The sequence below is a fragment of the Epinephelus lanceolatus genome, chromosome 22 (genome assembly GCF_041903045.1).
Source record: "Epinephelus lanceolatus isolate andai-2023 chromosome 22, ASM4190304v1, whole genome shotgun sequence".
Classification (NCBI taxonomy): Eukaryota; Metazoa; Chordata; class Actinopteri; order Perciformes; family Serranidae; genus Epinephelus; species Epinephelus lanceolatus.
This window is the reverse complement of record NC_135755.1, coordinates 31,286,578-31,574,935: the sequence shown is the minus strand read 5'-3', so window position 1 is coordinate 31,574,935 and position 288,358 is coordinate 31,286,578. Positions and strand designations below refer to the sequence as shown.

The following is a 288,358-nucleotide window of genomic DNA, read 5'->3' as shown; positions in this document are numbered from 1 at the left end:
TCTATTTTCAGTTTCACAAGGTTAAATTAATGCGCACCCTCCGACCCTTTTACAACCGGTGTCATCAAAAATATGCACGTGCATTCTCAAATATACCTATCTATAAATCCATCAGACTTCACCTCAGTTAACATACTCACAGCCTGTCTCACAGACATAAAGCCTGGATGTCCAGCAACTTCCTCATGTTAAACAACGATAAGACTGAAGTGATGGTGTTTGGACCTAAACCACACAGAGATTCTGTAACCCAGATTTTACTTTCATTAGGATTACAGTGCACTACCAAGGCTAGAAATTTAGGGATAATCTTTGACTCAGATCTGAGTTTTTCTAAACATTTTAGCAATATCACTAAGTCAGCCATCAGTCAAATCAGGAACCATCCTTTCTTTCATTCAGTAATGCTCAAACCCTAATCCATGCTTTTGTTTCTAGCCACTTAGATTATTGCAACTCTTTATTTACCGGACTGCCACTGAAATCCACCAACCACCTACAACTTATTCAAAACACTGCAGCTAGAGTTCTCACAAAAACCCGACGGTATGAGCACATTTCCCCTCTTCTGGCCTCATTGCACTTGTTACCGGTGGTGTTCAGAATTGATTTTAAAGTTTTATTGTTTGTTTTTAAGTCACTGAACGGCCTCGCCCCATCCTTCATTTCTGATCTCCTTACCCCTTACACCCTTCCTCGCACTCTCAGGTCTGCTGACCAGCTGTTACTTTTGGTCCCCAGATCCAGACTTGTGAAGGGCTCCACAGTTGTGGAATGCACTTCCTTTGGGTATCAGACAAGCTACCTCAGTGTCATCTTTTAAAACTCTGTTGAAAATTCACTTTTATAGGTTGGCTTTTAACTAATAAGTTTTATCTGACCTATGCTTTTACTGTTTCTTTTTATTATTCATTGTCTTATCTCTGTTTATTTTTGATTGTTTTGTAATACTGGGATGAATTGTGTATTTTGTTTTTATGTTTGTGAAGCTCTTTGTAAAGTTGTTTTTTGAAAAGTGCTATATAAATAAGGTTTATTATTATTATTATTATTATTGGATTGTGAATTTAGACAGCCCTAAGCACTCCCAGACTTCCCAGGAAGGCACCCGCAAAGTTAGCAAGTCTGCAAGCGCGGTGAAGTTCAGACATTTGGATTCAGCCGGACAGTTTCCCGACAGTTTCCAGCAGCCTTCAGCCATTACAGGAAGTCACAGAAACACGATGTGATGATGATGTCCAATATAATGTTGAGTCATATTTCCTGACCATCCCACTGACCACAAGTCTCTGTGATGTTCAATACTTAAATAATTAAAACAGTCCAATGTTAATATACAGTTGACTACATATAGCTTATGATACAGTTTAACAGTGCTCCCACTAAAAAAAAAGTTAGTCTGGAGCCCTGGTTAAGAGTGAGTTCAGCCAAACCAGGACTTTCTGGACTTCGCAAACACAGCTGTGTGCTAAGTTTGACCTCACTACTGCTGTGTCAGTTAACCTCACAAGGTTCACGCAACACTGGTGTTTCAGAGGAGCACAACGTGATAGTGCTCTAGGCTACAGTCACTCAGTAAATGGTATGCAACCAAACAGCAATCAGTCTGCTCATTTTAAGAAAGAATTTCTTGTAGTCTATTTTCAAACATGTATTTTTGTCATTCCAATACAAATGCAAATCATATAATCACTGACATTAACTGTTAATAATACACTGAAATGTGGCTATAACACTTTGGGTTTTGTCTGAATTTGAAGAAAAAAAATTCAGCATTAAAATGAGCTTTGAAAGTGCTGGTAGGCAAATAATGTTACCTCTGTAGGCCAGGCCAGTTATTTTCTCTTGTTCTCAGTAATTATGTCAAGCTAAGCTATCCCTCTGCTGTCTGTAGCTTCACATATAAGACAGACATAACAGGAGGGACCAGGCACCTAGGAGAACTGGTCTGCCTTGCAGCTATATTTTTTCCAGTGGCCACTCTGTAGGCCACTATTATAAAAGAGACATCTGTAAAACTGTTGACAGGACACCTCAAATTGCAAACAAGGTCAGTTATGACTCTTCTTATTATGAATATTTGATCCATGGAGGTTTAATATTTGTAAAACTTTCTTCAAGCCAAGAAAAATAATTTTAAAATCCCTGATGTCATCACAATGTTAAGTCTATGAGCTGAGCAGGAATTCACAGACAGAGCCAGTGGGAAAAACACTACTACTATTGAGTGGGTTGCATACCGTGGAAGTAAACCTAGAAGCTAGAAACATTTTGGGCGTATGCGCCAGATTAGCATCTCCATTGGGATGAATAGGCACCAGGAATCTATTTGATAATAAAATCTATGGCAGGGGCATGTTGAGGGCCTGGCTGTTGGGCTGTAGCCCAGTAGCAGGGAGGAAAATATGTAAATATCAATGCACACAGGCACACACACAGTGTTGCCAACTTGGAGATTTTCTCACAAGGCCCAGCCTCTCGTCTCAGCAAATTAAGGCCAAAATACACAGCCACCAAACGGCGCACATCAAAACAGGCACCTCTGTGTACAACCTCCACAGGGGTGGCAAATTTATAAGAGGGGACCAATAATTGAATATTTGTTGTTAGAGCATTTCACAGAGTTAATAAGTTTTCCCTAAATTAATAACTCACAAAACTCAGCTATTTCTTAAGGGAGTCTGGTACTTTCTCTCAGGGTGACAAATTAGTGTATTGCGATTACTCTTATTAACTGCACAGTAACATTGACAGAGGTGTGGACTCAAGTCACATGACTTGGACTCAAAAAAACAAAAGAGACTTGCCGAACTTGGACTGTAACACATGACTTGTGACCTAACTTGAACTTGAGCCTTTTGACTTGAAAATTAATGATACCTTTCTACAAGGTGAGAGATTAAGTTGTTTCAAAAGTGTGCCATGAATACATTTTTTTCTCTTTATTTAACCTAGACATGTTAACATTAATCTTTTTATTTCATTTAGACATAAAACAAAAAAAGTGCAACGACATACAATATCAGGCTTACAGAAACTGTCCTACAAATTTGGGAAGAGACAGTAATAAAGTTATTTTTTTCAATATTAGATGAGTTCACAGCAAGACAGGACCAAAACACACTAAATTCATTCTGTTGTGGTATGAAAGTGCATTGTCACCACTCCTTTTTTTTATGATTAAGTTCAGTTACGTATGCTTTAACGAACATATTTTTAGCAAATAAATACAAAGTTTTACAAATGTTCATGATATTTGTACATTTATTTTATCCCTGGCATTGCATTTGGTGAAGAGCACATCACGACTTGTTGCGGACTCGAAATGCAAAGGTTAGGGCTTGACTTCCTTTATACTAGCCAGGTCTGAGGAGCATAATGTAGGAAAATTGGGGCATTATTTAAATGTTTTGTAAATTTTTATAATTAATTGTTTCATAAATGTACATCTTCGTGTGCAGCCTGAAAGCAAATGAGCTTTTTCCCTGTCTTTCAAGGTTAATAAATGAGGCTTTCACGGCATCAGCTGACCTTAAGCCCTCTTTTGACGTCAAAGAGTGCTCATTGTACCATTTCAATGCTGAAGGAGTCAAGACTGGTTGTGATCTGGACGCGGGCATCCACAACAACATTGACATTTCGTTTAATGGAACTCTGAACAACATGTTGGCCAGGAACACCTTCAAGATAAAGCTTATAGATAATGGTATGCAACAAGTGGACTGATCTGTTGTAATTTACTATCAAGAGTTCTATGGAGCAAACATTCTGTTGAAATATGTCACACTTCCCCATTCACTCTCAGAGCTACAGTATAGGAGAAGTTGCTGTCTGTCCTTTCATGGAAATGTTTTGTCATGATGTCTAGATGTGTGTGTGTGTGTGTGTGTGTGTGTGTGTGTGTCTGTGTGTGTGTGTCTGTGTGTACAGTTTGTTATTCTGTAATGAATCCAAAACATACAACTTTGGAAAACACACACTGCAGCTATTTTAGGAGAGAAAAATATATCTGTGAGGGGCTTTCCAAGGGTCCTCAGTGGCTTCAAAGTATATACACTGAATGTGTATGACTGGATTGCAGTTAATATAACTCTGTCATGTTTGTCTCCATGCAGTAAGACATCCTGCCCTCAAGTGGACTGTCACTAAAACTGGGAATAAATTCAATATGAGATGGACTCCTCCTGTCATCCGCGGCCTGAATTGGATGTTTGAACTTAAGTACACTAAGTGTAATGAAACTCAGGTAATGTTTTACTTCTACATTTACTTGTAAACCATCCCTATAGATTTATGTGATGTGAATTCTCTTGTGTGAAAAGGTCACTTAAAGGTACCTTGTTAAGTGTTCCCGTGGACAAGTTTACAGTCAGTATTTCTTATCAAAATGTATTAGGTGTTTCTCTACGGTCTCACAAACGTGTTAAAGGCATTTACAAACATTTGTAAAGGTCTTTAAAAAAAATGACCGCCCTGTGGTTGTATGCCTCTGCGCAGAAGTCAACTACTTGTAACTTTGTCACAATTAGCATAAGAATTCTTGAAATATGGTTGAAAACATGTTTTGTGAGGTCACAGTGACCTTGACCCTCAACCACCAAATTCTAGTCAGGTTTTTTTTCAGTCCAAGTGGATGTTTGTGCCAGATCTAAAGAAATTCCCTTAAGGTGTTCTTGAGATATTGCATTCATAAGAATGAGAGAGACAAAGACACAGTGACCTTGACCTTTGACCACCAAAAGCTAATCAGGTCATTGTTGAGTCCAAGGGAATGTTTAGCCCAAGTTTGAAGAAATTCCTTCCTTCTTAAGTTCTACAACAGCCATAGCTGGAGGCATTATGTTTTTGTCCGTCGGCCCATCCCTCTGTCCATACGTCTGTCTCATTCTTGTGAATGCAATATCTAAACAAAATCTTGAGGGATTTATTTTTTTCTTCTTCAAAATTGACACAAACGTTCACTTGTACTGGAGAATGAACTGATCAGAATTTGGTGGCTGAAAGTCAAAAGGTGAAGTTCACAAAACAAGTTTTTGGCCATAACTTAATAATTCATACGCAAAATATGACAAAATTTATCTCAGCAACAGAAGGGGAGACATGTGGTCAGATATTGAATTGGTGACACTAATCTTAGGTGCCCACCTTGAAACTGTGCTGATTGTATAGATTTATGCTGCTGTGGGGAAGATGTGTGTGTGAAGCATCCATGTTTTCACAGACATGGATGTCAGCTGTAAAAGAAACTTGACTGGTAAGCAGACACATACTGCGAAGGAGGATCAGGGCCATGTTACAGAAAAAAACTTCAAGATTAAAGTCGTGAATCTACTAGAATAATTTTCTGAGAATAAAAGTCACAGATTATGACCGGAAAATTTGGTAATGTGGTAAAAAAAAAAAAGCGACAAAGAGTATACAAACAGTGTTGGAGGTGACAGGTGATGTTTTAGCAGTACTTAAGTAATATAATGTGTTACCAGCAAGACTTTTTTCCCCTAAAGTAATTGGGTTTAATGTCATAATATTGTAATTTTATTGACATTGATTTACGACTTTATTCTCATAATATTATGACTTTATTCTTTATTCACAATATGAGACCGTGAAAGTGTCGTAAATGTTGGTGTGATCTCTCTGCTGATGAGACAGACCCAAGTCATTACTTAGTGTTTTTTTCTGACGTTATGTTGTTATTGTGTTGGATGGGAGATGTGAGCACATTCCCAGTGAGATCAACCACAAGCATTATCTCTGAATGATCTAATCTTTCCCATTTCATTTACTCACTGTAAATGATATGATATTTCTCCTACTTCTTTCTCTTAACACCATTTTCTCCTCTTCCTGAAACTCTTAAGTCTTTTATAAGTCCTCTGCCACACTCCTTTCAGAGCTCTCTTAAGGGCTAAGATGCCTTGTAAATAACTTGTAAATATCTTTACCAGGAACTCTTAGAAAACGTCATAATTGTAAGAATTTTTAGAATTTGGTCACTTGAAGCAACTCTTTGTGCTAGGAATCTTTGCGAATATGACCTCAGGGGTTTACAAATTCATTCAAATGAATTTATGTACTTTACATGAGTAGGAGCCACATGCAAATTTAAAGAGGTAACCCCCAAACAAAAGAGGATGCCTACATGGTTGACTTAAATAAAGACAGTGGTGTAGTGGTTAGTATTGCAGCTATACAGTGAGTGGGTTCCTTGTTCAAACCCCAGAGTGGGCAAGCCCTGTACGTGGCGTTTACTTTTTCTTCCCATGTCAGCATGTAGAGCTTAAATTTACACTAAGGTTTGCAGTTGCTTCTACAGCTGAAACGTTCATATGATTATGACCATATTTTACACAGAAACTCCACAGAATTCAGTCATACTGTCAGATTCATTATTGTACTGGAACTAGTCAACTAATTGATCAGTGACTGTTACAACTGTGCCTTCAATTCCTCACAGACTCACGAGATAAAAGGAGGAGAAACATCATTCGAGTTGCACGCCGACCCTAACTGTCCGTACAGTATGGCTATTAGAGCAGTGGCTAAGACAAACAGTGACAACCGAAGAAAGATACCATGGAGCGAAGAGAAACACTTTGGTATGGTCATCACCCGTGTCTGTTTTCTTACCTTGTTGAAGAGTTTCTCTGCAAAATGAACTGTCCAGCAATTTGAAGCCACTGTGGTCAGGATTTAAAAATGTCTAACTTTCCTGCCATCCAGTGGATGTTTGAAGAATGACACTGGCAGACAGAAATATTCTACCCCCCTGAAGTTGAGATTAGTTTTTAACAGTGGTGAGATGTAATTAAGTACTGTTATACGTACATTTACTTAAGTACTGTGCACAAATGCAAACACCTTATGATTCTACTCCATTACTTCTCAGAGGGAAATACTGGTTTTACAGATTTTACACACAGACATAGGAAGAACTCTGGAAATGTGATGCAAAATTACACATTATATAAAATTTAAGCTCAAACAGTTTGTCGAATTTTTAGTGTTTTATTGGTATCTGTTCTTCAGTAAAGGATCTGAATACTTCTCAGTGGGAACACTGGATTTAAATTGTAACTTGTAAACACTGTAGCTGACAAAGTCACTCTCAGACGATCATAATGTTGCTGATGTTTTTGCATGCAGGTGCAGATACAGTTCCTAATGGGTGGCTGTATGCTGCCATTATCATCCCAGTGATGTTCGGTGTCCTGGCAGTGCTGATGTTTGTGTGTTTCAAGAAGTATGTAAAGTCTTCATCCTTTTGTTTGGCTGCTATATTTTTTTTCTTTACTTGTCTCTAATATTAAACCCTTTCTGTTCAGGAATAAGGAAAATATTTTCCCCAAAGTACCAGAACCTCGGGACCTCCTCACCGATATTTCTGACAACAACAATAAGGTAACTGTTTTATTTTCTGTCTTGGGTTACTCCCTGATTGTCCTGTCTCCTTACATTATTAAAGGAATAGTATGACAATTTTGGGAAGTATGCTTATTTGCTGTCTTGTAGAGACTAAAATGAGAAGGTCATTACCATTCTCAAGTGATAAATGACCAATGGGAACAACTTCTTTAAAAATTGCCCCAGTATTGAGCAAGAGCGCTATAGACGGCAGGGGTGAAATTCCCTTTGGGCAGTTGAGCACAGTCAATTTACATCCACTAAAACTGCTTGTTTTTGGCACTGACAAACTCAGGTTGTTATTTTAAGTGTCTAACATCCTTTTGTCTACCCAGAAACAGCGCCAGAATTACCATCGCCAAACACATCAGACTCCATTTAAAAAAACGGTCATTTTAGTGTGCGCAAAGCCAGCATATTTTCACATCTAACTGGGTGAATTAAAGGTTTATTTCAAACAAACCAGAGCTGGTGATTGTTAGAACAGCAGAAAGCAGAACCAAGATGGTTTTCGTGAGTTTTATTTTGCTTCTGTCGACATTGATTGAAGTGTGTTTTACGATGATAAAATTACTGTTTATCTAAATGGAGTCAGGTGTGTTTGGCGATAGCAATTTTAGGGCTGTTTCTGGTTAAACAAAAAGGATCTTACTTGTCAACAAGGATGTCTACTCTGAAGGGATCATTTCCATAATGTTGTCAGACACTTATAACACCAATCTGAGCTTGTCATACCCATTTTTAACCAACATGGAACAGGTTCAATTCCAGTTCCTGCACCTGATTTTTAATCATTTGGTGCATTTTGACCAAAATGAATTGGGCCGGACCCCAAAAAAAGTTGGTTCCCAGTTAGAACTAAAAAATAGCAGGTTTTTCTTGACCTGAAGTGTGAACAGCAACAACATCACTGGGTACATCATATTCTGAAGAGAGGATGGAGTCTTGCATGTAATAGTCTTCTACTTCTTCTTATCATTAACAGTTGATCTATGCTTGATTTTTGGATAAAAACAAATATCAGTAATAACAGAACAATGTGATGTGCCATCTTGCTACTACTGTTTTTTTTTCCATTATGCATTGTGCAGCACCCTCCTTTGTTGACACATGCTTGATTACAATGGTTGCACCCAAAATGGGTTGAAACAAAATGTCTATTTCTTACGCAACAAGTATGTGAGAGAAATCAATGACTTGATTTGTCATGAACTCCAAGTTCTCAAACTTTCTTCTTCTTTTTCTCAGTACAATGTTCACAACCTGTACATCCAAGCAGAGGAAGAAGAGACCTGTAAAATCACTCTCTTGGTAGATCCCCTAAACAGGAAACCTGACTTCTGACCCACCTCTGCAGCGGCAACAACTTGAATCTACAGCAGCTGGAAGTCTCCCAAATTCTTGGTGCACTGGCTCAACAAAAAATTAGGAGACTTTACTGTTAAACTGAATCAAAGAGATTGGTTAGCCAAGTGCATCAAGTGAGATGTCAACTCAGTCTTCCATTTTATCAAAACAAACAAACAAACAAAAAATAACTATAGCAGCTACTGCATTCTGGTGCATTGTTGTTCCCAAACTGATGCAGCTCCAATCAAACTTCACACGGCTTACTCACTGTTACTTATTTAAAAACAGTAGTACAGAAGTGACTTACACTGAATGGCATGGAACTGAAGGTCCTTGTCTTATCAGCCCAAATATGCCACCGCATTACGCCAAATTCACATCAGTATTCCATATTTAGAAATCCTCATCACCATGATATATTAACACACACCAGCAGCTCCTTGTTAGGAAATGCAGTCAGTTAGTTACCTTGGGGTCCTGACCTCCACCGGGGTTGCCGAAGCTTTATGGGGGGGTTGTGAGGCCTTCTTGATGTAAAGGGAGTATGAAGACTTGAGAGGAAAAACCCCATTCATTTCTGTGAAGAAAAGTAAATGAAATAGGTATTTTTAAAGCTTAGGTTATGATTCAAGATCCAAACTTTTTTTAAAAAACCTCACAGGATAAGGGCAAAGTGAACACAAGATTGAGTGCTCCAGGAATGAATCCCAGAACCTGAAAATGAGTTAGCATTTTAGCATCCCAGATTCCCTCACCTTGAAGTCAATGGGTTTTTGGTTTAAAGCCTGAAATAAGGTGTGGGGTTAACACAAGCTTAAGAGACTTTAACGTTTTGTTCTATGCCATAAGATACGTTAAGTTGTTTGTTTGCCACAGAGCTTATTTTCTGTAGCAACCCCCAAATCCAGCGGAAAAATCCCATAGGCATTTTGCTAAAGCTAACTTCTGTGTCGGCCAGTTGAAAAACGTCATCCCTGCTGCGCTCTATATTCTCAGAGCCTTCACTCTCAGTTTAACAGCTTTGTCCTGCATTAAATAAATATGCAGTTAAAGCAACCAAAGAGGTAATGGAGCAATGACCAAGCTTTAGGTAGAAGAAAACACTGAATGAAGCCTATTTAGTATTTATGGTAGTTAAAACAAAATCTATATAAATATCAGGAAAACTCATCTCTAATACAATATTCACAGGAAATCTGCTCAAAACTCATCCAAGACTCTTGTTTTACACAAACTTCCCGCAGGTTTTGCATTCACTATTTGGGTTAGCTGTACAGTTTATCAGTTGTTCTGTCATTATTGTTATACATTGGATATAATTTGTCACTTAGTCAGTTAGTTTACTGAAATACAGACTAGGGTTCCTTTAAGGAAAACGACAGGGAACTACTTTCCTACATGACCACGTTTTTCTCTGAGCATTAAGTCTTTTGTTGCACTTAATAATTCCCCTGCTGCTGTGCTTCGGGCACCACTTTCAGGTAATTTACACATTCATGTGTCCCTAGAGGTGCTGAAGCAATATAGAAAACATTTTTTATAACTTTTTTGATAAGTGATTTTTAGGATTTACCAGGCATTGAATGCGAGCTTATGTTTGGATTTTCTGCTTTTTGAGAGGGTGAAGGTAGCTTGGAGGCTGAAAACCATGTGTTCTACAGAGATTTCACCGAAGCATTGTCCTCTGATTGTTTGCTATGTGATTGGACAAAGGTGGGTGCAGCCACTTTTTAAGTAAAGACTGATGATATTTCTTTGGATTACCTGTCTGCAGAGCTCCAGCAGGAGCGTAGATAGATGTGAATTTCCAGGCAGTTGATTTTCAGCCCAAGTATACAGGCTGATAGTTTCACATTGAACCCTGCTGATCTATTTAAACTTCTACTATTTAACTTGTGCTTAAATTCTCCAATGATTTCCTTTCGCCTTTTTTATTCTGCTTTCAAAACAGCTCTGAGATGTTTGTAGAAATGAAAATCATATGAAAGGTATTACATTTGCTCTCTCTTGAGAGAGGAATACAATATATTGAATGTGTAATGTTTTGAGAAGTCCAGGAATGATTGGACTTGTAAAAATCTCTTTAAGCTCAGATATACTGTTACTATTACCACCCCCTTTTTTATTCTGTTGAGGACTATGACCATGAAATGAATGAAGCACTCGTGTAAAGATACGTATGTATTGATATTGTTACTGTACAGTTTGAAACAGTGATAGATTGAATGTTTTGATGACGTGCTCAGACTGGCTAATGCTGGGTCCAACTTTTGTGTGGTTTATAATTCATTTTATGATACTCTGATAGTTTTTCAATAAATATATGTAATTTCTGCACAGAAAGTTTTTAATTACACACCTCGAAAATGTAGTTATTTTTTTAAAAAAAAACGTATCAAGCATTGTGTAGCTGAAGTAAAGGAACAGTTTGACATTTTACTTAAGAAATGAGAAACATTGTAATTATAGTTTGATTTAGTTAACTTTACAATTATCACATTATATCTCATTTGTTCGTTCTGTTATTAAAGCATATTGTGGTTTCATGGGGGATTATATGCAGGACTGTTTCTTTATTGTAATGGGCAGTATCTTCTCTTCCTCATGGACTATGGAGCAACTTATCTTGTTTTTTGGATTTTACAATATTCACTTTTGCAAATCATGACAGTAATGACTAATTCCTGTGAGCCACTGTGTATCATCTGTGTGAGGGCAGGAACAGGATATGCAGTAACTCTGAGTATTATGTTTTCTAGAATGGACAATAAAATTGATCCTAACGTAGATCCGTCGGTCACCCTGCAGAGCATATTTGGGCAAGTAGACTTGAACTTTCTAATATAGCCTAATCAAAACTCCAGTCTTTATCAGTACAATATAAGGCAATTCAGTCTTAAACACGATTAGTGTGACCAACGAAATTGAAAGCAAAAACTCTTAGAAAATAAAGACTTTCAGTTCTCCTTGGTTTTAAAAGGAAACTTGTGGAGAACAACTAACATATTTCTTCAGTAATTCTAGTCAGAAGAGGAAGTTTTGAAATATATTTGAAATTGCTGCATTTTGTCTGCTTGTGGCTTTTTCAAGAACAGTTGAGTAATTACATATCTGGGAGTAACTAAGATACAGTCAGAGCTGGTTTCTGTTTTGTTTATAGTAGTATAATTTTAAAGTCACAGCATCAGTTCAAGTCTTGCTGCTCAGATTCCAGACTTATTGAGGCCTGTCTCTCTGGCTGTGCGTATTTAGTACTGTCCAAAATGAAAGGAATACAATTGTGCAGTTTATTTTAGGGTGGATTTTTCTTTTCTAAGGAGAGGCTCTATCTTAAAACAGAAGCCTATTATGCATCATGACTTTTACTGTCACTTATAAAATACCAAGAAAAGATTAAGAACTTAATGCTCCTCAGTAACAAAAATCTCCACAAACCCTGCTGCACTGGACCAGTTCTATTTAGGTGTCCTTGAAAAGTACAAAGTCGGCATAGATGACATGAAATTAATGAAGGTGTCATACTGTGGTGAGGGGCATGTGTGAAGGGAGGTGCATAATTGGTTATCTGATGCAATCTTGGTGTAACCGTACCAGTGGTATTCTATACAGTGAGAATTCTGCACTGGCTTTTCATAAAGGACCTCCACTGGGTAAACCTAGAGCTACATATCAGAGGAACATGATGAGTCCAAGACTATGAACAGTAAACATTACAATAAAATGTCTATTTTCTATTTTTAAAAAACACCTGACGTGTTGTCACTAAGCTATTTCTAAAGGAATGGATGGAGGCACGATCCCCTGTCATCAATTAGGTTTTTCTCTCTGTGAATTGGTTCAAAATGGCGGAAGCGCTGGCTATTTTAAACCTGGCGTCTATCGCTTCTGTACTTCATTAAGTCAAATAGCGTGATATATATTTTTTATTTTAATGCGAACACGGGGGGAAAGCTCCGATAGTCACCATTTTGGCTCCGTGGAGGCTGTTCGAGCGACGAGTGTTAAGCTAGCTTGAAGAAAAGATTATTTCCGATGACGCAGTTTCAAAATAAAAGCCTCACATAACACCACGGCGACAGGGACTTTTATTTTTTCAAACTCCAGCGTTTGATTTCCGGTTACACACCTGATAACTTGACTAACTCTGTACCGCAGAGTGCAGCAACAGCACCCTCTAGTGTTCAGCCCCGGGACAGCCAACATGTCGGCTCAGACTGGTCCTGATGCTGCGAGGATGCAGAGAGCAGCGATATGAGAGGATATATGTATGTAAACCGTGCCAGGCCCGAGATATCCTGGCGCAGTCTCTGTGGCGCAATGGAATAGCGCGCTGGACTTCTAATCCAGAGGCTCCGGGTTCGAGTCCCGGCAGAGATGAGTCACTCTGTGTGCCACACTGGCAGACCTGCGGTCACTTTTTATCAGATGGAAAAGATGATGATGTTTTGGTTGCAGATTATTCTGCTGTAACCGTCCATCTTCACTGCCCGAGCAATAATGTGGGCTATGGTGAATACACTGGAAGACGGTCCAATCATTCATACTCTTTGCTCTCTATAAATTTTACCTGATGGATTAAAAAAAAATCTCGAGCATAGATTCAGTTCATATTGAGATAGGTTAACTCATAAGAGCCGACTTGATCTGCAATGATGCCATTGTCTTACTGAGGCACGTGAGGCACATGTTTATTTCTTTACGTTTTCTCTTTTTTTATGGGCTACACTTTATATTTTTTCGACTTGAAATTCAAAAATATATATTTGTTATTATCTTAATTTTCCGTTTGAGCATCTGTGCTGGAAAAAATGTGTATGACATTTTAAAGTAATATGATATTGGGTTAAAATAGGCTGATCTTGTGCATGATATCTTGCACAAAAAACTTGAAATTTGACTTACAGCTTCAGCTTTCAACTTTATTTTGTCCCAGGAAGGCATTTGGTTTTATACCAAAGCATATTTTAAAACATAAGAGAACATAGACATACGGTATAGTGTGGTAAATGTATTTTTCTGGCCAAAATCGCAATTACAATTATACTATTGCAACCTAACCTCATACAAAAATATTTAATTAGAAAATATTTACACTACTACATTTAATGACTTGTATCTTGTGTATTTACAGCCCTCCCCGCAGGTTTCTGTCAGGGAGTGATGCTTGATATTATTTTGTAAATAAAAAAGAAGAGTCTCTCAAGTAAGAATGGTTCGCATGTATTTTGAGGATTACACCTCAGTCCCGCCAATAACACCGCCAGCAAAATGTGCGCGTGTGCGCGTGCGCAAATATTTTGGGATCCTTGCTCCAGTTGTGCTCGAAGCATACGCAGGAGGTAGTTCCGGACAGAGGACGCAAGGGGGCGCTCCAGCATCAGTGTTAGTGACTTCCCGCCGGTGTGAGACGGGAGGAACCGGCTCACTGTGCAGACCTGCTGAGCTGTGACAGCTACAGTATCACGGGGAACCATCACCAAAATCTGTAGCCTACATTATGTGACAGGAATGAGGACATGGTCTGGTTATTCATCATGTCTTCGGGCTGTAGCCACATGGTGACATCACTGCCTCATCCCAACGAATGTCAATATTATTCTAGGAAGTAATAATATCTGTGAGTAGTCCTACACTATGTTTTGCTTCCTGTAACTTACAGCAAACAGCATCTCCTCTATTTATTTGTGCTCTTATTTTACCACAAAGCTCCGCGTGACATCATGTTACTATGACGTCATGCTCAATTATTATGAAATCTCTATAGTATATTTATATTTTAAGTGTGGCATCATTCTTAAAAATAAATGATAAAATTAGGGTGATATATGTGGAGGTAAGTTACCTAGAATAACTTTACTACCAAATGACACACTGTGAACACCAGACACCAAACAGCCCCTACTACAGCAAATGTGTCAAAATGATTAGGCTATGCCTCTCTAAGCTGGTTTATTTTTTTTATATTTCATAATGTATTTTTTGCCGGTGCTGGCCTGTGTAAGATCCAGAGGGAGAGAAAAAAGGGGGCAGTGCTGTGGTGCTGCTGACGTGAGAGAGAGAGAGAGAGAGAGAGAGAGAGAGAGAGAGAGAGAGAGAGAGAGAGAGAGAGAGAGAGAGAGGAATGCCCCGTGAATGAGAATATGACGTCAAGTCAGAGAAACTACAGCGAGGACTACACCGGAAACAGAGCGTGGTCACATTGAGGGAACTTTTATTTCATTAATAAGGGAACATCAATAAAGAGACATTTCAATTGTTTTAAAAACGTTCTTAGTGTTTTAAAAGTGGGACTATGTCATGTACTCTTTGGTGTCCCAAATAAGTAGCCTTATAAAAATGTAAAACGTAGGTTTTGAATTTACATTTTATCATTGGTGAATATGAAATTTACCCAGTATAATTACTTAAATGTGGTGATGCATGATATTCGTTTTTTAACCAATATCCGATAGGCCAATATCTAACAATTTATTTGGCCAATAACAGATACCGATATCAATATATCTACTTTTTTCCCCCATCTGATTTTAAGTGATCATCAAGTCTCTTCTGTAGTGGAATTAACATCATATTACGCACACATACTCTTATTGCAGGTGGAGACATGAAATAAAATGCTTTTATAATATTCATTCATTGTGCAAATTTTTTTTAAAAAAAGCATGTTGGCTGATTTCCGATATTTCATTTTAAAGCCAGTATCAGCCGATACCAATGACATGCCGATATTATTTAGCATGTTAGCATGATAACCAATTCTGATAGTTCATTTTAAAGCCAATATCAGCTGATACTGATGATGTACTGATAATATCAGCATCTTGGCTGATTCTGATATTTCATTTGAAAGCTGATACTGGCTGATACCCACGATGTACCAATAATATCAGCTTGTTGGCTGATTCTGTTATTTCACTTGAAAGCCGATATCGGCCAATACCAAGATTTGCCGATATTATCAGCATGTTGGCCAATTCCAATATTTCATTTGAAAGCCGATATCAGCTAATACGGATGGCATGCCGATATTATCAGCATGTTAGCTGATTCAGTTACTTCATTTTAAAGCCGTTATCGGCCAATACCAAGGCATGCCGACATTATCAGCGTGTTGGCCACTTCCAATATGTCATTTGAAAGCCAATATTGGCCGATACTGATGATCCACTGATAATATCAGCATGTTGGCCAATTCTAATATTTCATTTTAAAGCAGATATCACTCGACACTGATGATGTACCAATAATATCAGCTTTTTGGCTGATTCCGTTTTTTTCATTTTACAGCCAATATCGACCGATACCTAGGCTTGTCAATATTATCAGCGTATTGGCCGCTTCCAATAGTTCATTTCAGAGCCGATATCAGCCGTTAGCCATGACGTGCCGATATTATAATGCCTCCCTACTTAATTATTAACATTTGTTGCTAATTTTCACAAGACTTTTAGAGACATAAAAGCATGTTCTTTAAACAAACGAGTTTCCAGCTATGAATCCCTTAACATCTCCAAGAAGGTTCAGAATGAGGACAGAGGAGTTTATGGGTTACAGTCGGTGCAGGACCTTTGGTGCCCTAGGCAAGCCCTCTCCCAAAATATATATAATTCTAATTTAAATAATGTTCTCTTACATGAACACACTCTACATACACTCCACTTTCTCACACCCATTAATGCTCAAGCATGTTCTGACTGCGAAGATGTTAAAGTGAACTGCAATGCCAGGACCAGAGGTGGTACCCTAATGGCCCATGGGCAATAGAAATAATATTCTTCACCACAATAGAAATAAATTGACACTCACAATGGTTTTTTGGGGTTTTTTTTTTTTGTACTTTGAATGTAAACAAGGTCCCAGAGTGCATAAACAAGCATCAAAATAGAGCTGGTTTATTTTTTAAAGAAAAGAAAGAAATGCTCTTGCATACACCTGACCTGTGCAGGGCTGCTGTGCCTGGAGTTGCCTCTTGTTAAAGATGATTGAGGACAGTAAACACTGAAAGGTTGAACACAAGTGATTAATTTATTATATATACTGATAGATATTATTCATATTTGTTTTTTAACTGGTCTGTGACCTCCTGTCATTTTGCAAAAGTAGCCCCCAGGCAAAAAGAAAATGTGTGTATATATATATATATATATATATATATATATATATATATATATATACAGTACAGGCCAAAAGTTTGGACACACCTTCTCATTCAATGCGTTTTCTTTATTTTCATGACTATTTACATTGTAGATTCTCACTGAAGGCATCAAAACTATGAATGAACACATGTGGAGTTATGTACTTAACAAAAAAAGGTGAAATAACTGAAAACATGTTTTATATTCTAGTTTCTTCAAAATAGCCACCCTTTGCTCTGATTACTGCTTTGCAAACTCTTGGCATTCTCTCCATGAGCTTCAAGAGGTAGTCACCTGAAATGGTTTTCCAACAGTCTTGAAGGAGTTCCCAGAGGTGTTTAGCACTTGTTGGCCCCTTTGCCTTCACTCTGCGGTCCAGCTCACCCCAAACCGGTGACTGTGGAGGCCAGGTCATCTGCCGCAGCACTCCATCACTCTCCTTCTTGGTCAAATAGCCCTTACACAGCCTGGAGGTGTGTTTGGGGTCATTGTCCTGTTGAAAAATAAATGATCGTCCAACTAAACGCAAACCGGATGGGATGGCATATTGCTGCAGGATGCTGTGGTAGCCATGCTGGTTCAGTGTGCCTTCAATTTTGAATAAATCCCCAACAGTGTCACCAGCAAAACACCCCCACACCATCACACCTCCTCCTCCATGCTTCACAGTGGGAACCAGGCATGTGGAATCCATCCGTTCACCTTTTCTGCGTCTCACAAAGACACGGCGGTTGGAACCAAAGATCTCAAATTTGGACTCATCAGACCAAAGCACAGATTTCCACTGGTCTAATGTCCATTCCTTGTGTTTCTTGGCCCAAAAAAATCTCTTCTGCTTGTTGCCTCTCCTTAGCAGTGGTTTCCTAGCAGCTATTTGACCATGAAGGCCTGATTGGCGCAGTCTCCTCTTAACAGTTGTTCTAGAGATGGGTCTGCTGCTAGAACTCTGTGTGGCATTCATCTGGTCTCTGATCTGAGCTGCTGTTAACTTGCGATTTCTGAGGCTGGTGACTCGGATGAACTTATCCTCAGAAGCAGAGGTGACTCTTGGTCTTCCTTTCCTGGGTCGGTCCTCATGTGTGCCAGTTTCGTTGTAGCGCTTGATGGTTTTTGCGACTCCACTTGGGGACACATTTAAAGTTTTTGCAATTTTCCGGACTGACTGACCTTCATTTCTTAAAGTAATGATGGCCACTCGTTTTTCTTTAGTTAGCTGATTGGTTCTTGCCATAATATGAATTTTAACAGTTGTCCAATAGGGCTGTCGGCTGTGTATTAACCTGACTTCTGCACAACACAACTGATGGTCCCAACCCCATTGATAAAGCAAGAAATTCCACTAATTAACCCTGATAAGGCACACCTGTGAAGTGGAAACCATTTCAGGTGACTACCTCTTGAAGCTCATCGAGAGAATGCCAAGAGTGTGTAAAGCAGTAATCAGAGCAAAGGGTGGCTATTTTGAAGAAACTAGAATATAAAACATGTTTTCAGTTATTTCACCTTTTTTTGTTAAGTACATAACTCCACGTGTTCATTCATAGTTTTGATGCCTTCAGTGAGAATCTACAATGTAAATAGTCATGAAAATAAAGAAAACGCATTGAATGAGAAGGTGTGTCCAAACTTTCGGCCTGTACTGTATATATATATATATATACATGCAGTACACAGCCTACACACAGATGTCATCCATATTTGAAGAAAATGGTTTCAGGGTAAAACCTATGTCGGCTTTTTTTTTTTTTTTGGAGGGAAAAATGTAAATTCTTTATGAAAGTGGCACTCACAAGAATCATGTTACATAAGTTGTGGAACGTTGTAGACAGTGGTGAATCTTCCTATAGAAGATTATCCAAAACTCTAATGCTCACAGTCAATCTAGTCCATCTAGTTCAGGAACTTTTTGGATTGTGGGCCATACACTGAAAAATATGATTAGTCACGGGCCAGACAATGGTAACTGCATATCATTTCAACCAGTTACACAGCAAGAAAATCAGTTTTTCTAGACCCCCCCAAAAAAGCCAATTTGCCATAGAATATTAGATTTCTACCAAAACTGCTATGCAAGACCATGCCTGCAGACAATGCATGCACATGTACTAAAAATGGAACAAGAACAGCTTTCACTTTACTTTTGGGTATGCCTTGGATAGACATTTTAGTTGAATTTACAGGGCATTAAAGCAGTAAATAGTTTAACGTTTGTCATTACAGTAGTTTACTGGTGTGGCCCCATATTACCAAAATTGTATCTCTATCTTCCATCTTTTCAGGTCCACCACCATGTATGCTTAGGTAAATGTTTTAATTGACTAGTAATCAATCATTGTAGGTGGAGTAGCGGTATCTACTGTTCAAATTAAGACGTGCAATGGCAGGGCTTGCTAGTTCTTCAAGATGACATCAACATCACATTTAAACAAGGCTGTGCAACGTACAGTGCAATTTATTAGAAATGTGCTCAAGCCATATTTTGGTTTCTTTTTTACAAATTCACAATGGGCCATTTAAAAATGGGCAACTGGCCGCAGTTGGCCCACGGGCCGTTATTTGGCCATCCCTGATCTAGTTCATCAGTGAGAGACCAATGTTCGTAGTGGCCAAATAGTGGTACTACAATTTCTGGGGTCCCTCATGTGATGCCATTAGGTCCAAAAATACTTTTTCCAATAGACTTAAACTGGGAGAGTGATCAGTGGATACATTCTTTTGAACTTCACAACCCCTGCAAAATGATTTGTTCCACTATAAAAAATTCACTCAATTTGGTACGATAACATTTGGAAAATCTAAAACAACCGCAAGATTAACTTATTTTATCCCCATTTAAACTAGAGAGCTAGACTGGAAGTCAAGCTGCTCGGCTGCGATCGGCGGCCATAATTCCCAGTGCGCCTACTCAATGGGCCCAATGATACAGAAGAAGCGCAGATTATCTGGGTAATTTCATACTGTGGAAATAGAGCTTTTTTCACCTCATGCCCGCTGAGTAACTTTCATAGGAATGAATGGGGGGCCTGCTGCCAATGCCATATCCAGGTCTCTTAATACATCCATGGTGAGTGAACTTCACAGTCAAAACATGCCAGAGCATTTATGGGTATAGTGGAGTGGAGTGTTGGAGATCATTAGAGTAAGAGAAAATAAAAATAAAACTGCAGTACAAAAAAAAAAAAAGAAGACACAATTTGCGAGATTTGTTTATTATTTTGCCTATTACTGTTAATTTTATGAATAGTACGTTAATTTATTTATTGATTTTAATACCTAAAAAAAACATAGATTTGAAATAATAACGGAAAACCCTCTTCAGTGTGCATTTTATTTTGAAAGTCATGACTGGAAGTTTCCTGTGTGGTAGCTGCTAGCTTACCACCTCAGTGTAGAGTAGAAAACGGACTGTCGCTGGAGAGCAAAGAAGAGGAGAGGGGTGAAAAAAGCAGTGAAATGGTGTAAAAGCTGAGCAAGTCCAACCCGAGTCAGGGGACAAACGAGGAGGGACGACGCAGGAGGATTATTGTTCTTTGTCTAATTATTATTAAAGTCAGTAAACTCCCGCTTTTTGATGCTGTCCTCACGGAGGTTTGAGCCAATAACGGACTTATTGGTCGGCTGAACCATGCAGAGGCTGCTGCTCCTGAGTTTGGTGTTGAGTTTTCAAACTGGTAAGACTGGATTTCTCTCTTTTCTAGCGCATAATTCACGGCGGATAATGTTTAAATGTAATGCTATGTGAAACTACAGGGGCTTTGACACGGACAGAGCCCTCCGTTGGCATTCCTTCAGAAGTATGCGCGTGTCGGGGGGAGAAAAAGAGAAAGGCATATAACATGATTTCATAGCATTCCCTTATGAACCGCAGCAATGGATCACCTTAGGCGTGTGTGTGCGCGCGTGTGCGTGCACGTGCAGCTACGTGTGAGCGCGCGCGCGTGTGACTGCGTGTCCGCACCGCAGCAATGGATCACCACACTTTTTTTTTTCTTTCCTTTTTTTTTTTTTTGTTTAATGCTCATTGTCGCGCGCTTCTGTACGAGTACATGGCTGCGCGCGTGCGTGCAGTCCAACTTGAACATGACTGGTGCATGCGCGCCCACCGGCCTTAATGACCTTTTGCATATGACAAACCCTCGGTGCCGTTATTCAGACGGGCCGTGGTGAGGCGCTGAGGACGTGACGGGAATGACAGTGATTGACCAGCGCTGCTCTACATGCCAGCAGCACTTCCACACTGCTATCGCATCTGAATGGCTTGTCAGTCAATGAGAGCACTGCCACCAGCCCCTGTGGTGATCCTGTAGTGAAAGACAGCTTATATAGCTCCTCTCTCCCCGTCTCCCCCCTCACACACACACACACACACACACCCTCCTGTCCTTGTATCCTACCTGTGTGCTTGACACAGAGCCCATTTTCACCCTCTCTGTGCATCTCAACAGCACAATGAGGCGTGTGCAGCATCAGCATCAGCAGCAGCAGCAGCGCCTGTGCATCTGCTCCCCCTCCATACCTGTGGGGTGCCAGGTAGGCTATTGGCTTATGATAATCACAGCCGAGTTGCTGGGAGACAGGAGGCTGAAGGAGGAGGAGGAGGAGGAGAGGATGCTTGTAATTTCTATAAGCTACCTGTTCGATCGTAGCATATCTGTGTGTCGTCGTGGCCACGCAGTTACAGCAAACCTCCCTTTTTCCCCCTCCTATTGTCTACCTTGGCTGACTGGGAGCGTGCACGGCTGGCCGCTGCTGGCCGGCCAGTCGACCACTTCATCATAGGTAGGGGGCGTGTTCGGGGAAGGGAAGGTATGGAAAGGGATGATGTCACCGTGTCTGCCAGGCTTTGTATCCCTCAGCCGCGCAGCATCCACCCATAGTGTGTTGTTGAGGGTTCACACACGCACACCACAATCTACATACAGTAAGGAGCAGGATCCTTTTCGTCGACAGATCAGGCGCTCCATGGATCGACATATGACACAATCGTCACAACACACAAACACACAGACCCCCCCCCCCCCCCCCCCCCCCCCCCGCTCTCTCGATCGAGACCCCTTGCCACTGTCACATGCTGTTGCCCTGTTTGTCCACTCATAAACCGTTCAGTCCACATGACTAGCTCAGTAACACTTGCAGATGTGCGCACACACACACACACACACACACACACACACACAGCCTATTTACATGTGTGAAGCCATGTGTCCTATTGTCTGCTGTTGCACTGTTACAACTGTATAATCCATTATTACTCCACGTTGGGCTCTCAAACACAAAGACATTTGCTCTCAGAGGCTTTCCCGAAGACAAGATTAGCAGGCTGCAAATGGGGCTGCATTTTGTTCAGTAAGATTTAAAATGGTGTGAGGTCTCAAATGTTGCAATGTGGTTTTTGCATTTGGGTTGGAAAACAGAAGAGGAGTAAACATTATCCAGAGAGAGCTATTGCCTCAAAAGAGATAGGTTTGGGAGCACCCTGACTCGTATCTCTTCATTAGACAAGTAAAACAGTATTTCACGGCCTGCAATTTGCGCACACGTAATTGCCTACTAGTGCTAATGATTGGATGGTTATTAGTCGAGCAGCTAATTAAAGCTTTGGCAAATCAGAATGTTTTTTAGGTTATTTAGATCCAGTATCTCTACTAGCAACACCACTGGAGTGATTTAGTATCCCAGCCTTATACCAACCTGATAATAAGTCCCAAGCAAGCGCCACCATTAATGCAGCTGTTAAATGTTACTGCATAATCAATCATTGCAAACACATGCCTTTAACTTCCTAATGAGCAGGAGAGCCTTGAGGTTGGACTTGCAGCAGTGCACCTTCAGCCCGGACGCTCAGCTCAAGTGCTGACTCGGACAAAGGCTCCAGCGCAGGTGTACCATTTGTCAGCCTCTGTCCTTTTGTGCGGACGGAGGCCACGAGCTGCTGCCCGTACTGTGCGCTCAGGCCCTGAATCACACAGCTGTGAATCATAGACCTCAGACGGATTCCTGTGTTGGTGCTCAGCAGAGAAAATATTCAGATATTGGAGGAGTCAGACACATTCGGGGGGATTTTACACCCTGAAAAAAGAAAGGTTGCTCAAGGGTTGTTTGATCAGCAAAGTTGTGCTGCTACTACTATATGTGCAATGTTAATGACTCAAAGTGGGCTGTAATAGCTCAAATAACAATGAAGAATTAGGAAAGCCTCATAAAGAATCCAGCGCGATGCTAAAACACTCTGTTAAAAGTGCTGATTTACAACATTTCATGCATTCTTGCCAGTAATTCTCTGTGACACTTTCATCTAAATAATTTCCATTTTTTTCCACTCTCTACATCTGATTCATATACAGCGACTCTAGATTCTGCTTTTCCATTTGCTGGGCAAACAAATACTCTATCACACAGCAAGTGACGTGTTTTATGTTTTCACAGATAATATGAGAGATTTAACATGAGCAGTAGTAGCTACTGGGGCTGATGAAGAAAAAAGTGCCACCTACAAAAAGTCAAACCTGTCAAAATCCTCCAATAAGGATCCTGTGGATTATCACTCATAGAACTATTTATAGCTCTATGAACCTTTCTGAAAGGCCAACAAACCATTCTGTGGTGCCATACTGAACGTTTTCCGACTCAGACACAAAAAGTGCCACTTGCAGAGGGTCAAACTTGTCAAGATCCTCCAATGAGGATCTTGTGGATTATCACTCAGGCTGTAGAACTATTTATAGCTCTACAAACCTTTCTGAAATCTCTCTGAAAGGCCAACGAACCATTCTGCTATACTGAACTCTTTCCAACTCAGATACGGAGTGACACACGTAGCGAGGCAGAAGTCTGTTTTTAATTCTGATCCCAGCTAGCGAGATGTGGCTCCGGAGCATCCTACCGTTAATATGCGAATTCGGGTCATGGTTTTTTTCACGGTATCTGAATGAAGCCTATTTACCGAAAAGCATCTCTAATTGACATCAGCCACTGAAAGCAATCACTGAACCAGTAGAACAGCTCAATCTGGGAATGGAGCCCGTAATGTTATAATGTACATCCACGCCTGTTGTTCCCCATTCAATCAACAAATTCTTGGCATTTCTGTCCTGGCGGGTGTTTGTCAATGTGTGACATGGTGATTGCTTCTCTCAGTTGATATGTTTGTTTAGGGCATTTCTCTGGACACGAGTGTCTTATAATGCTCTTTGAAGGGGCACTGGGAGAGAAAGCAGCAGCATGCATGCCTGCTTTCACACGATAGAGTAAAAACCTAATGGGGGTGTTAAAGAATTTAGTTGGATAATTCATTATCAAACTTGTGGTCAGAGAAAAATTTAATCAAAAAGTGTCGACATTTCCTCTGAGCACCCTCAGCAGCTACATGAACGTTCCTCAAGTGAAGCCCCAGGATTTAAAGGCCCCATAATCTGATTGTGTTTGACAGGCCGGGGGCATCCAAGTTATAAAAAGACGAAGGGAAAAAAAACCATCCCCTTAAAAATGTTTCTTTATGCAGAGTCCCCCGAGCAAGAGAGGAACACTTCATCACATCTGACTGAATCTATTGGCCTTGTTTTCCCAAACTGCACGGCCACATTCTGCAGCGAGGACCAATTTGGGGTGATGGAGAGGGGGAGGGGGTGGGGCGGGTTACAAAAAAAGTTGTTTGGGGGCGAAGGAGGGGGACAAAGAGGGGTAGTCTTGCAGGCAGGTGGGTGAAGCTTGATGGAGAGTGATTAGACTTTTTTTTTTGTTTGTTTTAAAGGTGGTGAGGTGGAGGCGGAGGAGGGAGGGGGGAAGTATTGTAGTGTTGGAGGAGTGGTGTGCTGGATGAAAAGAAAAGCGAGCCAGGAGAGAGGAGAGAGGGACGAGGACGGAGGAGGAGGAGGAGTGGTCGGGAGGCCAGCGGCGGAGAGAAAGGGACTATTACTCAGGCCTGACTGCTCCCTCAGTGGGGACAGTGAAGCCGCTCATTCAGACAGAATATGGTCGAGGCCGGTTCAAAGGCTACATTTGCGCTGGAATCTGGAGTGATTGAACCCACATCTGAGGTGCCAGCCGAGCTCTTCCCCTGCCCCGTCCCTGCTGAGGTTAATTGGCATTAATCGGTGTTGCTGTTAACTTTCTTTTTCACTTCTTTGGCGTCCTCCTTCAACATGAGCCTTTTTCTGCTTACCAAAGTTCATTCTTTCTCTTTCTGTCCCCTCCTGGACTTCTTTTTTTTTTCAATCTGACTCTTTTTTTCTCCTCCTCCTCCTCCTCCCCCCCACCATTACTTCTCCCTCTCTTTCCATCTACCCCTTTCTCTCTCTCGCTCTCTAATAAGTTCCAGATGTGGTTCTTGCATTCCTCTGGTCGGTGGAGAGAGAAAGAGAGGAGGGGAGGGGGTGGTGTGAGTGGGGTGGGGGGTGGTGGGGTGGGGGAGGGGACAGGAGGAGAGGCACATGAATTAAAACAGGGAGCGCATGATGAGGAAGAGAAGCCCATGTACTGTAACACACACGAACGTGCATTGGAAAACATGCGCACACAAGCAAAGGGGGAAAGAATGGATGCATCTGTGTGTGCGTGTGTGTTAAAGGGGCTGGGGGAGGGGGGATGTCGGTCCTGTAACCTCAAAAGTTTTGGGACATTCTCCTCCTCCTCCTCCTTATCCCCCCCTTCTCCTCCTCGCCCCCTCCCTCCGCAGGAATGTGGCTGACGCTGATGATGTCACTTCATTTCTCAGCTCTCCTAGTTTCTGCTCCTCTACAGGGACAGGGCCGAGAGAGAGGGAGAGAGGCAGAGAGATTCAGCTTGCTCCATCCATCTTCCCTTTACGATAACAACATTAGGGTCAGCCGTCCAACTAAATCGTTTACCACGGTACGGCGACGCTTGCCGTCCCCTCGTCATGTAATATAACAGCCTGCAGGCTAAATTGTTGCCGACTACAAATAATGAGTGAGCCATCTTTTAGTAGTAATAATCAGCAATGGTTTTGAAGTCCACTCATTAAAACCATTTTGTGCAGATGCATGATTTTGTCAAAGAAAGCCACTGCCAACCTGCTACACCCTCGAGATGAAGCTAACTTTAACTCAGTGTAGCCATGTTTTTAGTTTCAGAGTAGGCTCGAGTTTACAGTTTGTCATGTCAAGATGATGGAAGATACTTAACATAGCTGAGTGTATGTGGACTATGGATATTAAAGCTACAGGTTTTTTTTACACTTGTTTTACTATGTCCAGACAGTAGTACATGAGGACAGATAGTCTATGAAAAAATTATGTCCTCCTCCTTGTACTGCTTCTAATAGCTTTTGTAAGAAACTTCCCCAGCTGTTCCAAAACAACCAATCAGAGCCAAGGAGTCTATAAGGGGCCGTACGCATGCTGCGTTTTTTGCGCCCTCAAATCCATAGTTGTCAATGTAGATGCGTGACAAGTCCGCTCAAACGCCAGAACGACACAGTCATGGCGAGCACATGTTCTCGAGCATCTGTTTTTCAGGGCGCAACGCTGCGCCCCGAGATGTACTGAATTCAACTTTTGGAACACATCAGCGCGCAGCTGACAGATATCTTTCCCGTCATCTGTGAATATCAGTCTGTAATGAATATGGAGAAGTTGATCATTTTAGTACAGGGTTACCCACAGCTTTACATCTGTCCCACTGACAATAGGTCTACACAAACATTCTCATTTTACAGCCAAACAGTACACTAAAATGTGTAAATGTTTCTGAAAACATGAGAGTTAATGAAAATGTTTGCTCCATCTGGTTGGCAGTGCTTCGCTTTTATGGGGCTGTTTCAACATGACGGCTTGGTCACAAACTTTCTCACTTTTCAGCTGAACAGTACACTAAGATATCTATCTGAAAAAGTGAGGGAAGTAATAGGCAATGCAGTAACAGAACCTTGATTCATATTTGATCAGCACTGCCTAGTTTGACAGTTTGACCACAGTTCACCAGCAGTGACTGGTTTCTGGCCTCCTGTCATTTTGGCCCCCCTGACAAAGCAAGTTGAATATCCCTACACTACAGGAAGGAGGAGGAACATTTTTTTATTAGACTAACTATCTCAATTACTTCTGTCTGGATATAGTGAAAATGTCAGCAAATATGACAAAACTTCTTTTTATAAAAGTTACCAACTACAGCTTTAATGTGCTGCTGTAACAGGCTCCACTCTCCTAGTTTCAGGCTTTCAGCAAGATTTTGGAACCTGGCTGCAGGGATTTGCTCCCATTCAGACAGAAGAGCATTAGTGAGGTCCAACACTGGGGATTGGGTGATAAGGACTGGCTTGCAGTTGGCATTCCAAGTCATCCCACAGCCATATGATGGGGTGCAGGCCAGTCAAATTCTAATGCACCAAACTGGGAAAGCCATTTCTTTCTGGTGCTGGCGTTGTGCACGGGGGCATTGTCATGTTGAAATAGGAAATGGCCAAACACAAAGTGTTGCAACAAAGTTGGAAGCACACTACTGTCAAAAATATCACTATATGAAATTTCTCTTAATTGGAATTAAGGGAAGTAATCCAAAGTGTGAACAACAAGACAGTGGCGCCCCCAGGAATTTTTCATAGGGGTGGCCAGATCGGGACACTAAGAATTTTGGGGTGGCACACTAAAACCAAAAGTCAAAGCTGAATAATTTGTGTTCTTATTTTACAGTTAATGTTACCAATAATTTGATGTGCATTGACTGTTACCGCTACAACTCCACAACAATCCAATTTTAATGTATTATGTGTTAGGTTATTTATTATTCTTCAAATAGGCTGGTTGTCCTTTTCCTTAAATACACTAATATATAGCTTTATTTTAAAGGAGTACATTTATTGTAGGGAACAAAACTTTTCCCGGGAACAAGCCTTTTCTAGTTGAGAGAGCAGTGGGTAGCCATAGAGTCCATTTTATGCAGATATCTGGAGGTGAGAGTTCAAAAGACCCCTTTGAAAATGGCCATGCCAGTTGTTCCCTTGCCAAAATTTAGCCTCGGGTTGGAGAGTTATTTAGTTCCCCTTCCCATGCTAGCATGACGTAGTTGATATCAATGGATGCCGTAGATTGTCTAGTTTCAGAATATACCATTATCTTCATGCTAACTTAAAAAATGAGCGCTATAGCCTCTTAATAAACATCAATGTCAGCCTTCAAACACTCTTGCCAACATGGTCCAGCAATTGCATCAGGGTGGCCATAGCCCCTCTAGCTCTCTTGGGGGCTCCACTGACAACAGCACCAGACCAAGTTCATGGATTTATGTGGTCATATAAAGTAGGCCATATGACAATAGGGTATATTAAGTTAAAAAAGTAAAAATCATTGCTTTTCTATTCTATTTGTTTTAGGAGAGTATGCTCCTGATGCATTTTTCTTGTACGAACCACAGGCTTTAAAAGTCTACACTGCTCAACCCAGATTTATCATCACCATGTTCAGTTTGCTTTACAGTTTTTAGGTGTGTTTGCTATCAACAAAGAAGCATCCCCTTTGAAGCAACAGTATGCACTGGTAGCGATATTGGCGAGGGGCTCTGTATGAATATTACTTCGCTCTAGGAGGTCAAGGCCCCGGGCTTTTATTGGATGGTTTGTGACAGATGACATTGCAAGAAGCTACAGTACATACCAATAAAATTAGATTACACTGGATTGAATTAAAGCAGACCTTGGAGGAGGTGATTTATCGATGGGACGCTGCTTGTAAAACAGTCCTGCTGGATGCCATTACCGTGCCGTACTGTAACGCAAGGTGGACCAGCAGACCATCTGAGAGTTGTCACAGCTGATGGTGCAGATGTTTACGCGCCACATCACGTGGCATTTGGAGGCAGAGTGGCTTTAGGAATGGGTCGCTGCCCAAAATCAATGGGGGACTACTGCCTTGAATTATTGATTCATTATGATATCGATTGAGCCAGCTGAATTCTGTGGCGACCCCTGAGCTACAAGCTGCACAGCACACTACTGCAGAGAAGCAGCTTGATATGTATGTATCCCCTTGTTCAAGCTTATCCAGAGGACAGCTATTGTTAGTTCTGGTCACCCTTGGTTACAGCGGAGTATTCTTTGTCAGCCACTCGGCATGTTGGCCGCACAAAGGCTCGTGGATTACCAGCGACGGGCCGGCTTTCCAGCGCTTGAGCATATTCATGTGCCCGTAATGTGTCAGATGCCTCGTCCATGAATTATCATATTTCCCACCACTGATCCTGGGGTTGCCATGGCCACTGTGTCTGTCATTGTGTCAGTGGTCCTCACTGGCTGTAGCTATGGTAACAATGTCTGTAACAGAGGTTTGGTACAAATAAAGCTCTTCAGATGTGAGATGCGTGTATGAGAGGAGCCTCGAAGAATGGAAGGGTGGCACACAAATACACACACACATTCATAGAAAACGAGTGTGCACACCTTGACAGGAGCGCATACACTCTCATGCACACAGTAGTATGAAAATGGACAGACAAAGCGCTGGAATAATTTCCCTCCTGCCATTTCCAAATAAACCTGTTTCCACAGCAACCATTTTGATAGTAATGGAAAGAAGGAATGAGAGGGAGGAGTGATAGAGGGAAAGAGAAGCAGATAATGCTTAAAGGTGGAAAGGTAGCCCAAGAAGGGAATAAGGTGGTAGGCGGAGGGAAGAAGGAGGAGTGATCATTTCTAAGTAGATGCCCGCCAGACAAAAGGAAGTGAATAGGGAATGAGAAGGGGGCAAGGCCACAAAAGAGATGAAGAAAGAGAGAGGTCGCCGACTGCTAGTAAGGGGGAGGACGGCAAGGTAAGGTGACAGAGGAAGGGAGCGAGCGGGCAGACAATGCGGCAAACAAAGAAAGGAGTCCGTGTCTTTTCTCTCTCTGGATCTTTCTCCGCTCTGCCCCTGATCTTCCCTTCGCTCCGTCCCCACCTCCAGGAGTCACCTTTGTGTTTGAGTGACACGGTGTCAGTGGGCTCAGTGGGTCGCCTCCTTTCACTCTCCCTGCTCCTCTCCATCTATGCCTCTCGCTTGTTCCTATAGCACCATCACCATGGTTACGGGTTATTATGTCCGTCCTGCCAGGCAGCCATGTTGTTGAGAGGAGGCAGGCACAGGTGGTAGAGTTCCCACAGCCAGATAAATAGAGGGAGAAACTGCATACACTGATGCGCTACATGTAGCCTGTGTGTAGTTTAGAGCTGAAATGATTGGTCAGTTTATTGATTAGTTGACTGACAATACATTGATTGGTTTTTAATTCAATAAATTAATATTTGTTTAAAGCCTTTGTCAAGCAGTGTCTCAGAGGGTTTGGTGCTTTTGTTTAGGGTTGGGCGATATAGAGAATCTGATATCACCATATTTTTGACCAAATACCTCGATATTGATATTGCGATGATATTTTCGGGTTGACCATTGGTTCTTCCACAAAATATTTACACAATGAAATTTTTGATAAATAATCAACAGTAATGTGGAAATAATAACTAAGTGGTTAAATACAAATAGTTCAAAATAAGTTCTGAAAATTACATCACTTTTCTGTAATGCAGTCTTTAAATGTATAATATGTCATTTTCTACCACTATGGTGTCTCAATCAAAACAATAACAAAAGATGGATCAATGCCATCACTGCAGTCTGTTTCTCCCAGTTTGGAATTCTAGAGGATTTCACTGGGAGCCGAATTATTCACTGAGGTTTCTTCCTCTCAGAAACAAACAAATCAGGTGATTTAAACTAGTAAAAACACTGAATAAAGCAGTTTCACTTTAAAAATCAGTGTTTCTTTAATGCTGTTCAGCTTGTCGCAGAAGGGCTGCCAGCAGAGCACCTGCTTATATGTGCTCACCTTTTTTCTCTTGTAACTTGAGATCCCAACATTCAGGAGGTGTTTACCAGAAGCCGAATTACTAGCTAAGGTCTTTTCCTTTCCAAAACAAATGGACCAGGCGATTTAAGCTGGTAAAAACACTGAATAAAGCAGTTGCATATTAAAAATGTGTGTTTTTCAGATGCTGTTCAGTTCACTGCAGAGGGGTTGCCACCCCAGCACTTGCTAATGTGTGCTCACCTTTTTTCTCTGATAACTTAAGATCCAGACATTCATGAGGTTTTTACCAGGAGCCAAATTATTGGCTGCGGTCTCTTCCTTTTCAAAACAAAAGGACCAGGTGATTTAAACCAGCAAAAACACTGAATAAAGCAGTGTCATATCAAAAATGTGTGATTTTCTAATGCTGTTTGGTACAGCAGGAGCAGGTGCCAGACTTTAGCTAAGGTTTGCTGAGCTTGTTTCTCTGATAACGTATCCAGATGTTTGATGACTAAAATTCTTCATCCAGTTAAAAAAAATGCTAAAAACAACCAAGACCTAAAAAGTCTATTGTAAAATGTGGCTTAAAAACAGATAAAGAGTTAATTTACGGCAGCATCTGACAAACAACCACAACCCAGATGCATGCGCAAAGGGAATATGACACCAGTGACAGGCAATGGAGACAGAATGACATGGGCTGTTTCCTTGATTGAAATTACAGATTTCTCTGCATTTAAACATTATTTAAAACATTCAAGATAATATGACCGCACAGCTCAACAAAATATTTAACACTGATCTAGTTGTTGACATTTTAATGTAGAAAAGTTACATATTATATCTTCAAAACCAGGAAAAGACAACACTTATGATATTACAATAGTCAAAAAATACAAAATGATATCTAGTCTCATATCACTATAGTGATATGATATAGATATGTATATTGCCCAGCCCTATTTTATATCATAGCACACTGAATATTTGGGCTTTCGAGTGTTGGTTGGACATAACAAGCAATTTAGAGATGGTTTTTAGACAGGTTTTTCGAGATATTTTGTTGCCTGGAGATAAATCAATAATGAAAATAAACATTACTTACATACATGTCCACATAAGTTATATATGGTACCTACACCATGCATACATTCATAAAAACATATGTAAGCTACATGCTTAAATAGTGCATGCATACAGTTACAGTGCAGAGTAAGATAAGCTAAGCCCTGATCCCTAGAGGGGAAATTATGTTGTTACAGCAGTACAAAGATAGAAATAGTACAGGTACATAGAGAAAGGTAAAAATAAATATATAAGGAGTAGTATCTACAATAAGAATAGAACAGAAATATAAACTATAAAAAAGCTGTTAGACTGAAAATTACAATGCAAGCAGAGCACAAACACTACCCACAACCAAAACTGTATTTGAACTGTCAGTGCAATACTGTCTAAAACAAAAGTGACAGTGGTGTGTTGAGCAGTAAAGTGTAGTGTATGTAAAGTAATATGATACTGGCAACTGTAACAGTGCACATATGGGATATACAAGAAAAAAAATGTAAGATGTATTGTATACTGTGTAATAATGCTAGTGCTGTACTGCTTTAAATCCTCATATCTCTGGGTCAGCTTTTTAAGAGCAAAAACAAACATTTGTCTTTTAAAGTTTTGTGAATTAAAAGGAACTTTAAAAGAGAGAGAACTCCAGAGAGAAGTCCCAGTGCTCTCATGCACACACTGACAGATGTGCAGATCTCTCAGTGCACTGACAGACTGATGGACTGACACCTGGATATATGGACAGTCACACAGAGACATAAGGGAGGGCCAAGTCGGTGCCGCATGACTCCTATGGCTGCAACTTTGTCCCGAAACAATGATGTCATCCTCCTCCTCCATTACACTTCACAGCTCTGTGTCTGTGGACCTCGCCGTCTCTTTGTTCCCCCTATCCCTGCATCTCATTTTCAGGCAGCCCCTCCATAACTCCCACACATCGGCCACACGCAGCGGCGATATGGAATTAGACAGATAACAAAATCAATTTGGAGCAGATTGACTAACAGTGAAGAGAGTCAGGAGGGGGGGTGAGAGGGAGAAATAATGAGAGACCAGTGCGGCCGCCTGACTATTAATTGGATAGGTGGAGGGAGGATGAGGTCATTGAAAAATGTTTTTTCAGGAAAATGGGTGTACCGAGCACTGGGGAGGATTTCATCAGACACACAAATGCACATACGCGTGTGCGCTCACAGACACGCTCGTACAGAAAACTTTTTTTTTTGGGCAGTTACTTTACACGTCAGCTGTTGCTATGGTGACGCAAGTCTGTGATCCAGCCGGAGCGCGGGATTGGCTGGAGAGGAGCAAGGGAGAGGAAGGCAGGGGGACTTTGTCAGAGGGGTACAGAGGGGTACGGGGAGGGGGCCAGACACAAAGATAATTAGATCGATGCATAACAATCCATACAAATGCCATTTTATTTAATAGCGTCTCATTCAATAAGACTGAATGCCACAAGTGAACCTTTCCCAGAAGTCTCTCCACTGCATGGCATCACTTGCAGTCTCGTCTCCTGTCCCACAGAGAGAGAGGCGAGTATTTAAAAGCTGTAAAGCAAGCTTTGACATTCACCACCTAACAGCGGGGTGTGTGGCAAATTAAGAAATGCAGGGCATATGAGCAGCACACTTACTAAAAATAGCTCCAAACATCTTTGCATGCATATACCCTTTCAGTAATTTTCAGCAACAAATTGACGGTTCATTACCTTGCTATTAAAACGCCATCGCATGGTGCGAGAGGTGTTCTCAGGCTAAATTGCTGCGGTGGTTCACACTATGGCGGCGTGTGGCCATGCTTTTGGTGAGTCACCCGGGCCAAGCTGTGCGTGCTCGCCTTTGGCTTTGTGTCTGCTTTGACAAGCCGAGGTTGGTGTCACAGTGTCTGCAGGGGCTGTTGTCCTAGGCCCCAGCTTAATCCTAATCCCTTTCCAAACTTTGACTAGGGCTGTACTTAATCCCAGACTAAACTGAGACCCACTCCCAACGGAGACGGAGATGCTCCGCTTGCTTGACGGTTTAGTCCGAGTCGTGGTGTAATCCATGTTCAGGAAACCGCCTGTACGTGTCGATTATATGTTTGGGGTTGTGGTTGTGTTTGTGTGTGTGTGTTGACAGGGAATGGTTAGCCCATGTGGTGGAGGTTAGGTCATCCGTGCTGCCTGTTTTTTGTTTGCGAGTCCATGTGCGTGTGGTCATGGTCGCGGCTCTGTGTGACCGTGGTCTTTGTGTGGACAGGGTGCTCGGAGTCTCCCGGTGGTATCTTGGGGATCAGTGACTCAAGGAAATCAGGACACACTCTAAATTTGTCACTGCAGCATAACCCACATAATGAAAGAATACAAGCTCCCTTGCATACTCTCTCCTGCCTTGCCTTCGCTCTGACTGCTCTCGGCGCATAGATTTCCTTCTTTAAACACACAGAAACACACACAAGCACACACACTCATGTTGACAAGTGTTAACCGGGTAATATGGAAATCAGAAGGCGATGAGCACATGTTTAAATGAGTCAGTGTTTTCAGTCCTCAGCCTTTGCATGGGTGTTTTCTGCGCAGATTGTGTAGCCTCCACTCAGGAGTGTTGGGTTTGGATTATGTTTGTGGTTTACTGAGGCAGTTGAGGGAATACCTCCAGCTAGCATATCTGAGGTGGTGGAGGAAAGGATTTGCTTGCCCTCAGGCTACTGTCAAGGTTGCGGGGTAGTTTAAACCCAGCTAAACTCTCTTTACACCCATGTATATTTGAGAAAAGGCTTTTCATGCTTTTAAGGTGGTATAAATCCACACTGTACAGTCCAGCAATTAGCATTAGAAGGATGCGAGATTCATCAAATTAGTGCGCAAACAGGAAATTAAAGCAAAAATCTATACTCTTTCAGAATCACCTTTTGTTTATCATGTTAGTTTTTCAAAGTATTTTGGGGATTATACATCCTCCACCTTAATTACCACTGCATCATTGTCATATGTCCTAGAGGGCTCTGAACATATCTGACGTTTACCAGAATGTATTTTTTGTAGTCAGAGTAGTACTGGCCAATCACGTCTGAGTGGCATTTAAACAGCCCATTTGGAGAGATGGAACGTATTGGCCTTAATGCAATCTCATATTCTGAAAGGTATCGTCTGATGACCATTAATGCTGTGGTCACGTGGAATGTGGCAAAAAAACGGATATCGTTTCAGTGGACGATAGCAGGGCAGTAGAAATAAGTGAGGTCACCAGAGAATACTGGCAATAGTAACGGTACATGGCATTGCCAGTCAAAATTAAATATTACAATGTCTTCCTGTCCCTCGCAACGTAATTTATAACTGCATGTTACCTATTTTCCTCACACAAGGAGAAAACATGGGTGATCTGAACAATTAGTGGACATTACAAGAAAATAACATAAAATAAGAGACATAAAATAATTGTATTTAATGTATTTTATTCCAGTCATTGCAACATATTGTCATGTTCATGTCGGCATGTTTTGCTTTAAATGTCGTGCCATTCTGTCAAACTCTTTGTTTTTCCTGTGCCATCCAGAAGGTGTCATTTGTCTACCTTCTACCGTCTGCCCGATTCCATGTGAACACAGTATAAGCTTTATATTAGCTTTTGTTTTAAAAAAAATATGTGCATTCATATGCAGATATCTGTTCATAGAGATTAGCTGAAATGACCAGCGCACGAAAGAGGCTCGGATCTTCTGAAATACTGGCTGTTGCCCCCATTGGCTAATTGTCATCAGAATAATAGTTGATGGGTTCCAAGATTGGGTTTCTCATAATCACAACCTGTAGAGAATTTTCATCTTTGTGTGGTTCCTCTCAGATACATGGAGCACTTTAGCATCTTTCAGGTATTTACTTTGGTTTTCACAGCCTGCAGCTTGTTTTCAGCAGCAGCAGACTGTTTTGTTTTTTTTTTTTTTCAGTGGAAAAACCTAAGACATACCCACTGCAAACTTCCTACCAATTAAAAAATGGCAGGACGACAAAGTTAGCAGCTACCTGATGAACATTCAACAGCTATAGAGCCAGATTTCCCTTTATTTGTTAGGTGGACAGAAAAATAACTCAAAATCAATGCTATTATTACTTTGTACTTCTGATGATATAATAGTGCTGTGTTTACGTCTTGTTTCCACTGCGCGAGTCCTAAAAAAATAAAAAGTGATGAATGATTAGTTGTTTAGATTGGTTGATTGCCATTGTAAGCCATTGTAAAATTTAATATATTTAAATGTTGGATTGTTGGTTAATCAAATTAAGACACTTGAAGCTGTCACCTATGGCTTTGAGAACTTTGGCACTGACTGCTGACTTTGGTTGAAGCCAGGAAAGGTTTGGGCCAGCTGAAAAGGGGCAAGCAGCAACCAGAGTAGTAGTTGAGCCTTTAGAGTTCAAACACAGCCAGTAGTACCTGAAAATTTGGTTTGGATTCCTAAGTGTTTCTTTGTAACATTAAATGTTCATGACTACATGAACAACAATGAAATTTCAAGTATTATTCATTAAGAATTCAACACTCAAAAACCCATCAGTGACAGTGACACTGAAATCAATGACAAGAGCGCAGAGAGAAGTAAAAAAACCCCTGAAATTTCTCTTTTCTAAATGACAAGAAATTGTTGTTAACTTGGCAGTTTGTGTTGAACCCCATCATTCACAGTGAGATATGTCAAGGCCAGTAAGTCACAATGTTCTTAATTTCAAAATTGCCACCAAGACACATGTTGAAAGAAGTGAAATGAACTAACCAGATCTTAAAATATTAAATTCTTCTGTATTAAATATAAAGACTTTGTATTTAGAGTTGTTCCAATACTGATACCAGTTTCGGAAATGCTTCTGATATTGCCTGAAATGCTGGTTCAGGTATTGATCAGTACACAAGTCAATAAACCAATAAACCTTAAAGTAGTTTCACACCCAGATATTTGCCATTAGCAAAATGTCAAACTAGATGATAAAAAAAATTTCTATGCCGTTCATTCTCTGTATGTTTTTGTTCATGTTTCACATAGGGCTTAACCTGAGCCCTGCCATACAACAATGATAGCAATCATTTTTAAGGATATTTTTTTGGGCTCTTTTGCCTTTAATGGACAGGACAGGTAAGCGTGAAGGGGGGAGAGAGAGAGAGGGGATGACATGCAGCAAAGGGCCACAGGCTGGATTCAAACCCGGGCCGCTGCGGCAACAGCCTTGTACATGGGGCGCCTGCTCTACTCACTAAGCCACCAACACCCTAATGATAGCAATCATTTCACATCCATACAGGGTTAGTAGTATACAGCTGTTAATTTTATTTTTAACGCAAAGATATCAGATTGTAACTTTGTATCAGTGAATGTGTAAGTTCAGGCCCCTGAATCGTTTGCTGAAAGGAAAAAATGATATCAGAACATCTACTGCTTGTAGTTACGGACTATAGTTAGTAGTCTCTTACTTAAAGCTACTCTTACCTTTCTTGCATTTCACACAGCACTTTGAACATCCACAACTCACGCCTCCCTCCAAAGTCTCCTCCTCCCCCCCCCTCCATTATGTCCCCATTACATCTATGATAGACAGAGGTGTTGGCAAGGTAACGTTAGATACACAAAAGAGGAGAGCGAGTGTAACGTTACAACCAAGACAGTCAAACGCAACCCCGGAGTTTTAAAACTCAACCGGAGTCAGTGATGACTGATTAGTTTTAGAATAAGGTTACAGTGCTAACGTTAGATAGTAATGTTAACGTTGCTAGTAAGTGGAAACGCACAAGGAAGATATCATTAATGTTTCAGAGGCTACGCTATAGTAGGCTAATGTTAGCTATTAGCAACTGGATAGCAACTTACATCAGAGGCAAACTAAGAATACCTGTCCAGCAGAAACTCTGCGACCATCTCGTCCCTTTTTAGCTCAGGATGAAGCTGCATCAGTCTTCGCCATCGCTCGAAAGCAGAGCCGATATTGACCTGAGTTTTGGCTCTTGTAGCAGCGAGTTCTCTCTTAGTGTTAGCTTTTTCTGCAATATTCTTTCTTTTGCCAACTGATTTCCCTGTTGGAGCGGCTGAAGGTGGAAGTGGTGGTCTGCATTTGTCTGCCATTGTTACGGAAGGTTTATATCCACAAGCAGGACAGGACGCTCGGACCGAATGCAATAATTGGTCAGAGTTTTCTTAGAACCATTGGAGAATGGTACAATTATGAGTTTTTATCTCTGGTGGAATTCACTTACATTTTATTGTGTCATCAGCTTATTAATAGCATTTTAACCTAAACAAAGAAAATCCAGAAAATTTCCAGAAAGGTAAGTGTTGCTTTAAATAAATAGTGGGGGCGTACATGGATCTCGATTGATATATCAATTCAACAATCAACGATTCAGTATTAACGATGTAAAGTGAAAACCACACCTACTTCCTAAACAGTCAAACAATGCTAGCAGCCTAGCACTATGCAGATAATTGTAAGCAGCTAAGAAAAAGAAAATGATCCTAAGTGATATTGTCTTGATTGCAGACCCCTGAACTGAATTGAATCGAAATTTTATTGTTGCAGACTTTGTGATTGAAGCAAATATCGTATAGTTGTATCAGGATGAAACTTGTGATTTACCATTTACCTATAAATACAGTCTAGTGCTGCGTGATTTGGTAAAAATGTGCAATTGCGATTATGGTGGACAATATCGTGATTTGCGATTGCGATTACAATATAATTACAATAAAATGTAATAAATAAATGGTATCATGAATCTTTTTGCTTGATTCATTGTTTCCCCTACATTATATTAGGGGGGCACTGACCTGACATAGTTATTGTTATGGACAGACAGTATGTCAATGACCATCAACAGACTGAGCACAGTCAAACACGCTGCTCACACAGCAGTGCAGCACAGCACTGTACACACAGCGGAGCGAGCCTGTGTTGCATTCAGGCGTTGTCACTAGGGGTGTAACGGTACACAAAAATCTCGGTTCGGTACGTACCTCGGTACACAAGTCATGGTTCGTTTTTTTTTTTCGGTACAGTAATGAAAAAAATAGACAACTATTAAATATCTTTTACTTATTGGTAACCTTATTAAAACATACCACCACAGCAGTTAACTCTTTTTACACAATTTTTGAATGAAACAAATATATATAAAATTCTGCTTTTTCACATTGTTTAAATGAAAATAGAAATATAAAAGTGAAAAATAAAATCCTGCTGTTTTTTTTAACACATTTTTTGAATGAAAAATATAAATATACATTTCTGCTTTAACAGTTTTACTCAATTAAAATAAAAAGTATAGTGCAGCTGGTCAGCTTTAAAGCCTGCTCAGATTCAGTTTTACTAGGAACTTACTTAGCTTTCCCACTTTGTTAAAGTGCAGTAAACAAAACATGCTTATATCTAAAGTGCAGTTTTTTACAAAATAAAGTGCAGTTTTTTACAATTTTACTCAACTCCAATGGCGTTGGTTATTTCTTTAGCGTGATGGTCAGGGAAACGCTCTTTCTTTTCAAACGACGACGATATCATAGTTTGCACCAGATTGCTTTTTCTAGTCGTGCCGGTTAACGTTCAAACTTGGGTGGTGACGCTTTAGATGCGTTAGCATGTTATACGTGTTTCCAAGTACATACCCGACCGCTGTTCTGCAGTGTCGGCACACTGCTTTTGTCTTGTCCACTTGTTTATTTCCATCTTCGTATTTTACCCTGAAACCAAAGTGTTCCCAAACGGAGGACTTAAGGTTTGCAGGGGGTCTTCAGGTTCGTCAGGCTCACTTGCCATGTTGTCAAAATGCGAGAATGTGCTGCACAAAGTGAAAGCTAAGATTTACGGGACTCGGTCCATCACTCAATTATGTCCATCGGGGAACTAGATATTTTAAATGGTTCGGCTCGCAAAAACGGACTTAAAATAAAACAAAATAAAATAAAATAATATCCTGCGCCCAATAATTCGGTACAGGGTCGTGCCGAACCAAAAGTCGCGTACCGAACGGTTCGACACAAATACATGTACCGTTATGGCCCTAGTTGTCACGTAAATGACAAATTCCAGCATGCCATAGCACAACACAGCAGCATGTCAAGTGTTATGGAGTCCATGATTTCCCTGTGACAGTTGTCTCATTGTCTTTAACGTTACACGGCTCAGCTTTCTCTCGCATGCACTCTTCCTACTTTTCCCTGTGCTGTGTTGTCTCAAGTGTTGATATAGATTGGTCGTGTTGCCGCGGGACGTGGCGACTTTAACTTTTAAACTTTCACACAGCACGTCTTTCAGGTACAGCGACGTTGGACAGAAAGATGTGCCAGTCTAGGTACATGATTCTTGGAGGGGTGAGGCACGTGCTGTGTAAAAGTTTAAAAGTTAAAGTTGCCACGTCCCGTCTCAAGTGCTGATATAGATTGGTCGTGTTGCCGCGGGACGTGGCGACTTTAACTTTTACAAGTAAACAGCACATCTTTCTGTTCAACGTCGCCGTACCTGAATCCAAAGTATCGCCATGTAACAGACGTGTTTTTTCGCCACCAAATCAGCCTGTTCATGGTCGAGCTCATGCTCTTCTTCAGCGTCTGTGTTGGTCACTGCTGCACATCGGCTGCACACACCAGGATAGCTTGTGGGCGTGATGTCAACAAACTCCACACACTACAGGAGAGGCAGTCACGTTCACAGGCACACACATTAACATTTATTTAGCCTACATTAAATCGCAAATCGCAGCCTTTTATGCGGTTATATAATCGCACAGCCTGACATCGCGATTGCGATTGCGATTAGATTAATCATGCAGCACTAATACAGTCATAGTTTTCCTCCAGTTAGCATGTAGTGGCCATTCAAATATTTAAAAACTAAGGCATTTGAACTTTGAACTATTTTGGTTGCTGGCTGGTGAAAATGTTTGTTGTGGGGTCTTTTCACAATATTTGTGGTTAAAGGCTTTGCGACTTATACGACATGAGTTTTTACTTTCCAACATTTCACAGCGAATCATTGTTGCTATGTTATTTGTTTTGTTTATCTTAATTCATTAATCCAGTTAATTTGGGAGTTCCTCAGGGAGCAAATTAGGGGCCGCTATTATTGTTATTCTTGGTTCAGTGCTGAATTATTTTTGAGGTATGTATGTTGTGAAGCTCCATCTGCATCTGATTCCCTTTTCACCGTGTATCCTCGCGCATCTCCTTTATCTTCAGAATATTAATGTGCTGCACTGTCAGAAGCCATTGTTATGATTGGTAAGGAAATCTTTTTGCATGACTGGGTTCTTTTGTATTATCAGGCATATTGTACCTCTGCAAATCACACCAAATCTGACATGATAGGGGGAGAGTGCATGTCTGCGTACACAAGAGAGAGGCGAAACGTGAGAGATAGGGACCGAGGGGTCATGCGAGGAGGCGGGAGGTGAGGTGCAGAGGCATATGGCAGTTGTTAAAAAAAGTGAGAGAGATGGGAACCTTCAGAAAAGCGCTGGAGGGGCTCAGATGGAGAAGTGTGAGGGAACGAGAGAGGGGAAGTGATAAAAAAAACTGGAGAGGACAAGTGAGAAGGAGAGATGTAAATGGTAGGAGGTGAAGAAAAGGGAGTGAGGGGGAAAAAGTGAGAGAATAAGAGACGGGTGAACGGGGGAATGAGGAAGAGAAGGAGAGAAAAAGTGCTGGAGGGCTGATATTTAATGTGATAAATGAGTTGTGACAGTCCGCCTCTAACCCCCTTCCAACCAGCGAGGAGGAGGAACACAGAAATAGAAAGCATTATGGGTAAAAGGACATATACAGCATTATATATGTATATAGAAAGAAGGAGGTGCGTACATACTGTAGAGGAGAAGAGGTAGAGGGAAATCAGTGCAGGCAAAAGGACATTCATAGACAGCATTATAGATGTACAAAGTGAAAGAGGCGAGTGGGGATGCATACATATGGAGGGAAAAGCAGAGAGTGAAGCAAAGCAATTTGGGTAAAGGACACACAACATTATAGAGAGAGAATAGATGGAGAGAGGTAATGGCAGAGGAGGAGGGTGGAGGGGGGTGTACTATGCAGCACTGGGTTAATGATGTACTGTACGAGATTCTTCGAAATAACAAGTGGGAGAGGGGAGAAAAATGAAAGCGAGAGACAGAATGGAACGGAAAATTTAAAGTGAGATGCAAATCCTCCACGGTGATTGCCTCTCCTCTATTGTATGGGTGTCATGTCTTCAAGGGACAGCTAATTACAACTTGTCATCATACAGCGTGGAACAATAGCAGAGGGTTTTTTCTTGATTTTCCCTCATATTAGACAGTCGGTCGGTGGGCCGGCGCGGCGCTGGTCTATCTGCTGTGGTAGTGGACTACAGACTAGAGGGAGAGAGTCTAGTAGACAATGACAGCCACTGTAGTTTTGGTTGTGGAGTGGAAGCCTGGGAGATGACTCATAGGGAGGAATGAAGACGGGGAGAAACAGAGAGGGAGGGCCAGAGAGTTTTGAAGAAATAAAAGTCAGGAGCCAGGAGAAAAGGGGGTGTGAGAAACCCTATGGCTGAAGTTGCCTGTTTGATGTGCAGCTCTTCTCTCCCGAGTCAGCGTTAACCACCTCTTCGTCTTCTTTCTTTTCTCTTTCTTCTTCTCTACCTCTGTTCTGATTTCCCCTTCTTTGACACCTCCATTTTTCCACGCCGCTCTTTGCTCGGCGGCACTCAGTTAATGGCCGCAAGCCAACGTGTGATCAAAGATGGCATTCCATGTCTGCTGGGGGAATGCAGTTTCCAATCAATTAACCATAAAACCACAGATACAATAATATGCGATATATGTGGTTAGCCTGCCTGCAGTGTGTGCAAAATGAGAAAGTCCCTAACTTATCCTGCCTCGTCTCCCACTTCCTATCTCCACCAGTCTCTCCAGTGTGGACGGCGAGGTTCTCTCAGGAGCCGGCAGACCAGTCGGTGGTGCGGGGCCAGAGGGTGATCCTGTCCTGTGTTGTCTTCAACTACTCAGGCATTGTTCAGTGGACCAAAGATGGCCTGGCTCTGGGCATCGGAGAGGACCTCCGGGGTGAGACATCATACGGCCTCCTCAGGCTTCCTTCACTCTGTTCAGCATGTGACTAAGATGGCTTTTTCAGAGCTGATGCTGATACTTTTGGATTGGAGCTGCTGACGGGCAAAATGTTATGCTGCATGTTTAAAGCTGTAGAAATGTTGCGAATGTCTTGAGTTTTTTCTGGGACTTCTTAAACTACAGTTGCGAAGATTGCTCACTATTTCGTTTAGTTTGTTACTCCAGATTTCAGAGTGCAGAGGGAGAACATGTGTCTTTAATGTGTAAAGCATATTATGCCTATATTGACATCTGCAACATTTGCAGCGCAGAGGGTCAGAGCCGACACTCTGTGGAGGTCACAAAGGTCACATACATTTTTTTTATAACTTCGCATTACATTTAATATTTCCACTTTAAAGGAGATCTTGGAAATGTTGTGAAGTTTGTGCCCACCCCCAACAAAAACTACAATGCACAAGCACCACTGTTATTGCATCCATGCCAACAATACTGTAGATAGTGCTTAGACCAACATTTTCCATCCAGGAGCACTTATGTCCCACGTTGTACTTCTGCATTTACCAGGAGCTATGTGGATTAGGTACGGAGTAACTGATCTAACATGAAACCAAACTAAGAGTCTTCAGCCATGCTTTTAGCTAAATGCAAACATCAGCTGTGTATTTATTTTTACAATCACCACTAAACTATCAGCTGCAATAGGCTGACTTTCCTAGCACTTGCCCTATAGCGCAGGTAGACTCAACTTGCTTTGCCTGGGGGCCACTTTTGCAAAATGACAGGAGGCCAGTTAATGGCTAATAAACAACCATTTATAATATTCATTGGATAAAATGAATTAACATTAAAAGTAAAGCATATATGAGGCCAATTCATTTGTGCATTTTTTTCATAAAATGTCCTGTTAGTCAAACCTATCGACATTTGCTGTTCTCAGAAAAGGAGAAATCTGAGTGAGCAGCCCCGCACAGGTCAGGCGTATTCAGGGGCGTTTCTAGGACTTGGGGACATTTAGGGCTCAGCCTAGACTTCTGTAGGGGAGTCTGGGAGGTCCTCCCCAAGCACTATTTTTTAATGCTTTTTATGCATTGTGTCTCCTTATGTACAACATTCAAAGTGAAAAAGAAATCTTCAGTTTATTTTCATTGTAAGTTAGAAAATAGTTGGCAAGCCAGATGGCACTCTATGGGGTGGCCCTAAGTTGAGTATCGCTGTCCTAGCATTATAGTGATAGTATTGCCAGGCTTTACATTTGCACTGGCTAATATTTGATTTATGACAATATTTTATTATTATTTTTTGAGATTCTAGCAACATTTACATATACGTCCAGTTCCGAATGCATACAGAACCACTTTTTTTTTAAATACTTTTTCAACTACCTCAACAAAATGCAAAAAACAGCTGGAGTTACAACTTTACAAACACGATACAAAACCCAACAACAACAAAAAGACACTTCCTCTCACACTTTTCCGGAGGGAGTTTTCTTAGTACATCACACCAATGGTCCAGTGCAGGGATGTCCTTAGAAATTCAGAATTTGAGAATAGTCTTTCTTGCTGTATATGATATGGTATTCTGATCAGTTTAGTGTTGTGGTTGTACCTTGAACTGTTCACTTTGGCTGCCAGCATACATTGAAAAGTGGATAGACCCAAATCATATCTTATCAAGGTAACCACCTTGTCTTCTACTTCCTCCCAAACTTTCGGTATCACTGCACATTTCCAAAACATATGCATACCTGCCTGTCACAGTTGCGTTTCAAACATTAAGGGAGAGCTTAGACAAAGCCTGCCCCTCAATCATGGTGTATAATGAAGCCTGTGTAATGTTAAAAATTTTGTCTCTCTATCAAAAGTATCTTTATACCAGCAAATAAGTCTTCTAGCAATACTTAGACTGAGCCATCTATGTGTTACAGATGTGGAATTTTTCTAAATGTACAGCTTTGTCACAGCATTTTGAATAATAGACGCTCCACCAGACCAGTATGACATTGCGTGTGTGTAACTGTGACAGCTAATGTATGCTGACCAAATATTTTTGCTGCTGAATGTTGTAGTTACAGCTCGATTGAGCCAGCAGAGCAGTTTTGGCCAAGAGGCTACGGTTAGACTACCACTGCAGCTACCCCATCACACCATGTTGTGACAAACTGTGCACTTATTTATTTATTTATTTATTAATGTTAACTCTGGCTGCACATCTCATCCAGTGTTTGATGGGTAACTGGAGGCTCCTTCGGCCACATTTTAAGAGTGACACCCTTCAACTTGGCTAAGCAGCATCACATCATCACCTCTGTCACATCAGCAGTGGGTGACACTGACCAGCTAATATCTGTTATATGAGCTATTTTTATTAAAAAGGCAGATTCATCAGCTAATACATAGCTTTCATTTTATCATACAGCTTTCTGCCTTTACTCTTCACTCCAGTTTGTCTTTGCATTTGTGTCCCGAGTGATGAGACTTCCAGTTTGATTTATTAAATCTCCCTTTAGTCTGTCTGTCAACAAACAGTTTAGGACACTGCTTGTCTGACTTTGACAAAACTTGGGGGAACGATGCATTTCATCTTTGTGTTGCAGCATTTTCAGAATTGCACTGATTAGCCCAAAGGGGGCTGCGCAATTACTGGTCAAAACAAGTGGGCATATTTTTAACTGATTGGTCCAGAGGGAGACTGCATCATGTGTGACATGCTGCTGTCTTGTTTTTTGTGGATGTTGCTGTTGTTTTCCCCAGACTTTGTGCTTTAATATTCTGGGTTTTTATATTTTCCTCCCCTTTCTTTCTCTTTCTTCTATTCTCCCTCCTCAAGCACTGTACTCTATGATTTTGGATTTATTTTTTAATTCTATGGCCTTTGTAATCATTCGTACCTCCCCTCCACTCTCCTCTCCTCTCCTCTCCTCTCCTCTCCTCTCCTCTCCTCTCCTCTCATGCTATTCCTCTGCGACCTCCTCATCTAAGCTCCCTCGCTCCTTTCTCTCCCTCTTGTTCTCCTCCTTTGAGCTGCCTCTGTTGTACTGAGCCCTCTCTCCTGTTCTTCATTTAACTTCTCTACCTTGTCTCTCTCCTCAGCCTCTCTTGCTTGACACACTCTCCGTTCATGCTCTCCTCTTCCTGTCAACTCTCCTGTCCCTTCTTTCTCTCCTCCTCTCGTCCGTCCCTTCTCCATTCTTCCTGTCCCTCCCTCCCTTTCTCCCTCCTTTCTTTGAATCATATTGTTACTGTAATGGTCCAGTGCTTCAAGCCAAAGCTTTTAAATAAAAACGTGAATGAACACTGGCCGCTTCATGCACACGTACACATACACACCAGGGTGTATGTGTGTTTGTGTATGAGGCTCTGTCCCTCTCCTCTGCCCCCCCCCCCCCCCCCCATTCTCTGGGCTTTTCATACGCTTTCTCGCTCACATCATTTCACATGCAAATGCACGTATATACAAGGCACACACATGCACACATGCATGCAGAATCAAGGACACACAAGGTTAGGCAGGCAGCAAAGCTCGGTTCAGAGGCCGCACATGGAAAGAGAATTTCACATGCGATCTACGTCTGGGCAGCAAACATGAATTCTGCACCACAGACTGGAGTCGATTTGAGTCCTCTAAAACGTTGCTGTCATAATGCATTCATCTTTTCCCCCTGCTGGTGAGAGAGAGCATGGATGCCACCTAATGGTGAGAATGTACAGCAGTGACACAGCTGGGTCTGTGTGGCGGATGGGGGAAGGGAAAAGGGAGGATTGGAGAGGCATGTGTGATTGTGTGTGCATCGTGCAATTGTGTGAAAGTCTATGTTTGGACATTTGCATATCTATCACATCATGTGGCCATGCAGTTCTCTGGTGTTGTTTAGACTGACGACGAAAAAGTTGGAGATTTGTTTCATGTATGACACAGACCTGATGTTTTCTTATCAGCATGAACGGACACATGCTGCGTGGTGTCGCATTTTTTCAAATTCTAATACAGACCACATGGGTATGTGGGGATCCTGAGGCGTGACAAATTTGCAGTTTGTTTTTAAGAGCTAAAGTATTAAAGATATAGTGACATGAATTCACCTTCAGACAGCACAGATGACACACAGGAACAACGGGAAAAAATAAAATATCCTGATGAGAATTTTAAGGTTTTTGTAAAGAACTGTGAGACTATAACTTTGTGCTCAACACAAGTAGAAGACTGAATATGTCTCATTTTTGTCACTCTTTTTGAAATCCTTGCAGAGTTATCATAGTTTATATTTGTTTTGTTTTGTTTTGTTTTGTTTTAATTTTGTTGTTAATCTTTGTAATTTGTGGGGCCCCCAAAGTCCCGAAAGATGATATGGGATCTAATTATTATCCTGTACGCACAAGTTAATTATTTTGTGGGAACAAGTTATCTTGTGCACATAAGATACCTTGTGGTGTTCAGTAGTTTTCAAATCAGTTTAGTTTAGTTAGTGTCCAGGGTGAGTTAGTTTTTATTGTTTAAAAATGTTCAGTTTTAATTTAGTTTTTATTAGTTTCAGTTTTAGTTTTTCATTATAATTATGGGGGGTATTTTTCAGGGAAGAGATTTATTTTATTTATTTTTGAGTCTATAATATATATTACATCACAAATAAACATTTTGTGAGGCAATTCACTGCCAGGCATTCACATCCCGGTCTCAGTAAACATACATTAAAACTTCAATTAAAGGCCTAGTTCCTTTTACTAGCATTTTTGACAAATAACAGCTTGTCTCAATTACAAGCCTGGTCTGGTTGCCAAGCAGTTCATTCAGATGTATAAACGCGGGTTGTTGGCTACCTCAAATTGTATGTCCATACCTCGTTTCCTTTAGTCCATAAGGGTCCACCAATCAAATCAATCAAAAAGGTTTTTTTCATAAAGATTGATCCAAGTTGTAAGTATTGTTTAAACAGGATAAAGTACTGTCGTGTTGGTATGCCAGGGGCCATAAAACCAGTGTCATAACTCACTTTTTCTCTCTGATAGATTCTGACTTAGATTTAGACTCTGATTGATTTCAGGGATTTAAGCAAATAATAGCCCAGGGTACGAATTGAAGTTTGCGGTATGCACCCAGTGCCTCCTCGTGCTTGTTCTGTTGACAAATTTGATCAAATTGACAAAAACTAAAAAAATTTCCTGTATATTTTTTATTTAACTTTAGTACGTTTTGTAAGTCCACAATATTGTTTCAGTGAGTTTTTTTTTCCCTAAGTTAACTAAAAAGTTACCTGAAATGTTTTTTCACACCATGTTTTATTTTTTAGTTTAGTTTGAGTTGAGTTAACTTACAGTTTTTCTCAATTGTTTACACACAAATACTGGTACTTGAGACACAATGACCACAACATGTAACTCATGCACCAATCCCCTAAACCAATTCTGCTAAACTACAAGCACAATTCCTGCTTTACACGCAAATTGCAGTTCTAAAACACATTTTTTTCAAAACACTACACACAGTTCTCTGCATTTGGCACAGTTTTCATGAAGAAAGGCTCTTGTTTTCACAAGGAACACACTGTCATTCAAAATTCTAAAGTTAATTGCCCTACTATGCACACTGACTCATCACATGGGCAAACACCTGTCACACAGTTTTACAATTAGCACTCAGAGCTTTAGCATAAAAGGGCAACAAGTGAGCTTTTCTGTTTTGGAGCAATGGATGCCAACATTGGAAACAGAGGCAGAGCCAGAGCCAGAGGAGTGAGAGTAAGAGGAGGAGGACGGGGAGGACGAGGACGAGGAAGGCCAAGGACCGTAATCTCTGATGAGATCCGAACCACTTTTTCTGCCTGGAGATGGAAAGTGTATGACCGAAATCCACAAACGCGTATACCCCTTCTCCAAGCTATGGAAGACGCATGCGGAGATATAGCAGTTGATGCTTTTCATGGCTGGATTCGCCATGCTAGGCGATATTTCCCCCGCTGCTTGGCCAGGGAAAACATTACTTGTGATGTGGATGAGGTGCTGTGGCCAGACCGAAACAGAAGAGAGGATGCAGCATAGTTTTGTTTTTGTTTTTTACTGTAACTGTATTTTACAACACACTTATGTATGTACTGTCTGTAGTAAGTGTAACAATGAACAAAAAAAAAGACCGAAGTCATTATGATGAATGGAGAAGAAGTGTTTTCCATTCATCAAAGTGTTTTACATTGAGCACATCAGTGTTCAACTGGTTCTTATAAATGTCTATTCATATGATGGTTTGTGTGTGTCATTTGAAAACAAAATACCATTTTGAGAAGAAATAACATTGTTTTGAATGTAAAGTTTCATTTTGCAGGAGAATTGAGGGGTTTTGCCCATTGTGTGTGTGATTTTTGATTTGTGTGTAGAGTTCTGAGAGTATGAGGCATGCTTTCAGAAAATGTGTGTAAACAATCGAGAAAAACTGTAAGTAATCTGGAAGTTGTTTCACTTTATACTGTAACCAGATAGTGTTTGTCTAAATTCATCATGAAGGTCTACAGTGGACCTCTATCTTATGTTTGTGCCCTATAAACACCATTCTGATTATTAACCTCTTAATCTCTATGTGTCTCAGCCTGGCCCAGATACCGCGTTCTGCGCGTGCAGGAGTTGGGCCAGTACAACCTGGAGATCCTGTCAGCTGATCTGTCTGATGACTCTCTGTACGAGTGCCAGGCCCCTGATGCCGCCCTGAGGTCCAGGAGGGCCAAACTCACTGTCCTCAGTACGTCTGTGTGCATGTGTGTAAGTGTGCTATAGAAACTTTGTGAGATGATGTGTGTTTCTGACACTCTCCTCTCTCACTCCAGTCCCCCCAGATGACCCGGTGATCGATGGGGGTCCGGAGGTGTTGCTGAATGCGGGGGAGTCCTACAACCTGAGCTGTGTGTCGAGAGGGGCCAAACCACCTTCTATGATCGAGTGGCTTAAAGATGGTCTGCCTGTGGAGGGGGCTGCCAGTACCACTGTAAGTCTAAAATAAGGATCATGTTCCCCAAGACACACACACACTCACGCGCTCATGAAGTGTTTGACAGTTTTTGATCTGTATTGCAAATGTTTCATCAATGTCTCTCTGCCCTCCATCATCAGGAAGTGCTTCCAGACAGGAAGAGGGTGACCACACGTAGCTATCTGCCCATCCAGCCTGTCGACACTGACACTGGGAGGAACTACAGCTGTGTGGCCACCAACCTGGCTGTTCCTACTGGCAAAAGCACAACTGTCACCCTCAACGTACACCGTAAGCAATCAAATAATATTGACTCAAAAAGTATCATAGTTTTGTGGGTATTTGTAAAAACATGAAATGTATTACATTACCAGTGAAAAATGTCATTTTTAACACAGTATACAGTATAATTACACCATCCTGCTAATTACTGCATACATGAGTATTTTTAATATTTCAGGCTAATTAAAAGCAACACAGCGTCACATTTTTAAAACATAAAACATCTGCCAGGAGCTGAATGTTTTATAGCTGTTATTAAGTAATGCATGGCCGCCATTTTGCATCTAACTGTCCTCCAGATTGCAGCATACATTAGATGTAGTTGTTATGTGAGTCTCCCTCTCTCCCTCTCTTCCAGATCCACCCACAGTGACCTTGTCCATTGAGCCTCGCTCTGTCCTGGAGGGGGACAGAGTCACCTTCACCTGCCAGGCTCACGCCAACCCTCCTATTATGGGCTACAGGTCTGCATCCTATGTCAGAAATGTTGAATTTTATTCTGGGTTTGTTTAAAAATGTTTGTGTTTCTTTACTTTGCTTTTAAATGGAGTGTTTATTTGCACCCGGTGAGAATAGTCACACTGCAGCTATTAGGCTTTTTACACCCATAACCCACATGCGTAATCATTGATCCCATTGCATGCTGTGATATGCTAGTACTTGTCAAGTGGATGCCTTGAGGTCAGAGGTGGTTTGGTTTTATGGTTAGGGCTAGTACTAGCTAATCTCGATATTATCTGAAATTAAAATGGTAAGTTTGGGAGAAAAAACAGACAGATCTTCCACCAGAAAGTCATGTGATGTAGTATTAATAGCGACAAAGCCCACATAGGAGACCGAGGTCCGAGTTTTGTTTGAGTAGACAATGGCTTAATAATTTCAGAGTAAGTTGACGGTATACTATAAAATGGCTAAATGCACTTTGTGTACATAAACTTTAGCAGAATAGCTGAATAGACCCGTATGTGTTAACGTCATATTTCAACGTTGCTAGGATGTGTAATAGTTACATTTTTGGGTGTTTATAGTCACATTTTTGGGTATTTAAACACTGATATATAAAGCAGAATTTCCCAGGTGCGAATAGCCACACGCTGGTGTATAAAGCAGAATAAATAGCTGAATTTGGTAATGTACAGATGGATATAAATATTCAGATTTCCATAGTGTAAATAGCAGAATTTAGCTATTCGCAACTGGGTGTAAATAGTAAATTTTCGTAGTGTAAACACCCAAATTTGGCTATTTACATCCAGCTGTATATAGCAGAATTTCTAGGTTGTAAAAGCTAAATTTGACTATTCACACCCAAGTGTTTACTCCGAGTGCAAGTAGCATTGTTGGCTACAGACAAATGGGTGCTTGCCTCTGTCCGTATGCCATACACTTCCAGGTGTAAGTAGCCACATAGGCCAAATTTGAATATTTGTGCTTTGCATTTATGTTACATGTTGTTCTTGATTGTTAAAAACATTTTATCCTCAGGTGGGCTAAGGGGGGCGTGGTGCTTCAGGGTGCCAGGGAGAGTGTGTTCACAACCAAGGCCGACCACTCCTTCTTCACCGAGCCTGTCTCCTGTCTGGTTTTCAATGCTGTGGGAAAGACCAACGTCAGCATCCTGGTGGACGTTCACTGTGAGTCACACAATACTCATCTCACCTTGTTCAGTCGCTTGTGGCTTGCATCACTCACTACCGTCTGGAGTCAGAGGGATAAAACACACCATTGTTGTGTTTCTGTTTCCTCTGAGCAGCTTCTCCTCTTAAGTGCTACTGCATTATTACTCAAGCACAACATCCCTTTCTGTGTTTCTGTGTCTCCAGTCGGTCCAATTCTGTTGGTGGAGCCGCAGCCAAAAACTGTAGACGTTGACTCCGATGTCACCCTCAACTGCAAATGGGCTGGAAACCCTCCGCTCACGCTCACCTGGTTCAAAAAGGGTTCAAACATGGTAAGAAGCTGAGAGCCCACGCTTTCCTCTGTTCTTGTATTCACACTGTTTTTACAGTTCACGCTTTCTTCTCCCGTGTTTACAAAAGCAGCCTGTCATTCAGGGGAAATGTCTTGTCTGTACACATAGACATCTTTCTTCTCTTCTTCCCTGCCATGACCTATTTCTCTCCATTCCACTTTTTCCTTTGTCTTGTATTCCTTTTATCAGGATTACATTTAATAAGTGCAATGAGTGTGATATAGTTATATAACTAAATCTGCCTACCAGCAACTTATAGTTCACTAATTAACATGTTTTTATCTTGTTTAATCCAAACAAAACCTGAAGTGTAGAAATGACTGCTGTGGTTTTACGGGGGTTTGATTAGCTTTTGCTGGTAGGTGGATTTTCTTACCACTGGTAAGAGTCAGACTAGCTGTTTTATCCCTGTTTCCAGTCCTTATGCTATGCTAAGCTAATTGTCTACTCAAGTTATTTCCTATCAAATGCACAGCAATCACAGAAGCCAAGTGTCAATGAAAATCTTTGGTCTCAGGTTCCCTTCTACAATGCTATTTAAAAGAGCTCCACGTGAAATTTTGTCTGATCTCATCATGGAGGTGAATGAGCTGGTGGCTAGCAGCTAACGGTGCTAACTCCATGAACAGCGCTAAATTATGGCAACAGTGCTGACAGAGCTTACTTACGGTTTTAACCAGGGGGGGCAATCAGAGGATAGGTGCTAAGCTTCTGTGACGACACTATCCCAATATCAGCAGTAACCACCATTTGAGCGCAATGCAAAGTAGCGACGTTGGATACGCGTATGCACTAACATGTACGCATGGCTGGACTGGCCTACCACAACAAACCACAGAGAAACTCGGATTACAGCACACACAGAGCGAGCGTGACTTCAGTGTCTGCTCAGGACGCCATTACTCCACTATATTCTTAGGGGTATTGCGATATATTGGCATTGATGATAAATATAATATTTAAAAATTAAATTTTGATATCATGTTAATAACACACGAAAGATAATATTATGTTATAATTAATCATCTCTTAAAAAAACACTGTGTAGGATTAAGGTGGATATAGAAAAGCAGAAATTTAATATTCTATTATCAGCGTGTTTTCTTTAGTGTATTATCGCCTGTTGCACTGTCATGTTTCTACAGTAGCCCAGAATCGCCAAACCAAACACTGGCTTTCGATAGAGCCATATGCGTTTTTGCGTTGGTCACCATTGTTAGCAGCTCCTCTGCGATGAGAGTATCTGAAAAAGACAGATTTATTTTTTAAGTTAAACTGCTTTATTCAGTGTTTAAATCACCGCGTCTGTTTATTTTGGAGAGGTAGCGACCTCTGCAGCTAATTTGGCTCCCGGTAAAAACCTCTGGAACAATGAATGCTGCAGTAATTCTAACCAGGAGAAGTTGCAGCTGGTTGCAATCTGCAATCCTTACCACAAGAGGCCACTCAACCTCCTTAAATCTCACACACTGGACCTTTAAATCATTTCTGTTTCTTTTCATTCTCTTTTCATTCTCATCTTCCTCTCTCAATGCCATCTGGTTTCCTTTTCACCACCAATTAAGAGTAATTGCTCTTTTTGTATGCTTTTGTCCAGTTATGGTTACAGATTCCCTCTCCACCTCCTTACAGATGTATTTTGAGTGTAATTCATTTGCCAAAATGCACAATGAGCAAAGTTAAAGATGAATTTGACTGATAGCATTATTATTAAAATTATCATTAGTTTCAAATTGTCTATAAATATTGCAATAACATCATTATTATAACCTTTTTTGGCCATAATCATGTAGTGAAAACTGAAAATGTGCCAACCCTAACAGTAAATATTGGTTTGCTGCTATAATAATGCTCTGAATGTTCCAAACAGAGCCTTTAAATATGTATAAAAAAGAAGATTATAAAAGGAAATAAACAGGAATGTATATGCTTAATGAATAAAGTATATAAAGGTGAAGTGACAGTGCTGGCTCTAGTGTCATATCTACAGTACAGACATGAGAATGGTCTCAATCCTTTCATTTAACTCTCAAAATATTTTCATTTTATAAGTTAACCATCACTGTTTTTTTATATTAAAATCTACTGTGTACACCAGCCACAGGCTAAAGACATGTCTAATATGTGTGTACTGTGACTGTCATTAAACTACAGTCAATACAAGGACTAAAGACAAGACAGTTACAGCACAGTAAATGGAATCTGCCTGAGCAGACTGTGGACTGACTTACACCTACATCTATGTAATCAGCCTTGTTCAGGTATCTCTCTCTCTAGGTGGTTACATATTTAGCCATAATTTTCCCACAGCTAATTTTCCGATGGATGTGTTGCTAGGCAACTGCAAAACCTTTGTGATGGGTTAAAAGCAGATGTGCAAGTTTGCATTGTTAGCCCATCAGGGTCAGAGTAGTAGAACACACATTCTCAAATAAGGCCAGGCGTGCAAATATGCAACATGATGTGTTACAATATTAAGGGGAGGTACAATAGCACATTAGCCTCTCTTCTCCTTTTATTTTGTTTAACCCCTCCTGTTGTTTAGCAGATTTGTCTTGTTTATATTTCTTTTTCACTCCCCCACAGGTTCTGAGTAACAGCAACCAGCTGTATCTGAAGTCGGTGAGCCAGGCGGATGCAGGCCAGTATGTATGTAAGGCCATCGTCCCACGGATTGGAGTAGGAGAGACTGAGGTCACGCTCACCGTCAACGGTCAGAAAACATCCACACAATTTAATGTATCACTGCTTGTAGAGGAAAACCATGTTCTTTCTAAAAGGTCAGCTTGTCAGTAATTGAAAAAAAATGTTGTATGTCCAAAGTAGTGGCCATTTATTTTAAAAATAATACAATTTCTCTTGAACAGCCTTGGTAAGGTCAATGCTTTGAAAAAAAACCCCTTGCTTTTGTATGATTTTTTTTTTTATATTTTGAGTGTAATTTCTTGTAATTCTTTCTTTCACATACACTCTCATATCTCATTTTTTTACCATTGCAGGTCCTCCCATCATCTCCAGTGATCCAGTCCAATATGCAGTGAGAGGGGAGAGAGGAGAGGTGAAATGCTACATAGCCAGCACACCTCCTCCAGATAAGATTGTAAGTGAAAAGATATGAAACATGAGTGCTATGAAATATTTCTGTCACCAGACCCACGATGAAAATGTCCAAATTTTAATCCCAGCGTTAATTATTCAGACAAAAAGAAAAGCTAAACAAGGAAAGGCTTCGATCACAAAGAGCACAAGGTTGTAGCTTTTAGCCTGACAGCGATTTGTGTTTTACTGTTACTGTACCTTCCTGTTCCTAAATGGCTCCACTCCTGCACGGTAAATGCTTTTAGGCGCTGTCCCCTTTTTCTTTTTGAGTGGTGACTCACCCTTAAACTCTCACAGAATTTCCCTCCATCCCATCACATAAACAAACCAACACTAACACTAAGCCGGGCTGCTTTTAGCTCCTGCGTCAGGAATCGGCCCCGGATGCTTTCTCCACTTGGCTGTATCACAGAGATGCAGTAGTAGTAGTTCCTCGGCTCCCCAGCCTCTGTGACTGATCCGTCCTGACTCCCGGTGCGCACTCCTAATGCAGGCGGCGGAGGTTGGGACAGAAAAAGATTTATAAAATATAAAGGAGTGGAGAGGAACAGTTGTCCCAGTAAATGCCACAGCCAGGAGATTATCCTCCTCTGGAATAAGTGGGCAGATTATGGGAACATGTGGGCTTATGCATAATTAACTGGCCTTAGTACAGTACTTCAATGTGAATAATACAGCTGCTTTTAGTGGCTTTAAAGTTGGAGAATGTGCAAGATTCTCGCCAGCTCAGTCACCCCCACCCACCTCCACTTCTGGCTGCAGAAACATACAAACTGTTGCTGGTTTGAGCAAGTCACGCAAGTGTTTACGTGTGTACTCGATGTGAAGTTACGAGGTCTATTTCTGTCATACCTTCCTACAGTATGTATTTAAGTTGGACACATATATAGTATATGGCCAATAATGCCTTTTCCACTAAATATCATATCAACCAGTCACCCTGATTTGATGAAATATATGAAACCTGTATTTTTCTTTTTTTTATCCTTAATTTAAAATTTTTCGTGTCAAAAAAAGTCATTCTCCTTTACAAATATTTATACTGAGCTTTACAATGTTTCAGAGTCACAATAACATCAGAAAACACAAACACAAATACGGATCAGTTCATTAAAAAGCAAAATAAAACACAACAACATATACACAGGAATGGTAGTACACATTTTTACATTAAGTTTTTCCATGAAATTCAAAAGAGAACCCCAAACTTTATAGGATTAGAGTGAGGTTTTCTTAAAACATTTTATGCGCGAGACAAGAGGTAACAGCAAATTAAATCCATGGATGAAGGCAGGACTTTAGATGGGATATTTACTATACAGACATGACACTGGTGTCCATTTTTTCATGAATGAACTTCTTACCCAGAATGTTGGACTACTTTTTCAAGAACAGCCATTAAAGCATTGTATTGCAATACCCTTTCTGTAGTGGTTCCATGGATGTATAAAGAGAACTTGGAGGCGGGGCCCTGTTCATTCCTAAATAAAGTTGCTCAGTGGCACATGAAGCCAAAAAAGTTTGGCTTACAGGGTGTAAAATTACACATAACCACTGCATTGTGGGGCCTATACAGCGGGCGCACTACAGACTCTCAACAGCTGATCAGCTAACTTCAGGGTTCGCCCTCTGCTATCTTGAATAGGGAATAAAATGATTTAATTGTGTGGCTCTTTTCTTTTTTTGGGCCCATTGGCATCACATGACGGGTCCAGTTCATTCCACAGTTTGTCCACTATGTCCAATTGGCTTCAAAGCCTGACAGTTCTCTGGGGGGCTTAAACACCCAGTGGCCAAATCATGTAACTACAACTTCTGGATCTATCTTGTGATGCCATTGCGCCCAATGACTTTTTTCCCATAGACTTACACTGTGACAGAGATGTCTGTAGATATTTAGATACATTTTTTTGAGCGTCTCAAACCCCCATGAAATGAGTCGTTTCACTATCAGGATTTGATCCATTTGGTTTGATAACATTTGGGAATGTATAAACGCTGCATGATTAAATCATTTTATCCCAACCAAGTAAGCGGAGGGCTAAACTGGAAGTTAGCTCAGCTGGCAAAAGTCTCTCGTGTTCTTGTTCTATGGGCCCAACGATACGAAAGACGCGGGCAATTTTATACCCAGGAAGTCCAACTTTTTTGGTTTCATGTGCCACTGAACGACTTTCATAGGAATGAACTGGGCCCAACTCCGACTCTGTATCCAGCTCTCTTTGTACATCCATGCACAAATATGGGGAAGGTTTTTTTAAGTAGTGTAATACAATGCTATAATAGCTATCCTTAAAGGGATAGTGCACCCAAAAATGAAAATTCAGCCATTATCTACTCACCCATATGCCGACGGAGGCCCTGGTGAAGTTTTAGAGTGCTCACATCCCTTGTGGAGATCGGCGGGTGGAGCGGCTAGCACACTTAATGGTAGATGGCGCCCCAGACTAACGTCCAAGAACACAAAATTGACATAAAAAGTTGTTTCGAAAAACGTCATATGAACTCTGTTTTTAGCCTCACTGTAGCCTGCAGCTCTGACTGCTTCTCTGTGCTCCGCGCTCCCGTGTGCGCGCCTGCGCAAGACCAGTGAAAGCATGAGCTTTGCTCACCCGTGTTTACATCATGTGACACGTGCATCGCAGGGAGAGACAACGTAACCACAGAGCTAAAAGATAATTTGCACTACGGTCTTTTAGCAAAGTACAGCCAAACATGTCTGAAGACTTTGAAATTGAGGAGGAACAGCATTTCTTTGTTGAGCCGTATTTGTTTGAGCCCGAGTATACGCACGGAACTCAGGCTACTGGACGAAGCAGCCGCCGCAGCTCATGAGCCTAACCCTCAGCCAGCCGCAGAATACCGGAGTCGAGCGCTGGAAACCTGGTGGTGTAGTTGTTTCAAATGCAAAGCAATGCCAACGGATGAGGAAAGTCTTTGCTGCTCAGACTGGGAATTGGCGATGCCTGCACTTGAGAATCTGGACATCAGTACTGACGAGACTGGTGCTCTTCAGAGACCATGCATCACCAATCACCCTGAACATGCACACGTGAGCGCGGAGCACAGAGAAGCAGTCAGAGCTACAGGCTACAGTGAGGCTAAAAACAGAGTTCATATGACGTTTTTCGAAACAACTTTTTATGTCGCGGCTGCAGCACACTTGGATCACTATAGATGACCAGTATGAAGATACTTTGTGGATTCAATTTTGTGTTCTTGGACGTTAGTCTGGGGCGCCGTCTACCATTAGGTGTACTAGCCGCTCCACCCGCCGATCTCCACAAGGGATGTGAGCACTCTAAAACTTCACCAGGGCCTCCGTCAGCATATGGGTGAGTAGATAATGGCTGAATTTTCATTTTTGGGTGCACTATCCCTTTAAAGGAATAGTTCAACATTCTTGGTAAGAAGTTCATTCACTTACTTGTCAAGTCAAGTCAGTTTAATTTACGCATATATTGCCTGATAGCATAAATCATGATTGTGGTTCAGGGGGCTTTACAATCTGTACAGTATACAACCCTGACCCTCGCTTTGGATAACTAAAAATTCACCCATCAAATAACTCGTTAATGGGGTTAAAAAAACTGAAAGAAACCATAGGAAGAGCAACAGAGGAGGGGTTCCTCTTCCAGGACTGACAGACATGTAATAGATGTCATGTACAGAATAGACCAACAGAATAAAATTACAAATTCATGTAACAAAATGACACACAGAATGCATTACATTTTTCTAAATGAATTCTGAATTTCATGACCTACTATGGACTTGAGAAGCAACATACACTGTCAGATGATCTTTTTATACCCTGATAAGAATGATATTGTAGACACATATAACATTGCAGACTAGTGTTGCACGGTATACCGGTACTAAAATAGTACCGCGGTACCAGAGTATTCCAAACGGTACTGTACTGCATTTGGAAAATACCAGTACTTTGAAATTGATTCAATTCATTAATTTAGTTAATTTATTTTACTCATTTATGCACACAAACGCCTTTCTTGTTCCTATTGGAGCACAGATTGCGCAGGTGGTTTCTATGACAACACCTGTATCAACATTCGCAGCTGGCGCACATGAAAAAAGGCAAGAGAAAGTCTGAATCGCAAAGGGCGACAACACGAGACAACACAAACTTGGTGGAACATTTGAGTTAGCAAACCGTGACGTCCGTACCAAGGTACTTACCGAACCATGATTTTTTTGGTACCGTTACACCCCTACTATTTATTGTTCTAAAGGTTTGTATCCAAAAGGACTTTTCCTCAGGAAAAGTACTGAAGAGTATCGAAAAGTATCGAAATTGATATTGGTATTGGTACCGAAACAAAGATTTTGGTATTGTGACAACACTATTGCAGACCAATGTGTTCGTCTGTGTTTACACATAATAATATAGTGTTGTAGTGTTAGAGTCAGAGTGCATAAGCCAGTTAGAATAGGTGAGTTTTGTGAAGGGATATGAAGGATGTTATGCTGTCAGACTGTCGAATGTGTGGAGGTAGGGAGTTCCAGAGCCTGGGGGCAGTGCAGCTGAAAGCCCTGGCACCCATGGTGCTCAGGCGAGAGATGGGACTTGACTGTGGGTGAGAACATTGAAAATCTGATATTAAAGCTCTGTTTGAAGTGGTTTTACTGGTAAATGGCTTGTTACAGTCGCAGTTCACTGATCGATTAAAATCCTGAAAACATGTCCCGTCACATCTTACCCAAGTAAAATAAATCCCTCCCAAATTAATTTTGATATAATCTATTATGCGTGTGTGTGTGTGTGCTGCAGGTGTGGGCGTGGAAGGAGAATGTGTGGGAGAAGGAAAAGGGGACGCTGCTGGAGAGGTACACAGTGGAGCAGAGCAAACCATCAGCGGAGGGCGGGGGCGTCCTCTCTACCCTCACCATCAACAACGTGATGGAGTCTGACTTCCTGTCCACCTACAACTGCACGGCTTGGAACTCGTTTGGCCCAGGCACCATGATCATCACGCTGGAGGAGACCGGTGCGTTTTATGAATTCACTATTTGAAAATTTAATGAGCTAGGCAGCATACAGTTTTGTTTTCGTAAGATGTATTTGTTGCATTAAATTCTTGATTGTGCAGCTACTGACAGACATTTGCATTCTTGCATTCCCTCCATCTCTCTCTGTCTCTCTCTTATTCTCTCCTCCTCCTTTCAGAGGAAGTCCCAGTGGGGATAATAGCTGGTGGGACAGTGGGCTCTACCATCCTCCTGTTCATTTTTCTACTGGTCCTCGTTCTGATCTTCTACCGGCAGCGCAAAGGCAGTGAGTCATACTCTCCATGTGCCTCACACATACATATAAAGACCACATCTGCATGTACAGTACAAGTGTCCATGTTTTTATTGGGGAATTATGGTTAAAATGTTCATCACCAGACCACATAACTTGCAGCAAACCAAATAAAATCAAACACCTAAAACTTCCTCTCTACCATATGGATGTGGGTCCCCTCTGAACTTGCTCCTCCAGCTCATGAAAACACACCAGCCACGATGCGTGTGTCCAGCTGTATTCAACCTTGCCGTGTTTTGCTTCCAGGTCGGCGTGGGGTCACGCTGGGTAAGCCCGACATCAAGGTGGAGACGATAAACAAGGAGACCCACAGCTTGGAGGAGGACTCCGGCAGCGTGTCCACGGCTTCGCGCATGGTCAAGGCCATGTACTCGGTGAGCAGCAGCGGGATATGTGTGCTTGGGCCGGACACTGTTTACACAGCCTGTAGTCTTAGAAAAAACCTCAGATTAACTCAGTAACCTCTCCCTATGCCGCACTGTACCTTTTGACTGAAAACAAGCTCTGTGTTTTCCCCTGCAATCGCTCCTTTTAACACTTTTAATTCCATTTTCTCTTTTCCTGTCATACTCTGTTGCCTCCTTCCCTCTTCCGTTTTGTTATGGCACCTTCTCTCCTCCTTTTTGTTTTTGTTTTGTTGTTTGACGGTTTAGTTTCTCCCCTCTGTGTCCTTCTCTCCTTCCAATCAGCCCTTTAAAGATGACATAGAGCTCAAGTCTGACCTCCGCAGTGACACCCTGGACACCCGCCAGGAGTATGACCTTAAGGTGAGCTCATTAAACACTCATTTATATCAAAGCAGGAAGTCTTCAAATCTAAACAAACTCACTTTTTTCCTCCTGAAAGACTTACAAAATACAGAGAAGGTGTGCAATCACAGGTACAGAAAAGGGTAAAAATAACCACCAGTATGTTCAATATAAAGGCAAAATTAACAAAACATTAATAATAAAATGATGCCAAAGTCACTGTGAGGTCTTGTGGAGTTCATTTTGGTGCAAGGTTTCATTCTAATTATATCTCAAAGGGCTGCAAATATCCTAATCATTACTGACATGGTGACTCTGAGTGATGACTTTCATCCAATGATGTACAGCATTTCTTTTCTGGTAGAAGTGGTGCCACCCAGGATGACACTGAGAGTATCTACCAGACAGACATAGTCACATGAACAATACAATATTATTTTTTGAGAGTTTTGTGCTATAAATGAAGCCTCAGTCATTAATATTTAATCCCAACTGACCAGTGATTCATCTCAAAAATGTTTGTTTCACTTCTGTAACAGAAATTGCAACTGTGATGCTTCAGTCTGATATATGTTTTAAAAAATGAAGTTAAAATTCAATTTAAAAAAAAAAAATCCAAATTGTTATTTTTTAATTTCATGCTTAACCCTCTAGAGGGCGCACATGTTTATCTGAAATAGGCAGAGGAAGACAAAGAGGAGGGAGTCCAGTCTGGTTTTTGATAGTGGATTGTACAAGTCAAACTTTGATGTAGGGTTAATGCCAAAACCGGGCGTCTACAAGTCCTTAAAAGAATCCTTAAATATCTTAAATTCAGTTTTATAAATATTAGACCTTAAAATCATTAAATACACTTAAATTTGTGAGTTCTTAAACAACATAAACATTTTATCTAATTTCATTTATCCATCTTTTTATCATCTTTTGGTGAAAAGGAGTGGAAGTCCACATTTCTGGTCTTTTTCCTTTATGCCTCCACTTACCAGTTGACAAAATATAGATTAACCTAACTTAATCTAATAACCATATTCCTACATAAAACTTACCTCTGCGTGTGACCGTATAACTTACCTGTAATGCTTGAATTAGAGAAGATGATTCATCTAAAAATCTTAAGTCTTAAATTTGGTTAAAACGTATCTTGAAAAAGTCCTAAAAAGCATTGAATTTAAGTGTAGACACCCTGAAAAAGCAGAATCAAATTAGCAAATAAGTCCCAGTTCATTTAAACTGGAGAACAAACTGGTGTTTGGAACAACATCTGTAACAATTAAGCACTTTATAAAGCTTAAAATTCACTTTTTCTCTTTAAATGTTATTTTGTTTTATACATTAAAGGGGTACTTTTTCAATTTTTAACCAGCCTTGTGTTATACCAATGTGGGTAGCATGTGTAAATGAACTGTGGTGAACTTGCCTTCACCTTACCAGCACCCAGATCTCCCTGCTCACCACCTAGAGTCAGCGAAAATCCAGCAGATTATCGCTGACTCTAGGGACTGTCGCTCTAACTAAAGCTTGTACTTCCACATTTTCGTATGCCCACCACCACGAACACAGAGTAGATCCCAGTACCTTAACTGATGAGAGCAGTATATATACATGTGTATGTATATATATGTATATAAATTATTTAATAATCCAGAATATGATTATGGTGTCTTTTTAACACTGGAAATTATTTATTAGGCTAAATGTTTCACAGAAAATTTAAATTCTGTAACTCATCAACCCAACACACAGGAATGATCAGCCTCCCATGTGACTGAATGGAAATGACGATCACTGTTGTATAAAGTGTTTCTTGCAGACAGACACACTCTCTCTGACTTTGACTGTATCCATAATAAAAGTTAATGGGGGAAGTGACATTGTGAAAAGTAAAATCTTTCCAATAAATGAAGAAAGTTGTTTATGCTCCTTTTCTTGTTCAAATTTTTAACTAGATGGTGAATCAGAAACCAAATGGCAGTGATACACTTGAGTTTAATCTCTTATCTGTCCTCCCTCTGGACTGTAACTCCAGTGCTATTGTGATGCATCAGATTAGTCTGATCAGCTGCAGCATCCAATCAAAAGCTGATATTCAATAAGAAAGCCTGTGAGTCGGTAAAATACTTCCGCGAAGGCTGTACTTGTGTATCCTTGCTTCTCTCCCCTCTGAAAGCCTCCTCTCTCCTCGACTCCTCCAAGTGCATTGAAGGAGTTGGGACGTCCTTCAATATGGCAGCTTCCAAGGATAGAGGAGTTGAGGAGGCATGTAGGGATGAACCCAAAGAGTAAAGAGGCAGATGGATAAAGAGAGATGCCACCCTCTCTCACTCAAACTAAGACCAAGTCAGATCAAACTGTAAAACGAAGCAGCACTTGTTTGCATCTTTCTATTACAGCCCAGTTTTATGAAAAGACAATCTTTCCAGCAGTGAATATTTCTGTTTCCTAATTTAGTGACCTTCACACTTAGTGTTGCACTCAATCTCTGTGAGAATATTAGAGCAGGATATGTAAGACACCAAATATTTTGCAGTTCAGATGGCCTCTCTTAAATTGCTGAAGCTCCTTTTGTCTTCTCCTCCCTTCACTTAGTCCAGCTTATGTGATTGTTTAGAATATTATGTTCTTATAAAATAGAGACAAAACTATTCAAATTGGACCGAAACAAAGAGAAAAAAAGATAAAGGATGTTTAGGCGTACTCTGCCCGTTCCGCTGGCATGAATCATTTATACATTTTGACACCGTGGGGCTGGGCTTAGGTGATGAATGCATTTTCACGCGTAAAGCTGCCAAAATGTTCTGCTGAAACTCCCCCCCATGAATATTTTGTGAGGGCAAACACACCACCCCTCTAGCTGGAGTGCTGCCTCGGATCACTTTGAAGAAACACAGACATGAATCCACCCCAGGAGATGGTTAGATCACCCCGACAACAGCCTCAGCCAGACTGTTTTTTTTTTTTCCTCCCCGCCGCCTGAAGCACCAAAGCAGTGAAACAAAGTTGGATGGGGGGAGCAGTCGGGTACATGAGAGACAATGAGATGGCAGAATGATGTCGGAAATAATGGTAGAGCAAGATGAAGTGGGTGTAGTGAGCAAGGAGAGCGTCCTTGCTTCACCCAGACAATCTGGGACCAACGTGCATGTTGGCAGGGATCCACCCTACTGCTGGAGAGGCCTCAAGATAAACATGGATGCTTCAACTCATGGAAGCTTTGAGCACAAATGGACAAAACTTGAGTTTCTGTTTGTTTGTTTTGTGCTTTCTTTTTGTTAACTGGTCAAAAAAATCTCTTATTATTATCATTTGTATGCTAAAGTACATTCATTTCTTGTATACAAACCATAAAAACAGTATACTATGAAAGCTGGTATTAGTATACACCATAGACTGAGATGACAGCTCCCCAAAAGTGAAGCCAAAACATCTTGATTGCCCGCTGGTGGCTGGCTGCAGTGTAAATCATAAACCCTGCCCCCTCCACATAAGCAGATGGGACCTGGGCCTAACTTAAGAATCAAATTAACATGAAATAAATTTGTCCCAAAGATGGTTTCTGTCATTTTAGGCATCACACTAATGTACGTTCAAGTGTTCCTTTTCCTTATAACATTGGTTTTAATTAGTTCTTTGATGCTATAAAAAGGGGATTTGGCATCATGATCGACAGCTGTGTGCGCCCATCGGTGTGCTCAACTGGTCAGACAATACCACTGATGTCGCTACGGCGTAGACTCTGGTTCTTAAATGATGTCATCAACACAAGATGGCTGCAATTTTGGCTTCATTTTTTGACAGTGGGAGGAAATGGAGATGTGTCGTCCATTTTATTGGTACAATAAGGCAGGGTTGTGACAACTCATTTTAGTTCATGGGCCGCAAACAGCCGAATTTGATCTTGAGTGGTCTGGACCAGTAACAGGATCACATGATAACATATAAATGACAACATCCTAATCTGTTCTCTTTCTTTCACTGTGCAATGTATTTAGATTTCATCATTATGCCATAGGATTTATTAAAAAGCCACAAGGTGTACAGGAGTTCAAGATTGCACCCTGTTAACATTTACCAACACTGTCTTTTAAAAGTTGATGGGTTAAAAGCACATGAAAGAGCTTTTGAATGTTGGAATCACTTAAGAGGCTGCCCTGGGATGCCAGTCTTGGTGCGTTATTCTTATAGTTGTAACATGTAATTTGCCCGTGCAGTTAGTGTCATTGGAATTTTTGCTTACATAGTGATTTGCATGCATATCTGAAAAGAGACTTAGAGTCTGATCTCAGGCAGCTGAGTCACAAAAAAAAGAGAGCAAACTGCCCTCACAGCACAATCTGAAGGAATCTGGACCTGGACGCTGACCAGCTCCAGACACACAGTTGACCCTGACCTCTGACCTTCTACAAGAGAATATCTCTTTGGGGATCAGGAAGGAACAAAACATTATTATTATAGAAGCCTTCTGACCCTAAGATCTATATACAGACCAGCCCAGTCGCTAGAAGGAAATCAATTGTTACTCTTGTATGTTTCATACATATTATATCAACGTCCCTAAAGTGTCATAGTGTATGAACTGACTTTGTAATCATGAGGTGGAGGGAATGGTGGATGGCATGGGACCAAGGCAAGATGCCTGCCAAGCTGCAGACCACTGTTCAAAACCAACGAACCTGATTGTTTTTTAAGCATGTCATTGCGACATTTCCAACAGCTCTTAGCCACCAAACATGGGTGTTTTTTTACCAAGACAATGCTGCGTTCCCAGCCGGGGTATTGCCACAAAGAGTGGTTGTTTTTACAGAGGCATTGCTGTGTCTTCCGGTGACTTTTAGCACCCAAAATAGGTATTTCAAGCTAAAACATGATCTTTTCCAAACATAACCACGTTTTTTGTACCTAAACATAAACACACGTCAACCAAGTGTTCTTGAACGTATCTGCTAGATAATAACATACAAATGTAACGTTTCCATCGTTCACACAAACATACAATGTCAACATTTATTCTGGTGATGGGATGCACTGCATTTAGATTTGTATCCCCCTCGTTATATCTTATTTTGATGTTCACTATGTTGTCTCTTGCTGTTTGTCTCTTTAGGACCCCACCAATGGCTACTACAATGTGCGAGCCTCCACCCATGATGAAGGCCGCCCGGCCTCCCGCTCCACCTTGCACTATTCTGACTACCGCTCCCCTGCAGGAACACCAGGGGGAGCTGCATCTATAAGCAGCAGTGCCGGAGGCTCAGGGGCCACAGCCAGTGGAGGAGCCCCTGGTCCCCCTGGCCCCCTCACCTCCCCTGGCCGCCCCCAGGCCTGTTACGACCCCCGGCCCCCCTCTAGACTTTCCCACATCAGCTACGCCCAGTTCAACACCTTCACGCGTGCGGGCCAGAGCCAGCAGCCCCCGCCTAACCCTGCCCCCGTGGCCAGCGACTTCCCGGGAGACTGCAGCCTCCTGGACTCCACTTCCCAGCTGGCCTACGACAACTACGGATACCCCTCGCATTACCAGACCTACCGCATGGGTTTCGCCCCGTCCAGCCTGGCCCCGTTGGAGGCTGGGCCATCCTATGAAATGTACGGGGTGGGATCTGGGGTGGGACCTGGGGTGGGACCCGGGGTTGGGAGCCCCGGGGTCGGTGTGGGTCCCGGGGGTCCCGCTCCCTCGGGATCAGAGACTGGACTAGGGAAGTACGGCAGCTCCACTCGCTTCTCCTACACCTCGCAACACTCTGACTACTCCCACAGCCGACACACACAGAGGATGCAGACTCACGTGTGAGACAGAGAGACGCATAAACACCTCACAGTCTTAGCAGAGCATGAGGAAGCATCTTATAAATAGTGTCACATCTAAACACACACACAGCCATAGATTTACACGCACACATTTTCGCACACGAACACGCCCTACTGAACACGACTACAGAAAAACCATCACACACACACACGCACAGAGTCAGAAGACCATGCCCATGAGACAGGGAGGGTATGAGAAACACAGAGAGAGAGAAAGAGACGAGTGGAAAAGAGGGAGTTTTAGTGAAACAGGGAAGGGAAATTCCACACAGTTTTGAATTCCCTCACTCCCGATGTGTTTGTATATCTGAGCTCTGAAAGAGCGGGCGGCGCAAGTCACAATCAAGACTGGGAAAAGAGCAAGAACCAGAGAGAGGACAAAAGATCACAGATCTTCGGAGCCCCATAGCTTTTGCTATGAACTGACTTTGTAAATGATGAGAGAGAACGTCTTAAGGCAAAACTGGCTGACTGTCAAATATGGTACACGCCGATCGGGAGAAACCTCAACCAGTGGAAGTCATTTCTGGCCGCCATTTTATAAATTTTTTTGCTGGTTGTCTTATTCAGTGATCATAGAGCACATATATATAGCATCCCAGAATGCCCTTGTGTACAGTGGTACATGCCATCATGCCTGTTAGACGGCGTGCGGGAGTATGTTGGGGGCCGGGGTGGGGTCGGGAGGGTTGTCATCATTTTGCACTGCATTGACAGTATTCATGCTTAGACGTCCCTTATCTATATCTGTGTAATGTCTTTTTATTTGCACACCAGACTAGAGCTTTGTATTCTATTTTTTAACATTACAGAATTATTTTTGTCAATGTAAAACATGTAATGTGTATGTATGGACCAAAAGTTTGAGCCCACTTTAACTCGGGCGTTCGCCTGGGTGATTCCACTGAGACAGGAGTGAAAAGTTGTGTCAACAGCAGAGCCTGAATTCAGAAGGGTGTATCAGTGTACAAAAGAAACCTAGTGCCAAGTCTTCATGTTGTTCTTCACCTTAGACCATGTATATGCAGTAGAAGCTCCTTCTATTGGTGACTGTTGCTTTACAAACCAGGCTTGGGGCCTTGAGTTATTCCCAGACATTTTCGTAGGCTGGAGCCTTTTTCTCAGAGCTCCTAACTACAAGCTTGGTGCAGACAGAGAGAGAGAAAAACACAGATGTTGGGTTTAGAACTGAGTGGCCTTATAGGGGAACATGTCGTACATTTCCATTTTGAATCATTCCTTATCGTCTGTCTGCCAAAACGGCCGGAGGAGAATGTGTATGGAGAGGTTCAATGAAGGCTTGTCCACAATATTGACATGTAGTAGTGTATGACTGCGAGTGAGTGGGTGTGCGAGTGTGTGAGAGAGAGAGAGAGAGAGAGAGATCAAGAGGGAGTGTGTGGGCATTGGCGCGCACATCGATTTGTACAGTGTGTTTGTATAGATGTGTGAATGACTGCGCGTGGATGGGAAGCATACTGTAAACACGCAGCGCCCAACTCGAGCGCGCGCGTGGCTATTGTATGCATGTCCGTGTGTATACAGTATGCGTGCGTGTGTGCATGTCTGTGTCTAAGTGTGCGGGTGTGTGTTTCAGTATATGTCCATATCATTTCTCTCACAATCCTGTTACAGTACTTTTATACCTCTGGTAGGACTGTATCCTGTATTATTGTGTCTTTGAATTTAGAAAAATCCAATGTTTATCTTAATGTACTGTTCTTCGTAGCAGAGACAACTGTTCAAAAGATGTACAACGAACGTTATCAAACTCTCATTTTTTAATTTCATTATCTTCAATATTTTTTAAAAATGGTATGTAATTATTTTTCCACAGTATTACATAAATAAAAGCACTGTTTTTTATAAAAAAGCGGAGTTTGTCATCTTTGGACAGAAGGGCTAAAATGGACAAGTTCATTGTTTTGTGTTGGCAACACCAGTTTCAGCTGGGATGGAGACTACATTTTAAGTCTTTGTTTTATGATTAGACAGAGCAGTATGAGGTATAATATCAGTTTGAAATATACCTTTAATACCTGATATTCTGATTAATTTTATCCATGTTTCTTCATGACAAATTCACAGCATGGGCTCCAAAAAGTAAACAATAGAAACTACTGTCAGGTACAGTACAGGCCAAAAGTTTGGACACACCTTCTCATTCAATGCGTTTTCTTTATTTTCATGACTATTTACATTGTAGATTCTCACTGAAGGCATCAAAACTATGAATGAACACATGTGGAGTCATGTACTTAACAAAAAAAGGTGAAATAACTGAAAACATGTTTTATATTCTAGTTTCTTCAAAATAGCCACCCTTTGCTCTGATTACTGCTTTGCACACTCTTGGCATTCTCTCGATGAGCTTCAAGAGGTAGTCACCTGAAATGGTTTTCCAACAGTCTTGAAGGAGTTCCCAGAGGTGTTTAGCACTTGTTGGCCCCTTTGCCTTCACTCTGCGGTCCAGCTCACCCCAAACCATCTCGATTGGGTTCAGGTCCGGTGACTGTGGAGGCCAGGTCATCTGCCGCAGCACTCCATCACTCTCCTTCTTGGTCAAATAGCCCTTACACAGCCTGGAGGTGTGTTTGGGGTCATTGTCCTGTTGAAAAATAAATGATCGTCCAACTAAACGCAAACCGGATGGGATGGCATGTCGCTGCAGGATGCTGTGGTAGCCATGCTGGTTCAGTGTGCCTTCAATTTTGAATAAATCCCCAACAGTGTCACCAGCAAAACACCCCCACACCATCACACCTCCTCCTCCATGCTTCACAGTGGGAACCAGGCATGTGGAATCCATCTGTTCACCTTTTCTGCGTCTCACAAAGACACGGCGCTTGGAACCAAAGATCTCAAATTTGGACTCATCAGACCAAAGCACAGATTTCCACTGGTCTAATGTCCATTCCTTGTGTTTCTTGGCCCAAACAAATCTCTTCTGCTTGTTGCCTCTCCTTAGCAGTGGTTTCCTAGCAGCTATTTGACCATGAAGGCCTGATTCGCGCAGTCTCCTCTTAACAGTTGTTCTAGAGATGGGTCTGCTGCTAGAACTCTGTGTGGCATTCATCTGGTCTCTGATCTGAGCTGCTGTTAACTTGCCATTTCTGAGGCTGGTGACTCGGATGAACTTATCCTCAGAAGCAGAGGTGACTCTTGGTCTTCCTTTCCTGGGTCGGTCCTCATGTGTGCCAGTTTCGTTGTAGCGCTTGATGGTTTTTGCGACTCCACTTGGGGACACATTTAAAGTTTTTGCAATTTTCCGCACTGACTGACCTTCATTTCTTAAAGTAATGATGGCCACTCGTTTTTCTTTAGTTAGCTGATTGGTTCTTGCCATAATATGAATTTTAACAGTTGTCCAATAGGGCTGTCGGCTGTGTATTAACCTGACTTCTGCACAACACAACTGATGGTCCCAACCCCATTGATAAAGCAAGAAATTCCACTAATTAACCCTGATAAGGCACACCTGTGAAGTGGAAACCATTTCAGGTGACTACCTCTTGAAGCTCATGGAGAGAATGCCAAGAGTGTGCAAAGCAGTAATCAGAGCAAAGGGTGGCTATTTTGAAGAAACTAGAATATAAAACATGTTTTCAGTTATTTCACCTTTTTTTGTTAAGTACATAACTCCACATGTGTTCATTCATAGTTTTGATGCCTTCAGTGAGAATCTACAATGTAAATAGTCATGAAAATAAAGAAAACGCATTGAATGAGAAGGTGTGTCCAAACTTTTGGCCTGTACTGTATGTGATCGCAGGGTCTTCTAAAGATAAAATAGGGGCTTCATTCTTTAAAGCTACAGTAGGTGACTTTATTGCTATTTATTTGCTGAAAGTGTCACTATATCCTGAGAGTTGTACATGAAACATATAATCTTTGAGGAAATTATGTTCCTATGGCTCCTCCTAGTGCTCCTAATGGCATTTGCAAGAGTCTGCTGCTCCTGAATGAAAACAACCAATCAGAGCTGAGGAGTCTCCTACAGTGTCAATTACTGCTTGTGCACATACTGTGGGGCCAACAACAGCATACATGGCAAAGACAAGAGCTACAAGACCTACAAGGATTTGCACTGGCTCAGTTTAACCCTTTCGTCTTAGCTTGCTATCAGGCATGTATGCTGATGTTGGCAGCACAGCTTCTGCATGAGACTCCACCTGGCTCCGATTGGTTGTGTTTGTTCATCATTTCCACAGACTGTCCCATGCACTACTGTCAAAATACAGTGACAGATTCAGCAAATATGATAAAAGGTTGTTTTTTTTATGTAAAAGTTACTGTAGCTCTAATAAAATAATAACAATAATAATAATAATATGTGTGTGTCATGCACCCACCTCATATAAAGATTGTATTGATCACCACTAGAAAATTGTAGGCAGAAGTAAGTTTTTCAACAGAGTATTTAAAAGAGGCATTTATAACAGAACAGAGACAAAAATGGAGCATGGGAAATTCAACAAAACTAAATTAAGATGAAGCAAAAAGAAGAAGTAGAAGAAAAACACTAATGAAAGCTGCAGCCCCACAGCAAGCTGCCACTTCCTTCCTCCCCCTACTCCACTGAACAACAGCCTCACCTAACTGGGACCCAAGTAAGTATAGGATGAGTTAAACAGAGAGCAAATGTCAGAAACATAAAAATAATTCATGAAACATTGATGTAAGTTTTCCCAGTTACAAGAAGTCCTATACTTTATGTACGGGGAAACTCCGATAGGTGGCAGACACACGGGTTATGCACGCAATGCGCCTTTAAAACAACAAAAGAAGAAACTCCTCTACGTCATTGGCCAGAGGTTGTGTAGCAGCCAAGATGGCGGCCACGATGTTGAGGTCGCTTAGCAAACTAGGACGTCCTTCAACAAAAATAATATTAAATAATAACTTACTGAGCCCAGGCTGTACTGTCGTGCAAAACAGGTAAGATAATGAAAATACAAAACGGGTCGCCTCGTGTAAACACTGTACTACCAGCCGACCTAGCTCGAGCTTCACATAAATCTGCACACTGATAGGCTAATGTTAGCATAAAGCTAAATAAGCCGACATGGTCTCTTCGAAATAACAATAATAATATTCTGCTACAATTTGTACTCTGTATGAATGGAACACGTCTTTACAATGTACACATGTACCGTTAGTTGGCTGTTTTAGCAATGTCATTTTTTAAGGTCGTGCATGTTGCAGATTAATATTAGCTTGCCCGCTGTTTACGTGTTACCTAAGCTGTAATAACTGTTAGCAGTCTGATTAGCCAGTGTGTGTCAGTGATTATCATACTGGTACTGTACATTATTTGTAGTATTGTACGTGTAGTGCTAAGTATTTTCCATATTTTACAGCAATAATAAACAAAACCGCCCTGTTAGGAGGCCATAACTACATCTTAGTTAGTCTAGCCTATGTTGAACAGTAAGTACGTTAGTGTCATTCTAGTGGAATCATTCTAGCTTAATGCAAGACCTGTAACGTAGATGGCACTTAAGTGAAGAAAACTTGCTTTTTATAAACTACTTCCCATAATTAAGATTAGTTTGAAGGTCTCTGAAATGGCCCTACTACCTTCATGTGCTGATTATGTAGTACCATAGTCAAGGGGATTTGGAAATAAAGGGTTGCTATTGATGTACTCTGCCCCCATAGGAGGTCTACATATGCATGAGTTAAAACCTTTTAAAAGCAGCCATATGCGTACTGCAATAACTAGCATTATTTAACAGACTCTGTTAATACAAGCATGACCCATATTTCTGCTGTGCGTGTCTCCCCTATGAGCCATATCAGTTGTCAGGTTGACATGCACAACAGTGTAGCCCAGATCATCACTCTTTCTAAATAGGCTAATCAGATTAAAGTCTGGCTACATGCAAGGAGTGTAAGAGGTGACACCTACCTGGCACTGAAATGCTTTTTGTTATGCATCTGCTTTTTTCTGGTTCAAACTGGACGGTTTACTAACATAGCCTTACCACGTAAATATTCTGTTTTTCACAGGCAGAAACAATGGCAGCCAGATGTGGAGTGGACAGAGCAGTTTGCCGGTGCAGTGATGTACCCAACTGCCTTAAATGAGAAATGGGTCCCACCCCCATGGAATGGTACCATCCACACACTGTCACACTTATATGGCTGCTAGTTAAAGGAATTTTGCTCCCCACTAACCACTTGTCTTTTTAATTCTTCACTTAAATCAAAAACCAAATATGAAATGATGAGTTGCTACAACAGTGTGAAAGCTAAAAACTTTCTTCCTTTGTTCGGATCCCCATAAGCACTAGCATAAGCATTGGCTATTCTTCCAGGGGTCCACACATATGCAGTCATACCCACTATAACACACTGTAACACACTGTAACACACTATAACACACGTTGCAGATGGCCCACTTGCCCAGCACCTACAAATGTGTGCTCATCTGTTTTCTGTGATTACTTAAAGGGCCAGTGTGTAATATTTGGCATGGTTTATTGTCAATCTGAATCTGAATCTGAATATTCTACCCATTAATATGTTTATACAAGTGTATGATCGCTGTAAAATAAAATTTGTTTGATTTTTGTAGCCTTATAATTCTGCTTTTATATATTTATATATATATATATATATAGCAAGGGCCTTGCTTTAGAGAGATCGCCATCTTGCGCCGCCATGTATGTACGGCAGACCGAGTGGACAATCCAGCCAGCCAGAGAACGTGTTTCGCGTGTATAAATGAACCAACGAAGACAGCGGAAGGAAGGAAGAAGGAGGAGGAAACAGCAGAGTGTTAGTAGTTCGTTGATAGAGAGTAGTGAAAAGTTTTTTTAGTTATAAAGTTTGTGAATGGACCACACTTACCACGCAACAGGAGAGAATGAACCCGAACCGTCATCTGCGAGGAAAAGAAGACGCAACTTCACTCCTTGTGACGCACTCTCTGCGGCGCTTTTCCTCCTGGTGATATATCTCCCCAACGGTGGTAGCAGTAGCACCGAATCCCATTCTGTGCATTCAGCCTCTCTTCTCACCCGCTCAGCATCAAACACATGGAGTTCCTCATCTGTATGCTCCGGCTCAAATTTGCATGGCTCTGGGTCTGTGTCCGCTACAAGAAACTCTTCAAAATCGCGTTCAAAGTCGTCCATTGCAGCTACTATAGTCCGGAGATATTGCTAGGCTAAATAAACAGCTGAGCACTGTTTACCGGCTACACTGTCAGTCAGTGTGCGGGCTGGACATTGGTGGAGCAGAGAGGGGAGGGGGGTCACCACTTAGTGTGGTAAACGAGTATGTGTGTAAAGTTATTAAGTGTGTCTGTTACACCAGAAGAGTCAGAGTTTGGGACGGAGTCTTTTACACCCTGGAGTGTTACCGGAGTTTCTGGAGTGCTCAAATAAACTGGCCTTTTTCCCGAACGCTCCTCTGGTCTCCTGCTCGTGATGGATTCATTACAATATCGTAACATGGTTTAGATTTCTAAATAAACATTCACCTCTTCGCTAGATAGACCTACTCCTGAAAAACTCGTGCGCAAGGCTTTTTGTCCCTACGAGGCCACCGTCATTTACCCAACGGGAGGGGTGAGTGAGTGAGCCCTGCAATCTAGAATTTGACCACTGATGTCACTGTTTTCAACCCATTTTACACACTGGCCCTTTAATGTGTGCTCACCTTATTTCTGATCCAGACCTTCAGAAGGTTCTTACAAGAAGCCAAATCATTCACAGAGATCCCCTCCTCTCCAAAACAAATAGACCCAGTGATTTAAACTGGGAGAAAGACTGAATAATGCAGTTTCATGTCACAAATCAATGTTTCTCCAGCGCAGTTTGACAAGTCAGAGATGGGCACTGGCCTAGCACCTACTAATCTGTGTCCACCATTTTTTCTTAAGGTTTAAGCTCTAGATGTTTAAGAAGTATTCCCAGAGAACCAAATTATCCAGAGGTCTCCTTCTCTTCTAAAGAATAAGATCTGGTGATTTAAACGGGTAAAGACACTGAATAAAGCAGAAATCGAAAAAAAGAAAAAAAAATCAGTGTTTTTCCAACACTCATGGAGAGGCTGCTAATTACGGTGGCAGATGGGAAAACGCAAATGGCCCTATTTGAGCTAGTGTTTAGTTTGTCCGTTCTGGGTTACTATGGAAACATGGCAGTGCAACATGGCGATATCCTTAGACGGGGAACCTGCTCACCATATAGATATAAATTGCTCATTCTAAGATAATGAAAACACAGCCATCCACAGGTGATTGTACTCTAAAGAAAACTTACTTAGCATATTATATCCGTTTTTCCCAATATAGCCACCTAAATCTTACACAAAACACATCTCATTCTCTTTCTGTTGCATATCTTGTAAATGTGAGAGCAAACTGAGAGAATAACCCTCCACATAATATCTCTGGTGATCATGTCACCAGTACATTTCTGACTACACTTATTTATGGTACATATCAGACTTTGTATTTTGTCCCTGGTCAGTCCACCAGACTTAATTGAGATGAAGACAGGCATTCAGTGTCTGACTTTATATGTGACAAACTATTTACATTCACGTAGTTCACTGGATTTAGCACTTGGGTGTTTGCCAATACATTGGGCAGCTTATTCTGTGCGTTTATGGCTACAAGTTTGATAATAGGAAATGCACTAAGCCTACGAATGAGATCTGTTTGCTGGAATCTGGCCTGTGGTGCTACAATGGAGCCCAAATGAGCATTACACGCGATTAACTCTGCCCTGCCCTGTATTGTATTGTATTGTTTTGTTTTCCTCTTGCAGACAAAGATCCTCCTGCAGAGAAGGATGTGTCCAACCTGACCATCAACTTTGGTCCCCAGCATCCTGCAGCTCACGGCGTGCTGCGTCTTGTCTTGGAGCTTAGTGGAGAGTCTGTCAAGAAGTGTGACCCCCACATTGGCCTGCTTCACCGCGGCACAGAGAAGCTCATCGAGTACAAGACCTACCTGCAGGTATGTAACCACTTGCAGTATGTGTGAATAATGTTTCTGTATTCTCTCGCTCATATTTATTAGGCAGTGGTTTGAGTAGCTCATACTGTATGCATGCACTTATAGAAGATTTTAAAATCGGGAAGTGTAAAATCAGTGATGTTCTTGGTTTTAACCGGGCTAAAAACAGCACTTGTGGATTCAGTAAATTGCAACACAACTTATTGCAAAATCCTGTTTTACTGAGGTCAACACAACAGCATAGTGAGGAGAATGAGCTGGATTTACTGTGTAAAAAGGAGATGGTGTAAGAGTGAGAGAACACCTCAATCCCACACTTGAAAATGACAAAAATAAACTCCTGACGTCAATAGACTTGATCAGAGAATGAGAGAACATTCATCATGTGTTACATAATTCTTGGAATTCCCTTACCCAGTAGGCTTCAGTTCCTCTTCTCTTCATGCTACAGGCTCTGCCCTATTTTGACCGTCTGGACTATGTTTCCATGATGTGTAATGAGCAGGCCTACTCTCTGGCTGTGGAGAGGCTGCTCAACATCCAGGCTCCGCCCCGTGCACAGTGGATAAGAGGTACAGACAGACTGGAAGTGCTTATGTGTCTGCAGATTTTAAATCAAATGATTTAAGGCTTTAAAATGTCTCAGATATATTTTTAGGGAAATTATTTCTCTGCCATTGGTGACAGACCTTCCTGTTACCTTTTTTTTGATGTACATATGGAATTATAAAGAGCTGCTGTTCACATAATTCAGAATATTTCGGCAAATAAAAAGTACAAAGTAGCAAAAGATGCTCATTTACATTTCCCAGGAGGATGTAAGGTGAAATTTAAATAACTTTTTTTGTCCATGAAAGCCTTATGATTTTCAGTTTACCCCAAAAGAGAGAAAAAAAAAGAAAATTGCAAGACTTCAAATTTGAGCAGTTGGAGCCAGTGAAATGCTGTTATTTGCTTAAGAAAATGACTCAACAACAATTCACTGATTTATTATTATTATTATTATTATTTTTAATTTTTATCTTTTTTGTGTGTCAACATACTCATCCACTTACCAGCTTTAAATGGTTGGGTGTTTTCTGTGCTGTGTTTGCAGTTCTGTACGGAGAGTTGACTCGCATCCTGAACCACATCATGGCCATTACCACGCACGCCCTCGACATTGGTGCCATGACCCCCTTCTTTTGGATGTTCGAGGAGAGAGAGAAGGTCAGAATCTGTCTGTCCTGTATTTTTTTTAAAGCTTTTTTTCTCCAGGGGGGGCGAGGCTGGTTTCAAACCTGCCTGTTCTCACAGTTCCTAAGAAACAGCTTTAAATTCACTGCGTATTCCTAAAAAAATCTGTACTAGTTAGCACATGTGCCAAAATACAAAATTACCATTTGTATATGAATTACTCATCCTATGTTACCTTGTTTTCTCACATGCTGCCACAGTGAACAGAGAATTCAAAAAGGCGAATATTCTTTATGAATTGAAGAGAACGAGGACCATGTTCAGCAACAGCAAAACTATACCAAAACATCCGTTTACAAACCCTCACACAACTTGTGCAGTGTAATGCCAGTCTTACTTTTCCAATCTTATGCTTAGTACTTTCCAAACAGGCAATTTCTGTAAAACGTTAAAACACCTCAACTATGAGTAGCGCACCTGGAGCATGCCTGAGCATACACATGCCTATGACCTCCGCAACCGCCTCCTCAGGCATTGTACTCAGCCGCGTATGAGATGTGTGTGAAATTGAAACATCTTAGCAAAAATGCATGCGTTCAAAGTTTTCTTCACAAACTTAAGGTAACACGCAGTGAGTAATTTAAATACAAATTAGTTATAACTGGCTGTATACTTATACCCAGGCCTACGGATGGGTAGATACTGCTTAATGATATTTTAATTAAACAGATTAAGAGCAGAATTAACATGGATGTATTTCCTACGTATGTAAGTACAGTATATAAATTAAAAGTCTTTGAGGCTCCGACACAGAGAGCTCTCCTCTGGATTGAATAGCAAAATTGCATCAGTGACGAATGTCTTGATCTTATTGCAAGTTAGAAACGGAGTCAGTGAGATAAAAACGGTAAATGATAACATTTATGTAACCTAAATAAACAAGAGATATGTCTTCTGAATTTCTCCAATACCGAGAGCAGAACCGCTAACATTGAAGTGTATCAACACCAAGGCCTTTAGTATTTCGGCCCTGGGGCTTGTTTAATACCGGGTTTCAGGAAATACTCAGTGGAAAATGGACTACTTTTATTCCTCTAACTGTGTGACCCTTATTTCTTCCCAGATGTTTGAGTTTTATGAACGAGTGTCTGGAGCCAGAATGCACGCTGCGTACGTCAGACCCGGGGGTGTGCATCAGGTAGGTTCATTTTTATAACAAAATTAAGTTATCTCTTCGGGAAAATTTTTGCTGCTATTCATGCTACAAAATGCAACAACAAAAGTGTATCAAGGATATGACGTGTAGATCACTTCACCGATCAGACTGTCATTAAAATGAGCATGGTCAGTGAAATCTTTCCATCCTTCATGTGTTTCAGGATATGCCTCTTGGCCTGATGGACGACATCTATGAATGGTGCAAGAATTTCTCCATTAGAATCGATGAAGTAGAAGAGGTGAGTATAACTTCTCAAAATCTCTACAGGCTCTTGACGTGATAAGGTACGATAAGGATGTGGTGAAGATCTATCAGTGAACGTTCAAATCTGTTGGTTTTCCTCTATGCAGATGTTAACTAACAATCGTATCTGGAAGAATCGAACTGTGGATATCGGGGTGGTTACTGCTGAGGATGCCCTCAACTATGGCTTCAGGTAATCCACTAATGAAAGTGGGGGAAAAAAAACCTCACCTTCCCCCCAACTGCCTTTTATGAAATGCACAAACATTAGAGTTAGTTTAGATGAGCAGCAATGTGTATAAGCTGTGATATTCAACATGTCTCCCCTTGCCCCTCCACCAGTGGAGTGATGCTGCGAGGATCAGGCATCAAGTGGGACCTGAGGATGTCCCAGCCGTATGACAAGTATGATGAAGTGGAGTTTGACGTCCCCATTGGAAGCAGAGGAGACTGCTATGACAGGTAAAAGATTAGCAAGTGTCTGCAGTTTTTTTAACGGTGCCTTCAGTTTCACTTTTATGCCCCCTTTTCTGTCTCAGCTCAGGGGCCTGTTTCACACAGATTTGCAACAGGAAGCTGTGACTCGTGACATGAAGTTATTTCCTGTTGCATCATCACCAACATCACCTCACCCCTACTGATTCATATGTATGAAACACATTATTTAGACACTGAAAACTCTTTAGAAAAGGAAGATACTTGTCAGACCATTGAATTGCAGTGGTGTGTCAAAGCTATTTTGTAAAACCTGCAAAACATGGAATTCTACAGCACGTATGTCGCATCATTTTAACATTTAACGTTCAGTCTAGCTCTAGAAAGGCTCTGATAGCATTACTGGACAATCTTACGTGAATAAATCATAGTTTATATGCAGACACAGCTGGTAGTTTGAGCTTAGAGGGACAATACACCAATCTAGACTGATAAATAGTGCTACAGGTAAGAGGAAAAATATGCATTTTTGAATTCGGGGTGAACTGTCCCTTCAGTGTTCCTGGTTAAATATTTTCATTGAGGCAGGGCCTTCTATCAAGCAGAATTCACTGTCTGTAATCACAGAGGGTGCATAGTTTTATTTCACATCCTGAGCAATGAATCAGATGGAGCTGTCAGCGTTGGGAGAGTATTAAAAGAAACATCCTTGTCTGTGTGAAAGGACAGACACACAGTTTGCCCTGTTTTCCGTTTGTGTGATCAACTCCTCATCAAAGACCTGTATAGAACGACTACATCCTGATCATGATGATTGGTATCTGTAGCTTACAGCTGTTTTCTGTGTGTGTGTGTGTGTGTGCGTGCGTGTGTGTGTGTGGGGTCCAGGTATCTGTGCAGAGTGGAAGAGATGCGGCAGTCCCTCCGGATCATGCACCAGGCACTCAACAAGATGCCAGAAGGAGAGATTAAGGTGGATGATGCCAAAGTTGCTCCACCCAAGAGGTCTGAGATGAAGGTGAGCTGAATGGAGACACTTAAACCTCCCTCACATTATTTTTTTCCTTTTTTCGTCTCACTCTGTTAGATGGTTTCGTTACACCTGCGGGCTGTTAAATCTTGAAAGTGTTGTACCCTTTTTCCTTTCTGGATTTCCCCCTGTGCTTCATCACTTGTGTGTGTTCATTAAATTTCAGTGTTGCCACTAATTTGTCTTCACAGCACCCTCTTTACAGAATTAGGCCAGTTCTGCTGTCAGATGCACTTTAATTTGGCTGCCCATGAGGCTGGAAATCACTTTTGAGTTCACCTCAGTGTTAACGTTTCACATTTCAGTCAACACGTGCAGTTTGTGTGCTTCATTTTCAAAACCGATGCTAGCAGGTTTTATGTGCTCCTTTGTCCTAGATGTCCATGGAGTCTCTGATCCACCACTTTAAACTGTACACAGAGGGCTACCAGGTGCCCCCAGGGGCCACATACACAGCTGTGGAGGCACCCAAGGTGAGACAACTCAGGATATGTTCAATACTTCTGTGTAAAATTGCCGTTTTGCTATTTTAGTAGAAGTAGATTTAACCCAGCAAACAAAAAGTGTATGACTTTGTAGATCCTTAGCATGCAGAAGATTGTTTTTGAGACTTAATTAATAGGGAGGTCTTTGTCGGGCCTTTAGGGACTTGTTGTGATGTAATATGCTTACTAGAATGTATTTGTGTGTGTGTGCCTCTGTGTCGCTTGCAGGGAGAGTTTGGTGTTTATTTGGTGTCGGACGGCTCCAGCAGACCCTATCGCTGCAAGATCAAAGCTCCTGGATTTGCTCACTTGGTGCGCACTTAAAACTTCACAAGACACTGTGAAATATTAAACACACCGGGTATCAATTATTCAGCACGTTTAACGGCTTGTCCTTAAGGCTACTTTTAGTTCATTAAGTAGATTTTATAAAGTACTATAGAACCATTTTTAAAAGCGTACAGAAACACCCCCCCTCCCTCTCCCCCCCTCCTTCCTGCTCATGTCTTAGCTCATGGGTACATGAACTGCTGTTAACGTCGTTATTTGAATTTTGGTCTTCAAGGCTAAAAATGTCTTTAAAGTTGCATAAACAAACTATTAGAGCAGTTATTGCATTAACTTGAGGCTATAATCCCATGGATTATGAATATTCAGTTTTATAAGAGCTCATGTGGCCTAGAATAGTGTTAGCTGGTCTTCTGAATGTTAATACATGTTTTCTTCTTTCTAGGCTGGCCTGGATAAAATGGCCAAAGGACACATGCTGGCTGATGTTGTGGCCATTATTGGTAAGAAAGCGATTATTGCTCAAGAATCCAGCTTCAAAAGGGCAATATTTCAATATAAAAATGTTGTCTTCTGTGTGAAGTTATTTAAGTTACATAGATATATATTCTTCTTCTTTCAACAGGTACACAGGACATAGTGTTTGGCGAAGTTGACCGTTAACGTCATGCTGCTCGTGTGTTGGTTCCCTGAAGAGGAGAATTCAGTCTCTCCTTCATACATCTGTTAGTCAGCTTCTCTTCCTGTTCACTATTTGCTGTAGTGAGGCTTTTGACAGATGATCATAATCAGTGATGTACAATGCCCAAATAATCCTAATAAATATTTTATGACCAAACAGCAGAGCAGTGAGTTGTATTTTTCCACCATCATGTTTGAGCAGGGTGGTTTTGTTAACATTTATAAGATCTTAACACTGTTTTTTTTTCCATTTCCTTCACTTGTCTGAAAATCAAGTATTAAACATGACAGCAGAGACCAAAGCCTCGATGTATGTCCTTCCTCTGGTTGGTGTTAGAAGGGGGAGTGGTCTGATGAGATCTGAGACAAATGGACTTAGAGCTCAGACCACAACTTCCCCTGTTGGCTGTGAGGTATGCAACACTCGAGTATTCACCAGAACACAGACAGAAAAAAAGCCACCCACAAGTCGTTGTGTTTGCTGTGTGCTGGCAGCTTTACCGAGCCCGGTCGTCCGTGTTGAGCCCACGTTGTCATGGCCATGTGGGGCAGGAGCCCGTTACTGGTGGCGATTCCTCTGTGGATGAGTTTTGGGAGAGCTGGTGAGTTTTAACATGAAATTGGGATATAGTGAACGTTTTTAACATCGCTCTGGGTGGTGAGGCTGGGTTGATGTCTAAAGGCCTCACAGTGAGAACTTGTTAATTCTTTTTAAGAACAGCCTTGTGAGAAAACCTAAAACTGTGTGTTAGGGAACAAATAGCCTTATTCAGACATAACATGACTGATCAGATGCTCTGCTGTTGAGTAATACGGTTAACCGAAGTGAGGACAAGGGGCTTTTGACATGATGTTAGTGTTTTTTGGAAATACTACTACATGGTGTTAGCAGATGTTTATTTGGGTCGCTGAAGTTTTCTGACATTTGGCCTTAATCCTCCCAGTGTTGGCAGCAGAAATGTAGTTACCACACTACAGTTCCTGTGGAAGGAGAAGCTGACCTTGTTGGTTCTTGTTACTTGTGCCAAGGGGCACTGAAGCTGACAACTTTTGTAAATAACCTACTTGTTAAACCAGTTCTCAGACACACCCTGCCTTGCATATAGAAGTTCACTTTATTCCATCAGTATCAGCTTCCTAATCATTTCCTAATATTTTGCATATTATATATATATATTAAATGTTTTGTATTCTGGGACTACTTGAATTATTAAAAACTATGTTGAAACAACCTATACTGATAAGAAAAATACAAAGTAAAACAATTTGAAAACTTTAGATACATTTCTATGCACTAGTACAAGGGTGTAGGTTTTGTTTCCAAGTTGGGGGGGGGCCTGGCCAGAGTATTTTGAGCATCACATTTCCTGCATTGCGGTGAACTTTTATGCCTCAATTTACAGTTTAAATGTCTTTAAGTTTCTCAAAACGAGGCAGGGGACGACAAATTCACTTGTTCTCTATATATTATGGGTGTCATGTCTCCTTCGCCCCCCCTTTGCCCCTAAAATCTACACCTATGCACAGGTATCGGCATACAGTCTTAAAAGGTCAGTTAATATGGGGGTCTAATAGGCCAAGAGGACAGGGTTACTACAGTAGAGCAGGGCCATAGTCACCTTTTAAACATGGGGGAAAATATTTAATGGTTCCAGCTTGTCATATTTGCTTCTTTTTCTGTTACATTAAAGTAAAATTGTGCAGTTGCAATGATTTTTTTTTCTATGCTATCCAGAAAATCAAATGGCTTCATTCAGTGTTTATGAGATGTTAACAGCTCAGATATTTCAGTTTTAATTCCAAACCACAACTGACTACGGCCTACTTCTGTGGTCTGTAAGGCAAACAAATAGCCAGCTAGTGTGTAGAATTTTAACAGCGAAAGATCTCACTTTTGAAAACACGTTTCCTTTCTGTGTACTGAACAGTTAATCTGTTATAACACTCTATGCATTTACACACTTCACCTGACCCTTAAAATGTAATTTTACCTTATATTGATGACTACATTTAGGGTGTCTGCAGACTGCAGATATAATAAGTGAACATTTGTTTCTTGTGACTGTGGACTGCAGTCACAAGAAACAAATGTTCACTTATTAAAAGTGTGCAGAGATCCACTTGTTGCTCCTAGGTTAGCTGTAGAATCTGAGTGGCCCTTGATGGGTAATATGTTGGGACACATGCGGAAATATTAGTAACATTTTGATATCTTCCTAATAGCTATTTTAGGGGGCTTACACAGTGTTTCCTTTGAACCCGCTCAACATGTGAGTTGCGGAAACCAACAGAGATGCAGATGATGTCGATAACACACCACATGTCTCTGGTTCACAGCAAAGAGAACACGTACAGCTGAACAGAGGTGCTCAAAACGGAATCTAACATTTTTACTTATTGATATAACTGTCCATACATAACCCACATGCCAAATATGTTCAGCAATATCACGTAGCCTGTATGTTGTAACAAAAAAAAAACAAGTCGATATTTTCAAGACTTTTCTAATTTAACTGTTACTCTGCAAAGGAGAGGTTATTTTGAAGTGTGGAAAAGAATCATGTGATCACAGATTTCAGAGAAGTGATTTGTTTCTTTGAACATGTGAAGGGAAGGAAAGAAAGTGGGAAGGAAGGGACAGAAAGGGACGTGTTATCTGGGGATTTTATCAAGAAGTTGTCATGGCTCTTTTATCTAAATGTAAGAAACTGAACTTTAAAGTTTCATCTATCAGTTTAATTATATTGACTTTTTAAGATACACCATGAGGTGAAACACTAATGTTAAATGATCTATGGGTCAAGTTGAATCAAAGCCACATTTAAATGTTATTAAAATGTAATTAATCTAAACATTTACTGCAGTTTATATTACAGCTTAAATTAGATTGAACAAAGATTAAATTGCCTTGGCTGATAAAATCAAGACACAAACAAATATATATAATATACATCACACCAATCTATGGAGTGTAAACTGTGCCACAATTTCCAGTGCTTAATTAGAATGAGTCAAATAAACCAGTGATTCTCAAACTCCTTTTACACTTTAAAAAAAAATATGAATATAAAAATGTTTATCAAATTTACATTTACTTTTTTCATTGAACTTACAACTATTTTACAAATTATACATGACTTATATTTTTTTAATTAAAATTATATCAATTATTAAATTATATATGAAAAAAAAGAACTTGAAATGCGATTAAGTAAATGTACATACACAAGTTATAAAATAACCGTTAAATGTGCCAGTGAAATACTGTCTTAAATTTAATAGTTTTGTGACCGTCTAATCTTTTTAATCTAAACTAAGGAAACCCACTGGAATAAGAGCTCTGATAGGCCAGCGTTGTTGCAGTGTTGTGAGACAGAGCTTCTCTTTTTATCTGAGAGCTTGATTTTAAATTTAAAGTTTAGCGAAAACAGACAATGTAAAAGCAGTGAAGTGTGAGATGGAGTTTGGCAGGAAGGCACGTGAGCAAATGAAAAACCATAACATCTAAAAACCATTTGAGAAAAACAGAATCATGAACAGGATTTTGTAACTTTTATCTGACGGGCTGAAAATAGAAACATCACTAATGAAGTCAGTTAAAGTAAATTTACACCCACATTACATTAATTACTTTTTAATTAGTTTTTATGCACCAGTTTTACCAATTAAGGGCAGGTTTAGAAGAGGAAATGATATAGATTATTCAGAAATATCTCACATGTAGAGCTCGGTGTCAGACATTTATGAGAGAACATACGACCTTATGTCACTGTGCTTTTGTGAAGAGTTTGCTTGTGATTTCTGCATCATATTCGTCCCTGTGCAAAAGGTTAAAAACGCATAAAAGCCTGCTGTGTCTGATGTGTACACTACACAGGTCAGGAAGAGGGCATCTTTAAAAAGCTGCGCTATAAATTCCAGTGGCCTTTTTTAAACGTGCACATCTTGACACAGTCAGTACAGTTATGAAGCTCAATATTACTCTTTGTACACACTATACTGTGGGAAGTGGTTGTTGTGCATTGCAGCCTAAAATGGCTCTGTTGTTGCAGACAGAAATCCAAAAGTAACAGTTTCTCTCGCTGGTTAGGCCTAACACTATTTTTTTTTTTAAACTGTGCAAAAAACTATCCGGCTGAAGACAATGTAAATGTTTTCCTCACTTTTGTGTGTATTACATTTCTTTGAGTAGATGCACAATTAACGCTGCATCTACGGGGAACTTTTCTCTCTCTCTTTAATTTCGATCATTGCTTACAAAGTTGTCCTTATGACAATATATGAGGTGAATGTTCGAATTTATGCTTAAAAGTGAATCAAAGACTGGACAGTAAACTATTAATGTGTGATAATTCCAAATGCATCCACTCTACTGCAGTTATGTGGCATTTTCTTCTCAGTCAGTATTGTATCACGGCGAGGATGTCTCCTTTTTTCTATTGGTTCATTCAGAAGAATCATCTAGATTAGATGCTGCAGCCTTGGAAGGACAACAATCATAATGTGATATCTGCGTGATATTATTTGCCTTAGCAATTCCATCTTTTCTGTTTATTATTATCCATACATTGATGTGGTTGCATGGACAGCACAGTTGGAAAAAAACATTAAAGCAATAGTGACAGGAAAACAATCTCTAACAGCTTCTGAACTCCTACATTCTCCTACTCCGACTATCAGTATGCCCCAAATAAGATTATTTTAATGAAATAATAATGAATCCTCTCATGCACTATATTGTATGTGCAGCCCTGTGTGTGTGTGTGTACTTATCTAAAGCTCCATCTCTGTATCACTACTGGCTGGAAGTCCTGCTCTAAGATTAGTCAGAGTGATGTGAAGATGTTTAGTGAGATACTAGAAATGAGAAGTAATCTTCATATGTCATTCCTCTCGGCAATTCCATTAATTCTTGTTTAATTATTTTTAATGTTTCCTTGTATATTTATATCAGTGCTTGGAACAGTATTAAGACACACCCTTCTCTTCCTTCCTATCTACCCTGAAATATTTCTTCGTAGACTCCACTGATGTAGCATTTGAGATTAGAACATGGTTTGCTCTGTCCGCTTTCTTATGTAATGGCCGCTGTTGCTATTTGTTTCACAATCTAAAATGGCGACACTGCCGTTACTCAATAACACTGTTCAGTCATGGACAGAAAAACACCCACATTGCCACTGAGGGCAGTAACCCGCACATGAGAACCTGCGGATAAATTGCAGAATATGTTCATGCAATAATTAGGCAAACTTCAGAGAGGAAGAAATGATTGATGATGTCACTCCAGTGCAAAGAGTCTTTGTTATGTAATCATTTGAAGTAATTTTGTAAAAACATTATAAACATTATGTAGAAGTGCTGTTCTTGTGCTTTTGCTCCTAATTGAGTGTTCTCATGTGTTTGCAGCGGCTGGTCTTGCAGAGCCACAGATCTGTTACGTGCTGGATGGTATCCTGTTTTTGTACGGCATCATCCTGACAGCTCTCTACTGTAGAATGAAGGTTTGCATGCTACATATTAAACTTTTTCATTTACATATATTAAAAATATATGACAAGTTAAGTAGAAGTAGTATATATATATATATGTTTCTTAGTGTCTGATGAAAGACAAGATATAGTATCATTAAAAGTAATCTGGTACATTATTAATATTGATGTAAAATAGGGTGTCGTCAGTAAAATGAAGCATGCTACACTTTCAGGAAGGGAAGTATCAAAGACATAAAATGTTTCACTGGAATGTATTCAATATTTATTATCAGTATTTATATCATATACTAACAGCAATAACCAAGCACTAAATACTTGGTAAGTTTCCTCTGCTGCACATACTGTATATTTGGAAAAGGAGTGTGTGTTGTTAGGGTGCTGTAGGTAACAAAAATTAAGGAAACAACAGGTAAGAATTTTGTTATAAGTAGCGTGATATTATAGGCATTCACAACTGTGGAAAAAATCACCATTTGCTTCTAAGATATAACTTAACTGAGCCTTGAGCTTGTTTGCTTTTGACACTGTAACTAATGTACCAAGAGCAAGGAGTCCAGTGTTGACGTACACTGATGTGCCAATATATTCTTCTGGCCAATAAACTGAATTAAGTACAGAGCCCCTGAAGTCCCAAAAGGTGATGTTTTTTGTTATATGCACAATCATTATCTTGTGGGAACAAGTTGTTATGTTGGTCAAACAAGATCATTAACCTGTTCCTACAGGGTAATTACCTTCTGCATACATGATGATAAATTGTTCTCAAAAGATAATTATCTCCTGCAGAGAAAATTATAAATTTTTCCCACAAGGTAACTTGTGTGCCAGTGTTGATTTACTTGTTTCTAGGAGATAATTAACTTGCACAAGATCATAAATTGTTCCCACAAGGTAATAAACTTGTGTGCAGAAGATAATTAATTGTTCCCTGATGATAATTAACTTGTGCGCACAAATTAATAAATTGTTCCCACAAGATAATTATCTTGTGCACACATGATAATAAACTGTCTCACAAGATAATAGTCTTCTGCACACAAGATAATGAATTGGTCCCAAAAGATAATTGTCTTCTGCATACAAGATAATAAATTGTTCCCAAAAGATAATTGTCTTCTGCATACAAGATAATAAACTGTTCCCAAAAGATAATTGTCTTCTGCATACAAGATAATAAATTATTCCCAAAAGATAATTATTTTCTGCACACAAGACAATAAATTGTTTCCAAAAGATAATTGTCTTCTGCATACAAGATAATAAATTATTCCCAAAAGATAATTATTTTCTGCACACAAGACAATAAATTGTTTCCAAAAGATAATTGTCTTCTGCATACAAGATAATAAATTGTTCCCAAAAGATAATTGTCTTCTGCATACAAGATAATAAATTATTCCCAAAAGATAATTATTTTCTGCACACAAAACAATAAATTGTTTCCAAAAGATAAATGTCTTCTGCATACAAGATAATAAATTATTCCCAAAAGATAATTGTCTTCTGCATACAAGATAATAAATTGTTCCCAAAATATAATTAACTTGTGCATACAAGCTAATAAATTGTTCCCAAAAGATATTTACCTTCTGCACACAAGATAATAAATTGTTCCCACAAGAAAATAGTCTTGTTCACACAAGATAAAAAAAGTTCCCAAAAGATAATTATCTTGTACATACAAGATAATAAATTGTTCCAACAATATAATAGTCTTGTTCACACAAGATAAAAAAATGTTCCCAAAACATAATTAACATGTGCACACAGGAATTAAGATAATTAAGTAGTGCACACAAAGTAAGACATATCATCTTTTGGGGCTTTAGTCGCTCTGTAGAAAAGTTGATGCAACTTGAAAACTTGAAAAAACTATAAATACATATTAAAATTACAGTATGACACATACTGGTCTTTTAACTGTCATTTCTTTAACACTGTCTTCTACAGATCGTCAATGCTAGGGCTGATGCTCAGAACACAAAGGCCAAGAAGGTAAGTAAAAACACACACATTGTACATATGTCACTAAAATAGACATTTAGACATGACTTGTAGTCTAAAATGGATGTGTGGGGTTGAGAACAAACTCTATAGGAGAGAGACACTATTCACCGCAGCGCATACTCAAGTTTGCAAACTTGCATACTCTGGATGCAAAAATAATCTCACTGGTCAGGTCAAACCTCAGCAGGCAAACAACAATGGCAAACGCCACACCTATTGTGTTTTTTCTCGGCAGCCGCACACTGGCAGCTGTTTGTGGCGTGTTAAACTAATATGATGGCTCCAGCTGTGAAAAGCCTTTCCATTATCATGATGTCATTAGTAGTTGCCTGCTGCTAAATTATTTAAAAGCCCTTTTTAATTGCTAAATTTGAAGATGCAAATGAAACTTTTCAAATGAAAAATAAATGCAGAATAGCAGCTGTAATAAAACTTACTTATTCAGTCGTTCATGATCTTTGAAAACTAACTTCTGCTTGCAGAGATAGAGTTTTTCATGTGATCATAAGAGCACTTAACCTGCTGTTTTAATGCTATGGTTATTTTAGTCTATTATTTCCTATTGCCAGCCACAAACTTTGCACAGCCCAGACCACTCTGGTGTGTTGTGCTTTCTTGCCTGCAAGTATAGCTTGTTCTTCCTCTGTATGTTCACTCAGCCATTTACTAAGAAAGATTCAGTCTTTCACGAGATTTCATGTCACAATGTGCAGGTGTTTACATAGTTACACTGTTTCTAATTTTTTTTTCTATGTTCTGACAGAATGCTGAAGAGGGCATCTATACGGTGAGTTTTGATGCTATCACTGATCTAAAAGAGATGTAGGACAGCTGGTATCTTAAATGTTACATTATCTTTATTATTATTAAACGACAGCATATACTGATTGTCTTATTTTCCCTCTCTGTTTTAAATCCAGGGTTTGACTCCTCACGCCCAGGACACATACGAAACTATCGGCATGAAGAAGTGACACCATGAGTGAAAGTCCAGAGACAGATGTTTTCCTTTCAATACCTTTTTGTATTTAAATATCGCCTATCTGCTTCGATTTTGAAAGAATGTGAGACAGCATACACCAGTGCTCATTTCTCTTTTGCATTTGTAGCTTTTATGGGAAGTTAAGAAAGGTTGAAACAGAGAAGTTGAGCCTAAGATTTCAAGCTCAGAAATGCTTTTCCTCATTTTTATACAGTGTTATTACCTAACCATTGAACATATTTAATTTTTATGCAAATATATTTCAATAACTGTAATGCTTCAGAAACATTTTATATTGTAATGCTTTTAAACAAAAAAATTGTTACTGATGTTATATTTCATGTGTATAGACTGTCCTACTAACTTCCTCTTTTAGGCCATTTGAAAGACGTCAGTCTTTTTTTTTATAAAGGAATGGCAAAAAGTATTGTCACAGTTTTGTGCAAGATTGTAGGTGTTGAATATGTTTAAGCCATGTTTAAGCCCTAGAGGTATTAAGCAGTGTTTCCTGTACACCACAGGATGGCAGTGATGTTGTCTTGAGTGAGGTGCTTACCTGTGAAACAAAGAAACACCACAGACTGCTGTAAAGTTTTGTATGTAAGCCGCTGCCTGTCGGACATATAGAGCTGTCACACAAAACCTATTAAATGTTTGACTTGCTTATTAAATAACTTTGTCTCTTTTTGAATTACAGTGGTTAATAAAGGAAACTCTGTTTCTTAGATATTGTGTTTATATGGGGAGAGGTAAACCTACAAATGTCACAAGTTAAACAACCACAAAAAGAAATAAAAATGATAATTTTCTGATTGTGGTTTGGCTACTGGCAGTCATGGGTGGAATATGAGACAATGGGCCCCTGGGCACAGATATGCAAAAGGCCCCACCACCTCTGCTATGAAGGAGCAAGACCCACAGACTTTTGTGTCTGTTTGTAGTCATGTTGTGTCTCTTTTTGGTTGTTTTGCCCCCTTTTGCAGGTATCTAGTGTCTCTTCGTTATTTGTTTGCATCTCTCTGTGGCTGTTTTTGTGTCTCTTTGTGGTTGTTTTATGTCTTTTTGTAGCCATTTTGTGCCTCTTTGTGTTTGTTTTGCCTCTTTTTGCAATTATTTTGTGTCTCTTACAAGTTTGTTTGCATCTCTCTTATGGTCATTTTGTGTCTCTTTGTGTTTGTTTTCCCCCCTTGCAGTTATTTCTTGTCACTTAGGAATTTGTTTGTGTCTCTCTGTGTCTGTTTGTAGTCAATTTGTGTCCCTTTGTGTTTGTTTTGCACATTTTTGTAGTTATTTTGTGTCTCTTTGCAGTTCTTTGCGTCTCTCTGTAATGTTTTTATGTCCGTTTGTAGTCAATTTGTGTCTCTTTGTGTTTGTTTTGCAGTTATTTTGTGTCTCTTAGCAGTCTGTTTACATCTCTCTGTGGTCCTTCCTTGTAAGCCTCTTACTAGTCAGAACATGTCAATTTGAGTGACATTTTGCAGGTGAAGGCCATGGGGGGCCCTGACACTGTAGGCTCCTGGGCCTGTGCCTGTTAGGCCCGTTAAGTAATCCATCCATGCTAACAGTTTGTATGAAGCTCCTGAAGATTTATGTCAGTCTGAAAAGATTTTATCTGTCACAATTAACCGAGATCAGACTGATTAAAAACATGTCTAACATGGAACAGATGAAGAAGAAAAGGATTGTGATTGTGTGGGAGTAAAAAAACAATGATGTCCTATTGATTTACGAGGTGGTTTTAGATTATGACATTTCATTTGGAAATTAAATGCACCCAAAATGGGGAGAGTGGTTTCCTCTTGTGAATTAGATTATGAAATTCTTTATAGTGTCAGTGTGGTGCTCACATTTGCTAATATTTGTCGTGATCCCTTTATAAATTAAAGGATTAATTTGTTTTTCACCTACAGGAGGACGCACCTTTTAGTTCTGGCATCAGCCTAGTACAGCAGCCCATTGTGATATCCATTCTGCGTCATTTGGAAGCAGTTTAAAACTGCTTTGCTTTTCACCTGCCTCTCCTCTGAGCAGAGCAAGTAAAGACGAGAATATAACTGTCATGACCAAACTGGAAAGGTGACTTTTGGCGCAACTGTGTGTGTGTCTGCGTGTGTCTGTGGGTGGGTGTGTGTGTGTGTGTGTGTGTGTGTGTGTGTGTGTGTGTGTCAGAGAGAGGGAGGGAGAGAGAGACAGAGGGAGAGGTGAAGCACAAACAGGTGTATCCCAAACAGGTAGAGCTGCGCCTTTCTTTTTTTCTAAAGGGCAAACATGATGGCGTGCGCTTGACAAAGCAACACCTAACCAAACTGAGAGGATTTACACTTTTTCACAAGGACTGACTTCAAACAACTATAACATTCACGTTTCTCGCTCGGGACGGGGCTTTGGATGGGATCAAGGATGGAGGCATGAGTCCGCCTCTGTGCTTCACACATGCCTGTCATTTAGGATACCATTACCTGGACTGATGAGCTTTATTTCAGCGCTGAAATTGTCCCAGCTTGTGCACAGTTAACAGTACCTGCCGAGGAGAATGACACCTCAGCTGAACAGACTGTCTCTGTGTCTCTGTGTCCTCGGGATCTTTGGTAAGAAGGCTTTACATGCATGTCAGTCCAAAGTGATATCATGCAGAAGTTTAAGACTTAACAGTATGTGTCTCTTTCCTGTCTGGTGTCAGATATGATTTTCTGCAGTACTTCTATCTCCTATCTATTCCTATAATTCTAATACAGTCTTATAGGCCTGTTTATAATGCCATGGCAGCAGACTGAATATCTGTATGGTGAAGTAAACACTGGTCTTTCATAATGTTACCTTTATTTTCTTTCTTATGAATGCATGCTTATTCACAAGCTCAGTTCTGTACACTCTAGGCAGCTAGTTTTAGGGATAGACTTAGCTGGAGTGGTGCCGTTAAAGAAAACATTTGTCTGATATTTCTGGAAAAACAGGTTGCTGTTGATCAAATCCCCTCCTGCTGTCTAATTCAGACGAACTGCGTGGACCCTTCTTATGTGTGTGTGTTGCCTAAGCCTAGATGTGCGTGCACATGTTGTAAATGCAGTGGGCCTACGCACTAACAGTGTTGCAGATTACATATCAAATATAAATAAAAAAAAATGCTAGTACTTAAAGAATGTTGGACTATGATAAATAAAATTAAAAGCTTTTAAAAGTATTTTTAAAAGCAGGATAGGCCATGTGTTATTCCAGTAATGCAGAACAGGCAGATTCCACAGTATGGCTTAAACCTCAGGGTGATAAACGCACACACGCACACACACACACGCACACACGCACACACGCACACGCATATTCATGGAAAAACACACCTGTCTGCAGAGTACACTCATTGGGTCTGCTGGTAAATGCATGAATCACATCCAACCCACTGACATATCTGAACAGATTCTCTCACATCAGATGTTGAATCAACATCTGTAAGAGCGGCTCAGTGTGAAACAGATACACACAAACAACCAAACCTGTGAACCTGGAACAGGTTATGTTGGCTGGAATGTTCATTATTTCCACTGAAATCAGTGTGGAGTGGATTAACAGAATCATGCGTGATGTGATGGACAGTATAATGCTCAGAGTCACATGCTCTGTTCACACATGAGACCCTTTATATTGCAGTATTATCAAAACTGTATGGACACCAAGTTAGTGGGACCAAGACTGTACTGGAATGTTTTAAAGTTTCTTCTTGTTCTGGCTTTCTTTCTTGACTCTCATGTTTTTTAATAGTCATGCTAACAGCATAGCTCTACGGACAGCAATGACTAAAATTTCACAACTGTCAGATGGATTGCCATGGCATGATTGACATTCATGATCCCCAGTGGATGAATCTTAATGATTTTGGTAAACTCCTGACTCTTTTCTCTTGCACCTCCATGAGATTCACATTTTTGTTCAAAGTACATATGATATGTCATATGTGTGATATCTTATGAAAATGCACAAACAATGGTTCATATGATCTTTAACTAATGAGTGCCCCATTAGCTTTGTGCATACTATATGTGAATATATGTACTTAACATAAAGTTATGTAAGTTAGGTTTTGGCAAGTAAAGTTTTGTAGGTTAGGTTTAAGAAAGTAAAGTTACGTAGATTAGGTTTAGGAAAGTAAAGGTATGTAGGTTAGGTTTAAGAAAGTAAAGTTATGTAGGATAGGTTTATGAAAGTAAAGTTACGTAGGTTAGGTTTAGGAAAGTAAAGTTACCTAGGTTAGGTTTAGGAAAGAAAAGATATGTAGGTTAGGTTTAGGAAAGTAAAGTTATGTAGGTTAGGTTTAGGAAAGTAAAGTTACCTAGGTTAGGTTTAGGAAAGAAAAGTTATGTAGGTTAGGTTTAAGAAAGTAAAGTTACGTAGATTAAGTTTAGGAAAGTAAAGTTATGTAGGTTAGGTTTAAGAAAGTAAAGTTACGTAGGATAGGTTTATGAAAGTAAAGTTACGTAGGTTAGGTTTATGAAAGTAAGGTTACGTAGGTTAGGTTTAGGAAAGTAAAGTTACCTAGGTTAGGTTTAGGAATGAAAAGTTATGTAGGTTAGGTTTAGGAAAGTAAAGTTACTTAGGTTAGGTTTAGGAAAGAAAAGTTATGTAGGTTAGGTTTAAGAAAGTAAAGTTACGTAGATTAAGTTTAGGAAAGTAAAGGTATGTTGGTTAGGTTTAAGAAAGTAAAGTTACGTAGGATAGGTTTATGAAAGTAAAGTTACGTAGGTTAGGTTTATGAAAGTAAGGTTACGTAGGTTAGGTTTAGGAAAGTAAAGTTACCTAGGTTAGGTTTAGGAAAGAAAAGTTATGTAGGTTAGGTTTAGGAAAGTAAAGTTACTTAGGTTAGGTTTATGAAAGTAAAGTTACCTAGGTTAGGTTTAGGAAAGAAAAGTTATGTAGGTTAGGTTTAAGAAAGTAAAGTTACGTAGATTAAGTTTAGGAAAGTAAAGGTATGTTGGTTAGGTTTAAGAAAGTAAAGTTACGTAGGATAGGTTTATGAAAGTAAAGTTACGTAGGTTAGGTTTATGAAAGTAAGGTTACGTAGGTTAGGTTTAGGAAAGTAAAGTTACCTAGGTTAGGTTTAGGAAAGAAAAGTTATGTAGGTTAGGTTTAGGAAAGTAAAGTTACTTAGGTTAGGTTTAGGAAAGAAAAGTTATGTAGGTTAGGTTTAAGAAAGTAAAGTTACGTAGATTAAGTTTAGGAAAGTAAAGGTATGTTGGTTAGGTTTAAGAAAGTAAAGTTACGTAGGATAGGTTTATGAAAGTAAAGTTATGTAGGTTAGGTTTATGAAAGTAAGGTTACGTAGGTTAGGTTTAGGAAAGTAAAGTTACCTAGGTTAGGTTTAGGAAAGAAAAGTTATGTAGGTTAGGTTTAGGAAAGTAAAGTTACTTAGGTTAGGTTTATGAAAGTAAAGTTACCTAGGTTAGGTTTAGGAAAGAAAAGTTATGTAGGTTAGGTTTATGAAAGTAAAGTTACGTAGGTTAGGTTTAGGAAAGTAAAGTTACATAGGTTAGATTTAGGAAAGTAAAGTTACGTAGGTTAGGTTTAGGAAAGAAAAATTACTTAGATTAGGTTTAGTAAAGTAAAGTTATGTAGGTTAGATTTGGGAAAGTAAAGTTACGTAGGTTAGGTTTAGGAAAGAAAAGTTATGTAGGTTAGATTTAGGAAAGTAAAGTTACGTAGGTTAGGTTTGGGAAAGTAAAGTTACATAGGTTAGATTTAGGAAAGAAAAGTTACGTAGATTAAGTTTAGGAAAGTAAAGGTATGTTGGTTAGGTTTAAGAAAGTAAAGTTACGTAGGATAGGTTTATGAAAGTAAAGTTACGTAGGTTAGGTTTATGAAAGTAAGGTTACGTAGGTTAGGTTTAGGAAAGTAAAGTTACCTAGGTTAGGTTTAGGAAAGAAAAGTTATGTAGGTTAGGTTTAGGAAAGTAAAGTTACTTAGGTTAGGTTTATGAAAGTAAAGTTACCTAGGTTAGGTTTAGGAAAGAAAAGTTATGTAGGTTAGGTTTATGAAAGTAAAGTTACGTAGGTTAGGTTTAGGAAAGTAAAGTTACATAGGTTAGATTTAGGAAAGTAAAGTTACGTAGGTTAGGTTTAGGAAAGAAAAATTACTTAGATTAGGTTTAGTAAAGTAAAGTTATGTAGGTTAGATTTGGGAAAGTAAAGTTACGTAGGTTAGGTTTAGGAAAGTAAAGTTATGTAGGTTAGATTTAGGAAAGTAAAGTTACGTAGGTTAGGTTTGGGAAAGTAAAGTTACATAGGTTAGATTTAGGAAAGAAAAGTTACGTAGATTAAGTTTAGGAAAGTAAAAGTATGTTGGTTAGGTTTAAGAAAGTAAAGTTACGTAGGATAGGTTTATGAAAGTAAAGTTACGTAGGTTAGGTTTATGAAAGTAAGGTTACGTAGGTTAGGTTTAGGAAAGTAAAGTTACCTAGGTTAGGTTTAGGAAAGAAAAGTTATGTAGGTTAGGTTTAGGAAAGTAAAGTTACTTAGGTTAGGTTTATGAAAGTAAAGTTACCTAGGTTAGGTTTAGGAAAGAAAAGTTATGTAGGTTAGGTTTATGAAAGTAAAGTTAAGTAGGTTAGGTTTAGGAAAGTAAAGTTACATAGGTTAGATTTAGGAAAGTAAAGTTACGTAGGTTAGGTTTAGGAAAGAAAAATTACTTAGATTAGGTTTAGTAAAGTAAATTTATGTAGGTTAGATTTGGGAAAGTAAAGTTATGTAGGTTAGGTTTAGGAAAGTAAAGTTATGTAGGTTAGATTTAGGAAAGTAAAGTTACGTAGGTTAGGTTTGGGAAAGTAAAGTTACATAGGTTAGATTTAGGAAAGAAAAGTTACGTAGGTTAGGTTTAGAAAAGTAAAGTTATGTAGGTTAGATTTGGGAAAGTAAAGTTACGTAGGTTAGGTTTAGGAAAGTAAAGTTATGTAGGTTAGATTTAGGAAAGTAAAGTTACGTAGGTTAGGTTTGGGAAAGTAAAGTTACATAGGTTAGATTTAGGAAAGAAAAGTTACGTAGGTTAGGTTTAGAAAAGTAAAGTTATGTAGGTTAGATTTGGGAAAGTAAAGTTACGTAGGTTAGGTTTGGGAAAGGAAAGTTACGTAGGTTAGGTTTGGGAAAGTAAGGTTTTGTAGGTTTGGTTTAAGAAAGGAAAGTTACGTGGGTTAGGTTTAGGAAAGTAAAGTTATGTAGGTTAGATTTAGGAAAGTAAAGTTACGTAGGTTAGGTTTGGGAAAGGAAACTTACATAGGTTAGGTTTGGGAAAGTAAGGTTTTGTAGGTTTGGTTTAAGAAAGGAAAGTTACGTGGGTTAGGTTTAGGAAAGTAAAGTTATGTAGGTTAGATTTAGGAAAGTAAAGTTACGTAGGTTAGGTTTGGGAAAGGAAACTTACATAGGTTAGGTTTGGGAAAGTAAGGTTTTGTAGGTTTGGTTTAAGAAAGGAAAGTTACGTGGGTTAGGTTTAGGAAAGTAAAGTTACGTAGGTTAGGTTTGTGAAAATAAAACATGGTGACAATGTACCTTAAAACAACTCAAAGTTCACTTGATTTCACATAGGACATGAATACCCGTCTCCTGGGTGAAAGTCCCATGTTTGTTTGACATTATGTTGTCTAACAACTCCAACTCCGCAAAACTATATATATATATATATATATATATATATATATATATATATATATATTATATACATATTGTTAGACAACATAATGGTAATCAAAACTAGACAGATTAAATTCATAGACATTAAAGGAGGAAAATACTAATGACAAAATTACTTTAATACCTCATAAATGACTCTTTGCAGCAAAACTTTTACACATATGAGACATCAGTTGTTCTTTGGCAGGCAAGGAGGGGTCATCATAGACTATGTGCATAATTAGTTCATGGCTCTGTCTCATATCTGACAGGTGCAATTTGAATTGCTACAATTGCCCCCAGTCTCCCCCTTGTTCTCTTGTAACAATTCTACCACTAATACTTACATACTTTCAAGATTAGATCACAACGGTGAACCTGAAAATGTAGACTTGTGACAACAGATCCTGTTAGTGATCAGTTAAAACAAGTTACCATGACTGTCTACAGCACCATAACTACTGTTTATGATAGCAAACAGTGAGAACAGTGATCATAGATAAGAGGCTCGCTTCTACTGGTCATTAGGCCATTGTAGGGGCAAGTGGTGAAAAGGCCAGATGTACTGTATTTCACCTTACATGCACATGGTCTGTCATGTTGTGAATTGATAAATCAGCAGTGTGTATGAGTCATCCACCTGCTGAAATTCATTTTCCATACAAGCTGTTTTCCTCCGGTCTCAATGGTGTCATCATCATCAGGAAATCGCTCCTTTTGAAAGAGAATCAATCACCAGCGACAGAAGCCTGATGTCAAGAGCAGCAATATAATAATACACTGTGGTGATGAATCACCTGTCCAGGCTTTAGGTAGCATAAGCAAACATTACACTTGATGGCATTAGTAGAACTTACACAACACAGAGTTTTACTTTAGCAGCGCACCTACAAACATTTCTTGTTTACCATTAAATGCAGGTTGTCGTGATCTACATCTCGTGACTGTATATTCACTTAATGTGTGTGTACTTTATGAGATTGCTGGAGGACAGCAGACGATAATCTGTCACATTATAATTTGTCGACATCAAACAGAAGATAAGAAAATCAGTAATATGAAAGAGATGTGTTTGTGGTTTATAGCATTGCAGTGTGACATGCACACAATACACAGTGTACGTGTTCTACGTCTTGTATGTTTCCTGAGGCCTTGAACGTCTCGCTCTGTCCAGACACTGTGGTAACCCTCTGTAAGTTTACTTTGAAAGCTTATCTCGAACAACTAGTTAAGCGACATATCTTTACTTGTGCTTCTCCTCATAGACAACTTGTTCTCTCTCTCCTCCCTCTTCTCTGTCTTCACTCTGCATGAACTGTTTAAACCCTGTCTGTGCTCATCTAGCATTCAAGTCAAAGTTTGATGTCTGAATATGTATTGTCATACATGCCGTGATATTTTTACCCGATTCAATCATTCTGTAGATGTTAAACCTTTTTTGATCCAAGGCCAGAACACTGAGCAACTGTATCTCATGAAAACCCTTTGTGTTACGCTAAACTTACTGGCTGCTGGCTGGAGCTTTATATTCAGTGGGTGGATATGAGAGTGGTATCCATCTTCTCATCTAAAACGCTGCAAGAAGAAGGCAAATAAATGATGGCGAAGAGGAAGCTGCAGCAGAAATGATTGTGACTTGATCTCTACCCAACCTAGATAAGTAGCCTATGGCTATAGCTTGAACTTGAAAGGTCAGCACAGATAAAGTAGTAAGGCTAGACAACATTCTTCGGAGGGAGGTGCACATGCTTTGTTTTTTTAAAGATATTTTTTAGGGCATTTTTTGCCTTTAATTGATAGGATAGTTGAGTGTGGAGGGGGGAGAGGCATGCAGCAGGGGGCCACAGGCTGGGGTTGAGCCTGGGCCGCTGCGGCAACAGCCTTGTACATGGGGCGCCTGCTCTACCACTAAGCCACCGACGCCCCAGAGGTGCACATGCTTTTGTAATATTAGCTTCTGCTCTCTTTTGAAGTTGGCAAATTAGCAAGAAGAGCAGTGTTCTTTGGCTTCAGAGTGTGTAAATTAGCAATTATTATTCTCTTACATGCTCTTCGAGGAACTACAGGTTCAGGTTGCAGGTCGAAGGTCACTCTCAGGGATGTGGTAGAGCTGGTAGGGATTTTGTGTTGTGGTCAGTGTCACTGTATTACACATTGAACCTAAGACCCTATAAACACTTGATTTTAAAATTTGATGTTTCTCAGCTGTCCCCCTGTCCCTGTCATGTGTCACTTGTGTTCAGATTTTGTTGTTACATAACTGGATAGCCCAGTCGCCAGAAGAAAATGTTGCCATTGTACGTTTCTGCACACCACAGATGTGTTCCATTTGTATGTTTCATACGTATCATATCAACTATTCCAAAGTGACATGAGCTGACTTTGTTATCATGAGGTGGAAATGACTCCTAGGTGACACCTGCCAAGCTGCAGATCACAGTCCAAGAACAACAAAGAACAAAAGCGGCTGTTTTTTGTTTTTTTTTCATGAATCACAGCTGTGTTTCCAATGGCTTTTTAGCTGCCAAACGTGGGTGTTTTTAGGGGCCTATTGCTGTTTTTCCAGCAGTTATAGTTGCACCAAAACCAGGCATTTTAATCCAGAATATGATTTTTCTCCCCAACCATAGCCAAGTGGCTTTTTTAACCTAAACCCAACCACCTGTTAACCATAGCAATGTTGAAATGTAGAGTTTCAAGGTATCGACTACATATTAACATGCAGGTATCTGTGGTTTGCAGAAACATACAGTTCCAACATTTTTTCTGGTGACTGGATCGAACTTATGTCAAAGCGCTCTTGCTCTTCATGTGAGCGGTTGTGTCCTACAGCGGGAGATATTACTGTCAGCAGAATCCAACTGATCACCTTCCATTGGGCTAAACAATGAACAGTCACGCAAAACTTAGTCCAACTTGTCGTAAAATGGGCAAGTTATTGAGAAAGTTGCTGCATTAATCACCATGTCCTGCATTGATGACATATTTTCCTTTTCGTTATCACAACCCTTTTCTGGCATTGTAAAGCATGTATGCACCTCTACTCTGAAAGTCTGCTGTTTCCACCCAGACAACAAATAAACAGCTAGTGACGGTGAAGACAGCTGCTCCCGCCTCATCCTCTGACATTTTTGAGTGAGAGATGGACAGAGAGATGGAAAGTACTAAGAGAAAGCAATACTCAACCAAATTTCAGACACCCTGAAAAGAATAAGTCTTGTGTCTTACGGAAAGTTTTGAAGGGGACCTATTGTGCTTTTGTGTCTTAGTGTTATAATGAAGAATGTTAATATCAAATGTAGCCAAAGTTTTAGATTATAATGTAAATGAATCCTTGTGAGCAATACCACAGGTTTCCTACCATTCTATCTCATTTATTCGACATTTGTTTTGTACTCTGACTACAGTGTGATGTGTTAAGAAGCTATTTATGGTGTAGAAAGAGCTGCTGTTTTCCGTTACGTTCATCCCCCACCTGCAAGTACTCTGCTAACCTATATGTAACTACATGCTAACATCAGGGAAACATGTAAACTTGGGTGCCGATGTTGTAAATTTCTCCCCAACCACAGATCATATTCCTGCTGGAACATGTCTGGTTGTGTCTGAAGCTTTTAATGGTGATTTTTCAGGGTAGAAAATGCTGCTATTCTCCGTTACGATCATCCCCCATCTGCAAGTACACTGCTAGCTACATGTAGCTACATCATGCTAACGTCAAGTAAAAGCGAATTAAAAGTATTTTTACATAAAAATGCAGTGTAGATGTTATTTTCTTTTTTTGAGTCTTTTAAAGTCACCAGAATGCAAGAAACAAAGTTTTTCAAAATGAAATTATTTATCATTTAATCAGCCAATTGCAGGATCTCTCAAAGGACTCGTTTTGCTTGGCATCTTGTTCTCTCTACATCTCTTATATTTCTTGGGTAGATGTGATGACTTACCAACCTGTCTCCTCTTTTAGTTACAGTGATACGGGGAGACTTTGTGGATCTCCCTCCAAAGGATCCCATACTCTCCTTGGCAGAGGAGGAGACCATACTGCCCTGTCGCTACCAGCCAACTGATGAAACTTTGGTGCAGGTCACCTGGTATAAGGAGAAATCCGATGGCGACAAGGAGCAGATCATCACTGCACACCATACTAATGGACAGACAGGTTGGTTGGCGCCGTAGCCTAGCTCTAGTTGTGTTCTGTCTGCCACATGCTAAATAAGTTAATTTAAGAATAACTTCTCTTTTCCTCACAGTGAGTAACTTTCTTCTTGTCATAGCACTAAGTCTGATGTGCTCATTCCACCGAGCAAAATTTCTGGTTTCAGCTGGCAAGTGTTGGTTGGAGGCTTTTTTCCTCTGCTCATAGAACGAATAGAGCTTTAAGGCAGGTCTTCACAACCATCTAAAATAAATAAATAAACTCAAGACTGTGAGAAACTGACAATTTTGCTGTGATATCACAGGAATATTTTCAGGTGCCAAGATTCTGATCTTTGCACTGTTTATTTTTGGTTTCGTTTCTTACTGTGCTGAATTAGGAATGGAGGCTAACACCGACTGTGAGTGTGAGGCATGCCAGAAAAAGACCTTGAGCTAAACGCCCAGAATGTAAATGTAATTTCTAGCATGAGTGCAAGCATGTGTATGGAACTGAAAGTGACAAAGGAAAGCTCCCAAGGCCTTTTTTGAACTTGCTGGACTTAATTTTTTGTGTCACATCCCTCATCATAAGCTCTTGAAACTCTCTCCCTTCCTAACTCTGTCTCTCTCCCTCTTTTCTGCCTCTCTGCAGCGTTTGGTACGTGGTCTCGTCGTGTGCGCTTTAAAAGCAGCGACCCCACATTGGACTCTTCTCTGGTCATCATGAGCACGGAAGTCTCTGATGAGGGGAAATACCTCTGCCATATCAGCACCTTCCCCTCCGGCAACTTTGACTTAGCGATGTCGCTCACCGTGTGGAGTGAGTCCCTTCATTCAGTCATGGTCATACAGTAGAAAAGTATAGCTTAGTCAAGTTTGTAACTGCAGAAACAGGAGTGCTAATATCTTGCACAAGGATCAAAATTGACAGTAATTGCCAAAGTCTATCTAGTCACAATGGGAATCAATATGACTGTTTTTTAGTTTGCTTGTCAATATTTCACAACCTGATTCACATCTAACCTAAGGCCCAATAATGTACAATAATAAAATTATAACAACATATTAACTATCAACATATTAACTATCACCTTATTTGTCGTTTTTCTCACACGTTTCTCACAATTAAAGCATTTGTTGTATTCCTTATAAGGTGATAATCACCAGAATAGCAAACATAATGTAATTTTATTTTGTTGAGGAATTAATGACAATAATTTCTGATAATATATTTCTGATGGCTTTTTAGAGACAGCAATTTTTTTTAATATATATACATATTCCAACATTTTTACATTATTATCCTTCTCTCGAGTGTCAAAGGTTCCCGGAGGATTGTCATATTTAAGATATATTCAGTTTTAATTTGAAGGGGCACACTGATTGTAAGGATCTAAACATTTACTGGGAACAAGCCTTCTCAACAGTGTGGGGGCCAGCAATTATATCAGGGTGGTCATGGCCCCCCTGGCCACCCCTTCTCGGTGCCACTGTCTGCTCACCCTTCACGGTCAATCTTTCTTTTTGTTGCATGGCTGTTTTTCAACATGCGAATTCCATTTTTTAACCTAGGCTCCAACACTGAATTTCTCTTGATAACAAGTAACTATAGCTGACTATTTTATTTGTTTTATGCAAAGGTGGGAGTAGGTCGCATGTCCACGTAACAAGCAAGTTTTAACCTTCAAGTCTCAAGCAAGTCCCAAGTCACTGTGGTTAGAATCAAACACGTCAAGTTCAGTCTTTCCTTAGGTCAAGGAAGTGACAAGTCAGGCCATACTGACCGGCTTAAGTCACATGACTTGACCAGAGTCTGACTCCAGGCGCAAATTTTAGGACTTGAGACTTGCTTGACGAACACTGATGAAGGACTCAGCTTGACTTTGACTTGGTATTCTTGACTTGAGACTGGACTTTGACTTGAGACAGAGAACTTTTAAGGACTTTACATTTTAGTTAACATATATATATATGTATATATGTATGTCATAATCACAAACTATCAACTATCAAATTTGCAACTCGAGTCAGACTCGAGTCGAGTCATGTGACTTGAATCCTCCACCTGAAGTTTTAAGAAGTTAAAGTACTAAAGGCCCTGAAAGCTTTGGATTTTCTATAGCACTGAATGTGAAAATAGTAACTAAAATTATTATAATAAAGTTAATATTTAACACTTAATTTAAAACTTAGCAGGAAATGCATGACACCAGCTTTCTATAACTGAGCTCCGCCCACTTCAAACCAGTAAGCAAAGCACCAACAAAAACACAAATAAAGAAATCTGTTATTTGAAACAAGGAAATACTTCTGAATTTTGTTGAAAACTGTGTTCATGTACCAGTCAGTCTTAATAGCTGATTGAGAAAATTGTTTACAGATGTCTTTAAGTCTATGTGTGCATTCAGCTCTGCCTGCTAAGAGTGTTGACTCATCATCACTATCTTCACTCTGACCAAACACTGTAACAACCCCCCCTCCAGCCATTCCCATCTCCTCCCTGGAACCTGTGGTCCTGGTGGAGGGACAGCCCTACCGACAGGCCGCTTCCTGTCGCTCTGTAGCCCGCCCGCCTCCCCGCCTCTCCTGGGACACCGACCTGAGCGGCCAGTCCGTCAATCGTAGCTCCGACAATGGGGCGGTCTCCTCACACTACTCCCTGCACCCTCTTAGGGGCATGAACGGCAAGAAGCTGGACTGTCTGGTGTGGCATCCGACTCTACGGGGCCCCCGCAGGATCCCAAACAAGTTGGTGGTGCATTGTGAGTATTTATCACCATCACACAGAAGACATTGTTACATTTTACAAATCAAGGTTTGAATTGGTCCCTTTAAAAACACACTCTAAACCAAAACAATGATACTTTCAAAACATTCAAAGACCATCTAAGAAAAAAAAGTTTTTCCACACTGGTAGCACTTTCAGAGCTTTACTTCCTGTTTTTATCACTGCCATATTACTTCAAAGCAGGAAGAGACTTTACAAGCACTGTATCACTTTTCACATTCCTCTCTTTATTACTGAGTTTGGTTTGCAGTACCCAAATGACTCTACCATATTAAATTCCCTTTCCTTATTTATGACTTTAATGTGAAATCTAATACATGATAATTTTACAGGAAATACTCAGGGTACTAAGACTATTTTTGGTTCCTTGTGAAATGTTGTATCATTGAAAGCTGTCATTCACAACTGCATCAGCTTCCTAAAAGCTTGACTATTCAGCCATAGCTGCTGCACGTTAGGTCCTGGTCCTATTTTTGTTTTACAATGTTCCATGTTCCCTGGCAAAACAACCCTGATGAATTATTGTTCTTCCTTTCAGTCCCTCCACATGCAGAGGTGGCTGGCTACAATAAAGACTGGATCGTGGGTATGGAGAATGCTGCCCTGAGGTGTGTGAGTGGAGGAAACCCCAAACCACAGAGTTTCACCTGGATCAGGTACAGTAGGACCCGCCTCCCTCTCCGGCTGTCTGGTACTCAAGTGACTAACCGTCTGATGTGTCTGGTCACTGTTACTTTTCTCGTAACTCTGGGAGTAATTGTACCAATTATTTTGCTACGATTACACCAGTCAAAAGGGCAAATGGGATGTTCAGTGAGGTTGCACTCAGGGCATTGTCAGGGGCCAACAAGCTATTTCAAAAAGCATTTCATTCAAAGCAATATTGACGTGGGCTACACTATAAATTTTAATGATCAGTTTCGAGAGAATGACCTCATCTTTTATTATTAACTCGATTTAAATAGAGATGTTTGCCAGTTTCATGTCAAGTCATAAGTGCAGTTGTATTAGACTTACAAATTCTTGTGTGCAATTGGCTGATTAGAGTGTATGGAAAATAAAGAACTAACCCTCTGTTTTGTTTGTATCATGAGCGCACGCAAACCTGCTGGTGTCATACACAGTCATGCTGATGGTTTCCTGCCATCTGTTAAGCGTATTCCGCTGACTGACAGTGTGGCAGTGCACAAGAAATGTACCAGTACACTCACAATGGCACTGAAGAAGACTGCTAACAAATGAACATGATGTAAAAAATCTAATGAAAACAATTTAAGAATTGAAGATCCCCTCCACTCAAAAATATGTTTTTCTCCTGTGTAGGTCCCCTAAAATGTCTGACTTTGACTATACTGACTTGAATCTGTACAGAGTTTGTCACTACAGAGGTGTTTTCACATTCTTCTACTGAAGAGGACGATGTCTTTGCACTTCCCTAAAATCTGAGATTCAAATGCAGGCTGCCCAGGGCGAGCGAGATTAGGTATGCCACTAATACGAAAGCCAATCGCTGTCTAATACGGGAAACACATATGGAGAGGGTAACAGACTTTGAAACATCAGCAGCAAAGACACCTAAAACCTCCAGTGCAGAGTGGACTTGTCGGTACAGAGTGCGCGAGTTAGCATTAGCATAATGAAAATTTTGATAGCAAACGTGGTAGAGTGTGCAGTTTTTGGATGTAAATGAAACCCTGGAGCTTTGTTACACTATCTACCAAAACCCCACCATAGCAGGTATAATTGTATGTGTAAAAACTCCTACAAGTGGTACAAGAAGCCAATTTGATATAGTGGCCAAACTGTGGAACCACAGCATCCAGGTCCATCACATGACGCCATGTGGCCCAGAAAGATTGTATCTCATAGACTAGATGTTAAAGAGACATCTCGAAATCACTGAATACATTTTTTGAGTGGCACAACCCCCACAAAATGACTGGTTTCACTAGTAGGATTTGATCCATTCAGTCCAATAACATTTCGAAACGTCTAAAAGAGCTGCACGATTAAATCATTTTATCCCCATGCATTCAAGTTAGCAAAGCGCTAAATTGGAAATTAGCAGTTAGCCGGAGAAAGTCTCCAGTACACATGCTCTATGGGCCCAATGATGTGGAATATATGAGTAATTCTGTACCTCGGATGTCAAACTTTTTTGGCTTCATGAGCCACCGAGCAACTTTCATAGGAATGAATGAGGTCCCACCTCCCACACTGTAACCAGTTCTCTTTATGCATCCCTGCTACTAATGTTGTGTTAGTCACCGCCCATTAGCCGACAAGCTAACAAACAACAAAATTAAATAAGAGGAGCTAACTGCACTTATTCTGATACATGTACGAGTCATCGATTTTGATGCACAACAGACTCCCTATCTGAGGCTGGCACTGACTGAGGCTTTTCCTCTAACACTAATGCTAATGCTCATGCTAATGCTACTGCTAACGATCTTGATACGCACTGCTCTTTCACCAGTCAACCTCGTGCCAGTCTCACATAGCCAGACCTATCTCCACACTTCATTTTAGCACTGTGCCTGTGCTGAAGAAAGTGAAAAGCAAAAGCAAAACTTTCCACAAGTAGCAGTGGTGGCTGGGGCGGAGGGCCAGATCCAGATTTTCTCAATGAGGGAGAAAGAGTAGATCTGCTGCCAACCCCTTTTCAGATTTTTAAATATTTTTATATAGGAAAACCATGTTAATTAATGTATTCACCATAGCAAAGTGTTTTTTTGACATACTTTAAAACATGTATGGAGAAAATTGGCTCCACAAAAGTTGAAAAAAGAAGAAAATGCACTCAGTACTTTTGTTTGACCTCATACAAATGTCATTTCAATGAGAAACTATTGAAGTAAACATGAATAAACTCTGCAGCTTTTATATCTGAAGTTTATCAAATTGATCTGAAGTTGGCAGTGACGCTGTGGTGGATCTCCACCCTTTCCACGTGACTTAACCAAACAAGCCCTAGCATTGTCACCTGTGGATTTTGCTGCTTCAGTGGAAACTAACACATTCAAATGTTGTGTGTGTCATTTAAAAATGTGGCACATTGCTGGCCAGCTTTAAACGCCAGACGAGGGTTTGACTCAGATCCGTCTTCTTCTGCTTGAGTCACCTGTTGTCGTCTTTAAGCCAATTCCTTTGGTGCATTAATATTCTTAGGGTGTGGCGTGGAGTTTGGCTCGAAAAACATGAGCTACTCAAAGTGACTGGAAGAGGAATGGCTCCCATGGCATTATGATCAGAGACAGTTAGGCCCCAAGGGAGAAATTCCTTTGACGGGGCATAGGAACTCCTAAAATATAAAGAAATGTGAGTAAAATGTTTAAGGTTTCTTCTGATTTGAGGTGTATTTGCCAGACGATGATGTAGATATCACTTGCTGTTAGTCACAGAAACACACCTTGGTAAAATGAGTTTTTGTGAGTACAGCTCACCAGACAAATACCATTAACACAAGCATACACACTCATAAGTGAACATGTATACACACACATACACAGCACCGAGTCAGCACTCAAAATCTCTGGTATCAACCTCTCCTTACTCATGCACACATTTCACATGAACACCTACACACACACACACACACACACACACACACACAAATGTGCGGCTGCGTCTGCAGCAGCGGGCAAACCTGTTAGCTTTGTCAATAAAAGGCGGCGGGTGAAGTAATAGCTGGTGTCACAGTGTCGTGTTGCGACTTGTGCTGAGAGCAGACAGATGAGACAGTTTCACACGAAGGAGGGAGGAAGAGGGGGGATGAGAAGAAAAAGGGAAAGGGATGAGCGGCCCCAGTGAGAGAGGTGAACTAGTGGGAGCAGGTATAGGCAGAGGGGCTGGGGTGAGCCAAGGCAAGGGGGTGAGAGGAGGAAGAGAAAGCAGAATGTGTAGATTTTGTGTGAGATTTTATCACGGAGGTGTGTCTACTGCGTATGTGAAAAAAACAGACAGTTCCTGTTTTCTGTGTGTGGTGGGGGTTAGTGTGGCCTCTGTGAATAGAAACTAAGTTTACTTGAGTGCATATGTTCGTATAATTGGGGAAATACACTCTGTCCTTCTGGGGCAATGCAGGTTGATAATGTTCCCAGCTATAGGCAGGCATTAAGGTCAAGTCTGTTTCAAATGATTAAATCAAATGTGCTCAAAACAACAACAGTGAGGCAACACCCTGGACTGTGTTGCTCATCGACTTTTTAAAAACATCATCCCTGAGTCACACTACCAGGAAATATATGGTGATTCCAAATAAATGAGGGGCATTATGTTGCTGTAACATAGATTAAAAGAGAGTTTTTTTAATATAAATAAATCAGATTTCTACTCTACCTCACTGATTAATCCTGTGTTATACAAGCATAACTGTCCTTTGTGTATGTGCTTTATGTGTTCTAGTTTGAAATAAAAAGCAGAAATGGTAGTGTGGTCAGCATGAGCAGTTATAGGCAACATGGCTGAATAAAGCATATGGCATCCCACGGAAATTACAACTTCACAAGTGACAATTTTTTATCACTTGTGAAGTCAGTCAGAAAAGATGTATTTTCCATTTGGTGGGGTGAAGGGGTGAGAAAAAAAAGAAAGCAGAAGTACATTAAAGGCCAAAAAAAAGGCAGAATCTGAAGATACGTACATCCCCTTCTTGCAGCTCTGACCTCTCTGTCCTAATCTTAGTCATTGTAGAGTTGCAGACTGTGCATTGACTAACCCCTTCGTGCCCTGCTGTCTCCTTCTGTTCACGAGACCACAAATGCGACAAGAATTAGCTGCTAGCCACCCCATAGTCCCTCCGCCTCACTCCCCAGGGCAGGGAGTCAGAGCTGTGCGGTTCCCCCAGAGCTTGAGTTTGTGTTGGCCGACTGGGGGTCTGTCTCTGGAGCTGCTGCCTTCTCTTCTCTCGCTGAGGTTGTCTGTGAGGGGTGAGGCTAAGAACATACTGTGTTTTGAGGCTCTAATGTTAGCTTAAGTTAGCTGCATAAACCTGAACTTGATGCCACAGCCGTGAGCCTTTAACTCCCATTAGCAAAAAGCTAAACTATTTGCAACATTTACTCTCCATCTCTGAAATGCTTTTGCCATTGTGTTTACCATCAGACTCTCTTTCAGACTCTTTTTGAGAAGTCTGTCTTCCTTTTTTGGGTTGCTTTGCAGTGTAGGCTGTTGTTGCAAATGCCATAATAGCAACCTTACCTGTGAGATTCTCTGCTATTGAATCAGGCTTTCACTGAAGCGGCGTGCATGCCCATCTGTAATTGTGGAACAGCCAATAGGATTGCCCTCTCTCTGAAATGGCCTACAATTGGACAACATCTCCTGTCATGGCCTAGATTTTCTAAAGCCCTAAAACAGAGCCAAGAGGAACTCCAGAGGTCTATTTTTCTCTCAGACCACATGAATTACAAGTTTATTGTAGGATTTTTGCCCAGTGACTTAAAAAATGAAACTGCCTACCCTAGCTTTAAAGTTAAATGTGTCAAAACACTTGAATAAGTGACAGGGACAGCTATTGGTTCAAAAATAAAGACTGGCTAGAATATCTGTAAACAGGATGCATCATTTTGTTATGTTGTCCACAGTTGCTAATTACACCTCCATTGTGCGATCAGGTGGCGATATTAAAATTATTCTTCTATTAACATATTAAGATTTAAATTTAATAGTCATTAATGACAAAATACATTGCATCAATCAATAGCGTCACTTATAAGATTTTGTGAGGAGGGTTTTTTTTTGTACAGTCCCTAACGATTAGTTATTCTTTGAATATATGACAAAACATTTGTAAAAAATATGGATTACCACTTAACCCAGATTATGAGGTCTATGCGTTAATCTAAATGCACTGTAAAGTAACTGTTTTGTCCTGTTTGCAGAATTGGTGGAGATTTGCCAGAAGGGGTAATCCCCCACCCTAATGGAACACTAGCTTTTGGGCGACCCCTAAGCTTGTCAGACAAAGGCACCTACCAGTGTGTGGCGAAGAATGATGTGGGAGTGGGGAAGGCGGAAGTGGAGATTAGTGTGGAAGGTAGATGACAGCAATGTCAACACTATATACTAAGACTCACTGTGAGAATAGATCTGCCAACTTCCCTTGCTGACTTTCTGCTTTACAGATGCTCCCGAGGGGCAGACCATGATCGAAAACATGCTGATGATCATCGTGGGGGCTGTGGCCGGGGGGCTGCTCATCTTGATGCTCATTGTTGTAATCTGCGTCACTTGCCATCACAAACGCAAGAACAAAAAGCTGGAGAGGGAGCTGACTGAGAGGAAGTATGTTGTGATTTTCTTAATTAAGATGAGATAAGATAAGATGAAACTTTAACAATATCCGCAGGGAAGACTGAGCCAGTAAGAATAACTATGAATGGAGCAAATCAGGGCTATTAAGCATATTAGCACTGACAGTTATAACAGTAGAGCGTGCTAAGTAGATTTAAAACGGCAAAAAATGTCAAGTTCAGTTGATAAATGACTGTGTGTGCTGGATGTGCAAAATAACAGCAGAAACTATGTATGAAACTAAATAAAGAATGAAAAATATGCAGTATGAACTACATTAAAACCTAAAATTCACAAAAATAATTCACAGTGGATCTCTGCCAATTTCTTCAGTCATTTAAATATCTTTCTCCTTCTTTCTTTCTTTCTGTGTCTTGTTTCTTACAGGGAGGAAATAAGTACTCTCTCCAGGCAAGCTTCTTTTAGGAGAATGAACTCTGTCAGCACAGATACCAGAGGAGCGGTACTATGACTGAATTATTCTTTTCATACTGAGCATAGTGTTCTACTATAGCATCATCTTGTGTTTTCTCCTGTGTCTGCATGACCTGATTCAGGCTGCTGGTCCCACATGTTTCACACAATCGTTTATCACAGGATTCTTCTCTGTACTGTGATGACTACCAAATAACATGTCAATCAATGATAATATCACATCTGTCATCCATCATTGCTTCACAAAGGGCATGATGTTAGATGCGCAGACTTTTTTTTTTTTACAGTCCCACAGCTAATCCAGCCCTGTGCTTCTTTTCATTGCAGACAGAGGAAAACATCCCTCTGAGGGTGGAGGGGACCATAAGGACCAGCCTGTCTTCACTCGGGGTCAGTCTAGTTATCTATCTTACTCTGCATGCAGGGCCAGGGCTGTAAAGTGAGGCTTTACTGTCCCAGATGCCAGATGAATAAGTTCTGATCTTCAGTGTTTCAAATTGGAATCTAGTGCATCTCAGATATTGATAAGGGCCTTATGTTTTTAGCGCAGGGCTTGTGAATTTCTTGAAACAAAAAACGAGGAATGCGAAGAAGCATATTTCCCATAATGTCAAATTCATTCATTCATTCATCTTCTAACCACTTCATCCTCTTGAGGGTCGCGGGGGGGGGGGCCTATCCCAGCTGACATTGGGCGAGAGGCAGGGTACACCCTGGACAGGTCGCCAGACTATCGCAGGGCTGACGCATAGAGACAAACAACCATTCACGCTCACATTCACACCTACGGACAATTTAGAGTCACCAATTAACCTAGTCCCCAATCTGCATGTCTTTGGACTGTGGGAGGAAGCCGGAGTGCCCAGAGAGAACCCACGCTGACACGGGGAGAACATGCAAATTCCGAACAGAAGGGCTCCCACACCAGGGATCAAACCGGCAACCCTCTTGCTGTGAGGCGACAGTGCTAACACCACACCACCGTGCCGCCCCCATAATGTCAAATTGTCCCCTTAATTTCATCTATGGTGTCATGTAATACCGCTGACCTGAACCATGGTGTTCTGTACAAGGTTATTCCAGTTCACTGTTTAAACTCTTTATATGGTTGCTGCAGTTATCAGCCTTTAACACTTGAGACTAAGGTTATCAAATATACGGCCCATGGGCCAGAACTGACCCATTAAGGGATCTAATCTGGCCCACTGGTGACTCATATTGATGCACTTGTGAAGGCTAAGAGGCGCCATATTTCTGGCCCAAGTTAAACAGTGAGTCACAGCTCTCTGACAAAACAGTGAGTACTTATTATGGTCATATTTAAAAATATTGATCTTTGTGCAAAACAGACTTCTATCTCCTATCCAACCCAGTCGCTAGGTCACTGCCAAAACATTTGGTTTGTAAATAGTCTGTAAGGCAGGGGATAACTCAACCTGCTTCCTCAATAGCTTCCACGTTAGTTTGGTGTGGTGATGCCAGCATTACTACACAGGAGTGGACATGTATGGAAGAATGCACATGGAATGACAGTGAGTGGTAGTGAGTGGTACTGACTGAATTGCACATATTTTTCTCAAGACATCTCAGGCTGGTTATCATCTGTTTAGCAAATGGATGAGCATTTTTAGCATGTACCTCAAGAAACAGGAAAAAATGAAAAATGGGTTGTTATTTATTTATAGGTCATTATACAGTGGTTTTACTGGTCTGGACCACTTGACATCAAAGTGGGCTGTATGTGGCCCAGGAACTAAAATGAGTTGGCACCCCTGCTTTAGCTACACTGCTAAAACCTTATGATATTCAGTGGCCCTTGAATTTTATTCAGCATTATTCTTCCTGATGTGTCCTGGAAAGAACTATATCATTTGTTATTAATTTTTGGAAACGATGAACTCATAGTAGTCTATAGTCGTCATTTGATATTAATTTAATGGTTAAATTATATATTTTTGTCGGTGCAACACAGTGGTTTGAGTACAAGATCTGAGAAAGAACAATATAAGTAACATTGTTAACACTGTGCTACATTACAGAGAAATACAAAACTGTACTGATGAACCTTCATTAATATAGACCTATATTTTATTTACAAGTGCACGTCACACACAGAGCGAGCCGCCTGTTAATGATGCTGTTGGCAAAGCAGTAATGATTGTGCTAAGTGGCTAATGGGCATGTAGCTACTTACATGTTTCAGATGATACATCATGGTTGTAGTCAACAAATGGTAATTGCTGGGTTCGTCCTTCACTTTCTCCGAATGATCCAACACTTTGGATTTCCTGCTCAACATGTTATTAACTAGCCTGTGTAATAACCGCAGGTACCAGCCCTGTAAATTAACGTGACTCCTGTCCTGTCTGACTACTGATTGTGGCCACTTCCTGTATCTGTCCTTTCAAATTAAATTCCCACATGGTCCAGTCATATAGGTTTTGATTTATTTTTGACAAGGTGCAGCTCCTAATAGAGTTTCACATTTGTTTTTGTTTTTTTCTGCATATAAGCGACCAATGAAATCTTGCCAACTAATGACTTTTTTGGTCGACTTACGTTTGGTCGTCAATGAAAGGGCAGCCCTAATTTAAACACAAATAAACTAATTAATTTTTTGTGTATTATTACCTGATTTTTTTTATCATGTTGATATACTCATTTGTTGACAAAATTCAAATTTTTGCATGTTCACTGAACTTGCTGTGCACTGACTAAAAGACTCCTTTGGACATGTCAACCCAGTTGCCAGAATAAATGTTAGCATTGTAGGTTTCTGCAAACCATGGATAGGTAACATTTGTATAATGTTATGTAGAATTTGTTGAAACTTTAGATTTCTTTACATTTCAACAATTCTGTGATTAATGTGTGGTTAGGTTTAGGCACACAAAACACTTTGTTATTGTTAGGAAAGTTTTGGCTTAAAATACTTTGGTGGCACAATACCAGCAGGAAACACAGCGATGTCTCTGTAAAAAACTTACTAAACTTACAAAATTACTTTTCGCTGCACTATCTCAGTGGAAAAACAGTTTCAGGATGCGAAGAAACACCCACGTTTGGTGACTAAAAAGCTGCTGGAAATGCAGTGATGACTCATTAAAAAACAGCCTATGTTTTTGTCACTTTAGAAATATTTATATGATACATATGAAAAGTACAAATGTAACATATTTGTGGTTTGCAGAAATGTACAATGCCAACATTTTCAGTTCACATTTGTAGTTTTTCCTACAAAGCATCTTGGAAATTATTGGGACATTACTCAGAAATTTCAGACCCATTTAAGTTTTGCATGATCTTGCTTATCTTGGCAAAAACTATTTTTTTAAAGGGCCCCTAGGGCACGCCAGCAACAGCAGTTACACTATGTTTTAAAATCTTGTATTTCCTAAATAACTCAATAAATCTGCCAATAGGGTGACAGAATTTTCATCTAACAGGGATATTTTTAGCAAAGGAAATTTTCACATCAGTCATCACTTTTAGAAAATGTTTAAAGAGGAAACTGTGGGAAAGGGAAATTGTTTGCCTTCTTGCTGAGGGTTAAATGAGAAGATCGGATACCAGGAAGTTACTGCGCTCAGTCAAGAAATAGTCTGGTGCTAAAACTGCAACATATCTGTTTTACACTTCTTCTTTTTTTTTTTTTATAGATTAAAAAACAAACCGTAGATAAGTGGTAACTGATATAACTGCTGGGAGGTGGAGTTTGTCACCTCTGGACAAAGCATATAGATACAACAGTGGAATCAATTTTCTCATCTAATTCTCAGCAAGAAAGCAAAGAAGCATGTTTCCCAATATGTTGAATGTTTGCTTTAATTCATCAAAGCTACAGTAGGTAACTTTTTCTCAGCAAGGATTAGTGTACCATTTAGCTGTTACAGTAAATGGGAAAGTTTGCTCTGGCCCATGGACAGGGCTTCGTTTTGCCATGCCTATGTACAACATGGCAGTGGGGTCACAAACTGCAGGGGAGATTGGATGGTTAGAACATTTTTGACATTTCTGTTTGTATCTTGCAGCTCTTTGTAGCCAGTGCGTTCAAAATGTGATACGACCTAATTACATGTGTCTGCTATTAAGTGGCGTAGCTGTAACAGACAGGGCATGGTGTAGTCTCAAACACAAGGACTGAAATGTTACAATTCACCCCATAGTCTGGGTTAGTTGTAACAGAGCCTGGGGTGAAATGTGACATTAAACACTTGAATGACATTTTAACATAATTAGTGTGTGTGTGTTTCTGCGTCTGTGTTTGTCTGTTTTCTCTTTGTGTGTTTGCGCTTGTCTTGCACTCTTGTGTGTGTTTGTTTACTTGCCTATGTGTGTTTGTGCTTGTCAGTACTGCACTCGTGTGTGTGTGTGTGTGTGTGTGTGTGTGTGTGTGTGTGTGTGTGTGTGTTAACATGTTTGACAGCTGCACTCTCTGTAATGACCTGTGATTGGTTAAAGGCTAGATTTTCTACAGCCTGAAAATAGCCACGTGGAGGTGCAGTAGTGTTCTCTCAGACCACTTTACACTATGCTCAAATCTTATAATCAGATTTTTACCCAATGATGCCAAAATTAAGATGCCTACCCCAGCTTTACTGTGCATCAGAAGTGAATTAAGTTATGTCACTATGATTTGGCCTGCTTCAAACTAACACTGCTCTATGTCTAAAGTCACTTCTGTTTAAGTTAGGGTGAAAAAGAGATCACAATCTGTGGGCCTAATCAGTGTATGTGTGAATACTGATCAGTGTCTTTTCCTGTGTTGACAGGAGCAGGCTCACTGCCGCGACAGCCGATCTAGTATCTCAGGTGGCAGGGGAGGAGGGGGAGCATTTGACTACTTGGGCAGACCAGTTCTACACAACAACTCGCGGAGAGGAAGAGAAAAGCTTCTGGACAGAGACGAGGAGAACCGACTCCGAGTGGAGACATATGTGAGAAACAGCACCATCTCTTTAGTAAGTGTATCTTTGTTCATGTGTTGTTCTGGGCAAGTCAAAGCCTGATTTCATCAAATTGTGGAATGCATCTCACCCAGCTTCACCTTTGCATACTCACCCTAATGATGATGCAATTAAGAAGTGTGACTACTCTGTGTCTTTGCAGCAGGAAACTCGTTTCCACCCTCCTCTCACGCCATCGTCCTTCCCGATGGTACAGTCCACTGAGATTGTAAGGCAGCTAAATGGAAGCGCCATTATCCCAGCAGACGGGGGTTCACGGCCGGGAAGTGTCCGCAAGAATCACCAGCACCCTCCTACAAGCTCTAGCTACCCAGCGGTGACAGATGATGAGGATGAAGTAGATGAGGGTTTGGGGGGTCCTGCCAGCCAGGAGCATCCTGATGACCAAGACAGCGAGACCAACAGCTCCCAAGTGTCTGAGGCTCACAGTGCACGCTATCAGCAGACTAATGGCACAATCCGACCCAAACCCCGGCCGAGTCCGGCTGTGGTCAGTCCCCATGCCTCCCTGATTCACAAGGCCCAGATAGTTTAACAGGGAGCTGGAAAAGAACACATGAAACTACAAGACTGGACAGTTCCGGTCTTAGATTTGGGCCAAATGTGGATACACTGGCAAAGTTTGGTCAAAGCCCAGAAAACAATGCAACTGACTACAATGCTGCGTCTTTTTATTGTGTGGGAACATGGTGCAATAGAATAAACGGAAAATCTACTCTAAAGCATCAACTGGACATTTCTGGACATCTGATTTCTTCCTGATTTCTGATGATCAACATTATGCTGTGTATTCCCGGAATTACTGGCACAAACAGAGACGATGTTGCAATATTTCCGATGCAGCTATTACAGTGTTTAATTGCGGACAATATCCTTTTCTCATCTTTCGCAATACACTATCTGCTGCTCTACCTGGCTGTAACGAACAGGTGAATGCAGCATACATTCCTTTTGTGGGGGATGTCGAAAGCACTCAAAGACATGACCAGTAGGAAATCAGGAAACGCAGGACAAGTCGAGGAGGCTGTGGGAACGCTGGTAAATCAGAAACTTAGATTGCAACACCTCTGTATTGAGCGTGGATTTTTTACTGTAGAGGTGTTTAGTGTGTTAGTAGCTTTGCCTGTGTCATGTTCCATTACACAACACTGTTTGGGATCTGATCCAAACCATGGGGTTGTTCCTCTCTTGCCACACCTGCAACATTCTTACCTCCGTATTGTCTTACTGTTGTTGCGGCTTTAAGAGCTGAGACATTTTGGATCAGATAAAGATTTCATATTGCAGCCAAAACACAGTGGTGCCCTAATGCGGGGGCCAGTGGGCATACAATCAGTTGCCCCCCTAACCCCACCAGGCGATAATAATACGAGTACGATATTACTTTCTTTAAGACGCATGGTGTGAAGATAATGTATCCTCTGAAACTAGAAAATCTAAGGCATCCATTAGTACCAACCATGTTAGCATAGCTTGTAGTGAAGGGGACTAAATAACTCTCCTAAGCTGGGCTAAATTTTGGCAAGGCAACAACCAGCATAGACATTTTTAAAGGGGTCCCCTGAACTCTCACCTCTAGATATCTGAATGAAAATGGGTTCTATGGGTACACACTGGTCTCTCCTCAACCTGAAAAGGCTTGTTCCCTTTCTAAGGAAAAAGACAATCATACACATACATAGGTAACACATTATAACAATCTGGCTGTGGAACTCAAAATGTTAACTGCACTGGTGTTAGTCTATGCACATCAGATACTAATAATAACTGTAAGTAAAAACCCAGAGTATACCAATGTGTGATTCCTTAGGGGTCATGTATGCTCAATGTTAGCTACGGAGACAGATGGAGCCTTCTGTCCGTACTTTGTTTATTTGGTCTGCATTTGTGCATGTTTTGTGGAAGCTTATGGATACGGACAAAACATAGCAGTACCACCAGGCAGTGTAGTGTAGTTCAAGTGTGATATGACTGTAGGAGACCAGAAAGAACTTTAAATAATGGCGGAACAGAATGAGTCGGTTATAAAGTGAAAAGAATTCTCCGTTCACATGTCGGAATGTATAGCCTATAATGGCCACACAGGCCACTGCCATCTACAGCGCTGCCTTTGTTTAAAGGTACAATATTGCGACCTCTTCCACTGTCACCTCTGATGTTGTGTCAAACTTTTGATTCTGCCCTCTAGTGCCATCTATTGGCTGTATTTATGCCAACATAGAGGATGCATAGAAGCATGACAGTGACATTTACAACATTTGAAATGGAGGTATTTATTTTAATACGTAAAAGGTGTATAAATTAACTCTCCATATTGACATAGTTTTCATCTCGCCTATATACTTCAACAGCATAAGCAAATTCCTGTGCTACACACGCATATAGCAGATACATAATTTACCCTGCTCGTTCTCCTATGTAGTGAGGATGGAAGTTTTAATACTATTTTATTAAACATACACACACACACTAAACAGATAAAAACATTCACATGTTGTGTACCGTCATGTATGCACAAACATATATACAGAGGATTAAAGTTGGAAAACCTGCTGTACATTTGTAAAATACATTCTTTATGTGATACTTTTGTAAATACACTTGGACTCTTACTAGAGACCACAGACATCTGTATGTTGGAGAGTTTTCTCTGCCTGCAGGACTTCTCTTTAACATTCAAGACAAGTCGACTGTCAAAGAGGAATTTGACATAAACTGGTGATTTTTGATACTGAGGCAAAACCAGGCATGTATTATTTATCTGTATAAGAACAGTGGTTGTTACATTTTGTATATTTGTATGTATTTGGGTTCTGTTACAGCCCTGATATGGGAAGCAATGTGCCAAAGGGATAATATTAAAAAACTCACTTTTGCCTTTTTGGCAAATATGAAGTATTATTTTGTTCTGCACACATGTATCACACTGTACTACTACTGTTTTGATTTGTTACCTTCTGTAAGTACAAAACAAATATGAGCAGCAGATGAATGGCATTATGTGCAGATTGTTTTTAGTGTAGACAGTGCCCCCTGATGTGTACTGCTGGAAAGTGCAGGGACCCGATTGAGCCTACTGCAAAACTATGTTAACTATGAAATTTCACTGTGACCTGGGGAAATGATTTTCCTGGTCACTTGCCTGGATTTTCATTTGTTTTAAGGGATATGTATGGGTATCAGATTGTAATGATGGTTTGAAATAAAAGTGCATGTTTTTTTTGTAAATTGTTGGTCCTAACACAAGCTTTTGGGTAAAAACTATTTCTTAATGATCTTAATATGAGGGGTTTACACTGATATTCTGGTTTGCTTAGGAATTGTCTGTTGAGAAACATGTGAAAATGTTTTCAGGGGTTGATTAACAAAATTGAGGTGCCCTGGGCAGGACTGGATTAAAGGACACGATGAGCTGTGGGCCCTATTAACCACCTGTTCCTCCTACTCTAGCTGCAAGGTCTTAATTCAGGAAAAAGAACAATGTAAGCATAACATCAACAAAAACAATAAAAGGTATTAAAACTAGATTTTGACAAAAGGTCATACAAAACAGAACATTATTCATAATAGTGCAGACAACACCGCATTGCTCTCATATTTTAGTTTCTAGTTTTGCCAAATGAATTCTTACCAAACTAATTTGCAATTAATCCCCAAGAACCAAATACCACGCTGTGAACACACAGTGTGGCCTTTAAGGCCCCCCAAGGTTCTGGAGCCTTAGAGCATTTGCCCCTTCTGTGTTGTTGGTGATCCGGCCTTGACCCTCAGTCAAGGGACCTCCTATGAAAATGATTTAGATGTCTCTCTAACTACAACAGTTCAAATATTAGGGTATTTACATGGCCCCCATTTGGTCCACCTAAGCCACACAAAAATGGACCAAATCACCTCTAAGTAGATAAGTAGCAACTGACTTCAATGCCTGAGGTATGTAAAATTGGCAAATATTGATTTCTGTTGTCATTTTCTGCTGTAACATTTAAAACTTACTTTGCCATCATCTTGCCATTGATAAACCAAATCTACCAGCATGGAAGCTAAGCAATATACTGTTGTGGTCAGGGCGATGAATTTCAGCCACATAGAAATATATATTTTAATTTTTGCTCCACTTTTCCTAACACACTGACCAATTGAGGCCACAGTAGACTAGCAACTTTAGTGTTGTGCCAAGGAATATTACCATGTTTGTCAATAAAGTCTGTTGGCTTTGAGAAAACCACTTTAATTCCCCGTTGGAAAAGCCTGTCAGACAGCAGGCAAAACAGTAAAAATATTTTTAATATAGCGGTAAACTGATATTGATTTTTTTGGTGGACATTTTTTTTTGGGTGGCTAAAAACTAAACAAATTGAGGCAGCATTTGCTCAGCGCTGGTTGATTTTATGTATGTGATGTGGGGGTTTTCTACCCACAAGTTATTGTAAATAAAGACTGTGATTCAGACTATGGGCTTTTTGCACTATACTTATCCCCAGGCTAAGGGAGCTTGTAGCCTGGGGATAAGAAAACGTTCACGCCAGCACAATCCTGACACATTCCAACCCAGCCAGTATTTGTGTGTGCAGCCCATATGTGTAGTAAATGGGCTGAAAATGGGCAACATGGGATTGCCCACAAGTTCCGCAATGGCCCCATTTCAATTGCCCACGTGTGGGCCCCAGATAAGATGCCCATTTTGGGCCCATACCCACAGGAGCATATCTATGTTTCCCAGGTTCCCCACTTAACCCTGCAAAAAAGGTTCTATGTTCCCCGGGTTCTATGTTTACCGCTCAACCAATTGGGGAACATAGAACCTGGGAAACATAGAACCCTGGAAACACAGGGATGACCCCATACCCAATTGGTGCCCAGGTAGACTTAGCATAACCTATGTGGGGCCCACTTGCGTAAACCCACCCATGTGGGCAATTGGCATGAGCCTATTATGGAACTTGTGGAAAATCCCGTTTAGAATCCACTTATCAGTCTATTTACTACCCACATGGACCCCACATACAAATGTTAGCTGGGAAGAGGCTAACCCAGACTTCAACCTAAGGCTTGCTGGCACATTGTGACATGGGTCTAAGTTAACCGAATAGATAGAATTTTGGAATGTTAACACGTCTTTAAGATGCTATTTAACCCGGGTATAGTGCAGTGTGAATAGTATGGCCCTGAGCTTATGTTCACATTGTTTGTGTCAAAAGGGCAAAGTAAGAGAATGCAGTGTGAAAAGCCTGCTACTTCTCACAGTTGGAGAATGTATAGTATACATTTAGCCAAAACAAGACTGGTTTTGTTCAATTTCAGTTTTGTTTATACTTCTCTCGACATGGAAATGTCTACCATTGTTATTAAGAAATATTAAACAAACACAAACAGGCAAATTAGCCTCGCCCGGAAGTGTGTAATGAATGAGGTCATGCAGAAGGAGGAAACACATCTCGATAGCTAAGATGGCGGAAGAGCAGCAGGAATCATCACAGGGAGAGGTGGAGGGTGAGAGAAACCGTTACAACATTAAACAACCATGTAACAGCGCGGTCACCTCTCTAACAAAGGCAGCCAACATCCATGCAAGTGTCTGCTCGGTGTTAAAGTCGTTGCCCTTTCCGTTATAACGGCGGTTGACATGCAGGGATGAGGGGGAGACAGAGGCCACAGCTTGTTGGCTAACGTTAGCTAGCTACCATTGCTACACAAAGAAAAAACGGTTGTTTAGTTACAGACAGGGCAACAGTAAATGACAGTTTCAGAGTTCTTGACCTAAGGAAATACTGAACGTGTATGCTGAACATTAAGGAAAGGTCACCCCCTCTATGTCAGCTAAATTAACATATTCGTCGTGACTAGATTTTGTTTTGTTTCGCACAGGTCGAGCTAGCTAAATTGAGCTGACTGACGTTAGCCGGTGTTGTGGATTAACTTGTTTTTATGTTGCTTGTGGTGACAGCATGTGGTGTGAAGAGAGCATGTCGCTGTCTTCGTAAATACTTTATTAATATCTCCATTATGTTACATTTTTAATTTATACCCATCTGATTCTTTTTTTTTATTGACGTAAGTGCAGTGTTGGTGTCGCCAAGCAGACACCTCGCCTGTCTCTTTATAATGTCAAGAAAATAATTGACTGATAAACAAAAACAGATCCACATACAGGTTTTTACACGACAGTCACTGAACGCACCAATCATCTTTGCCTCCGGGAAATAATTTGTGTTGGAGCTGCATCATTTCTCCACAGGTTGTCCGGCCGGGTGGTTTGTGTAACCCAAACAATACAGCCAGATTTATTTGTGCATGCAACGTGCAGTGCAGCTTCTGGTCCTACACCTGCAAACAAGCGACCCAGAATAGTTTGAGAGATTATTAATGAACAAATTCATCAATCAAATTATTTCTAATCCGTGTTGTGGCTTGTTTTTGACGGTAATTGCGAAAACGTGTTGCGGTTGTATTGTGCATGTAAAGATGATAATCCAGCTGTATTGTTTAGGTGGCAGGGCTGCATATAATACCTGCATAGACAGCTTTACTGTCTGTGTGTGCAGGTGGTTTTCTGTAACCATTGTTTTGCTAGAGGGCAAAGCAGGCTACTTTTGTGTATACTCACACCGCTGTGTTTATTCTTGAATTTCTAAGCTTTAACAATGGCATCATTATTTAACAGTGGATTTTTGTTGTTTGCTACTGCATTTGCCAGATTGTAAATCTACATTATTGACCTTCCAACATACCAGCATTTCAACATTATTGTCACTCATTTGTTGTATCGTGGAATTCCAGCAATGTCCTTGAGGGAGTTCCAGGGGTCCCCTGAAAAATCTGGAATCGATCATTTTTTACTATTTAATTCACTACACAAGTGAGCCCAATGTCAGTAAGAGTCATAAGAGTGACTATTTTGATCATAGTTTTCATTCCCTCTGCAGGTAACACTCTGTCGTTGACAGCTACAGAATTCTGGTCTCAATCATATCTGACTACTAAATCTTCCCAAATAGAGGTCCCTGAAGCAAAATCATATCAAATGGGGGTCTTTCTAGGGATCTTTGTCATGAAAAAGTTTGAGATCACTTCATTAAGGGATATGAATTTTGACCAATTTTTCTTTTGGATTGTTTCATAAACCTTGGCTCTGTTCTGATGCAGATTTGAAATCCAGATGCCATGTAATTCATTAAATGATTCTTATGGAAACATCCATCACTGGCCTTAGGTGTAAATATAGACAGTGCAGGCAGGGGGCCTGCACTGGGTGCCCATGGAGTGAGGTTGCTCATAGAAAGAGGGCCTACCAACAATATGTGGACAGAAACTGAGCCCGTGTGTGTTATTCAGATTGCCACCTCATGAAGAAATACGCCTGTTTTCAAAGAATTCAAATTTAATTATAAATGGTGCATTATATGCCATTGAAAAGGCAAAACCATCTTCATCATGGTTTTCTTTTTTTTTTTTCTTCTTTTTTTTGGTAAAATATTAAGTGACAATCTTTAGCAAAATATGTTATAAAATATATGCTTGTTCTACAGAAACTACAAAAAACATTGAGTTAAATATGTAATTCTTCATTTTCTTTGGTATTTTTGTCATGTACAAACATGCCATGATGATATCTGTGTAGTATGTGTGTTGGTGTAATCCAATGTCAAGATCATGTGATCATGTGATGAGAAGATTTTGAGGTAACTAGCCTAGGTGCATAACTAGTAACTTGTGTGCACTGGGACCCATTGAAACTACCACTCACTGGCCTGTACAATGCTGGCTATCATTGTGGCCTATCTGTCTTCGTTTGGAGTGTTTCCTCCTGAAGCCTAATTAATCTGTCCTCCTTCTCTTACAGGAGTGAACTGCCTCGCATATGATGAGGCCATAATTGCTCAACAGGACAGAATTCAGCAGGAGGTGAGCAAACTCTTTTCAGGATCAGTAAGTTTCACATCAGTTTAACATCCAGAAAACTCAGCTGATTTGAGGACACAGCTGAACCCTTCATATGCAGCTGTCACAGAAGATGCCCTAATGCTTTGCCTTTGCAATTGATGTTTATTTTCATGACCTGCTGGTCTGTGTTTTAAGAAAATGCAAAATTGTATTTTGGGTTCAGTCTTTAAAAGCTTCACACAAATCAGTACCATTGACCTTGACCTTTAAGATAACTACAAAATGGTATGCACAGCCATGGCCAGTTAATAATGTATACATTTTTTTTATAATAAAAACTTAACACATCCAAAATTTCACTGGAAGTTCTGTATAATTGAATTTTAAATGCATAGATAATTTTGTTGGTCAAAATTGCAACCTTTATTCAGACTACAGGCACAACCCACAGCTGGGCAGGACATAGTCACCCATGTGTTTAGTTGCTCACAGTGCATGCACTAATTTTTGTTGTTGTTGTTGTGCTTGGTTATCTAGATAGCCAACAGTAACCCTTTAGTGTCGGACAGACAGGATCTGGCCGTGCTGCAGAGGGAGTACGCTGAGGATGACACAGTTTATCAACTCAAGATCAAGGTTAGTCAAACCACACTAAATGAAGCAAGTTTAGCATACCAAGGATATCCAGTATGCTTGTCAGGTGGTTGACGCTACATATTTTCCGACGCGCGCTCTCTGTCTGCTGGTGAGAGTGTGCTCAGTGTGTGCATGCGCATCAGTGTGGAACTCCGCCGTGCGCGATACAGAGAGCAGAGGAGAATTGTAAACGCAGGACCATGTAGAGACAGAAATGACATGCTGTCATGTAAAGTCATATTCATCACAGTGAAATGTAAATGCCTGTAGTCGTACAACTGAATAAAAAGATATAAAAACACTGGAAATAATTTCCAAATGTTAAAAGTAGGCTAAGACTTAACATATATGTAGGTATTATTACATATGATCTAAGTGTAGAGTGAGGATTCCTTGCTATTTAGTTGGATGATAAAGAAACTACTCTGAATATTTCACATAAAACTACTCAGTAAGTAAGTAATGGCAGACTGATTCTGCTACTGATGTAAAGAGTAGAAAAGCAGTCCATGACTGATGAGGTCTCTGAGTGAAATGTTGTATTTATAATCACAGGAGCCAATTAACAGTATGTGGAATATTTTCTAAAAAAAGACAATCTTTGGTTTTTATTTCCACTTCTCGTCACACAGGTGTCTCATGCAGGGGCGATTGCTCCGAGACAACAAGGGAGGCTGAACTTGCCCTAAAATTTCATAGAAGAAATGGTCAAATATGCACTATTGAATTTACATTAAAATAAGAATTTACCATGTTTGAACAATATTATGAATTCAATATGCTAAGCGGGAGGAGGGTGGGGGAAAGGGGGTTAATCGGGTGAAAACAAAGACAACAAAGGCAGTAATTTCTTATGCTACCCCCACCACATGTTTTTCTTTTAAAGTCCTATTTGTTGTCTGCAAAAAAATCAGTAAACAGTTGATCACAACAAAAATAAAATAAGAATTTACATTGCATTAAACGTGCGCTAGGATGCGTTTAACATCGTGACTATGATGTTTAAATGTCAGCTTTTATCACCAGTTTTCAAACGCGACTTCCCTGTCATACATTCTTGTGTCAGCACGGTGGACGCGGAGCCTCCAAGCATTCCTATGAGACAGCGCTGAGCAGGTTTTTTTCATGCAGCAAAGCGAGACGGTCATTGGATAAATGCGACAAAATCGTCACTTCCAGGGAGGCTTAGCTTCCCTGGGACCGAATGGAGCGGTAGGCGGGGGAGGACGCTCGGTGTATGCATGATGATTGGAGGAATTGTCTAAAAGGCTGAACCCCTTTGTGATTGACAGCGCTTTGGAAATACTCACAGGCATCATCACAATTCAAGCTCAGTCCCATGCAGATATTTGCGAGTGCAGTCTTCTGATAGAGTGCCGTCCGGAGTTCCTTATTTCCATAAACGATATAGTGTATAACGTAGGAGAACGTTTATTTAAACCAGAACAGTGGTGCATTAAACACATTGTTGTGTTATGCAGGCGCACTGTGTTTTAATATTGCAGGGTTTAATTCAGTTTGATTCAAAGGGGCTTTATTGGTGTAGGAAACAAAATTGTATGTACAATAAGCAAAGATCTACCAAAATTTGGTTTATATACATAATGCCGCTGATTGGGCACACAACTGACACACCCACTGAATGAGAGAAAACATACCTGAAAGGCTGCTGCACACACCATTCTGAGGAAACGTGTCGTTCAACCTGGAAACAGGAGCAAAATGGTGAATGCAGTTTTCAGATTGAATGTGCCCCTGATGTGCCACCATGATCGTGATGCAGTAGCTAGTTATTGCAGTTACTACTACAGTGTGTGGCTACAACTCAGGACTTTTGTCCATGGAGCGATCCTTTTTTCCCCAGTGATCTGATTGGTCAGGGTGTTGACAGGTTGTAATGTGATCCTCTGAAGTTAACCTGCTTCCCACAGTGGTTCATCATACTCAAAAGTGATCTAGCTTCATATTACTGGGAATACATGGGTAATTCTGAGGTTACCTCAATAACCTCAAAACCTGCTTCGTAGTACAAGCCTCTGCTCTCAGGTTACTGCACCCACATCAAGGTGCACTTCCTCCACAGTCCAGGGTGTCATTTTATCCAAAACTGCTTAACAAAACTCTATGTTCCTTGTTGTTGCATTTGATTGTGTGTAATCCTTTACTTGTTCTGTTGCAGGACCTACACAAAAAATACTCATACATTCGCAAGACACGGCCAGATGGGAACTGTTTCTACAGAGCCTTTGGCTTCGCACATCTCGAGTCCCTGCTAGATGACAGCAAAGAACTTCAGAAGTGAGTTTCACATACTGTTAGTGCTGTAGTAGCTATCGGTCTCAAGACTCAAGTTCACACTTTTGTAATCTTGGACCATTAAAGCCTGTTTTGGCACAGTTTTGCCTTCTCATGGCTGCACAGATTTGATATGTTTAGTTTGTAGTTATGTAATTATGTAATTGTGTATGCAGTCATCTAACATCTAATGGTGAAAACTGTGTTTGCCTTGAGTTATTGAATACATGTTTTTTTTGTCTCTCTTCAGGTTCAAAGCAGTTGCAGCTAAAAGTAAACTGGACTTGGTTAACGAGGGCTTCACTGAGTTTACCATCGAAGACTTTCACAATACTGTGAGTTTCATGTACAAGAAAATACATTAATTCTCCCAGTACTTAACAGTATATCTTTTATCCTGTTGGATTAAGTGTGTGATGGCGTTTATTGCAATTTGCTCATTGCCCTGCCAACTCTGAATGGTCTGTCAAAGCACATGATATATTTGATGATCTGGAGCAGACAGACACCTTAGATTTGGACAGTAATTTGGCAAGCAGGACATGCACATATCAGTCTAATGATGTAAATGATGTCTCTCCTCCCAGTTCATGGATTTGATCGAACTGTGCGAGAAACAGCCAAACCTGCAGGAGCTGCTGAACTCCTTCAACGACCAGAACGTGTCAGACTACGTGGTTGTGTACCTGCGGCTGCTCACCTCGGGCTACCTGCAGCGAGAGTACGGTTTCTTTCAGCACTTCATAGAAGGAGGACGCTCTGTCAAGGAGTTCTGTCAGCAGGTGGATTTTATAACACGTATCATCACAATGTTCCATATCGAACCATCTAAGTCCTACGAATACAAACTCACACTTAATGTGCTTCTTTCTTTGTTTTTCAAGGAGGTAGAGCCTATGTCTAAAGAAAGTGACCACATTCACATCATCGCCTTAGCCCAGGCCCTGAACGTTTCCATCCTGGTGGAGTACATGGATAGAGGAGAGGGAGGAACAGTCAATCACCACGTTTTCCCCGAAGGCGGCGACCCACGCATCTTCCTCCTCTATAGACCTGGCCATTATGACATCTTGTACAAATAACACTCCTGGCCACACCTCATTGTCCTCCTGCTGTACGCTGCAGCAGTGGGTTTAAAAAAATAACTTCAGCAGCCACGTTGATGACGCATACATCTGTGTATGAGATTACACTCATGTATTTAAAAAAAAAAAAATCAAAATAAAAGATAAAATCACATTACATGCCTCCCTTACCCCTCTCGCCCCAAACTCCCAAGTTTATCCTCAGTCATCACAAAATGGTTAATTAAAAAAATCTTTGGAAAAATAGAAGTGACTCCAGGCATTTAGAGTTGTACAGGTTTTTTTTCTTTTGTGGTTGTAAATGTTATCTACTTGCTTTATGTTGGATTCTTTTCCTTTGTTACACTGCGTTTCATTGAGTTTTATTAAAGGGATTTACATCTTATTTCTCGTCACGTTTTTTTTTTCATAAATAGTCAGGTTACTGTTTAGAAATACCAATCAATAGATGACTTGGACCCGAGTCAGGCTCAAGTCACAAATTTAATGACTTAAGACTCGACAAAATCACAAAACTTGCAACTTGGACTTTGACACAGATGACTTGTGACTTTACTTGGACTTGAGCATTTTGACCCCCACAGCCAAAGATGAAAAAGTGTGCCACGAATCATTTCATTTCCTTTCATTGCTTGAGTCAACTAACAACTTGTTTAAACAAACAAGTAGAAATTTTGAAAAAGTATTCATGATTTTTTGTAAATTTAATATATTATTACTCTTGTTAAAGTGGCATTGCTTTTGGTGAAAAGCATGTTATGACTTGTTATAGACACAAAACTCAAAATTAAGGTCTTGGAACTTGCAAATCTTGACTTGGGACTTGACTAACTTGACTTTGGACATGCCTGTCTTGACATGGGACTTGACACAGGACTTAACCTGACTTGACATGGGATTTGCCCATCTTTACTTGGGGCACGACTTGGGTCTTGCTTCTCATGACATGAGACTTGACTTGGGACTTGAAAAAGGCCTTACATGTCTCGACTTGGGGCACAACGTTGGACTTGAGTGCAAACACTTGTAACTTGAAATCAATGACTTGGTCCCTTCTCTTTCAATTAATCACCTACATTTGTTTATATAGCTCAGAAATGTAAAACTGAATCCAGTGTGACATCTTCAAACAGCATTTTTACCAACATCCCAGAACCCAAAGATACAGTGTGCACTGATCTAAAAAATGAAAAGCAGAAAATTCTCACATTTGGAAAGCTGAAACCAACGACTGCTATACATTTTTGCTTGTTTTTTTTTCTTTTCTTAATTTTATACTTTATTTATCCCCGAGAGGAAATTCAACTTTTTAAATGACTTAAACAATAATAACTTAACAAGAATTTTAAAAAAAAAAAGACATTGTAAAACACAAGGTTGATCATATTTCATCTATATGGCAGCATTTACACCTGCTCTTAAACAAGCGCAGTCAAAGACCGTCTCCTCAACAGTAGATGCCATCTCGTTCCCGTTTTCAGGAACGCTAACAGTTGCCGTTGGTAGTAAGAAATACGGGCAGAGTGAGAGCTCTTCTTTGGACAAGAATGAAGACAGGCAAAGTCGCTGAGGGAGAATGTCTCCGTTTATGAAGTCGTTGACATTGTCAGGCAGGAGATTTGTTGCAGCTTGTGTACGGCATCACTCCTCTCTTACAAGTAAGTTACGTTTAAACCTTATGTAGTATCCGATTTTAGATATTTACTGAAATGTTTCTGTGTCGGTGTCGTAACGGCAGGAGACACATGGCAGTGCCACTGCTGTCAACTAACGTTACCGTTAGCTGGTTAGCTAGCTACAGTGGGTTAGCTATGACGTTATGTGTGACTCGCTAGTTCACTTAAATGACATAGGATAATTTCACATAGTATTAATGTGCAGTTGTGTGCAAGTTTGTGCGCTGCTTCTTGTCACGTTGACACTGATAAGGTCACTAAAAATTAATGAAGGAGCTATGTTGTTGAGACGGACAGGAAGTTACCATCAAGTAGCACTTACTTTTTCCTCTGTTACACTAACACATTAACTTAACACTTAATTGCCAGTTTAGCTGATGTTACAGTAGGCTAAAACTGATGCACTGATGTCTACAAATGTCCTGCATCACCGTGAAATATTAACGTAACCTTCATGAAAGGTTAGGGACTGTTCTTTACTTACCAGAGGAGGGGAGTGGCTGGGGTGTGATTAAAAAAATAGAAAATAAATAAAAAATTGACACTCCTTGAAGCTACAGATATTTTTTATTAGATGTTTAAAACTTACCCTTTGATGTTTTAAACTTTAAAGTAAAAGACAAAATCCTAGAGTTGAAAAAAGCCTTGGTTTTTCCACTCTTGTCGTGGTGCTGGTTAGTTAAAATGTTATATTTTTGGCCAAATTTTAAACGAGACGTAGCATAAAGTGATTTTGATGGAATATCACTATTTTAAATGGGCACTGTGTAGGAATTTCTCCCATCTAGTGTTGAGATCGTATATTGCATTCAAACGGATAGCGCCTCACTGTTTCAAACGCGTATTGTAACAACGGTAGCTGCTGTGTACCAAAAAGCTATGATAACATTGATAAAACCATGTCATCCGATACATGGAGTATTCATTCAGGCTCCTACACAGACACACGCAACGCGAGTGGACAAACCCCCTCCTCACCATGCTGGCTGTGTTTACAATAGGCTCGTTAGAGATTAACTGCGCCTCGCCTGAAAAGTAGATGAGAGCGGGCGGCCGCAGCAGGGGGCGGTGACAGAAAGCTGCGGTGAAGTCGGACAGTTTCCCGACAGTTTCCAGCAGCCTTCAGTCCGTGCAGGAAGTCACAGACACACTTACATCCAGTCTGGAATGATGTCAGTTCATTAAAAAAGTGATCAGACCCATATATCAGTTTGTTTTCATCATCAGTCACACAACACGTTTTCTGTTCACAGAATAAACCTTCAGATCAGACAAATACAATCTTAATCTCTAGAATTCAACAAAAATGAGTAGTTTATCTAAAATGTCATCTTGTTGAGTCGACGTCTAAACCGATCAGCTGTTAGATCAGGTGAGAGCCAGGCGGTGCTGTCGGTGGAGAGCAACTGCAGCGCCTGGCTCTAAAAACTGCGGCCGCCTCGCTCTCGCGGTTTTATCGCCATCCACTTTTGTAATACGTCAGAGCAAGTCGGGATGAAGTCGGACACAAAACTAACCGGCATGCATTGTGCGCCGATCGCTGGTGATCGAATCTGCACAGGACTGGCTCATCTCGAACGAACCTAATGTAGGACTTTTGGGGCGGGTGTAAAAACAGCTGTTAGCCGTTGTTAGCTGTGATTCTCCTTCAGCAGCTCTCTCCACCTGGGAAAGGCTACCCCAATGTTGACCCTCATTTTTTGAAATCGCCGGTCACGTGGCCTTTTCAAATGCACCGGCACTTGTGAGTAGCCTGCTTGCTGCTGCTTTTCGTCACTCTACCTGCAGGCGGAAACCGGAAACCGACAAGTGAAAACCCGAAAGGCGATTCCATATTTCTCAAGTATGTCCCTGTATGTACCTGTATTTTCAAGATGGCGCACATACATGATGAGACACCGGTCGCAATGTATATGTAAATGAGAATTTCGGAGCTTACGGACATACTTAGACATGCTGATGGAGGTAAATACACATGTGCTAGGACACACTTTTGACTGCAAACTTTGTTTGTCTCAAAGAACAACTGAAATATGTTACACATAGTGCCTTTAAGCTTAGATTTGGTATAAAAAAAATTCTGACAGAAGTATTCATCGCACATTATGTGTCCAAGGACCGCTGGAAATTTGAAAAATCCAATGATAATTTCAGTTTTTTACAGTTTCTGGTTGTGATAAATGGTATCATTTTAGCAATTTAAAAAAAAAAAGAAAAACATGCCTTTAAAACTTGCAAAATGGGCGGTAAAATAAATACAAAATACGACCATTTAATTTAGTATGTCCCTTCCCTAACCAAAAATAAATAACAAACAGTCCCTTTTTGTTGAAACTGAGAGGTGTTCAATATCATGATCATTTTAATGGATAGTTTGTACATTTTAGAGGTTGTGGCTGTTGCTTACCCTCACTGATATAAATGGAATGGACAACATAAAAACTCTGGTCAGTGTAACACAGTACGATTCAATAGCACCATAAAATGCAGCCTCAAAAGGGCCATACATTTAAGTAAATACCTACAGTGGCCAAGATGATTCAGACGAACTGCATATCCAAAATGCTGTGCAAATAAAAACACATTTGCACCACTGGAAAAGACAAACACAAATGTCACAACACAAATGCAAAAGTCAAAACACTCCACATGTGAAGTCAGTGATCAGTGCTGGGAAGGATACTTTTGAAAAGTAATCAGTTACAGATCACTAGTTATCCTGTTAAAAATGTAATAAATATGTGACCATTTCTGTTAACATGCTTCTTATTTTTCAGTTTGCAAAGAATTTTGGATATTCTGTTCATTCAATCTGTCTCAGCCACCATAATTACGTCTCTAAAACAGTCAGTAAATTTAAAGATGGTTAGTTTGGTCGGCTGTCTTCATGCAGATTTCAGTAGTGGCTGCTACGGACCTAAGAACAGCTCTTAAATCATGTGTTACAAGGAAAGACATTTTTTTTATGAGCAAGGAGATACTAATAAAGTTTGGCATAAAGTCCCTCAGTATATGACAACCATGTAGGCACTAACTTCAGGTATATGTTACACTGCTAAGGTTCACTAACTAACTCTTATAATATAATCCCATGTGTTTCTGCCTAGCTGAGCTGATTGAAAACATGGATAAGAAGGCAACCTGGGACCGCTTCTACACTGAGAACAGCAGCAGGACTAACACCTTCAAAAACTTTGAGTGGTTCTTTGGCTTCGATGCTGTTCGGGACTTTATTATGCCCCTCTTACAGACCAAGGTCCACCCAGATGCTCTGCTCCAAGTCCTGGATATGGGCTGTGGCACTTCAGCTTTGGGGCCCTGTATTTACAGACACTCTCCTCTCCCGGTCCGGGTCACTTGTGCTGACATTTCCCCCGTGGCTGTGCGACTCATGCAAGAACACATCCAAGCCGAAGCCATTCAACCTCTCAATGTTTCTTCTCAGCTTGAGTTTGTAGAGCTGGACTGCACGCAGCTTCACAAGCACTGTGGTTTTAGCAGTGTGGACGTTATAGTTGATAAAGGCACCACAGACGCGTTGTTGAGGTCTAAGGAAGGGAGAAAGAAGGCCAGTCTGGTGTTGAAACAGTGTTTGAAGGTGTTGCAGAGCTCTGGATCTCTGCTCCAGTTCTCGGATGAGGACCCTGATGCAAGGCTGCCGTGGCTGGAGGCTGAGGCACAGGAGCCTGGGCTGTTGGCAGCAGATGTTGGGGTGCAGGAGGTTGGGGAGCTGAGGGGAATGTTGTACTACTGCTACCAAGTGACTCCTCGCCCGGTTGTATAGCAGTGATCTTCCACCTCTGCATGGTCAAAATATTAGATGATTAAATAATTTAACATGATTGTTCAAAAACTGGATGTGTGTTTTATTTTTACTCAATCATGCCTCATTCTTGTCATGATTTTTCTTTTATCCAACCTATATAGAACCTATGGTGCTATACAATTATACATTTGAAGGGGCAGTTCACTCTTTTTTTCCCTCTTACCTGTAGTGCTGTTTATCTCTCTAGATTGGTTTGGAGTGAGTTGCAGAGTGTCTGTTATAGAGATATCGGCCATAGAGATGACTGCCACGTCAGTATAATAGAACTAGATGACACTCAGCTTGTGGTGCTCAAAGCACTAAAAATGCATTTGAGAAACTGAACATTAATGTCTCTTTCCATAAATCATGGCCCAGTTAGCCAAGAAAATCCACAGACTTTGTAGATAACATTTTCACGTAGGAACTTTTTGTATGTCTACCGAACTACACCTGTTAACTGTATCACAGCATAGCACATAGAGAAAGGAAGCTATAGAGAACGCAAACAAACAGAGTAAAGGGGCAGGGGACACTATTAGCCTCCAGGCATGCTAAAGTTGATCTAATCAGTGATGATGGAAAATATAACAGTGTTTAAACATTATAATTAAATAGTTCGGATGTTATTGGAGATCAGCCGTGCCCATTAATACACTTTTACCATTAATTATGATGAAACTGATGTTTTCAATGGGACTTTAGGGGACAATTAACGGATAATGGACGGACCTCTAGCTGGCGTGTATTGTGCTGTGATGGATTCTGTGCAGCCCTGCTTGCCAAGCAAGATAATAAACACAAAAGAGGGAGGGGAAAATACAATAAACAAAACAAAAGTAAATGGACAATAGTACAAACTTGTTTAAATTCCTGAGTTATGATGAGTAATGGCCAGAAAGTGTTTTTGCAGAACATCATGATGTCATAGTGAAGTTGACCATATCATCCCTTCATCATTTTATCCTATCAGACATTTGAGTGAAATTTTGTCAGAATTAACGTATGAATTCCTGATTTATGGTTTGTGAGCGTAAAGCCACAGTGTGTAGGAATTTCTCCCATCTAACGTTGAAATCGTATATTGTATTCAAACAGATGGCGCGCCTCACTGTTTCAAACACGTATTGCAACAACTGTAGCCGCTGTGTACCAAAAAGCTATGATAACACTGATGAAACCATGTCATCCAATACTACATGGAGTATTCATTCAGGCTCCTACACAGACACGCGATGCGAGTGGACAAACCCCCTCCTCACCATGCTGGCTGTGTTTACAACGTAGGACTGTTGGGGCGGATGTAAATTGAAACAAACCAATCACGTCTTGTCCTTTGACAACTGACAAGTGGCTCAGCCTCACACACCTCATCCCTCTCCTCGCATTACTGTGCCGCTAACAGCTGTTAGTGGCCAGCGGCACTACTGCCGCATAACAAAGTCCCACTCTTTGAGCATAATGCAGGATCATGTATTATGCAGCATCACGAGAGACGGAATCCTCGTCGCCAAGAAAGCGCAAAAGGGAATCAAAAAGGCAGCGTGACCGGAGAATTAAAAAAACAAGGGTCAGCATTGGGGTTGCCTTTCCCAGGTGGAGAGAGCTGCTGAAGGAGAAAGGTAATACAATCACAGGCCAGCGCTAACAGCGGCTAACAGCGGCTAACAGCTAACAGCGGTGCAGTGATGCGAGGAGAGGGATGAGGCTGTTAGCGACTGGCCGCTAACAGCGGCTAACAGCCAACAGCGGCGCTGGCCTGTGATTGCATTACCATTCTCCCTCAGCAGCTCTCTCTACCTGGGAAAGGCTACCCCGATGTGGGCCTTCGTTTTTTTTTAATTCGCCGGTCATGCTGCCTTTTCTATTCCCTTTTGCGCTTTCTTGGCGACAAGGATTCCGTCTCCCATGATGCTGCATATGCATGATCCTGCATTATGCTCAAAGAGTGGGACTTTGTGTGCAAATTTGCCAGGGTAGTAGCGAAGCGCCTCTTGCTCCTCTCCTTCGGCTCCTCAGTCACGCAGTGCTGGTCTGGCTCTCAACGAAAACGCCGAAGGCGATGCTGTATGTCCCTTGCTGGCGGGTGTATTCTCAAAATGGCGAAACGTAATGGAACCCCACAGACGACTTACCCGCACAATGTACAAACAAATCCAAAATTCTCCTTTTACGAGAATAAGTCAGATTATTGGTGGAGGTAATAATTCAATTCATCAATTTTTGCCAATAAACAACTGAAAATGTTACACAATGTCCCTTTAAAGTGACATTTGACTACCAAATTCTGATCAGTTCTTTCTTGAGTCCAAGTGGATGTTTGTGCCAAATTTAAGGAAATTTCCTTAAAGCCTCCATGAAAGATTGCATTCACAAGAATGAGATGGACACAAGGTCACAGTGACCTTTACCTTTGATCAATGAATACTATTCAGTTCATTGTTGTGTGCAAGTGGACATTTGTGCCAAATTTTAGGAAATTCCCTCAAGGTGTTCCTAAGAGACCACATTTACAAAAATGACAGATGAGGTCACAGTGACCTTTGACCACCAAATTCTAATCAGTTTAGTTAGCGGAAGTTTGTGCCAAACTTTAAGAACGTCCCTCAAGATGTCTTGAGCTCGTGGGTTCACAAGAAAGGGATGGACGCACAGCTTTGCGGACAACCCGAAAACATAATGCCTGGTGATGGCTTCCACTGGCTTAGAGGCACACAAGAAAAAGAGTTCCCATTGACACATGCAGCTTTATAGTGACTTGCCATGTGAAGACAAAGGCAACAGGACAGAAACTGAAGCAGCAGGGAGATCTCAACACATTAACAATGATCAAGCCAGCATGCTATAAAAAACAATGTGTCACTGTTAAACCTGTAAATGACAGAAATAATTAGGGGGAGCGCAACTCAACCTCTACACCTGAGAGACATCTGACAATGTATTCTAGTTCCTGTTCAGAGGACTTGAAATGTGCATAAACAGTTTGTACACCTACCTGCCAACTGACAGCTCCAGCAGAGGAAAGTGCCGCAGCAGTTTCAGAAAAAACAGCAACTTTGAAGACTAACTTTAGAAGAAGTCCACTTAATTTGTTTATTTTAACAGCTTTACAAGAACATCTTTGCATGAAATAAGTAGTGAAAAATTTGTACCCCATTTACTTATGCTGAAAGTGCATAAGGGATCTTTTAATACTCAACTCAAGTAAGAAGATGCAGTGAATTTTGAGCCCCTGATGTTTTTTTTGTTTTTTTCCCCAGCTTTGTAAATATTTTCCAGATTGTTTTATCTCATTTCATTATCCAACAAAAAAAAATCAAATAAATAAAAAACAATGTCTTGTCATAAAAAGCTGTGTGTTTAAGTAGCTGCAAATAATCATTGCATGATTATGATTGAAATTGAAATGGATTTTAATCATAAAATGTATCTTTAAGAAGATAAAACTTAACCCCATGACTTGATTTTAATTGTTTAAAATTGATTTAAAAAAATAAACAAACAAAACAGAACATGACAAATAACTACACATTGCTGTCCCATTATTTACATACCAAATTACTAGATAAGAAAATGTCTCTGCCTATACACTAATCTTTGAAAGCAACACTTTCATACTTGCCTCTCACAGGTGTTGAAAGGCATTCTGAATGATGTAGGAAATTGTTTTAGCTGGTTGAGAGACAGACAAGAGCGCATGGAGAAAAATTCCAATCCTTCATTATAATTAACAAACCTCCCACCAAAATGTGGTCTGTTTTGAATATTCTTGCAAACTTGATCAGAATATGAAAACCACACAAAGATCTGCAATTGGCTTCCTTGGAAATACATAACTAAACCTTCCGGACAGAAAAGTCTGTAGCTACTTTGTATATTCAGAGAAAAGCAGACATTTATTTTTGCGAATATCTGATCAGCTCAGTGCCAGCTCACGCCTATCAATGCTTTAATCACTGTTGCTACCCATGTCAACATTGACATGAAGTCACCCTGTTTTTTGCATAAAGAGCCCAACAGACCTATAAACTTTATCAGTTAACATAGTAGGAGTGGGTGTTGACTTACTTTAGATTTGCCTATCAGTAATCTTGGTTGAGTTTCCTTTCAGAGCCATACATTGACACATACAGTCCACAGAGCAACATCACCATGGAAAGGTTCTGGCTGGGTGTCTTGTATCTCTCAGGTCAGTAATTCTTGGATATTATTTATGTCTGACTGCTTATTACCTTATGATACCCAAATATTAAAGTGACAGGTGTTGTCCTGGTTATTTTAAAAAATATTTATTTTTGTGCTGGGACCCCTGACAGAGACTATCTGTGTTGAGAGCCGATACTTAAAAATCAAAAGAAGAGGTACTTCCCTGTGATGAAGGTATTATTATTTACAACATCAGACGATTAATTGTTATAACTCACGCGTCAATGTGTAACCGCCTTTTAATGTTGCTAGTTTAAATACTTAATAAACAGTAAAATCATTTTGTCCAGTGGTTCCAAACTTAGGGGTAAGGGCCCTCCAAAGTTGTGATTAATTGATTGATGGGTAAAGTATGAATACGTCAAAACAGTACTTAGTGTAGTACAAAGCTATATCTTTACTGTGCCTGCTCATGTTAAGTCAGCAGGTTCCTACATCCAAATCGCAGTATGTTCCTGCAAACCACAGATGCATTACATTTGTACATTATTATGTAGTGGATACGCAGTGCTTAATTTGTAAATTAGAAGTAGGGGCCTCTGAAAGAGCAGTGTTCCCCCACTCCCAAAAGTGCAGCACCCGAGCCGACTCACTGCGCGACTCATCCATCCGTAGCACAGAATACAGCAAGGAATCCAGTCAAGCAATGGAATGGAATGGTTGTGACATCAGCCATGACATATCAGCCCTTGTGACATCAGCCATGGTGTATCAGCCCTTGTGACATCAGCCAATACTACATGTAAATGGAATGAAAGAAGAATCATGGAAAAAAGGTTTATGTAGGAGTAGCTATAGCCTATGTCATGTGTGCCATTTACGGAAGCGTATTGCATTCACTTGACAAATAAAATAAGCCCTGTTTTTCTGAGTAATTTTTCTGTTCTTCGGAGTAATTTATTTATTTTTCTGTTTTTTGGTGTAATTTTTTCTGTTTTTCTGAATCATTTTTTCCCTGTTTTTCATGGTAATTTTTTTCTGTTTTTCGTGGTAATTTTTTTTTCTGAACGAGGAGACGAGATACTTCAGAATTTCGCAAGAAGCTCCCACCTGGCACCTGCAAGTGACCCCTGCATCCATGGTGACTCCTGCTCATGGATGTATTTTGCATCCGTGCTCCTGCTCCTAGACAATTTCAACTATTATTGTGTATTATATTATTGTGTAGGCTACTTTGCTACAGAAATGACAGAGGTCCACACCCCAGAGTCATCATTCAGAATATTTAGTGAGATGTGCCATTCACACTGACAACACACTCACACAAAACAATTGCAAAATCTGTCTGAATACCAAACACAACTTCAGAGCGTTTAGCAGCATCATTATGCACACATTACACTGTCTTAGCCTAAAAGCAACTTTTAAAAGTAACAGCCTCAGAATCTGCAGCATGAGACAGAGACACCAAACGATGTCAAAATGCCAGTCCAAATACTAGTCAATCAGTCCACATGCCATTTAATGTTAATTCCATGTACCGTAGGACCAGTGGCGGCTGCTGGTCTTTCAAGGAGCGGAAGCTCATTTTCGGCCTACATCATAAAATGTGTCCGTTTATTTATACGTAAATTCTACCCTCTGGGGCTGCTGTGCGAGGCTAGTGTGACCGCCTGTGAGTGCTTTGGGACGGTGGAGCGGCTCACAGCAGCACCTGCTGCTCGTTGGGGACAGTAACTGCAGAGCGACAGAAGTCAGAGTCTCCAAACACAAGTACAGTCTCCAATAACACCTGAAAAAGATGCTAGATTTGTCGCTAGTCGTTTTTAACAAAGAAAAAGTCACTAAGAGGATTGGAAAGGTCTCCAGATCAACTCAGAACAACGGAATGAAACTTGAAAAATGGTCCGGTGGTGGTTTATATTTCAAGATTGCTGATTCGCTCATTTCGCTGTCAATCAAAAAGGGATTCAGCCTCAGACAGATCATCCAATCATCATGCAGAAGCCCAGCGTCCAGGCCAGCCGAGGCCAGCCCACTGCCCCATAGACCCCCAGAGATGCTGAGCGTCCGATGGGCAGGACAAAACCGAGCATTTATCCAATGACTGTCTAGTTTCGCTGTAGTGGAACAACCCACTCTATTCTTCCCTATTGAAGTCTTTAGACGCTGAGCTTTCACTGTTTAACGCACTGTGACGCTACGGGAATGAATGAGAAGAAAGTCGCGTCAGTGACCTGTGATAAGTAGCTGATTCTGAACAAAAGTTGAACGCGTTCTAGCGCATATTTAGTCAATGAAATGTAAACACAACAGTACATATTTGACCACTTATTTTTTGACAGTTTAGGGGAAGCTGAGCTTCCCTTGCAGTCTTAGAGCAATCGCCACTGCGCAGGACTCACTGCAGCCTAGCCAATTCAACGTCATCAACCCCTGTGTGAAAATGAAATGATTCATCTTAGAGGGCTGTCTATACAAAATAATAATCATCATCATCATCATCATCACCACCACCACCACCACCTCCTCCGCCATCAAATAATAACCACTGAACACATACCAAAATTCAAATGGCTCTGTGTCTTATCTTATTTATTTATCCAAAACAGCCCACACTGCAGCCATAGATCCCTCTTTCTTCTCCTGGTTTCGGACATTGCTCCGCGTGTCATCTGCTGTCCTGTGTCCTTTGGTAATCCACGACCTGGCGTATGGCTCGGGGTTGAATCTGGGCAAGGGTGGTCCCGCCAGGTTCAGGAAAAGTAGCAATGAAAGTGTGGAGGTTTGGAGGGAGGCCCAGTTTGGGGAGCAGATGAAGTTCATTTGAGAGAATCCACGCTCACATTCCGCGTGGATATGGGGATGGAGGAGACACTGGCGAAAAGGACTTTTAATCCATCTGGGACAGATTTTCCTCCATTCTCTCTGTATTCCCGGTACGCGGGAACAGCAATCCGTGGACTGTCGATCCCAAACTGACAGCAGAGAGACATCACTTCCTCTTCTCCATACAATGGGCCTGCGTCCTCGGGCCAGTACTGTGCATAAAGCACTTTTAGGTCATCGATAAGCTTGTTGTAGTCAGTGTTATCACCAGAACCTCGTTGCCCTCCCTGTGACAGCATGCGTTCCTCCAGGTGCCTTGCCAGGCACACGAAAAACTCCTTCTGGTACAGGGCTCTGTCGCTGGGTTTACCAGGGTTAAGGGGGACACCTTGGAATGAGCCCTCGTCTATTCCCTGCTGACTCAGCAGGCTGTGGGTGCCTGTATGGTGCATGTATGACATGGCCTGAAACACCATCACCTGCCGGCTGATTGCCCTGTGCACGTCAATGATTGTGCAGCCATGCTTTTGAAATACAAGGGACAGCTCTGACAATTCCTGCAGCGCATCATACATAATGCCAATGTTATTTACAAATGCACGTGAAGAGAGGCGCATGGCGAGACCTCTGTAGGTTTGTTGGGTTTTGCTGTCATGGGAGCTATCCTCTGCTGCTACAGTGAAGTGTTTGTGGAGGGCCGGGAAATTCTTCCACACCGCTTCGACTGACCTAAGACTGGAAGCGACCCACCTTGTGTCCAGGATGCGTCCTATTTTGCACAGCTGGATGTCTAAACTATCTGCACACTCTTTTAACTCCAGTCTGTTCTTGTTTGACACGCTGTACATTGCATACAACTTGTCCATTAGAATTTTTAAGTGATTGACAGCTCCCATCTCGCTCACCACGTCGCTAACGCTGAGTTCAAATCTATGTGCCGAGCAGTGCCAAACTATGATACCTGGGAACATGGCTTTGAGCCTTGTTGCCACTCCTGTCCTACGTCCAAGCATAACGGAGGATCCATCGCAAGAAACTCCAATTAGTGTTTTGGAGAGAAAGTCCTTGTTAAGTCCAACACGCTCCAAAGCTGATAAAAGTTGACACACAATCCCTTCTGCTGTCAAGTCTTGTAGCTATACGAGGTCTACATAAATGTTCTCGGGTGTCTCCATGTTTGGCAGGAAGAGTCTTAGATACACAATTAAACCACTGGTTTTATTTAAACTGGTTGACTCGTCCAGAATCAAGCTTATTTTGGGAGCGCACTTAACTATTTTTTCAAATAGTTTCTTCTTCATTTCATAAGCAATATGTTGCTGAATGCTAGAACAACCAATGATTGAATGTAAAATTCGGCCCATGTTGATTCCGTTTAGCTCATGACAGTCAATTTCCAGCTCAAAGCCATGAGCAGGTCTGTTACGTTTAGCCTCTTTGTATGCTGTTCTGAAAACTCTTGACGTTGTGGCTATCCGTTCGGATTGGGCATTGACAACAGTGTTAGTCAAAATGTCCTCCTTCGCCTTTTCTAAAATGTTCACTGCTGCAAGATGAGCCTTAGTTCTTTGATGCTCCCATATTTTCTTCCTAAGAGTCCATTGCTTCTTTTTCTGATCTGAGGCAGTGGACGTTACAGAGCATGTCACCCATTCTCTGGATAACCCCAGACCCTGGCTCTTCTCTGCTCCCAAAGAGCCTACCTCTTTGCAGGTCGCACAGCCCACATGTGACCTGTTGATGATTACGAGCCAAGGGTAGAATCTCTTCTTATTTTTGACCTGAGCCTCGGTCCAGATTTCTCCCGATTCTCCTCCATCTTCGTCACAGCTCTTGCTCTTCCCATGATTCTCCTCCTCCACATTCTCCTCACCACCATTGGCATTCTCAGGCCTGCTCTGCTCTCGATCAGCTACGCTGAATCGAAATGAATTTTTATATATAGCGCATTTCATACACAGAGGCAACACAATGCACTTTACAAACATTAGCTTGGCCTTTTGCTATTCCTTCTGCTGCAGCTAGCGGTGGTGGCAGGCTAACGCAGCTCAAACTTGTAGCCTAGGCTAGCTAACGTTACCTTGAACATTTTTAGGCTGTTTGGTCATTGGCTGGCCATCATCCCCCTCATCTTCATCTTCCTTTCTTTTAAAAAGTCCAGTGAGCAACTGTTGTTTCTTCCTTGCCATTTTTGATAACTACCCAGTGCCCAAGTAAGTGACGTTAACGCTATAGCTATAGCTATAGCTATATATATGTTTTTTTTAAATGAGTGGCTTCTGACAGGTGATGTGAGTGTGAACCAATCAGAACCTTGAATGGGACTGTTGAGTTCACGAGACATTTTGTGATTGGATTTTATTGCTGTCTAATATCTGACAGTGCCAAATTAGCGATTAGGACCCATTTAAAAAAAAACAACAACTTTAAATCAATGTAGGTAGGCCTACATAATGTTTTGCAGCCATTTATTATATTTTTTAGATGCGAAAAGTTATAGACTCATGCAAATTAGTTCCGGAAGGCACCAGGGCCTTTTCTGAAAAGATCCTGGTATGCGTTCCAGGACGTTTTGGCCCAAATTAAGCACTGCAGATACGTTGAAACTTTGAACAGTTTTGTCTTTAACAGTGATTAGCTTTAGGGACAAAAACCATTTGGTTAGGGAGAGCATGACGTTTTGGCTTAAAATACTCATTTTGTTATGTAGTGCCACAGGATTTAATGGCTCTTTCCATGGCACTATCCTGGTAGGAAATGCAACAGTGCCTCAGGACAAATATTCAGATGAATGAATGATGAACAGTGCATAATTTGGGAGTTCAAATGTGTTGGGAGACAGAAACCCTTTGTTCCCCACACAGGCTGGCACATCTCCTCATGCCTTCTCCGTCAGTACCACTATGTTGCTGATCCAAAGACTTGGACTGAAGCTCAGGCCTACTGCAGGGAGAAACACACAGACCTGGCCACCATTCAGAACACTACAGAAATTAACCAACTTGCCGACACAGTTTCATCTTCTGGCTACAACTCTGACGTCTGGATTGGTCTGTACAGTGTAGTTGACTGGAGGTGGTCAGACGGCTACAGAGGGAGTGGAGCGGAATATAGGAACTGGCAAAACCGTATTGACAGCGAACCAGACTTTAGCTCATTCTATCAATTCTGTGTGAACATTGGAAGCGCCGGAGGGTGGTGGGATGATTCATGCTCAATATCCTACCCATTTATCTGTTACAGAGGTAAGGATATAGGAAGGCACATGTCAATGTTGAAAAGAAATTGATTTGGAATTCATTATGTGAAATCAACAAATCTTCCCCAAACCCTGACTGCAGGAACACAGCTGGAGCCTCAGTTTGTTTTAGTCACCAATAGAATGAATTGGTCCGATGCTCAGAGGCACTGCAGGGAGAACTTCATAGATCTGGCCACTGTGAGGAGCGACACTGAGAACCAGGAGATCCACAACTTGGTGCCGAGTGATGCCTGGGTGTGGATTGGTTTGTCCAGAGATCCCAACATGTACTGGTCAGATGGGAGTGGCTACACATTTAGCTTCTTGTCCACAGGTTCAATCGACATTAGCTCGACGAGCGTCATATGTGGTACAGCTCAGCAGAAATCAGGAAAGCTGAGGCACTGTGAATCTAGATTTCCATTTGTCTGCTACAGCGTCCCTCCACCTCGTGAATGGAAAATACAATAAATAAAACAAAAGTAAATGGATAATAATACAAACTTGTTTAAATTCCTGAGTTATGAGTAATGGCCAGAAAAGTGTTTTTGCTGAACATCATGATGTCATAGTGAAGTTGACCATATCCATGTGGATATAAAATATCATCCCTTCATCATTTTATCCTATCAGACATTTGAGTGAAATTTTGTCAGAATTAACATATGAATTCCTGATTTATGGTTTGTGAGGATAAAGTGGTCAAAGTCAAAGTTGAACCAACTCAAGTCAAATTAATATTAAAGTCAAATTTGGTAGTCAAAGGTCTTTGACTACCAAATTCTGATCAGTTCTTTCTTGAGTCCAGGTGGATGTTTGTGCCAAATTTAAGGAAATTTCCTTAAAGTCTCCATGAAAGATTGCATTCACAAGAATGAGATGGACACAAGGTCACAGTGACCTTTACCTTTGATCAATGAATACTATTCAGTTCATTGTTGTGCGCAAGTGGACGTTTGTGCCAAATTTGAGGAAATTCCCTCAAGGTGTTCCTAAGAGACCACATTTACAAAAATGACAGATGAGGTCACAGTGACCTTTGACCACCAAATTCTAATCAGTTTAGTTAGCGGACGTTTGTGCCAGACTTTAAGAACGTTCCTCAAGATGTCTTGAGCTCATGGGTTCACAAGAAAGGGATGGACGCACAGCTTTGCGGACAACCCGAAAACATAATGCCTGGTCATGGCTTCCACTGGCTTAGAGGCACACAAGAAAAAGAGTTCCCATTGACACATGCAGCTTTATAGTGACTTGCCATGTGAAGACAAAGGTAACAGGACAGAAACTGAAGCAGCAGGGAGATCTCAACACATTAACAACGATAAAGCCAGCATGCTGTGAGAAACAATGTGTCACTGTTAAACCTGTAAATAACTGAAATGGTTAGGGGGAGCACAACTCAACTTCTACACCTGAGAGACATCTGACTGAGTCATCATCACAATGTATTCTAGTTCCTGTTCAGAGGACTTGAAATGTGCGCAAACAGTTTGTACACCTACCTGCCAACTGACAGCTGCAGCAGAGGAAAGTGCCGCAGCAGTTTCAGAAAAACAGCAACTTTGAAGACTAACTTTGGAAGAAGTCCACTTAATTTGTTCATTTTAACAGCTTTACAAGAACATTTTTGCATGAAATAAGTAGTGAAAAATTTGTCCCCATTTGCTTACACTGAAAGTGCATAAGGAAGGGATCTTTTAATACTCAACTCAAGTAAGAAGATGCAGTGAATTTTGAGCCCCCTTTTTTTTTTTTCCCCCAGCTTTGTAAATATTTTCCAGATTGTTTTATCTCATTTCATTATCCAACAAAAAAAAATCAAATAAATACAAAAAAAAATGTCTTGTCATAAAAAGCTGTGTGTTTAAGTAGCTGCAAATAATTATTGCATGATTATGATCAAATTGAAATGGATTTTATTCATAAAATGTATCTTCAAGAAGATAAAACTTAACGTAATGACTTAAGTAATGAAATGTCTGTAGCTACTTTGAATATTCAGAGAAAAGCAGACATTTATTTTTGCGAATATCTGATCAGCTCAGTGCCATCTCACGCCTATCAATGCTTTAATCACCATTGCTACCCACGTCAACATTGCCATGAAGTCACCCTGTTTTTTGCATAAAGAGCCCAACGGACCTGTAAACTTTATCGGTAACATAATAGGAGTGGGTGTTGACTTACTTTAGATTTGCCTATCAATAATCTTGGTTGAGTTTCCTTTCAGAGCCATACATTGACACACACAGTCCACAGAGCAGCATCACCATGGAAAGGTTCTGGCTGGGTGTCTTGTATCTCTCAGGTCAGTGATTCTTGGATATAATTAATGTCTGACTGCTTATTACCTTATGATACCCTAATATTAAAGTCACAGGTGTTGTCCTAGTTATTTTAAAAAATATTTATTTTTGTGCTGGGACCCCTGACAGAGACTATCTGTGTTGAGAGCCTATACTTAAAAATCAAAAGAAGAGGTACTTCCCTGTGACGAAGGTATTATTATTTACAACATCAAACGATTAATTGTTATAACTCACGCGTCAATGTGTAACCACCTTTTAATGTTGGTAGTTTAAATACTTAATAAACAGTAAAATCATTTAGTCCAGTGGTTCCAAACTCAGGGGTGAGGGCCCTCCAAAGTTGTGATTAATTGATTGATGGGTAAAGTATGAAGGGTCCATGTCATTGGTTCGACAGCCCGTTGGTTCGACATCCCATTAGTCCGACTGTCCGCGGTGCTGAACGGCTCGTGGCGGGCGTATGGTGTGCCGCGACCGGCTTGAGGCGGAGCAGGCTCACGGCTTATGTGTTTGTCACTTTATTTTTCATTTTAACCCACACCATGATCTTTTCCTGACCCTAACCAAGTGGTTTTTGTGCCTAAACCTAACCAGACCTTAACCACAGGGCATCATGATGATTTCGGAACGGACTTCGGAACAATGAGTTTAATATGGTCGGAACAATGGGATGTCGAACCAATGGGCTGTTGAACCAATGGGTTCCCAGTATGAATACCTCAAAACAGTACTTAGTGTAGTACAAAGCTACAGTCAGGTCCATAATTATTTGGACAATGATACAGTTGTCATCATTTTGGCTCTGTACACCACCACAATGGGTTTTAAATGAAACAATGAATACCTGCTTAAAGTGCAGACTCTCAGCTTTCATTTAAGGCTTTTTTCAAAAATGTAGTATGAACCGTGTAGGAATGACAACCATTTCTTCACACAGTCCCCCAACTTTAAGGGCTCATAAGTATTTGGACAAACTAACATAATCATCAATTAAACAGTCAGTTTTAATACTTGGTTGCAAATCTTTTACAGTCAATGACTGCCTGAAGTGTTGGACACACAGACATCACCAGATGCTGGGTTTCTTCCCTGGTGATGCTCTGCCAGCCCTTTACTGCAGCCGTCTGCACTTCCTGCTTGTGTTTTGGGTGTTTTGCCCTCGGTTTTGGCTTCAGCAAGAGAAACGCATGCTCAATTGGATTCCGGTCAGATGATATGACTTGGCCATTGCAGAACATTCCACTTCTTTGCCTTAAAAATGTCTTTGGTTGCTTTTGCAATATGCTTCAGGTCAATGTCCATCTGCACTGTGAAGCATCATCCAATGAGTTTTGAAGCATTTAGTTGAATCTGAGCAGATAATGTAGCCCGAAACACTTCAGCTTTCATCCTGCTGCTCTTGTAAGCAAGACAAGACTTCACTAGAATAAATACAGAGGGTTTATCACAAGATGCAAACCATTGGTTAGCCTTAAAAATGGAAGGCCAGATTAGAGTTTGTCAAAAACCATCTAAAAAGCCTGTACAGTTGTGGAACAGCATACTATGGACAGATAAAACAAAGATCAACTACCAGAATGATGGGAAGACAAGAGAAGGGAGAAGGGAAGGAACTGCTCATGATCCAAAGCACACCACCTCATCAGTGAAGCATGGTGGAGGTACTGTTATGTCATGGCCATGTATGGCTGCCAGTGGAACTGGTTCTCTTGTATTTATTGATGATGTGACTGCTGACAAGAGCAGCAGGATGAAAGCTGAAGTGTTTGGGGCTACATTATCTGCTCAGATTCAACCACATGCTTCAAAACTCATTAGACGATGCTTCACAGTGCAGATGGACAATGACCTGAAGCATATTGCAAAAGCAACCAAAGACATTTTTAAGGCAAAGAAGTGGAATGTTGTGCAATGGTCAAGTGATATCATCTGACCTGAATCCAATTGAGCATGCGTTTCTCTTGCTGAAGCCAAAACTGAGGGCAAAACACCCAAAACACAAGCAGGAAGTACAGACGGCTGCAGTAAAGGGCTGACAGAGCATCACCAGGGAAAAAACCCAGCATCTGATGATGCCTATGTGTCCAACACTTGAGGCAGTCATTGACTGTAAAGGATTTGTAACCAAGTATTAAAACTGACTGTTTAATTGATGATTATGTTAGTTTGTCCAAATACTTATGAGCCCTTAAAGTTGGGGGACTGTGTGAAGAAATGGTTGTCATTCCTACACGGTTCATACTACATTTTTGAAAAAAGCCTTAAATGAAAGCTGAGAGTCTGCACTTTAAGCAGGTATTCATTGTTTCATTTAAAACCCATTGTGGTGGTGTACAGAGCCAAAATGATGACAACTGTATCATTGTCCAAATAATTATGGACCTGACTGTATATCTGTACTGTGCCTGCTCATGTTAAGTAATTTAAACCTGCCTGCAATCAGTCAGCAGGTTCCTACATCCAAATCGCAGTATGTTCCTGCAAACCACAGATGCGTTACATTTGTACATTATTATGTAGCGGATACGCAGTGCTTAATTTGTAAATTAGAAGTAGGGGCCTCTGAGAGAGCAGTGTTCCCCCACTCCCAAAAGTGCAGCACCCGAGCTGACTCACTGCGCGACTCGTCCATCCGTAGCACAGAATACAGCAAGGAATCCAGTCAAGCAATGGAATGGAATGGTTGTGACATCAGCCATGACATATCAGCCCTTGTGACATCAGCCATGGCGTATCAGCCCTTGTGACATCAGCCAATACTACATGTAAATGGAATGAAAGAAGAATCATGGAAAAAAAGTTTATGTAGGAGTAGCTATAGCCTACGTCATGTGTTCCATTTACGGAAGCGTATTGCATTCACTTGACAAATGAAAAAAGCCCTGTTTTTCTGAGTAATTTTTGTCTGTTCTTCGGAGTAATTTATTTATTTTTCTGTTTTTTGGTGTAATTTTTTCTGTTTTTCTGGATCATTTTTCCCCTGTTTTTCTGAGTATTTTTTCTGTTTTTCATGGTAATTTTTTCTGTTTTTCGTGGTAATTTTTTTTCCTGAACGAGGAGACGAAATACTTCAAAATCTCGCAAAAAGCTCCCACCTTACACCTGCAAGTGACCCCTGCATCCATGGTGACTCCTGCTCATGGATGTATTTTGCATCCGTGCTCCTGCTCCTAGACAATTTCAACTACGGGATCAATAAGGGTAAGGCATGTAATTAGTTACACACAGGGTATGATAATCTAGCTATGTTTTCGACTGCATCCTTCTAGTGTAGGCCTATCACTCAATGTAACAGGTTAGGTTAGTAACAGGTTGTAACAACGTTAGCTGACAAACGTGTATGGGCATGATTTCAGTTGTCAGCTAACGTTGTTACAACCTGTTACTAACCTAACCTGTTATATTGAGCGATAAGCCTACACTAGAAGGATGCAGTCGAAAACATAGCTAGATTATCGTACCCTGTGTGTAACTAATTACATGCCTTACCCTTATTGATCCCGTAGTTGAAATTGTCTAGGAGCAGGAGCACGGATGCAAAATACATCCATGAGCAGGAGTCACCATGGATGCAGGGGTCACTTGCAGGTGCCAGGTGGGAGCTTCTTGCGAGTTTTTGAAGTATCTCGTCTCCTCGTTCAGTAAAAAAAATACCCCGAAAAACAGAAAAAAATTATAGCTGCTGCGGAGTGATTGGTCGGGTCCGGGCATTTTTAGGCAATTCTGAGCAATAAGCAGAAGAATTGGAAGACATTTAGGAATTTAGCAACACAATCTGCCTTTTGCATCAGCTGAGGATTGAACTCACAACCTCTGAGACTAAGAATCAATTTCAGTGTGTAGCTTCACAAATTGACTAAGCCAGATGAGCAGGTTTAGCAGACCTTTGGACCTTTGTGCAAAGTTTGGTGAGTTTTCACCCATGGGAAGTATGATTTCCTCGGAAGAAGAAAGAAGAAGAAGAAGAAGAATACCTAGGATCACAATAGTGTCCTGGTAGCTTAGCTTCAGAATATTTAGTAAGATGTGCCATTCACACTGACAACACACACACAAAACAATTGCAAAATCTGTCTGAATACCAAACACAACTTCAGAACGTGTAGCAGCATCATTATGCACACATTACACTGTCTTAGCCTAAAAGCAACTTTTAAAAGTAACAGCCTCAAAATCTGCAGCATGAGACAGAGACACCAAACGATGTCAAAATGCCAGTCCTAATACTAGTCAATCAGTCCACATGCCATTTAATGTTAATTCCATGTACCGCAGCAGGACTCACTGCAGCCTAGCCAGTTAAGCGTCATCAACCCCTGTGTGAAAATGAAATGATTCATCTTAGAGGGCTGTCTATACAAAATCATCATCATCATCATCATCATCACCACCACCACCACCACCTCCTCCACCATCAAATATTAACCGCTGAACACATACCAAAATTCAAATGGATCTTCCCTTATTTATTTATCCAAAACAGCCCACACTGCAGCCATAGATCCCTCCTTCTTCTCCCAGTTCCGGACTTTGCTCCGCGTGTCATCTGCTGTCCTGTGTCCTTTGGCAATCCACGACCTGGCGTATGGCTCGGGGTTGAATCTCGGCAAGGGTGGTTCCACCAGGTTCAGGAAAAGTAGCAATGAAAGTGTGGAGGTGTGGAGGGAGGCCCAGTTTGGGGAGCAGATGAAGTTCATTTGAGAGAATCCACGCTCACATTCCGCGTGGATATGGGGATGGAGGAGACACTGGCGAAAAGGACTTTTAATCCATCTGGGACAGATTTTCCTCCATTCTCTCTGTATTCCTGGTACGTGCAAACAGTGTGGACTGTCGATCCCAAACCGATGGCAGAGAGACATCACTTCCTCTTCTCCATACAATGGGCCTGCGTCCTCGGGCCAGTACTGTGCGTAAAGCACCTTTAGGTCATCGATAAGCTTGTTGTAGTCAGTGTTATCACCAGAACCTCGTTGCCCTCCCTGTGACAGCATGCGTTCCTCCAGGTGCCTTGCCAGGCACACGAAAAACTCCTTCTGGTACAGGGCTCTGTCGCTGGGTTTACCGGGGTGCGTGTCAATGATTGTGCAGCCATGCTTTTGAAATACAAGGGACAGCTCTGACAATTCCTGCAGCGCATCATACATAATGCCAATGTTATTTACAAATGCACGTGAAGAGAGGCGCATGGCGAGACCTCTGTAGGTTTGTTGGGTTTTGCTGTCATGGGAGCTATCCTCTGCTGCTACAGTGAAGTGTTTGTGGAGGGCCGGGAAATTCTTCCACACCGCTTCGACTGACCTAAGACTGGAAGCGACCCACCTTGTGTCCAGGATGCGTCCTATTTTGCACAGCTGGATGTCTAAACTATCTGCACACTCTTTTAACTCCAGTCTGTTCTTGTTTGACACGCTGTACATTGCATACAACTTGTCCATTAGAATTTTTAAGTGATTGACAGCTCCCATCTTGCTCGCTGCCACTCCTGTCCTACGTCCGAGCATAACGGAGGATCCATCACAAGTAACTCCAACAAGTGTTTTGGAGAGAAAGTCCTTGTTAAGTCCAACATGCTCCAAAGCTGATAAAAGTTGACACACAATCCCTTCTGCTGTCAAGTCTTGCAACTATACGAGGTCTACATAAATGTTCTTGGGTGTCTCCATGTTTGGCAGGAAGAGTCTTAGATACACAATTAAACCACTGGTTTTATTTAAACTGGTTGACTCGTCCAGAATCAAGCTTATTTTGGGAGCGCACTGAACTATTTTTTCAAATAGTTTCTTCTTCATTTCATAAGCAATATGTTGCTGAATGTTAGAACAAGCAACGTTTGAATGTAAAATTCGGCCCATGTTGATTCCGTTTAGCTCTTGACAGTCAATTTCCAGCTCAAAGCCATGAGCAGGTCTGTTACGTTTAGCCTCTTTGTATGCTGTTCTGAAAACTCTTGACGTTGTGGCTATCCGTTCGGATTGGGCATTGACAACAGTGTTAGTCAAAATGTCCTCCTTCGCCTTTTCTAAAATGTTCACTGCTGCAAGATGAGCCTTAGTTCTTTGATGCTCCCATATTTTCTTCCTTAGAGTCCGTTGCTTCTTTTTCTGATCTGAGGCAGTGGACGTTACAGAGCATGTCACCCATCCTCTGGATAACCCCAGACCCTGGCTCTTCTCTGCTTGGGAGAAGAGAAGAGCCTACCTCTTTGCAGGTGCACAGCCCACACGTGACCTGTTGATGATTACGAGCCAAGGGTAGAATCTCTTCTTATTTTTGACCTGAGCCTCGGTCCAGATTTCTCCCGATTCTCCTCCATCTTCGTCACAGCTCTTGCTCTTCCCATGATTCTCCTCCTCCACATTCTCCTCACCACCATTGGCATTCTCAGGCCTGCTCTGCTCTCGATCAGCTACGCTGAATTGAAGTGAATTTTTATATATAGTGCCTTTCATACACAGAGGCAACACAATGCACTTTACAAACGTTAGCTTGGCCTTTTGCTATTCCTTCTGCTGCAGCTAGCGGTGGTGGCAGGCTAACGCAGCTCAAACTTGTAGCCTAGGCTAGCTAATGTTACCTTGAACATTTTTAGGTTGTTTGGTCATTGGCTGGCCATCATCCCTCTCATCTTCGTCTTCCTTTCTTTTAAAAAGTCCAGTGAGCAACTGTTGTTTCTTCCTCGCCATTTTTGATAACTACCCAGTGCCCAAGTAAGTGACGTTAACGCTATAGCTATAGCTATAGCTATATATATGTTTTTTTTAAATGAGTGGCTTCTGACAGGTGATGTGAGTGTGAACCAATCAGAACCTTGAATGGGACTGTTGAGTTCACGAGACGTTTTGTGATTGGATTTTATTGCTGTCTAATATCTGACAGTGCCAAATTAGCGATTAGGACCCATTTAAAAAAAACAACAACTTTAAATCAATGTAGGTAGGCCTACATAATGTTTTGCAGCCATTTATTATATTTTTTAGATGTGGAAAGTTATAGACTCATGCAAATTAGTTCCGGAAGGCACCAGGGCCTTTTCTGAAAAGATCCTGGTATGCGTTCCAGTACATTTTGATGGACTCGCGGCTCGTCCTACTCTCCAGTGTGCTATGTGTGAGCTCAGTCCTGCGTGTTCTTTAATGAAGCAATAGGAGAAGATATTCGGTCTCAGTTAATGTAGTTTATTAAGCAGTAAAGGAATAAAATTACAGAGCTCTGGGTCTCAACTTCACGTCCCTGACGAACAACAACGGTGTGTCAGTTCACGAAGTCTGACCTTCTGTCCTTCCCCTGACCCAGTATATTTGAGCATAACAGAGTGTCATTGTGCACGCAAGCCGTTGTCCTCTTCTCATTGGCAGTTCCACTTCCTCCTTCACCACACCACGCCCCTGCCTCGTGTTAATCTGACTCCTTCCCGCTGGCGGTGGGGGCATGGTTCCTGTTTTGAAAGACAAGAGAACAACACAACTCCCTACACGTGCTGTACCTTACTATCTGTACATCACTTTCTATTCTTTTTACCATATATGAAACTAATTATCTAAGCATTGCGGTATGTGCTCCTCAGACTTCATGTCTCTTCCTCTCCTGTACTTCTCCACTTCTGCAAAGCAAACACATTCAGATCAGCTGAAATCATCTCAGTATTCTCATTGTTCACACATCTAAAACTTATATAGTGAAACACAACTTATAGTAAAACACATAAAATCATTCTATTCCCAACAGTTTCGGCCCAAATTAAGCACTGCAGATACGTTGAAACTTTGAACAGCTTTGTCTTTAACAGTGGTTAGCTTTTAGGACAAAAACCATTTGGTTAGGGAGAGCATGACATTTTGGCTTAAAATACTCATTTTGTTATGTAGTGCCACAGGCTTTAATGGCTCTTTCCATGGCACTGTCCTGGCAGGAAACGCAGCAATGCCTCAGGACTAATATTCAGATGAATGAATGATGAATGGTGGGCATAATTTGGGAGTTTAAATGTGTTGGGAGACAGAAACCTTTAACAAACACTTGTTCCCCTCACAGGCTGGCACATCTCCTCATGCCTTCTCCGTCAGTACCACTATGTTGCTGATCCAAAGACTTGGACTGAAGCTCAGGCCTACTGCAGGGAGAAATACACAGATCTGGCCACTATTCACAACACTACAGAAATGAACCAACTTGCCGACACAGTTTCATCTTCTGGCCACAACTCTGACGTCTGGATTGGTCTGTACAGTGTAGTTGACTGGAGGTGGTCAGACGGCTACAGAGGGAGTGGAGCGGAATATAGGAACTGGCAAAACCGTATTGACAATGAACCAGACTTTTACTCATTCCATCAATTCTGTGTGAACATTGGAAGCGCCGGAGGGTGGTGGGATGATTCATGCTCAATATCCTACCCATTTATCTGTTACAGAGGTAAGAATATAGGAAGGCACATGTCAGTGTTGAAAAGAAATTGATTTGGAATTCATTATGTGAAATTAACAAATCTTCCCCAAACCCTGACTGCAGGAACACAGCTGGAGCCTCAGTTTGTTTTAGTCCCAAATGGAAAGAATTGGTCCGATGCTCAGAGGCACTGCAGGGAGAATTTCATAGATCTGGCCACTGTGAGGAGCGACACTGAGAACCAGGAGATCCACAACTTGGTGCCGAGTGATGCCTGGGTGTGGATTGGTTTGTCCAGAGATCCCAACATGTACTGGTCAGATGGGAGTGGCTACACATTTAGCTTCTTGTCCACAGGTTCAATCGACATTAGCTCGACGAGCGTCATATGTGGTACAGCTCAGCAGAAATCAGGAAAGCTGAGGCACTGTGAATCTAGATTTCCATTTGTCTGCTACAGCGTCCCTCCACCTCGTGAGTGGTTTACTGTCCTTCAGTGGAAGAGAGAGCATTACATTAGAATAAGTGTTACACTGTACTCAGATATGTATGATGGATGAGTTTGGTGTCACAAAGATAATTCCAAACACGTTTTTTTTCCTCTGTATCCAAGCACCAGTAATGAGACAGGTGGTAAAGCTGAGAATCGAGCCAGACGACCCCTCTGTGGATCTGAATGACCCTGCTGTGAAAGCAAACATCCTAAAAAAGGTGAGTCTTCCAAAATCCACCCTGGCCAAATAAAAGCTTCAACAAACATTGTGGATTGATGTTTCAAAATGGCAACCGTCTGTGTTTCCCAGCTCCAGGACAGGCTGAAGGAGAAAGGAATGAGTGGAGTCACCCTGAAGTGGAGAGAGCAGCCTGATGGGAAAGTCTTCCACAAGGAGAAAAAAACTTCACAGAAGAAAACTGAGCTCTGAAACTGCTGGAGTGGTGTTCACACTTCAGAATCAGAATCAGAATCAGAAAACCTTTATTGTCCCTTGCAAGAAGCAATTGAAATTTGTCTTTGACGTGCTCACAAATGTACTTAGAATAAAAACACAAGTTAACACACAACATCAATGCAGAATAAATATAGTGAGGACATTAAAAGATTTCATTGTGAGTTGTTGATGATGTTGATGGCGGATGAAAGTTTGTTCTTGGCCAAGGGACCCTGTATCTATGGCCTGAAGGAAGGAGTTGAAATGAGTTGTGGAGCGGATGTGAAGGGTTGTGTATGATGGTGGTGGCTTTCCGTCTGACTGCCTGAGTGTGGAGGTCTAAGAGAGAGGACTGTGTGATGCCTGTTATTTTACTTGCATGTTTGATGACCTGTGACAGTTTGGATTTGGTTAGCTAATAAAGCTGCTACATTCAAATCCATGAGATAGTAATCTGGGTTGCTCTAATTTCAAATCAGGGACATTGTCCCTGATGTTTAGGAAATTTCAAATTTAGTCAGAATTTGTCAGCTCAGTTAAGAGTTTTTTTTTTCTCCATACGTGGTCATCACTGTGTCATTATATCTTTTGGATGACCACTGACAGTGAACACATCATCTTTTTAAATTGCAGATTAATTGAGCTCTTCAGGTACCTGCGAGGGAATTAAATGCAACACTGTCCTCTTCTGTTTGTATGAGTTTATTACTATATTGCCTTTAAAAAAAAACGACATATATGGGGCTGCAATTACTGTGTACTTAAAACTGAAATCATACCTTTTTTTTTAGTTTTAATATCTTCAGAAACATTTTCAACATCTGAGTGCAGTTATTTATAATCCCTGTTACATATATAACAATTTATAATAACAGAGCCCTGCATTGAATGTATACATAATATTCTTGTACAATATGCTACAATAAAATAATTAATAAATGTCTTGTCCAACACGCTGAATCATCAGATATTTTTGTTGACACAAATACTAATGTATCTCATGGTGTGACATTAGGCTTAATGTCATCTCTGGGGTCATGGATGGCATTTATGTGACGGGTATTTCATATAGAGTGATGTGACGTGACTGGAGAATTATTGATTTTGATTGTAGAATAATGCTGACTTAAATATTTATTTTGCCTTACAATGACATACTATCAATAGCACATAATGTTCTACATGCGAATATGTGACAATAAAACCTACTGGGTAAAAGACATTTGACATATTGTTTATTTCAGTGGAGTTTTTCAATGTGTGATGTAGTCTTATTGGTCTCATCATAGGGTTTCCTACTCCTGACACATTGTAAACCCAACCATTTATCCATAAATCAAACAAGTACATGCTAGAATACTTAACAATGAGTAATCATAAATTACAGTCCCAATACATTAAAAAAAAAGAAAAACAAAACTATACTATAAATATTTTTTAACATACTATACTGTGACTTTAATTGACTAGCTATACTATGACTTTTTGGACATACTACACTATGACTTCTTTATGAGTTTTTATATGCTGTACTTTAATTTTTTTCACGTGCTCACGACTGACTTTTTCAACAGATTTTTAAACTATGCTATAACTAGGTTTTTGACATGTTATATTGTGACTTCTTCTTGAGTTTTTTTACATGCTTTATCATGATTTTTTTGTGACTTTTGTTATTTTTTATGACTTTTTAAACCATTTTTCATCATGCCATACAATAGGTTCTTTTGACATACCATGGTATGACTTTTTATCTGTTTCGACATGCTATACTGTGATTTTGTGACAGTTTTTTGACATGCTATACAATGACTTTTTTCAATGTACTATCCTATGACTTCCTCTTGAGTTTTAGTTGACATGCAACAAGGGTTTTTTTGGATGTATTATACTATTTTTCCGATATACTGCACTATGACTTTTTCGACATACTGCACTATGACTTTTATTAGTTTCTTCGACATGCTGTACTACATGCTGGAATACATTTTTTTTTTCGGCATACTGTATCATAACTTTTTTTGACATGCTATACTATGACTTTTTTTTAAACAGTTTTTTGACATGCTATATCATGACCTTTTTCAACATACTGTACTATGATTTTTTTTTTTTTAACTTGGTTTACTATCATTTATTTAGACATTCAACATACCATACAATGACCTTTGACAATATTTTGAATATTCTATAATATGACATTTTTGGCATAACACTAAGTAACTAACATTACTATGGCTATGCAATAGTCATTTTCGACATACTATACTATGACTTTGTCATGGGTTGTTTTTTACATGCTGCACTATAACTCTTTTTGACATGTTTACTATGACTTTTTTCAACATACTATATTATGACTCTTTGGACTTACGAAACTATGACTTTTTTTAAATGTTTAATGACATGATATTCTATGACTTTTTTAAACATTTTTCCAACATGCTGTACTACAATTTTTAAACTATACTATGTTTCTTTTATGTAGGCTATTTTCAAGTATACTATGACTTCTTCCTTTTTTCACATACTATACTGCTTTCGACATACTATAATGACTTCTTTACGGCATACTTTACTATGATTTTCTTGACCTTCTTAAATATGACTTTTTTAACCGTTTTTTAACCGTTAACTAATGCTATATGCATGCTATACCATTACTTTTGTAAACATTTTTTCGACATGCTGCACTATACATTTTTCAACAATACTATATTTTTGTACTATAACCTTTTCTTTTACATGCTATAGTGACATTTTTAAAAGGTTTTTTTTTGACATGCTGATATGACTTTTTTCAGTATACTATACTGATTTACAGTTTTTTGTCCTGCGATATTATGACTTTTGAAAAACAGTTTTTCATCACGCCATACTATGACTCTTTTCATTTCAGTTTTTTTGACATGCTATGGTATGACTTTTTAAACTGTTCTTTCAACTATACAATGCCTTTTTAACAGGTTTTTGACATATTATACTATGACCTTTTTCAACTTAGTATACTAGGACTTATTTATTTGTTTTGACGTGCTTTACTACGAGTTGTTTTTCAACATACTTTAACTTTATTTTGAATGGTCTATACTACCATAGTCTATGCTACTTTTTTTGACATACTACACATTTTTTCTCAACATACTATACCATGATTTCATTATGAATTTTTTGACATGCTTTACTTTGAGTTTTTCAGCATACTATATTATAACTTTTTTATGGCTATATTAAGACTTTTTGAACAGTTTTTAGGCATGCTACACCATGACCATTTTCAGCATTTATGTATTTATGATTTTTTGACATGCTTTACCATCAGTTGTTTCTTGACATACTATATATTTTTTTCAACATACTATATGACTTCTTCTACTACTATGACAATATTTTGAATAGTCTATGTTACGACTTTTTTGACACACTGCAATTTTTTTCAACTAACAATTCCGGATGATTTCTCTCTTGAATGTGGAGGGGAAGATTTTCTTTAGTGTAGTAGCGCAGAGACTAGCTAGCTACTTAGAAAGGAATAGCTTAATAGATACCACGGTGCAGAAGGCAGGAATACCAGGTTTTTCAGGGTGTTTAGAGCATACTAGCATGATCTGGCACCAGATTCAGGCAGCGAAGATTAACAAAAGGGACCTACATGTAATATTTTTAGATCTTGCAAATGCGTTTGGTTCAGTACCGCACAGCCTCATTTGGAGTGCGTTTGACTACTTCAGAGTGCCACAGGTAGTTGTTAACTTAGTGAAAGCATATTTTCAGGATATTAGGTTGTGTCTAAGTACAGCAGGTTTCACAACAGGTTGGCAGAGGCTAGAAATAGGCATCATGGCAGGGTGTACAATTTCTCCATTAGCATTTACTATGGCAATGGAAGTAATCATCAGGGCTTCTAAGTGGGTGGTAGGTGGGGAGAGACGGCAGAATGGGTTGCATCTTCCACCAGTTAGGGCTTACATGGATGACATGACACTGGTGACCACAACAATGCCATGTACAAAGAGGCTACTAGAGAAGGTAAATAAGAACCTCAAGTGGGCCAGCATGAAAATCAAGCCTAGTAAATCTAGAAGCATCTCGATATGTAGAGGGAAGTTAAGTGATAGGAAGTTTGTCATAGATGATGAGGACATCCCAACAATTAGGGAAAAGTCAGTAAAGAGCTTAGGTAGGTGGTACAATGTAGAGTTGAATGATAAGGAACAGGTGGTGAAATTTAGAAAAGATGTGGCTGAAGGATTGGATAGAATAGATAAATCAGAACTTCCAGGAAAGTTGAAGTTGTGGTGTTTGCAATTTGGGCTATATCCTAGGTTAATGTGGCCATTGTCAGTTTATGAAATTCCAATATCTGTTGTGGAGAGAATGGAAAGGTCGGTTAGCTCCTACATTAGGAAGTGGTTGGGCGCTCCTAGGTGCCTAAGTAGTGTTGCATTGTATGGAAAAGGGATACTTCAGCTGCCAGTATCTAGTTTAACAGAGGAATTTAAATGTACCAAGGTCAGGACAGAGCTCTTGTTATCTGGGAGTAAGGACGTGGTAGTTAGGAGTGTGGTTCCAAATCCAACCAAGGGGAGGAAGTGGAACCCAAGATCGGCAGTTCAGGAGGCAGAGGCAGCTCTTAGACATGCAGAGATTGTAGGTAATGTTCAGTTTGGCCGGGGAGGCCTGGGGCTTGGCTCAGGTAAACCGGTATGGAATACAGCAGGCCTCAAAGATAAAAGAAAGCTGGTTGTAGAACAGATACGCAGACAGGAAGAGATAGTAAGGGGTGCAAAGGTAGTGGCCCAGGCTAAACAGGGACAGTGGTTGAATTGGGAAAGTGTAGAGAAGAGGAAGCTTAGTTGGAGGGACCTGTGGAGTATGGAGGAGAATCGTATTAGATTCCTGGTAGGGGCTACATACGATGTGTTACCAACCCCCCAGAACCTAAAACTGTGGGTAAATGAGGACCCATCATGCCCATTGTGTTCACGTACCGCAACTTTAAAGCATATTTTGTCAGGCTGTAAAGTTGGCTTGTCACAAGGCCGATATACATGGCGACATAATCAGGTGTTGAAATGTTTAGCTGCAGGCATCGAAGGGAAACGAAGACAGGTGAATTCAGAAGGTGTTAAGGATAGGGGCTTAGTAATTCAGTTTGTCCGTGAGGGAGAGAAATACAGAAGGGATAAGTTAGTGAGGAGGCAAGGGTGTGGCCGCCTAGAAGGTGCTTGTGATTGGGAAATGCAAGTAGATTTAGGGGGAAAGCTTGTTGTTCCTCAGGAAATAGTCTGTACCAGGCAGAGGCCTGACTTAGTGTTGTGGTCAGTGAGTCAACAGATAGTTTATTTCATTGAGCTGACAGTTCCTTGGGAAGACTCAGTGGAAGAAGCCTATGAAAGAAAAAAGCTTAGATATGCAGACTTAGGAGCAGAAGCTGAGCAGCGAGGATGGAAGACTAGGATTTGTCCAGTGGAAGTGGGGTGTAGGGGATTCATAGCAAGATCAACTGTCTCACTCCTGGGGGAACTCGGAGTGCGGGGACAGAATTTGAGGAAGACAGTGAGGGAAATGTCAGATGAAGCAATTAAATGCAGCCAGTTTATCTATTACAGAAGAAATAATGTCAGCTGGGGGGCAGCAGGGGGAACTACTAAGCAGGGCACATAACTCCTTGAGATCAGGTGGAGAGATCCACTTCCTGTCAGGAGAAATCCAGGAAGAGGAAGCATTTAAGTGTGGGAGTGGCCTATTGGAATCCATTTTGTTTGAGGCCATGCGGCAAGGTGAGTGTGCTTGCTGATCCTGTAAGTCCAGTTAGCTCCTTTAACTTTAGCTTATATTGTAGTTATGCTATGTAGTGTGTGAAATAGAGTATGGTGAATGTGACAGGAAAGCTAGTATCAGCATTGCTTCTGCCTGGAGCTCGCATGTATGGAGCCTGGGTTTGGTTGAAGATGGCAGTGCTGTTTGGGCTGAGAAAGCCATGTGTAAGTAAGAAGGAAATCCAGGAAGAGGAAGGTTATTTAAGTGTGGGAGTGGCCTATTTGAATCCATTTTGTTTGAGACCATGCTGCAAAGTGAGTGTGTTTGCTGATCCTGTGAGTTCATTTATCTCCTTTAACTTTAGCTTACATTGTAGTTATGCTATGTAGCATGTGAAATAGAGTATGGTGAATGTGCTAGTAAAGGTATTATCAGCATTGCTTCTGCCTGGAGCTCGCATAAACGGAGCCTGGGCTTGGTTGAAGTTGGCAGTGCTGTTTGGGCTGAGATCACTGTCCAGCCTCCTGGAGGTGTCATTGTTGTGAGGGCTCGTCCTGGGGAGGTAGACTGTACAGCCTAACCCGGTGGGGGAGTGTGATAGCCTAACAAGGCTTCCTTCCCTGGGTCTACCTCCTCTGTGGTAGTATAGGTAAGGTAAAGGAGGTTGTTCGGTTAGTGTGGGGAGCAGTGAGACCTGGCATTAGGGGAGTGTCTCTGGGACGCCAGAGATCACTGTCTAGCCTCCTGGAGGTGTCGTGGGACTAACTAGACGAAACACCGGTGAAAGGAGGTTCCCACCCGATGACCCCAAAGACATGTTAGTTATCACTGCTCACGGGTCTGTATAGTTAAGCCTTGCCATAATAGCTTATCGTAGGGCTTAGGAGGATTATTCACTGAGTGCTGATCCCTTTTTTTTTTTTTTTTTTTTATTAGAGCACAAACTTCTTGTGTTTATTTGAATGGCTTTATCAATAGTTTTTTTTCTCGACATGCTATACTGGGACTTTTTCAACATGGTATCCTGTGACTTTTTGACCATTTTTTGACATCTTATGCTATGACTTTTTTCAACATACTATATCATATGTCCCCAAGCCAGTCACCAGAAAAAATATTGGCACTGTTTCTGCTAACTATGGGTATGATACATTACTTTGTAGCGGTGTAGCAGTCATAAATGTGCACACAAAATGTGAGGCTCATTGGTCCAGTAGTTTGAGAGAATTACTGTGGACAGACAGAAACATACACCCACACATACACTTACGTATGCCTGGTCACTGATCTTGTAAAGCCACACATTCTGTTATGAAAGTTCCTGTAAACTTAATCAGTGAAAAGCACATAAGGATCTGTGACAGGCTTCTGTGGACATGTAAAATAAACCTGACAGTAAACTCTGTGGTGACGTTCTGCTGTATTGTTGGGGTTACTTTGATTATTTAGGAAAAAAAATGACAGTCATTTTTATCATTTCCAGACAACTCGACCAACGCAATTCCAGCTCATTGTTTTGTTTTATCTGAACTTAAACCACTGTCTATATTCCCATCAACCGAGTCATCCATCACATTGCTTTTTGCATGAAGGTTGTGGTAGATCTTTAAACTTAGATGGTAGAGGAGCTGGTGTTGACTTACTATAGATTTGCCTATGATGTTGGTTGAGCTTCCTTTTCCATACATTGACACACACAGGCCACAGAGCAGCATCACCATGGAAAGAATCTGGCTGGGTGTCTTGATTCTCTCAGGTCAGTGAATTCTTTGATATTGTTATTGTCTGACTGCCTATTATTTTATAATATGGTAACACTGAAATAATAACTGAAGTCACGTGTTGTCCTATTTAGTTTGAAAAAATATTTTAACACTCTTTGGTACTGTGTTGCCTTTATCAAAACCTATTTTTGGCCATTTCCACAGACACAAACACATTTACACTCTTTATAGTTTAGCATGACTTTCTCAAGGCTATGTTGAGTCCCTTTTTGGGGGCATCCTTTGCATGGCTCAGCTTCATCAACTCTCTAAAAAAATGGTCTTAAAACTTTTCTGTCATTTTGCAATCTGGAAAGAATTGGATTTACAATAAAAGAGATGAGTAAAGTTTGGTTTTTAGTTGTTTATGCTTTATTTGATAATCAAGTAATAGAAAATTGTTAAAATGAAAATGTTGCCTCGAAGCAACACTGTACATTTATTGAAGCCTACCATGTATTGTTTTGGTACTGTGTATTCAGGTTTATATACCATTCAAAAGCATGACAGTCATCATAATTTTCTTTTTATCTTTACAAATGAACATAGATACATTTAGTATTGTTAATGGTAATACATTTCAGGCTATAGCACTTTATAGTCTACTATAACAGTACACACATTTGTCTTTCATTTAAAAAACAAATGCAATATTATCATATGACTCTTCAAAGCAGAAGAGGGTAAAATTAGCACTCCCAGTTGATGTTAGTGAGGATGAATCAGAATTTAGTAGATTGGAAGACAACAAACTGCAACCCAGCAGCAGCACAGCAAATGGTGGTGACCTACAGTATGTCAGGAAAGACATACGCCAGGACACTGCAAACAAGAACAAATAATCAAACACTGAAATATAACTCATTATATTGCTTTGATGATGGTTATGATAGTTTAGTTTGATAAATTGTTGATGTTAAGTTTGTTTGCACTCTTTAATGCATTCATTCCTGTGGGTTGTTCCACAGCGGTAGACAGTGGTAATGTTAAGACAAACAAATACTATGTAAATAGTTGATTTGTTTTTCTATTTCAAATAGCATGCATTTTAAAGTCAAAGGTTTTTGAATATTTCCACAAGTGTTGTATTTAGTTTGACTAACATTTTAAACAATAACCCTCCTTTGTCATTTCTTACCATTATGGTACTGCACGCTAAAATAATTCACTGGTTCACTGAAAAAAGGTAACAATTTGCATATGCATCTTTTTAAGTAGTTCCAGCTCTGGCATATGAGTCTTTTATCATCTGACAAACTCGGTTAAATACAACCAACATGATTTGCTCTTACCTCAAAAAACCTAATTAAGTTGAACCAACTTAATATTTATCCAACAGTTGTGGTCATATTTAGCTGTCAAATAATTTAATTTTATTCAAGATATTCCAACTTATTTATCTTAATTCCTGCCTACTCAAAAATGTTTTTTGATTGTGATCAACTTCTTAAAATAAGCTGTCAGCTGGCTAAAACATGTTAATGTAAAACGCCTTTATTCTAAGCGTTATCCACTAACCCCATGAACCATTTTTTGCTTTAAGGTAATGCACCCAAAAGACTAGACTACCCCCCAAAATATTCTTTTGAACATTTCTTTAAATTATGTGTACTTGGTCTATTTTATGACAAAAAAAGTGTATTATCAGGAGTTATATTTATTTTTATGCTGGGACCCCTGAGGCTTCTTGGCATAAAAAATGTTCTGGTGGTCTGTGTTCAGACCCTTTACTTAAAGGGGAACACCACCTAAATTAAGAATTCCAGTGTATTTTTTCCATGGTCTATGGTCAAGATGCTGCAAATGGTTTTGTTGTTTGTTGGTCTTGAACAGTGGTCTGCAGCTTGGCAGGTGTCTCACTTTGGCGCCACATCATCTACCATCCCATTCACCTCCAGCTGACAAAGTCACCTCACTTTGGAAATGTTGATATGATATGAAATGTACAAATGTATCCGTGGTTTGCAGAAATGTACAATGCCACCATTTTCTTCTGGCAACTAGGCTGCACTCTATCGGGGATTTGGGAAATTACAGTGATAATTCACTCTCATAAAGCAATGTCCAAAATTTAAAGTATTACAAAGCTCAAGGGGCACAAGCCAGTGTTCTCATTGGGCCGGTTCCAAGCCCGGATAAATGCAGAGGGTTGTGTCAGGAAGGGCATCTGATGTAAAACCTATGCCATGGTAGGATGTGAGTTAGAAGAGAAGGAGAAATCCTGGAGTGAGTTCGATGAAGTGATGCAGAATATCCCTAGAGGTGAGAGAGTGATGATCGGTCCAGACTTCAATGGACATCTCGGGGCAGGGAACAGAACAGATACCAGGTTTGGTATCCAGGATAGGAACGCAGAAGGACAGATGGTAGCAGACTTTGCAGAAAGGATGGAAATGGCTGTAGTGAATACTTCCAGAAGAGGCAGGAACATAGGGTGATTTATAAGAGCGGAGGTAGGAGCACACAGGTGGACTACATCTTGTGTAGATGATGTAATCTGAAGGAGAGTGTTTGCCAGACTGCATAAAGTGGTGGAGTGTAGGATGACTCTGGTGGTGAGGAAGATGAAGAGGACAAAGGCAGAGCAGAGGCGAAGTGGTGGAAGCTGAAAAAGGAAGAGGGTTGTATGGTTTTCAGGGAGGAGTTGAGACAGGCTCTGGGTGGCCAGGAGATGCTCCCAAATGACTGGACAACTACAGCTAATGTTATCAGAGAGACAGGTAGGAGAGTACTTGGTGTGTCACCTGGTTGGAAAGGAGATAAGGAGACCTGGTGGTGGAATGAGGAAGTGCAGGAGTGTATACAGAGAAAGAGGTTAGCTAAGAAGAAGCGGGACACTGAGAGGACTGAAGAGAGTAGACAGGAGTACAGGGAGATTCAGCGTAAGGTGAAGGTAGAGGTGGCAAAGACCAAACAAAGGGCGTACAACGACTTGTATGACGGGTTGGACAGTAAGGAGGGAGAGACTGATTTATACAGGTTGGCAAGGCAGAGAGATAGAGGTGGGAAGGATGTGCAGCAGGTTAGGGTGATTAAGGATAGAGATGGAAATGTATTGACAGGTGCCACAAGTGTGATGGGAAGATGGAAAAAGCACTTTGAAGAGTTGATGAATGAGGAAAATGAGAGTGAACAAAGAGTATCAGAGGTGACCATTGTGGAGCAGGAAGTAGCAAAGATTAGTAAGGATGAAGTGAGGAGGGCAGTGAAGAGGATGAAGAGTGGAAAGGCAGTTGGCCCAGATGATATACCTGTGGAGGTATGGAAGCGTCTAGGAGAGGTGGCAGTAGAGTTTTTGACTAGGTTTTTCAACAAGGTCGAAGAGAGTGAGAGGATGCCTGTGGGATGGAGAAGTGTGCTTGTTTTTAAGAACAAGGGAGACGTGCAGAGTTGTGGCAACTACAGAGGGATAAAGTTGATGAGCCATACAATGAAGCTATGGGAAAGAGTAGTGGAAGCTAGACTATTTGTGTGTGTGTGTGTGCGGGAAACAAGATGGCGCCAATGTGTACGGCACGCCATCTGTTGCTCCCACTTTTGTCTGTGTTTTTAGTGTTTTTAAGCCTTGACACTTCTCAGATCGAGTCTCTGCTGGTATATGATCGCCAGACCCTTTTGGATTTACGACAAAATATCAGTGATCTAAGTGCCTTTAATCATGGTGGACAGAAAACTTTACCCCCGCTCCTGTCGGAAATCCCGACTCACCTTCTCCGGGCCTCGGCGCTGCCTTCCCGGCGGAGGCGTCCTCGTCGCCGCGGTAAACGGAGCGGTCGGATGGTAAAATTAAGGATCTGCCTGGCACGCTCCTCGTACGACTCCCGGACTGTACAGGGATCATCGCATCTCTTCACAGTGCCCCGGCGCTTCCTGGATCCCATTGACAGCTGTCTGGTACCTGTCACCGGCTTGGATGACGTAAGCCTATTCCGGCTGCGTTACCCGCCCCCCGCCCGGCTCCGCCAGCGTGGGATTAATCTCCACAACCTGAGGACACCGCTTCGTGTGCAGCGATCTGCTGGATCACAGGCTCCAGCTCCGACCAGAATTGGCCTGGTTAACGCCAGATCGCTGGCAAACAAAACTTTTATCTTGAGGGAGTTATTCAACTCCCGTGATTTGGATTTCCTCTGTGTAACGGAGACGTGGATCAACGCTGGTGAGTGCAGCCCTCTTGTTGAACTTTTACCGGCCGATTGCTCTTATTTTAACTCCCCGCGGGCACTGGGCCGAGGTGGAGGAACGGCGACTGTTTTTAAAGGAACTTTTAATTGCAAACAGCGTCCTGCATCTTTCTCCAGTTTTGAGCTGACTGTTTTCGAGGTTGGTCGCTCAGACCCGGTGCTCTGTGCCGTCATTTACCGACCCCCAAAATATAATAAAGAGTTCATCAGTGACTTTTCAAACTTCCTTGCGGGAGTGATGCCCGTGTCCTTCTTGTCGGCGATTTTAATCTCCATGTCTGCTGTCCTGATAAGCCTATGGTGAAGGACTTTTTAAACGTCGTGGACTCTTTTGGTTTGAAGCAGTGTGTGTCTGGTCCCACACACGAGCATGGGCATACATTAGACTTGGTTTTCTCTTATAATCTGACTGTGTCCAACTTGGAGATCGGTGACTGTGTGTTTTCTGACCATGCACCAGTTTTATTTAGTGTTGATCTCTCCTGTGCGGCAGCTGAATACCGCGCTCCTGTCAGGCTCTGTCGGGCTTTTAACCCCTTCACTGCCGGTAATTTCTCTGCTGCCTTTTCTGCTGCCTGTGTCCGCCCTGGTTCAGCCTCTGCTGATACGGAGGAGCTCTGCTCCTGGTTTAACTCCTCCTGCCTTTCTATAATGGACTCTGTGGCTCCTCTAAAACCCAGGCAGTCTAAGGCTAGACGCGAACCCTGGTTCAATGACAGAACCCGTGCAGCCAGACGGGAATGTCGCAGAGCCGAACGCAGGTGGAAGAAGGACAAGCTGCAGGTTTCATTTCAAATTTTAAAGGACCGCTGGTGCTCTTATCAAAATATTGTCAAAGAGTCCAAAAGAGAGTATCTGTCAAACATGATCACAGAAAACTGTAAGAACCCTCATGTACTGTTCAGAACAATTGACTCTGTTTTGAATGTCCCACAGCCTGTATGTTTGGAAACATCCATTGATGTGTGTAATAGTTTTCTGCACTTTTTCATTGATAAGGTTGTGTCCACAAGAGCTCTCATTTCTCCACCCACCTTTGACCCCTCTGTCTTTGTTTCTTGCCCAGCTGTGTTCAACAGATTTGAACCTGTGACTCTGTCACTGTTAGAGAATGTGGTGGCCCATATTAAACCATCAGGTTCCCCTCGTGATGTGCTCCCTCCCCACTTCTTTAAAGAAGTTTTCTCTACTATAGGGCAGTCGGTTCTGACCATCTTAAATAGCAGCCTGTCCTCTGGTGTTGTCCCAGTAAGCTTCAAACATGCAGTAGTACAACCTTTGCTGAATAAGCCTGGCTTAGATAGCACTGTTTTAGCAGATTTCAGGCCCATCTCCAAGTTGCCTTTTATTTCTAAAATCCTGGAGAAAATTGTCTATGCACAACTAAAAACTTTCCTTGATGAACACAATATTGTGGAGGTTTTTCAGTCTGGTTTTAAAACTTTGCATAGCACGGAAACTGCCCTTTTAAAAGTTTTTAATGACATTTTAACGGCAAATGATAGTGGCAACTATGTTGTTCTTGTCCTGCTCGACTTGACGGCTGCCTTTGACACTGTAGACCACAACATTTTGTTAAAACGTCTGCAGCAGCTAGTGGGCATTGGTGGTAGCGCCCTGGACTGGTTCAGGTCCTACTTAGCCGACAGGACTATGTGTGTTGGTCTTGGTGCGTGTGAATCCTCCTCCGCTCCGCTTTTATATGGGGTCCCACAGGGTTCAATTTTAGGACCCCTGCTTTTCTCCCTGTATATGCTTCCCCTAGGGTCTATCCTCAGAAAGCATGGTGTTGCTTTTCATTGCTATGCTGATGATAGCCAGATATATGTCCCCCTGAGTAAAAGCCATGCCTTTTCCCTCAAACCCCTGCTGTCATGTCTTGAAGATATCAAAGCCTGGATGGCCCTAAACTTTTTAAATTTTAATGAGAAAAAAACAGAGGTGATGGTGTTTGGCCCCAGCGGTGTTTCCTCCCCTGTTGATCTGGGTCCTTTGGCAGTTTATGCAAAGTCTACTGTTACTAACTTGGGTTTTAAGATGGACAGTGATTTTAAATTGGACCGTCAAATTAGTGCAGTTGTAAAGTCGAGTTTCTTTCACCTCAGGCAGCTTGCGAAGGTGAAACCTTTTCTTGCACATCAGCACTTTGAAGCAGTAATCCATGCCTTCATTACATCTCGGCTGGATTGCTGTAATGCACTTTATTTTGGAGTTAGCCAGTCCTCCCTTGCACGTCTCCAGTTAGTCCAGAATGCTGCCGCTCGTCTGCTAACTGGAGTACGAATGAGAGAGCACATTACACCCATCCTGGCCTCCCTCCACTGGCTGCCTGTGCACTTTAGAGTTCATTTTAAGATCCTTTTATTTGTTTTTAAATCTTTAAATGGCCTCACCCCGCCCTACCTCTCTGAGCTTCTTCACCCCTACGCCCCTGCCCGGTGCCTCAGGTCAGCTGATCAGCTGCTCCTTGAGGTACCGAGGTCTAAGCGAACGCTTAGAGGAGACCGTGCATTCTCCGTTGCTGCTCCAAAAATGTGGAATAATCTACCTCTGCACATCAGACAGGCCTCCTCACTGTCTGTTTTTAAAACCCACCTTAAAACCCACTTTTACTCACTGGCTTTTAACCCAGCATGAGACCTCGCTCTGTTTTTATTTGTTTGTTGTTTTTATTGTTTTTTGTTTTAACTGCTTTTTATTATCTCACTGTTTTGTTGTTTTATGACCTCCTATGTACAGAACTTTGTTTCAGCTGTGGTTGTTTTAAAGCGCTTTATAAATAAAGTTGAGTTGAGAGTTGAGAGTTGAGACTAAGAGCAGACGTGAGCATCTATGAGCAGCAGTATGGTTTCATGCCAAGAAAAAGTACTACAGATGCAGTATTTGCTTTGAGGATGTTGATGGAGAAGTACAGAGAAGGTCAGAGAGAGAACTGCATTGTGTCTTTGTAGATCTAGAGAAAGCATATGACAGCGTGCCGAGAGAGGAGCTATGGTATTGTATGAGGAAGTCTGGAGTGGCAGAGAAGCATGTTAGAGTGATGCAGGACATTTATGCGAGGACAGTGGTGAGGTGTGCTGTAGGTGTGACAGAGGAGCTTAAGGTCATCCAATCAAGGATCAGCTCTGAACCCCTTCTTGTTTGCTATGGTGATGGACAGGTTGACAGATGGTGGAGGTATGCCCTGGAAATGAGAGGAATGAAGGTAAGGTAAGGTCGTAGCAAGACAGAATATATGTGTGTGAATGAGAAGGACCCAAGTGGAATAGTGAGGTAACAGGGAGTAGAAATAAAGAAGGTGGAGGATTTTAAATACTTAAGGTCAACAGTCCAGAGCAACGGAGAGTGTGGAAAATAGGTGAAGAAACGTGTGCAAGCAGGTTGGAATGGGTGGAGAAAAGTGTCAGGTGTGATGTGTGATCGAAGACTACCAGCAAGATTAAAAGGAAAAGTGTACAAGACGGTGGTGAGACCAGCGATGTTTGGTTTGGAGACAGTGGCACTGAGGAAAAGACAGGAAGCAGAGCTGGAGGTAGCAGAGATGAAGATGTTGAGGTTCTCTTTGGGAGTGACGAGGATAGATAGGATCAGGAATGAGTACAGAATCAGAGGGACAGCTCATGTTAGATGTTTTGGAGATAAAGTCAGAGAGGCCAGACTGAGATGGTTTGGACATGTTCAGAGGAGCGATAGTGAATATATCGGTTGAAGGATGGTGAGGTTGGAACTGCCAGGCAAGAGGCCTAGAGGAAGACCAAAGAGGAGATTTATGGATGTTGTGAAAGAGGATATGAAGTCAGTTGGTGTGAGAGAAGAGGATGCAGAGGATAGGGTTAGATTGAGGCAGATGATTCGCTGTGGCGACCTCTAAAGGGGACAGCCGAAAGAAGAAGAAGAAGAAGAAGAAGAAGAAGAAGAAGAAGAAGAAGAAGAAGAAGAAGAAGAAGAAGAAGAAGAAGAAGAAGAAGAAGAAGGAAGAAGAAGGAAGAAGAAGAAGAAGAAGAATTCACCCTTATGAAGCATATTTAGATGAATGAATGATGAATGGTGGGCATAATTTGGGAGTTCAAATGTGTTGGGAGACAGAAACCTTTAACAAACACTTGTTCCCCTCACAGGCTGGCACATCTCCTCATGCCTTCTCCGTCAGTACCACTATGTTGCTGATCCAAAGACTTGGACTGAAGCTCAGGCCTACTGCAGGGAGAAACACACAGACCTGGCCACCATTCAGAACACTGAAGAAATTAACCAACTTGCCGACACAGTTTCATCTTCTGGCTACAACTCTGACGTCTGGATTGGTCTGTACAGTGTAGTTGACTGGAGGTGGTCAGACGGCTACAGAGGGAGTGGAGCGGAATATAGGAACTGGCAAAACCGTATTGACAATGAACCAGACTTTAGCTCATTCCATCAATTCTGTGTGAACATTGGAAGCGCCGGAGGGTGGTGGGATGATTCATGCTCAATATCCTACCCATTTATCTGTTACAGAGGTAAGAATATAGGGAGGCACATGTCAATGTTGAAAAGAAATTGATTTGGAATTCATTATGTGAAATTAACAAATCTTCCCCAAACCCTGACTGCAGGAACACAGCTGGAGCCTCAGTTTGTTTTAGTCCCGAATGGAATGAATTGGTCCGATGCTCAGAGGCACTGCAGGGAGAACTTCATAGATCTGGCCACTGTGAGGAGCGACACTGAGAACCAGGAGATCCACAACTTGGTGCCGAGTGATGCCTGGGTGTGGATTGGTTTGTCCAGAGATCCCAACATGTACTGGTCAGATGGGAGTGGCTACACATTTAGCTTCTTGTCCACAGGTTCAATCGACATTAGCTCGACGAGCGTCATATGTGGTACAGCTCAGCAGAAATCAGGAAAGCTGAGGCACTGTGAATCTAGATTTCCATTTGTCTGCTACAGCGTCCCTCCACCTCGTGAGTGGTTTACTGTCCTTCAGTGGAAGAGAGAGCATTACATTAGAATAAGTGTTACACTGTACTCAGATATGTATGATGGATGAGTTTGGTGTCACAAAGATAATTCCAAACATGTTTTTTTTTCTCTGTATCCAAGCACCAGTAATGAGACAGGTGGTAAAGCTGAGGATCGAGCCAGACGACCCCTCTGTGGATCTGAATGACCCTGCTGTGAAAGCAAACATCCTAAAAAAGGTGAGTCTCCCAAAATCCACCCTGGCCACACAAGCTTCAACAAACATTGTGGATTGATGTTTCAAAATGGCAACCGTCTGTGTTTCCCAGCTCCAGGACAGGCTGAAGGAGAAAGGAATGAGTGGAGTCACCCTGAAGTGGAGAGAGCAGCCCGATGGGAAAGTCTTCCACAAGGAGAAAAAAAGAAAAGGAAGAAAACTGAGCTCTGAAACTAAAGTCCAACTTTGCTTCTGTTTATCTGACACCTTTGGTGAATGGGGATTCTCTGTAGTACACTTTTGTAGCAGCTGTGTGAAATATTTTAATGGAATGTAATGATGTTGAGCACGGGCAGAGCCGGAGGTTGTAAACATCTGGGGCTCAACCAAAACCTAGGGGGGCCCAGGGGCATGCCACCATAGGAGACTTTTCCCTCATTGATGGTAGCCATGTGCACTATTTTTCAAGCTGTTTGTGATAATAGAATACCTTAAAATCTGTACATTATTTGGAAAAAAATCCACGAAATTAAAAACAAAACAAAAAAACATGATATTTGCCAAGGACAAAAATCATTTCATCATTCTCAAACTATAACACAACAAATGTGAATGACTCATTTTCCTTCATGCCATCTAAAAAGAGGCAAAATTGTCTGATGTTACTATTTTTCAGTTACATAACATAGGTAGGGTAGGACTTTACCAATCTTGAAACCTGTTTTTGTTAAACTATGCTGGAATAAAGTTCACAGAATTAATGTTTAGCTGACAAATCTGCTAAATTTGAATCCATGCCATAATAATTTGGGCTGCTCTGCTGCTTGTTTCCAATTGTGTGACTCTTATGACACTCAAAACCCAGTCCGAAGGCAGGAAGTGATAAATCTACATACTGTGCGAATTGAATATAGAGGAAAGGCAGGCAGCAGGCCAGAAAATTGAAACTCATATTGGATGTGATCCATAAAAAAATTGGTACATTTTTGGTTCCTAAAACACATTGAGAATGTTACGGTGCAATGTTCTGGTAATGTTTCAGCGGGACGTTTTCTTTCAGTTTCCAGATTGTTCTCCTTAAAGGTAGGGTAACGTTCTCTACAAACAACCTAAATATGTTTGGTGATATCTGTCTTAAAATGTTTTTGATTAGAACATTATGACCTAACATTCTTAAAATGTTATCAGTTGTAGGTTTTTTTAACGTTCCCAGATTTATTTTATCGTAGGCTAACATGCTTCAAAAACATTGTACAAATGTTTGGCGGTACCATTATTAAAATGTTTTTGTAACATTGTTAAAACATTATGCCCTAACATTTAGAAAACACTTTCAGTAGCTAGCTTTCTTTCCGTACCGAGAATATTGTTATAGTGTAGGATGTGCTTTAAAAACAAATGCTTTGTGCTATCATTTTATTAAAGTAATTTAACATTTTAAAATATACACTGTTGACTTTTTTTTCAATTCCCTTTCTTTTGTCCTCTATGTCTTTACATATTTAATGCAAAAGTTTACAAGTTTACAAAGACAAGTGTAATGGAAACACATATTTACATAGCATGTGTGTCCTTGCATCCACTGGTAAATGGCAACGTCTTCACTAGCAGTGGCATGTTAATTAGGATATTTTATTTCCTGCACCTTCCTAAAATGCAATATTGTAGCAGCCACATTTTGCTGTACAAAGTAGGCTATGTGAAAAACACCTTTCGCCTCATCTTGTTAGCCATATGATACCCTGAACAGACCCAGAGTCGAGTACAGTATATGTCAAAAATATCTTAAACTTCAGTAAAGATAATAACTGCAGCTATGGTACAGCAATGTCCAGGATGTATGTACAAGATCAGAGACCCCGTAGCAAAATTTGTCTCACACTAAGTCAGGAGCTGCCCAAGTATTGCTGTCTCACAATAATAGTCCAGAAGAAATGAAAAGCATACACCATAAGAACATAAAAACACATACTACACATAACAGTATTGCACATGAGCCTCCCATGTATTGCACATAACACCAGCACACAACAGAGCACCACAGGCAAAACACAACATAACCCAGTGTTTGCTCAAGTGGGTAGTCAACCCCATCATCGTGCTGGTAGTGTTTGCCTCCAGTTGCCTGCCCTCCATCTAGAAAGTGCACTGGTGTATGACATCATGTGCAAAGAAGCAAATCAAGGAACAACAATACCAAGTAAATGTGTTGTTCAATACTCTCAACTGAAAATTAGGCCAACAGAAGAGTATTTACTCTGTTATATTAGGCTAAATTTCTTTAGGGGATAGCATAATGTAGCATCAGGGCTTTTGCGTTAACATTCAGAAGCCATCTCCTACTCTCAGCAATTTCAGTCAGAATTTATCAGCTCAACTAAAAATATCCATTCACATGATCATCACTGTGCTATTGTATCTTTTGAGAGATGAATGACTATATGAGCACTTGCCATATTTTTCATTTGCAGGTAAATTGAGCGCTTTAGTACCTGTGAAGGAACAGAAGGGCAACACTGCCCTCTTGTGTTTGTCTGAGTATATTGCCTTTAAAAACACAGCTGAGGAATTGTAGGAAACAAAAGAGGCATGCTATGAGTAAAACAAGGTGTAAAGTAATGAGTAAAAGTATAAAAAAAAAAAAAAAAAAAAATTCAATTAGTAGCCCGGGCTATTATTTGCTTAAATCACTGAACTCCACAGGCGTCTATATGGGACTGACCTTTAATTCCTTTCCTACAATAGTGTTGCTCAGCAAAGATGGGAAATATGATCAAAGTGTTTACTTTAACCAGTATGAATATTACTTGTATAAGCATTTGGCTTCGTTTCAAGGCACCTGCAGATAACAGCACCAGGCATACTGACACAGCACCACTTTATCCAATATTCACAACTTGGATTAATTTTTATGAAAAACCCTTTTAATTCCTTTGACCAGTGGACCTTTACGGACTAAAGAAATATAAATAACTTACTGGGTAATTGAGGAATGGACACATATTTTGACTATATGACAGCTACAGAGGTAGGAAGTCACCACTTTGTCACTCTTTTTTTTACCAGGCTGATAAATCTGAATGAATTACTGTCTTCTTTGGTGCTCATGGTTTCCAAAGAACTTCTGTGAATATGAACTGATTGGCAATAAGACCAGGCGTCTACATGAGACAAGCTTTATTTGTCAAAATGTGTAGCCACACCGGGCTAGTAAAAGAGATGTTTAACGCAGGCGTTTAACTGGCATTAAGCTGTTAATTGTCTAAGTATCTTTAGACATATTCTCAAAATCTGTTCTCTCTTTAAATGTAGCTTAAATCATTTTTTTTACAAGAGCACTGGCGCAACATCACACTCATTTCATAGTTTCAAACTCATATGTGCACAATAAAAATGTCCTTATTCAATAATATTGTGCCGTTATAACAGAGCCATGCATTTAATATTTGTACAATATATTACAATAAAATAATAATTTACAAATATCTTGTCCAAATAGCTGAATCAAATAGTTTTGCAACATGAAACAATAATGTATGTCATGGTGAGGCATTAGGCCTAATGTCATCTCTGGGTCATGAGTGACATTTATGTAACAGGTGTCCGTTATAAAATGGAGGAGCACCCCTGCAAATCATGACAGTTTAGTGTTTTCCAAGTTAGACATGACCATAGAATGTAATGAGAGACATTCGAAAAATGGTGTCACAGAAAAAAATTGGTAATATATTGAAGAGAATTCTCCGTCCACATGTTGCGATGTATTTAATGGCCTCACAGACTACTGCTGTCTACAATGCTGCCTCCATTAAAACGGACATTATTATGACCTCCCCCACCATCACCATGTTTGTTGTTCTCAGAAACCTTTGACTCTGCCCTCTAGTGCCATTTAGTGAATGTATCTATGCCAACATAAAGGACGCATGGAAGTATGTGGGCAGTGATGTTTACAATGTTTGAAATGAACATCATTTTTGTACATAAAACATGGGTTAAAATGAGCCTCAAATTGGTGTTGGTGTTGCTCATAGTGTCCGTATGATGCTCACCTTGAAGCTCTATTTGAACTCTCAGAGATATTATGCTGTCTGGTTAGATTTTAATGAAAGAAGAAACAATCTCATTAAACAGATTTTAATATCTGGCAAAAATAAACAAACAAGAAAAAAACTCAATAAGTGAAACATTTGACATTCACCTTGTGATATTATGTTTTCTAATGTTAGATTACAAGTGAAATTATATTGTACATATAATTCCTCCCTTACCCTGTATTTGCAGTAAATGATTTGTGAGGTAGGGACCCTCACTCTGTTGCTTGTATTAATCAAAACTGACTGAATAATGACATTACCCTCACGAATGCTATGACACCAATGACTGCAACTAAAAAAAAAAAAGAAATAATACAGTGCAAATAGTCATACACAGTAATGACCATCACAGTGCATTACATTTTTGAAAATGTAACATTTTAAAACAAGCTGAAGAAGGTCGCTGGATCCTCACCATCCTCTTTCTCCAGCTGGGCGCCATCACAAAAATGTGGAGGGATGAGCCGTTGAGGGTCTGTCAGTCCCACGACGTTGTTGAAGAAGCTGAAGGTGGAAAACAGGAAGAACCCATGATGAAATCATTCAGACGAAAGAAAGATGATGCTGCTACTGTAGTTTACTGAAATCGGGAACACAGAGGCTAGGGGGTCAGGGGATTCAGGTTATCAAGAGCCGTAGCCAAGTTAGCTCAGCTCAGTCCAACACATAACCCCTCATAAAACCACAAATTGTTGTTGCTATGCTAATCATCTCCTAGCTTGTTGTATCAGTCTTCTCATCTAATTCCAGGCAAGAAAGGTGATAAGCCCATTTCCCAAATTGCTGGACTATTTCTTTAAAGGGACAGTTCACCCTAAAATCAAAACTAAATATTTTTCCTACTACCTGTGGTGCTGTTTATCAGTCTACATTGTTTTTACAATGTGAGTTACAGAGTGTTGGAGATATCGGCCCTAGAGATGTCTGCCTTCTCTCCAATATAATGAAACTCAAAGCCCCAAAAAACACATTTGAAAAACTCAACAGTAATGTCTCTTTCCAGAAATCATGACCTGGTTACTCAAGATAATCCACAGACCTGGCTTTGAACAGATTCATGTAGGAACTATTTTCTTGTACTGAACCAAAAAATGTTTTTTTTTTTGTTTTTTTTGGCACTCTGAGCACCACAAGTTGAGTGGTCATCTAGTTCTGTTATGTTTGGGAGAAGGCACACATAAGATAACATAATGTGTTCTATATATTTTTACAGTTTTGTTTTTAAGTTTTTTCTTGTAGATGGAAGTTTTCCAGAAGGGTTGGGCATTGGAAATCTCTCACACACCAAACATTTTGACTCAACATAAGAGGAAACTAAAAGTTGTCATGTGATGTGCATGCACTGACCCTGTCACGACCCATCCGTTTTTATTGGTATGAAACAGAGTGCTGACAGGAATGCATCCAAACTCTGTGACGGTGCTGATGTACTTTGCTGCAGAAACAGAGGTGGGTCAAAGAGAGCTGAGGCAGCACAACTAGACAAGCAGGTTCACAAGCATAAAACAGGAAGGCAGCTATTACACTGAAAGACCACAGAAAGTCATGTGCTACAGTACACCACATGACATCCATATTTCCTCAAGTTTACTTCGGTCTTACTCTACCTGGTCCCCTCTTCGTCTGCAGCTCTCCCCACCAGTTGTTGACCAGCAACCCCTGTCCTGGACCAGATGAGCTGCCTGTCACAGTCTGCCCCATCAGGGAAGCATTCTTTGGGATGGCTAGCGGGTGGAACTCTACACTCAGTGGTTTCTTGCAGCATGTTTGGTTCCTGTAGTTAATCTTGTACATGACAGCCTGGAGGACAGTATGGCATTATGCAGCAATTTGTGTTGGGCATGGCATCTAGTAATGTAAATGTTACTGCTATGTTGTCATTACCTGTTCGTAAAGTAAAAGTACATCAAAGTGGAAGGTCTTGTTCTTGTAAGTTCCACATTCTGATAGACGGATGCGCTTTCCTAGTGCGTCATAGCTGTACCTGGCATATGCCATCAGATTCTCACTTTGGGTGGACTTGGAAAAAGACAGAAATTTTATTGAAAGTTTTCTTATTGCAACGAGCATTGCAATACTTCTTTCGAATAATAGTAAGGTGAATAAAATTTAAGATTTACGCTGTTGCATAATTACATGTGGAAGGAGATAAAAACTTACCACATAGAGCCTTCCAGTCAGCAGTGGTGGAGATGCTGTTAAGATTAAACTTTTTTAAAAAATGAAGCATTTACATCACGACTGTGTGAAGCTTTTAACATAGTCGTATTACTTCCTCATAAATACTAAACCGACTAACAAAATCATAATCACCATTCAGAAGAAAACTAGATATATACGAATTAACTCAACATCTGTTGTGTTTGTACTTACTGCATGGCTGTGGCCTCTGAGCGAGGCAGCCCACTGTCAAGCACACAAACAGGACGAGGGCTCTCATGTTGTCTGATGGTAGATTCCTCTGCACACACAGATGCAAAAATGCTGCAGCTTCAGAGTGCTCACTTCCTCATAAACCAGCTGGTGAGGCTCCCAGTCACACCCACTGCCAGGTTTTGTTTTGTCTTCAGTAGCTCATACACCTGTCCTGTCAAAATAAAACACCATTAGTAATAACATGTGGGATGTTTCCGTGACTCAGCTGGCACAGATTTTATCAGATGTTCTGTTTGAATCTGGCCTGAGATGTTTATGTCATGTGATCTTCTCTCTTTTTTCAGTCCTTTGCTATCTCTTTTTGAGGCAGCAAATTAAGGCAAAGAATGTACTCTATATGTAAATCTTTAACCTGCTATTGCACGACTTATCACTTAAACATGATAGAAATATTTAATGTTTTTTGCTTTTTGTGTCCCCCTCTGTTCCTGAGTTATGGCGTTGAGTAATGGCTAGGAAAGGGTTTCTGATGAACATTATAATGTTGCAGTGAAGCTGACCTTTGACCTTTTGCATATAAAGTGTCAGTACTTAATAATTTTATCCTATTAGACATTCATGTATCAATTAGCGTATGAATTTTTGAGTTATGGCCAAAAAACACATTTTGTATGGTCATAGGGACCTTTGGCCACCTAATTCTAAACAGTTCATCCTTGAGTCCAAATGGATGTTTGTGCCAAATTTGAGAAAATTTTCCTTGAGGCCTTCTGGAACTATGGCGTTCACAAGAATGATACAGATTTAAGGTCACAGTGACCTTGACCTTTGACCACCAAAGTCTAATCAGTTCATCCTGAAGTCCAAGTGGATGTTCATGCCAGTTTGAAAGAATTTCCCTCAAAGTGATATCACATTCACAAGAATGAGACAGATGAGGTCACAGTGACCTTGACCTTTGATATTTGACCACCATTTCTATCTCTAGGCGTCTTGAGATATCACTTTTGCAACAATGGGACAGACAGATGTACTGATGGAGAATGGAAGGGAGGAAGAACAATTTGAAAACATAATAACTCGGGCCACGGCTATTGCCAGCACGTAGGTATTAAGAAAAAAATATTTCAAAGGGAGGTAGTTGGTAAAGTGTTGCCATATGGAAAAAATGGGCAATCGTGGAGGGTCCCGTAAAACTAATTTTTTTTCCTATTTTAATTAATCTAACAATTTATATGGCTTACCAGGCCCGTTGTGTGTCTTGCTAATGACCAGGACAAGATAATCTCCAAAGGCCCCCATGTGTTTTTGACAAATTATTCCAGCAGGTTATACAGGGCCTTCTTGATCCCTCCCTTGACCCAGGGCCTGGTCAACTGTCCTGGTGTCCCTTGGTGTTGGTAGCCCTCTGGGTTACAGTCCAAAAGGTTGAATACTCACAGATCATTTCCATATTCGCATATAATTGCCATATGGCAACCAGTTAATTGTATCATTTGACAACAACCTTATCACATCTAAATTGGTTTTAAAAACTAAAAATTAAAAGTAAACTGGGACCCCCTCGCAAACGAGATGTCACATCTCAAGGGGTTTATCCTGTTAAAGAAATTTCAACTTGCCCTAGGAATTCTACCGTAATATTGAACACTTTGTCAACTTTTGGAGTGGGGAATTTGGTTTCAAGAATTAAACAATACTTTCTCTGATCACAAAGATATGTTTGAACCAGATTTTGTCCTAATAAATTTTTTAGAAGTGCGGCAATGTTGTCATCTGAACCAGTACAGTCATCTTAATTTTCCTGCTGTCACTGGACAATTTATAGTAGAAAAGGTGTGGATTCTGTGAACTTTTAAATTCCTGTTACAAATCCCCCCCCGCCCCCCCCCCCCAAAAAAAAAGTATTACAATGCTGAATATTGTATGTTGTCGTTACAAACGGAGACAAGGTGAAATATATGCATTTGTTTTTTACTGATTAAAATGATGTGGTCACACTTCAGCACATTGATAGAAAGAAGGAGTTTTTTTTCAAAATCAATTGTCAGTATGAAAACATTTATAAGTTCAGCTTTAAGACAGAAATATAAAAAAAAAGAGAAGAAAAGAAAAAAAAGGAAATGAAAATATGTCAAATTCTGCTGAATTTTGTCTGAGACGCTCACAATGCTAAGAATGACACATTCTTAGCAGGAATAAATGTGATGTATTCCACATTAAAAAAAGTTATGAGTAACTCCACTTGTTGTATTTCAAATCTCAAAGACAGTTTGAGACATCAGTTTAAGGGAACCCTCAATTCTTGCGGAGGAACAAGCTGAGGAAGTCTACCGGTTCCTCTTCACTGTCAGCCTGCATCTCTGAATCCCGGCAGAAGTCTGGAGGGTTGAGCTTACTGGGGTCTGACATCCCGACGATGTTGTTGAATAAGCTAGTGAACACAAAGTGACATCAAGATCACTTAGCCAAATGCAAATATTTCTGATTTTCAAAAGTCTATATCTGGACTGTCACCATCACACTTGTCCCTTCTGCCCTACAGAGTGATTTACACAGTGTTGATGTTAATGTAAACTAACCTCGTTACCACCCATCCATACTGGTCAGTGTGGTACACAGTGCTGACAGGAATGCATCCAAATTCAGTGACTGTAGTCATGTACTTCCCTGTAAAGTCAGAGATGAAAAATAAATGTGTTAAACTGGGATGGCTGAATAGACAGTTTAGATCATTGCGTACTCATTTACCTGTTTTTTCGGGCAGATCTCCCGTCCAAGTGTTGACCAACAGTCCTTGTCCGGGTCCAGAGGAGCTGCCCAAAACAGCCTGGCCCAGCAGAGATGCATCTTTTGGGATTGCCCAAGGCTGGAAGTCTGCCTTCAGAGGCTTTTTCTTACAGGTCCGATCATGCTCATTAATCTCATACATGGTAGCCTGATGGATAAAAGTAATGGGATAGGGATGACTGATGCTTTTTTGATTCCTTTGGCATTTCTTTCTTTGACACTTGACTTTTACACCTTCTTTAATTTGCAGTGATTGGATAAAACACCAATACATGGCATTCGGGCTGTCTTTTAGCATGTAAAAATACATGAGAAAACACAAATTGCAGGAAAGTGTTAGGGTTTTAATACTTTTTAATTGCGATTACTGTAGGACAAGCTGATAAAAAATAGGCTATTATACAATTTCAAGCTTGTAATTTGACAGGATAAGAGGCATTTCTTCAGGTGTAATATTTCTTTTATAAAACAGTTCTACAAACGCTATTTATTAGTTCAACGGTAATCAGTGATAACACGTTGTGATGTTTGATATTTTTTTGGCTCTGCGAACACAAATAGTTCCACAACTGAACTGGGTCTGGACTGTTGCCAAGCAACACATAACATGTTAGCATAGGACAATTATTTTGTATCATGTACATTTATGTGTATGCAGTGCCGCACTGCAGCCCAGATGGCTTTTGCCTTTTCATTTCCCTTTCTCTAATAGTCTTCCATATGTTTCCCTCATGTTTGATTTCTTTAAATGTCACTTTGATGGCATGTGTGATTCCCATGAATAAAAAGCGTCATTAGATAGTATGTTGTGACACTGGCTGATGTCATATGAGCAGACCTAGAGGGATGCAGTGAAGTATCCAGGCTTCTTTCCTTCCCCTCGTCCTCTTCTGACAACCATTCATTATGTAATTCAAATGCTGTTTGTGGACATATCTTCATCTTTGCAGGTTAATCATTCGTACAATGACCGTTAATGTCGGCTAATTAATGGTAAATGTAATTAACACCTGCAAAACAGAGTGATACATGCATAGTCCCAGTGCAGCTGTACTCTCAGCACTCGTGGAATGCCTCTTGTCCAATCAAATAACTTTGTCGGTTTATGGTTTTATTGATGTCATAACCAAAGGACCACTCATGTATATATAGCTATCATTCGCAAGGTCAACATACAGGTTGTACTACCACAATAATTTAAAACTCTTCTTTGTTGAGTGAGGAGCGTATACTAAAGACAACTTAATTGAAATTAAAGATAAATAACATACTCTGAATCAGATTTTATAAATTCCTTACAATTTTCTGTAATTTATACTCCTCACTACCTGAGTACACTCTTGCTGGAATAATCTTTAGGAGCAGATCTCTGTGCTTCTACTTAATAAGATGATATCTCTTTTGGTTTTCACTTGTGATCAGGAGTGACTGTACAATAAAATAAATATTTAGGACATTCGTGTCATTGCTTTGCTCACCTGTTTGAAGAGCAGCAGAGCATCATAGGTGAATGACTTATTCTCGTAAGTGCCAACCTCCATGAGCCGGATCCGTTGTCCCAGTGCATCATACAGGTATTGGGCATAAGTCCACAGCTTTTCATTCTGTGTGGACTGGAGAAAGACCATGTAAGTGAGTTCACATCTCTCTCTCCAACCAAATCACCAGAATAAACTTTGGCATTGTACATTTCTATGAACCACGGATATGTAACATTTGTACATTACTATGTAGAGGATACGTTGAAACTTTAGGTTTCAATGACGCTGTGGTTTATTTGTATGGAGGACCACAAGTGTCACGGAAATGATAACAAAGTATTTAATTAATTGATAACGTCACGCAGAAAGCAATTGTTATTAATAAATTTGTTTACAAGTCAATTTAATAATTTATAATTAATAATTTATAATGTAATGTAAGACTAAATTACAAAGTAATTCATTATCAGATGATAAAAAGAGGAATTATAGAAATATTTTACAAATGAAATATTAATTCTTTCTCTAATGAACCACCTTTTCCTTCCCACCTTAATGTTATATATGAGTCAATGAGAGAGTGTGTTACATCCCATGCATTGTTTTCCTTGTTTAACAAGAGCAAGTCCCAGAGTGTCATGGAAATGCTAAATGGGGATGCTAAAAGGAGAAGCTAACTGAGTAAGTAAGTAAATCAAATGATTAACAGGAAAAAGAAAAGGAGCAGGGAAATAGAAATACAAATGGTGAAATGAAATTGGCCTCTTTCAATGCCTAATTAAAAACTGTTTTCTTAATTCAATTTGTAAATCTATTTCTTTTTTAAAATCGCATTTTCAAATAGAATTTTAAATTCCATAATTAATTAATTCATTAATCAATTAATCAATGATATTCAAATAATGTACTTATTTTTTGTTTAATGTTGCTTTGCTTAATCCCTTTTTTAAATTGAAATGTTTATTGATGGACTTATATTCCATTTGTAAAATGTCATCATATTTCTTCATTTTATCGCCAATAGAATATCTAATAATGAATTACTGTAATTCAGTCTATTTATTTCGATTGATGAATTAATTAAAACAATTATGATTGACTATACAATTAGTTATTAATTAATTAAATGGTTTATTACTATTTCAGTCAGGACCACTTTAGTCAAAGAAAACTTTATTTGCATTTGCAGTATATGTGGCTGTATGGCTCTGCTCTGGGGCCTCTCTGCCGGTCCTTGTGCCTACGCAGAAAGCCTAAGGCGCAGAGAGCACACCTTTTCCTCCTTCCATGTGCCTACGTGGAAAGCCTTAAAGCAGAGAGAGCAAACCTCCATGCCCTTCCATGCGCATACAAGGAATGCCTAATGCATTGAGAGCAAACCGCAAAGACCCCCCAAGAACAGCACAGAACATGCATCAAAGACAAACAGAAATGACATTGACAAGTCAGACACAAAATGAAAAGGAGCTGGGGTGAAGGCAGATTGCAAAGCAGCTTGCAGAGGAAGCAGCAACTAGGCAGGCCAGAGCAGTTGAAATAGGGCACCTTGAATGAGATTTGCCAATTAGTTGCATAGAAAGGAATTATGTGATCTGTCAGCTGACTCCTTCCATCAATCATCCATCACTTGATTGGGCTGCTTGAGATCAGCTGATGTAGCTGGGGTGTGAGCTGAGCTTAACATTGTGTCCTGCCTGAGCTAATGCTATGCTTCAGTAACAGGTATGGTCCTCCATAGATATGTGGTTGATTATGTTTTAGTTGCACAATCCCCACTGGAAGCGCAGCGATGGCTATCTAAGAAAAAACACCTGCTTTTTGTTGCACAATCCCTTTAGAAATGCTGACGTATGACACTGTAAATGTAATGTAACTGCTGTTTGCAGAAATGTTTCATGCCAACATTTTCTTCTGCCAACTGGGCTGCCCTCTTTCACACTCTGTAATCCTGCTCAGTCATTTTACTTAGGTCCTGCTTTATGATGCTCATATAGCATAATAAACACTCACCACAGTGAGGGCTCCGCTCAGAAGAGGAGGGCTTGCTGTGTTATGGAGGAAGATGTGTGAAATAGTAACACTGCATTATTTATCGAAAACACACATTTGACACAATAAAACAGCATTAAATTAGCCTGATCACTGTGTAAGTCAGTAACAGTATAAATATTCTAGAATATAATGAAAGCTTTAAAAAGCATAATACATAGGAGCTAAGAAATCCTACAAAAACAATGACTTTTCTCTCCCCTGTTATTATACTTACAGCATGGTTGAGGCTTCTGAGCCAGGCAGCCTGCCAGAAGGCACGATAACACTAAGAGTCTCATGCTTTAAGACTCCACACGCCTGTTGTCAGTTAGCAACAAATAATCTGGTGCTGCCGAGTGGAGTCACTTCCTTATAAGTGCAGGTACTGAGAGTCCAGGAAAGAAATCCGGCCTCCGGGGTTTATTTTTAACCCTTTTACACCCATTTAACCCATTAATCTGGGTGAAAAGCTGTTACGACACCTGCTGGTAAATATTTTTCAGAAGACAGAAGATAGTGTGTGTATCTGTTAGGAAATAAATATTACATCTTCACAAATTTCAACACATTCACCTAAAATACACGGTTCAGTATATTTTGCTGAGAACAAAATACAGCAATACACTACTGAGTGAAGTGTGTTCAGAGAAGTTTTCATTAAGTGCATGTAGCCACAGTGACTGTGGGGTCTGTGCACTGTGGGTCATGGGTAAAGAATGTTGTTTGTGCTCACAAAAGATGGTGGCTAATAAACCCAGAACTGGATTTTGGCTGAATGGAGAGGAGGCTTACACATGCTCTAGGAATTACATCACTGTCACATGATGTGGAGGCATGTGACTGCACTGATAAGGGCACCTGTTTATTGTCTTCTTGCCTCATTGATTTATTCCTCTGAGCAAATACTTAATTTAGCAGCATTACTTTATAATTTCATAATGTTTTCCCCCCTTTATTTCACTATTTACACTTGCATTTGGCTTACACAGTGAAAGTTAAGGTCACAAAATCAAGGTGACTTACAATCATGCAGTTTTACTGTATGTAGGGGAAAGTGGGGTCAATTGGGACAGTGCCTTTTTAGTAAGTAAAAAGCAACCATCCCTATGCCATTCACCATGCTCATAACCATACAAAAAAACATATGGAACAGTGACACAGCTACAGTTGGGACAGTATTGTCTATAGCTCCTACCTTGTCACAAATCAATAAAAAGTCAACAAGATAAAGGCTTTTTGACTCACTTTGAAGTCAATTTGTGTTTTAAGGTATATTTTGTCCAATAAGAGAGTTAGAATGTTAAGCCAAATTAATGTGCCATGTAAAAAACATAGCCTTGAGCATATTTTGACTGTGCAGAGTTCAACTGTTAAACTTAACAAGCTCAATAGCCAACATAAACATATAGGCTACATGTAGACTATGGTAACTACAGTGAGCTGATACACGCCACTGAAATGAAACTTGAGAGACAGTCAAAATCCATATTATAGTATTTCATTAAAATATAATGATTTTACAAATAACATTTTTCTCAAAGAAATGTTAACAAGTGACTTTGTAAACAAAAGGTGTTTTAAACTAAATTAAACTGAACAAGGTGAGCCAACCGACCCTATCCACTGTACCAGCTGTCCCTTGGAGGCAGAACTTTTGGAAAATGCACTCCTTGTACATTCAACAAAGTTGTACTTTCCATGTTTAGGTTGGACTCTAAAAAACGTAATTAATTATTAGCACCTGTATCTGTTCAGGGATCAAATTATTTTCATCACAGTTCATGTGAATAATAGAAGGTTATCTTGTGTCAACACAAATGTGTCGACCCCTATAACAAGGGGATAATTCATACTCTCCTTCATGACTATCGGTGTTTTACTGTTCTGACTCATGCACCACTATGATAGGTTTCAAGATGAAAAGAGCAGAAGAGCAATGCTTTGTTCTCATAATATATAGTTGCATAACATTTACACAAATGTTTGTCAGTGACAAAACAAAAGGACGTTAGCAAGAAAAAGATGGACGGACCTTTGCAGAGCAGTCACCTTACTGGCTAAGCTACATAGCTTAAGTAAATATTTTCCACCTTGTTGTATTCATATTGGGGTTGTGTATTCAATCACACCCCCTTTATGTTTGAACAAAGTCACCTACATCTTATTCCTACATTTTAAAAGTCACTACTCATGTTGGCATGTCTACAAGGTTATTTTCTATCTACAGTTGAAACAAATGAAATGGTTATTTAATAAAAATTAAACTGGACAAAACCTTTGCAGCAAAGCTGAACAGCTACCACGAGGGTGTTAATAGTAGCGACATAAGTTAGATCAACACAGTGCTCCTGATGGAAAATTTTCATAAAGCACATGCTTCATTGTCTGTCACACTGTCAGGTGATTCCTGCACTGCCAATCCAGTTAGACAGCAATCCAGTCACATAGTGATGAGACAGTGATTAATTACAATAACATTATTTTCAAAACAAAACACACAAGTTTTAAGTATTATTTCTAGCAGTACAATCGAGCTTCAACTTGCAATCCTGTGGCTGTAAATCATAAAATGTTATTTTCTGACGATTTTTTGAATAAAATCTATCATTTCTTTTTCCATTTTCAAACATGGGAACATGAGACTGGCTTTTTTAAGCACCTGACCCATCCTTAAAAGTGAACGAGTCTGTTTACACATGGGGAAAGATATTCAGCTGACTAGCTTTCACAATCATATTTTCCAAGCCTGGAAAAGTCATTGAACTGGTAAAAATCATTAAAAGTCTTGGGAAAGTCGAGGAATAATTGTTACAGTTATCTTCCGTAGATAACCTTTCATGTTTTTTTCAGTCTTTTATCCAGAAATGACTTCATAATCAAAAGCATTAAGAATACACTGATAGTAAAATAATTTCTATTTCCCTCATGCTTAAAAGCCAGTGCCAGACTACTGATATACTGTAAGTGCTTGTATGACTGTGCCCGTGGTTTAAAGTACTGGAAGTAAATATGAACATAACCCACTATTAGAGATTAGACCAGGTTAATTATTAATTTCACACAAGAATTAACATTGGGAGTAAAGTATACTTTACAATTCTGTTTGTGTTATATGTTGTGAACAGTTTTGGACATTTTATTATGGCTCCTAAAGAAATCATGGAATAGTCTTGTCAATGAAAATATGTGGGCATTCAGCCCTGCATTCAGCACCCCAGATGGAATGTGCTTTCAACTACATTCATACTTTCTTTGATTTTATCTTTTCCATAAAATTATACTGTTATGTTTACATGAGAGGTACAGTAAGTCTATGTATCAGCCTCTGGCGTAGTGTGTCTAAGGTTATCAGAATCAGGAAGCTAAAAATACAAAATTTATATTAGCTGTACATGAAAAATACAGTAAATCTCTCAGGAAGGTGCATCAAATGCATATTCTCATATATTTTCTAAGCTAAAAATATGTCAAGTTTTCACATATTTGAGAGTGCAAACACTCAACAACTCCTCAAACTTTCGAAGGTAGAACATGTGACTGTCTGACAACTGGAGGTAGTTTGAGCAGCTGGCAAATGTCATTGCACTCTGGTCCATGCTGCTGCTCCAGGAAGATCCTGAGGCCTCTGGCGGCAAAGTTGGAGGGGCCTCTGGGGGTCTTGGTGGAGTGAATCTGGGGGTCAGTGAGGTAGGTCAGCCCTTTGCCATTGGCTGTCACCCACCCTGTGAAAAAAAACGAAAGGATGATGTGTTCACGGTTAAGAACAAACTTTTATTATAGATAGTACATAGTGATTTCAGTGATCAGTGACACACAGACGAACCTTGCAGGTCAACAACCACTTCCTGGCAGTCAGAGAGCAGGTAGGTGAAGTGTCCAAAGGCAAGGCCATATTCTGTAGCCTGGAAACTCTTGTCCTTCTTCCAAGTGTTGTTGGTCAGTTTGACAAAGTCTCCAAGCATGTAGGGCTCCACTGTTACACATCCCACAATCTCATTTCCATTCAGAATCTATTAACAAATACAGAAAACAAAAGGGGAATTAAGAAATATTTAAAGGGACACTTCACCCCCAAATCAAAAATACATTTTTTTTTTTTTTCTCACCTCTAGTGCTATTTATCAGTCTAGATTGTTTTGGTGTGAGTTGTCAAGTGTTGGAGATATTGGCCGTAGACATGTCTGCCTTCTCTCCAATATAATGGAACTAGATGGCACTATTTTCTCTATGGCACTACACCTGCCAACCGTATTACCGTGCAGAAAGAAGAGTGCATATTCTCATGGATGAGAGGCTCATACTCATGATAGCATGATATGCGCACATAATTGCATCCTCCTTGGCTGAGCTGTAATGTTAGCTAGCTCAGTGGTGCCAGTTGAGCTAGCTGTTGATGCACGCTACCCTCTGCGCACTGATACTGTTGGCAGGTGCAGTTCAGTAGTGAGAAAATAGAAAATAGATGTGAAACTGCTCACAACAAGGTCTGTGGATTATCTTAGTAGTGAGTAACTGATTTCTGGAAAGAGACATTGCTGATGAGTTTTTGAATTTATTTTGGGGCGTACTGTCCCTTTAACAAGCAAAAATACAATTATGTGTATTTGTGTACTATAATTTTCTTCAGTAACCCAATGGCTTTATTATGTCAAATTAAATGTGGTGTTAGAGCATGATGGATGTTCTGTCACTACTCAAAATATTCACTAGTGCAAGTAATGCAGTCTTAGTATATAGTGTTTAATTTGGGGTGTGTGCAGAGACACTGAAGAGGATGCTTGCCACTGAGCTATTATCTGTATTATAATGTCCAGTTATTACCAGCCCATAGTGCATTCTAGACTAATAGCCAACAAATGATCAGCTCTAACAAAGTCTTGAGAGTATATTTCTAGTTGTGAACTGACAACTGGAGGGTGTACTGGGGTATTGCATTTGAATTTCAACTAACACTGCTCAAAGGCAGCTGCAGGCTATTCTGCACTCCGCTGTCTCTCGTTATGTATTTGTGTAGGGGGTCCTACTAAAGTGGCATTTGTGATTTGAGCCATTTGAATTCTCATGCAAAATCTGATAAAGCTACATTTCTTAGATGAAGTAAAACTTTCTATGTTTATTTTATATGTATGGCATGTAAATGTGGTCTGTATGATATGGCCTCACAAGTAGCGCTTCCGAGGGAATGAAGAAGATCTGAGCCATGACTTCCTTGTCGTAAAGACTCTTGTTGAATTCAGTCACATAGTACTGGGCTGTCATCTGTCTCTCCACATCTTTCAGGTGGAACTGGATCTCCTTTGGCTCCAAGTAATCTTTCCCCACATAACTAAATAAACATAAACATAAATACATAAAGTGAGATATAGTCCCAGTCCCATTTCTTAGTTTTACCCCTGTGCATAATTTCTGAGTGCCCCTTTGCCCCTTGGCACAGAGTTACAAGAGGTAGTGATTGAAGTCTTCCCCTATGAAATAGGACAACTCTTCAAGAGCCTGATATGTCATCAGTAAGCTAACATCATTTTCACTGATGACTACATGAATAGATGCAACTATTGCAATAATTGTGTTATAACAATGACATTTGCCATTTATTTGAAAAGCATGTTTCAAACTATCAAAGATGTCATCAAATAAAAAAGGACCCTGCTTTATTACCAGGCCACTGACAGTGCTCTGTAGGCTAACGTTAGCCACCTGGGATCCAACCCTGCCAGTCTGAACTAATATTAGAGGAGCTGCTGGACATGGATAAATTTTGGGCGTCATATGCCAGTAAGGGGTGGGGGCAGGGTTGCATGAAAATATGTCAAAATGTGGGACTGCATGGCACAAATCATCAACAACAATGTAAAGTTAGCTACCAAGCTAGTTAGCTACTGAGAAATTAGCATACTACCCGTAATGTTTTTGTTATGCATGTTATAAAGAAAAGGACATTGAAACGACATTTAGCTAAGATAACAATGCTTATCGTTTAAATGTTCATTGTTGAAGAAAAAGGATTTGTGGGTTTCATTTTTTGCTTGTGCAGCCATGTTAACATTCGGTTTAGAGAGTGCTGCTAAAAAAATCGCAGTTTGGAAGGCCATGTAGCCCTAACTTATAACTCCTTCCCGGCAAGGTATCAGGACACTACCCCTTGGTGTGAACATGCCAAACAGAAGGGTAGAGCTAAGTGGTCGGGGCAAGGGGTGTATCAGATTTGAGCCTCAAATGTGCAGTTGCATACCTGCTTAACCTCTCCTCCTGGTGTAAAAACTGCACCCATATTGCCTCTCTCTGCTTGCCCTGCACCCCCATCGGCTCTCCGATGTAAACACAGGTCTCCCTTGCTGTCCACAGTCCTGTGGCTTTGGAGAACTTTAAATGTAGAGCACCTAGTAGAAATTATCCAGAGATCAACAGACAGTTACAATCAGTGTTTTGTACTGATGACACAGACACATTTCAACAATGGGAATTCAAACTTACTGTAGGCAGTTCTGTGTGCCTCGAGTTTGAATTGTATCTTGTCACTGCGCAGTCTCTTCAGCAGACATTCATGGCAAACTCCAGCCAGTAGGGCTTGGTAATCCTGCTTTGACAGCAAATACTGACTCTCAGGGACGACACCCGCTACAGTGCTGTGCTTTAGGCAGCTGTAGCACCAGGGGTTCTTCATCTGGGGGCCATTTACTTTTTCTGAAAATGTAACTTCACTGCCCTGGTGTCCACTCTGATGCTCCTCCAGCATCTCAAATGAACTCTCTGAGGAGGTTTCAGTGGAAGCACACTGTTCTAGGACAAACTGGGAAAGGTTTGGGTGTGGGGTTGCTAAAGAGTTCTTGGCGTCAGGTTTTACAGATACTGAGTCAACTTCAGTGTCCATATTTGGGTCAACATTAAGGCTCTGCAAAGGTTTGGAGTCCCATCCAGATGTGTGTTTTATGTGTGTGGGATCATGAGCTGAATCGCTGCATTCAGAATCAAGTGTTTCTAAGAGGAAGAAGCTCCCATCGGAATCTGGTGACTTGCTGCTTTGGCCTTTGGTTCCTGCTTTTAAATGGCTGCTTGGCTGTGGTGTTCTGTTTGTGTGGGAGTTTAGGTCAACTGGGATTTTCTCCCATGACGACTGGGAACCGAAACTGTCACCAAGAGAGCTGGAGGATGTTTTGAGAGCTAGCTGGGATAAGGATTGCACTGCTCCTTCGCCTATTGACGGTTTCAGCGCCACATCAACAACGTCGGTCATCCAGTCCTCCTCAGTGCCCAGTGTCTCTATTCCAGCTTGTATCACTTCAAACTTCTCTGAATCACCACTTGCATTGGAGGAGGAAGTGGCTGGTATTGCAGATGTCGGGACTGTATGGGAACTGACACCAGTGTTACAACCCTGTAAGTCTCGCTTCTCGTTTTTATCAGCAGACTGCAGAATGCTGTCTGACCTGTCATCAACCTCAGTGGTCAGCAGGCTCTGATTAAGTGCATTTACCTCACGTTCAACGGCACTACTTCCTATGAAGCCACTGCTGCTGGGCCTGGGAGACCCTGAAACACTTAAGGAGAAGTTCTGCCATGAAGAGCCAAGGTCATCTGTGCTTCCTACAGTGCTACTCAGTTCAGGCTTTTGAGGTGGGCGCACAGCAGATGACTTTGAACCTCTCTGTTGTGGCTCCTCTCCTTTGAGTGACACTCTGCAGGCTTCGGTGCTACATTCTGTGTTGAGTGTACCAATGGTCGTCCCCAGTGCGGTAATACATACTGGTAACCTTGCCCCATCTATCTCATCACCGGTCCCCTCGCAGTTTGTGTTAGTTGCCTCACAAAGTGATGCGTGATACTTTTGGAATCTCTGCATCACCTTACAGAAACCTTCCAGAGTGAACTTGACCATTGCATCTTTAATGTTTTTGTAGCTGTCAGGAATAAATGACCCCTTATCTGAATTTCGGAAAGGCTCTACTTGCAACAGAAGCTTGACTTGGGTGACCAGGTGCATGATTTCAGCACAGAGGCTGTCTTTATCTTGAGTATCTGCACTGCAGTAGTCATAGAAATTTGCTAAAGCTTTTTGGCAAGCATGAGCTGCCTGTACCACAACCTCCAGAGGAGTGCCAAGCCATTTGTGAGCAACAGTGAGAGAATAGGCAGCCTTGAGGAAGGTGTGAAGCTCCTGCTTGCTGGTGACCAGCTCGCCCTCTGCTTTAGTGAGCAGGCCGATTGCAAATGCCTCTCTCGCCTGCAGGAGGAAAGACTGTCTTTCAGAGGCAGGGCACTGCACTGAGAAACTGTACGATAACAAGCAGGTCCCTTGAGTTGCCTACAGCAAAAAAAAAGTTCAGAGAGAAGCAAAAGAATCATTAAAGCAGCACCATGTAAGATTTATACCTCTTTGCTGTCGGTATCAGTTGTGATCAAAGTGATTTATATCACTTGCATAGAACAGTGAGCCCTGGCAGAGACCCATCAACAGAACAACTTACCACATTGGTCAACACATAGAGTGAAGTGTACTGGCTGTATACCACCGCCATCTTAGCTGCCTGGGCTGCTGAAAGAAGACGATGACTCCCATCCCCGAGGAAAGACTGCTCCAACCAATCAGACAGACATAGATAAACAATTATACAAGGGAAACAATACACATGGTTCCCACACATTTTTAACAAGGAATTTTCTAGTTATTTTACCCCATTCCCATGACTTTTACAGCCATACATTTTTAAACACATACTTTCCAGACATTTGCTGATAAGCAAACTGCTAGCACCTGCTAACTTTACTGTTAGACATTTCAGCCACCAACTTTCAGACAGTTCTTTCAAGAATTCAAGAATTCCAGGTAAGTAGAAAGGTAAGTAGTACAGGTGGTTCTGTGCAGAAGTAGTTTTGATGTAGGAATATGGTTATTAGAGTGAGTTAGGTTAATTACATTGCATTTTGCCAACAGGTGAGTGCAAGTATGAAGTAAAAATCCACTGTGAAGGCCCAAGGACAGAGAGATGTCATTTGCTGTAAAGCCTTCTGAGGCAAATTGTGATCTGTGATATTGGGCTTTATAAATAAAACTGAATTGAATTGAAAAAGACAGTATTAGGTTCTGTGGTAGGTTGAAAGATTTGTAACATCAGAAATGTGAAGACCTTGACTCATTTTAACAAAAAGAAATTAAAAGATGAATAAATGAAATTAGATCAAATGTTTGTGGCAATTAAGACCTCACAATTTAAATGTACGACTATTTAATTACTTATAAGGACTAAGACTCCTACGTAGCTGAAGACTCCTCCTAAGCGATGATGTAATGCTGGTCTGGTCTATGTGTATCACGTGACACTGTCTTTAAAAGACACACAGCACAGCACTACATTTTAAATTACTATTGCAATACACATATTTTGTGTAACATTAGAAATGTTTTAGGATTTTATAAGCATATTTCAAATAACAGCCAAAACAATGCATATTTAAAACTTTTTGAAAACATTCTGTTAATTTCAAACCATTTAAAGGCCTGGAAATAGTTTTTCTAGTTTCAAAGCTTTTCCAGAAATCAGACCATGGGAACTCTGAATACAAAGAAATCATTATATCAGTAAGACTGACCAAATCAATATCTGGATTAGTCCTAAAAGCGTGGAAGTCCTCATCGTTCATAGACACCAATATGTTGGCCAGTATGCCAAGAGAGGTTCCAATGCCCTATAAAATATACAGACATGCAGAGCGAAGGTTTATAACACGGTGTTAACTGGGATGTGCATGTTTACAAGCTGATAATATGGCAACTGCCTTGTTGTAGTTGTCTCTCTACCTTTTTATCAGGTTGAGGAAGTGCGTAGTAGCCAACCAGAGAGGCCCAGATCAGCTCTGCAGCCTCGCGCCACAGGCCTGGAACAAAGCACACAACAGCCATGACACCACTGTATTAGTGGTTTAAACTACTGTCTTTCCTTAAGGAAAAAGATCTTACCTAGCTTTTGTAAAATCATTCCACGCACTTGAACACTCACAGCCTGCACAAGAGCCTTGTCATTTTCATTGTGGTACACCCAACAACCTGTGTAAGAAAACAAAGATTTGGTTTTATTGAGCTTGTAGAAAAACCAACATAATACATTATTAAAGGCAATTAAAAGAACATAGCACCTACCTGTGGCCCCGCTGTCGTTAATCAAACTGCTCAGTATGTACTCTGCCTTCTGCAGTTTGCCTGTGGGGAAGATGATTGTAATGTTTATCCAACTCTGTATAACAAAACATTAACTATCTCTACAGTGACAATGTGTAATTAGGACAAAGCCTTTTCACATCTCTATGTTATGAGTTTGTATCAATTATTTCCCAAAATAATGAATAGGATGATGTATGAAGTGTTACTCATTCATCAACCCCAGGTCTTCACCACACTGTACCAGAGTTAAAGTAGACTCTGGCCTGCCGTATGACCAGCTGGGGAGCCACAGGGGTGTCGGGGTGGCGTCTGTGGAGCAGCTTGGTGATCCTTAGCAACCGGCTGGACTCGTCTGTCCAGTAGAGGAAACGGTCAACTAAAAAGACCACTGCCAGCGCCGTGCATGCCTCGTGAGCCACGATGGAGGCCTTCAGAACAGCCTGGAGACAAAACAAACACAAATACAAGTCATTTTGTTTGTTTAGCAACTCTGCAAGGAGGCCATTTCCTGTGGGATTTTTACCAGCAGCGGAGACAGGTGTTTGCTGATGAGGTCACTGAGGTTGGTCTTGTCATTGGCACTGACTGACTGCTTGTACTGCCACTTCTCCGGCACAAAGGGCCACTTCATCTCCATTGCCTCCTGCAGGAGAGAGGCCAGCTCTGCACACAGCGAGTCTGCAGGAAATTATTTGGATTTCATAAAACAAACAAAGTGTGTGTTAAGATGAACTGATTCAAAAACTTGAATAAATGACACAACACTTGATAAACTTGTTCAACTTTTTGGAAGAGTGAATAACTAAACTAAAAGGTTAAGTTTGGTATTTTCCAACCTGGACCATATTTTCCCGTATTTTGTGACTAAATGACTAATATGAACACAATTTTTGGGACTGGCCCAGTATTGAATGAAAGAGCTGCAGCCAGCAGTAGCGCAACAGGCTGCAATGTAACCACTCAGGGCAATTATGCATTTTCAATGTACGTCCATTAAAAAAATAACTTGTTTTTACCACTGACAGGCTCAGATTGTTATAATGAGTGTCTGACAACTTCATGGAAAGGATCCCTACAGAGACTGACCTTTTTGTTAAAAAGTAAGATCCTTTTAGTTGAAGAAACAGCCTTGAAACTGCTGATGGCAATGCCACCAGACTCTAAGACTTTAAATCTTACTATATAATAAATGAAACGAAAACTCTGTCTGTCTGTGTCTCTGTTCCACGTTTTTCTCCTCACTGACTTGGTCAGTCCATGTGAAATTTGGCACAGTGGTAGAGGGTCATGGGAGGATGCGAATGAAGCAATATTACATCAATTGGCCAAAGGGGAGCACTATAGCAACGGACTGAAATTGCAAACTTTGAACGGGCATATCTCATGCCCCGTATTTCGTAGAGACATGAAACTTTGCATGGAGATGCCTCTCCTCATGAGGAACAAATTTGCCTCAAGAACCCATAACTTCCGGTTATATAGATTTTCCTCCATTTTGAATTTTTTGAAAAACACTTAAAATCGATGTCTTCCTAGGAAGTTTGACCGATCTGCATGAAATTCGGTGAACATAATCTAGGGACCAATATCTAAAGTTCCCCCTTGGCAAGTTGGAAAACTTACTAAAACTGAGCTTCTATAAGGCAATGAATATTGTGGAGGGCGTGGCTCATCACATAAAGGTGTGTAACATCTCAAGGGTTTCACCGATCACCATGCAACTTTGTAGGCATATGACCACACATAATCTGAGGGGACCCCTCCATTATAGACCCAAGCAAACAAAATGGGTCATGGTATGGTATGCTGTACATAATCACAGAAACTGTCAGTGTGTCATTCTGTCAGTCAATCATTCTGTCTGTCCCACATTTTTCTACTCACTGACGTGGTCAATCTATGTGAAACTGCACATAGGCATTGAGGACTGGCATAGGTAGAAGGTGACAAAGCTACCAATGGGTATGGACTAGTAAAGAGTAATTTTAGCCAGCATATTTTCACTTCACATTGTTGGAACAGTGCAAAGATGAACCTAGGCAGTTTTTGAGAGTTTCATTTTGGTTCTGTTGACTTCAAATAAAGTGTGTTTTACCATAATGAAATTACTGTTTATTTCAGTGGAGTCTGGTGGGTTTGGATGGTTTGGGGCATTTTCTGTTGTAGAATTGCATCAGTTTCATTTTAGGGTTAATATCAGGATTAATATCAAACCAAACAGAACGCTGCTGTTTTGGCATTCCTTGCTTTGACAGAGATGTGATGTGGGCACTTGTAAGGCAGATGAATTTGATTATATTGAGTGAATGAGATTTATAATGAGTACTGCCCCATCTTGTGCAACTAAAAGGTTTTGGCTAAACAAAAGGAAATCCCCTAAAATTCACACTGAGCATTTGTAAAGAATGCCTTTGTCCCTCATTCTCCACACAAACCATGGATGGCATTTTCATAATTTTTTGTATATGTATATAACACATGGATATTATATGCTACGGCTGGTGGGCGGTGCTTCTTTTTGGCTCCACTGCTTTCAGCATGGCAACCGGGTCACAAATGTTCTCATTTTACAGCTAAACAGTACACTAAAATGTTTCTGAAAACATTTGAAACAAGACATAGGCAATGCAGTAACAGAGTCTCAATTCATATTTGATCTGCGTTGCCTAGTTTGACAATCTGACTTTAGTTCACAAGCACTAGCAGCTGTCTAGCAAATGCCATTAGAGGCACTATGACAAGGAGGAACTTTTTTTTCACAGATTATCTGCCTTATGTACTACTGTGAGGATATAGACACAGTTTCAGCAAATATAACCAAGAGTTATTTTCATAAAAGTTACTTACTTCAATTTTAATCCAAACCCCAATCCAATCTCCTCACGTTCCCAAATGAAAACTCAACAAACAGCACCATCTTGTGTCTGACCTTTGCAGCTACAGTAGTTGAGCCCCTCTGCCTCAGTGGGTTGGTTGGACTGCTTAGCTGCTCTGAGGCACTCCTCCAGTAAACCCCCCACCTCCTGGCTGTCCATTCTGGTAAACACTGAGAGGATTTCTTCCTCTCTCTGCCTCTTCGCTCTTGTTCCTGTGTTAGAGTGATTCAAGAAGGGAAGGGGGGGTTCCAATGAATGACCAGACTGCAGCTGAGAAAAGATTTCACCATCAGGTCTGTTTGTAAATTTCAAAACATGAAATATTGTATCAATACATGATTAAAACTCAAATAAATGAATAAATAATATCACAAAATTCTTGTTGTTGTTGTTTTTTTTATTCCAATTAAAATAAATGTATATGAAATTATAAGTTTATGGACAGTACATCTCTGTTGATGTGCCTGTTTTTCCATGAAACAATGTCACAGGTAAAAAAAAAACCTTTGGTTTATGGTCCTTAAAGAGAGTCACAAAGTTTTTGTTTACCAATGATTTTATAGTGAGCCATACTTTCGGTTCATTGAGACATAATAATTTCATACTATATTATATCGTATCATATAATATGTAAAACAATGTGTAAAAGTTATTTTGAGTGTATGAACTCTCAGTCCAAGGACAACTTGCAAGTGAAGTGCACATAGAGAAAACACACTATATCGTGTAATATGCCAAACACAGTGCACTGACATTAAAGAAACTCCACACACATAACAGGGGTGAAAGTCACTGCTGTTTCTGTCGACACGTTTAAAACAATCCTTCTCACTCCAGTCAAACGCCAGCTTTACAAAACTGTATCATTTACTACAATGTCAGATTGATGAAACATTATTTTCATAAACAGCACCTACCGTTTCCTCAGGTTCTCCTCGTCTTCCTGAAAGGGCAGTACTATACTGTGCTGCCTTCAAATGCTGTCGGAAATATTGCAGTTTCAATTGCAATTGAGAGCGCTCGTTTTGAGTTCCCTTTGTACTTCTTAGTGACGAGATGTGTGTTTTCCGGTATGTTCACACACTGACTGTACTTTCCACATATCAGCAAGATGATAGGCCATGTGTTGTAAATTTGTCAATGAAAAAACAAAACAAATTACGTCACTGCTTATAATACCTTAGCATTACATTAGATTACATTATCACTCACTTAAAGAGGAACACCACCTAAATTAAGAATTCCAGTGTTATATGTCTGTGGCCCAGGAAAGTGTAATTAGTATTTGTGAACATGAGCTACTCTCTCTCAAAGCCAGAAACCAGAGAAGTAAAGCTCCATCTCCACCTACAGTAGCAGTGCGGTACGTTTCAGTTCAGTCCAGTAAGCATTTTTTCCGTCTATGCTGTGAAAAGTTGTGGATGGTACCAATGGGGCCATTCTGTACTGCCCCCATTTTTGGCCACCCCTCTGTTGGGGTACCTAGCACACAGATCTGGTACTAAAAGGTGGAGCTAAGAACACTGCAGTCAGCTGATTGGTCGATAGCATACTACTTTTGGTAAGGGCTAAGTTGTGGCTGGTTTTGTAACTGCTGTTCATACTGTGGCAAGTCTTATATATATTAGTAAACTACAACAATAAAAAAAATAAAGGATGTTTTGCTGCCTCTCGCAGCAGCTGTAGTCTGAGAAAAAAAACCCCTCAATTCACTGGGCCGACTGCCGGCAACTTTTAGGGTGGAATGTTTACTTATAATGTTACTCAATGCATGAGTTGATGAAGTGAATCCATCAGCACATCTTAAATTTCAATGTGACAGCTTTGACCATCACTATAGTTGTTTTTTTTTGTCTCTCTTGGATGACACAGACGTTTAGTAATGAGGGGATCTTCAAACATTTAAAATATATATATATACATACATACACATACATACAACAATTTCCCCCTGGGGATCAATAAAGTATCTCTGATTCTGATATATATATATATATATATATGTATATTTCGACCAGATTTTGTTAACTGCAGATAGTCTAATCCTCACTTGGAGAAAAAAAAAAGCATCGCGGAGTATTCCTGGGGGGTCTGGACGGCTGTGCTTACCTGGGAAGGACTCAGTGCACAAACCCACTATTTTTAAATATCCCATGGAGAGTGACTCTCACTACAGCCACTGTTTTTTGTTCTGAAAATGTCGAATTGTTCTCTGGACAAGAACTGAGGTGCAGATGTTCCATCTATGAGGAAATACAGTGAGTGCTGGACGAAGCAGTGTGTGACAAGAACCCCGCCCACATTTAAGGGTACTCTTTGTGGTGGAAACACTAAACATACCTAGGGTCTAGGTACCATGTCTGAAGGGTCACTTTTGGTTCCAAAGGTACCATATTGAAAGTGTTAGGTGGAAACTGGACTTAAGCCTCAAACTTGTAATGTCATTGGGTATAAAGTCTGGAGCTGCTCCACAGACAATGAATGTGAGCCTGATTTTGTGGACCCACAGAATGTTTTTTTTTTAATACACAAATGGCCTTTATAGACCCTATTACTGTGACATGGCGCAAACATTTCCATTGTTGAAAATTGCAGAGATATGCAAAATCTGCGAACTTATTTCTTTTTTTTTTCTGTTGTCATTTCCTGCTGTAAATATGTAATTTAAAGATGTATACTGTAGTTCAACATGGTGGTCTGACCTATCTGACCTTTCTGCTGTGCTTATTTTATGTACGTTGTTGCTTTGCTAGCGTCTTTGATAAAGCAAATCTAACAGCATGGAAGCTAAGCAATGTACTGCCACTGATGGGTGCCACAGTGAAACGCACTAGCCACCTAAAAAGATCAATATCACTTTAAGTGTTAAATATATTTGAAATATTTTCCACACTTTACCTTACACACTAATGGATTGAGGCAGCAGTAGACCAGGAGGTAAAGCATTGCGAGGTAAAGCAATGAAAAAATTCTAAATATAGCGTACATTTAAACTGATTTTGATTTTTGTCGGTGGGCCTTTTCTTAAGGTGGCTAAAAACTAACTGAGGCAGCCTCTGCTCAGCACTGTTTCATTTTATGTACGTGATGTCAGGGGTTATTGTTAATAAACTGTGATTTAGTCACCTCAAAACATTCTCTTGTTACATAGAACATCTTTCCCAATTCATTGTCTAAGGAGCAGCTCCCTGACATCACAAATCTGAGTTTCAGCACTCTGGATTTTTTGGATTTGTAAGAAAATGTTTTATGTGTTGTAATATTTTGGGACTTTCTTAGACCATAGGAATAATATGAATGGCTTTGGAAAATACAGTCCCCCTTTAATCCCCGTGACCTGACCTGAACGCAACATGTGACGTCATGAAGGCAGCAAACCCCTACCCTGCAGCAACAGGTAGGTGTACTATATGTTTAACATATCACTATGAAAAAAAACCCGTGTATTTAATGTGCAACCTTCTTGATTCACCTAATAAACAGCAATGCAGCATAGTTTTCTCTAACTGCCATGCAGTGTTATAAATGCATTTATCAACAAATGCATGAACGTCCCATTCTGCCACTGCAGCAGCTGTATACTCCTTGGTTACTGTCATCCAGCCAAGTGCACGAGACCACTCGATAAAATGTTAAAAAAAAAATCTAAATGTATAAAGTGTATGTGAAGGTAGCACAAAACTGAAAGTGTAGACATGTGTGAGACTATAAAGAAATTCTACATTTTGTCTGACAAGACGTATTAATATCGCAGAGATACGGTGTGTGATGGTGCGTGGCGGCTCGTGCACAACAAGCATGTGCAGACTGGTGTTGCTGTGCTACTACCAATAGGCGGGACTGTGGCTCTGCAGTGTAACTGTGAGCCGCACAGCTGGAACAGGAGCAGAGGGCTGGCACGCGGTCCAGCTGCGACCAGATGACTGAGCTCAGCTGCTCCTAACACGCCAACAACACATCGCATCCATAAACTTGCTTCCGAGCGCGCCAGGAGATGACTTGTGCGCACTGTAGGGTTAATGTGCCGTAGGAAAGCCCCCGCATAGCCCATTCAGAGAGCATCAACCCAGCATCAACTCTGAGGAGGAATCCGAGTGCATCTTTTCTGATGACTTCTTGGGTTTCGATCATCGGCGCCTCTCTCCGCAGGACCCCGTGTTCCCACTCCGTAGCCGAACAGGCGTTTTGAGTTCGGTACGTGGTGCTGGTGATGTAACGCTTTGCATCTCAGTGCTCACTCCACAATTGTTCTCACTGTCGTCTCCTCTCCCAGAGCATGGGACCCTTCAAACTCTAAAGGTAAGACGTGTCATAACTTGCATGTTAGTAATCAGAGGCCGCTGGAGACTTTTTTTTTTACGCACGGCGGGTTTCAGAAGCTTTTCTTTCTCGTCTGGTCAGACACTTGCATTTAGAAGAAACCCACCACAGTGTAATGTTGCATGTGTCTTATTTCACTCCTACTTCACCTACAGCAGTGTAAATGTGTATTGTTGTATTGCAACAGTAGATACGATCATGCGAGGACTTGTGTTCTTGCACCATCAGCCACAGCAAATCAGAATTTCATGTTGACTCATTGGGGAGTCATGAGTGCGCTTTGTACTTTGTGTTGGAAGTACTTACAGCTGTTGTGCTCAGACTTGTACAAGGCACTGGTTGCATCAGTTATGTCTACTAGTTGAACCAAGGCCATAGCCATGGAGTCAAAAATGGGGAGGGGGGACCAAATCCCCTTGGATGTGTGGGTCTTGTTGATTTTATTTGTTATTATGATTACATTTTATATTCAACAGGTGTGCATGGGGTACGTGGTTGCCTGATGTATAGCATAGATTAAAGAAAAAAGTATACTTTTTTATCAAGAATTTGGGGGCGGTGGTCGTATCCTCAAATACATATTATAATTACTGCCTTGAGCTGAACTTATACAAGGCAGTAATTAAAACATATGTATTTGGGGGACACCCCCCCCCCCACGCATGCTCAAAATGTCCCCCTCAGTGTATTGATAGAAAATGTAAGAAAGATTTGCTATGCTTCGAGAGGCAACCCGCACTGCTGTCTGAAATAATCATTAGCAAATGCAATCATAATCATAATTAAACTTTAAAAATGTAATTGTCAAATTAACATTGTTATCACTTCAGGTTCTAGTATTTTGATGTACTGCGTAACTAGTGCAAATGGCGTTGCTGTACCCCGGCTGACACCATTGAACATAAGTTACAGTTTGTAACTCTTATAAATTTTACAATAAATTACATTATTATCACCTTAAAGGTTACAACTGCAATATTCAACCACATTCAGAGTTTTACTGTGAAATTCATGCAGGTAAATATAGTAGTTTTAGAGAAGTACACTGCTAAATCACAGTAATATATGCAGTTTGACTGTGAGATTACAGTGAAATATAATAATGCCATGGGAGCATACTGCTAAATCAATATACTCCAATGTACACAGATGGTGAAGTTACAGTTAAATACATTAATTTTACAGGAACATACTGTTATATTACAGTGATGTAATAATATATGGCTTTAACTGCGTGGATACAATTGAATACAGCAATTTTACAAGAGCATATTGCTAAATCACAGTAATATGTTGGCATAACTACTTTGAGATCATAGTATACAGCTGTCATTTCACAATAATTTACTGTAAAAATGATACACTAACTTACTGTGAAAGTGATGCAACTAGTTGCTAAGAATTTTCTGTAAATGTATATATCTCTAGTGGACTGAAAAAGCAATTGGTTTTATCATTCTAGTAGGCTACCAAAAGTTTAATTTGTATTTGCGATACTATTAATTTATATAATAAAAAAATACTTGCCGTCCATGTATAGATACAATATTGCCACACAAAATATTATGATACTATTATGTATTGATATTTTCCCCACCCCACCGCAGACCCAACTTCAGGGTTTGGCCAATTGAAAATAGTCCCCCCAGTCATAAGTAGGTGATTACAGCCCTGAACTAAAGGAATTAATGGGTCAGTGCAATTATTTTCAGGAGGAGGAGCCTCACTGGGCATAGAGTAGAGAAGGAAGTAGGAATTCCAGGGAGTGGCTGGGTGAGTGAGAATAATGGTAAACAAAAATCTACTAGTGTGCAAACTTACTGCCTGACCCATCTGGTAAGAGAAGGGGAGGAGGGAAGATGCCTTGCTGAGGGTTCCATGAAATGGCACTAACACTGACCTTCAAGAACCCTGGCAGTTCTGCTAATAACCAATAAACACCTGTGTGCTGATGGGAATTCACCATGACTGGAGAGGCCACATCCCAGCTTATTGTGCTGGGATGTATTATCGTCAGCCTTGGCTGCTGAATTAAACATGGGAGAGGTCAGATTTAGCTCATTTTTTCCCCCCTTCAATCAGCCCACCTCATTACCTGTTCTCTTATACAGGCTGCAGCTGTCTGACTGCAGTGATTCGAGGTGATTTTTCTCCCACCGCCCTCAAAGCAGCGGGGATTAGGAGGCATCTTTGAGTGCCGGGGCTGCTGATTGCTTGCTCTGCGACGTCTTCGCTTATACTTCACCCCTTCCTTATCCGACCATGTTTTGATGTCAGAGCAGTGGGGATTTGACTTGTAAGCTGCGACTGGCTGCCTCTCTGGACATTTGAAAGTCTTAACAGCCGTAGTTGTGCAGCCCGTCACATCTTCGTGGGAGGCACTTCAGTGTTTTTTTCACGATTTGGCCAGAGCTACATGTTGCTGATTAACCGCTCCTATTTTGAATATTGGACAGGCTTGCTTTGTGTGCACTTGTTCGTCCAGATCTGCAGCTGATTCAGAGAATGCAAATGTGGCAGCCATCAACCGCATTATCATCATATGTGACAGACAAATCTGTCAGCGAAGCACAGATCAATAAAACAATTAGTCCAAAGTCCATTTTAGCAGCTGCCTCACAGTAACCTCTGTGATCTGCCCAACAAGTGAAGTGGTGCTTGACTTCAAAGGTACAGCTCTTTAAAAAGAAAGGATTTCAAGAATTCAGAGTGCCTCCAGCATGATGGTAAAATCAAGAAGTAGAGATTAAAAAAAAAAAACAAAAAACAAAAAAAAAAACATCCTCTGCACCTCTATTTTTCCCTCCTCTCCTCTGCTGCTGCAGTGCAATTACTTCAGGCCTCTGGAGCGGCCACCCTTGATATTTAGCATCACTTCCAGCCACCTCTGCCACCTCAACCTGCAGCAGTGTTGCACTTATCATGAAAGCCAGCCATTATTGGATCCATTGTGCAGGGGCTGCTGCTTTATGCCAAAGCAGCAACAGCGACAAATCTGGGAGGAGGAGGAGGAGGAGGAGGAGGAGGAGGAGGAGAGGAAGGAATAAAACTAAGGCAGAGCAGAGGGATGTAGTGAGGAAGAGGTAAACAAAACTCAATATACACAGGAGACAAATCAAACAAAAAATTATTACAGAAAACCGACAGGAGTAGCTATGAATGTTCGCCATCATTGGTGTTTACGATCCAGTGCACATTTTATCTCTGTCCAGTGCCTTCCCTATCTCATCTGTTCCTCCACAGTCCCTGTACTCACCCCAGCCACCAGAGGAAAATGTTACATTACATTTGTAAATTCCATATGCATCATATAAACATTTCTATGATGTAGTGTATGAGCTGCGGCTTTTAGCCAGCAAACGTAGGCATTTCTTAGTGGCATGCTGTTGTTTTACCACTGTGGATAGTGCAAAAAGCTTTTGTCTTTTACTGAGATGCCACTGCATTTCTGTCTGGGATAATACCATGAAAACTGAGACACAGCTGCGATTCCAGGCAGGACATTGTTACGAAAAGCAGTTGGTTTTTTACAGAGACATTACCACATATCATGCCCGGATAGTGCCACAAAAAGCGGTTGTTTTTTACTGAGACATCAACAGCTTCTTCGGCCGTGATTGTGCCAAAGCCCACCATGATCTTTTCCTAACCACAACCAAGTGTTGGTGAAGATTTTCAGTCATCCAGGCCCTGGCAATCATAAGTGTTGTGTCGTAGGCAACTGGACTGGCTTGAGTTTCTTGAAGACGTTTCCCCTCTCATCCAAGAGGCCTCTTCAGTTCCTCTTCTCAGTTCTGAGAAGAGGCTTTTTTCAGTTCTGAACTGAGAAAGCCTCTTGGATGAGAGGGGAAATGTCTTCAAGAAACTCAAGCAAGTCCAGTTGCCCACGAAAAAGCACTTATTATAACCAAGTGGTTTTTGTGCCTAAACCTAACCACACGTTAATTACAGTGATGCTAAAACATAAAGGAATGTAAAGTTTTAACGTATCTGCTATGCAATAACATACAAATTAAACCTATCTGTTGGTTGCAGAAAGGTACACTGCCAACATTTTTTGTGGCAATTGGGTTGCTGTACTGTGGTCCTAATTACCTGTATCAACCCTTCACATTTTATCTACTGGATTTCATTCACACCAAGCATTATATCATAGGCACCAAGGCCACCTGAATTTATAATTTTTCTTCTAAAGTAAATGTTGGTTGTTTTTTTTTTCTTTTTAACACCAGAAAGAACATTTAAAGACAGGCAGCATAGGCAGAGCTGGAATCAGATTTAGTTTGGCTCCCACTAACTTGGCAGGACAACAGTGATCCTAAAACTACATCAATAAATGCTCTAATTGTGAGTGGATGTGACATTTCTTAATGTGAACAGGGTCACTTCAAAACCCGGTGGTTCAGTCCAGAAAAATAGTCATCTCTGCTCTTTCTCCGTCCCTCCTGGGATCTTTCTGCTTCTCTGTCACCTCTGTAACTGCAATGGAAGTGCACAGACCCTGTAAAATCTCAGTCTGTCAATGCACTGTGCTCTCCTCACCTTTAAAGGCATGGCTGGAGTGCAGAAGAGTGGGAGACATAGGAGGGGATGGTAGCTGCTGTTGAGGGAAAGTGCCAGACCTGAGGGGCTATAAATCAAGCTGTGGCTGGAATTAAATCAGTCAGGGGGGAACACAGTTGTGGACGAGCCCGGTGGGAGGGCGGAAACTCACAGGCTGCTGTATCTAAGCTGGTGGAGTGATTACTTAAGGCAGTGAATTAGCAGTGATGGTGATTGCATGGCTGTGATTAGTTCAGGTTTCAGTTGAATGGCATCACTCTGTGCTACAGGTGTTAGGCGTGCCTCATTTTCAGAAAGGGAATCGAAAAATGAGTGGAACGCCTGTAGCATCCTGCACCTGCAATCAAAAAAAGTGCATACTTTACTTTTGTTTTCATCAATCTGGTTGCAGTCTGTAATCTCTCATACTGTTCTATCTATCTTTCTAAATGTGCATTATGAATGGTGTATTATGACGGCAGGAAATTGTGGGGGTTGTGGTCTGCTCAGGGATGCAAGCTGTTTTAGGGAGGAATACGTAAACAGGAACTAGCCAGGGCTAACGCTGTTAGAAAAAAAAGCCTGCAGGGGTAATGAAGAGGCTGGCTGGGCGAATGTGAAACTCATAGCATGCACACACAACATTAAACTAGTTTACAATGACTGTTGTATAAAACCAGCGTATAGCTCAGTGAGCACAACTCTGACAGGCAGGAGGAAATGAAGCAGATAAACACTGCAAAAAAAAACCAAATTAGTCTCCAGATGCACACTGTGTGCCCTAGTCTGCAAACCACACACATTTCTTAGAAAACCTGAATTGTGAAAAAGGATTCACTTGGTGTCTGAGCCCGACCAGTGGCTGTTTTTAGGCAGATGTTTTCCTGCAGTGTTTCTACATGTTGGGCCTTTGGTGCCTCTTGGCAATGGAACTGAAGTTTGCTGTTAAAGAAAGAGTTCAACATGTTGGGAAATATGTTAGAGAGAATCAAAACCACTCTTGTATGTGCTACAGCCAATAGCCGGTTATCTTAGCCTAGCATAAAAGCTGTATGTATGTATAAATATGGATGTATTTGGAAAACTAGTATATGTGGCCCTGTTCAAAATGGTTCAACTGCAGTGTATAAAATTACTTGAATGATCCAGGGATGATCAGCACTGTTCCCGCACTGTGTGGTCCATAGAGCAGGTGCGCTAGGGACTTATGGCGGCTGAATGGGACCGAGTGCAGCTTACTTTCGCTGACTGAATACCTAACTTCTGGTTTTGCGCTCTGCTAACTTGAAATGGGATAAACTGTTTTAATCCAGTGGCTCTTTAAAACTTATGAAAGCAATACCAATAGTGAAATGAGTCATTTCTCGAGGGTTGTGGTGCTCAAAAAATGTATCCACTGATTTACAGACCTCTCATTCACAATGTAAGTCTATGGGAAAGAGTCTTTTCGGCTGCAGGGCATCACATGACGCACCCCAGAAACTGTAGCACCACAGTTCGGCCAAACAAAGAGTTGCTTCAAAGTCTGGTGCACTTCCTGGAGGCCTTAGTTTGCCAGTTAGGCCTAACCAGTGGGTACTCCAGGAAGTTACTGGTCCCAAGCCAAAAACTGCTGTCAACAAATGTTAGATGTTGTCTAGTGAAATTAAGAGGTGCTCGGAGGCATTTTATATTACCTTCGAGAAAGCCAAGCTAGGTGTTTTCCCTTGTCTTATGCTATGCTAAGCTAAGCTAACTGGCTGCTGGTTCTAGCTACATATTTGCCATGTAGACATGAGAGTGTTATTATACCTAATGTCTCATTTTCTGTTACCTATATGGAAACAGCTAGCCTAGCTCTGGTCAAAGGTAAGAAAATCTGCTAAGTTAAACTAATTGAAGCTAACTGGCTGTCAGCCCTAGCTTCAAATTTACTGTACAGCTATGAGAGTGGCTATCCTCTCATCTAACTCTCGACAAGAAAGCAAAGAAGTGTATTTCCTAAACTGTTGAACTATTATAAAAATTTGCTGAAGTAGAAATTGTCCAGTAGGCCTAATGCTTACAATTTCCTATTTTTTTCATGATATCTGGTGAATGCTTGCTTCTTGCAGTATACAAATGTTTTAGATTATGTACTATTACATGGAATTTGTTTGCCCGAGATCTAACACTATATCAACAGGAAGTGAGATTCCTGACATCAGCACTGCAGAAAATGAATGCTGACAATGGCATGCTCTGATATTATCAGACAGTTGGCAGGAACTGTGAGAAACAAGCTCTAATACTGTTGCAAAAGATGACATATCAAGTTTGCTCTTTTACACAATACACCCTGTGGCCTCAGCTTTTACTCATCACAGAGCGAGCTTGAGAAGGAAGTTATGTGTGTGTTAGGAAGATAACTGACAGTGAGGAAATCCTCTACTGTGGCAAAAAATTGAGAAAATACTTTTTTTTAAGAGTAATGAGAACTCATATCACTGTGAAAAAAACAACTGCATATGAGACTGTTTTATAAAAAAAGTGTGGACATGCACATATACTTGCCACATTTCGCACACACACACACCAACACACCCTTCCGGTATTTGTTATGAAGCAAACTTTCACATCTGGTAAAAAGACAGAAGTTTGAGCAGGAAGCCTCAAAACAAAGCAGTAAAAACAATGTGACACAATGATCCAGTGTTGTGTTTGGGAGGTGCAGGAGGCCGATATTATCACGGCACATATGAGATCCGAAGCAATGCCCTCTCTGTCTCACACATGGCACTTTACATTTGAAGTCAGAAAGTTGAGATGTGAGATACGAGAGTGTGCCAGATGTGGAACAGGATGCATGACTTTGTTTTGCTTTTGGAGGACGTAATAAAACATTACACTCTAGCAGCTGCTATGTCCCAGCAACACATTGTGAAATGTGCATTTTTTTATTCTTCTGTTATTTCAAGATTATGAAAAAGCACTGCTTACCTCCTTCACATATACAGAATTAGTTTTGCTTTTGGGGCAGATTTTCTTCCCCTTGTGTTTTCTATCATTACTATCCCGCCCTATTTGATATTTTTCCCTCTTCAGCCAACAATCTCTTTCCATGTTTGACTGGGCTGAAGCAAGGTCGAGTGCACTCTCTTCCTGCCTCCTAGTCCCTCTCTTTATCTCCCATTCCTCCTCTCCACCCTCTACCTCCCCCCCTCCATCCCTAAGGAGCAACTGTAGCTGCTAATCTCAGTTTGCAGCCGGTGCGCCCCCACCGATGTGGCATTCTGCGTGTCCAGGGAAAAGGAAATGTTTCCCTTCCTGCTCTCAGTACCCTGCAGTCTGTAAATAGAGCCTGTCACCAGCCGCTCTGTAGGCCCCTCCGGAGAACTATATCTGTCCCATCGTGCAACACCCTTGCTACAACTTCCTGAAACAAACTAGGGGGTGTTGGGCAACAGATAAAGGTGGTGTGTGTATGACATGAAAAAGTGTTGTTTGTATGTGTTTTTGCAGTGTTGTAACTCCATCCACGTGGCCTCACAAGGACAAAGAGATGAAATAAAGCTCCAATTTACATTATTGTCCCTCCGTTGGAAACAGGGCTCAAAGTTACAGTCAATAAATAACCATATTAATCTGAGACACTAGTTTTTTTTTAATATAGTAGAATTTCTAGTTGTGGCACCACTATACTCACAGATACAGTGATAGTAAGATCTATGTGAAATGGAAAAAGGAGTAACAGCAGCACGAATGAGACATTTAAGAGCAAAACCTCTGATGTTACAAGAAGCAAAGAGGTGCGTTGGGCGTGTGGTCTTTATTTTTAGAAAAACAAGTACCAGCAAAACCACTGATGTGAGAAACCACTAACCAAATCAGTAACACAGTTTTGTATTTATACACATATTTTTCAGACATGGATATGTTCCATGACATGCAAAATGTTATGTAGCTACAGTAAGCAAAATCCCATGTACTATATTTAAATGGATACACAGCAAAAATCACAGTTTTTATCCATTATAGGTTACTTTATTACATGATGTGTAAAACCAAACAATCTGTAACGTTTTTTTAATATGATGAATAATTAGAATATAAAGGATGAATACAGTGTAATTCATTTACATTTACATTTACAAACAAAAATCACTAGGACTTTTAACTATGGATGTATCACTGGTTGTTGCAACAAACTTTGCATCCTGAAGATGAACATATTTCCATCAATAAAATTTGAGTTAAATTATGAAGGGTTGTCAGAAGAGGACAAATGGAAGGAAATAAGCCTAGGCACTTCACTACAAACCAGGTGTGCTCATATTACATCAGAGGATGTCACAATGAACTGTATGATCAAGCTATTAACTCATGGGAATCACACATGCCCCCAAAGTGTCTGTCAGCAGAATCTTATAATACTCGTACAGTAAATGGAAACATACAGATAAATGTACCTGATACAAAGTAGCTGGGCTGTACTAATGTGTAGACCTACACAAAGTAACAAGCTAGTGTGCAGAAATGTTGCTCGACAACAGTCCAGTGCCAGTCCAGTTGCAGAACTATTTGTGTTGGCGAAGACGAATGATAAATAAACAATCATATCATAATCTGTTGTAGCTGTTAACTGTCGGAACTGTGGTAGAGCAGCTGTGATTATCTTCGACTGAATCACAGGCGTGCAGATATTGAGTGCAGCAGCACAGCCTCGACTGTGATATTGCTCAAATAACAAGGCTCTATAAGGCTGTGCTTAGGCCCAGTGGTACTTTAAGCTAAATGCTATTGTCTGCTAACATGCTCACAGTGAGAATGCTATCATGCTGGTGTTTAGCAGCTAATATTTGTATCATACTCACCATTTTTATTTTAGTGTGTATTTTGTAGGTTTGGGGCTATAAACTGAAGTATTGGACTAATTTTTTTGACCTGATGATGGCTCCAGGGGTGCCTATAGATTTTTTTTTCAGAGGGGTGGCCAGATGGGGCCACTAAAAAACTTAGGATGGCACACCACAACCAAAAGCCAAAACTGGATTTCAGGAATTTGATTATGCTGTCAAAGTATATAGGTGAGTTGAAAACTATGTCAGTATTTAAGGTAAGGAATTACATACTTATACTTTGGTTTCTTATTTTACATTTCATAACAGTAATTATCTGATGTGCATAGACTAATACCAATACAGTTAACACTGAGTTCTGCATCAATCCAATCAATAAAAAGATAAATACAAAACTTTAAATTATAGAAGTACATTGATTGTAAGCAAAAACAAAAACTATTGGGAACAAGCCTTCTCAAGTTTAAAAACACCACACAGTGGACCTCCGTTATTTTATATTGTTTTTGTGAGGGAAGGGCTTGTGGTGGGGCCAGTGGTTGTATCAAGGTGACCATGGTCCCCACCTGGCCACCCTTTGGCTGTGCCACTGAGTGGCTCTCAATTAAAGTACAGTACATCCTAATGACGAAAGTTAGTCCATCACTTGGTTGACGTGATGGAGTGACCAGCCAACATTGCCATTCTGAGAGCACTGCTGCTAGTGTGGCTTAGAGATAGAACCTTTTAACATGTTGGTGCGCAGCACAATGAACAGACTGTGTGTGATTTTTAGTGTCTGTCTGATAGCTAATCAGAGTGCATAAATGCATCCTCATCTTTTAGCTTGTGACCATTATCCATGAAAACATCAATCAAACTTGTTTCACCCAAATGCCAGTGGGGAGGGAATAAAACTTAATCAATGGCTGTATGGAGACTGTGCATTAGCTTGGGGTATTTACTAGCATGGACATGAGCCCATTATGAGAACATCAATAGCAGGATGGATATCATTATCTGTGTGTCTGTCAGTGTCTAAGCATCAATCAGTGCTAGTGTCAATTTTAAGACATGAAAAGGTGCTTAAGATTTATACAGCCAGTTTCCCTCTAATGTGTGGTTTTTGTTTGAAGGTGTACTTAGCTTAGTCTGATGGAATCTAGGCAGGAAAATAATTTACTCCATTGGTTAGAAAGTATATTCTCACTTCCCACAAATAGCCTATTTAAAAACTGTAGATCAACTGCATTAAATTCTAAGGGTTTGAATTTGTTGCTTTAAGTGTCTTGCTTTGCAAATAGTGCTAGCGTTTGTAGTATGTTGAATATGGTTTCCACTGTTTTTTGACTAAATCTGAAAAGGTGCGCTATGCTCAGCCAATTTTTTCTCTATTTTCTGATGTTTCATATACAAAACAATTAATTTAGAAATGACCCCCCAGAATGTGAAAGACAATGAAAGTATTACTTGCAGTTCTAAATTTACTAAAATAAAAATTGAACAGATAAAATAATATGAGTGAGTAAGTGACTGTTATTTGCAGCCCTACATTTAACTGCCCAGTGTAGACAAGCTCTGGTCAGTGTAATACTATTTCTATCATATTAAGGTATCCTTAACAGTCTGTATGATATCTTAAGAAAATGCACATACAGCGGTTCAAATGACATCTAATGAATTAGCGCCCAACAAATTGAAGTCACGTTATGTATGTAATGTAAAGTTAAATTAGGTTTAAAAAGAAACAGGGTTAGGTCTCCTCACATTAGGTACTTAATGTAAAGTTATGTAGGTTACATTTAGGCAAGTAAAGTAATTTCGCATCATAATGTACTAAACGTAAAGTTACATAGCTTATGTTAAGGAAAAGAAACATGGTTTGGTTTCGCATCATAATGTAGTAAATGTAAATTTACATAGGTTATGTTTAGGAAAAGAAACATGGTTGGGTCTTGTCATGTTACATAACATAGAGTTGCATAGGGTAGGTTTATGCAGGTTAAAGGGAAAGTTCCGTTTTTTACAACCTGGACCTTATTTCTGGCATTAAATACGGTTGTTTACTCACCCAGATAAGTTTGGTGTCATTTGGAGTCCTTCGGAAGATATTTAGATCCGCGAGAGCTGCGTACATCCATATAGTAGGAATGATCGGGGCACCGACAATGAGGCTCTAAATAACACATTATCTGCCGCAAAACTCGTTCATTTCACCAATATGTTTTTATGAATCGCTAGAGTTGCTTGTCATCATCATCCGGGTCATTTATACTGACCTACTAACCTCTGCAAAAAAAAAAAAAAAAAAAAAAATCAGAGGCAATTCGTAAAAACAATCCTCTTTACCACCGAAACGTTCACCTTTCTGTTTCTCACTTCTTGTCACTGAGCACTATGTAATAATAAATTCATGTTTTGCATAAGAAGTGCCTCTGCTTTTTGTGCAGTGTGCGGGCCGTTCTACACGAGCGATGAGAAGAAACTAAAGTAATGTAAATTCTCATAGTTATTTACTTATCAAGCAAACAAATTCAAGGAAAATAAACAATTTATGCATGTGTGTAGGCTACTTACTCAATCGAAAGTTGCCTGTTCAGTCCTGCAGGCTTTGGCTGGGTCTTCCAGTTTACTTTCGGGACACGAAAAAAAACAGCCCGGTTGATCATAGAAGTGAAATCCTCTGTAGTTGTGAGACAGTCATTTCTGGAGACATCCAGACGTGTATCTCCTGGCCTCAAATCCCACTCGGAGCAACAAAGGCATTCTTCCTCTGTTGGCATAGATGCCAACATTGTCCACAAGAACACCACCAGTTAGCATCTATTCTTGGACGTGCAGTGGTTTGTTGCTCTCTGGCCAGCTGTTCCTCTCTCTGCCTCCGCATCCTCCTTTCAAAGAGCTCCTCATCCATATACTCTGGCTCGAAATGGTATGGGACGTCCATCATATTCAAAGTCGTTGTCCACAACCTCAAAATCTGACAAATATTCAGCCATGTTTCAAAAAACTAACAGTAGCAAATTCCAGTTGTAAACAAAGCCGTGCTGTGGGTGTGCGGCGGCGCGCGCACCTGGATGACATCATCCAGGTCAGAGGTTAGTAGGTCAGTATAAATGACCCGGATGATGATGACAAGCAACTCTAGCGATTCATAAAAACATATTGGTGAAATGAACGAGTTTCGCGGTAGATAATCTCATTGTCGGTGCCCCGATCACTCCCACTATATGGATGTACGCGGCTCTCGCGGATCTAAATATCTTCCGAAGGACTCCAAATGACATCAAACTTATCTGGGTGAGTAAACAACCGTATTTAATGCCAGAAATAAGGTCCAGGTTGTAAAAAACAGAACTTTCCCTTTAAGGTATGCAGGTTAGGTTTAGAAAAGAAACATGTTACATTAGGTACTTAATGTAAAGTTATGTTCTTAATGTAATGTTACATGGGTTAGATTTAGAAAGAGTGATAACATACCTAAGAAATAACTCAAAATTCGCTTGGCTTTTTACATGATCCTGAACACTGGCCTTCTGGGGGAAAGTCCTGTGTTTGTTTGACCCATCCCCCCAACCTGCATCCTTGCATGGACCTTAGCTATTTATACTACTTCCTTCTTTACTACCCTCAGAGCATTGGTCACAGCCTTTCTGATTACATGAGTTCTACATAAATACTGGTTCATGATTACAAGGGTTATACGCAGAATTGGTGCATTATTTTTTGTACGTATACATACAAACAGTAGATGAGAACAGCCTTAGCATACAGTATACACATATTGTAGTTATGCAGTAAATAATGTTCTTTTCAAGTAAAGGAAGCAGTATACAGTGGTTCTAAACCACTTTTAAGGATGTGACATTTTCAGTGCCCACTAAAGCAACAGCACACAACAGGTTCTGCATGACCAGGATTGACCAGGCACCTGTCAACTTGCCTTTATCCCCGCTGCGCCCTCAACCCACCCCTAATCTGTCTGATCGATGGCCCTGGACCGTCGTCACCAGGCAACCAAGGATGACACCAAAGCTCTGGTAGTGTGCGGTATACCTAACAATCAATCTACCTAAATCATCAATCAAACACTATCAGAAATCATGTGGGGAAAATACCTAAAGAATTGTAAGAAAGGCAGAAGAGGGGCACTTATTAAGGATAAATCAATCTCTGGATCCTCCTGAAAGCACAGAGAGAATTGTTCTATGGGTTGCGACAAAGAGCTCCTGTCAGTGGGATGATGAATGGATGGCGAGATGGTATCATCATCAACACAGGCTCAGCCTGTGCTGCAGTGCCTCACAAGACTCCAATAAAAGCAGGTTCACCCTGTGCACAGGTGACACCTTCTGCCTTTCTGTTTTTTCAGCACTGGGCCTCTTGGGATGGACAGGTCCTTGCATCTGATGAGAAAGTAGTTTAATATCTTCAGCTCTTGAGGACAGACTGTTCTGAAATGAACGCTAGAAATGCAGAAGCAAAACAGATGCCCACTTTGTCACAGAGAAATCCATTTCGGCTCAGATCTAGATGACTCTCTGATTAATAATGACTCTTGTTGTGCGGCAAGGCCACTTTCCCTCTGATTATATTCATGAGATGTGAGCAATGGTATCGGTTCATATCTTGTTGTGAGCCAGATGTCACAGGTCTGGGTATATTTTTTCTTTGAGGTTTCAGACTTACAGAACTGCTCTATGGCTCAGACGCATTTCCTGTGGTGACCTTAGCATCCTCACAGGAACTTTCATGTCTATCTTTAGCAACAGCACATCATTTTGATTTTAGTCCGGCAGTCTGTCATGTCTTTACACTTTCTCTCTCCATGATCTGACCACGTCCTTTACAAAAGCACAGATTTGAAGTTGACAATTTATCTTGTTCCTCATCATCATAGTGACTTTCACTCACTCTCACCACATGACTGATGATTTAAGCTTTAGCGTTACACTAGTTCCCTTTTTTTCCTATCTTTTCTTTCCCCTCCATTTCTGCATGTTTACATGTGTGTGGCTGAGACAGCTCGTGAAGCCTGTAATTGAGTGTGTCCGCCCACCGTGTTTGCAGCAGAGACAGCGCAATGGAAGGCTTCATTGTGTCAGGCACAATAGATACATACACATACTCATCACACCCTTCTCACACTGCCACAGAACCACAACACTGGGGAGCCATTAGTAGAAGCAGCAGCGGAGAACATAGTGGATTTTGTGGCCCAACTCCATCACTCGAGCACAACCTCAGCATTACCTTTACGCTTATAAGCAATGAACCAAACAGTCCAGTGGCTTCTTTTATCTCCTATTTTACCCCCAGATTAAGATGTAACCTATATAGAAGATTAGATTAGTGCATTTGACCTTGTTTAGATTCAATTAATGCATTCAGGATTATAGTAAACAATAGATTCCCTCAGGTTACGCTTTCTCTTAAACCATACTTCTTATCACACTTGTTTTGTGCATGTGTGTTGCGTGTAGAGGTGTACCTATATGTTGTGAAAGTGTGACTGGGCAGTAAGATGTGGTTGCCATGGTTCCCTGCTGCAAGGACCTATTCAATCACCAAGAAAAACAGCATACATTTTGTTCTTTCTTATTCCTGCAACACACGTGTGATAGAACAAAATGCCATCATGTATGTCCAGATATTTGTCAATGTGCCTTTAATACTTACCATGCTGGCATTGTGTTGTATACCACAGACTGCACTGGAGCATGTCAAGGACAGATAAAAAGGGGTTTCCTGTTGATTGTGCTTGTGGCTGTTATCAGTTCTTTCTAACAAACCACACTGTGGTCAAAGCATATTTGTATGTTATGGTGCAGCACGTTAATCATGCTTATTGCAATGTATAGATGCAAATTAGACTTCAGACATTGTGGAAGTTTGAATTTTGATAGTAATATAACATGAACTGAAACTGCCAGCCAATATTTTAGATGTTTTATTTTCTTTTTCTAAATTTGACTTTTTTCATCAGTGGTGTAAGAAGACATTGGATCCTTTGCTTGAGTAAATGTATTGGTTCTATTAAGCATCAAAAAGTGTATTTAGTTAGGACCTAACACACATATTCTTTGATCAGATAAGTCCTACTAAGTCATAATCAGAAACTGTATAAAATAATGAATTTAGCTATCACACACTGGTTTGTGAACTCTTGTTTCCAATCCTGGAGTTTGGCATTTTGGCTGTCGACATCTTGGATTTTTTCGCCATATTTGGATGAGAGGGTGGCGCTAACCCTAATGCAGGGGAAAGCAACCTCCAGCTCTGTAGCCACATGCCGCTCGTTGGCCCCTCTCCAGTGGCTTCCAGTGGCAAAAAAAAAAAAAAAAATCTTTTGTTGTGGGCCTCAAGACTTTCTTACATTTTCTATTTATACAAATGTGTAGCCTATACACTGAATCAAAAGAAAAGTTTTCACATTTCGTCAACTGTGTCTACGGACTGGCGCCTTTTCCTCTGAATGGTGCTGAACCTTATTAACGGTGGCTAGCCTTGAGTCTCCCCAGTGAGTCTAGTTATTGATTAAAAATCCAAAAATAGAAAGTTCTCAGAGAAAAATAAAGATATTAATAACTGTTGGACACATTTGTTACCAAATATTCATTAACAGCCCACTGCAGATTAGCAACCTTGTGGTAAAATATATTAATGAATGCTCATTCAGACATATTAGTAATGCTGATAGGCCAATTTAGACGTAATAGGTTGTTTTACCTTCATAATAAGGTTTAAATATGTTTTTTGTTTTTTGTTTTTTTTTAAATTTTGGTCACAAATGGCTCTTTTGATGGGAATGGTTGCTGACTCCTGTCGTAACACTAGCAGCTAGCTTGGTCATTACGGTGCATTTAGAGCTACGGTAAACTGTGATCATGCTAATCATAATTTTTGCTAAAACCGCTGTAGGCTACTGACTGGAAAACTGAATATCTGACTCCTTAAAGGGTCTTTTAGTACAACGAAACACTGAACAAGACTTTTTTAGAACGCAAGGGTTGCGTTACTCAACAAGAGTTGTTGCCATCGTAGCGTCATGTCAGCAGATAGAGCCTTTAGGTCATGCAAAGTGTCCACGCCCTTAATTATGTATAATTTTAAGCCCCCCCCCGGATAGGTTCTGTAAACATGTATATTTCTAATGTGAAGTTGAGCATTTCTATTGGGGGGTTTATGAGGACTGACTCAATTTTGGACCCAGCCTCAAGGGGCCATTAGAGGAACTGCAGGTTTTGACTTTATTTTTCGGGCCTGATGGTTGATGCTTAGTCTTAACTTATCTTACTACAAGTCAAAACTTTTCCAGTTTTATTCTGTATAGCTACTTGCGTTGTCAAAAAGGTACTGTTTTGTATATTTCTTCTCAGGTATCATATTGACAGCTGTATCTAAAAATGTCAAAAGATGCAGAGCTCTGCGTCTCACCAAGAGTAATACAAATGCAAAGCCTCTTATAAATTTAGATCATTAAAGACGTTTAAACTCTCCACTGAAAGCTGGACCAATTATTGTGCTCCCTCAAATAGAGTTACTGACAGTGCAGGTTTTGCAGATTGACACATTGAATTTGTTGAGTCAACTCAACCCATCATATCGGATGGGGGATGACATTGAAAGGCAGATAAACCCATTAAATGTACCAACCCTAAATGTATTGTAAACAATCCCTGATTATCTCACTCACTGCAGTGAGAAGCAGTATACAAAAATAACTGACCACACAACTATTCCAAACACGCAGCCACGACCACTACGAAATTAACTTCCCCTGTCTTTGCTTAACACAGCAATTACTCTATTTTGCTCTCCTTTGATCCTCTCTTTTCATCTTCTTTTGTGTTCAGTGAGAGGAAGAGAGTCAAACCAGAGAGAGAAAGAAACGAGGGGGAAAAACAGAGAGGAAAGCGACGATGGAGTCCATATTGTCGGAGCAGTCAGCCGGAGTGGACGAGCTAGTGGAAGCATGCATCCAAGCCTTTGGTTGGTCATTTGAACACATTTCTTTGAAATTGTATTCATTAATTGAGTGAGTAAAAACAAATTATTATTATTATTATTATTATTATTTTACCATAATTCTTGTACTTAATGTCATTATGTGGAATTTAGAAAAAATGTCTTCTCCATGGTGCTGGACACATTGGTGATCAGGCTATGACCCACACTCACTGACCACCAAAGATACGATAAGATCTAACTGATAGCAGGTGATGCTTGCCCTGTGATTTTATCTTCCTGATGATGAACCATATTTTGTTGTCTTCTTATAGATGAAAGGGGCACTTTGAAGGATACCTCCTTGGTTCGCATGTTTCTCATGATGCACCCTTGGTACATCCCGTCAACCGACATGGCGAAGAAGCTAGTGCTCAAGTATCCTTCACCTTTGTTTTCAGCTACCTCAGAGATGTTTTCCTTGGTGCTTGTCTACAAATATCACTTCACACGCTGCTGACAGAAAAAAGGAATCAAGGCCAGATCGTTTGTTTTTTTTTTTTTCACTGTTCTCTTAAATCTGTTAAATCTTTATGAGATATAAGAGAGAGTTTTTGCTTCAAAGTTGCACCTTGACTTTTAGATAAGATCTCAAGAGGAGAGCTGCACTGCTGAGCGCCGAACAAGAATATGCCACCTTGTCAAGTAATAAACTGTCATCTTTTTTTATTTCTTCTCATGCAAGTTCTCTCTGAACTTCAGTCTGATGATTTATTTATGAGTTTGTGAGTTAACAGTTGAATATTGACAGTAACAACACGTCATGCAGAAATTGTCTGACTTGGCGAAAATCATCACATAAAACAATCAGGGAAAGGTCTTAAACGTTAGATCGCATTATTGTGTTGATGTAAACAAGTCTCTCTCCCCCTCCAGTATTTTTCATCACCCTTCCCTCTTTTCATCTCTTTGTTCTGCCTTCCAGGTACTGGATCTCTGAGTTTCCAGCAGAGTTCAATCTGAGTCCGGAGCTGGCTGACCAGATCAAAGACTTTAAAGACCTCTTGACCACTGAGGGCAACGAGCGCCAGAGTCAGCTCATTGACCTCGACAGTGTGTGAGTGAATTGCTCGCTGAAAGCTGCATGTGTTGTTGACAGCCTGAATGAATGTCTCTGTCTGTGGGCGTTTATGTCAGCATGCCGTTTTTATTGCCTGTTCTCAGAGATTGCTGAGCTGTGCTATGCGGGGTCAGCGACTTCTCTTTTTCCCATAAAAGCCATTTCTGTGTGACCTCGACTTCCCTTTAGTGTCCCATAAGTAGAAGGCTTTGTGACTTACTGCAGCTGAGTGTTTGCAAATGAGGGAATGTCTTTCCAGGAATAAATTCTGCATTTACAGAAAAAGCTCAATAATGGTACTTTTTAGCCAAAAGACCCAAAAGGAGAAAACCTTTTGTAAAATATCCTCCAATTTTTGTGCTTCTCTCAGGCCGTCATATAAATGGAAGCGACAGGTGACTCAGCGTGTCCCATCAGTGTCCAAAAAGAGGAAAATGTCCCTGCTGTTTGACCACCTTGACTCCTGTGAACTGGCTGAACACCTGACCTACCTGGAGTACAAATCCTTCTGCAAGATCTTGGTCAGTTTGCCTGCAGTCTGTGCTGAAGTTGTGTATATCTACTGTGATCTTTACAGCTCTTAAATTCTTTCAGTTCTCAAGTAATGTCACAGGCTGCAGGCTTATATTAGTTGCTAAGCAATAGTGGGTAAAATGACTTTTATTGGTGGTAATTATATTTGTTTTCTGGAAGCATTTTGCCCTTTGAGTGTTATTTTGGGAAGCAGAGGCAGTGACTGGGTGTGTGCTGATTTAGATGCTTTTAGATAATTTATTCAAGTGTGATGGTGTTGGTGGCAAGATGGGGGCAGCGGTGGTGATTTGTCTTGGCTTTGTCTTTGTGTGTCTCCTTATAAAAAGATTCTGGCTCAATATAAAACAAAATAAGCCACGAAGAACAGAAATATAGAGAATCTAGCCTTTTGGTCATAATGTGCAGTAATGATGCTTTTCTGTATGTAGAGTAGGTGAAAACAAATCTGTTTTTTTTTCTTTGTATTTCCCACATTAAAGGTTGGCTTAATCAGTCAGTGAATCGGGCAGTTGGCTGCTTTGTTATCCACACTGCTTCCCTAAAGGAATAGTTCAGCAATTTGGTAAATACAATTAAAATACACTAGAAAAATCAAATCGGACAAAGCCAAGAAATAGAAAGTTTTATTAAGTCCTTGTAATGCAGTAAATAATTGGTTTTACACTTTCCTATCTGTACAGAGTAAAGCTGAGGTAGGCATAAATCTGGAAAAGGCAGAATTTAAAATTACACCCTCCTCCTGCCCCATACATTAAGTGTTTCCCATGCAGTGATTTAATAAATCTTATTCACCCCGCCCCTGTTTATCAAACAAATACAACAAGGATTAGCTGCTAGCCACGCCACAGTCCCTCCACCTCTCTCCCTGCCGCTGTGGACTGCTTCCCCAAGAGGAGAGCCGGTAGCAGCACAGGGGGACAGATCTTTGGTCACGGCTGTAACAGCTGGAATTTGGCTGGCACAAACCCCTCCAACGGCCAGTGGCAGCCTTAGGTCTAAGGCCCTGATCACACAGAAAGCACACTGCCTTTTGTTTAGGTGGAGGAATTAAAAAAAAAATCCTTCCTGCATCTCTTTATTGTTGCCAGGCAACCACCCCATCACCTCCTACCCTAACCATGTAATCAATCATCCGTTTATTTTATTTTATTCATTTCACAGTAATTGGTAGCAAGTTCCTAAAATGGACAGGTAGAGGGTACTTGCTCTGTTTGAGAGTGAGAGGCTGTCAGTAAATAGTTTGTTGGGCACAGGGAAATGGAGATCTATGTGGGTACATGAGACCCTAAAAAAGAAGGTCGATTACAGGGAGTACCACCAATTGGTCCAGGAGCTTCACCTAGATAACGGCCATATCAAGTGCTGCACTTATATGCTTTCACGCCTACTGATTTCTATTGAAATTGTGAAGTTGTATAGCTTTTTGTTTCTCCTACCTAACTTGAGGAGTTCAGCGCGCTCTGGCAAAAATGCCAGGCAACTAGAGTGCAGAAAGGTGAGGCGCTTAGTAATGCAAAAACAGTGAGCAAAAAGCTTCATTGTCATTAAAAACAATCACAAAATCACCTCCAGCTGCTAAAATGCTTTCTGTGTGATCAGGGCCAAACCTGTGTGACAGCAGCAACAGAAAGTTTGCTGAGCCTGGCTGGCTTTCGATTGCTATGGCTGCCGACTGGGGGCTCTCCTGATGAGGTGGTCTGTAGCTGCAGGGAGTGAGGTGGAGGACACACTGTGATTCAAGGCTCTAGCTAACATTAGCTACTTAAATTTGAACTTAAGGCTGCAGCCGTTAGCCTTTGGCTCTGGTTTGCAGAAAGCTAAACTATAAGCAACATACTCTTCAACTTTTGCACCAACAGCCAATAGACACCTCCTCTCTCTAAAATGACCTATGATTGGCCAAAGTCTCCAGTCATGGGCAAAATTTTCTAAAGCCTGAAAACAGAGCCAAGAGGAGGTGCAGAAGTCTAACATGGTCAAAAGTTATTATGGGATTTGTGTCCAGTGATGCCCAAATAAAATTGCCTACCCCATGTTAGTGAGCTTTAAGGGTGCTGGATGGTGGATTGGATTATACTTTCCCCAAAATGTAAATGTAATGTAACTCAGTATGTCTTTTGTTAGACCTTTTCCTGACATTTTACAACAACATTTGAGGATATAATCTTCTGGATATGCAAAAATACTGGGATATACAGTAAAATGTGTCATGCCCCTTCCTGCTTTCAGTTTCAGGACTACCACAGCTTTGTGATGCACGGCTGCACAGTGGATAACCCCATCCTGGAGCGTTTCATCACCCTTTTCAACAGCGTCTCCCAGTGGATCCAGCTCATGGTTCTCAGCAAGCCCACTGCCCCGCAGAGAGCCGCCGTCATCTCCCACTTCATCAGAGTGGCACAGGTCTGTCTCTTGGGCCTGTTAAGACTGCAGACCTTTTTCAGACAGAGCTGGAGGGAGTTTTGGGGTTCAGGGTGCATGTAGAGGCAGACTGATAAGAGGTAACTGCCTGGAGCCACAGAGCAAGAGGAGAGGAAGTCGTAAAAAGGTGTATTACAGATAAAACCAAGAGATGTGGAGAGAAGGGGAAAAGTCAGGGTGAAGCCTTGATGATTTGCACACACATACGGATATGATCATTACCGTTCAGTGTGAGGAAAAGTGAACTTAATTTAAAAAGGCTTTAGAGATATTAGCATGTTCAGATGCCCACTGAGAGCTCTTTAACATAATGCTGCTGTTAGAGGAAAGTGAATTAAGAAAGTCTTGTTTTAGCTGGGTGATGATGCATTTTTGGCAAAGCTTTTATGGGCCTAGGGGGTTGTTAAATTGTCTCAAACACTGGAGGAGCATGTAAAAATGTATTTAAAAGAATACAAATCACCTAAATTTGGGATGCAACATTTTCCACCCCAATTGCCAGAAGAAAATGTTGGCATTGTGCATATCAGCAAACAACGAATACATTACATTTACAGGTTTCTTACCTATTATATCAATGTTTCTAAAGTGATGCAGTTTATAAGCAGACTAACACATCGGGAGGTGGAGGGGATGGTGGATGGTGTGTCTCCTAGGCGAGGTGCTGCCAAGGTGCAGACCACTGCAGACCACTGTTTGAAACCAACAAACAGCAAAACCAATTGTGATTTGAAAATCTTTGCCATGTTTCTAACAGGCTATTAGGCACCAAACGTGGGTGTTTTGTAGTGACCGGTTGCAGTTTTTTCAGCAGTATTTCAGGGGCTAAGCGTGGGTTTTGTAGAGACCTGTTGCTGTTTTTTTATTGCCTTTTAAGGCACCAAATGTGGATGCTGTTTTTGTGACCTGTTGCTGTTTTTCCATTCGCTTATTAGGCACCAAACATTGGTGTTTTGCAGCAACCTGTCACTGTGTTACCAGTGTTTTATAGGCACCAAGCGTGGGTGTTCTGTGGCGACCCATTGCTTTGTTTTCAGTGGGGATAGTGGCATGAAAAGCAATTGTTTTTTATCAAGACATAGCTGCTTTTCCAGCCAGGATTTTGCCCAAACTGCCAGAACATGATCTTGTCCTAACCAATACCAAGTGTTTTTTGTGCCTAAACCTAACCACATGTTAGCCACAGCACTGTTGAAACATAACGTTTCAGCGTATCTGCAATGTAATAACATGCAAATATAACCTATCCATGGTTTGCAGAAATGTACAGTGACAGCATTTTTTTCTGGCAATTGAGTTGAGATTTTCACAATTGAACGATAAAATGTCATAATTCCCAAAAGAGAATGAGCTTTGTTCTACAAAGAAGAGAATGTACAAATAAGACACAGTGTGTCATTACTTAATTATGAATTATGTGCACTTTCTATTGGCTAGAAAGAATCAAATGATCCTTCTGTAAAATACTTGAAAATGTTGACATGTTGTTGGCCCTATGAAAAAGGATCCAAGTCATTAGGATTCATCTTTTTCGGAAAATCTGAACGAACTTTTGGGGTAGTCCATCTGATAGTTGTCATTATTTTTCATGTAAAAAAACAAAGATTAAAACTTAGAAGAAAAGTCGGGTTATCATCAATGTTAGGATTCATTGTCTAGGGGCCACGAATGAATGAATGAAATCTCTTGGAAGTGCATTAAATAGTTCAAAGTGGTGGACTGACTGACACTGCTATTCCTGGAGCCATGCTGCTATCATAGCGATTGATCTCTTTGCCCGCAAATTCTGCCTTCACTGGGAGGTCCAGGCTTGTCTTTACTTACTCATTCCTCTGTATGAGTCTGTTGTATTTTATATTGCTGGTTGCAAAGATTCCCCCCTGTATATTGAGCCTGAATAACAGTCTGACTCATTTAACTCCTTTGGCTGTCCATCTATCAACTTATCTCTTCATTCCTATGCTCAGCAACTGAAATCATGTGTGGTCATCCACAGGTCAACATGGCTCTAATCCTAATCTTAACTTAATCTGGTCTCTCCCAACCAACTCCCAAACAAAGTATCCAGCTTGCTGCCTTTTATGGTTCCCTGCACATATGCTTGGAGTCTGTCATTCTTTCACAACAGAGACATCCCTCTAAATGCCGTCCTGGGCTTCAGTGTAATTGATTTAATTTCAGTTTGATGTTATCATTTGGTCTGCCAGATGGGCTGGGTTCTCTCTCTATGTGACAATTCACTCATCTCTGTGAAAGGGAGCTTCAGTCGACCATAGAAAGCGCAGGAAAAAAAGAATATTTATCCCGATAGCCTGCAGTGTGAATGCATCCTCATTACTTATTGCAGGTCTGCTCCTGGACTGATACCCATTCTCCATCTATCCTTCCCTTCAGCTGCAGAACAAACTTCTGTCTCTCATAATTTATTTAGTGGGGTCTCAGCAGGTTAACACCTCCCTCTGTTTAAGTACAACAGCACAGCAACACCTCAGCAGAGCTCTTGTCTCGCGCTCTTGTTTCTCCCTCCTTGATATTGAATACTTGGACTTTCTCCAGTATTTTGTAAAGCTCTGACAGTGTTGTGGTGGAGACAGATGCTGATTCTGACCAGTCTTGTGTGGGATGAATGATTATGACAGATCAGCAGCAGAAGGCCTGAGAATAATCTCCTCCTGATCTAATGTCTCTATCCTCCTTTCCAAATATCACCACTCTATCTGTACCTTTCAGATCATTTGGAGTGTAATGCTAATAAGCATATGTTAGCATGCAAACATGCTAAAGTAAGATGATGACCATGCTAAATATTAGACCTGCTAAACACTGACATGGTAGCATTGTCTCTGTGAGCATATTAGTATTCTGACATTAGCATCACGCTCAAAGCATTACTGTACCTGAGGACAGCCTGACCGAGCTGCTAGCATGGCTATGGACTTAATCTTGTTACAAGACAGCATTGTTTGACAATGACAAAAGTTGAATCTGTCAGTACATTGCATGTAATATTCCTTACTTTTATATACTGTGCTGGCTGTTTTTAGTGGAACGATTACTGAACCTGGGCCTCACCTGCGAAATGTCACACAGATTAATATTAACTGACTAGGAAAATATTCAACATGACCACACAGAGATGCAAAGGCACTGCAAAGAGACATGAAGTAATTACAAAGGGCAAAGCCACCCAATAAACAAAACAGCCAAAAAAGACACTGAATTACCACAAAGAGACACAAAATTACCTCAAAGGGACATAATGATGACACAGAGACAAAAAAGTGATGCATTATAATGATAAGGAGATTTAAAACAACAACACAAAAAGAGGCTAAACAAATAAAAAGTGTGTTTCTTGCTCATACATAGGAGAGGTGGGGGGTCTTTTGCATACCAGCCCCCAGATTCCCATTGTCTGATATTCTTGGTAGTGTGTCCATATTAGAGGTGTAAATTCCTACTTTTATCACAATATAACATTATATCAATTCTTTGGACAACAATGCATTATTAGCTGATAACACTAAGTCTAACACAATAAGATTTTTATTCAGTTCAGGGGCCTTCAATCGATTTGAGGTTATGCCGTATGCAAATTTAACACATTTGGTTTCAGAAGAAGCTGTCACCCCTTCCTTTAAGTGAACTTTTTTTTTTCGCCTATACTTTTTCTTACTTAGATTTAGTTACTGCATCTCTCGACATAACAGAAACTTTGAATTCCATTTGCAGCCTACAGAGCAGCTAATATTTCCCTAGTGAAAGCAAGAAGTTAGCAGTGGCATTTTTTCCACATGGCATGTGCTTTGTCTGTTGACCCATCTTTTATCCAAAATCCAAAATATTTCCACTCTGCTGATTTATTGCCGAGAAGGGAGTAAATATCCTTGTCTTTCTGAGCTGCATTGTTTGATGGTGACACAGACGCACTATGGGAATATCAAAATAAATGCGAATCTTAAAGGGGTACGTTGCCAATTTTTAACCAGCTCTGTGTCACTGCAGTGTGGGCAGTGTGTGCAGTTGAGTGGAGTTGAGGCGCTCCCTGTATTATTATTAATGATGCAGAATGATGTGTTTCACATCAACTTGTGGACTTTGCTCATGGCATGGGCAGAGAGTTCATGGTGCTGCCGGCAAGGGGGGAAGCCAAGCATCATTCATCTGCACAAATTCCCCACATTGCGGAGACACAAGTTTCCCCTTAAAGATGATGATATGGATAAATGTTTTCATTGTGCGTTGATGATACTGGATGATACTGATCATTGAATTGATACATCAGTCCAGATCGACGGATCATTACACCCCTAGTCCTCATAAAGATAATCACTGTTTCTCATTTTGAATGTAATGCCCAGAGGTCATTTGGGACTGTCATCTATCCATAATGGGTGAACATTTGGGCAGATACATCAGAAACAGACTATCCCTGCTGGAAATCCTGTAGTCAATTCTCTGCCAATTTGAAACGCCTCAAATTTTGGTATTCAGAAAAGCATCCCAGTGTGAGCACATGCAGGGACAAAAATTATGTTCAAACTGATTTCAGATGTATTCAGAGGCAGCACAGAAGGTAGCCTTGACACACTTGACATTTCTCAAAGCTTCAGGGTGCGTTGGTTGTGTCCCATTTCAGCTTCCTGTTGGGCGTGCGTTACTAATGGTTCATGTTCATAAGACTTGACTGCACATTGTGTTATAATTTTAAATGCAAAAACATCCCTTTCATGCCTATTGTAAAGCTCCATTTCAATCAATTTTACAATATGTTAGGCTTTCATAAATAGCCACATCACCAATTGGCTCTGTGATAGCAATTAATTGACAAGAGGATGAATTCCATCTCCGAACCCCATCATACAATAAATGTATTGTATACCCAGTGGGAAGCCCTGGCATGTCGACAATGAAACCTTTCTCAGGCCTCGCTCATGGTCACATGCACGTGCAGTTTAGGCGAACGTACTCTGCGAATGCTGGGCTGCTTTCCACATTGCTTTGCCAATTGATTCTAAAGGGTGTTTGAGCTGAATCAAATGATCCCCTCTGGCAGCCCTCCCACACAGCTGCGACCCCATTGATTTTCTGTGAGATGCCATGCAGGCTGAAGGGCAGCAGGGAGCCCTGCAGAGCGCCATTCACAAAGTGTTAGCTTAAGTTTGACATAGACAGGTTAGAAAATTCAGTAATATCTTGGTAGGCCAATACTTTAATATGGTTATGTGTGGATGTGCATGTGGGCTGCTGAACACTAGTCTCTGGCTTTATATTTTGAGGGTTTACTCTTTCCTGACTCCTCATACTGTACATAGTTTTTTTAACCTGTGCCACCCTCACTCTTTTGCTCCCCTTTTTAGATCCTCTTTGGCAGTGGCTTTCACAGTCATTCACTGTCTGCTCTTTCGCCCTCACTCCTAATGTTTCCTCTTTCTCGTCCACAGAAGCTGCTGCAGTTGCAGAACTTCAACACACTGATGGCTGTGGTGGGCGGCCTCAGCAACAGCTCCATATCTCGTCTCAAAGACACGCAAACCCACATCAGCACAGAGACCAACAAGGTGCAGTATCCATCCTCCCAACCATCACTGATCTCTCTTTGGCATCAACAGCCTAACACTGCCACACAAATTCAATATTCACTGCATGTCGATGCTCTTAGCTACCAACTGATATTGGATCTTGATTCAGTAATCCACATGTCCTCCTTGTGAGCTGCCAAGCTCCTTATCTGTGCCTGTTACTCCTACACGGTGGCTTTTTAGAACCATGAATTTGAGCCATATAACTGGAATGCAACTGTTGTTGGGGGAGTTGCAGTCAGTTATGTAAGTCCATCTGGAGCAAAGTTTTCCAGAATGTTTGTGATACTTCTAAACAAGTCTCTCTTGAGATAGGCTTCCTGTTTGCTGCCAAGTCTCATCTCACCCCTTTCCATTTTGTCCACCCTTGAAGTGGAAATATACCCGTTTTTTGCTTTAATTCATCTTTATGAAGTAAATGTTCATTGAACAACAGTGAATGACTATAGAATAATGACATCACCAGCATTTAGATTGGTTCCCTGCAAGGCTTACTTTCACTGTGCAAGTCTGTCTGCCACTGTCTGCCACCTAACCTCCTAAGCCTAACCCTGACAACATAACCCTTAAATTATTTTCATCCCCCTCCATTTACTCAACCTGCAGGTTTTTAACAACCTCATTGAACTGGTCACATCATGTGGGAACTACAGTCAATACCGCAAGCGCTTCTCGGAGTGCTCGGGCTTCCGATTCCCCATTCTCGGTGTGCACCTGAAAGACCTCATAGCCGTGCACGTGGCGCTGCCAGACTGGGCCGACAAAGAGAAGACGCGGGTCAACCTGGCTAAGACCCAACAGCTGTATGCCATCCTGCAAGAGCTGGCACTGATCCAGGCCACGCCGCCGAACATCGACGCCAACACGGACCTGCTCAACCTGCTTACAGTGAGTGCAAAGAGTGGACAGAATGTGTATGTGCAGCGTCCAAGGTGTTAGGCTCAAATTAAAGATGTAACAGCTTGTGCCGGGTAAAATCAGGTCCTGAATCAGGTGCTGTGAGTTGGTTATTCATCAGAAGTGCAAAATTTGAAGGCGCCCAGACAGCATTGAAGTAGGAGGAAAAACTTTGAGAAGGCCGAGCACACAGCCGGTGTAAGAGGCAGTCTGTTTGATACACAGAATTTGTTCTGCCTTGATTTGATTGGCTCGTGGTCAGACCGACTGAACAGCAGCCAGCTGGGATGAAATCTGTGAACAGACAAAGGCCAGAGATTATACGTAACCGAGGCATTCAAAACATTAACCTCCAAGCTCATAGTATTCCTGTGTCTCAAATAGATGTGGTCCACGGTGGTAAGAGCAGCCTTTATATCATAATACAGGACTGCTGTAAAAATAGATTATATTGAGATTGACAAGCAATACATAATAGAGATAGGATTGATACTTCAACCTACAGTATTTTAACAATAAACAGCAGAATGTCATCTACTCAGTGCAGATAAAAAGTTTAAACCAGGAACCCGATCTGAGATTACTCTGATGACATCATCAGGATTATTTTTTCACTTTGGAAAGCTCCTACAGAGCCACAGAAAACATCAAAACTGTTTCCACAGGCTGCATAATAATGATGAGTACATTAAATATCTTTGGTTGACTGCTGAAACACTGCTATCTGGTTGCCAGACTCAATTTTCTAGCATTGTGCTGTCACCCAGGACAAAGAGTCACAACCTCAGTTTAAGCATGCCTTTGTTGAACTCCACTGAACTTTAAATTGTTAACCTGCTCTGAAACCTTTTGTCTGTTCCTGTATCCTAAGTAAAGACTAAAGAGCTTTTGCTGTCAGAATGTTTTGGCTTTGAAATGACTTAAAAGAGGACCTCAGTGGAGTCAGTTTCTCCTTTTAAATCTCAACACTTCTGCAGGGAAATCTTGATTTTGAGAGATCGCATTGCTATATTGTGTCATCAGTGCTATCAAAGGGGACCTATTATGCTTTTTGTATTTTGTGTCTTAAAGTTACAATAAAGGACGTTCATATTAAATGTGGCCAAAGTTTCAAATAACTAGGCAAATATATGTAGCAATCCCTGTAATCCCTCATTTTGACATGAGAACTGTGCAGTGCTCTTGGCATTTTTAGCCAAATGGTTAGTAATCTTGTATCGTAATTACCAAGGCTGGGAGGGTCATTTGAAAACCATGTAACTCCAGCTTTGATGATGTTTTCTGTTCTTATTGCCTGGCATTGAAAGTATTTATAATTCCCTCTGGGAGAATCCTTTTAACACCGATGGGTCATTTCTATAATACATGGCTTCCCATAGGGATTCTACTTTCACCTTGCCCATCAGGCCTTCTGCCTTCTGTTATTCCCCTGGCTGCAGTGATCCAGAGACTTTGCTATACGTAAGTCTCAACATTAGGCCCGTTTCCACCGCAGGAACCTCGGGGTAATTTTATGGGGCTGGAGCCGTTGGTGCGTGTCTCCACCGCAGGAACCATCCCCGAAGGACAGAGTTCCGCAACTTTTACAGGGGCTAAACAAGTCCCTGCCTCGGAGTAGGTACTCAGAACGGCCCCGAGAAACTCCTGGCTGGGGCTTGGGGATTACTTGGTGCTGATTGGATATACTCAAGGCGGGATGTGACGTTTTGTAATTAATAACATGGTTATCGTAGATTAGCTGGGATAACCATTAGCTGTTAGCGGTGACTGTAATAACTCCAGCGGATATCTTAGTTACAACATGATTGAACTAGCAAAGCAGTTTTGTGTTGTTATGTATGGTGTTTATTCAGTTTTGGGAAATCACAATGTCTAGAAAGCATCAGTGGCTGCAGCTGACAGGGACAGCTAACAGCAGCAGCAAAGCTAACATCAGGACGTCATCTGTTAAAAGCCTCCCGTTGTCGGATACGACATGAAACTACTCCAGTTAGCTCAGTCATGTTGTAACTAAGACATCTGCTGGAAAAAATCTTTGTTTCACGGACCGTGACCGGAGTTATTACAGACAAGGCTAACAGCGTCCCCACACCCCTATGTCGCTTCGGTCAAAATGGTCGCGCAACGATTACGTCACATACAGAACCCGGTAACTTTACAGGAACCTTCCTCGTACTCTGCTCTCTCAGTGGAGACATGGCGGTTGAGAGGGCCGAGCAAAAGGACGTTCCTGTAGTAGTTCCTGCCCCCCAGATAGTACCAGGAACTTCTTCAGTGGAAATGGGCCTAATGCTGACCAATCAGAGCAGACCAACACATTCTCACCCAAGATCTCGTCACATGTTGCAATTGGTCATGGACTTTTGCATCCAGATACGATGTGCAAGGCACCCTGGGTGTGTTGATTGTTGACGTTCTGGGACCCCGTGTCAAGTTCGGCCTGTTACATGCATTGTCTTTTTTCAAATGCACTTCCGTTATCAAAGGAAATTTACAGTTTACTTACAGTCCCTTTCAAAATAAAGGCACTACATTGGTACAACATTGCAAATTGATGTTTTTTTTTCCTTCAACAACAAACGTACATGGTTGGGTTTAGGAAAAAAAGAACAGGGTTTGGCTTTATAATCTAATGGGATGGGAACACCGTTCTCCTAGGGGAAATTTGATGTTTGTTAGACCCATCCACCAGTGCACCCACCCACTCTACACGGACTTTAGCCGCTTTAACTTTTGTTCTTGTCCCCCACGTTTCCCCCTGATGCCACCGAGCGCCATTAAAATATAACGGTGACCGGCCACGTATCATGCCGACGTTAAAGGAGGGCTTTTCCCGATGCCGCAAGTTACCGGATGTTGACAACTTTGGAGTGAGACTGGATTGAGCAGACTGGGCTTTTTGGAGGGTGGCTTTAAGTGTCTCAGACCAAGGGTGAATACAGGTGTTCCAGCACAGACGGTATGAGGGAAGTAAAGGTGTTACAAATCAAGCATATAAACATGTTCTGGTAGAGACCTTAAATACAAGTATGGGCCTGAAAATGAGTATTATAGGGTCCCTTTTAAACTGTAAAAGTGTAAACATTTTACAGTACAGTCATTTTGCAGCTTCTTCCCCAGACTATTTTTCTGTCTTGGCTTACAAAGGAATGCTCTCTCCTCTCACTTTGTGCCAGCATTACACTCCTATCAATCACCAAAGACCGACAGGAAGAAATGGAAGCCTCCATCAGGAAATAATCTCCTCAAAACACATTGTTGCCCTATAAAATACATTAAGCTTGTAATGTGAAATGATGTGGGAAAGGCATAATTTAAAAATGCTTACAAGTATCATTGAGGAAATTACCCTTTTTATATTCTGAGTGATAGTTATCTATGTCTGAGCAAACAGTTAAATACAGCTACAACTTATGTTTAGTGCGAGCTCTTAAACTGGAAATAGTGAGGGAGGCTGATCTCAGTTTTTGTTGCTGTGTGCACTTCAGTATGAAAGCTAGGGTTGTGTTTTGGCACTTCACACCAAACCCCTGAGTGTGTGTGAGTATTTTTGGCAGATGCAGATAAGAGTTTCCTGAATTTGAGAAGCTCTCTGTATTTAAACAATCCCAAGGGATTAATCATTCAATCCGGCTGCAGGTGTTTGCGTGAGATTGCAGCTGGCGCCCCCGTTTTTTTTTTTTTTTCAGTGAAAATGAATGAAAGAAAACAACTTGACAGGTTTTGAAACTGAGGGGAACCAGGGAAGTTTGCTGGACAGAGTCAATACCCAATTATCTTATGCCAGTGCTTATTGGACTTTATCTATCTTGAGCCTGAGGGGACGAGCGCAAGGAGATGGAAGGAAAGTCGATACATCCTTCAAAATAATCTCTACACGGGCATGCCTGCAAATCACACAAGTTTAATCATACTTTCCTCCTGTTTGATTCAAATTCATCAGCCCTTCAGATAATTCAAATTCTATCAAATGATCTCGGATGTGGTGAACAAGTCACAGTTAACCTTTTCACTGAAATACAACAAGCATCACTAAATCAGACGACCAAACAAGGAGAAAAGCCTTTTTTCCCCCCTTCCGCACTTCCCACTTCAACTCAATAAAAGCCAGGAAACACAATTACGGTAAGAGAATAGCTCTGAGGAAAATAATGTGAGGACAACAATGGATGCAGTGGATGATAACATGTGGCACTTGGCTGCAGCATTTCAGTATGAGCAAAAAACAGATGCTGCTCTCTCACCTGTTGCCATAGTGGCTGTGTACATTATAATGAACAGGTCTGTGTGTGAAAAGGTCTTTGTGTTGAACTCCTAGAAATATAGAAGTGTGTGAACTGAAACACTCATCTTCTTTTGTGTTTGCAAAAAATAGATGTTGGGTCAATTCACCCAAATTAGAATTAAATTATTATTTCATTAACATCTTTATATGGAAGCCCTGAGAGGAAAAAAAGCAACCTGTGAAAACTGGTGTTTTTAGTAATATTTTTATTGATCATCTGTGGAAACAGGTGAATTCTTTGTTTTTCTTGATAATTTTTGCTGTGTGATACCGTAAAAAAATCACCTCTTTTCACAGATGAAAAAATAAACTTGAAAAAATGATCTTGGAAAAAAAATGCATCTGTTTTCAATGATGGGGAAAACAAACAAAAAAAAACCCAAACCCATCTTGCTTGCCTCTCAGGGCTTCTGTAACTTATACTATTGATTTGATTGATTGATTTGATTATTTATTTTTATTTACTGCTACTCTAATATGATTTAGATGATCGATATTTTAGTTGCAGTGCTCTCAAAGTTGAAAAAATGACACTATAAACATTTGGAACTCAAATAAATAGTGAACAGTTTCAGTGTTGTGAGTGTACACAACAGCCTTATTTGGTCACTTATTTGGTCAACTGTTTGTATTTCCCAGATATTTACATTTGGCTATGCCTTTAAAAGGCTCCTTTTGCAGAGAATTTATGCAGGAATGAATAAATTTTGTGGTGGAGATGAATGCTAAGAATGAAGGAGGGTGCTCTGAGTGCTGCTGAAACAATGCAGACAGACACTCTCTTCATGGATGCCACACAAAAAGAAAAAAACATCAAAGTATTTTGAGCATGGCTGTTTATTCTTGATGTTTGAGAACAGTAAAATAATCTCAGCTCAAAGGCCCATTTACAAGCTTTAAGAGCTCATACAGCCTTCATTATTCTGCACTCTACTGGGTCAAGTGATGATAGTCATATTTGAAGAGAAGATTGCAACCCCTGATTTAGGAATAATTTAACATCTCCTGAAAATATTTGTGCTCAACACAGTTGGTTTACTGCAGCTATGTAGAAGTGTACTTCAGGGTGTGTTAGTATACTGTGATGTCACTGGCAGGTTTAGTTACAGGTGCAGTAATGCAGGTTTGAAACTTCCAACCAAAAAGATTGCAGTGAAATACTGCTTTTCAGCCTCAGATTATGGTATGCCTTAAAAAGTCATAGCAAAGTATGTCTAAAAAAAATCCTTCAAACGTCATAGTATAGTATGTTGTAAAAAAAAAAAAAAAGACAGAATTGTATGTCAAAAACAGAACAAATAACTGATAACCCTTGATCTAAGATTTCAAAATGCTCTAAAATGGTTAGCTTAGCTTAGCTCCTGGTGGGAATTTGCCCCAGATCCCCCTGCAGAGCTTTGGGTTGTTAAATAGGTGATTTTCGCCCTGCACTCTGAAATGTAGTAGATGCTAATGTCACAAATGATTGGTTCATATTAAGACAAAATGGTCACACTGGCTCCTCATGTCCTGTTCTGTGCAGGTATCTCTGGACCAGTACCACACAGAGGAGGAGATCTACCAGATGTCTCTACAGAGAGAACCTCGCAAGCCAGCGGTGAGCAGCCATTTAATGTACACATTGAGATCCCATACTGGGCTGGTCTCAAATATCCCAAATTTGGCAGTGTTATATTGCTCTGCTCCTGTCTTAGATGATAGATCACATCACGAATACAATACACAAATCTTTGTTTTTCCTCTCTCATGACATTTTGATCTGCTGTTGTAACCCTTGACTGCTGCTCTGTACAGCAGCTGTCTTTTCTTGTCCTTGGAAGATGACAGCATCTGCTTCCTGGGATTGATACTGATCTAACCCTCTTTGGTTTCTCACTGGTTGTAGCAGAACTCCAGCCCCGCCCCTGCGCCTGAACCCAAGCCCACCATGATCGATGACTGGGCTGTGTCGGTGAAGCCCAACGCTGACCCGACGATCATCAAGAAACACATAGAGAAGATGGTGGAGGTGAGTGTGTCAGCCTCTACACATTCTCGTCTCTCAGCGCTGATTGTAACCTGAGGGGCGCTGGAAGGCTGAGGGTAAAATATCTGTTGTTATCCTCTCCACAATCATCTTGCCATGAGTACTGCCAAGTGCTCTTGGCTTTCTGGCCAAATGGTTGGTAATCTTGTACCATAATAACCAAGGCTTGGAGGGTCATCTGAAAACCGTGTAACACAAGCTTTGGTCCTGTTTTATGTTTTTTATTTCTTGGCGTTGAAAGAATTAATAGATCTCTGTGAGAGATCCTTTTAAAAACAGTGGTTCAGTTTGTGTAATGCATGGATTCCTGTTGGGATTCTATGAAAGGCCTGAGAAGCATAGTTCGTGGGCAAGTTTATCTCCTACATACAAGATATTATCTCCTACGTATGTAAGGTTATCATCTATGTAGGAGATGTCCTATAAAGGAGATCAACTTTTGGCCAGCACACTGAAACTAACCTTCTCAACCCTCTAATTCACAGTCGGTCTTCAAGAACTTTGACTCAGACGGTGACGGCCACATCTCCAGGGATGAATTTGAAGCGATCAGGAACAACTTCCCATACCTCAGCAAGTTTGGAGAACTGGACAAAAACCAGTGAGCACTCGCAAATTTATTCACTGCTGTAAAAAGTTCACACATTGAACCAACGTCACTTCTCTTTGCTTTCTCTCCCAGAGACGGGCAGATCAGCAGAGATGAAATGATAGACTACTTTATGAAAGCCAGCTCTCTGCTTAACTGCAAGATGGGCTTCATCCACACTTTCACTGAGGCCACCTACGTCAAGCCCACGTTCTGCGAGCACTGCGCCGGCTTTGTGAGTAAACACCTACTTCTCACTTGTAATCATGTTTTGAGCTTATGTGTTAGGGGCTGTTCATTACTTTTGAGGGGGTGGGTTGGGGGGGTTGGTAATTTTTCCAAGCACTGGAGAGGGATTGTTTTTTTTATTTTGGCTTAGGGGAAGGACATACAACTTTAAATGGTTGTATTTTGTATTTATTTCAAATACCATCTGAGCCTCAAAACCTGCTGGAAGGTTTAAACAGCATGTTCACTTTAAAAAGGGCTAAAATCACACCATTTATCATAGTCAGAAACTGTAAAACTGAAATTATCATTGGCTTTTAAAGTATCTGAAGATGTAATGTGCAACCAATCACTATTATTTTATGAAAAAAAAAGATAAAAATAAACATGTACACTAACCAGATCTTGTAAAAAACATTAAAATCTGCACTCCTGCATGCACAAAAATATTTGGAGCTTGGGAAGGGTTGAATAATAAAAAGAATAAAAGAATAATAAACAAAGTCCGAAACCAGCCATTCCTCCTAAGAACAATCCTTTACTTCACTATATAACCACCCTCAGTCCTAAAAATACAAAATACTTTGCAATACTTTTAAAAACTGTTTGCGATACAGAATCAGCTGTATGATATATAAACTCTTCAGGCTCCTGTGGAGGTCTTTAACAGATATCGATCTTTTTGTTGTTTGCTTTTGTGCTTTCAAATGCATCGATTTCTTCAATGACCCAATCAATAGCACGTGTCATAGTTTGTTAAAAAAAAAGGTCAAAGGTCAGCTGTGCTCACCCTGCCTTTCCACAGCCATGTAGCCGCGTAGACTATCCGCACTTCATTATTTGTCTCAGCAGTCACCGGCGGCGCGTGATAGGCTCATCTCTCAGAGGTTCCTCCTGTCAGGTCAGGGCAATGCCAATTACTTTGAGCTACAGCCACGTGCTGCTGAAGTTGCATTCTGGGAAATATGGGAGGAAGGTAATTGGGCGAGATGATAACCCTCCTCTGTGGCAGTGTTACATCTGTGTGTGCGTGTGTATGTGTGTGTGTCCTCTGGCCCTTAACATTCCCCAAAGTCCCCCAAGGATCTCTCTGTTATTTAGACACAGACAGTGAGTCAGCACTCAGCTGAAATGAGAACAGGAACAGAGCCCTCATATTGAACTGCAGACAATGAAATGACATCCCATTCATTTGTCTATGCTGCATATGTAAAAAAAAAAAAAAAAAAAAAAAGCTAGAGGAGAGGATGCTCAAAGAGAAGTACGCCATAGATTATATGTATAGACTTTCATTAACACTCAAAGGAGCACACATTTAGACACAGTCATTCTCCGGGGGAAGCTGGAGCATTTTCAAACCATCATGAGGGGAAACTCAGAATAGAGAGCATGGAAAGATAAGGACTCTGGCAGCATGCTTCTTCCTTTGAATATGTGTGTGTGGCAGAGGTAGATACACTAGCCACTTCCTCCTTTGCCTGCTTTGTGCTTCCCTCTTGGCTCCTGTGCAAAAACAATATTTTCCCGCAGCCCATTTTTCAGCTCTTGTCTCAAACACGGCGTACAAGCCAAGCTGGCCCTCCTGTAAACACTGCAGAGTTCACTCATCTCCAGTGTCGTACACGGATCGTCATAATCTTACTCCGCTCTGCCTGCAACCCTAATTAATGGCACACAGATGACTTTCACTAAACGCACGAAGCGAGGAAACACATCACAGGGTGTGAGATTTTTTGCATCTCGGGGGAGTACTGCAAGTTTGTAGCTGGAGGCTCAGAGCACTTTTATATGAGAGATTGCAGACAGCGATGCACAAGTCTCTTTGGGGCTTTTGACAGTTTAGTTTCATAGAATCAGAGTAAGAAAAGCAAAAAAAAATCTCTTGTTTCGACTTCTCAACCTGACTGAAAAATCGAGTATTTGAAAATGATCTCACTGGGGAAAATGGCTGTCTAGGCAATCTATAATGAAGCAACAAAAGCAGGCATATTCATTGTTCCTTTATGTGATCACACACCTACAGATTCATTTCCTTTTATGTATTTGGTGCATTTCGGTTCACACTGGACTGGCAAACAAACCTTCCATTAACATGTTTGGGTGACCTTATCCTGCTGCGTTCCAGATTTAGAGAGGGTCGTGCCAAAAACAAATTTGTTTGCAGTCCCTGTTACTTTAACCAAACACAATTTTTCTTCCTGTAATGCTCAAACCATTTAAGGACACAAAGTGTATGAGACTTAATTAACAGCTGAAACATGCAGAACTTACATAGGTTGCTCACCTACAGATGATTACACCGTCTATTTGTCAGCAACATGCACACTAAGTCCTCAGTTTCCACACTGGGTCTGTTCAGTCCTGTTTGTGCCATGCATGTGTTGTGGAGGAGGGAGAGAGGAGTCTTCGAATTTCACAAGCTGCAATTTCTTCCTTTGTGTTAGCATGTTGCAGAGGTGAAAGGGATAGCTTTTGGGAAATGTGTTTGCCAGGTAGCAGTTACCTTAGCATGAAGACTGGTAACAGGGGGGAAAATGTTATAAGAATTTGCCTCCCTGCACCTCTACAGGCTGTCCTCATGCATAGTTTGTACATATACCTACAAAAAGTAACACTGGTAAGAGCTGGTAATTCATGTATATCCAACGTAATCGCGAGGACTGTTATCACGTGACCAGACGGGAGTAAAGAAGGAATAAGTATAAAGAGCGAAAGTCTGCTTCAGGAGACATGTTGAGGTATTGGATGGGTCAAACCCAGGACTTTACCCCAGGAGACGGAGCTCTGGAATGTGTGAAACCAAATGAACTACGATTTATTTTAAAGTACGTCCTCACCATGTTTCTTTTCCGAAACCTAACCTATGTGACTTAACTTGCCTTGTCCTAACTTGAGTAACTTTACGTTAAGTATGTCACGTGACAAACCCCAACTGTGTTTCTCTGTGTGACTCTATGTTAAGGACATAACGTGACAACGTCATTCGTGGGACACTAATTCATTTGATATCATACCAACCCTTGTTTGAGATTTTGTTGACCTCTAAAGCATAAACTGTATAGAGTAATGGACGTAGCCACCATTATTAGTTTGTTGACTCCTATTTTGAAGCCTTGACTTTTGGAGCTTTTTGGCTGTCACCATCTTGGATTTTTGGAGCCAGAACGTGATGATTCCCAACCTTAGATCTTTTCCTAAACCATACCTTTGTGCTAACTTTGTGTTTAGTACGTAACTTTACATTAAGTACATACTGCGACAACGCCCAACCATATTTCTTTTCCTAAACATAACCTAAGTAGTGGGGCACTTATTTATTTGATATCATACCAACTGTTGTTTGAGATTACATAGATCTCTAAAGCATAGACTGTATAAAATAATGGACGTAGCTACTATGACATCACCTATTAGTTTGTTGACTCCTGCCTTGAAGCCTCGGGTTTGTCTTTTTGGCCATCTCCATCTTGGAGTTTTGGAGCCAGAAGTTACTTAAGGTGACCATATTTGGATGAATCTAAGTGTATGAGTTCTATAAAAATCCACCCCCCCGTACAGTTGTAATGAAGGTGCTATTAATACAGCTAATTAGCTATAGAGAAACTGTTGTACCAGACTGTAAACATGTTTATTTCTGCTGTAAATTTGGGCATTTCGACATGGTGGTCTCTGGGGATTTACTCACTTTTGAAGCCAGCCTTAAGTGGTCATTCAGTTTAGGACACTTTCATATTGGCTTCATTTTTCAGCTGCAGAGGTTGCCACTTGGTCTAAAGCTCACTAATTAACATGTTATATCTCGTACAAAAAACAACAACTTGTGGTTTTTACAGGAAATAAAGAACTATTTCTTGGCTGGGTGGAGTGACTTCCTGAAGTCCCTGCTGGTTACCCAACAACCTCACTGTGACAAGACTCAGCAAGATGTGTTAATTAGGGATGTTGGAGGTAATGGTAGGCAGTTTAATTGACCTTTGGACAGGCTAGCTGTCTCCCCCCTTCTTCAAGTCTTTATGCTAAGCTAAGCTGTAGTCTCATATTTAACAGATGGATAGATAAATGAACCCTAGCATATGCATTTATAACACCAGCAGGCATGACAGAACGCATTTTCTGAAGATGCATATACAAGTGTGATAAATAATAATATTTTAAAGTATGGGATGAACAGACCTCTGATAGGGAAGAACAGTTACAAAGGATCAAACAAAACTGCCAAATATTATATCTACTGTAGATACTGTACATTTCAAAGTTTAACTTGGCTCATTTTGTGTTTTCCTAGTACTGTTAATGGTCGATATGTCAGTGTCCTGAGAGTCTGTTAACACATTTTAAATCACTTTAAAACACGGTGGTAGCCGAATGCCAAAAATGTCAATGTGAATTTAGAAAATGTCAAGAGGAATCTCTCCTCACTGTGTCTGTTTATCTGCACTCGCTGTACGCAGGAATAGAGTGACATGTGATTGGTGGCACTCTTAAAATGTGTTAGGAAAAGATAGAAGGCACTTTTTGTAGTGAAATAGCAAAACATAAATTATTTACTTGAGAGGAAAAAAACCTTTTCCCTTCAGGGGAAACCGCTGTTGGTTGGCACACAGCTATGTTCTGGTCCTTTGAGGGTCACAGAAACAAAGATGTAACATCAGATTGTTTTCTTTCTTGTCCTGCACTCATTTAATAAAACATCTGAAAGTTACTAACGGTTTTTGGTAACATTTCAGTTTTATAATATTGAAAGTAAAAAAGTGGTCTGTGAACGTATTCTTAAACTGTGTTAGAGATATTGGAAATGTGTTACTGTAGTTAATAGAGAGAGGAATCAGCTACATTTTGATACAAGATTTGAAAGTCTGTGACGAGCGATTGTAGCTGACAGAATTTTGTCAATTTTAGATTAAAGACATTAGAGAGATTAAAGCCAGTGTTTACATAGCTAGTTGATTATTTTAAATAGTCAGTGGCAAAAATAATTAGTAATTCCTAGGGGTGGGAATCTCAAGGCACCTCACAATTTGATCTGATTACAATTCAGATTGCTACAATTCAATGATAAAATGATTATCGATGCATCATGATACGTCTTGATGCATCAGCATTTTTTTTATTTCTGTATTATTTATTTTTCTCACTGTGTGACTACTTGCTATTTTTAAAACATATCATAATATATTTGAAGTGATCCATAATGAAATAAACAGATTCATTTGCAGATTCAAAATGTATAGCTTTTTAACATTGTGCCAACCAACCCGGTGATGGGGCCGTGCATAAATGCAGAACATGACTTTTATTACAATGTACCTAATCTTAGAAAACATTTGTGTATGTTAAAACAATTTTTTGAAGTAGCGGCTTTAATCTACATGTTCTCACTCCGACCTTGTCACATGTCGACGTTCGATCAAGGCCTTTCCACATCGACATATGACGCACAAGGTAGCCTGGGTGAATTGGTTGTTGATTTCCTGGGACACCATGTCAACTTCATTCTGTTTACATGCATTGTTTGTGCATTTCTATTTTCACAGGAAATGTATAGGATGCGGTTGGGTTTCGGCAACAACAGCACCTGGTTGGGTTTAGGAAAAAAGAACAGGGATCGTCTTTACAATCTTAAGTAGGCGAATACGATGCTCCTGGTTGAAAGATGGTGGTTGTTGGACCCATCCACTGTCACACCCGCCCACCTTACTTGGACTTCCGCCCCCTTAAGTTACATTGCTGTCCTGCCACGTTTCCCCGATGCCGCCGAGCACTGTTAAACAATAACACCAACCGGCCACGTATCATGCCAGTGTTAAAGTACGGCTTTTTTGGCGGTGTCTGACGCTGGAAGTCCCTGACCAGGCACTAGTGTTCGACAATTACGAGAACGAGTAACCTTAACCTTTCATTTGCTGCTGGTTAGAATATTCTAACATAAATTATGTCAGTGGAAGGTGAAAAGTGAAAAATATGCCAACCAGTCCCAGTCTCTCCCACTTTGAATTTGCTGCTAAAATAAGTAAACATACAAGATTACATGAATGGACCCACAGTTATTAAAGAGTAATTAAATGCATTCTGCTTGGAAGATTTTATTTTAAATGCAATAACATCAAATATGTCAGCTCAAGTTTCATGCTCAGTCACAGTCTGCTGATTCAAAAGCTTGTAAGCACATAAGGAGACATTAGCAAAGGAATCCAAAAATATAAACATGAATACCTCTCAGAGTGCATTTTTGAAATTGAATGTGTAACTGCTGGCAGTAAAAGTAGCACATTTCCTCCACAATAAAAAGCAGGATTTGCAATTTTAGTGCCAAATCATTTCTAGATTTGTAGTACAGTTTTTTAAAAGCTTGCTGTAAAACCGTGAAGGAAATGTAGTGAGTTTGTGTGTCTCCAGCTCTTGTTTGTAGTGCATTGTGTTTTTCAGTCCACAGAGGCAGTAAAGGTCAGTCAGTGTAGGCAGAGCTGTGATGATAGTTGTGTTTAGATGTTCTGCTCGTAACTGACTTCTCTTTGTTGTAGAGCCTCCGGCTGTGTTCACCGTTTCCAACTGTGTGTGTCTTTGTTTGTGTGTATATGTGCAGCAACGAGTGTATGCGTTTGCATGCATGAATGTGTGTGTGTGTGTGTGTGTGTGTGAAGAGGTCAGGATATTTTGTGCCTCCTCAGATGTGCCAGTGCAGTGTGTGATCTCCAGCTCGGCTCTTTCATGTCATTGTTCCCCCCACTGTCTGTGCGCTCCCTGTGTCCCGCTTGATCTCGTTCCCCCTCCGCCCCCTCTGTCCCGCCAACCTCCTCTCTCTCCTCCTTTCTTTACCTCCATCTCTCTCTCTCTCCCTCTCTCTCTCTCAGCCTACATCCTTCTCTGTTCCATTATGCCCATTTTCTTCATTCGCCTTTTTCCTCCAGCCTTCACTCACTGCCTCAGTATCAATGGGGTATATCAGGATGTGAACTATATGGGTGTTTAAACATGTTTTAGACCATTTACTGCTAATTGTATGTACTATCTCTTTACTGCCACCCACTTCCTAAAGCATACGTTTTTAGATACATTTCCTTCCTTCCCTCGAGTTATTGGTTTCCATTATTTTCACTTCACTGTTCATCACAGCTTAGAGACTTGGTGGTGTCGACAAAAAGTCAGAGGCACAACATGTGAAGAGAATACTGTGTTTTAGTTATTTAAGAGCTGCATTTCATCAGCTAACACTGAATTGGAGGGACCCTGAACATACCTGCAATTTCCCAGTCCAACAGTCCCAGTTCACCACATTACACTGCAAATTTGAAGTCCTACTGATTTTAACAATGTAGCTAAATGAACAGAGGCTAATAGCTACGACATTATTCCAACATTTGACATGCCTAATAGTTGGCAATTACATTCGTAGCTAATGGGCTAAAAACTACTACAATCCTTCAAGCTAGTGTGTCAAAACTAGCAATCATACTTAAAGTGCTATTATCACGCTGTGAAAATTCTCAGTCCTGCATTTAAAACCTTACTAACTGCAAGTACAAGCATGTTAGCAGTATCGGCAAAATATACTTTAAGTATTAAAAGTAAAAGTAGTCATTTTGCAGTAAATCGTTCCCTGTGGTGTTTTACTGATATGTGATGTTTATCTGCTACATTCTGTGCAACAGTAATATTGCATTGTGCTGCTATAGATGATTAGGCTGTGCTAATTTTAAAGGTATACTATGCAGGATATTCCTAAAAAACAAACCTCTCAATCATCACTTATAACCCACTAGAAGTGTATGGCGGTGTATTTATCTGCAGAGACGCCTTCTGCCTGGTTTTTCTTCTATTTTTGCTATGTTTGGGATGTTTCTGGGCACAGCTTGCAGGTGAGGTAAGGACTTTATAAAAAGGTAGCGACCAGGTGCCAGACCATAGGAATCTCACGTCCTAAAGGAAACTAAGAAAAACGCAAATATAGTGAACACCAAGTGGACAAAGGTTGCTCAAAAACGATAGTGAAACTGGGGTTAGCTTTCACTTTATTTCTGGCGACAACAATAAGCTTTCTGAATTATTAATAATACATATGAGCATTGCGGCAGTAGTCCACCGTCCACAGTCAGCTTTTCACAGTGTCGGAAACCAGCCCTGTTTTCAGCTTTGTAATGATGCATTGTCTTGCTAACCTAAGAGGGTTTTTGAAGAGTTTATTTAGCCTAAGAAGTTGGAGAATTTTCTCAACATATTTATCACAAACATTCAACATACACACATGTGGAGACACATGTTTTCTCACTGGACAGCAGGGGGATGAAAAACTGTAGAATTGTAGCACAAGAAACCCATAACAGAATGCCAATTCAAAGCTAATTCATATTTTTCTGTTCATTGCTAGCATTCTGATTATTCTACTAGCTATGTTTATTATTCTCTGCAGTTTTGCTTTGTTGCTAACAAAAATTAAATTTTCATACCTTATGACCACATTAAAGAAAATTAAATACTCTCCACCAGATTCCTAAATATCATTTCCAGTGTATGCTTACAGCTACAAAATATTTAGATTTTTGAAAGTACACTTGCTAAAAATGTAAAAAGCATTTAAAAAGCGGAGCATTTCAATTCTTAGAAGAGTGGACCTTGAACATCTACTTTCTGTCAGCTCAGATCTCTGTAATTGCCGCATCACTCTGATGAAATGAAAACACGTCTTAATTAACACCCACCCCTGCTGCCCTTTAATTTCTCTCTTTCTCTCTGCAGATATGGGGCTTCTACAAGCAAGGCTACAAGTGTAAAGGTAAGAGAGCAATGCACTCAGACTTAACCCTGTGTCTGTTGCACAGATGTGTGTGCTCCACGCAGAAGGACGAAGCCTTAAAAGAATTAACGATTCTTTTTTTGATGCCATTGAATCCCAGCCATCGTTCACAAACACATGCACACACACTGTAGACAAAGATCTGTAGAGTTGAAGTGCTGAGTAAATGTAATCGGCACAGAAACAATGGCAAATAAAACACACTGTTTTAATGTATGTTTATACACACAAAGCTCCCTTTGCTAACCATTGGATAAGCTCCATCAGCTGAGACCACACTACACATAATACACTATTATTTGCCCTTTAAAGGTTCCCAGTAGACCAGTGTTTGAAGAAGCTACTTCATTTCACGAATGTACATACACACAGGCAGCCTCATCCTCATTAGCCTTAAAAACACACACGCACTCAAACAGCTTGCCTCTTCTCCCTCTATGGGTGTGCCGCTGGTGGTCTGTGCTGACGCTAAAAATTAAGTAGTGATAATCTGCAGACGTTCAGTGCACTAAATAACCTGCGCTGCATATGTTTCCACACAGATGTCAAGCAAAAACTTTGGAAACGATGCCAAATGTAAAATGCAAATTATGCAAGTTTCCATCTGCTGGAGTGTTTGGAGAAGTGATTGATTACAGCTCTGCTTTATGAATGGGAGAGGTTTGAGTGGGCAGTTATTTTACGGGCAGGATTTCATTGTTTTGTCAATTGGTCAACAAATTAGTTTCAATTGGTGTTTAAACCACAAGGCTGTGTGTGTGTGTCTGTGTGTGTCTGTGTGTGTGTTTGTGTTGAGCCTTCTGCATGCATTGGTTTCTACATTTTTGGAAAAAGTGAAATATTACTGTATCAAGTCCAAGAATAATCTGAGAAAGTAGACCTACATGTATGAATGCATGTATGTATGTATGTATGTATGTGTGTCATGTATTCATGTTCTCCTTGTCCTTTTTTTGAAAAACAAGCGTTTCAATTACCAACTTTCTCTTATCCATTCTTATTCTTAGCATTAACTGCTTTCCCATTCATTCAGGTTCATCTCAGGTTGAAGCTTATTAAAAAGCTAGCAAGTTACCATCAAACATATGAGTTGCATAGCAACTAGAGTAATTAAGGCTCCTTGGGGCCTTTGAGGTCTTGTGGTCTAACAGTGCTCACCCTGTGCCTTGTGTTTAGGAGAAGAAGATTCTTATTCTATCACTGCTTAACTTCTTAATTACCAAGACATGTTCTACTTAAATCAAGTGTTTGTTTTTTTATGCCTCCACACCAGTGACAGCCATGGTCAGACACATTATGTTTTCTGGTTGTCCATTGATCCCATTCTCATGAAAGCAATAGCTCAAGAATGCCTAAAGGGAATTTCTTCAAATTTGGCACAAACGTCCACTTGGACTCAATACTAAAGTGATATGTGAATTTCGGTGATCATAGGTCAAACGTCAAAGTGACTGTGACCTCGCCTGCCTCATTTTTGTGAATGCAATATCTTAAGAATGCCTGAAGGAAATTTCCAAATTTGGCACAAACATCCATGTGAACTTTACAACAAACTTACTAGATATTGGTAGTCAAAGGTCAAGGTCACTGTGACCTCATCTGTCACATTCTTCTGCATGTGATATGTCAAGAACTCCTTCAGGGATTTTGTTATTTCACATTTGCAAACGACAACCAGTTGGACTCAACGATTAATTGACGAGATATTGGTTATGAGCTGTAGGAAGGTCAATCACTGTGACCTTCTTACAGCTCATTCTTGTGAATGCAGTCTTTCAAGAAGACCTTAAGGGAATTACCTTAAATTTGGCACAAATGTCCTCTTTGACTTAAGAGTGAACTGATGGTGGTTGAAGGTCAAGGTCACTGTGACCTCACAAAATGTGTTGGCCATAACTTGAGAATACATACACTAATTTGGACAAAATTTCATGCAAATGTTTAGCAGGATAAAATAATGAAGTGATGACAGTGTATATCCAAAAAGTCAACAGTGACATCATAATGTATTGAAAAAAAACAAAAACACTTTCTGGCCATTATCATAACTCAGGGACAGATGTAGAGCCATTTGGTCAGATACTGAATTAGTGACACAAATCTTTGGTGTCCACCTTGAAACTGTGCTGATTGTATGATCTTCTGTGTTGCCAGGGGGAGGATGTGTGTGAAGCATCCATGTTTTCCCAGACATGGATATAAACTGTTGACTGTTTCGCAGAGGTGAACAGCCATGAGACAGTAATTCTAGTTTCTCTGTAATTTTAGCTTTTCTGGTGCAACTCAGTTATTAAAAGACAGACATGCTTACATGATTGCTGCTGTCGAGACAAAAGGAGTAAAAAAAAATGGCAGGAATGTGAAAAGAGATTAAACACCCATACCCCCAAACACTGTACTTTCCCATCGCCTCTCCTTTCTGGCGAAGTGTATGTCTGAAAGTCTGACTGGGAGTGTTCTGGCTTGTTCCAGTGCATTAATGAGACCACAGGAAGTCAATGAGAGAGGCCGCTAGCCATTCATCCCCATTACCATTGTTAGCCCGTACTCAGGGAGGTAGAGAGAGCGGCAGGGACATAATTGAAATGAATCACCCTTCCTTCGCAGAGCAGGAGCAGAGTGTGTTGAACTCTGAATGTGTGCATGTGTAGTAAGATGTGTGTTTTGCAGTGGTAGACATATATTTACACTTTGAGAGGCATCTCACTGTCTTTGAATCAGCATGATGTCACAATCCCAGTATTCACAAAGACAAGTCTCCTCTTATCTTTGACCCTCTCTGTTTAAATGACTGTAAGTCAATACTATGGGACATACACTTATTCACGTTCTTGCAAAGGGATAGATGAGATGATCAATACCACTTTCACTTTCCTCCTGTTTCCGCTCTTTATGCTAAGCTGCAGTTGGCTAATCAGCTGTAGCTTCACATTTAATTGACAGTGGTATTGTTCTCCTCGTGTAGCAACTTCTTCTCAGCAATAAAACAAGAACACGTATTTCCCAAAATGTGTAACTTTTCCTGTAAGCCTGAACCCCTCCTTTGTTGTCAACATTTTACAGGTTTATTCTAGCTTTGGTTGATGTGTTCTATGTCCACTGAGTGGGTGGAAGCCAAAGTGATGACAACCAACCCAGTCACCAGAAGAAAATGTTGGCATTGTACGTTTCTGCATACCACAGATCTGTTACATTTGTACATTTTATATCATATCAACGTATAAGCTGACTTTGTCAACAGAATTTGTTGTGTTTCAGTGAGTCATTGTTGCATTTCCAGCTGCTTTTTAGACACCAAAAATACATTAGACTGACACGTCTGGGTACTCAATGTCAGAGCTGTACACCCTTTTGGAGGACAAAAAGCCAAAGATCTTATTGATGTCAATGCAATTTTGTGTGTGTTTAGATTATAACTTTGACATTTTTTTAATGCATTTATTTCTTCTTAAACATTTGTCTGAACCCTCGGACTCACCGGCAATCCTGTTCGACATTCTTCTCATTTAGAGGCTATAGAGGCTATAGAGGCTAGAGTAATGATACTTGTATCATATTAAACTAGAAGACTGAAGGCATCCAGTGGCACCAACCATGTTATGCTAGCTTCTAAGGAAGTGAGCCAAAAAACGCTCCACACTCAGGCTAAATTTTGGCAAGGGAAAACAGCATGGTCTTTTCACAGAGGTCCCTTGACCTCTCACCTCAAGTTATCTGAATGAAAATGGGTTCTGTGGGTACCCACAAGTCTACCTTTTACAGACACGCCCACTTAACGCTAGTCCCATGCAACTTTGGGCACAAACTATGGACTTCTTTGCATGCAGTATGAATTTGTTTTTGAATATTGCTTCATACTGATCTCGCTGAACAGTATTTGAATTGCATAACTTGGGTCTGACTGGAATGTGATGATGTAAGCCCCAGTAGTATTTCATTGTAATGAGACTTTTTTTTTCTTCAAACAGACATCACTCAATAAAATGACCTGTTGTGGCCTCTAGGATAGTCACAGTCTCATGAAACTTTACAGCCAAACACTAGAGACCTTAAGCATTCGGATGATGGATGGCTATCTTGGGTATATTGATGATAAGGTGGATTTATCAGCAGTTACCAAATAAATTTTTTTTTTTTAAATTTTATATACTTTATTAATCCCCGAGGGGAAATTCAGTTTTACACTCTGTTGTCAATTACACACAGGTCCGAACACACACATGCACAAACTGGACCTATACATGCACTAAGTGGAGAGATGTCAGAGTGGGCTGCCCATGACAGGCGCTCTGAGCAGCTGGGGGCTTCGGTGCCTTGCTCAGGGGCACCTCGGCAGTGCCCAGGAGGTGAACTGGCACCTCTCCAGCTACCAGTCCACGCTCCACATTTTTTTGGTCCGGACAGGGACTTGAACAGGCGACCCTCCGGTTCCCAACCCAAGTCCCTATGGACTGAGCTACTGCCGCTCCAAATTGCTTGCCGTCCAATTGCTGAAAAATGCAATTCTTACAGAAATGATCAAATATCAAGTTTTTGACACCAAATCAAAGCACAGTTTTTTTCTGTGGTGTTCCTCAAGGTCTTGGTGTCTTATTGTGGTCTTCTAAAGGGATTTTGACCATTGTGTTCAATCCTCAACATGCCTAAATTTAGCACCCAGCACATGGTATCAACTCCAAAATTGCTTCAACAACTTATGACACATAAATGATCATAGGAATGGCTGATTAATACTTAAGTTATAATGTTCTAATACTGTATATGATACAATATGCACTCTAAACCTTTAAAATCTGAATAGGTGCCTGACCAAAACAAAATGTTTATTACAGATTTATGATTAGAAAATCAGAGTGACACAGAGTGCTGAGCTGAATCTCATGTTAATCTTGAGGTTTCCAGCTTCCAGATGATGTATATCATTTCTATATGGCATATACTGTTGACCTGCTATCTCCCCCAGAAGATCCCTTGTCCCGCACAAAAAAGCAGACAGAAATGGGTCTACATGTGTTAAAGACATGTCTAATAATTGGTTTGCGACTTTGCCTGAACCTAAATGTTCACAATACCTTGATGAATTAAGCTTCCTTGGTCCCTTTAGTGTACGTCCATCCACGTGGGATGAATGACGCAGAGGCTGGATATTGCTTATCTGGACGTCTATAGTTGATTGAATCACTGTAATCACTGTAAGTGCCGTCTGTAAATAATCAGCCTGTTAATAGCCAACTGTTTGATCTAGGCAGAGATTTTGCTGTAGATGACTGATGCTGCTGTGCTGCAGCAGCTTTCCACTAAAGCTAACATTAGCTATCCTTTAGTTGTAACATAATGAATATTCACGTATCTTATGGGCTTCAAATCTGTGTGAAAACCTTGGTTAACCTGCTACAGCTTGTAGACATTTTTCCATTTTTCTCCTGATGGGACTGTACATGTGCATGTCCCACCAAGAGGGAACACAGAGATGATGATGTTGCATTGCCAGGCTTGCATTACTAATTGAAAGTACTTTTTGGAGACATGCTTTAACCTCCACTTTGTATGCTGTTGCTGTCTATGCTAGATGCTGGATCGTTTTTTCCCCAAAAAATGGCGTGGTGATGAAAGCCTACTCTGGATGATGTCTTACCAATCTGATGCAATATTTTTTTTTTTATTTTAACCCAAACTTGATCTCTTCCTAACCATAACAAAGTGGTTTTTGCCTAAACCCGACCACATGCCAACCACAGCGTTTTTGACATGTAAAGTTTCGTAAGGTTTCAACATATCTGCTACGTAATAATGTACAAATGTAACAAATTTGTGGTTTGCAGAAACATATTTTTTTCTGGTGACTGGGTTGTAATAACACAGCAAAGTCAAAGCAACAAACCAATTTAAAAGAGCGTTGAGAAGAAGGTTCTCTATCTCTGCATTTCAAGGTAGACGGCTCATCATGGATGCAGTGGGTCACACATTTCCTGACTGAGGGAGAAAAAAAAGTATTTTAAACTAGCCTATTATGCTGCCGAGGAGGCCATGACATGGGATCTTTTAAACACCATTGTGAAAGGTGTCTGAAATTTAAATGTTGAGGACAATCTTCTGCAGTGGTGTCAAGGAGAAATTCTGGTCATCATGACTGAACTACCCTACAGCGTATGAGTGTGTGTTTTCAAGTTCTTTGACTCATGTTTTCATGATGCTTTGCTCGATTACCCATCGCTCCTCTCCTCTTAGACTCCCCCTGGTTGACAGAGTTGTTGCCAGGCACAGTCGGCCTCAGCGTGTGCATGTGCGAGTGTTCCTGTGTCTGTGTGCCGTGTCGAAACTCTTCCCCGTCACCACTTGCTCTGCCGTTAGCCCCGATGTTTCTGTTTGCACCCGTCCCTCTGTCTGATCCTCTCCGTCTCTCTCCCCCCCGTTCCCCACCTTCCCCTTCTTCCCGGCCTTCCCCTCTCCTCTTCCCATCTCGCCTCCTCTCTCGGCGACTCTCCCTCCCTCTCCCCCGAACTCCCCGTCCTCTCCTTCTCTCCCGTCACCTCTCTTTGCCGCCATCCCTCTCCCGCCACATGGACGCTCCGGCGGCAGCCTGTGGGGTTAACTGCCACAAAGCCTGCCGAAGCCGCCTGGCTGTGGAGTGCCGTAAGAGGACAAAGAGCATTAGCCACGAAACTCCGCCAGCCCTACAGGCCAGATCCTACAGCTTCCCTCCACCTGCTAACACCCCGCCAAGCCTGCAGAGCACAGGTGAGTGAATAAAGTGCTCATGGCAAACAGCCTCACAGTCTTAAAATTTGCAAAAGCACTGGCAGAAGAAACCCTAATGCAGCCATCCTCTTAGGAAAGTAAAGCTTAGAGAAATTCTTACAACACATTTTTAGCACTTCACTCCACTGCAACAACTTCACCTTTTTGATCGCTGCTTTTGTCTCCCTCCGAGCATATGGAGCACTGACATTTGGAAGATATTCTCAAACAATAGGGTGTAATTTGCAATGGAAATGTAATTGGCCCACTGTGGCGAGGCCAGTGACTCACAGGTGCAGTGTTTTCATCAGGACATTAGCAAAAGTGGTGCCCTGCCTGGCTTTAATATCACTGTGAACCCGTTTGATCAATGGCCCAGACAACGCTGCAAGACAAATGAAAAGGCACAGTAAACAGACGAAGGCCGCACATCTTCATTAGCCTTAGGCAGTGTTTTGCATTTTCATTTGATTGACCAATCTATTTCTCATTTCTGTATCTTCACCTTCTCTGTTTCCATCAGTAATTGCTGAAGAGGACATAGAGACAGTGGAGGAGGGAGTGTTTGATGTCCACCTATAACCAGGTAAGAGAGGCTTTCACTTCTGCTGCTAAAGAAAAGTCCTTGTATTCTCGCACTACTCACTGAATTCCAACTATGATTGTTATTGACATCATCGTCTGTGTTCCTAATCACCGAAGCAGCAAATATAAAGTCACATTTTATGAACATCTGCTCTTTGATTCAATGGTGACCATTAAAGGAATAGAACAACATGTTGGAAAATACCCTTGCTTGCCTCCTTGTTGAGAGTCTAAATAAGAAGATCTCACATCTGTACGCTAAAAACGTAGTTGGAGCAGGCAGCTGGTTAGCTTAGCTTAGCATAAACACTTGGAACAGGGGCTCTGTCTGAACGTAGTAAAATCTGCCTACCAGCACCTCTGAAGCTCACTAAGAAACATGCTTTAATCTATACAAAACCCAAAGTGTAAAAATGACATGTGGGCTTTAAAAGACTATTTCCTGGAGTGTTGTCACTGTGACACTGCCATGCAACCAACAAAGACTCTATGAATTTATTAAAATAGTGGCATACATAACCCTGGCATATGATTAGTGAATTTCAGAGGTGCTGGTAACCAGATCTTGTTTCATTTGGACAGAACACAGACTGTATAAAATAATGGATCTAGCCATAGTGAGGTCACCCTTTGGTTTGTGAACTCCTTTTTTGAAGCCTCAAGTTTGGCATTTTGGCTGTCGCCATCTTGGATTTTTGGAGTCAGAAGTTAGTTTATTTGGACTAAAGGTTTAACACTAGCGGCTAGCTTGGTTAGCACAGTGCATTCACAGCTATAGTTAACTGTGATGATGCTAATACAATTTTTTAATAGCAAAAAACAGGCCTAAAACCATTAAAACAAAATGTATTTATTAAAAAACTAAACATCTTCATCCTTAGGAGTTATGTTAGTACGACTAAATGCTGAATGAGACTTTTTTAGGTGACCAAAATGTTACAGTTAACTTAAATGCACTGAAAACACTAAAATAGTGACAGCTACGGCGACACCTATACTCTGTGTATCTGCGGTTTACACCATGGCTACATTACCTATCTAACATTGTTGCCATGGTAGCAACTTGTCAATGGATGGCACCAACCTGTCACTTAAGGCAGCCACACCCTTAATTATAAATAACTTTAAGCTTTGATCAACTAAAATGGGTGTGTTATATAAAAATTCACCTGGTGTACAGTTTGTTGAAATTTAATATTAAGGAAAACCATTTTACAGCAGACATAAACATGTTAGTCTCTCCTGTAAGGTTGGGCATTTTAACAGGGTGGTCAGTGGGGATTCATTCACTTTTGTAGCCGACCTCAAGTGGCTCTACGAGGAACTGCAAAGAACAGTTGAGGAACTGTAGTTTTTGTCACTTCTGTTTCCGATCTTTATGCTAAGTTAACAACAGCTGGCTGTAGCTTTTTTGACAGACATGAGATTGGTAACTCTTGGCAAGAAATGAAAAAAATGAATGAATAAATGTGATGGCCAGATGTAAAAAACAAACGTTAGGCTATAAACAAAGTACACCACATCGCCACCACAACGAGGTTGTAAAGCTGTGTTTGGGGTGATGACGGTCTGTAGTCTTATTTAGCCACTTGTTAGCAAGTAAAAGCTATAAAAACAAAATTCACAAGTGGGGCATTTACTGATGTATTTTAGGTCGTCAAAACAATGTACAAACATTATAAGCTTGTGTTAATCACAGACCTTACTTTGGGCATCTAACCAAAAACCAATTCAAAAAACCCAACGACTTCAAGACGAGGAAACCGGAAGTGAAAAAATGCTAATTTCCGGGTTTTAGGATTCGTTCTTGCAGCACTCTACAAATACAAGTTGCATATGAATATGGCATCATAGGCATTCAATCAAACAGCAGTTTTGTCTTTTCAGATTGTTTGATTTTAATAATTTCATGCAGGCCTGCAGATAGAAAACTAATCAGCATTTTATATTTTATTGACTGGAAAGGAAATCTGGAAAAAGGTTCTTCTTTCTTGTCTTCATTTGTTATTAGCCTTAATAAAGATGTAACATCATTACTTTTATCATTAAGGCCGATACATAAGTTGGCAGATTAACAATAGAACAACAGATCACGCCTAAGAGCTTAAAAGACCATGGCCTGATCAAGCTACAAGGGAGCCCTAGGGCAAATATGAGCAATTAGTTGTTTGCAAAAGATGTTTTTAGGAATATGTATCAACTGGAATAATAATAAGTCTTGAGGCTATATTTCTGACACAGGCACTAAGGATTATAATCACCACCTTAAGGCCCTTTATTATTTCAGTTGGTATTAATTGGTGCATATTCCCAAATCAGTTTGAGTAAGAAAACCACAAACCAGATGATCACCAGCCCCGTACGGGACGCTGCCATTATACACATTTATCACAGTGCTGATGTGTTTTCATGTAGATATATTCCTTCCATATTTAAACCTGTACCACTGGATGTATCAGTATCACAATCCTTGCAGAGGCCTTGAGCTTGTGTGTGATTTTGATGAACAGGCCAGAGACAGTCTCCAGCTCTCTATTTCAGAATCCCTCCTACGGTCGGTGTGCAAGAAGCCAAACGAGCGACTGTCGGGAGCCAGACACAGAATGTGCTACAGTATGTCAGTTCAACAACCCTCAACACTGATGAGAAATTGCACTGAACACAAGCCAGGATACCTACATGCTGCCACACAGTGGACACATACCGCAACGACAACACCAACTAACTCACATGAATGTGACAACCAATGTGAATGGAATGTCTTTGTATAATTTCTATGTACAATTTCTGCATTTTGATTATATGTTGGCCCAGAGTGTTGCTGTAAAACTTACTATATATATATATATATATATATATATATATATATATATGAAAAAAAAATCCATAAAATTGTATTTCTTGGTGGAATGTTAAAGTCAGTGGAGTTGATAATTTGAGCGCACTTTGCTGCAAATTGGAATGGCTGTCTATTTTTTTTTTCTTTAAAACATAAAAGAGGTGCTGTTATTGCCAAGAATGTAAACTTGCCACCCAGACAAAGCTACCGTGTTCTTTGTCTGACAAGCTCCGCTGTTTATTGTTTATCATCTTGTTTTGAAATACATTTCAATGGACCAATAATAGGACCAATTTCGATGTCAGATAAAATATTGTTGATTCGTGGTGCCCGTCTGAAGCATGATGACAACAGCAACCGTTTGGCCAACAAAAGAAACGACTGTGTGGACAGTTATAATTAGGATGGACTTTGAACAATGTTATATTTTTGTCATGTTTACCTGAATATCAGTAACTGTCCTGTAGTTATTGCTGTGGTGATGTTTTCAGTATACAGTACTGTCTTGTACCAGTGCACTGACAGATGAGCTCTCCTTTTGCAGTACTGTGAATGTAGCACAAACAGTGAAATACTGCTGTCAGATGAAGATCTCATTTTCCCCAATAAAGGCTGTATGTTGACAGCAGAGAGCAGGAGGCTGGCTAACTTCCCACTGATTCTTCTATCAGTTTTTGAATGGTTTCTGGAGTTCTGACAGTACAGATAATCAAAAGAATAATACCCAAACGGAAGCTTTTCATTTGACAGCAGTGTGTAAATTGTATATTATTTCCCTGAAGATCTGTTTTGATGCAAGTTGTATTTTGCTGTTTTTAATCCTGCATGCTTCTCCCACCATAACTCTATATTCTGGACAGAGATCGAGGATTTTTTTTTATGCTTCAATGTAGCACGCCAAGTTAGCATTTATTGAGGAAACATGAAGTATTGAACTTCCAGACAGAGGAAATGTTTCTGTTGCTTTGTGCCTGTGCAGAGATGAATTCACACTCGAGTGCCATATTGTTAAGTGCTGGTTTGTCATTGAATGAGACTCTTCCTGTTGCTGGTATTTATTTTTCTGTATAAATAGCTAAATAGCTGCCGGTCCTTCTGTGTCGCCGCCTGCCTGACGAAAGATGTTTGTTGTCATTCTGTGAATGAATCTTTCAGACTGATGTCATGTTACTTCTTGTGGTCCCCAGACGATTCCCAAGTATTAAATGCAGCAGGCATCACTAATATGTGTTCTGGTTTAGAAAAAGGGTTTGTCTTGCCTCTCTTAAATGGAACGCTTTAGTCCTTATAAATCAACACTTGTATTGCAGTTCACTAGCAGCTGCTTTGATCTAGAAATACAGTCTGTTTGACTTACATTTCTGTTAAAGGAATATTTCACCCGCAAAATGACCATTAGTTACTCACTGCGTTATCTTGAATTTGTGAAGAAAATTATGTTTTTCTGGCATGCCTTTACGTTGAATGGATAATCCAAAAAATTCTTCATGACTTGAAGTAATCAGGGTCTGCATGTAACAACAGCAAAAACTGTATCAAAACATCTTTTACAAAGTCTCACACAACCCGGGCTGTACACTCCAAGTCTCCTCATTTACTGGATTCTCCGTTCACCGTGGAGGCATGTGAGAAAAACAAAGTTGTCTTCATGCATAACTGATTGATAATTTTGCAGGTTAAGTATTCCTATAATACTGGTCATTTTCAGGTGAAAGCTAACAATTTTATATGATTTTAATATTTTCAACTTGAATAACTCATGTGTAATGCTGCATTCACACTACATGCAACAACGCAACAGCGTAACCAGCTACATCACTGCAGAGTCGCAGAGTGTTGCTTAAGTGCTCATAAGCGCAATGGTAGTTACAGTACATTATCATGTGTCTACAACTTGCCACACTGTCATCTAAAGTTTGTATTCAGTCATAAAAATATCTGTGCTTGTGATCATCTCCATTTTAACATCACATTCCGCAGCCTTATTGCATCGCCGTGGTCACTGCAATACATGGAAAGCTAGGGCAGCGTTAGCTAACTGAGCTAAATAAGACAGTACCATGTATTATTATACATCTATGAGTACCACAGCTAGAAGCAACGATATATGATTGGTTGAAAAAAGTTGAGGCTGGCTCAGTTTTCATTTGTTAGCAGTGACGTGTTAAGCATCAGTTTGTAGCTTCATGTCACCAGCTTTCACTGAAAATGGTTGGTAACCTGTTGCATTGTCGCCTGTTTCGTGAACACAGCAAAAGACTTAAAGGGATACTGTTGCCAATTTTCAACCAGTTTTGTATCACTACATTGTGGGTAGTATGCATAAATGAACTGTGGTAAACTTCCCACCATTTAACTGCCCAGATCTCCCTACTTTTCTCCCAGCATTTTCCAATATCCAGCTGGTTTTTCCTGGCTCTAGGGCTGTTGCTTGAACTACATATTGTACATCCTCATTTTTGTATGCCCACCATCACTAACACTTAGAGTATAGAAGTGGATCGAGAGCGAGCCGCCCCTCTCTCTCTTTCTCTCGAACTCAGACCAAACTCTGATCAAATGCCAAAGATTCTGTTACTGCATGGCTTCTCACCTAAAATGTCTTCAGAAACATATTTTAGTGCACTGTTTAGCTCTAATATGAGAATTTGTGAACAGGAAGGGGGTGCCATACTGTTTCCTGTATTGTAAAAATGGAGGCTGAAAAAAATTGAGATCAAACGGTAAACCCAAGCTACGCTGATCAAATATGGACCAAAATTCTGTTACTATGTTGCCCTATTCTCACCTAAAATGTTCTCAGAATCTGTATCTGACCAACTACTGTTTAACTGTAATTTGAGATCATTTGTCACCAACTGGCCTCTATATTGTTGACTGTGTCAAAACGAATGAGTGCACATTACTTCACCCACCAGCTGGAGCGTTTATTGGCCAATAGTGTCGCAGTGCATTCTGGTTGTTTCTACCTCTTGAGCTGATGTGAATGCCACAGTCGTTTTATTCTGTTTTCTCTGGTCACGTAGCACCAATTTCAAAACTATTTGTGTCTTCCTACTGCGTAGACAGCCCAGTTTATGAAAAGACCATCTTTCCAGCAGTGAAATACTTCTTTAATCTCTGGGTTAAGAAATCTTAGGTTATTAAAACCTTTTCAAAACTCAACCTGGAAACACTTGTCAATTCAAACTCAAAGCAATTTTTCTCCAATCCTGAAAAGATGACATTTTGGAAATAAGGTTCACTTAACAAAAGCGATAATACTATTGTTGCACAGCCTTTAATCTGTCCCCGCATTGAATGCACAATTCAAAATAGTTCCGATGAATAAAACATAAGACAAAGAGGTCCAACACTGAGGCGGGTGTGAGATGATTTGGCTGGCACTCCAACTGCAATATTGCTTAATACAAAATAGCCCATTAGAATACCAGAATAGCCCACAGCACATTGTTACTTATTGATGCAACTACTTTATCATGTCGTAACTCCACCCTTTCCAACAGAAGGGTTTCACAGCAATTGCAACACAGCAAAATCTCAAACCACATCCCCTCCCAAAACATCCCAATCCCAGATGCTGAAATCGATCCTACAACTGCCACTGCACACTTCTGCCATCCTTCATGTGACCACGACCCAGTGTCCTCTGACTGTCTATTATAGACATTAATAACCAGCCCTGAATGAGCCTTGCAGTTGGTGCCACATCTAATTACTATCAGAGATGAAGTCAGTCTGGGCCTCTGATTGCCTGGCTCCTGCTCTGTATGTTCGGTTCAATGGGAGGACATCGATCCGGCTATATCCAGCCTTTGAGTTGGCTCATATCTCATCCAGCGCTATGATACCGCTAAATGCTCTCATGTGGGGCTGTGTCGGCTAACAATGAGCTGATGAACTGCAGAGGTGATGTGCTCATAACTTGGCCTATCGACCTCGCTCACACACAGAGCTGCTTTCGGTGTTAACCACACGATTATGCAACTGCGATTCAATCATTTCCTGTAGCTGCTTGTTCTAACAGTAAGGAAATCCAGGGTACATCATTGATAAACAGACAAAGAAACATTTACTTTTTTGTGTTTTCAATTGAGCTGATTTGCATGCTGAATCCACACAAAGAAGAAGGCGCCACGGAAGAGTATGCAGACTCCACACAGAAAGGATCAGGGCTTAGAAGCAAACAAAGAGGCTTCTTTCTATCAGGTGACATGCTAGGCAATGTCTCTGCAAGCAATGAAGTCAAGATTTCCAGATTTGTGTCTTTACCACAATAGCGGTCGATACAGGGTAGACAAAAAGAAGCGGGAGCCGTGCCGTAAACCTGACACTCTAACATAATATCCCCTTTGAAATATCACACTCCCCACATCTCCTCACTGCCACTTTTCCCTCCAAAGCCTACACGACTGCACCTTAAAGTGTGTGTGTGTGTGTGTGTGTGTGTGGTCATCGCTTCTGCAGCATCGAACGTCTCTTTTAGCTCAGTGATTGATACCTCCCATTCAGCTATAGAAAAGCCCTCCTAGCAGCACAGCCATTTAGCGGGCAGCCCTATGCGATATTGATCTGAAATGAGGGAAATTGAATAGCACTGCAGCTAATTACATAGTAATGAGGACAGGAGAGAAATAACCTCATTCATTGTTAGCACTCTCACACTGCGACCTTGATTGCAAGGAAAGGAAAGATTCAGGGTCTGATAGATGAAACGAAAAAGATGCCATTCGCCCCTTCAACAGATGGTACAGGCTTATAGTCCCGTGCAATTAGACAGAGATTGCAACGCACATCACCCTGATAGGCTATTGAGAAGGCTATTTGTGCCAGAGATATTGGCAGGTAGGTATTTTAGCAGCTATAGATACACATAAAAGGTTATCATGGATGGAGAAAAGGATTTGGCACAATGAGTAACCACATGCAATATTGATTTGCTTGAGCAGCACATCACTCTTAAATTTCCTCTTGTAAGACTAATGAACAGATTATTGATTTGATGTCCGCTCATCAAAAACTGGGACCGCCGCCAAGCTTGGCTGTGATTTGACGTCTGCTCGTCTTTTTGAACCCGCCATGACACCTGCATCTGCAATGCTGTTCCCCTTGCGGTGCACTGACTGCAAGCATCTGGAGCTGTTAACCTCACACCAAAGTGGGGGTCATGGGCATCATGTGCCACTTGGTGGCAATGTTGAGCTGTTAAATGGAAATGCGCGTGTTGTGGGGGGATTTCTACCAGGAAGGTGGGAGCGCTGCCAGTGATATGGCAAAAAACGCAGAGCCTCTGTTTGGGTTTATGGTGAATCACAATGCGGCTTCACAATGCAGATAACAGCACCACATTTCTCTGTCGTTTATATGTTGCTTCCCATAAAAATCAAACCTATGCATATGCACAAGCGGACACACACTGTAAATCAAATGAAATGTTGCTTCATGCTTGTTTTTCAAAAGCTGACAGTTCTCTTGCATCCTCTCGTTCGCCCCCACACACAGACAAACTGAGGAAAACCCTCCAGTATCACTGCAGCTACAACACTTGGCTTGCAGATTCTCACGTGATTGTGTTTCATCAGTTTTTGCGACACGTTCAAGTAAAAGTAATTTTTAAAAAAAAATCAAACAAAGTTGATGGCAAGCAAAACAAGTCAAACAGGCTCCAGTGGAAGTGCCTCTTGTGCTCAAATTCTGCTAATCTGGCGCGGCTCTGCAAACTCACAGAGTTGAAGCTCCGTGAGAGGGCTGCAGCCTTAATTGCATTAAGCTCATTGCTGGTGAAGCACTCAGCACTGTAGGGGGTTGCAATCCTCATTAGAGTAGAATCAGTTATGACGAATATTGCTTTAAGAAAATGTAACTTATGCTAAAGAAACCCGATGGGATGTGGCCCGGACCTGTTAGCTCAACGGTGTAATGATAAAGAATTAAAGAAACACTTCAATCGTCAGGTTTAATACTGCGGTTTCAATACTCTAAGACTTTTTAAAAGACTTCCTGAATTAAAGAGAAAAGGAGACAACGCTATGTGTTATACTTCTTTAAATGTCTTGTAAAATCTGGCTCTGATGTCTACAGAGGACAACACCAGTACAGGATCCCATGCTAGGATTACTATAATTGATAAATATCACCCTACCTGTGAATATGAGGACAATCTGAGTGAGATACTTGCTAACCTCTTCTACTTCCCTTCTCCCTGCTCCTGCCTGGAGTCTTATTTAGCCATCACTGATACCAAATGAAGTTACTGCGGCCTGGGAGATTGACACAAAATCAATGGTGGTGCATCTGCAGCAATATTTAATATTCCTGAGGCTGCAGGACAGGAGGGAGGAAGCAGGCGGAGGAAAGGATGGAGGGAAGTAAACCTCAGCAGCGGGCAAGTGTGTTTTGACTGATGGACCCGCAGATTGTATCTTGTGACCCTCACACTTATGTTTGTACAACCCGCACGGCCAGGTCGTGTTGTTGTCAAGAGTTCCCAGCAAGAAAAAAAAAAGAAGAAAACAAGCATATCCCTCTGCTTACCTTCCAGTCACTTTGCCTTTCATTCCTTTGGTTATTTGAAGATTTTAAACCAGGACTTTGGTGCATATAACATTCCTTCTTTGACGTATTCATGAAAGCATAGGTATGAGAGGCTATAAAAGTGTGCCTGCATAAATGACTGCAATACAGAGCTTTCTCTTAACACAGGCTCTCATCGCTCTGAAAGGTGAGGTATATTTCATCACTGAATGCATCAAATAGTCTGCTTTCAGTCCAGAGCACCTCAATAATCCTCTGATTTTAAGCCCTTTGTAGCTTAGTGTCCTTCATTTATTCATTTGTTTGTTTGATGTTGCTTATGTGTGTAGTGATGCTTACACAGTTTATTTATGACTGGAAGACATAGTTAGGTTTTGGTCTTTGGCACCTTTTACAATTTAAATTTAGACAAAGCAACATGAGGATCTGAGAGCATTGCTATCATGTTAGTTGATACAAGGATGCTGTATACAGAGAGAGACACCAGTGAGCTTGCAAGGTATGCACAAATGGCTAAACACAAATGGCAAGTGAATGATTCTGGCCATCCCTTGAATATCCCTTTGGTGCTCATTAGGCAAACACTTGGTGCTGATTATTCACACAGGTCAAGCTCCACGTGAAATCCAAATTTGTAAATATCTCAGATCAGCTGAATTAAACCTGCCTACTCTTGTAGTCAGTTCCAGTAAATTCAATAAATATAACCCAATGGGAAATATACCGAACACTGGGATACTGGATGTGAGTATTAGTTGCTAAATAATGCATTGTGTATATTTTCCAATGGACACCAAATATACATTTTGAGATATATTAACATCTTGCATCATTGCACAAGTAAACTGAAAAAAGCACAACATTATCTTTGAATATATTATGCATTATGAACCTTCAGGCCATGGCTACTCAGAGCTCCCAGCTACTCCTTTTTTTTAAGCTAGGTAATACAAAATAGCTTGTCTAAAAGGGGGCTAAATTATGCTCTGAATTTAGGCAATTTTTTTCAAGAGAACAAATGGCATGTCCATTTTTAAAGGGGTCTCTTGAACTCTCACCTCCAGATATCTTTTTTGCCTTACAATCAGTGTACCCCTTCAAATTAAAGCTGCATATTTGTCTTTTTAAGGAAAAGAACAACCGGAATGTTAACTGTACTATTATATACACATCACATAATCAGTAATATTGACTGTAAAATAATAAACCAAAGTATATCTGAATGCAATTCCTTAACTCTCCATATTGACATAGTTTTAATAGCCTTTATACTAAAACAGCATGATAGAATTCCTGAAATTCAGTTATGGCTTTTGGTTTTGGTCTGTTACCCCAAGATTTTCAGTGGCTCCCAACTAGCCACCCCTATGAAAAATTTCCAGGGGTGCTACTGACCATGTGGCCCAACACCAAAAACCTGCTGCTTATTGAGGACACCATCAAACTAAAAAAGGTGGCCTTTCAGGTTTGGATAGCCCAGGAAGATCTCCAGGTATGAGGCCAGAAAGACTTCAGTGAATGTAGTCCTGGAAGCAATAACTTGAATGTAGATAAGGTCTGCTGGGCGCCATGGAGACAGACTTTTTTTGGCAATTGCTCAAACAAAGGAAGTGGAGGCAGGACCTTGCCTGGGCTCTTCTTAGCAGAGAGAACTGCTGATATCAACTGAGGATATACCCAAGCAGAGGAGGGAACACTTTGAAGAACTCCTAACCTGACGCACACACACACACACACACTCTGTGGAGGAGGCAGAACTGAAGGTTTAGGTGGAAGCATCGCCTATCTTTCTGGCAGAGGTCACTGAGGTAGCTAAAAATCTCTGCAGAGGAAAGGGGACAGTGGTGGATGAGATGTGGATATTGCTGTTCTGTTTTAGTTTAAATGCCCTCTCTAGGTTGCAGTCTAGGACAGTGCCCGTAGGTTATGGGTGTCAGAAAGAATGAGACTGTGGAATCAAGAGGTCAAAATAAGCTTCCTACACTGGGTGTCTGGGCTCACCCTTAGGGATATCTGGAAGGAATTCGGAACTGAACTGCTGCAAGTTGGTTCAGGCAAATGATCGGCTGCCTCCTGAATGCCTTTCTGTGGAAGAATGGTCAGGCACGTCTAATTGGGAGGAGACCTGGGGCAGACTTAGAGCACACTGGGGGATTACATATCCTGTCTGGCTTGGGAACCCCTTGGGATCCCCCAGAAAGAGCTGGAGGATCTACTGGCTACCTTACTAAACCTTCTGCCACTGAGACCTGGACCCGAATAAACAGAAAATGGATGGATGCGTACTCAGTGTCCCCTCCAGTTACAAGTAAATAATTGTCTTCTTCAATACCTCCTGTGCAAAAGTGGTTGCCAACTCTTCTGCACTCCAGGTCCTTTTTTGTGTCTTTTTATTGTCTTTTTCTGTCCTGGAGACAAGGCATCTCCTCCATGCTTCTGAGGAAAACACAGCCTTTCTGCCCAGAATAGCTGCTTAGCCTGTTCAGTTGCATAACCCACCTTGACGATGGGCACAGAATGGCAAAGCAGTGGAACTAATATACGTATCATAATGCCTCAGTTTCAAGGAGGGAGCACTCATAAGTTATTCACAGATCCTCTCTTTCCCCTGTTTCTCTCTTCTGATCGAATCAAGCTTATGACATATAATCATAGATGGCGAGTGACAAGACAGGAATGAAAAGAGAAATCAGAAGAATTGCGTCAAGAGGGTACACCAGGACAGAGCATCATCTGAGGGCAATTATGCAAGGGTTATGAGGCTCTTGGAACCTCGGCTTAAGATGTTCATATTGTCATTGTGGTCAGGAGAGGATGCTACGATTTTACAGGCTCATAAGAGAGAATGACTCGCCAAAACCTTTCAGGTTTTTATGAGAAAATGCCCGAGAGGCATGTAAAACCTACCTTTATTAAAGACCACTTAAGCTGCCTTTATGATGCCTAACAGCACTTGCTGATGGTTATAGGCATAACCTTGCGTCATGCTAGTTTATGAGGTTTATGGTTTATGAGCAGAATGGCTTTGGATACAGTGTGAGGAGGCTGGTGACTGTTCCTGCATGTAAGAGTGATGCTTTAGGAGGTGGAATTATATAGAGACGCTCATAGCTATTGGCTGCTTTAAGCAAACATGTTGTTGGATACTCATCTATTTTGTTATGCTAATCATTCCTATTTGGAGTCTGCTGGGGGTTGGAGTGTATCCCAGCATGCAGCAGTGGGCACGTAAACATTCTGCAGGAGTTACCAATCTATCACAGGGCAAACATACAACATATACCAATTTTAAATGTTGTCACTCGATTAAATGGAGGTTATTAGGGGTTATCAGCCTCATACCGTAGATATAGCAGGGTCCTGCTCAAGTGGCAACCCCCAAATGAAACCAATTGTAATGTTCTGATCACCTAATTAAGTCTTGTTCAGTGTTCGGTTGTACTAAAAGACCCTCTAAGGAGTCAGATATTAAGTTTTTCCAATAAGTAAATTTTGTTTTAATGGTTTCAACCTTTTTCACTGGCTAATTAGCATTAGCATATTCACAGTTAACCACAGCTGTAACTGCACCCTGCTAACTAAGCTAGTAGCTAGCGTTGGGTTTATCTCCACCCTTTCATCCACATATGGTCGGTTCTGGCTCCAAAGAAACAAGATGGCGACAGCAAAAATGCTAAACCCCAGGCACCCTAGCTGGAATCCACAAACCAATGGGTGATGTTAGGGTGGCTGCGTGGCTACAGTCTATGGTCCTGCAAAACCAACTAGTAGATTGAGAGCGTCGTTATCGGGCCATTAAATGCCTGTTGGGGTCTGGAGCATTTTCACCTCTACTTATGTTAGATTAAGGCATTAATACATGTGTTAGGTTGAGAAAAAACATGATTTGGCTTAAAATAAGTGTGGTTGCTAGTGATGTAATATTACCGTCACGTCACATAAGTTATGTCGTTAAAATTACTTAACACAGTTTTATTTTCACATGGGACACAGACCCAAGTCTTTTGGGCAAAAGTCCCATCCACTATCCAAACCATTTCCACATGTGGACTTTCTTGACTTCCTCCGTCAACGCAACATAAAAATAAACCTGGATATTTAATACGCTGATAATGGTGTCCTTAATCTAGTAGTAGGTGTAGCGGCCCCCTCTTACCCCCATCTATGAAGCTGACAACCACTAACAGCGCTCATTCCATCAAATGATAACATTTGAGCTGGATGCATTCACACCTGCAGCTGTTTAGCATTTCCAATCCACCTGATTAAAATATCGCTCCAAAGTGTAAAGGGTTTTTGACAGAAAGTTAAACCAGACATCAAGAGGACTTCTTCTTCGGCCCTTCTGCTGCAATATCTTAACATGACTCAGAGGGACAGAAAGGGAGAGGATCACTACATTCGCTTATTATGGTTACATAATCCCTTAGAGAGGTGCTGGCCTGTCCCAAGGCTCACTGGGGCTTTAAACTCAGACAAGGAATCCCTGACATGGGGAGGTGATTCCGCTCAGGGCCCCTGTCCTCCCAGGCATAAAAGCTGAATGTACAGTATTTGACTGTGCAGCCAGCCAAACCCACTGGCCTTGTGGCTGTCCAGGCCTCTCTCTCTTTCTCTTTCTCCCTCTCTCTCCATTTTTCTTTTGCTCCTCTACCCACTCTCATAGCCTCGGTTTTAATTGCTTTGAAGCTGAGCGCTCACCTCAGGGAGCTCAACAGGATGTTTTACAGAGGTTTGGGGAGACTGACTATTAATAAATAATACCTCTCGATCCTCTTTCTTCACCTCCATCTCTACACTACAGTGGGATGGTGAGGAGAATGGCAGAGAGGTAACAGCAGCTTTTTGTCACCTATAGTACTCTCCTGCTAAAGGTTAGGAGGCAGAGCAAGACAGGTTTCATCAATAAATGGTGTAAATGGAATTAATTTTGATTTTTAGAAAAAATAAAATGCTGTTCATCTATTAGCAGCTGCCACCTTTGTAGTAAATTCAGCAGCATTTTGCATTAGCAGTGAAATAGAAATAATAATTAAACCAACCCTTATCAGGTGTAATATTTCAAAGAACTGTGCCCTGTGTATTGCATATCATAAAGACAAGTGCTGTTTTTTAACCTTGTGCTGCCAGTTAATAGATTCTGCACTGTAAGGGAGAAAGTTCTAATCACATCAGCCAGACTAAACAGTCATCAAAACAATATGTCTAATTATCATTCCAAATGAAATTGGCGTCACCTCCTGAGAAAAAAAAACCCTTCAATGTACCTTTTTATGCACTGCTCGCTTTGTTCTTACTTACAGTGGATTTCTTACTATACAGAGCTTTGACTTTTTGCTTTGTTGTTATGCTGCAAGGCACGACTTTACACTCAGGTTTTATAAGTGTGTTATGTGTCTCTAAAGCTTTCATAGCTGTATTGACCTTATAACAGTGCTAAACGCTCAGGAAACAATGGTTCCCAAATGCCCTTGCTAAAAGCCTGCCCATCCGTACTTTCATTCACTTTCACACAAAGGATAAGCCTTTATCAAACTCTTAAAGGAAACATCCACTATAAAACTGTAATGCCATATCTTGGCACATTTTATTTTGTGGTGGTAGGTTTTTTTCTACATGCCAGTGGGAAATGATGATTGGTTGTTTCTTTACAAATGAGTGTCAATATATTGATATATTTTTTGCACCAGATATTTGAGTTTAGAAGCAAGTTAATTTGTATTGGAAACAGATGAAGTAATCTCACCAGATGTGCAGTTTCACACTACACAAAAAGTTAATTAAGGTTAAGAACTTAACAACTCAATAAATGACAATTATTGATTAGTGACAAGATGTTTGCAGCATGGAAGCAGAAGATATGTTCATTTGTACCGACAGTAACCTCATTTACGGTGGCTGACAAGGGGCAAAAACACTGTAAATCAACACAACACATGCAAACAAACATCTTCACCAACTTGACGACATGAGGAAACATCGATTTGATGTATGTAAATACATAACATTTGGAAAAATCAGAACTTAACAGACACTGCTTCCAGGGAACACTACAAAGTGATTGACAGCTGTGTTGGTTTCATGGCTATATGAAGAAAACTGGATACAGCATTAGAGGTGGGCCCCCACTCATTCATTCCACGAAAGTTGCTCAGTCGGGCATGAATAGCCCTCCAATAACGCCAATAGAGAAGAATGATTGAATTGTGCGGCTCTTTGAGACTTTGGAAATCTTATCAGACCTAATGGACAAAATCCCTCATTTTACAGGGGGTGTGATGTTTGAAAAAAGAAGTTTATCCACTAATTTACAGACGTGTCTTTCACAATGTAAGTCTGTAGAACAAGTCAAAAAGTAATTCCACTCTTGGCCACTATGTAAAATTGGCTTTAAAGCTCTGCGCTGTTCTTGGGAGCTTGGTTGGTGTTGGAAAATGCCCTAAAATATAAGTCCCACATGTTCTGGCTTATTTTAAAGGGGCAATATTCAGAGTGTATGAGTTGTCTGCACACAGTTCTCGGCATGGAGGTGGCTAAGCTGGTGGCTAGCAGCTAACAGTGCTAACTCCATAAACGGCGCTAAACAACAGCAACAATGCTGACAGACCTAACTCATTAGGTCTTCAGTCTCTCATGTGGTACAGACGTCAAGGCCTTCTTTCTGAGAAATTTTTGCTCATTTGCATTTTTGGTGTTTTTTGAGTATTGGCTACATTTTCTCGGTCTCAGATTCTCTACGCCTGCTCTACCAGAAAACCTGCCATGACTCGCTTTGTCTCTGTCTCCTGCTACCCAATTGGACTGTCCAGCCACCAATTCCTCTGCCTGCCCCACTCAGCCGTACCTTGCCCTCATCAGCCAGTCTCCTGATTGTCTCAAATTTTTCTGCAGATTGCAGATCTGCTCTCAACCTAGCATTAGCATTTTGTAATATATTACACTGCCAATTCAAACAAATTAATAGTGCCATAAACAGAGTTATCTAACTAGAGTTAGTAGCCTATCCTTCAAATTGAGATTAGATAATTTATAGATCCCCAGCTATGGTTACCTCAATAATAGCTGATCAACAAATTAAGCAAATTATTTCCATTGTATTAGTAATGTCAGCAAAACCTATCGCTAGTTTTACTGCTTGTCCCATTATACGGGTTCTGAAAGTAACTATTAACATTATAGCCAGCTAACATAACATTAGCTTGTTTCATTATTAATTGTGTGTATTTTGTCACATCATTTGGTTTGGCAGTCTAATAATACCCAAAAAGCTAATGCTAGGCTAACAGCACATTTAAAATAATATCTGATTTGTTATTACAATGTTAAAGTAAGCCAAAAAATGATAAGGCTGCATTTAGTGTCCCCTGGAAACAGTTTACCTTATGTTTTGAGCCTCCTCCAGTGTGCTAAATGCTGCATGAGCTTTTTGTTTGTCATCGAGCTGATGTTTTGGTGCGCTGTCATGTTGGTGAGTGTTTTCTAAAAGTTGTGCTTGTTTCGCCAAGTTAAATAAAATATTTCTTCATTTGCCTATGTTGTGTTTATTTGCAGCATGTTTGCCCTTGTCAGCCACTGTACACTATAGGCCAATATGTAATGACGCTAAAAAGTAAAAGAAAAAAAAAGAAAAGAAAAAGTTGCAGCAGATATCACACCAGTGCATCCAGTTGTGATTGCAAGCACAACATCTGATTTATTTATATTTATTAATTAATGACATATAAAAAAAACAACACCAGAAGAACTTACATGAGCCAGGGCTGCACCATATGCAAAAATCCTACTGCAATTATTATGATAAATAGTGCTATGTAACTGGATATTCTAATGTTTACATTTTATTTTCACTGAAAACGATAAAATAATAAAAATGATGATGTCGTTTTTGCTGGGGTCTGAACCACACAAGCTCTTCCCTCATGTCTGGAATATGATTTTTAGGCTGGGGCCTTTCTGTAGCACCATGATGCTTTATTTATAATGATATGCTATGATTCATTTTACCTTTATCAAAAAATTGGAGCTCCTGCAATTTGGACATTGCACTTGGCCATATTGCAATTTCAATAATATTTCGATTAATTGTGCAGCCTTAATATGAGGTTGTGGGAAAGGAAGAGCACAAAATAAATGACAATACACACTGCAACACTACGAAATAACTGCTGTGAATCTCAAACTGTCAGTATCCAGGGATATTTTTAAATTTCCAGCAAGAGACTTTCCTTAACTATCTGCCCTTTATACTTTGTGTGGGTATACGGGATTAGCTTCTTTAATGAAGACTTATCTATACAACCGGAGCCCACCTTGAATGTACAGACTGGTTCCCCTGCTCCAGTTACACTCCCCAGGCTGTGTGACTAATTAGATGCTGCAATGCATCATGATGGAAGGAGGAGATATTGAAGTTTAAAAAGGAAGAGGGGCAGTGAGATTGATCTGGTCCTAAATGATAGAGGAATTGATCACGCCTGCATGTGGCGGAGGGAGAGGAGCGATAGCATTCCCTAATGAGGAAGAATAGCCATTAGTGACAGAGTTAACAGATATGTGGGCAATCTCTCACGCTGATTAAAAAGGCTTATGAGTGCCGTGACGCGTTTGTCCTCCACATTCAGCGGGAACATGGGGGGAGGGAAGGTTGGAGAGGATGCTGATGAAGTCAGCAGTCAGCTCCAGATTCAGATTTCACATCCCCAACCTGTGGGATTGTAGATGCGCATATTGAGGAAAATACTGGTTCTCTGATGTGAGCTGATGATCATAATGTAAAAAGCGTATTAGCTACCTGTTTAACTTGTGATGGAAATAAGGACTTCTGGGCTGTGTATGTGGAATATGGAGAATGCCAAATATTTTGTGTCTCATTTACATTACTGCTTCTCCTATCCAAAATTTGGACAGTATCAGTAACAATGTGACTATTGATATGACCCAGAGGGACAAACACATGACTGGCAATTACTGGCGAGTTACCACAGAGCTACTGCTACTACTTTTCCAGCACAGATGGATGATGCAGGTTGATTATATGTCTTGGCTTGCTTCTATTTTCTTTCTATTTACATTGCAGTACTATAATGCATTTGGCATTCATCGCACTATCTGACATGCCTAAAAAAATTCAGTTTTGTACAGATTGTGCTTAAGACTTAATTAGATGCAGCTCCTATTTTGCATATACTATTAATTAGACACATTTTTATTTGTCTAGGTTTTAAAGGAGTTATTATGTCACATAGCGGTCTAAGGATCTAATGGCAGCAGCGTTGATACCCGGGAAATTTCTTACTGAAATTAATCCATTTCAATGGAATTAATACTATCAGTGAATATGCTCATGAAGGTTCAACTATTACAAATCAATTCATGTCATTTTCCATTTGCAAACTGTCTTGTTCAGTAATACTTAAACTTTTAGGAAATGCAGAGAAGCGGCAGGCAAGTTGCCAGAAGAATATGTTAGCATGGTACATTCCTGCAAACCACAAATATGTTAAAATTGCATATTTCACATGTATCATGAGACACCTGGCAAGCTGCAGGCCACTGTTTGGGACCGAAAAACAACAAAGCCAGTCAAGATATAGTGAGTCATTGCTGTGTTCCCAGTGGCTTTTTAGCCACCAAATGTGGGTGTTTGTAGTTACCCATTGCTGTGTTTACAGCAGGGAAAGAGGCACAAAAAGCATTTGTTTATATTCTAAACATACAAAAAGGGATACTGAGGTAGTGCTGAGATAGTGTTGCTTTCCGAAAAGGATTGTATCCCCAGAGTGTTTGTGACTAGACCTACCCAGATGTTAAAGCAGCTGTGCAGAACTTTTTACCATTAATAAAACTGTCCCTAGTTCGTGTCACCCCCCTTGAAGATCCGCATATTTATTTGAACCCAACAGCGACAAAAAAAGCCTTTCTCTATATGGCTATTTAGTGTAGCCTCGCGCGGGTCGGACGGACAGCGGAAGTCAGCAAACCAGTATACGGCGCCCGAGGTGGAAGTGATTCTGCTCGCCCGCAGCGGCCCGCAGTCATTAAACCACAGAAGAAGAAGGAGCTGTGGTTACAGAGAATGTTCTCCAAGTAAGCGGTACGCAACAGGCATTGCTGAACGCATAACAGTTTTAACAGAGATGTATCTCTAAGGACTTGGTTGTACTTTTGATGTCATGGCGGATAACGAAGGAACACCATCTAAAAGAAAAAGAACAGAAGAAGCTAAACGGGACAGTGATAGGGCTCGAGCCCAAACGTGTGTAAACCTCGGTCGGGCATTCACCAAGTGGAGAGAGTTGAGAGAATTGAAAGGTTTTAAAACTGATCCCAAGTTGGCCCTTTTCCTAATCGACAGGTATGTCATTTTTGTTTTTATTTAGAGAATATACCGCAACTTGTTAGACGGTGTTTCACTTCAATATATGAAGTTATAAGCAAGCTAAATGTAGCTGATGTGAACCGCTTTTGTCTAGTACAACAAACGCCACAAAATTCTGTGACTGTGACCATGAACACAAATATACAGCAGGCAGTTGTCCTCAGTTTATAAGAAATTCAGAGCTACACCAGAACATTTATGAACAGGTCTTACTTTACTACTAACCTGTGTAACGTTAGCATGTTTCCACTAATTACTTGGACTGACCTGACGTTAGTAGCATTAGCTTTGCAAGCGAAGGCTGCAGGTAACAGCTTTGCTGTGTTAGAAGTAGATCAGAACAGAAACACGAAAGGAGAATTTACTGAGTCATTTTGCTGTTTCCACTAATTACTTGGACTGGCCTGACGTTAGTTAATCCTCTGGCTCTCCAAAACAAATGCATGCGGTAATTGTCAGTCGCAGTCGAGATTTTAGGACACCAGGCTGTGGGTGTCATACCGCTTTGACCAAAGGGGCGCTATAATCAACGAAAACGAAAAGTTCCGCACAGCTGCTTTAACCAGAGCATTGTTGAAGTGTAAATTTTCAGCATATTTGTTACATATTAATGTGCAAATACAACATACCCATGGTTTGCTGTTGTGCCATGCCAACTTTGTTTCTGACGTTTGAGTTAGAACAAAAGTCTGGAAAGGATATATCAAGCCATGCTTGCACAGCCCAATTTATATAACCCTGCTCTGCTGAATGAGAAGCTTTGCCAGTAGAGCTTTTCCCTTTGTATCCACTTTTCCAAAACCAGCAGCCAGTGCATCACTTGCAAGTAGTCACTACATCACCAAGCCTTTGCCATCTGTTTCACAAAGATGTGTGAATGGACTTCATTGTGCAGCTCTCTGATGCAACTAGCCACAAATGCTCTTTTAGAACAACCCATGCTCACTCCGACCCATAATATATCATCGTTTGGTCATGGACATTCAATGTTGGGATACGATGTGCAAGGCACACCCAGCTCTGGGACACCCTGTCAAGTTTGGCCTGTTGTCTTCTTTAACAATACGTTTTCGTATTCACAAGAAATTTACTGTTTACATTCAGTCTCTTTCAAAATAAACGCACTATATTAACGCTTTTTTACTTCAACAACTAACAAACGTGGTTGGGTTCAGGCAACAAAAGCAGATGGTTTAGGCAACAAAAACATGGTTGGTTTTAGGCAACAAAAGCAGATGGTTGGGTTTAGGCAACGAAAGCAGATGGTTGGGTTTAGGTAACAAAAACACGTGGTTGGGTTTAGGCAACAAAAGCAGATGGTTGGGTTTAGGTAACAAAAACACGTGGTTGGGTTTAGGCAACAAAAGCAGATGGTTGGGTTTAGGCAACAAGAGCATGTGGTTGGATTTAGGCAACAATGGCACGTGGTTGGGTTAAGTCAACAAAAGCATGTGGTTGGGTTTAGGCAACAAAAGCAGATGGTTTAGGCAACAAGAACAAGTGGCTGAGTTGAGGCAACAAAAGCACATGGCTGGGTTTAGGCAACAAAAGCATGTGGCTAGATTTCACCAACAAAAACACGTGGTTAGGTTTAGGCAACAAAAACACATGGCTGGGTTTAGGCAACAAAAACACATGGTAGGGTTTAGACAATAAAAACAGCCAGCTGGGTTTAGGCAACAAAGCACGTGGTTGGGTTTAGGCAACAAAAGCATGTGGTTGGGTTTACGCAACAAAAGCACATGGCTGGGTTTGGGCAACAAAAGCACATGGCTTGGTTTAGGCAACAAAAGCACGTGGTTGCGTTTAGGCAACAAAAGCACCTGATTGGGTTTAGGCAACAAAAGCGAGTGGTTGCGTTTAGGCAACAAAATCACATGGCTGGGTTTGGGCAACAAAAGCAGATGGTTGGGTTTGGGCAACAAAAGCATGTGGTGGATTTAGGCAACAAAAGCAGATGGTTTAGGCAACAAAAACACGTGGTTGGGTTTGGGCAACAAAAGCACATGGCTGGGTTTAGGCAACAAAAGCAGATGGTTGGGTTTGGGCAACAAAAGCATGTGGTGGATTTAGGCAACAAAAGCAGATGGTTTAGGCAACAAAAACACGTGGTTGGGTTTCGGCAACAAAAGCACATGGCTAGGTTTAGGCAACAAAAGCAGATGGTTGGGTTTAGGCAACAAAAGCATGTGATGAGTTTCGTTGTTGCATTCAGGAAAAAAATACAGGTTATAATGTGACATTTGACACACATGTAGTGGATACATTGAAACTATGTTTCAACAACACCTTGGTTAACGTGTGGTCAGGTTTAGGTCCAAAAAAACACTTGTTTATGGCAAGGTAAAGGTCATGTTTTGACTTGGGGGCACAATCCTTGTTGGAAATGCAGCAAAATCTCAGCAAAAACACAAGGCACATCCAAAATATATCCCAGCTAGAAAAACAGCCATGGGTTGCTACAAAGAAAAGACAAGAACACTGCGCTCTGAGAATGCAGGGTTACTCGTGGTCCCTAAAGTCTCCAAAAGTAGATCAGGAGCCAGAGCCTTCAGCTATCAGGCTCCTCTCCTGTGGAATCATCTTCCTGTTACGGTCCGGGAGGCAGACACCGTCTCCACATTTAAGACTAGACTTAAGACTTTCCTCTTTGATAAAGCTTATAGTTAGGGCTGGCTCAGGCTTGCCCTGTACCAGCCCCTAGTTAGGCTGACTTAGACCTAGTCTGCCGGAGGACCCCCTATAATACACCGGCACCTTCTCTCCTTCTCTCTCTCTCTCTCTCGTATTCTATTACTGCATCTTGCTAACTCGGCCATTCTGGATGTCACTAACTCGGCTTCTTCTCCGGGGCCTTTGTGCTCCACTGTCTCTCAGGTTAACTCATATCGCAGCGGTGCCTGGACAGCGTGACGTGTGTGGTTGTGCTGCTGCCGTGGTCCTGCCAGATGCCTCCTGCTGCTGCTGCCATCATTAGTCATTAGTCATACTTCTACTGTTATTATACACATATGACTATTGTCACACATGTATACTGCCAAATATTAATACATACTTTCAACATATTGTACCACAGTAGCCAGAACTATAATTATAATATTATTACTTTCAATAATGTTGTTGTTAGCTACTGTCATTACCTGCATCTCTCTCTCTCTCTCTCTCTCTCTCTCTCTCTCTCTCTCTGTCTCATTGTGTCATACGGATTACTGTTAATTTATTATGCTGATCTGTCCTGTACGACATCTATTGCACGTCTGTCCGTCCTGGAAGAGGGATCCCTCCTCAGTTGCTCTTCCTGAGGTTTCTACTGTTCTTTTTCCCCCCGTTAAAGGGTTTTTTTTGGGGGGGAGTTTTTCCTTATCCGCTGCGAGGGTCATAAGGACAGAGGGATGTCGTATGCTGTAAAGCCCTGTGAGGCAAATTGTGATTTGTGATATTGGGCTTTATAAATAAAATTGATTGATTGATTGATTGATTTGGAGGCTAAAAAGCTGTGGTAAAAACAGCAAGGGGTTCCTAAAGATCAACCAGTTTTGTTTATTTGTTGGTCTTGAACAGTGGTCTGCAGTAGCTTGGAGCTTGGCAGCCATCTCACCCCCATTTGCAATAATATACAATGAAAACTTTTTCTTCTGCTGACTGGGCTGAAATTAAAAATAAAAATAAAAACAGTCCACAAATGTTGTTAAATCAGGTCTAGTCCACTTTGGTAGCAAGCATACTTTGTGGCTATGTGGTGCATCATTTATATTATTCGGACTGTTTTCCCACAAACTACACGATTGCGTCCCCTTATCTAACCTTCCTTTGTTGTGAGCTGTATCTTGCCTGACAACCCACTAGAGCAGCATCCTTCTCTAGGCTCAATAATGTGTGAAAAGGTTGTTGGCAGGACACTATTTTCACATACACACACATGGATACACACACTGATCCCTGTGCCCTTTCTCTCTAATGTCATCATGCAATGGTGACAACTTGCAGTGTCCTGCTTTTTTCTTTTTTTAACAAACACACTTCTCCACTTTGTTAAGCTTGATGTGTTTGGGCTTCCATCACCCCGCCCCTCCCCCTCTCTGTTTCCAACTGTTTAGGTTTACTGCTTTAATGGGGTCAAATAATTGAGGATCGCAGACGCCACTGTTCACAACACTGCATTATTTTGTGCGGGAGACACTTTGAATTTACGTCTTTCATTGTTCCGAGCTGAGCCCTTCACCCTGAGCTTCCCATGTTAATGAGACTGATGTATCAGATACGACCACACACACACACACACACACACACACACACACACACACACAAACTGAAAAATCAATGGTCTGTTGTTAGCATTTATATGGCTTTGCTTGGATATCACTAGCTAAGAGGAAGCCTGCAAGCAACAGACACAAAATAAAAAAGAGAGGTTGTTAGCTGTAGCAGGTGATAGCCATGAAACAGACTTAGCGATGTTGTCCACTTAACGAAGCCCATTAAACACCACTCCCAACTAAATGCTTAGTGTTTTAACACAGATTCATGACATTTCTAAATGTTTAGTGTCACTTTCAACCAATCATGAGCCAGGGTAATTTCAGGATTTATGCACTGTTTGTTCAGGAGGGAATACTTTATGTGACAGATGCTGATTGGGCTTTACACCATAGAAATAAGACAAGATGTTAAAAGATGTCAAAACACAATGACATCTCACAAAACACAAAATAAAACTACATTTCCAAAAAACAGTGACACGGTGGTGCAGTGGTTAGCATTGTCGCCTCACAGCAAAAGGGTTCATGGTTCAAACCCAGGGTGGGGGGTTTGAGTCTGGGGTGGAGGAGCCATTCTGTGCGGAGTTTGCATGTTCTCCCTGTGTCAGTGTAGGATTTCTGAGGGTACTCTGGCTTCCTCCCACAGTCCAAAGTCATGCGGGTCATGTTAATTGGTGACTCTAAATTGCCTGTATGTGTTAGCCCTGCTATAGTCTGGTGACCTGTCCAGGGTTGTGCTTTCTGAAATGCTGTGTCATGTGAAATGTTGGAGTTTATGAAATGTCGTATTTTGTAAAATGTGCTTTCTGAAATATTGTTGTGTACTGTGAAAAGTTGAGTTTTCTGAAATGTTATTATGTTTTTTGAAATGTCGTTTCGTCTTGACCCTCAGGGGTCAAGATCATAATGCTGAGTCCTGATTTACCATGCTAAATATTTCATTTGCCAATGTGAATCCTACTAATACGCTGAGAAAAGCACTTATGGATTGTGCCTGATACTGCAGTTATAGGCCAAATTTAGATCACAGGTAGATTTCGGAGTCTGTATCAAATTCTTGTTCTCTCTCTGAAACAGTAAGATCTTAATACCCTGACGGAAATCTGGATGAAGCAAGAGGGAGGGAGAATGAGTGAAAAAAAAGAGGGAGTGAGGAGACTGAGCATAAAAGTGAAACATAATCCACAAGTATTGGTGCTAATCTTTTGATTTGGGCAAATTTCCTTCTGCAGCAGAATCAAAAGGTCTATTTGCATTTTTTTAACAGATGAGGTTTTAATTTTCACAGTTCTGTGGATTACCTCAATTCAAAGCTCCCTGTCATAAATGGAAAGATCTCTATCTTCACTCCCCTTCTCCTCTCTCCTCATCTCACCTCCTCGCCTCTCTCTTGTTGTTGTGTGCACTTATGGACGAGAAGAATTGGGGAAATGAAAAAAACAGAGGCTGGTCTCTCTTGTCTTATGCAGGGTCCTCTCACACTAAATTATATTTGGACAGATTAGCTCTCTGTTCGATTGGATATGCAAATCTTACGCTGCCTTTTCTTCTGGTGTAGAAAAGGAAAAGGAGGAAGAGAGAACAGACAAGGAAGATTTTACTCCATCCTTTCCAACAGGTACACAGACAGCAAAGGGGTCAGACCTCCGATAATTGAAGTTTCTGCGTCTTTTTTTTTCTCATGCTCTGGGACACTTTTATCATACAGGCGTCAGTATTGGCGTGATGGTCCAACACAACAAACATTATTCCATGGGGGATTTTCTCTTTTTTTGAACAACAGCTCCAGCTTAAAGGACAGGGAGAGTCCCATGTTGCTTGGGACGGAGGGACAGGTGGAGACTGAGGAGGCGGCAGCAGCCGAAAAGCAATTAACATTCACAAATAGCGTCAGGGAAGCTATCCGCTGAGGTTACACAGGCGCTGAATGTCACCTACTGCCTGGGCCCAATTCCTTCATTAAACCCTCCCATAAGGGCAGACACACTTAAATACATATTTGCATACAAATGCAGTGATTAACCCTCTAAGTGCATTAGCTCAGGCTGCTTCTTGGAGCCTCAGCGCTAATATCTCACTCACAGTTTGTCTATGTGTGCTTGAAATGAGGTGGAATAATGATCCTTTATTGACTTTGTTGAATTGACTTCCATCGGTTTCCTCTGGCTGTTTTGTTTATGGATTTCTGAGATGCATTATTCCTTTTCTCTGCAAATAAATCACAGTGAAGCTTCAGTTTGCATTTGACATTATGACAGTGTGCTCTGTCTGATTTACGAAATACATTTCCATATAGTGTCCCATCAAGCAATAAAGCAGTGAAGCAAAAAAGTTAAATGATCTCAGTTGGGGAAACTGTGTTATTACAACGCAAATACTATAGCACACACTATGTAAGTCTGAAAAACAGAAAAGAGACATGGGGTTCATCAACTCAAACTCCCAACTAGGGATATCAATGGTTAACTTAATCATTAAACCATCTAAAATACTTTTGACTAGTTACACATGCCAGTCTACAGAGTGCCCCATGATTGAGTCCTAAAACCTGTAAATGAGTTAGCATTTTACCGCTGATGGTTGACTTAAAGTCAATGGATTTTTGAATGGGTTTTTGGTTAGATGCCTGAAATAAGGTCTGTGGTTAAGCTTAAGAGACTTTTTGGCAATTGCATTTAGGCATCAAAAATCATAAAAGTGGTGTTAATTAGTAAAGAATATCTTGCTGAACAAAAACGTGAAATTATCATCAATGTTTGTTTGACACAGAGGTGATTTTCTGCAATAATCCAAAATACAATAGAGAATCCCACAGGTTTTATTAGGAGGGAACCAGGGTAACATTAACTAGCCTACTGTGTTGGCCTATGGAAAAAATATCATCCCTGATGCACTCTGTAAGTTAATTTTGCTGCTCTTCAGTTTACTGCACTGTGCACCACCCAGGTCTGGTGGGAGACAGAGAGCCAGCTAGCTGCATTAACACGTGAGAACATGGTGCCCACTGCCCACCCTTCGGAGTCCACTGGTTAGCTAGCTCTTGTTGCGCTGCATTGCGCACCAGCCAAGTCAGGTGGGAGCTAGTTAGCAACACTGCTCATTCAGAAAAATACCACTAGTAACGTCTTCCAGGCCAACAGCATTGCTGTGGAAACATTGTGCCCATTCTACAGTCACACCTAATGGTCACCCCTAGTAAGAAGGTAGCTCAATTTTGAACCGCAAACCCCTTTAGAATTGTTGACTACTGTTAGCTCTGTTAGCACCATTAGCAGTGTTAGCACGGCTAGTGGTGCTAACATACTTACCAATGGTAGAGAGGTTTTTGCAGCTTAAAATTAAGCAGCTTACTCACCGGGGGCTACCTGGGGGGAGACCGGAGGTGGCTACCATGTTTCTGTAGTGCTTTCCCATCACCAGAATGGCTTTACCAGCAGTAATTTAAAATGAGCAGCATTGCTAAATTGCTCCAGGGGTGAAAGTAAGCTGGTACGATCCAGTACTGCGTACCACTATAAGATTCAGTGGCAAAACACAGTACCAGGAAGAGGAGAGTGCGGCTGCCTGCTAAAGCTCATATTCAGAACCAGTCACGGTCGCACTTTAGGTTAGAAAATAGATCTGAGAGCAATACATGCAATTTTAAACACCACTTTGTCTGTTTATTAGTTGCTTTTAACTCAGTCCGAATTGCTTCGGAACCGTCCATGCTGTGTTTTGGTCCATGCTGGACGAAGCCTTGCTGCCCGGACATCTCACTCTCTCCCAGCCCCTCCCCTGGGAGAGAGTCCAGTGGTCCCCTATGAGCCCAGTCTTCGAGACGTGCAACACTCCGTTAAATGTCATTCAGTTCATCAAAAAATATCCCAATTAAAATCAGTAGCATAATAATTAGTTATTTTGTTTAATTTCAACAACACAGAGAACAGCTTGATCAAGCTGCGTGTGAGCTAACCATCAGGGATTTCACTCTCAGCAGTACGTGACTGCGCATGCGCTCCTACTTCCGAAACACAGCGGTTGGGGTGCGTTTGATTTATTGTACTGGGACGTTTGATTTTTCTACAACTGGACCACGGATGTCAAAAAACGTCGTTTGCACCGGGACAGGACAAAAACAACAAATGAAACCAACGAAATTCCACACATTCTTGTGGTTGGCTCAAACGCTGTCAGCGTGATTTGAATAGTAGATATTTAAATAGTTTATCTAGTTTATTGCGGATGTTGATCAATGTGTTTTACAACGAAAAATAGGTAAAGAGGAAAAGAGACAAAGAAAAAAAATGACATGCATGGTTTTAAGTGTTCAATAAGGTTTCATACATGCCAGCACCCTAAACACTGAAACAAATATTATACTATAATTATATCGTATTAATCGTATTATCGTATCGTATCGTATTATTGTATCAATTATACTATGTTTCTAATTTCTTTCAACTCCATACAGGTAAAGTAAAATATTGAAATGTTTTTATTTGTTTGTTTTTGGATTTTTACTTTGCTTTTTAAAAATGCATGAAGCGAGGAGAGGTGAACAATATGAAGCAATGAAGGTTTTGGTAATAGTACCAGCAAGAATTTAAAACTACTTTCACCCCTGGATAGCTCCCATCAGACTTAACTGGTGTGTAGTGCAGAACAGCCAAAGCTAACCAGCGGAGGCTGGAGTGTGGGCAGTGGGCTGTATGTTTCTGCATGTTAACACAGCTAGCCAACTGCCAACATAAAATAAAATAAAAGGCAAGACATTTACATCATAAAACATGCAAGTTTTCACCACCTCTAAATTCAAAGTGCTTTGAAATGCATTGCTAAAGCTCACACTGAGTCCATGCACTGTCAGACCAGAAGGAAAGCAACTCTTGTATTTCACAGAATTTTGCACTTTCCTCCTAAAAATTAAACTGTTAGTTACTGGTAAATGGGTATCAGGCTATCGAAAGCAAAATTAACTGAAACTGACATCCCTATTCCCAAATGTAGGATTTTATAGAGAAGGACAGAAGAGCCTCCTTAAAAGGGGAGAGTGTATCCAAACATTTCTTACTGCTTTGTAAGCTTTGTTCTATTTGCAGCAGATGAACACTGACATGCAAGAGGGGAATCACTGAATATGCCAAAGGGCTGATATGTTCCTCCACTGCTGCACAGGCTAGTGTGCAGATAGGCAAGTGAGAGAGGCAAGGAGCAACAGAAGAAGAGGACAGAATGAAAATGGTAAGAGTCCTGATCCATTTTTTTTTTTTTTTTTTGAGTCACACTTTAAAGGCGCGCTTCATGACCTCAGAAGCTCACCTCGAGGCTTTCACAGACAACTCCCCATGGAGTCGACAATAACAACAAGAAAAACAGAAGCTAGTCATTACCGATTTCTTTCTCCGTCCTGTTCCCCTCCACTCCTTTTTTACCCTCACTCCACACTTACTAAGTTACATACTGTTGCATAAAGATGGAGAACAAGTATTAAATAATTTGTTTTTCCTTTTTTTTGCCTCCATCGCTCCCCGACTATCTCTCGTCCTCCCTCTCGTCCTCCCTCCTCTGTCCACTGGCAGCACACACAGCCGTGAGCAGAGCTAATTAAATGCTTCTAAGTGAGTCGCCGCGCCTCGCCTGCCATTCCAGCCTCAGCAAAAGGTCATCCCACTCACAGGCACGAGGCAGACATTTCTCATGACTGTTTTCCTTTTGAGAAATTTAGCAGATTGTTAATTATCAGATTACAAGTTTGCCTCTTTTAAAGGCCAGCACGCCGCCCCGAGTTGCATGGCTGGGAAGAGGGGGAGAGAAACAGAGAGGAGAAAGAGAGAAGAGGGGGTATAAGCAATGAAGATGGCTGAGGGGGTCCAGCTTTTCTCCTCTTTGCTCAAGTTGAGTCAAGGCTATGATTCGTGATCAGACAGAGAGAGAATTTGAGATAAGCAGAGGAGAAGAAGCTCTCTGTCTGACAGTAACCCCTGCGCTCTCTGTCTGCTCCCATCAGCCCCTAGCAGGCTCTCCCTCCACTTCTCTTTCACTCTATCCTAATTCAAATAGAGACTGTTAAAAGAGCCAAAGCTGAGGGAGAAAACACAGACCTGGCCTCTAGAGATGACCGTACTCTGACCATGGGCGAAATCACCGCTCATAGAAAAACACCGACAACACTTGTTCACCTCTTCATCACCTTTCATCGCTCAGCCCAATCCCTCCTGCTGTGTTGAAAGAGACACGAGGCCAGGGTAAAGTCAGCCAGGTGACATTTTGCATCCTGTTAGCGGAGGCAGGCCTCTATGGGGGAGAAATTCCGGTTGCAGCGGCGCTATCGTAATGATCAAAGGGGTGGGGGTTAAACATGTCATTGGTGGGTGCCTGTGAATTACTGCTAGGAGGCTTGTTAGTGTGTTTGTATGTGTGTGTGTGTGTGTCTGCGTGTGCGTGCTGGATGTTATTCTATTTGATGCACTGCCTGACTTTGAAACATGCAAATCTGCACTCCAGGACTTTTCCACATAGAATACATCTATCTTTGTAGTAGAAATGTCCTCCTGATCACTACCATCTATTTCGTTGTATAGATGCACATAGGCCACAAGGCACCTTAAACCTCCATTTACAAGAAATGCTCCACCATCAACCAAATTACTCATGTTTAACTCTGTTTCTTTAGCCTGATCCCTCAGTGCCTCTGGGCGCACCGCTTTTCAGCCATCAATCTATAAATTGATATGGTGTGTTAATGAGCCGATAATTGAGTCGTGAATCAGCTGTGGAAATGGGCAATGGCAAGTCATTGATAAAAGATCTGTGCGTTATACCCCTCGGCCAGAAACAAAGGAAACAATAAACACTGTACACTGTGTGTGGAGGATTTGAATTGGAGCAAGATTTAGCCCATTCAGAAACTAGAAAGTCAAATTTTGGTGCTCATCCTTTAGACGTGTAGAGTCAGCAGAACCTCGAAATACAGCTGCTTTTCTTAATTATGGCAAACCTGGTGTAAAAAGACTACATGGAAGAAACAATTATAAGTTATATTACTTTAAGAGAAGCATCCTGAGGCATTACCAGAGGTTTTGCATGTTTAAGCTCATTAAAGCTGGGGTAGGCAGAAATTTAGACAAGAAAAAAAAAAGTCTGAAAAATGCATCCTCCTCCTGCAGCTCTGGCCCTTCTGTCCTACAGTTCTTCCATTAGACATCTATGGCATATGCACATGCTTCACACAGTAACCCAATGTTACATGGATTTACTTAATCTTATTTCATTAGAGTAGCACGCAGCTCCTCCTTGGCCTGCTCTTTCTGTCTGGTTATTAAAGCAGAAATGAGACAAGCATTAGCAAGCTAACATTGGCCATGCCATACTCCCTCTATGTTACCTTCCCTCCGCTGTGGACTTCTTATCTGGGAGGACGAACCTTCATCTGCAGCTATAGTGACTCATATCTGGCCAGCACAAAGCTCCCAGCACTGAGGGTCACGGCAGGCTGGTAGCCAGCAGCAGCACCAGGTCCAACCTGTGTAATGGCAGCAACAGAAAGTTAGCTGATCTCCAGTTCCCTGGAGCAAGGTTTTGCGTTAGCTGGATTTGGGTTGCTGCGGCCTGTTACTGGGGGTCTGTCACTGGAGCTGCTGCCTGCTCTCATCCCAGCAAGGTCGGGAGTGAGGTGGAGGACACACTGTGATTCAAGGCTCTAGGTAATGTTAGCTACATGAATGTGAAGTTAAAGCAACAGCCATTAGCCTTTAGCTCTGAAATGCTTTGTCATTATTGAGACATGTCAGACTCTATTTGAGAGGCCCATCTTCCTTTTTTGGATTGTTTTGCAGCGTAGGCAGTCGTTGATAATACTGGAATAGCAACTTTCTCTGCAGGATTCTCTGCCACTGAAACAGGCTTTCACCCAAGGGATCTGCAAATACATTTGTATTTGTAGAACAGCTGATAGGCATGCCCGCTCCCCGAAATGACCTGTGATTGGCCAAAGTCTCCCGTCACGAGTTAGATTTTCTAAAGCCTGTAAACAAAGCCAAGAGGAGGTGCAGAAGTCTAATTTTCTCTTAATCCACCTACTTTATAATAAACCTAAAATTTACTGTGTGAATTTTGCTCAATGGCGCCAAAATTACACTGCCTACCACAGCTTTAACTTATTCGTCATACTTATCATGTTAAAGGGTTGTCCAACACCTGAGATTTCAGAGCAACCCTTGTAATTACTGCTTATACTTTACTTGATTATTTTATTTCATGCTGAATAGTCTACCTCCACTCCACTACATTTTAAAATAGAAATATTAGACATTTTTCTTCACTGCAGTTGACACCTGCTACTCATTACTCTGTAGATAGCATAGAAGCATATGATGGTCCTCTGTGATATTAAGCATTGCTATTTAGATTCATAGATTCAACAACCCATCAGTAGATTACACTATATAACAGTATCAAGTAGTTACAATTAGCTCCACTTCAACCTCTCCAATGGCACAATAATGAACTCTCCTGTCTAATGTGCACTTTTTCTTTCCCTTGTTAGTAAAATTACCAAAATGCGTAACAAATCGCCTACTGCTTGTGATGTAGGATTTTTTTTCTTGTAGGACTACCACTTTTACTTAAGTAGAAGTACTTCTTCCACAACTGGTGCTATCATCTGCTCATGAATGCAAAGCTTTTCTGCAGCTGGCTCTGAAATAATGGATAACCAACCTTCCTTGACGGCACCACCACGGAGAGTTTTCAGACTGTGTTAGATTTTCATACCAGAGTAAAGTGAATAGAAATACATGGCTGGATGAAGAACAGTCTAAATCACGAAGTATTAAAAAAGAGAACAGCAAAAATGTGAAGTATACACAAATACAGATGGATGAAATAATGTACTTTCTCCAGTGAGATTGCACAGTGTAGTCTTTACGCGTGCTGACTGCATTTCACATCGCCCCATTCCTCTTTTAGCCTCACATATTCCCCGTTTTCTGACCTTCACCTTGCATTGGTGATTTGTAACTAATGTGCATAAGACGTTATTTGTGTCCCTGCCTGGGGCGACCAATGCTCTCTGTCCAAACAGCCCACTGCCTAGCCAACTAAGTAAATAAATTGGACAAGACGAACAAATGAATAAGGAGATGGATGTTCCCTTCTTGGAGACACAGAGGCCTAATTTGAGCTAATAAAGGACCACATCAAGCGTGACCCCTTGCTGAGAATGGAGGGTCGATGGAGTGTCGGTGGAGCCATGCAATCTCAAGTCAATTGCTCACAGGCCCAAAGATCTCATCAGCTTCTTTTCTCTTTACAGAAAGAAAGCGATGGGAGAGCGAATGAAAAAGGAGAGACTGGGAAAGGAAGGAGAAAGGCAACTGACGGCTGATGTTTTAAAAACAGACTAGGTCTTTATCATCGTTCGCCCTCTCAATGCTCCGTCTCATCAGCTGCTAATCTGAAAAGGAGCCACTTAAGAATGAGCTGTTGTTTGTAATACCTCAGATCAATGGATGACCACTATTGCTGCGGTGAAATGGCAGGGGGGTGGGGGGCTGACTAGAGGAAAAACCACAGTAGATGAACAGAATTAGTCTCTAACCCTTTCCCTCTTGCCTGTCTTCCACTCTCTGTGGAGTTAGCCCCTGATCCGTGGGGTGGGGGGTTATGGGTAATCGCTAGAGCACTCCCAGCGCCAGCTGTGATCTGATTTGTGGCAGAAGGCAGCCAATTACAACCATTGCGTCACTTTGTGCAAGACGGTTACTGCCTGCAGGGGGAGGGTGGAAGATGGGGAAGAAACTGTGGGGCAGGGCAGGAAGAATGGATGGAGAGAAAGAGAAAGAATGAGAGAAGAAGGAGCTGACAAAGAGTTTAGAGAGAGAAGGAAAGAAATGAAGGGGGAGATGATAAAAAGCGAATGAGTGAGAGAAAGAAAATTACGTAAAGCATAATTACTTTTTTTTTTTTTACAACTCAGTTTAACCAATACATTTTTTTTGCATATGGCATATGTAGATTAATAGAATATTTGCAGGTGCTGGATAAAATACCATCCAGGTAGACCATAATGTGAGGAAGCCCATTGGTGGCCAAAAGCACTGGGAATATGATTATCAAACTCAGATCACTGTTTTACTTAACCTACTTTTGGTTCCCTTATCACTTTTATCAGCACTTTTTCAGCTGCAGCAGACAGCTGCATTCAACCAAACACCGATTGGCCATTGGGAAGATGGGAGCTGGAAGTGGGCCAACACCTTATTTTGAAAACCGGACATAGTCACGCGTGTATCTTTCCATTGACTTTGCCATGTCCGTCACTAGCTCTCACTGTCGCAAACTGGCATGAAGGCATGAACTGCCTGCTCTGCCTCTGAATGCCTTGCCCTGACTTTCTTATCCAGACCCTAACAAATTTCACTTCTCATACCTAAACCTAACCAGTTCAACCAACAAAGGCAGCAGGCATTAGCCAATTAATAAGAGAGTAGGGTGGGTTACGCTTTCATCAGCCTAGAAAAAACAAAGCCTCCCTGTGAGTTCCCTGGTTGTTTGAATTCATTTACCGCGAGTGACAGGGTGCACTCCACTTGAGTGTCAGTGGGTTTGGCCACAGAGATGCGAGTAATGGCTGGCTTGAACGCAGTCATTTTTAGAGCATGCCCCATGGGCGACTTATTGGCTCCCTGCGGGCAACCAGGCGCTCATGGGTACTGTGTTGGCTGCCACTTATAAGGCATATAATATTTGATAGCCAGCCCAGCACAGCGCTTTGTGTGAATACGTAGTGTCAATATAGTGTACTTTTATGGATA

The 288,358-nt window shown here is 40.7% G+C and overlaps 12 protein-coding genes, 1 non-coding gene and 1 pseudogene across 19 annotated transcripts in view; 12 read left to right on the top strand and 2 right to left on the bottom strand.

Moving 5' to 3' along the window:
- LOC117246476 (interleukin-13 receptor subunit alpha-1-like) overlaps window positions 1-11,304 on the top strand; it is a 14,620-nt gene extending 3,316 nt beyond the window's left edge. Inside the window, exons 5-10 of the mRNA XM_033610404.2 lie at window positions 3,498-3,706; window positions 4,116-4,246; window positions 6,458-6,599; window positions 7,147-7,243; window positions 7,326-7,401; window positions 8,653-11,304. Coding sequence (XP_033466295.1) covers window positions 3,498-3,706; window positions 4,116-4,246; window positions 6,458-6,599; window positions 7,147-7,243; window positions 7,326-7,401; window positions 8,653-8,748 — 751 coding nt within the window. The 3' untranslated portion in view covers window positions 8,749-11,304. The remainder of the gene's footprint in view (window positions 1-3,497; window positions 3,707-4,115; window positions 4,247-6,457; window positions 6,600-7,146; window positions 7,244-7,325; window positions 7,402-8,652) is intronic.
- Window positions 11,305-13,057: 1,753 nt separating this feature from the next.
- On the top strand, window positions 13,058-13,131 carry trnar-ucu (transfer RNA arginine (anticodon UCU)). The gene has a single exon. It is a non-coding gene; the product is annotated as a tRNA-Arg (tRNA).
- A 7,146-nt stretch (window positions 13,132-20,277) lies between these two features.
- kirrel1a (kirre like nephrin family adhesion molecule 1a) lies at window positions 20,278-68,841 on the top strand. 3 transcript variants are annotated; one of them, XM_078164101.1, is made up of 15 exons: window positions 20,278-20,563; window positions 42,614-42,772; window positions 49,358-49,507; window positions 49,593-49,750; window positions 49,876-50,026; window positions 50,376-50,481; window positions 51,503-51,651; window positions 51,841-51,968; window positions 54,576-54,702; window positions 54,989-55,089; window positions 59,881-60,097; window positions 60,277-60,381; window positions 60,661-60,788; window positions 61,068-61,181; window positions 66,265-68,841. In XM_078164101.1, exons 1-15 carry the CDS (start codon window positions 20,518-20,520, stop codon window positions 66,949-66,951), a joined length of 2,526 nt encoding a protein of 841 aa, XP_078020227.1. In that variant the 5' UTR covers window positions 20,278-20,517; the 3' UTR covers window positions 66,952-68,841. The 3 variants fall into 3 exon arrangements, with proteins under 3 accessions (XP_078020227.1, XP_033465863.1, XP_033465862.1); XM_033609972.2 differs by having other exon boundaries at window positions 60,277-60,384; window positions 61,104-61,181; XM_033609971.2 differs by having other exon boundaries at window positions 60,277-60,384.
- Window positions 68,842-71,765: 2,924 nt separating this feature from the next.
- On the top strand, window positions 71,766-81,656 carry ndufs2 (NADH:ubiquinone oxidoreductase core subunit S2). The gene is made up of 14 exons (XM_033610116.2): window positions 71,766-71,906; window positions 72,981-73,084; window positions 75,752-75,942; window positions 76,394-76,514; window positions 77,039-77,151; window positions 78,242-78,316; window positions 78,498-78,575; window positions 78,688-78,773; window positions 78,923-79,042; window positions 79,904-80,033; window positions 80,423-80,518; window positions 80,759-80,842; window positions 81,264-81,321; window positions 81,444-81,656. The coding sequence occupies exons 1-14, from the start codon at window positions 71,800-71,802 to the stop codon at window positions 81,479-81,481; spliced, it is 1,401 nt and encodes a 466-aa protein (XP_033466007.1). The 5' UTR covers window positions 71,766-71,799; the 3' UTR covers window positions 81,482-81,656.
- Window positions 81,657-81,895: 239 nt separating this feature from the next.
- Window positions 81,896-90,126, top strand: fcer1g (Fc epsilon receptor IgFc epsilon receptor Ig). The gene is made up of 5 exons (XM_033610117.2): window positions 81,896-82,101; window positions 86,909-87,003; window positions 88,945-88,989; window positions 89,765-89,788; window positions 89,922-90,126. The coding sequence occupies exons 1-5, from the start codon at window positions 82,035-82,037 to the stop codon at window positions 89,973-89,975; spliced, it is 285 nt and encodes a 94-aa protein (XP_033466008.1). The 5' UTR covers window positions 81,896-82,034; the 3' UTR covers window positions 89,976-90,126.
- Window positions 90,127-92,170: 2,044 nt separating this feature from the next.
- On the top strand, window positions 92,171-119,775 carry nectin4a (nectin cell adhesion molecule 4a). The gene is made up of 11 exons (XM_033651804.2): window positions 92,171-92,571; window positions 101,591-101,785; window positions 102,416-102,583; window positions 104,247-104,525; window positions 105,090-105,207; window positions 110,437-110,591; window positions 110,680-110,839; window positions 111,236-111,311; window positions 111,611-111,673; window positions 116,056-116,244; window positions 116,393-119,775. Exons 1-11 carry the CDS (start codon window positions 92,517-92,519, stop codon window positions 116,783-116,785), a joined length of 1,851 nt encoding a protein of 616 aa, XP_033507695.1. The 5' UTR covers window positions 92,171-92,516; the 3' UTR covers window positions 116,786-119,775.
- Window positions 119,776-121,646: 1,871 nt separating this feature from the next.
- On the top strand, window positions 121,647-128,532 carry otub1b (OTU deubiquitinase, ubiquitin aldehyde binding 1b). Its single transcript, XM_033651770.2, has 7 exons — window positions 121,647-121,740; window positions 124,091-124,152; window positions 124,669-124,767; window positions 126,947-127,065; window positions 127,313-127,397; window positions 127,650-127,844; window positions 127,947-128,532. Exons 1-7 carry the CDS (start codon window positions 121,656-121,658, stop codon window positions 128,142-128,144), a joined length of 843 nt encoding a protein of 280 aa, XP_033507661.1. The 5' UTR covers window positions 121,647-121,655; the 3' UTR covers window positions 128,145-128,532.
- A 1,119-nt stretch (window positions 128,533-129,651) lies between these two features.
- On the top strand, window positions 129,652-133,637 carry cskmt (citrate synthase lysine methyltransferase). Its single transcript, XM_033652056.2, has 2 exons — window positions 129,652-129,805; window positions 132,931-133,637. Exons 1-2 carry the CDS (start codon window positions 129,724-129,726, stop codon window positions 133,605-133,607), a joined length of 759 nt encoding a protein of 252 aa, XP_033507947.1. The 5' UTR covers window positions 129,652-129,723; the 3' UTR covers window positions 133,608-133,637.
- Window positions 133,638-135,447: 1,810 nt separating this feature from the next.
- On the top strand, window positions 135,448-144,476 carry LOC144459782 (secretory phospholipase A2 receptor-like). The gene is made up of 3 exons (XM_078164425.1): window positions 135,448-137,817; window positions 143,468-143,848; window positions 143,945-144,476. The coding sequence occupies exons 1-3, from the start codon at window positions 137,781-137,783 to the stop codon at window positions 144,313-144,315; spliced, it is 789 nt and encodes a 262-aa protein (XP_078020551.1). The 5' UTR covers window positions 135,448-137,780; the 3' UTR covers window positions 144,316-144,476.
- Window positions 144,477-145,838: 1,362 nt separating this feature from the next.
- On the top strand, window positions 145,839-156,426 carry LOC117246367 (secretory phospholipase A2 receptor-like; annotated as a pseudogene). The gene is made up of 4 exons (XR_013488669.1): window positions 145,839-146,155; window positions 154,191-154,571; window positions 154,668-155,255; window positions 155,348-156,426. The product of XR_013488669.1 is annotated as a secretory phospholipase A2 receptor-like (transcript).
- Window positions 156,427-162,933: 6,507 nt separating this feature from the next.
- On the top strand, window positions 162,934-173,789 carry LOC117272677 (secretory phospholipase A2 receptor-like). The gene is made up of 5 exons (XM_078164826.1): window positions 162,934-162,992; window positions 171,302-171,682; window positions 171,779-172,129; window positions 172,269-172,366; window positions 172,457-173,789. The coding sequence occupies exons 1-5, from the start codon at window positions 162,956-162,958 to the stop codon at window positions 172,679-172,681; spliced, it is 1,092 nt and encodes a 363-aa protein (XP_078020952.1). The 5' UTR covers window positions 162,934-162,955; the 3' UTR covers window positions 172,682-173,789.
- A 2,676-nt stretch (window positions 173,790-176,465) lies between these two features.
- Window positions 176,466-185,512, bottom strand: epdl1 (ependymin-like 1). The gene is made up of 13 exons (XM_078164131.1): window positions 185,355-185,512; window positions 185,099-185,133; window positions 183,086-183,220; window positions 181,569-181,755; window positions 181,400-181,487; window positions 181,119-181,251; window positions 179,378-179,384; window positions 178,815-178,949; window positions 178,602-178,636; window positions 178,326-178,460; window positions 178,049-178,241; window positions 177,789-177,876; window positions 176,466-176,945 (listed from the first exon to the last, which is right to left on the bottom strand). The coding sequence occupies exons 1-13, from the start codon at window positions 185,416-185,418 to the stop codon at window positions 176,822-176,824; spliced, it is 1,359 nt and encodes a 452-aa protein (XP_078020257.1). The 5' UTR covers window positions 185,419-185,512; the 3' UTR covers window positions 176,466-176,821.
- A 135-nt stretch (window positions 185,513-185,647) lies between these two features.
- On the bottom strand, window positions 185,648-200,321 carry alpk1 (alpha-kinase 1). 3 transcript variants are annotated; one of them, XM_078163776.1, is made up of 14 exons: window positions 200,261-200,321; window positions 198,205-198,363; window positions 195,799-195,953; window positions 195,517-195,715; window positions 195,255-195,314; window positions 195,075-195,161; window positions 194,916-194,992; window positions 194,708-194,803; window positions 193,585-193,689; window positions 191,594-193,421; window positions 191,352-191,499; window positions 190,283-190,445; window positions 188,943-189,129; window positions 185,648-188,841 (listed from the first exon to the last, which is right to left on the bottom strand). In XM_078163776.1, the coding sequence occupies exons 1-14, from the start codon at window positions 200,304-200,306 to the stop codon at window positions 188,630-188,632; spliced, it is 3,522 nt and encodes a 1,173-aa protein (XP_078019902.1). In that variant the 5' UTR covers window positions 200,307-200,321; the 3' UTR covers window positions 185,648-188,629. The 3 variants fall into 3 exon arrangements, with proteins under 3 accessions (XP_078019902.1, XP_033507694.2, XP_033507693.2); XM_033651803.2 differs by lacking the exon at window positions 200,261-200,321 and adding an exon at window positions 199,069-199,208; XM_033651802.2 differs by lacking the exon at window positions 200,261-200,321 and adding an exon at window positions 199,069-199,143 and having other exon boundaries at window positions 198,205-198,421.
- A 1,989-nt stretch (window positions 200,322-202,310) lies between these two features.
- On the top strand, window positions 202,311-256,231 carry LOC117272648 (RAS guanyl-releasing protein 2-like). Of its 2 annotated transcripts, none has more exons than XM_033651637.2 (17): window positions 202,311-202,450; window positions 219,666-219,801; window positions 220,092-220,194; window positions 220,405-220,461; window positions 220,742-220,873; window positions 221,247-221,397; window positions 223,640-223,813; window positions 229,276-229,392; window positions 230,020-230,301; window positions 236,118-236,192; window positions 236,484-236,603; window positions 237,107-237,222; window positions 237,304-237,445; window positions 246,172-246,208; window positions 252,809-252,967; window positions 253,491-253,553; window positions 256,094-256,231. In XM_033651637.2, exons 2-16 carry the CDS (start codon window positions 219,732-219,734, stop codon window positions 253,547-253,549), a joined length of 1,794 nt encoding a protein of 597 aa, XP_033507528.1. In that variant the 5' UTR covers window positions 202,311-202,450; window positions 219,666-219,731; the 3' UTR covers window positions 253,550-253,553; window positions 256,094-256,231. The 2 variants fall into 2 exon arrangements, with proteins under 2 accessions (XP_033507528.1, XP_033507526.1); XM_033651635.2 differs by having other exon boundaries at window positions 236,481-236,603.
- The last annotated feature ends 32,127 nt before the right edge of the window (window positions 256,232-288,358 follow it).

What these genes read in the sequence shown, in the direction of transcription:
- kirrel1a (XM_033609971.2), top strand. Translation starts at nt 20,518, where the DNA reads ATGCAGAGGCTGCTGCTCCTGAGTTTGGTGTTGAGTTTTCAAACTG. An exon ending in TGTCACCCTCAACGTACACC is followed by an intron (nt 50,027 to 50,375) that starts GTAAGCAATCAA and finishes CCTCTCTTCCAG; the next exon opens with ATCCACCCACAGTGACCTTG. An exon ending in CATCACGCTGGAGGAGACCG is followed by an intron (nt 60,098 to 60,276) that starts GTGCGTTTTATG and finishes TCCTCCTTTCAG; the next exon opens with AGGAAGTCCCAGTGGGGATA.
- ndufs2 (XM_033610116.2), top strand. Translation starts at nt 71,800, where the DNA reads ATGGCGGCCACGATGTTGAGGTCGCTTAGCAAACTAGGACGTCCTTCA. An exon ending in CCGTGCACAGTGGATAAGAG is followed by an intron (nt 76,515 to 77,038) that starts GTACAGACAGAC and finishes CTGTGTTTGCAG; the next exon opens with TTCTGTACGGAGAGTTGACT. An exon ending in TGTTCGAGGAGAGAGAGAAG is followed by an intron (nt 77,152 to 78,241) that starts GTCAGAATCTGT and finishes ATTTCTTCCCAG; the next exon opens with ATGTTTGAGTTTTATGAACG.
- fcer1g (XM_033610117.2), top strand. Translation starts at nt 82,035, where the DNA reads ATGGCCATGTGGGGCAGGAGCCCGTTACTGGTGGCGATTCCTCTGTGG. An exon ending in CTCTCTACTGTAGAATGAAG is followed by an intron (nt 87,004 to 88,944) that starts GTTTGCATGCTA and finishes TGTCTTCTACAG; the next exon opens with ATCGTCAATGCTAGGGCTGA. An exon ending in CTGAAGAGGGCATCTATACG is followed by an intron (nt 89,789 to 89,921) that starts GTGAGTTTTGAT and finishes TTTTAAATCCAG; the next exon opens with GGTTTGACTCCTCACGCCCA.
- nectin4a (XM_033651804.2), top strand. Translation starts at nt 92,517, where the DNA reads ATGACACCTCAGCTGAACAGACTGTCTCTGTGTCTCTGTGTCCTCGGG. An exon ending in CTGTGTCCTCGGGATCTTTG is followed by an intron (nt 92,572 to 101,590) that starts GTAAGAAGGCTT and finishes CTCCTCTTTTAG; the next exon opens with TTACAGTGATACGGGGAGAC. An exon ending in GCACAGATACCAGAGGAGCG is followed by an intron (nt 111,312 to 111,610) that starts GTACTATGACTG and finishes TTTTCATTGCAG; the next exon opens with ACAGAGGAAAACATCCCTCT.
- otub1b (XM_033651770.2), top strand. Translation starts at nt 121,656, where the DNA reads ATGAGGTCATGCAGAAGGAGGAAACACATCTCGATAGCTAAGATGGCG. An exon ending in TTTATCAACTCAAGATCAAG is followed by an intron (nt 124,768 to 126,946) that starts GTTAGTCAAACC and finishes GTTCTGTTGCAG; the next exon opens with GACCTACACAAAAAATACTC. An exon ending in TCAAGGAGTTCTGTCAGCAG is followed by an intron (nt 127,845 to 127,946) that starts GTGGATTTTATA and finishes TTGTTTTTCAAG; the next exon opens with GAGGTAGAGCCTATGTCTAA.
- cskmt (XM_033652056.2), top strand. Translation starts at nt 129,724, where the DNA reads ATGTCTCCGTTTATGAAGTCGTTGACATTGTCAGGCAGGAGATTTGTT. An exon ending in GCATCACTCCTCTCTTACAA is followed by an intron (nt 129,806 to 132,930) that starts GTAAGTTACGTT and finishes GTTTCTGCCTAG; the next exon opens with CTGAGCTGATTGAAAACATG.
- LOC144459782 (XM_078164425.1), top strand. Translation starts at nt 137,781, where the DNA reads ATGGAAAGGTTCTGGCTGGGTGTCTTGTATCTCTCAG. An exon ending in GGGTGTCTTGTATCTCTCAG is followed by an intron (nt 137,818 to 143,467) that starts GTCAGTAATTCT and finishes TTCCCCACACAG; the next exon opens with GCTGGCACATCTCCTCATGC. An exon ending in CCCATTTATCTGTTACAGAG is followed by an intron (nt 143,849 to 143,944) that starts GTAAGGATATAG and finishes CCCTGACTGCAG; the next exon opens with GAACACAGCTGGAGCCTCAG.
- LOC117272677 (XM_078164826.1), top strand. Translation starts at nt 162,956, where the DNA reads ATGGAAAGAATCTGGCTGGGTGTCTTGATTCTCTCAG. An exon ending in CCCATTTATCTGTTACAGAG is followed by an intron (nt 171,683 to 171,778) that starts GTAAGAATATAG and finishes CCCTGACTGCAG; the next exon opens with GAACACAGCTGGAGCCTCAG. An exon ending in CTACAGCGTCCCTCCACCTC is followed by an intron (nt 172,130 to 172,268) that starts GTGAGTGGTTTA and finishes TCTGTATCCAAG; the next exon opens with CACCAGTAATGAGACAGGTG.
- epdl1 (XM_078164131.1), bottom strand. Translation starts at nt 185,418, where the DNA reads ATGAGACTCTTAGTGTTATCGTGCCTTCTGGCAGGCTGCCTGGCTCAG. An exon ending in TGAGCGGAGCCCTCACTGTG is followed by an intron (nt 183,221 to 185,098) that starts GTGAGTGTTTAT and finishes GTCTTTCTCCAG; the next exon opens with TCCACACAGAATGAAAAGCT. An exon ending in TATGGATGGGTGGTAACGAG is followed by an intron (nt 181,252 to 181,399) that starts GTTAGTTTACAT and finishes TGTGTTCACTAG; the next exon opens with CTTATTCAACAACATCGTCG.
- alpk1 (XM_078163776.1), bottom strand. Translation starts at nt 200,306, where the DNA reads ATGGGATATTTAAAAATAGTGGGTTTGTGCACTGAGTCCTTCCCAG. An exon ending in GGCACACAGAACTGCCTACA is followed by an intron (nt 191,500 to 191,593) that starts GTAAGTTTGAAT and finishes AATTTCTACTAG; the next exon opens with GTGCTCTACATTTAAAGTTC. An exon ending in TTCCCTCGGAAGCGCTACTT is followed by an intron (nt 189,130 to 190,282) that starts GTGAGGCCATAT and finishes ATTTGTTAATAG; the next exon opens with ATTCTGAATGGAAATGAGAT.
- LOC117272648 (XM_033651635.2), top strand. Translation starts at nt 219,732, where the DNA reads ATGGAGTCCATATTGTCGGAGCAGTCAGCCGGAGTGGACGAGCTAGTG. An exon ending in AATCCTTCTGCAAGATCTTG is followed by an intron (nt 221,398 to 223,639) that starts GTCAGTTTGCCT and finishes TCCTGCTTTCAG; the next exon opens with TTTCAGGACTACCACAGCTT. An exon ending in ACCTGCTCAACCTGCTTACA is followed by an intron (nt 230,302 to 236,117) that starts GTGAGTGCAAAG and finishes TGTTCTGTGCAG; the next exon opens with GTATCTCTGGACCAGTACCA.